Source organism: Loxodonta africana, chromosome 19, assembly GCF_030014295.1.
Source record: "Loxodonta africana isolate mLoxAfr1 chromosome 19, mLoxAfr1.hap2, whole genome shotgun sequence".
Taxonomy (NCBI): domain Eukaryota; kingdom Metazoa; phylum Chordata; class Mammalia; order Proboscidea; family Elephantidae; genus Loxodonta; species Loxodonta africana.
The window spans coordinates 10875453-11130366 of record NC_087360.1 but is presented as its reverse complement, the minus strand read 5'-3'; the positions used below and the strand labels follow the sequence as shown (position 1 = coordinate 11130366).

Here is a 254914-nt window from a genome sequence, read left to right as displayed (position 1 = left end):
TTTCTTTCCTCCCTCCCTCCCTCCCTCCCTCCCTCCCTCCCTCCCTCCCTTCCTTTTTTCTTACCCATCTAACTATCCATCCATCTGTCCAAAAAGTACTGGAGCTCTCCTATGTGCCAGGCACGGGGCTATGTGCTGAGATTCAGAGATAACCAAAGCAGTAGGTTCCTGCCCTTCCGGATCTCCGAATCCAGTTGAAGAGTCAGACATGAATCAGAGAATCAGAGTGTGATTACAGACTTTTTCAAGAGCCTTGAAGAAAAACTTCAGGAAAATAAGGGGCCCTATTAGACTATAAGACCAAAGAAGAATGGATGCCTTTGAATGCTGGTGTTGGCAAAAAATACTGAATATACCATGGACTGCCAGAAGAACGAATGCATCTGTCTTGGAAGAAGTACAACCAGAATGTTCCTTAGAAGCAATGAAGGTAAGACTTCGTCTCATGTACTTTGGACATGTTATCAGGAGGGGTCAGTCCCTGGAGGACATCATGCTTGGTAAAGTAGAGGGTCATCAAAAAAGAGAAAGACCCTCAACGAGATGGATTAACACTGGCAGCAACAATGGGCTCAAATGTATTAACAATTGTGAGGATGGTGCAGAACCAGGCAGGGATGTGCAAAGGCCCTGAGGCAGGAAAAAGCTTGGTGTATTAGGAGAATAAAGAGGAGGGTGGAGTGGTCACTGAGAATTGAGCAGCGGTGAGTGTGGGGCAAGATGAGATGGGCGGAGAGCACCATGGGGGGCTTTGTGAATCTGGGTACGGGTTTGGGATTTTATCCTAAGAGCCACGGGGAGTTCCTGAAGGGGATTTGATGTGTTTGAAAGAATGTGAAAGTATCTAATCTTTATTGAGCATCTACTGTGTGCCTGTTCCTGGGTGTTAAAAACTGTTAATGATCTTAGCAGTTAACAGGAAGGTTGGAGGTTCAAATCTACCTAAAGGCACCTTGGTAGAAAGGCCTGGAGATCTGCTTCCAAAAAATCAGCCACTGAAAACCCTATGGAGTGCAGTTCTACTCTGACACATATGGGGTCACCGTAAATCGCAATCAACTCAATGGCAGCTGGTGTTTGTTTGTTTGTTTTTCTTTGTGCCTAGCCCTGACCAGGTACAGTAGGGTCTAGAAGGGGAAGAGAGCCCTGGCGGTGCAAGTGGATAAGCGTTTGGCTGCTAACCAAAAGGTTGGCAGTTTGAATCCACCAGCCGCTCCTTGGAAACTCTCTGGGGCAGTTCTACTCTGTCATATAGGGTCACTATGAGTCGGAATCAGCTCAACTGCAATGGGTTTGGCTTTTGGGGGGGGGTTGGAGAGGAAGAGGAGATGTGAGAACTGTTCTATGGGGACACAGAACAAGACGAGTGGACTTGAAGACTATACCAGGGGTCTTGTACAATTGGGGTACACACCCTGGGAGAGATGCCACCCCAGCCCCCAATCCAGAACAGAAAATTGAGTTATGGCCTTTCTGAGCTTCTTCTCGCCAGCCCCCCACATTCTGGTGCTCAGCCCAGCTGTGACCTTCCCTTCAGCAGCAGAGAAAAAGCGCTTAAGTGGAAAACAGGAAACAGCCCGAGAGAGAAGGGCTCTTTGGGTGTCTTGGGGGACTGAAATGGGGCCCCCGGAACTCAGAACTTTCTGCTGAAAATGGAGGACCTTCTCCAGGCTGCAGGATGGGGGGCGGGGAGTGGTAAAAGGTCTTTGGCTGGCAACTGAGAAAAGTAACAGCCCACAGCTGGTCCTGGTTGGCCAGCAGACTTTGCAGGCACAGCAGCAGCCAGGCAGGGCCCAGCGCTGGTGGCCTCTGTCTGGTCCTGGTTCCTGGGAGCGGCATTCCTCCACTACCAGACCAGGGCTGAGCCAGGCTGCTCTGGCATCTTGTTGACCACAGACAGATTCCTGGGACCCATCCCTGAAATGGAGATGTAGTAGGACGTGAGTGGGGTCTAGACATCTATGCGCAGATGCCCCTGGCTGCAGGTGAGAATCCCCAGGGAGTCTTTAGGGAACACACATGCCCAAGCCCCACACACAGGCATCAATAGTGTTTGGCCAATAGGCTCCTTCTCTGGATTTGGGGGATGGAGACGCAGAGAGGGTTGAATCAGTCCATTTCCAGGTAGTTGAAAATCCATGGAAAAACCCATTGCCATTGAGTGGATTTGGACTCATAGTAACCCTATAGGACAGAGTACAACTGCCCCATAGAGTTTCCAAGGACAGGCCAGTGGATTCAAACCGCCGAACTTTTGGTTAGCAGCCGAGCTCTTAACCACTATGAGCCGATAAATAAACAACATTGGGTCTCTCAGTTTCGTGGTTTGGGCCATTCTCTTATCCATTCAATCAGAAAATGTTCATTGAGCACCTACTATGTGCCAGATACTGTTCTTGGCACTGGGAATACAGCAACGAACAAAACGAAAATCTTTGCTCTCCTGGTGCTGACATGCTAGTGGGGTAGGAAACAAGTAAAATACGTAGCGTAACATAAAGTACAAGTGCTGTGGAGAAAAATAAAGGCCTATTAGACATGGCCGGTGGGGATGTGAATCGGTGCAGCCGTGTTGGAAAAGAGTTTAGCTTTACCTCCTCAAGTTGAGCACATACGTACCTATGACCCAACAACTCTACTCCAAAGTACATCAGAGTACACACGCTGGAGAAATTCTTGTCCATCTAAAACACGTACTCACAGATGGATGTTCACAGTGGCCCAAACTGGGCAACAGCCCAAATGCCAGGGCAGCAGAAGAATAAACTCTGGTTTAGTCCCACAACGGAATGTTATGCAGCAGGCAAAATGGAGAAACTATAGCCACACACGGGAGCCCTGGTGGCGCAGTGGTTAAGAGCTCAGCTGCTAACCAAAAGGTCAGCAGTTCGAATCTACCAGCTGCCCCCTGGAAACCCTATGGGGCAGTTCTGCTCTGTCCTATAGGGTCACTGTGATTCAGAATTGATTGAACGAAATTTTTTTTTTAATAGCCACACACAGCAATATGGATGAATCTCTGAAAAAAGTCAATGAAAAATGTGCCATTACAAAAACATGATACCCTTTTTATAAAGTCAACCAAAATCTCATATCTAAGTATCCATCTTTCTACCTCCTCATCTATCTCCATGTCTACCTATGTACGTATCTATGTATTCACAGGTCCTAGGTGGTGCAAAAAGTTGACTTGCTCAGCTGCTAACTGAAAGATTGGTGGTTCGAGTCCACCCAGGGGATCCTGTGGAAAAAGTCCTGGCAATCTACTTCTGAAAAACCAGCCATTGAAAACCCTGTGAAGCACAATTCTATTTTGACACACATGGGGTCGCCATGAGTCAGAATCCATTTTTTTAAATTCATCTGGACAAGCACACATAATAGACACATATACATATGTAGTAATAAACCAGATAAAAAGGACGTGGAGCAGGTGAGTCCTTGTCACCTCTCCCTCCTACCCCAGACCTTGAACAATCTTGGAGGCTTGCAGGCAGCTAGGTGAAGGGCGGGTGCCTGATCCAGGATCCAGCACCTCCAGCACAAAGGGAAGGGACCCAGAGAAAGAACAGGGCTTAGAGTTCGCATGACGTGAGATGTGGCCAGAGTGCTGTGCAACCCGGGGAGGGGAAGGGGGCTTATGAACAACTGATCCATCAGGGGAAGGGCGGGGGTGGAGAGAGGAGCCCTAACTCTCTCCCAGACCCTGGTGCTGTTTTTTCCTCCTTAGGAGCCGCCGGCCTCAGTCTGGTAGGGATTGTAGAAATGAAATGGCAGTGAGTCCATAGCGCCTCCTGGTGGTCCCTATTTTAGGCCACTGTGCTAATACTGCTGTAGGGATACCCAAAGAACAAACTCAGTGCCGTTGAGTCGATTCCGACTCATAGCGACCCTATAGGACAGAGTAGAACTGCCCCATAGAGCTTCCAGGATTAGCCAAGTAATTTATTCAATCCCCCAAAAATGAAATGACAGAGTGAGTATTGCTTCAATAAGACATCACCACCCTGACTCCTCTGACTGTATGTGATGCTTCTCAGGAGGAGGGAGGGAAACTTTTGAGTATGAGAGGGGCTGTGATTATCCGCAGGATCCCCGGTAGTGCAGTGGTTAAGCACACAGCTGCTAACTGAAAGGTCTGTGGTTTGAACCTACCAGGTGCTCTGCAGGAGAAAGATGAGGCAGTCAGCTTCTGTAAAGATTACAGCCTTGGAAACCCTATGGGGCAGTTCTACTCTGTCCTATAGGATCGTTATGAGTTGGAATCCACTCCATAGCAACAGGGTTTAATATACTGTCAAGGAGCCCTCGTGGCTTAATGGTTAAGCAGCTCTGCTGCTAACTGAGAAGTCGGTGGTCCGCAGAAGAAAGACCTGGCAATTTGCTGTCTTAAAGATTGGTGCCGTTGTTAGATGCCGTCGAGTCGGTTCCAACTCATAGCGACCCTGTGTACAAAAGAACAAAATGCTGCCCCGTCCTGCGCCATCCTCACAATCATTGTTATACTTGAGCCCATTGTTGCAGCCACTGTGTCAATCCATCTCATTGAGGGTCTTCCTCTTTTTCGCTGACCCTCTACTTTACCAAGCATGATGTCCTTCTCCAGGGACTGATTCCTCTCGATAACATGTCCAAAGTATGTGAGATATAGTCTTGCCATCCTTGCTTTTAAGGAGCATTCTGGTTGTACTTCTCCCAAGACCTATTTGTTCGCTCTTTTGGAAGTCCATGGTGTATTCAGTATTCTTCACCAATACCACAATTCAAAGGCATCAATTCATCTTCTGTCTTCCTTATTCATCTTGAAGATTACAGCCTAGAAAACCCTATGGGGCAGTTCTACTCTGTCACATGGGGTTGCTATGAGTCAGTCAATTCCACGGCAATGGGTTTTTATGACTGCCCAAGATACTCCAGCCCTGGTCCCCAAGGAAGACTCAGGCATTTGCATCAGACAAACCAAGTTTGAACACTGGCTTTGCCCTTTTTTGTTTTGTTTAACTTTTTATTTTAAATTAATTTTAAGCTTATAAAGAAATTGCTAAGAGTACAATGAATTTTTGACTGCCATTTACTCAGATTCCTAAAATGTTAATATTTTGTCAGGTTTGTGTGCTCTCTTTATATATGTGTGCTTTATTTTCCTGAAACATCTTAGAGTAAGTTGCAGACAGGATGCCCCTTTACCCCTAAGTACTTCAGTGTGTATTTCCCAATAACGACGACAAAATATTTTACCTAACAACAGTACAAAATCAAAATCAGGAAACTGATACAATACTATTATTTAATCTGCAGACCTGACTTAGATTTCTCCAATTGTCCCAGTAATGTCCTCTATAGATAGCAAAAGAAAATCCAGAACTGTAGGTACGTAGAGCATTCATCCCAGCCAGCCCACCAACTAAGGCAGACACGTGAGTGATCCTGGTCAAGGTCAGTTAAATTGCTCAGCTGACTCAGATTTATAAGAAATAATAAATGGTCATTGCCTTAAGTCACCTGGGTTGGAGTTTTGTTTTTTCAGGTGGAAATAGAACTGATACAGGAGGTGCATCAATCGTGATGCTTTGGGCTGCAAGTAACAGAAAACCCAACTTAGAGTTGCTTAGGCCACTTAATCTTTAACAAGAAGTCCTGAGGTCAGCAGCCACAAGCAGGCCTAGTGGACCATCAAAGCCTTCAAGATTCTTCTATCCTTCTACTTTCCCATCCATGACATGTTGATACGTCAGCCATAGTGTTACCTCAGGGTCACAAGATGGCTGCCAAAGCTCTAGAAATCACTACCTCAGACAACAGTGCCTAAAACATGAGGGGAGAAAGAAGACAAAGAGGTTTTTTTCTTATTCACCTCTACCTTAATAGGAAGACAAGTCTTCCCAGATCCCTTAGCAGGCTTCTCCTTATTATTTGATTGGCCAGAGCTGCGTCACATGTCCACCTCTAGACCAATCACTGGTAAGGGGGAACAGGATGACAGAATTGGCTTAGACCAATCAAGACTCATCTCCGGGGGCTGGGTGGATTTGGGGAGTAAGAAGAAGGGAGAAATGAATTCTGGGTAGGTATTTTTTAATCAACAATGTTGGGATGTAATTGGTTCAGGTTAAGTATTTGAGAGTGAACAAATGGGTGACTGAAACTTGGTAGAGTCCTCTAAAGGAAGGCAAGTGTGTAGAGGGCTGACTGGATCTCCTTAGGCTTAGCTTCATGGCAGGCTTGTCCATGCCCGTGATGGTGAACAGGCTAGCTAAGTGACTTCACCTGGCCATGGCACTTACCTTGCTTACCAGATCACCTGTAGTGAACAATTTCACAATTTTTCACCACATCAGAGATTCCTCTTCTAGGTATGGATGGCGTCTGTCTCTCTCCCAACCCCACGGCACCTTCCTACAGAATCAAATCCTCTTTTCACATTTACAATCCCTGACAGGGATGAATTACCCAGCAAGTAAGGTAAGCACGGGCTTACTTGTGCTTACTTACTAAAGTGTAGTGTGCAATTTCACCTGTTTCCCCCCACCATACGCATCAAAGATGTGGTGAAACCCATGTGAAATTGTGCGCTACAGATTAGTAAGTGAACACGAATAAGCCTGTGTTTATGTTTTTTACTGGGTAATCTGACCCTGCCTTCCAGTTTGACAATCTCGGCTCCAGATTAGCCACTGATGCCTGGCCAGCCATCTGCTGTCCGCCTAGGAGCTGAGTCTGCAAGGGGAGGCCTGGGGGGACATACCAGCAGAGTCCCTCCAGGTACAGGAGAGGGGTGGAGGGAGAGAGGAAGGGAGAGAGGCCCTTGACTCCAAAGCTGACACCCAGAGAAAGGTCAAGAATACCCTGAAATGGACTAAAAAGCTCAATTCTCATTCATAGGACCCTTTTAAAGCTTCTTTATGTTTATTATATTAAGTCCTCTATAGAAGGTTGCCCAGTTCATAATGACCTCTGTGAGGTTAGTTAGTTCTTCGTCTGATCGTATTGAAAGCCTAACATTCTATCTTAAAGAATCCTGATTTGCTGGACCTATTGAGGCTGGAAGAGTGCCCAAGACTATGGCCCTCAGTTGCTCTTCAAACCTTGAATTGAAACTGTCCCCTGAAGTCAACTTTAAACTAAGTAAGAATTTAGCCTGAAGAGTAAAGATTGCTACCCTCGAGTATTATGTTTATTAAAAAAAAAAAATCTGTGTAAGACCAAAGGGTCAACAGCTATTTTAAAGTATAGAAGAGAAGGCTGGGAGTCAGGGAGGCTAAGGAAACGGAAGTGAAACCCTTAAAACACTCAATGTGAAGAATGTAACCAATGATCGTTATGTCTAGAAACTGTGGGATGGCAACAGGTTTTGTGAGGCCCACAAGGCAGGAGGCTAACCTGGCCCAGGTGGGGAGGCTGCAGTCCAGGTTGGAGGCCTGGTTGGGAATGTTCTAGAGGTTTCTTACTGCTCCAGGGAGAAAATGGAACCTTTTCTCTGTGCAAGCTGACATCCACAATGGCTAACTAGCCCAAGCTAGGTGGAGGTTTACCAAAAGCCAGATCTTCGGGAGTCCGTGTCATTAAGGGGTTAAAAGCTTGGCTTTTGGAGGCAGAGAGGCCCAGGGTAGAGGTGTGACCAGGCCACTTACTCACCGAGGGCCCTTGGGTAAGGGAATTGACTTTGCTGGGCCTCAGTTTCCTTATTTGTAAAATGGAAATGATGGTATCTGTTTTAGATTATATTGTGTCCACCTAAAACATATGCTGAAATCCTAACTCCTGTACCTGTGAATATGACTGTGTTTGGAAATAAAGGGTTTTCTTATGTTATATTAATGAGGTCATCCTGGAGAAGGATAGGTCCTAAACCTAATCCTGTCTGAGTGATGTCTTCTAAAAAGGGAAAACAGAAACGGAGATACACACACATGGGGGAACAGACCATTGAAGTACCATCTATAAGCCAAGGAATACCAAGGAACACCCATGGCTATCAATAAGGAAAGCCCTTCAACTAGAGCTGATTTAGACTTCTGGTCTCCAGAACTGTGAGACAATACATTTCTGTTCTTTAAAGCCACACACTTGTGGTATTTTTGTAACAGCAGCTCTAGGTGACTAAGACAGTATCTAACCTGGAGGGCGGTATTGAGGATTTATTTATTTTTAAATTTTTAAATAATATTTTATTGTGTTTTCGGTTAAGGCTTGCATAGCAGTTTAGGTTCCCATTCAACAATTTCTACACAAATTGTTCAGTGACCTTGGTTACATTCTTCACATTGCGTGAACATTCTCATTGTTTCCATTCTGGTTGTTTCATTTCCATTAATCTCACTTCCTTAACTTTGTTTTTAAAGTAATTGTTGACCATTTGGTCTCACATAGATGACTTTTTAAAGAAGCACCGTACTCATGGGTGATATTCTTTATTTTGTGAGCCAATCCGTTATTTAGCTAAAAATGGACTTCAGGAGCGAGTTCTGGTTCAAGGTTTAAAGATTATCTCAGGGCTATAGTCTCAGGGAGTCCTCCAGCCTCAACCAGTCCAGTAAGTCTGAATTTTTTAAAGTAAGTTTTGAGGATTTGCTGGGCACAAGTGGAGGGAGTGCTCAGAAAGATGCCTGCTCTTACCATGTCCTTCCGCCTGGGCAGACTGGAGCCTTCTTTCCCTTGTGCGTCCCTCCTTGCTTGGCATTTGTCCTGCAGCAATGGTGGATTCTGGAGGGAAGCACGGCCAGTCTTCTAAATCAAGCAGAGCACTGAGGCATGAACTGCCCATTAGCAGGGACGTTTTGACTCAGAGCAGCTCTGGAGTGGCGGGGCCAGGTAGTGCTCCTGGAATGAACTTTGCTAACGAAGTTTCTGTTTGGGCCTGAGTCTGGGGTATTCACTGAAGGAGATTTGGACGATGAAGTGTGGGGAGGAGGGAGAAGAAAGTCTTTGGGCCTCAGCTGCTTGGAAGAACCCTGTAAAGGCAGGGTCACTGGCATCCAGCTGGGGGTGGCCTCAGGGTCTCCTACTGTGGGGACCTGGGGGGTGAGCGTGGGAATGCTTCCTGGCCAAGACCTGAGCAGTAACCTTGGGCCAGGGAGCCTCTCTGAGCCTCAGTTTCCCCATCTGTAAGATGGAGACAAAAATACTTAATCTTGTAAGTAAAAATCAAGCCATGGTCTTTTCAATCGTCTCATATGCAAGCGAAAATGGGATAATAAAAAAAGAAGACAGAAGAAGAATTGATGCACTTGAATTGCGATGTTAACAAAGAATATTGGATATACCAAAGACCACCAGAAGAACGAACAAGTCAATCTTAGAAGAAATACAACCACAATGCTCCTTAGAAATGAGGATGGTGAGACTTCAGCTCACTTACTTTAGTCACATCATCAGGAAAGACCAATTGCTAGCAAAGGACATCATGTTTGGTAAAGCAGAGGGTTAGTGAAAATGAGGGAAGCCCCCAATGAGATGGATTGAAACAATAGCTGGAAGAATGGACTCAAACATACCAATAATCATGAAGACAGCTCAAGACCAGGCAAGTTTCATTGTGTTGTATGTAAGGTAGCCATGAGTTGGAGCTGACGCAATGGCAACTGTCATGGATTGAATTATGTCCCTCCAAAAATTTGTGTATCAACTTGGTTAGGCTATGATTCCCAGTATTGCGTGGTTGTCCCCATTTTATGATTGTAATTTTATGTTGAGAAGATTAGGGTGGGAGTGTAATACCACTTTCACTCAGGTCACCTCCCTGATCCAAGGTAAAGAGAGTTTCCCTGGGATGTGGCCTGCACCACCGTTCATCTATCAAGAGATAAAAGGAAAGGGAAGTGAGCAGAGAGCTGGGGACCACATACCACCAAGAAAGTGGCACCAGGAGCAGAGTGCGTCCTTTGGACACCGGGTCCCTGCACCTGAGAAGCTCCTCAACCAGGGGAAGATTGAGGACAAGGACCTTCCTCCAGAGCTGACAGAGAGAGAAAGCCTTCCCCTGGAGCCGACACCCTGAATTTGGACTTGTAACCTACTAGACTGTGAGAAAATAAATTTCTATTTATTAAAGCCATTCACCTGTGGTATTTCTGTTGTGGCAGCACTAGATAACTAAGACAGCAACTAACAACAAAACAACAAATAAGAATTAAATGAGACGATGGATGAGAAGTTCCGTGCCAGGCCCACAGAACTCAGTAATTGTCAGCTGATCTGTCCTGTCCTTCTTGGGCAGGGTGCATGGGGCTAAGCCTAGCCTGGCCTTGGTTAGATGCAGAATGGGATAGGGATGTGGTACTGTGTATCTAGTCCAGCAGGATTCCTCAAGAGCCCTTGAGAAGTGTCATGAGGGGATGTTGAGTCTGCCCCAAGCCTGGTAAGTTTGGTTGGGTGGGAGCTAAGGCTGGGAAGAGGTGCAGAGTGTGTGCTCTAGGGGATAATGGTGGTGGGAGGGTGGTAGGAGGTGGTGGCTGTAGCACTGTGAGGAGACAGGCCTTAATTCCTGGAGGAGGCCCCTGGGGAGGACGTTGTAGAGGTGAGGAGGGATGTTGGTGCTCAGCTCAGTTACAGGGACATTTTCTCAATCAGCAAGAAATCTGGAGGGACTGACTTTAATCATACCTAACCATTTTTCTGGAGTCCCTGGGTGGTGCAAATGGTTAAATGCTTGACTACTAACTGAAAGTTTGGCGGTTCGAACCCAGCCAGAGATGCCTTGAAAGAAAAGGCTGGTGATGAGCTACCAAAAGGTTACAGCCTTGAAAACCCTATGGAGTTTCTATTGGGTTGCCAGGACTTGAAATTGACTCCATGGCAACGGTTTTGGTTTGGTTTAACCATTGTCTCGGACTTTCCTGCTTCTGGCTCAGGCTAATTTACTTCTCTTTAATTCCACAAGATGGCAGCAAGAATAAGGCTGCAGAGAGGAAAAAGGGGTAGAAGAAAAGGTCAGGCACAAAGAAAGAAAAAGGGGGAGATGGGAGAGGGGAGGAGAAGGGATGAGAAGAAAGATGGAGGGTGTGAGTGAGACATAGCTCTGTGTGGATGGTAGCTCACTGGGTGGCTCTGGGGCACTGACGAAGGTGCTAAACTATCCAATGCAGGTGGGTGGACATGCTCAAAGTTATATGCCAAATTGTTTAGAAATCAGTATTTTTCCTTTAAGAGCCGGAATGGAGGAAGCAAGGGGAAATTGAGGATAGCAAAGAACTCCCTCTCTCTCTGTCTATACATACTCACCTGTCAGTTTTTCATACGGTGCATTTGGCATGTTGCTATGATGCTGGAAGCTATGCCACCGGTATTTCAAATACTACCGGGGACACCCTTGGTAGACAGGTTTCAACAGAGCTTCCAGACTAGGACAGACTAGGAGGAAAGTCCTGGCAATCTACTTCCAAAAATTAGCCAATGAAAACCTTATAGCTCACAACAGAACATTGTCTGACTCGCTTGCTTTGGGCAAGTCATCAGGGGGATCAATCTCTAGAGGAGGAAACTGTGTTTGGTGAAGTAGAGGGGGAACGAGGGCAAGGGAGACCCTCGGTGAGATGGATTGGTATGATAGCTGCAACGATGGACTTGACACGCTGGCAATAGTGAGGATGACACAGGACCAGGCAATGTTTCATTCCGTTGTATATAAGGTTGCCATGAGTCGGAGATGACTCGACAGCAGCTGACAATAAAAACATGGATACATACATACGTGTGTGTGTATGTGTGTGTATCCATGAAAAAGTATTTTACATGATAGCATTCTCAACAATTGTGGTGTTCTGTCAAAGACCCAAAAAGAATGAAAATAAAACTGAAACCACTTGCTGTAGAATTGATTCTGACTCATGGTGACCCCACGTGTGTCAGGGTAGAACTGTGCTCTGTAGCAGCCGAGCATGTTAACTGTTTGTACCACTGGTTGCTTAGTAAGGTGGAGGTAAAATGAAAGTCATTAAGCTCCTATTTTACAAATATTAGCGTCTGCTTGTAGACATACAGGAAATGTCGTTACAGATGGCCCTTCCCACTTTCTTAGAGCATTTAGGAACTGCCGATCACATCAGGTCCCTCTCCTCTCATTTCCTTGGCTCCTCCACGGCTGGATAGTGCTCAAAATTCATGGAGCTGCATTTCTTTTCAGATATTCTATAGTTGCAAACGAATTGCTGTAGGCATTTCTCATTTTTCTTTTTCACCCATATTAGCACCAAGTCTTTCATTGATTCTCAAGGAGGGTTAGTGATTTGCACAAAGGATTTAAGCCTCCCAAAGTTGGAGCCCTTCAGCTCCAGGGTTCCTCCCCCTTGCTGAGCCCGGCCGTGCTGGTAGAGGGAGGCACCAGTTACCTCCTTCCTGTAATCCGAGAGCGCTCCTTTCCATCTCGCCTGTCCTCAGCGTGTCCTGCTCAGCCTGTCGTCCACCAAGCCCCAGCGTGGTTGGGTCACTCAGCACTGAGTCAACAATATTGCGACATCTGGCCTTGTTTGGTATTTAATTCGGTTATTTCAACAAAAAAATCATGCCCATTCTCCTACTGAGTCATTACTGTGTGACAAAACCAAACCTGTTGCTATTGAGTCCATTCTGACTCATAGTGACCCTATAGGACAGGGTAGAACTGCCCCTACATAGGGTTTCCAAGGAACAGCTGTTGGATTCGAACCACTAACCTTTTGGTTGGCAGCCTGATGGTTTTAAAATATTTTCAGGGATTACTTTACAATTCTCTTCTTGTGCACTTAACATTTTAATGCTGGAAGGGATCTTACCCCTACGGTCTAGTTGATTTGGGCTCATAGCAACCCCATAGGACAGAGGAGAAAGCTGTGGCAGTCTGCTTCCGTAAAGATTTACAGCCTTGGAAACCCTATGGGGCAGTTCTACCCTGTCCTACGGGGTCACTAGGAGTTGGAATTGACCTGATGGCAATGAGTTTGGTTTTGGCTTTCTCCTTCAGAGCTGCTGGATAGGTTCAAATCACCAACCTTCCAATTAGCATCCAAGCACTTAACCACTGTACCATCAGGGCTCCTTGGAGGGACCTTAGTTATCCTTTAATGTAATACCCTCACTTTACAGATGAGAAAACTGAGGCCAAGATTCACACCCCTCATCATGGCAGAGAGAGGACAGAACTCCTTTCTGCACCTGACCATTTCTTGGTTCTTCAGGCCCATCCAGTGGAAAGTTCTGGAACTCCAACTGCCATATTGGCTGTTCTCCTGGTTTGTGTTACTCTGGAGCTTGGTTTCTGCCTCAGGATGAGAGGACCTGTAGCATTTGAGGGCAGGTTTTTTTATCTCTCAGGAATGGCCTTATCTGTGGCTGGATGTAGACAGGTCTCAGCAGACGCCCTTGTCCACTAAGGGGTATCTCTGTATATGCATGAGTGGCCCAAACAATGTATTTAGGTTAACCGAGGATACAGAGTTTTGGGGGGGGGGTTTGTTTTCTTTTTTTATTAATTGTACTTTAGATAAGGTTTACAGAACAGACCAGTTTCTCATTAAACAGTTAGTACACATATTGTTTATGACATTGGTTAGCCACCCCATGACATGTCAACACTCTCCCTTCTCAACCTTAGGTTCCCTATTACCAGCTTTCCTGCCCCCTCCTGCCTTGTAGTCCTTGCCGCAGGGCTAGTGTGCCCCTTTAGTCTCGTTTTATTTTATGGGCCTTTTCAAGCTTTGGCTGAGAGGGAACCTCAGGAGTGACTTCATTACTGAGCTGAAAGGGTGTCCGGGTGCCATACTCTTAGGGTTTCTCCAGCCTCGGTGAGGCCAGCAAGTCTGGACTCTCTTTTTGAGTTGGAATTTTGTTCTGCATTTTTTTCCAGCTCTGTCTGGGACCCTCTATTGTGATTGGTGTCGGAGCAGTCAGTGGTGGTAGCCGGGCACCATTGAGGATACAGAGTCTTTTGGGGCTCCTCGCCGGAAATCAACCTCAGTGTTGGCAGTGGGATGGGTTAAGCTGTACACTTGAGCGTTAACGGGGAAGCAGAGCTTGATAGAATTAAACATGACTGTATCTAACTTGGCCGGCCAAGATAAGCCAGCCAGAGGTTTTGGCACTCTCAGGAGTCAGTAGGATGTTGGTTTCATCTTTGAATAATGCCAAGGAATTGGGTCTTTAAGCCAGTGAACATTTTCTTTCTTGTCTTTTGTATTAAGGAAAAGATTTCCATGAGAGGAACTTTAGTTCCCCTCCCCCCCGTCCTAAAATAACACCTAAAATTTAAGTGTCAAAGATGCTTTGCTTTGAACAGTTGAAGTTGGAAGGTAGCAGTGTTTGTATTCTTTACACCGTGGATTGGCTACTGGCTCCAAAGACAGGGATTGTGGGTCTCCTATTAAAGATGGCGGGAGCCCTGGAGGCACAGTAGTTAAGCATTTGGCTGCTAAACGAAAGGTTAGCAGTTCAGATTCACCCGCCACTCCTTGGAAACCCTATGGGGCAGTTCTACTCTGTCCTCTAGGGTCGCTATGGGTTGAAATCGACAGGACAGTAATGGGTATTAAAGATGAGGAGTCCCTGGGTACAAACGGTTAACATGCTAGGCTGCTAACCAAAAGGTTGGAGGTTCAAGTTCACCAAGAGGTGCTTCAGAAGAAAGGCCTGGTATTCTGCTTCTGAAAAATCAACCATTCAAAACCCTATGGAGCACAGTTCTACTCTGACACATATGTGGTTGCCATGAGTTGGAGCTGACTCAATGGCAACTGGTTTTCTCTAAAGATACGGAAGGAGGAAGGCAGCTGAGTGGAGCAGTGGTGTTTTTGGAGTCAGACAGAATGGAGTTGGAGACGTGCCTTTCCTTTCTGGCCGTGTGGCTTTGGGAGAGTCACTTCACCCCTGAGTTCAGCTTGCTTATCTTTAATACTAGTGTTACTGAACACTTCCTAGGAGGTAGGCACCATGCCACATGCTTTGTATACTGTTGAGTTGTGTCCCCCCACCCAAAAGATATGTTGAAATCTTAAGCCCTGGTACCTGTGAATGTGACCCTACTTGGAAATAGAGTCATTGCGATGTAATCTAGCTAAAATGAAGTCATATTGGATTAGGGTCAGTCCTAATCCAATGACTGGCACTCTTAGGAGAAGAGGGAAATTCAGACGCACAGATACACGAGGGAAGATGACCATGTGATGACGAAGGCAGAGATTGGAGCGATGCGGCCGCAAGTCAAGGGATGCCAGCAGCCTCTAGAAGCTGAGAGACAAGGAAATGGATTCTCCCCGAGAGCCTCCAGAAGAAGCTAGCTCTACGGACACCTTGATTTTAGCCCAGTGAGACTCATTTTGAACTTTGGACCCCCCAAAATGTAATAGAATAAATTTTTGTTGTTTTAAGCCACCAAGTTTGTGGTAATTTGTTTTAGTAGCAATGAGGAACTAATACACCCGATATAAAATTTCCGGCCCTTACAAGCCCTGCAACCACGGATCAGGTCTGTAACGGCAGAGTCTGTTTTCGCCTGTGTAAAATGTGAATCTATTAGGAATATGTCAGGGGCATCAAATGTCAGTGCTTAGTACATTGGCATTTAGTCCGTAGGTGTTGAGTAACATAGCTCTGCCTCTTTTTTTAATGAAGTATGTCTTCTCTTTGTAGGAGAAAAGCGCTCAGTGTGGGAAGAGGCAGAACGTGGAGAACAAGAATGGGATGGACTTACTCTCAGGCATTGCCTAGAGAATTCCTAGAGATGTTGGCAAGTCCTCAATTCCTAATCCACAATCTAACTGCCCGTCAACAGATGACTGGATAAACGAAATGCAGTATATTCATACAGTGGCATGTTACTCAGCCATAAAGAGAAATGACGTCCTGATACACGCTATGACGACATGGGTGAACATTGAAAACCTCATGGTGAGTGAAGTAAGTCAGCCACAAAAAAACAAATATTGTATGATCCCACTGACATGAGATATTTTGAACAGGTAAGTGTACAGAGACCAAAGTAGATTAGTGGTTGCCAGGGGTGGGCAAGAGGGAGGGAGAAAGCACTCCATGCCTAGGGGATGCTGAGCTGGTAAGGGTGACGGGAAAATTCGGGAACAGATGAGGGTGATGGACGAACAACATGACGAACATAATGCCATTGAACTGTACACGTGAAGATGGTTGAAATGGTAAATATCTGTTATATGTATTTACAACAGCAACAGAAAAGCGTCCTGAATCTGTGCACGTATCACCTACTCTATTGTTACCACTATGGAAAACCCGGTCGCGTGGTGGTTAAGAGCTACGGCTGCTAACCAGAGGATTGGCAGTTCAAATCCACCAAGTGCTCCTTGGAAACTCTATGGGCACTTCTACTCTGTCCTGCAGGGTTGCTATGAGTCAGAATCAGTTTAGTTTTTGTTCTTACCACCTCAACGAGAAACCTGACCTGCTACCCCTCTTGTCTCGGTGATTAGAGTAGCTTCCTAACCACTGTCCCTTTTGTCATTCTTGTACCCCCAAACTTCCCTTCAGCACGGCAGCACAGTCGTCCTGTTAAGGCACAAGTCAGACCACGACAGTCCTCCCCCCAGGTCCCTCCAGCTGGGTTCTCTCTCAGAATCACAGCCGAAGTCCATCCCGTGGCCTGTGGGGCCCTGGTACATGACCTGCACCCTGGATCACCTCTTCACCTCCTGCCTCCCTCCACTTCCCAGCTCTCGTGACTGGCCTCTTGGTATTCCTTGACATGCCAGGTCTTCCCTCAGCTTAGGGCCATCGCGTTTGCTATTCCCTCTGCCTAGAGCTCCCCACCACCCTGTCTTAGTCATCTAGTGCTGCTATAACAGAAATACCACAAGTGGATGGCTTTAACAAAGAGGAATTTGTTTCCTCACAGTCAGTGTAGACTGAAAGTCCAAATTTAGGGTGTCAGCTCCAGGGGAAGGCTTTCTCTATCTGTCGGCCTTCTCATCAATCTTCCCTGGACTAGGGGCTTCTCTTCACAGGGACCCTGGATCCAAAGGACGTGCTCTGCTCCCTGCACTGCTTTCTTGGTGTTATGAGGTCCCCAACTCTCTGCTTGCTTCCCTTTCCTTTTATCTCTTATAAGACAGAAGGTGATGCAGGCCACACCCCCGGGGAAACGCCCTTTACATTGGATCAGGGATGTGACCTTAGTAAGGGTGTTGCAATCTCACCCTAACCCTCTTTAACATAAAATTACAATCACAAGATGGAGGACAACCACAAAATACTGGGAATCATGGCCCAACCAAATTGATACACACATTTTTGAGGGGACGTAATTTAATCCATGACACGCCCCAACATCTTTATGGCTTGATCCCTCATCTCCTTCAGGCATTTGCTCAAATACATCCCCTTCATAGTAAGACTTTTCCTGACCACCTCTAAACTGGCCACCACCACCCCACCCCACCCACCACTCCTAACCTTTTCCCTGATCCATGTCACAACATAGAGGAATCTTGAAAACATTTACGGTGAGTGAAATAAGTCAGTCACAGAAGGACAAGTATTGTATGATCCCATTTATATGCACTATTTAGAACAGGCAAGTGTAGAGAGATCAAAGTAGATTAGTAGTTACCAGGGATGGGCAACAGGGAGGCAGAAAGGACTGTATGCTTAGGGGACACTGAGCTTCTGTTAAGGGCACTTTGTCTTTGTAGTTCTGAATACTCTGAGATATGTAAGAAATGTGTGCTCAGTTGAGTAGAGTTACTAGGATCTTTACATTGAGCTCACATGCCCTGCTCCCATGCCAGGTTCTTCCCTCTTGGTCTACACTCCACTCCCTGTGGACCCAGGCCAACTTACACAATGGCACCAGGAGAAAGAGCCTCCATCTTTTCCTGTTGGGGGTTTATCCAAAGCCAATGTACAGAACCAACACGTGATGACGTCTTCCCTGCTCAGTTTAACCAAACTCAGCTGGAGAAGCAGCAGGTGAGAGGGGTTGGTAACGGAATTGCAGACTGAGTAGATGTGTACCTAGGGTGGTCATTCTTTCATGTTTCAACCTCAAGACGTATCTATTTCTTTTGCTCTCATCCTGGGCAAGAGTATTGGTATTTGCAATTTGGCAGTAATAAATCGTTAAAAAAATTAAAAAAAAATTTTTTTAACGTTAAGTGGGATTATATGAGGTTATGACTTGCTGGGTGGTTCAAATAGTGAACCCACTGGGCTGCTAACTGAAAGGGTGGAGGTTGGAGTCCACTCAGAGGTGCCATGAAAAAAAAGCCTGGGGACCTACTTCTGAAAAATCAGTCATTGAAAACCCTACGGGGCACAGTTCTACTCTGACACACATGGGGTCACCATGAGTCAGAGTCGATTCAATGATATAACTGGTTATTGATATGAGGTTAAAATATTAGACCTGTAAGTATTTTTGAAACTAAAACCAGAGGAAAAAGCCTTTAGATTTGGCAAGAAGATACTCACAGGTGGGGGGACAAAGCAAGGCTCAGAAGGAAAAGGTAACAGTTGTAATTCAGGCCTTTGGAGAGTTTGAGGGTCTAAGGAAGGGGTTGGCTGGCTAGTGACTTAGAAGGAGACCTACACACCTCCAAGGGCAGAAAGGATTGTGCTTATGGAGTGAAAGACACTGAGCTGGACAAGGTGAGGATTCTAAGAACAAGACCATGGAGTCACAGGACCCAAGGTGCAAGTAAAGGACTTCACTTTGGAGGTACAGAGAGATTCCTCTTCTTAGATTTGACAGGAAAGGGAGGAGCTTAGCAGAAAAACACAGAACAGTTGACAGAAATACGAAGCAAATAAAGCAGGAGAAGAGCAAATATTTTTAATGAAGTAGATCAATGCAGAGTGAAGGTGCAGTGAGGGTAAGACTTGATGAAGGACTTCAGAGTCTTGATTTCAAGAGGAGTCAAAGAAGTGATGGAAGGAGTATAGGTACCAGAAAGGGAAAATGAATCAGGGTTACTCTTTTACACAGCAAACAGGTTCTTCACAAGCAATTGCCAGATGGCTTCTAGAAGTTTCTTCTAGCATTGTTATTCCAGGCTTCTACGACTTCTGGATGAGAACATCTCATTGACAATAGGATGTATCCTAGCTCAACATCTTTCCAGTGTCTGCGCTGTCTAGGAAGAAAGAGATATATGTGAGAAAACACCATTTTGTAAGCAGTTAAAACAATTGGTTAAAAGAATGAGAAAGGAAAGAGGGAACTATGTCTGGGAGGGTACCTATTGCCAGAGACAATTTTTTGGTACTTATAGATAAATTTTTTTTTATAGATAATGCAGGAAACCCTGGTGGCGTAGTGGTTAAACGCTCGGCTGCTAACTGAGAGATCAGTGGTTCGAACCCACCACCTACTACACATGAGAAAGAGCTGGCAATCTGCTTCCATAAAGATTACAGCCTTGGAAACCCTATGGGGCAGGTCTACTCTGTCCTGTAGGGTCACTATGAGTTGGAATTGACTCAACGGCAACGAGTCAACGGGTTATAGGTAATGTAGATCTCAACAAGTCACGATAACTCTAGAGGAAGGTGGTGATTCCTTTGAAGCAGTGGTCCTCAATGGGGGAATTATGTGGCCCATCCCTCCCCCACCTCCGCTAACATGTAGCAATGTCTGAAGACATTTTTAATTATCACAACTGGGTGGCATCTATGGGTACAGACCAGGCATGGTGCCGAGGATTCTATAATGTGCAAAACAGCCCCCCTACAGCAAAGAGTTACGGGGCCCAAAATGTCAGTAGGGCTGAAGCTAAGAAACCCTGCTTTAAATATTGGGCAGGGAGAACCAAATATACCTGAATGGCAGGTCTCTAGGAAGGAGGGGGAGCTCTGGCCAGGTGTGGCAGGCACTGTTGGCTGGCTGACCCAACTCGGATCTACCATCGTCTTCATCCCCCTCTTCTTTGTAGCTTCCTTTAAGCTAGGGCTAGCCCCATGACAGTTCTGGGCAATGAAGTGCAGGGGCTTTTGCTGGATGAGGCTTTCAATAAAAACCTTGTGCTCTGGACTGTTGGGCATCTTCCCCCTTTTTGTTCTTCTTGCCTAGATTGTGAACCCATGATCGGCAGGTCCCGCAGCCCATTTGTGGTCCCATAAGGACAAAGTCAACAACTAAAGAGGGTAGAGCCAACAGCCGGAAAGAGCTGGCACAATTGTGCCCTCAGGGGACATTTGTCAATGTCTTGAGACACAATTTTCGTTGTCACAGTTGGGGGGAATGCTACTGGCATCTAGTGAGTGGAGATCAGGAATGCTGCTTAACATCCTACAATGCACAGGGTAGTCCCCCGTGATAAAGAACTACCCCACCCCAAACATCAATAGTGCTATGGTGGAGAAACTCTTTATAGAGAAAACAATGTTGAGCTGTTGTATGGGTCCTGGACTGCCTGTCCCAGCATTTTTTATAATGTGAGAAAAAAAAAAACAATTGCTTAAGCTCCTGTGAGTTGGGTTTTCTGTTACTTGCAACAGAAATAATTCCAAGTTGCTATATTTGGAGCCCTGGTGGTGCAGTGGTTAGGAGCTATAGTTGCTAACCAAAAGGTTGGCAGTTCAAATCCACCAGCTGCTCCTTGGAAACCCCATGGGACAGTTCTATTCTACCCTATAGGTAGACGGCAATGGGTTTGTTTTGTTTTGGTATAGTGGGAGAAGGGAAACCTATTACAGGGCTGTCTCTAGATTACACTTCCTTTATTCTTACTGGAACATTCCATGATTTAACTGGATTTCCAACTCCATCTTTGAAGCAGAGAGATGACAACAACCACGCCTTAGCTTCTTGGGCTAGGAGATGCCAACACCAGCGATCTCCTCCACCCACGTCGCCTGTAGGTTCAGCTGGGTCCAAGATCACAGGCCTAAGTGTTAGATGAGAAGAAGGCATTAGAGGAATGCTGTAGAGACCCAGTGGCTTCAGAATTTGGGGCCCATTCTGCTTTCAACAATACAACAATACGCATTCTAAACTAAGGTGATGTACAAATGTAATCAAATAGAACGTAGCCAAGTTGGTCACAACCTGCGGTAGGTAACCTATGGAATCTTGTTCTCGCTCACTTTTCCTCCTTTCTTTCTCGGTGTTCCTTTCTTTGCTCTCTTCCTCTTTGCTTCCATTGCTTTTGTCTCCTGCTGGTGGAGCCGAAGGTCCCTGAGTGGTACAAACCATTAAGTGCTGGGCTAGCTGGGCTAACAAAGAGGTTGATGGTTTGAACACACCCAGAGCTGCCTTGGAAGAAAAGCCTGGCTGTCTCCTTCTGAAAGGTCACAGCCATGAAAACCCAATGGAGACGTTCTACTCTAAGACACACGGAGTTGGAACTGACCGTATGGCAACTGTTTTTTTTTTTTTTTTTGTAGCATTGAACAGACACCCTGAGATGCCTTACTATTCTTGAAAGTAGAGGTTTTGTGGTACTAAGATCTGAAAAACACAAGGGTAGGTAAAATCTGATCTAATAAAAATTTTGCAGGACAAATTGGCCCTGGAATGATAATTTGGCTTCTCCAAGACACATTACAAATTTCCACATCTCTCAGGCCTTTTAACGAATCTACACTTTTCTTTCCAACCTAGAAAGATGAAAGCATCTCAGGGCTCTTGAGCCTTCTTCCATCTTTCTCTGGATAACATTTTGTCCTGCCTCCACCAGGATTTGCTCCCTGGAGTCTGTGGAGGGTTCTGTTGGTTAGCATCCTCCCGCCCCACCTTAGTCTCACGGGAGGCATAGTGACCCAAGGGAGGAGGGCCCGGGCACTGAAATTGTGTTGAAGGCAGGCAAGTCAAGAAAAGAAGGGGGTTGGGGCTTGGGGCACCTGGTTTTCTGGATCTGGGCCAGTAGGAACTTTCCCACAATCACGTCCTCAAAGTTGTAGTTGACTTTCCAGAAAATGCAGAGCTGCTGATACTTTGTGACCAGCTCCAGGACTGTCCGGAACCCTTCAGCGGTAGAAAAATCCAGCGCCCTGCTCCCCTGCTCCCAGGCATAAACGGTCAGCAGCTCCAAGGCGTACTTTGGGGGCAGAGACCCCTTCGTCTTCAGTTTCCTTTCACACTGCAGGGAGGGTGGGGACATCAGACAACTGCATGTTAAGGATGGCCAGGGACACATCAGGGAAACTGAGTCACAAGATGGAGAGCTGGTGTTCCCAGATGCAGTGTAGATTTGCAGGTGTTCATTTAGGAGCTGGTAGGCAGTGCATGGAGTCCCTGGTGGCACAATGGTTAAGCGCTTGGCTGCTAACCGAAAGGTTGGTGGTTTGAGCCCACCAGTGGCTCCGCAGGAGAAAAGACCTGGCAATCCACTCCCATAAAGATTACAGCCTAGGAAACCCTATGGAGGAGTTCTACTCTGTCCTGTAGGGTGGTTATAAGTCAGAATTGAATCGAAAGTACGCAACAACAGGCAGCAAAAGGAGTCCCTGGGTGGTGCAAATAGTTAATGTGCTGGGCTTCTAATCCAAAGGCTGGAGTTTCAAATCCACCCAGAGGCACCTTGGAAGAAAGGCCTGGTGACCCACTTATGAAAACCCTGTGGAGCATGGTTCTACTCTGACACACATGGAGTCACCATGAGTTGTAATCAACTCGACAGCAACTGTAAAAAAGAAAAAAGAAAAAAGGCAGCACATACAGGTTTCTTTGTTGTGCTTTTGGTCATAGATGTCTTCCTAGGGAAATAATATCCTTCAATTTACTAGAAACCCACTGTGTAAGGGCAAAATGCAGAACAGATTGAAATTCTCGTGGAATCCAGACTTTCTGGATCCATGGAGGCTGGATAAACCCCTGAAACTATTGCCCTGAGATAATTTTTAAACAAGCCAAACATATCCCCTGAAGTCTTCTTAAAACCAAACGATAGTTTCACTTAACTAGTAAAGAATGTCTGCCTTGAATACTGAACTCTCTGAAGATCTATCTACATGGAATCAAATTGACAACAGCAACTCGAAAGATTCGATAAGAACCTCAGGGAACAGTGCATTTGTGTCAATGGGGGAGGAACAACTTGGAAAAGGAGGGTAAGAATAGCCGCAAGACTCGGAGGATGTAATCGATGTCACAGAATTGTAGATGGGGAAAGTGTTGAATTTGTATGTTCTGCTGTGTATATTCTCAATGGCAACAACAAAAGTAAAATAAATTATATTTAAAAAAGAACAGCCCACCGTGTGCGAATTAAGGCGCCTTTAACCACCATCACCCCTAATGCAACCTTGCAGAGCAGACATTGGGCTCTCCATTCCAGCTGAAGGGAAGAGGCTCAAGGAAGTGATATGGGTGGCACAAGGGCACACGGTGGCCCTGAGCCCTCTGAGCTGTCACACCCGGCCTCTTCCAGCTTTTCAAGGAGAGAAACCACAGAGCTCAGTCTCCATCTCCGGCCTCCCGGAGCTGGAGGCAGACAGGAGAGAGCTCAGCAAAGAGCTGATATTGTGCTTGATGTCTGCTCCCGTGAAAATACTCCGAACCCCTCTGTATGCAGGCCAGCTGGTGCAGGTGAAGGAGGTTAACCAACACCGAAGAAAGCGGCCCTGTTTCCAGCCGGTAGCTCAACCTGCCTTCCCAGAGATGGCATCCGTGTCTATTACCTATGGGCACTGAGTCACGGTAAACCACACCAATGACCTGCAGGCTTGTGAACCTCAACTTCCCTTCCATACACACAGGTCAGACACTTGAATTCCTGCACAATTGTTTGGTACATGCAGGGGCGAAAGAAACCACTGTTGGAGCCTCTATATGAGGCAGTGGTGGGTCAAGGGTAGAATCCTCAGCTTCCATGCAGGAGACCCCGAGTTTGATTCCCGGCCAGTGCACCTGTGTGCGGACACCGCCTGTCTGTCAGTGGAGGCTTGTGCGTTGCTATGATGCTGAACAGGTTTCAGCAGAGCTTCCAGACTAAGATGGACTGGGAAGAAAGGCCTGGCAATCTACTCCCAAAAATCAGCCAATGAAAACCCTATGGATCCCAATAGTACATTGTCCGGTCTGCAATCAATCATGGGGATGGCACAGCATCAGGCGGCATTCTGTTCTGCTGTGTATGGAGTTACGATGAGTCGGGGCCAAGTCGACGACAGCTAACAACAACAGCAGCAGCAGCGACAGCCCTGATGGCAAAAGGTGCTCTATGCCTGGCTCAGTTTAATAGGGTTAGTAATAAAAAGGGGAAAGGTTGAAGTTGTCAAGGTTTCGTTTTACTTGAATCCATAATCAACAGCCATGGAAGCAGCAGTCAAGAAATCAAAAGGCGCATGGGGCAAATCTGCTGCAAAAGACCTCTTTAAAGTGTTGAAATACAAAGATGTCACCTTGAAGACTAAGGCGTACCTGACCTAAGCCTTGGCGTTTTCAATCACCTCTTATGCATGTGAAAGATGGACGATGAATAAAGAAGACCGAAGAAGAACTGACGCCTTTGAATTGTGGTGTTGGAGAAGAATATTGAATATACCACGGACTGCCAAAAGAACGAACAAATCTGTCTTGGAAGAAGTACAACCAAAATGCTCCTCGGAAGCAAGGATGGCGAGACTATGGGTCGCATACTTTGGACATGTTGTCAGGAGGAATCAACCCCTGGAGAAGGACATCGTGCCTGGTAAAGTAATGGGTCAGCGAAAAAGAGGAAGACCCTCAGTGAGATGGATTGACACAGCGGGTGCAACAATGGGCTTAAGCATAACAATAATTGTGAGGATGGCGCAGGACCAGGCAGTGTTTCATTCTGTTGTACATAGGGTCGCTATGGGCTGGAAGTGGCTTGATGGCACCCAGCAACAACAACAGTGATGGGAATGCCATAAAGATCCCTGTGTTTAAGGAGTGGGCAGATCCCCTAAAGCAACTGGTCCCCAGCATGGGAGAGTGTGGGCTCACAGGGCACTGGTAAGTGTTGGTTCAGTGGTCACAGCACACTGATCAATGTATATAAGAACCAGCATCTAGAACAAGGACTAGCGTACCTGTTTGTACCAGTACTTCACCAGGCGAATTAAGCTCTTCAGCTTGGTGGGACGGGAGATGATGAAATCCCGCTGCAGCTCCGTGAAACAGGAGGAAAACTCTCCCTCAATGTAGTCCCCAGACTCGTACTGTTGGATGAGCTCAGCATAGATGCTGGGGCTGGGGGGAGAGACAGAGCCCCATTGACCTAGCATGGAGGAGGAGAGGTTTACACGATGCCTTCATTTGCATACTAATGAGCACATTGGAAAACATTTTTGACAAATTTAATTCTAGGACATGATTTTGAAGTGTATTAGCATGTTTGAATTTCTGGGTGGTGCAAATGATTAAGGCACTTGTTGCTAACCAAAAGGTTGTTGGTTCAAGTCCACTGAGAGGTGCCTCAGAAGACAGGCCTGGTGATCTACTTCCAAAAAAATCAGTCATTGAAAACCCTGTGGAGCACAGTTCTACTCTGACACACACGGGGTCGCCAGGAGTTGGAATCGACTTGATGGCAACTGGTTTTTAAGATATAGGGAGCGTCTATGTTCTGCTATGTGTATTCTCAACAACAGTAAAATAAATTTAATTAAAAAAAAAGATACAGGCAGCATCTCTAGAATAATGAGGTGTTCAAACAAACAAACACATAGGGCATTACCATCATTGCAGAAAGGCCTCTTGGACAGTGCTGAGGTGGGGTTTACAAACTATGGCCTCTGGGTCAACCTGGCCCACTGCTTGTTTTTGTAAATAAAGTTTTATTGGAACATGGTCATACCCATTTGTTTATGTGTGGTCTACAGCTGTTTTCATGCTACAACAGCAAAGTCCAGTAGTTGTAACAGAGACCAGTATGAACCTCACAGCCAAAAATTGTTGCTGTCTGACCCTTTACTGGAAAAGTTTGCAGACCCCTGATTTATACTGTTGTTACAGAGAGACATTAAGAACCATTTTGAGGGAAGATACCAGGGTCTTCATAATTTCGAATTTTATACGATTTGGAAAATGCCTGAAATAGCATCTAATACACCATTTTTAGTATATCATTATGTATCTGTCACCCCTGCACTGAATTTCTAAAGGGGATTTTGCTCAAGAGTGAAGGAAAATGCCTGGATTTCTTGTGTCTTTGCATCAGATCAGAAATCCTCCAAGAGGTTTAGGGTCATGGTTTCATGGGACATTCCAGGTAATTAGCCTAATACTGTTTTTAGTGCTTCTGTTCTGCCTCCTAGTTCATTGTGTAATGGATGGGGTCCTAAAAGCTTACAAGCAGCCATCCCAGGTAAAACAATTGGTCTGTAATTGCCTAGAGCAACAGAAGAATAAGGAGATTCAGGAATAGGAGGAGGAAATGGAATGCCTGCCTCACTGTCTCCTTGAACAAATGCCTTCTTTGCCACGAGACCAGAAGAAGTGGATGGTGCCCGGCTACCATGACTGAAATTTTGATCAAAGATTCTATAGAAGAATCCTGATCAAAAGGGGGTGGTGGCAGTGAATACAGAACAGAATTCCAAATTCTCATGGAATTCAGACTTTCTAGAACCACTGAGGCTGGATAAACCCTCTGAACCTGTTGCCCTGAGGTCATCTTTAAACCGTAAACCAAAAATATCTCCTGCAGTTTTTTTTTTTAATCAAACAATACATTAGCTTATGTAGTAAAAAATGTTTGCCTAAAAAAAAAGAAAAAAAAAATTCTTCCACAGTCTGTTCTTTAATTACCTCTCTAACACTTGAGGCATTTTATCAACAAATGTGTGTGGAACTCTAAGTGTACTCCATTCTTTGATAGATATTGTGGATGATACTTGAGTACAAGATGTAGGCCTTGATGGTCCTTGGGCTAACTAAATGAGAAATGGGTATGAAATCTTACACAGATTTAAGTTATTGCTATCATCATTCATGCTACCGATGGGAGTCCTGGACCCACAACCAGTGTTTTTTTTTTGTGTGTGTGTGAAAATATACACAGCAAAACCCACTCCCATTCCACCATTTCTAGACTTAATGATCAGTGACATGGGTTAAATTCTTCACATTGTGTCAACATTTTCATTATTTCCATTCTGGTTGTTTCACGTCCATTTACTTAATCTCCCTGCCCCCAACCCCCAACTTCTCATATTCTTTAAAATAGCTGTTGACTCTTTGGTCTTACTTATATAACTTTTCTTTTTTTAGTAGCGTGATACTCAAGGGTGACAATCTTTACTCTTTGGGCTAAACTGTTACTTAGTTTAAAGGTGACTTCGGGGATAGTTTCAATTCAAAATTTGAAGGGCAACTCAGGATCATAGTCCCAGGGACTCCCCCAGCCTCAGTAGGTCCAGCAGGTCTGGATTCTTTAACAAATTTGTAGTTCTGTTCCACATTTTTCTCCCTGTTTATCAGGGTTTCTCTATTACATTGCTAATCAGAATGTTCAGTAGTGGTTGCCGGGCACCATCTAGTTCTTCTCATCTTCTAACGTATGTTTTTTGTAGCCAATTACTAAGTGGCTTTCTCTCCACCCCTTTCCACTGCCTTGTCCAGAGTCTGTCTCCCTGTTCCAGAAGCTAAGGTCTGGGGACTCTTACCCAGTACATTGAAGGCGGGTAGCACATCAAACTCGACACTTTCCTCCAGCTCTGCATTGAACTCTTTGGATTTCAGAGAGAAGCTGAGCGCCCTGGGAGACTTCCATTTGGCAATCTCAACCTTCACTTTAAACTTCTCCTCCTGCTGACAGGCTTCCAGCTGCTTATGGATTTCCTTGATGATTTCACTTCGGTTGTGTTTTTGGGAGGGAAAGCTTTTAAGCAAGTTAGGGAAAAGGATGAGGTCGGCGTCAGAGCCACTCTTCAGTGCTGTGCCTTTGGCGGTTGACCCCCCCTAGTGAAGAAAGGAAAACTGAGCTAGAGCAGCTCCTACACTGTGAGTCCCTCATCTCCACGGGCTGGGCCTAGGTCGGGTGACCAGTGAGGCTGCTGAGGTTCTATTTTAGGACCAAGTACAAAGCAGAGTATTTTGTGTCACAAACTAACAGAATACTATGGTTACAGGAAGTAGTTATTCTCATGCCCCTTGATGTACTTATTCACACAAACAACTGTTAGGCTCATTATAAGCTACTCGCTTCCCTGGGTGGCACAAACAGTTAAGTGCTCGGCTGCTAACTGAAAGGCTAGAGGTTTGAGGCCATCCAGAGACACTTTGGAAGAAAGTCCTGGCCATCTACTTCCAAAAAATCAGCCATCGTAAACCTTATGGAGCACAGATCTACTTGGATACATGTGGGGCTGCCATGAGCCAGAATATACTTGATGGCAATAGGTTTGGGTTTTGTTCGAATTTTTTCTTCTAAGGAACACTGAAAGAGCCCTGGTGGCACAGTGGTTAAAGCGCTCAGCTGCTAACCAAAAGGTCAGCGGTTCCAACCCACCAGCTGCTCCACCGGAGAAAGATGTGACAGTCCGCTTCTGTAACGATCACAGCCTTGGAAACTCTATGGAGCAGCTCTACTGTGCCCTATAGACTTGCTACGAATCGTAATCAACTTGACGGGATTGGGTTTGGTTTGGTTGGTTAAGGAATGCTTAGCCTTCTTTGAATTACTGTGACCTAAGAGAAATTCAACCAAATGTAATCATGACGTTGAGAAAGTTTTATCTGTTCCCTGATCTGTCAGTTTTTCTCCTGCAGTCTAGGGGTCAGCAAATTTTTTCTGAAAAGGGCAGATAGTAAATATTTTAGACTTTGCAGGCCACATATGTCTTTGTTGCAGGTTTTTCTTCCTCACCTTCCCTCCCCTTCTCCTCCTTCCCCTTTACCTCTTCCTCTCCTTCTCCATTTTCTTCCCCTCTCCCTTCTCCTCCTCTTCCTCCCCTCTTCTTATCCTCCCTTTCTCCAGTTGGTACCTTCCTCCCCACCTCAGCGGAAAGCCACTTCAAGAGATGGAAAGCAATTTCTTATCTGCCGATGGCTTCTCTTCCTTGATGTACCATTATAGCTTTCTTTACTTATTTACTCTCACATTTAATGGGGCCTCAGGAAGCAGAGGAGAACACGGGCACATCAACAATTCTAACACAGGTCACTACCGCAGCCTTGCTTTCACCCCAATGAACCTGTGGGGCAGGGATAGTTACTCTTCTCCTATTGGATATTGCTGGGCTTTCCAGATTCCTTCCAGTGTAGTGTGCTCACAGCTGTTTTGCCATCACTGCAGATGTTTTTCCACAGATATCAATATATCCCCCCTCCTTCTTGTGACCATGGGCACAGGTTTGTCAGGTCTGTGACTAGCAGACAGAGCAAAGTGTGCCAGCCAATGGCCTTGAGCCATGGACAAGGATGGCCCAGAGCTCTGAATCTTTAGTTCAGTAGATAGGGTTAATCAGGCTCCGGTCATTAAAACAAGAGGTCCCTTTCTGGTTTAATACACACTGAGCTTGGAATCTATAGTGGGTTGAATGGCAGCCTCCTGTCTTCACTACCTAGTGCTGCTGTAATGGCAATACCACAACTGGATGGATTTAACAAACAGAAATTTATTTTCTCACAGTTTAGGATGCTGAAAGTCCCAATTCAGGGTGCTAGCTCTAGGGGAAGGCCTTTTCTGTGTCCACCCTGGGGGAAGGTCCTTGTCTCTTTTCTTGGGTTTTTGGAGATCACATGTGGTGTGGCATCTGTCTTCCCCCATCTCTGCTTGTTTGCTACTCACTTAATCTGCTTTTTATATCTCAAAAAAGATGGATTTAAGACACTCTAGGCTAATACTGGATCATTAACATAACGAAGAAAACCCATTCCCAAATGGGATTATAATCAGGGGTTATAACAGGGGTTAGGATTTATCACACATATTTTTGAGGGATGCTATTCAATCTATAACACCTTCCAAAAGATGTGTCTACTGGGAACCTGTAAGTGTGATCTTATACGAAAAAAGGGTCTTTGTAGATGTCATTAAATTAAGAATCTCAAGATGAGACCATCCTGGATTAGGGTGGGCCCTGAATTCAATGACAAGTGTCCGTACAGGAGAAGAGAGGAAGAGGAGGCACGTGGAGGAGAAGGCACATGGAGGAGAAGGCATGTGAAGGAGAAGGGCAGGTGAAGACAGAAGCAGAGATGGCAGGGATGTGTCTACAAGCCAAGGAGTGCCAGGATCCAAAGTATGTTGTTGGTGACATAGACGGTCTGTCAATACCCCTGCTGAGGATCAGTGTCCCAGTTGCCTGAGCTCCTCAGCTTCCATTCCTTATCCATTTGCCCTCAAGTTTCTGCTGGTACACAGCACTGTAGAGCTGCAGTAACTGCTCCACTCCCTTCTAGCGATAGCCCTTAAGAGAAAAGCCAGTGCTCACCCTGACAATCTTCTGAATCTTGATCTTCTGGTCTTCTGAATGTTGAAAGCACTTTTCTCTAAGGAATCTACAGATGATGTCAACAGCTTTGTTGGTCTGATCAAGGAAATTTTTGCTGGGCTGGAGAAAGTCGTGGATGAATTTATCTAGAAGATGGCCTGGAGTTGCATAGAGTGGTGCTGGCTGGAGGAAGACATAAGAACTGGGCTGTGATCATCTTCCTTCAAGCAGACCCTGCCTCCTACTTCTGCGACCCAACCCTCTTGCTAAACATATCCCAAAAACATATCTGAGAGTTTATGGTGGTACCCAAGAGCCTTCAGAAACAAAAATTCCCCTAGTTGCCTCTCCTTAACTCCTAGGAGAGATTTGGTCCCTTCTCTCAACAACTTAGCAATGGTGTTACCTAAATGAGTCAAAGGCGGTCTTTGTGTATAGACCTCGACTTGTTTACTTTTTCACAGCAAGCTGAGGCTTGACAGCCTCCGAGAAGTCTGCTGGTGCCAGACTCAAATTTGTACACATAGAAATTTGTACTTTGAACCTGCCTGCTTTACATACCCAGTGAAGCTGTGCCCAACGTCTGCTGGCTCTAGACAGACCCTAGGATGCTGCTGTCCTTTGGAGCTCTCTGACCCGGAGGCACCCCACCTTGCTGCAGGAGGACATCATCTAGGGACACGTAAGACCTCCCTTACTTTTCCTCTTTCCTGGGGTTTTCATGCCCGCTTCCCCTTCTGGTGGCCACCCCCTGTGCTGCTTGCCTCTTGAAGACCTCTGGCTATGGGGCAAATTCATTGCCAGTACTTCCCCTCCCACAGGGCATCATATTGTGGTGGTGGGTATGTGTGTGTGCAGGTGCATGTACGTGCATGTATGTGTGCATGGGTGTATTGGGTATGTATGTGTGTATCCCTGGGTGTATGCATGTGTGGGTGTGCACTCTCTTGTGCATAATGTGTCTGTGTGTGCATGTACGTGTGCACATGTGTATTGCATGTGTGTGGGCATGTGTGTGAGTGTGTGTCCCCGTGCACCCTCCAGTGCTTGGACCTCCTTATGCAGGGGTTCCTGGGCCAGGATGGTGTCTAATAGCCGTAGCCGAGAGGGGTGGCTTCATATTTCCGGAAATAAAGGCTGATGGGTAGCAAACCAAAAAAAAAAAAAAATGCCAAAAGCAGGTATCAAAAAATGGTTTAGAATTGGCATGAGAGCAAAGCACAATCTGTGGTCTTAGATTCGGAAAAAACGCTATAAAGGGCACTCTTGTGATAGTTGGCAAAATCTGTAATGGACTGTACTTAGGCAACGTTGTTGCTACATACCGTGGAGTCGGTTTGAACTCACAGCAACCCTATAGGACACAGTAGAACTGCCCCGTGGGGTTTCTAAGGAGCTGCTGGAGGATTCGAACTGCCAACCTTTTGGTTAGCAGCTGAGCTCTTAACCACTGCACCACCAGGGCTTCATACAGGCAGTAGTATTGTATGAATCTAATTGACTGAACTGGATTATGGCAAAATAATTATCTAAGAGGATGTCCTTGTTCTTAGGAGATACCTAGGAAAGCATTTAGGGATAACGAGAAGTGATGCCTGGCAGCCTACTTTCCAAATGATTCCGCGTAAATAATAAAACAACAACAATAAGGTGTGTGTGTATCTATACAAGCACATACGCACCTTTATACATAGCACACACACAGACTGAGAGAACATGACATAGCAAACACGGCAAAATGTTAAGCATTTGCGCATCTTGGTGAAGGGAACAGAGGATTTACTGAGCCATTTTTGCAGCTTTCCTATAGATTTCAAAGTTAAATGTAAGACTATTGGGGTGGGGTGGGAACAATTTTTTAAAAAGCTAGAGCAAAAACCAGGAGTCCAGTGCAGGCTAGGGGGTGCTACAGGGGCAGCTGCTCAGTGCATCAGGCTCCTTCTTGATGCATTGCGGAAATTTGCCCTGTTCACAGGCTTCTTTGCCTCCAGGGACTCATGAATTTGGTAAGCTTATTTACATCTTCATTTACAGCCCAGATTTTTGCTCAGTCGGCCCTCAAATTTCTGTGCAAATGGAATGTAGGTGCCCACCTTCCACAATCTGGAAATAAATCAGTACGGCGTCTGTGATTTGGTGTGCCTATCTGGCCTCAAATGGTACATTTGACTGCCCTGTGGTCCTCACCAGGTGTCCCTGGGTGGTACAAATGGTTAAACACTCCACTATCAACCAAAAGGTTGGAGTCCACTCAGAGGTGCCTTGAAAGAAAGGCCTGGCGATCTGTTTCTGAAAAAACAGCCACCGAAAGCCCTATGGAGCACAGTTCTACTCAGACACACATGGGGTTGCCAGGAGTTGGAGTTGGCTGTATGGCAATTGGTTGGTTCTGGTGATCCCCAGGAAAGCGGAATGGACTGAGTGGTGCAACCTGAGAAGGCACTCATTGGTTTGTCCCGAGGAGCCCTGGTGGCACAACAGTAAAGCACTCAGCTCTGAACTGAAAGGTGGGAAGTTCGAACCCACCAGCGGCTCTAGAGAAGAAAGACCTGGCGATCTGCTCCTATGAAGATTGCAGCCTGGAAAACCCTATGAGGCAGCTCTGTTCTGCCAAAGGGGGTCGCTATGAGTCTGAACCGAGTCTATGGCATCTAACAACAACCACAGGCTCAGAAGGTACAAGGGAATTCCGTGTGACAGATTTGCTTTTTTCTCCATTGGGGATGGCGGAGGGGAACACCAGTGTGTCTGTTGCAGGCCCCTTTCATTAGTCTTGTTCCACCCCCACGCCTCGCTCTCACCCTTCACGCCCGCTTGAAGGGCACCCAGAGCCTATGCAGGTGTCCGCGGGGTGACCGCCACCACTTCCCTTGGGCTGTGCTCCATTTTATCTATCACCACCTTCTCTCCTGCTTTCTCTCTTGGAGAAATTAATTTAAGTCTGTCCTTTGCGGGTGCTCCACTTTCTCGTGTTCCCTTTTGCACTTCACCAATCGTTTCAACGGAGGGTGGGGAGACTCTTGGAAGAGACTGGAGTCTGGATGTCAGAAGAGCCCTCCCTGTAGCATGACACAAGCCCTCTCACCAGAATATTCCAGGATGGTCCAGGTGAGCTGTCATTCAGGCTGAGAGAAGACAACCATTCTCGAGCTTTTAGGTTTAGCAGTTCCCAGCACTCATTTTTATCTCGGCTCACATTATTCATTGGGTCAGTTGGATCCAAGATGACTGGCCTATGAATTCCATTAGATTAAAAAAAAAAATTAGTTGAGCTACTGCAGGAGAGGAAATCCATTTTGGGGAAATAGCCCTAGTTGGGAATCTAGTAACCTGGATTTTAACTCCTGAAGTTCCTCTGAATTGGTGAGTGGCTTTGCCTAAGACATCCAGCCTCTCTGGCTCGGGGGTCTCTCCTTTATAGAGATGTTCCATTAATGAAGAATAAAATGGTCTCCCCTTCCTGCCAACTCCTTTCTCTTAGCTCTTTCCTTCTATAAGGGGAAGCACCTCTCCAGGATTTTTTTTTTTTTTTGCAGAGTAGAACTGTACTCCATAGTTTTTTCATCGCTGTGACCTTTTAGAAACTGATTGCCAAGCCTTTCTTCTGGGGCACCTCTGGGTGGGTTAGAACCACCAACCTCTAGGTTAGTAGCCCAGTGCTTAATGATTTGTGCCACCCAGGGACTCCTAGGGTCTAATTTTGATATAAAATGTGACTTAAGTTGGGAATTGTAAAAAGTGTTGGTCAGGCGTCCCTGCTTTCAGACAGACCTCTCTTTGCCTCCCCACCCAGTGCTGCTGACATTATTTGACACACCATTGCCAGGTCAGGACAGGGCTGAGACCTCATTCTAAAGTGGCACAGCCCAGTCCACAGATAAACGTATAGAGGGAGAGGGCTATGGGGAGCTTGGTACCTCGACGCCCGGAGCTGGGACTGCAGGATGTTCCTGATGGTCTCGTCCTCAAAGTTGTAGTAGGCTGTCCAGTAGACACACAAATGCTTATACTGCTTGATCAGCCCCAGAACAGTTCTGATGCCTTCAGCTATATCAAAGTTGTGTTGTCCACACCCCTGTTCCCAGGCATAAACCGTAAGCAGCTCCAGAGCATATACAGGCAGCTGGGTTGACTTCTCCAGCTCTTTTCGGCACTGTGGGAGAAGAAGAGGGCAGCAAATTTGGGGACCCAGGACTCCCATGTCAAGTGTCTGAAGTCAAGAAACCAGAAGTCTATAAGAAGCCACTATCGCCTACCAGAATGCCTAAAGTTAAATGGACTGACAATACCAAGTGTTGACAAGGAAATAGAGCAACCGGAACACTCATACATTGCTGATGGGATGTGATTTTGTGCAAGTATTTTGGAAAACTGGCAGTATTTACTAAAGCTAAATATAGATATATATATTCCCTATACATACATACACCATATGCATATATACACATACATATTCATACACATGTATACACACATATACAGGTATATTATAACCCAGCAATTCCACTCCTACATATTTACCCAAGAGAAATAACTGCTTAAACTCACCAAGAGACATGTAGGGGAATATAATAACCTAATTCATAACAGCCCCACCTTGGAAACAACCCAAATGTCCATCAATAGTCTAATGGATAAATGTGTGGTATATTAATGCAAAGAAATACTACGAAACAATGGAAAACTACCGCTACTCGCAACAACGTGGACAAATCTCTCAGACATAATGTTGAGCAGAAGAAGGCTGACATAAAGTACACATAGTATAATTCCATTTATATCAAGTTTAAAAACAAGTTTAATCTATGGTGACAAATGTTAGAATAATGGTTTGCTTTTGGGAAGCATTGACTGGACTCAAGGAAGCCTTCTGAAGGTAAAAAATGCATTGAGCTGTACACTGAAGATTGTTGTACTTTATTAACTGTAAATTATCTCAACGAAAAGGAAATGAATGCTAACAATAGGCAACATTTGAAAATTACCTGTTGATACCAGTACTTTACCAAGAGGATCAAATCCTTCAGTTTTCTGGGACGGTCGTTAAAAAACTTCTGCTGGAGCTTCATGAAGCAGGTTGAGAACTCACCGGGAGAAGCTGCTGTCGCATCTGAGACTCTTTTGAGTTCTCGATAGATCTCGGGGCTGGGCTTCTTACTAAAGCCTGGTGGGAAAGAGAAACATGGGCGTTTTGGTAATTATGTGGCCTCAGAGCAGGACTGCTCAACAGAGAAGGTCAGTCATATTTCCATAAAAAAAAAAAAAAATTCTGATAGCACAGGTCAATTGCTTAATCTCTTAAAAAATTAATCTCTTAAGAGGATTCATATTTACGTAAAGGATAATGGCGAGGAGTGGTTTGCCCTACTCAATAATAAAATGCATTCTAAAATGACTATAATAAAAACAGCATGGTATTGGTCTTAAGGCAATCAGCAGAACCAAAGAGAGGGACAAGACACACAATTAAAAGTGAAAAAGCGGGTATTCAGTAAGGAAAGGATTCTTTCTTTAAAAAATGATGTTGGTCAAGTTGGCTTTTCATCTGGAAGAAAATAATGTTTATATATCATGTACCTGAAAAACCCATTGCCATCGAGTTGACTTCGACTCATAGTGATCCTACAGGACAGAGTAGTAGGATATCCAAGGAGCAGCTGGTACATTTGAACTGCCAGCCTTTTAATTAGCAGCCACAGCTCTTAGCCACTGTGCCACCCACCCAAACCCAGAGCTGTGATATATTCGCTATGAGTCGGAGTTGACTCAACGGTAGTGGGTTTGGTTTGGTTTATTGAGTCCATCCAGTGACTGTTTTATTTCAGGAAGTCTGGGATACAGGGAAGGAGCCCTGGTGGTACAACGATTAAAGAGCTCCGCTGCTGACCAAAAAGCTTCACAATTTGAACTTAGCAGCTGCTCTGCGGGAGAAAGATGTGGCAGTCTGCTTCCGTAAAGATTTACAGTCTTGGAAGCCCTATGAGGTAGTTCTAGTCTGTCCTATAGGGTCACTATGAGTAGGAATTGACTTGACAGCAGTGGGTTTGGTTTGGTTTTTGGTAGGGTACAGGTCCTTGGAGGAGGCAGGAAAAGGAAGTCAGGGCCTTAGAAGTCTGGGAACCGAGGCCATTGGGACAGCTGAGTTGTCTCAGGGCTAAACGCTGTGAGGTAGGGTGGTGCATGACAGTGGTTCTCAAACTGGGGTGCACGTTGGAACCCCCTGCGGAGCTCATCTGGAACACAGATGCCCAGGATCTTCCCACGACCATAATTCTGGGCCTGTATGCTTCAGATTCGTACACGGTGGGGTGAGGGTGGGGGGTTCTGATACACAGTTGGGAGATAGCCTGGCTTCTGTATTTTATTTTTTTTAACTAAGTTCCCCGGGTGATTCTGAAAACCCTTGAAGTTTGAGAACCACTGGTGTGGGGTCAGGAAACAAACAAATGCAGTGGGGGAGATGTCAATATTCCAGGCTTGAAGCAAACATGAAACTGACCCCCTACTCTGTGCCAGGCATGGTTCTGCACACTTGGCATGCAGGGAGGTTGAGGGAAAGAGCCTTCTGTCTTCAATAATGATAAAAAAAATAATAATAAAGCTAACATTTATTGAGCGCTTACTGTTAGGCCAGGCACAGTTTCAGCCCTTTATGTACTATGAACTCTACAAGGGTTTCATAAAACTCTTAAGTGGTCAGTGTGATTGTCATAGGAGGAAACTGAAACACAAGGAAGTAAGTAAGTGTTCTACTTTGGGTCAAAGGCCCTGGGGCAAAAGTGGGGGTTGGGGATTGGGTGGGAGGTTGATGCGAGAGATATGGAAAGATGGGGGGCATGGAGCTATGGAAAGAGGCATAGAATCGAAGGAAGCCTGACTGGACCTAGTGCAAAAATTAAAAAAAAAAAAAAAATTAGGCGAGGTTAAAAAACCAGTTGTGTGGAGTTGATTCCAATTCATGGCGACTCCATGACTCCATGTTTGTCAGTGTAGAACTGTGCTCCATGGAGTTTTCAATGGCTGGTTTTTCAGAAGTAGATAGCCAGGCCTTTGTTGTGAGGCACCTCTGGGTGGGCTCGAACCTCCAACCTTTACGTTAGCAGCTGAGTGTGTTAACAGTTTCCACTACCCAGGGATTCCAGGTCAGATTTGTTAGCTAATATTTGGTAAAGAAAGTAATTTATAAATGTCCCTGTAGGTCACTTTTCTCCAAAAGCAATCATTATTTTTTCCTTCTAGAACAGGGGATGTACTGCTTTATCACTACCTGGTGGTGGCTTCTGGAATACTACCTGGAAAAAAAAAAAAAAAACATTGCCTTCGAGTCTATTCAGACTCATAGTGACCCTATAGGACAGAGTAGAACTGCCCCATAGAGTTTCCAAGGAGCGCCTGGTGGATTTGAACTGCTGACCTTTTGGTTAGCAGCCACAGCTCTTAACCACTACACCACCAAGGTTTCCACTACCTGGAAAGAAGAGCTTATCTCTGGCTCTCACGCTGTCCTTGCACGATGAGGTGAAAGCAGGCGGCGCTCTGGCCTGGGTCCATCCACAGCTCTGAACCTGACCTCCATGACCCTGCCTTCACCTTGTCTGCCTCCTCAAAGTCCCGGTACCCTAGACTCTGAAATAAAACATTCACTGGATGGAGTCAAGGGCAGAAATATATTGTATGTGATAATAAATGTGATTTTCTTCCAGATGAGAGCGAATTGACCAACATCCTTGTTTAAAGAAAGCATCCTTCCCTTATTAATTTGGAATACCCCTTTTTTCATTGTTTGAGACAGGTATTTGCTGACAACCTTAGCATCTCAACAGCCTTGCAAGTTAGGTGTTTCTAGCCTGATCTTGCAGTTGGCAAAAGTGAGTAAATAGTAGGCCAGGATAAGAACACAGCACTGCCTCCTCCCAAATGGGCGCACTTGGCTCTGCACCAGGCTTCTTTTTTTGTGAACGTGAGTCATCAGGGGGTTGGGTGTGGTTGTCTCCACTTTATCAGTTGATCATTGGATTAATTGTTCTTCAAGATTTTGTGTAACCTGGAAACACCATGAAATTATGGAGGATGGAAGGCACCCTGGCTTGGAGCATAGAAAGCCTGGGCTTTTATCCTAGTTCTGTCGGTAACCAGCTGTGTGGCCTGGCACTTTCCTTTCCTTTCCTTTGGTTTCACCATTTGTCTAATGAGGGACTGGATCCCAGCTCTGGCATTCTTTAAGTCTGTGATTATATGTGTACCTGTGATTGAGACTAAGCTATAACTATACTGAATCTTATCCATCTATCCCTCCAATCAATCATCTGTCTAGCCACCTAAACACCCATCCAAATATCCATCCATCCATCCCTCCATCCAATCATCTATCCACTCATCCATCCATTCATCCATTCACTATTATTCAGCATGAACATTGTACCACAGACAGGAAAATAACAAGACCATCATGGTACCTGTTCTTTCGGAGCTTATAGTCTAGCAGAGGGGAAAACTAAACAAATCATTTCAATATTGGTGATAAATTCCATGATAGAGAAAGCATAAGTTGCTTTGGAGCACATAGAAGGTGGATCTAACCCAGACTTGGGGATCCAGGGAAGTTAAATTTGGAGCGATCAGAAAATAAAGGGCCAGGGGAAAAATGTTCTTGGCAAAGAACAGCATGGACCAAATCTCAAGTTGAGTGAGCATGGGGGCTTGAGGAACTTAATGAAGTTCAGAGTGGCTGGGGCAGAGAGTGAGCTGGTGGTAGTTAGTAGGGCTGAAGAGGTAAGTAAGCAGGGACCACTAGATCATTAAAGTTTTGTCAGTCCTGCTGAGGAGCTTGGCCCTGATCCTAAGTGCAAAGAAAAGCCAGAAGAGGGTTTAATGTAGAAAGGGTGACACCTGGCTGCTGTAGGGAGTGAGACAGAAGGCAGGGAAGTGATTAGGAGGCCATTGCCATATCCAGGCTAGCCCAGATGGTGGCCTTGACTAGGGAAGTAGCAGTGGATATAGAGACTAGTTAGGCAGAACTGGCAAGGCTTAGTGGTGGGCTGTGGGTGAGGAGTGAGGGAGTCAGAGATGTAAACTGGGCTTGGGCAACAGGCAGAACTGTGGGGACATTTGCTGACATGGGACACAGGAAGTAGACAAGTCTTGGGGAGATATGGCTTATGTTTGAGGTGCCCCTCAAGCCCTGGTAGACAGTTGTCCATGGAAGGTCGTTGCCTTGATGTTGACCTTGTAGGAAGGCAGATTCCAAATGCCTATCCCAGCTGGACTTTTCCAGGTGCTTGCCCCATCCTCCTCCTCTAATTAACACTGACTGTAGTCTAAAAAAAAAAAAAAAAATTTTTTTTTTTTTTGTAGTCTAAACCCTCAAAGTGTGGTCTGCAGACCAATAGCCTCAGCATCATCCCAGTTGTTGTTGTTAGGTGCTGTCAAGTTGGCTCTGACTCATAGCGATTCTGTGTACAACAGAATGAAACACTGCCCAGTCCTGCACCATCCTCACAACCGTTGCTATATTTGAGCCCATTGTTACAGCCACTGTGTCAGTCCATCTCTTTGAGGTCTTCAGCTCTTTTGTTGACCCTTTACTTTACCAAGCATGATGTCCTTCTCTAGGGACTGGCCCCTCCTGATAACACATCCGAAGCATATGAGACAAAGCCTAGCCCTCCCTGATTCCAGGAAGCATTCTGGCTGTACCGCTACCAAGACAGGTTTGTTTGCTCCTCTGGCAGTCCATGGTATATTCAATATTCTTTGCCAAAACCATAATTCATCCCAGATATGATTAGAAATACAGAATCCTGGGGCCTCGCCCCAAATCTCCTGAATCAGAATCTGCATTTCAGCAAGGTTCACAGGTGATTTATGCACACGTTACAGTTTGAGAACCCCTGCTCTAGACAATAAAGTCTAGAACATTTGCTCCAAAATCAACTAGGAGATGGGGGAAGAAGTTCCAGAGAAGAGAGGAGGCCCAGAGTATAGCCTGCCATTTTGGAAAGCATTAGTGATGCTAGCTGGCCTAGACATCCCATCCTTAGCCTAGAGGGCCCACGTTGCTGTCTGACACCCCATTTTTTGGCTTTGATCCTCCAACATGCCCCCGCAGACCCGCCCTGCACACTGACCCAGGAATACTCACCCAGGGCGTTGAAGGCAGGCAGTACCTCAAAGATGATGCTTTGCCCCTTTGTGGACAGCCAGAGTATGAGCTGGCCTTGGGACTGCTGGACCTCCAACTTGGCTGCCATTTCCTTTAAGTGCTGTGAGGCTTCTAGGCGCTTCCAGATTTCTTTGAGGATTATTTCACGTTCGCTTGTCTTCTGATCCAAAAATTGTTTGAATTCACTGAGGTAGATGACGAGAGTACCATCGGATGTGCCTCTGAGGACAGTTTCCCGGCCATAGGAGCCACCCTGCCGGCGACAGGGAAGCGGATGTGAAGTTCTAGACCCACTGGGCATCCAGCAGACAGTGGTATTTCTCAACAGCGAGCAAAAGCCAAAAAAGTCACCATGGTCTTAAAGCTGTGAAGCAGACATTTGTTTGTTCACCATGAGGCCTGAGTCAGGCTGTTCATAGCAGCATTTTTCATACTGGCCAAAAACTGGGGTCAACTCAAATGGCCATTAACAATAGAATGGTCAGATGTGGTAGATTCACAAAGCAGAATACTATACAACAATGACAGTGATAAACAACAACTGCACACAGCAAGATGAACCTCAGAACCCCTGTGGGTCAAGGAAACCACATACCAAGTGCACAAAGTGCCCGATGCCATTTACGTAGGGTGGCCAGTCAGTCCTGGTTTGCCAGAAACATTCCCAGTTTGTCTTAGTTATCTAGTGCTGCTATAACAGAAATACCAAAAGGGGAGGGAGGGGCTTAGCCCTCTCTCACAGTCTAGGAGGCTAGAAGTCTGAATTCGGGGAACCAGATCTAGGGGAAGGATTTTTCTGTCAGCTCTGGGGGAAAGTCTTTGTCATCAATCTTTCCCTGAGTCTAGGAGCTTCTCAGCACAGGAGCCCAGGGTCCAAAGGACACGCTCCACTCCCGGCTCTCTTTTCTTGGTGGTAGGAAGTTCCTATCTCTCTCCTTGCTTCTCTTTCCTTTTATCTCTTGTAAGGTAAAAGGTGATGCAGGCCACAACCCAGGGTAACTCCCCTTACACAGGAGCAGGGCTGTGAATGGAGTAAGGGTGTTGTATTCCACCCTAAGCCTCTTTAACATAACCCAATCTTGCCTCATTAACCACAGGCAGGGATTAAGATTTACAACATGTAGGAAAATCACATCAGATCACAGAATGGCGGACAACCACATAATACTGGGAATCATGGCCTAGCCAAGTTGACACATTTTGGGGGTAAACTATTCAATCCATGACACAGTTTTAGCAATGGGCAAACCACCCTACATTTACACCAAGTTCAAAAAACAGGCAAACCCGGCTGTTCTGTTAGAAGTCCTAGGAGTAGGTTGCCCTGGAGTAGAGGTAGAGACTGGCTAGAGGGTGTCGGAAGATCCTGGGGGGCTGGGTGTTTTGTTTCTCAATCTGGATGTGGGTTACACAGGTATGCTGTTTGTGAAAGCCTGTTAAGCTATGCACTTAGATCTCTCCCCTTTTCTTTTTGCATATTTTACTTTTTTTTAAACGTTAATTTTGAGAGGCAGGATAGCAGAGTGGCTCAGCATGGAGGCTCTCAGCAGATTGCCTGGATTTAAACCCCAGCTCTGACCCCAGCTGTTAAGTAACTGCACTCACTTAACTTCTCTGTGTCTCTGTTTCCTCACCTGGGCTAGGTAGCACCAGGTGACACCAGGTGTCCAGGTTTCTTTTCTGTTGAGCTTAGTGGGTGTGTAAAGGTGGATCAACAATCAACATCCATGGAAGCACCAATCAAAAAAATCAAACAACGTATTGCATTGGGCAAATCTGCTGCAAAAGAACTCTTTAAAATTTTTAAAAGTGAAGATGTCACTTTGATGACTACGATGCACGTGACCCAAGCCGTGGTCTTTTCAATTGTCTCATATGTGTGTGGATGTTGGATAGTGAAAAAGAAAGACTGGACAAGAATTGATGCGTTTGAACTGTGGTGTTGGTGAAGAATATCGACTATATTGTGGACTGCCAGAAGAATGAGCAGATCAGCCTTAGACAAAATACAATCAGAACGTTCCCTAGAGGATGGCGAGACTTTGGTTTGCTTACTTTGGGCATGTCGTCAGGAAAGACCAATTGCTGGAAAAGGGCATCATGTTTGGTAAAGTAGAGGGCCAATGGAAATGAAGGAAATGCTCAATGAGATGGATGGACACAAGGGCTGAAACAATGAACTGAAACATAGCAATGATTATGAAGATGGCGCAGGACCAGGCAATGTTTTGTTCTATTATACATAAGGCTGTCGTGAGTTGCCAACTCGACAGCAACCATCACCAACAACAACAAAGGGAGGAGCCGAGAAGCGCATAACAGCAGAGAAGTGGCAGGCCAGGGCTAAAGAGAATGGTGATGGAGGGGACCCTCAGAGCCCTCCTCCTGCCCTAGTGACCTGGCACCTTCCCATCGCCCCTGCCTCCCACAACATCGAACATTTCCAGCCGAAGGGAGCCTCCCTCTACCCACTCCCCCACTGTTGTGAAACCACAGAGCAACCTCGTGTGATTTTACCGAGGTCCTCGAGCCTCAGTCTATCCCTCTATAATAAGGGTAAAAATAATAATAGAAAATAGAAATAATAATAGCGAGTAATCCCAGCTTATTTATTGAGTGCTAATTTTTTTTAACTATGTGCTACGCCACCACGTGGGTTTTTTTGGTAACTATGTGCTGGGCTCTGTGCCAAGAACTTTATATTCCTAAGCCTCACAACACTCTGAGGTGGGTATTATTCCTCTCCCCGTTTTATAGATTTGAAAACTGAGGCACAGAGAGGTGAAGGTGAACCCTATAAGAGATACCTGCCCAGGGTCACACACCTGGTAAGGGGCAGAGCTGGCTCCTAACCACTACAGCATACTCCTCCGTCTCACCCCGGTGTGGGGAAGACAAAACGACGTCTAGCCCAGAACCTGGGGCAGAGTAGGTACTTAGCATGTGACCCTGGGACCGTGGACTCTCCTGGCTCCCCGAAACCCTGACCCTAGCCCTGGACTCACTTTGGCCACATCCTTTACCAGGGGGAAGTCTTTGGCATCCTGCAAGACTGCGCAGATGGTGTTCACGGCATGGTCGATCAGCTTCTGACAGTCTCCCTGGGGCTGTAGAAAGAGCTGGATATACATTTCCAGGTTCTCAGCAGGAATGGAGTTCTGTTGTGACCACCAGCTTCCCATAGCTCCCTGCCGGCTGCTGAGGCTCCCTGCTGGCTGCTGGGGCTCCCTGCTGGCTACTACTGGTGCCGGTGCGGTGCCGGAGTGAAGAGCAGCGCAGGAGGCAGAGAAGGAGTAAGCTCCCGAGCCCTGGAGCCAGGAAACTGAAACTCAGAGAGCTTTTCCGGTGGTGGCGGTGGGGCTGCCCCTGCCCAGAGGCTCTGCTCCGCCCCCCTGCCCCCTGGCTGTTCAGCACATAGTCTCCAGAGCCCAATTGTGAGTGCCTGCTACTTGCTAGACTTGTGCCCTTAAACAAATCACCTGCCGTCTTTGTGCCTCGATTGCGTTGAATAGGGATGACAGTGGTACCTCTTGTAGGGTTAATATGAGGATTAAATAATACCTAGAGAGTGTTTAGCAGGAGCTGGCACATGATAAATGCCATACAAGTGTTTGTAAGTAAATAAAATTTTACATACTGCCACAGCCTCCACCAGACTGAGGCCAGCACAACTAGATGGTGCTTGGCTACTGCCACCAACTGCCCTGACAGAGGTGTTTCTTTGAAGCTCTTTCTCTTCCTCCCTGATTCCAGTGGCCTGGGAACTCAGACTCAGTGAGAGCAGAGAGGAGAAAGAGATCCAGAGTGGCGCCTGAATTGCCCAGGGACACACAGTAAGTAGGCACCAGGCCAGACTCAGGGCTCAGGCCGGCCACTTGGCAAACACAGGTCCTAGAGTGGGTCAGGGGGCTGGAGCACCTGTGTGCCCAGTCCTTCTTGCACGCATGTGTGTATATGTACATAATGTATACACATGTATATACATGCACACACAGACAGAGCCTCACCTGTACTTGCCCCACCCAGCAATAGGGAAAAACAGAAGTTTCCAAGGGAAACAGAAACCACTTTGGCCGCCAGAAACGAAACTCACAGAGGGCCCCTAGGGGCCGCCTCTGTCCAGCATAAAAAGTTAACACCAAATCAAACCAAACCCACCGCCATTCAGTGGATTTCAGCTCATAGCGACGCTACAGGACAGGGTAGACCTGCCCCATAGGGTTTCCTGGGCTGTAAATCTTTTTTTTTTACTTAGAAATTACAATTTTTATTGCTTTCCCATCATTTTTTCTTTCTTTCTTGTTATTGTATTGTAGATGAAAGTTCACAAACTAGCTTCTCATTAAACAATTAGTACACATATTACTTTGTAACACTGGTTACCAACCCCACGACATGTCCTTCCTTGAACTTGGGTTCCCTATTACCTGTTTTCCTGTCCCCTGCTGCCTTCTACTCCTTGCTCCTGGGCTGGTGTGCTCCTTTAGTCCCGTTTTATGGGCCTGTCTAATCTTTGAATGAAGGGTGATCCTCAGGAGTGACTTCATTACTGAGCTAAAAGGGTGTCTGGGGGCCATACTCTTGGGGTTTCTCCAGTCTCTGTCAGGCCAGTTAAGTCTGGTCTTTTTTTTTTATGAGTTAGAGTTTTATTCTACATTTTTCTCCAGCTCTATCTGGGACCCTCTATTGTGATCCCTGTCAGAGCAGTCACTGGTGGTAGTCAGGCCCCATCTAGTCATGCTGGACTCAGTCTGGTGGAGGCTATGATTTATAAAAAAAAGATTTACAGCCCAGGAAACCCTATGGGGCAGGTCTACCCTGTCCTGTAGCATCGCTATGAGCTGAAATCCACTCAATGGCGGTGGGTTTGGTTTGGTTTGGTGTTAACTTTTTATGCTGGACAGAGGCGGCCCCTAGGGGCCCTCTGTGAGTTTCGTTTCCGGCGGCCAAAGTGGTTTCTGTTTCCCTTGGAAACTTCTGTTTTTCCCTATTGCTGGGTGGGGCAAGTACAGATGAGGCTCTGTCTGTGTGTGCATGTATATACATGTGTATACATTATGTACATATACACACACGCGTGCAAGAAGGACTGGGCACACAGGTGCTCCGGCCCCCTTCTTCATTTTCCCTTGCTCCAGACGAGCTGGGACCAGTGGAGTATCTTAGATGGCTGCTCACAAGCTTTTAAGACCCCAGATCTTGTGGATCTTTCCAACACTACTCATAGCAGAGTGGTTTAAAGAGTTTGGCCCTCAACAGTTTAAAAGGGTGAGATATACCATGGTTCATGGTTCAGCCGGGTTCCTCAGGTATAACATGAGGCAGCAATAGGAATCATTATGATGGTTTTGTGTCTTGCTTCTTTCACATACTGTTATGCTTGAGAGATTCATATACATTTTTGCATGAGGCTGTAGTTCATTGCTTTTCACTGCAGTATAGTATTCCACCTTATGAATTTGCCAGAATGGATTTACCTGTTCCACTATAGATGGATATTTTAAAAAAAAACAGAAAAACCCAAGCCTGTTACTGTTGATTCCAACTCATAGAGGCCCTATAGGATAGAGTAGAACTGCCACATAGGGTTTCCAAGCCCATTACTGTTGAGTCGGTTCCAACTCATAGAGGCCCCATAGGCTAGAGTAGAACTGCCACATAGGGTTTCCAAGCTGTAATCGTTATGAAAGCAGACTGCCACATCTTTCTTCTGTGGTAGCAGCTGGTGGATTCGAACTGCTGACCTTTCGGTTAGCAGCCAGGCACTTTAGCCACTGCCACCAGAGCTTCTTGATGGGTATTTTGATTACTTCAATTTTTGGTTTATTAGTAGCAGTGTTGCCATGTACAATCTTATACATATCCTGGTGAATACGAGCACCACTGGCCCTTGAAAAGGGATAACCTCTTAACCTAGGAGTTCAAAACCCATTTGGGATCATAAGAATGGTTGCACAATTTGAAGAATGTCATCAATGTCACTGAATTGTACATGCAGGAATTGTTCAAAAAATAAAACCTTTCTGGAGTCATGGATGTCTTGGGTAATCTGATGAACGTTGGGTCCAATCCTTGAAACGTACACACACACACACACAGAAAGGAGGCAAACAGCATTGAGACGGAGACAGAGTTGTGGTCCATTAGTCCTTCAGACTAATCTTTCTCTTGTGCCTTTGGTTTTCTTCATTCTCCCTTGCTCGACAGGGTGAGATTAGTGGAGTATCTTAGATGGCCACTCACAAGCTTTTAAGACCCCAGACACTACTCACCGAAGTAGAATGTAGAACATTTTCTTTATAAATTGTATTATGCCAACTGAGCTAGATGTTCCCTGAGACCATGGTCCCCACATAGGCTGTAAATCTTTGTAGAAGCAGACTGCCACATCTTTCTCCTGCAGAATGGCTGGTGGGTTCGAACTGCTGACCTTTTGGTTAACTGCAGAGTGCTTAACCACTATGCCACCAGGGCTCCTCTATAGTATGTAATTAGTATGTAATATAAAAAAAACCTTTGCCATTAATTCTGATTCATAGCAACCCTATAGGACAGAGTAGAACTGCCCCATAGAGTTTCCAAGGAGCACTGGTGGATTCTAACTGCCGACCTTTTGGTTAGCAGCTGCAGCTCTTAAACACTACACCACCAGGGTTCCCAGTGGCAGGTAAAAATCCCTGAGTGTGGTAGGCAAAGGGCCCTGCCCTGCTCATTAGCTTACCTTTTACTGCAATATTGACAGGTAGACTGGGCTGGGGGCAGAAGGCCACTTTCCGGAGGAGAATATGGAGGCTCTGGACATTGAGAGATTTGCCTGTCACACAGGTAGCAAGCTGCTAACAAGCTAGGTTCTCCCTTCATGATGCCTGATTCCAAAACCCATCCTTCATTATTATTTTTTAAACATTTTATTTTGAAAGAACTTGAAATGTTGAGAAAAAGTGCAAATAAACTCCCTAATATCCTTCACCCGGAACACTTGACCACATTGGCCATATCTTTCTCTCCATAGATTGTATGGGTGTTATTACTGAACCTTGTGAATATACTAAAAACCACTGGATTATGCCCTTGGAAATGGTGAATTTTATGGTATGTGAATTATATCTCAAGAAAAAAGTTGTATCAGTAAAAAAAAATTTTTTTTAATTAAAAGTTTTCTTTAAAATCCTAGACTTGGTCTTCACTTTTGTCTCCTGGCTGCAGATGAGGGCTTCTTCATATGTTACCAAGGAGGCCTGCTGGTTTTGAGACAGGTATGGAGTCCTGAGGTAAAATTAACCCTCTTGTCAACCAAAACCCACTGCCGTCGAGTTGATTCTGACTCATAGTGACCCTATAGGACAGAGAAGGACTGCCCGATAGAGTTTCCAAGGAGCGCCTGGCGGATTCGAACTGCCGACCTCTTGGTTAGCAGCCACAGCACTTAACCACTATGCCACCAGGGTTTCCACTGCTCTTGTCAACAGAGGCTGTAAAAAAATATTCCAAAGCAAACAAGATATGGCTAGGCCTGACTCGAGGAAACCAGTATCTCAACCTGAGGCTAAATTCTAAATGATAAGTAACCAGATTTCCCCTAACACTTCCTTTTAGGATTACTTTTCAGGCAAACCAACTAAAACCAGAATCCTGAGCAGGCAAAGAAATGATTCGGTTGATGGCTGGATGTCCCTGTTCCATAGTGAGTCCTGCCTAGGAACCAAAAGACTCACGCCAAGGAACTAAAATCACCAGATTTCCATCATCTGTAGTATTCAGACACATTTCAGAAGCGAGAGGTCCATCAGCCACTTCTTGCCAAAAGACTGTCCCAACCCCTTTTTTGAAAATGCGTTATTTCCTAGAAATCCAATGAATATGTATAACTTCCCTTTTACTGTGTTTGGTAACAGTTATCACACTTAGCTTTCAATTGCTGATTGATTACACTTTTTGTTACTTTCTTCCAGAGTGTTAGTAATAGTTGTCCAATTCCACTGGCCTGTTTATGTTCCGGTACCATGCTGTTTAAATCATAGAGGCTTTATAGTATGTTTTAATATCTGGTAGAGCTAGTCTCCTCTCAGAGCTCTTCTTTTTTCATTTTCTTAGGTATTCTTGCATGTGTATTCTTCTATAAGAATGTTAGTACTGCCTTGTCTGGCTCCAGAGAAATACTCATGTGTGTATTGTCTTAGTTATCTAGTGCTGCTGTAACAGAAATACCACAAGGGGATCGCTTTAACAAACAGAAGTTTATTATCTCACAATTTAGGAGGCTAGAAGTCCAGATTCAGGGCACCAGCTCTAGGGGAAGGCTTTCTCTGTTGGTTCCGGCAGAAGGTTCTTGTCATCAATCTTTCCTTGGTCTAAGAGCTTCTCAGCTCAGGACCCCAGGTCAGTGTTCCTGGCTCTTCTTGCTTGGTAGTAATGAGGTCCCCTGTCTCTCTGCTTGCTTCTCTCTTTCATATCTCAAAGAGATTGACTCAAAATACAACCTCATCTTGTAGACTGAGTCCTGTCTCATTAACATCATAGAGGTAGAATTTACAACACATAGGAAAATCACGTCAGATGACAAAATGGCAGACAATCACACAATACTGGGAATCATGGCCTAGTCAAGTTGACACACATTTTCTGGAGACACAATTCAATCCATAACAGAGTCCACGTAATGGAGTTGGAAGGCAGAGAGCTGGAACCAGACACCTTGTCCACCCAGGAGGAGAACCAAGGCTCATGATGCACAAGCCAGGCCCCTCTCTGCTGGGTGACTTGGCAGGTCAGGTCTCTGCTGTCCCAAGTTCTTGGAAACGTGTGTGTCAACAGCCAGCACCAACCTTAGAGGTGTAATTTGGGTGTCCTGAGAGCTTCTGGCCAAACAGTTAGCAAAATGAGTTTAAGAAGACTTCATCACACCCACAGTGCCCTCAGCATTGGTTCAGCACCAAGAGCAGAGGGCACAGGCATGGGAGCTGTAAACACAGCCCCGGTTCTAAGAGGGTCCTGCATGCCGACCCCTCAGCCCAGTCTCATAGGCTAGAGCCAAAGAGGGGTGAGAACAGGCTCCAGGTGTAGGCAGAAGAACGGCTCTTTGTTGCTCTTCTCCCTCCAAGAGTGCTGGTTGTGAGGGGAAGGCTCTTCCCACCCTCCTGCATCCCTAGCGGGCGTGGAGGTTGGCCTGAGGATACATGGTGTTGGGTCATGGGGGCGGTGGAGAAGCTGAAAACTCAGGCTGGTACTCAACCATGTAGTCTGGACTCCAGTGTTCAGGCCGTGGGAGGCAAGGGTGTGTGTAAGCTGGGGACTGCCCATTGGCTACTTGGTGGTATTTAATGAAGGTCAATCCAGCTACATGAAAGGGGAGAGCTGGAAGGCAGGGAGGTCAGCTGGAGGGCTGGACTGGGGAGGAGAGAGGATTTGCTGAAACACACACCCACCCACACATGCACAACCCCACTTATGCACACGCATGTGCCCACACACACCCACATGCACACCCATGCCTACACCCACCCATGCACACTTATGCATGCACACACATACACATATGCACATATACCTCCACACGCATGCACGCGTATGCGCGCGCACACACACACACACAGAGGCTCATCTGGCAGGCAATCCTCAGTCTCCCCACATGGAGGGCTGGTGTCCATCCGTCCATCCAGTATGACCACTGGTTTCCTGGGCTTCACACAGCAGCCTGGTGGGGGAGTACAGATGTCGGTTACCCCTAACCTTCCTGGAGAAGCTGGGACCACATGGATAGACAGGAAGTGGAGGCACAGGGCACAGTGGAGCCATGATTGGCCCCGTCCCTTTGTGTGGAGCCAGACTCTCCCCTGCCCACACTGCCCCCTCCCTCCCACAAAAGGTATGTTCTTCCTTTTTGCAGGCGGCTCACCTTCACTGGCCAGGGCTGGACGGGGGTGCCGTCCTTGCCCATGCAGCACAGGGCAGACACACAAGTTGCAGCTTCACTGGCCAACAGGTCCCAGCGGGCATTGTGGCCCAGGTTGCCCGTTGGGTCAGCTGGATCCAGGATGATGGGCCTGTAATTTCCATCCAAGGTCAGTCTTATTCCCTGCAACATCTGGTATCCACCTGTGGGATTGGTTGGACCATGCTCCTCCCTCACCTAACACTCTGCAGGGGCCAGGGGCAGGGCTCAGAGCCTCCTCCACGCTCCAGGCACACACCTGAGGGCAAGTATACAAAAGAAACTACACACGGGTCACTTCTTTCTGTATCCAGGGCAGACATCACTAATCAATCACAGGGCTCATGCCGCCACTTACTGCATGTAAAGCAGGCATTATTAATCAATCAGAGCACTGTCTCCACCACTTTCCCTTCCTGCATCTATGGCAAATGTCACTACCTGACTAGGTTACTCTTCCCAGCTGAGCCAAATCACAATCTCAGAGTCCTTCTCACCACATTAGTTACTACTACCCCCCAACTAGAGAGGCACTGTGAGCTTGCGAAGGCCTCTGTGCTGGGTCTGTACCCATTTGAGAGGTAGGCGAAATCCCAAAGAGTAAGACATGCTTATGTTACCTGTTAGGTTCACAGGTAGGGTTTCCAGATTTAACAACTACAAATACAGGATGCCCAGTTGAATTTTAGTTTCGAATAGACAATGAATAAATTTTTTTTAGCGTAAGTATATCCCAGGTATTGCATGGGCCATACTTATACTAAAAATGATTCATTGCTTATCTGAAATTCAAATTTCACTTGGCGTCTTGTATTTTATCTGGCAGTCCTATTCACAGGTTTTTTCTTTAGGTAGCTGGCCACCTGTCCTCAGGTGCTAAGGATATCATGTCTAGAAAGGAACTGAGTTCTAGACACAAGACGCTCCTGCCTGTGCTGGGAAGACAGTGAGTGACCCCGGGTCTGGGACTCTGGGACACTGGGGTGAGTCTGAACCTGGGCTTCTGCAGCTGCCGTTTCAGGAAGTCTCCAATGGTCTTGTCCTCAGCATCGTAGTTGACAGTCCAGTAGATGCAGAGCTGGCGGTACTGGCTGACCAGCTCCAGGACGGTGCGGAAGCCCTCAGCCATGTTGAACTGAGGCTCCTGACTGCCCTGCTCCCAGGCGTACACTGTCAGGAGTTCCAGCCCGTGCTGGGGGGGCAGGGAGCCTCTGCCCTTAGGCATCTTGTTACACTTGGGGAAGAGGAGAAAGAAGAGGTGTCAGTCCATCTTGGCAAAGATGAGATGCAGGACAGACCCTTCTGGAGCTGGAAAACCCATCCTCCAATGTGCCAGATGGCTTGCCATGCATTATCCCATCAAATCCTGGCACATAGTTACATCACCCCGACTGCCCTGAGAAAACCAAGGTCCCATAGCTAGGAAATGGATAACCCTCCTATTGTTCCACCAACCCAGGGCCCTGGCCACCAAAGGTAGTGACAAACCTGCCGGTACCAGTGCTTCACCAGTCGGATTAGACTCTTCAGCTTGGTGGGGCGGGAGATGATGAAGTCCCGCTGCAGCTCTGTGAAGCAGGTGGAGTACTCGCCTGCATTGTTGTAGCTGTGGATGAGGTCCACGTAGACTTGAGGGCTGGGCCGGCCGCCAGAGCCCAGCTGGCCTGGAGATGGAAAGAAAGTTGCCATTATTTCATTTCCCAGAGTCCCAGTGGGGGTGACTTAGAAAGGACTTCTGCATTCTCCTTCCTGAGCATTTCCCTAAGGGTGGTCTAGACCCACGGGGAGGCTTCGGGGTGTTTAAAGGTGGAACACAGATGTGGCATGACCCAACATTAAATCCCTGTTGAGAATCTTATTCCTTTCTCCATCCCCTCTCAACCCACCTCATTACCCATCATGAAGAAAGTCTCAGTTTGGAGCTAGCATGTCTTTAACACCTCTAGCTCTTGCTCTAACAAAGGGAGAGCAGGCTTCAGGCTTAAAGCCTCCTGCAGGTAGCAGAACTGTATGCGGGGAGAAGCTGACATCGCTTTTCTGGTTTCATTACATTTAAAGGCATTCCTTAAAATCCAAACTCTCAGAAATGGAAAAGACTCTGATAAATGTTTGGATGAATTCCTCTCTTGCTACTTGCTCTCCAAAACTCAGGAATCAAACAGATTCAGATGCAGAGAGTTTCCTCACTCTCCTATGCAAACCCAGGCCTGAATACACATACAAATTGTATTTGCATCTGTTTGGTTCAGGCCTTTATCCTTGGTGCCTAGAAGAGTATCAGACACATAGTAGGTGCATTTATTGAATGCAATGATGGGCTACACCTAGGGCAGGGCGGAGGTGTACAAATACCCAAAGCTGGGGATGTGCTGAGATACTTCAATTTCCGCATTGTCAGATGAAGACACTGGGGCTCAGAGTGGGGGAAGCCAGTTGTTCAAGGTCACCCAGCATGGTAATGGAATTGCTGGGATTGGAACCCAGCTCAGGGCTACCGGTTGTCCATATAATGTCTGTGTGAAGAAGAAAAAGGTGCTCTTTTCTCGAGACACTTTGCTGCCATCTGCAGGAAAGTTGTGATAAACATACACGTCTACACTGCCTGTGTAAACAGATGCAGCCTTGTTGTGCAGTCTACAACCTCTACAACTGTCGGTGGCCACCCTGTCTCTGCTCTTTCCCTTCCTGGTGCCTGGACACCTCACCTAGGGCATCAAAGGCTGGCAGCACGTCAAAGTCCACGCTCTGGTCCAGTGTCGTGAGGGACGTCAGGGAGAAGCTCAGCACACGGGGGTTCTCCCATTTGGATATTTCGAACTTCACCTTAAACTGCTGTTCCCGCTGGCACGCCTCCAGCTGGGCTCGGATCTCTGAGATGATCTCGGCCCGGTTGTTCCCCTGGTCAGTGAACTGTGTGAAGCAGCTGAGAAAGACCACCAGGTCGGCGTCCGAGCGGCCTCGCAGACCTGTGCCTTTGGCTGAAGAGCCACCCTGGGGAGACATGGCGGGTGGCTTAACCCTCGATGTACGCTTGATGTCCTCTTGCCATAGGCTGTGGGCTTTGCACTGTGGGTTATGGGCCTGCTGTGTGACCTTGGGCAAGTAACCTAAACTCTCTGGCTTACATCTTTTAATATGGGGGCAATACCACCTGCTTGGCCCTGGCCCCGGAAAGATCACCAGCCTGCAGGACCCTCTGCCCACAGCTCTCTGCAGAACCCCTGTCCTAGCTGTCTAGTGCGAAATACCACAAGTGGGGGGCTTTAATAAACAGAATTTATTTTCTCACAGTTTAGGATGCTAGAAGTCTAAATTCAGGGCACAGGCTCTAGGGAAAGGTTTTCTTTCTCTTTTGGCTTTGGGGGAAGGTCCTTGTCTCTTTTCAGCTTCTATTTCTTGGCTGTCTGGTGATCTTCATGTGGCCTGGCATCTAATCTTCCCCCATCTCTGCTTGCTTGCCTGGATGCTTGCTCGATTTACTCTATTACATCTTAAAAGAGACTGACTTAAGACACACCCTACACTAATACTGTCTCGCTGACATAACAAAGGAAACCCATTCCCAAATAGGACTACAACCACTATACCAAAACCCAAAACCAAACCCGTTGCCATTGAGTCAATTCTGACTCACAGTGATCCTATAGGACACAGGAACTGCCCCAGATGATTTCCAAGGAGGATTCGAACTGCTGACCTTTTGGTTAGCACCTGAGCTTTTAAGCACTGCACCACCAGGGCTCCAATAACCACTATAAAAAACTCCAAACCCACTGTTGTCGAGGTGATTCTGAGTCACAGAGGCCCCATAGGGTTTCCAAGGCTACGAAACTCTACAGAAGCAGATTGCCACATCTTCCCCCCCAGAGCCGCTGGTGGTTTAGGACCACTGACCTTTCGGTTAGCCGTTGATGGCTTTAACCACTGCGCCATCAGCGCGCCTAACCACTATAGACGTTAGGATTTACAACCCATATTTTTGGGGGACACAATTGAATTCGTAACACTCACCTTGACCACCTTGAGCACTTTGATGGGAGAATTCCGGAAACAGTTCTCCCTCAGGAAGGAGCAGATGGTATCGACCGCCTTGTTCACCTGCTCCAGGAACTGCCGGGTGGGCTGGAGGAACTCACTGATGAACTTGTCTAGGTCCCTGGCTGGGGTCTGGTCAAGGAGGGCAGGCTGCAAAGAGAATCCTGGGGCTCGAGACTGGACTCCCCAAGATCACCCCTGGCCTGCCCCCGATGTCCTACGGAGACAAGCCTCTGCTCCCTCCCACCTCCTCTCTTCCCTCTCAGTGGGTTGGCAGGTCCTTAAGGCAGCATCAGAGGGACCTGAATTCAAGTTCTGGTTCCACCACCAACATATAGCCTCAGTTTCCCCGTCTTTAAATGGGGGCAACAATGAGCCCAGGTCTCAATGGACTCGTCTGAGTAGTAGGATTCCTCTGCAAAGCAGCAGGTGCAGTGAAGGCAGATCCCTTCTGGAGCTGCAAGTGGCTCAGGTCTTCAGTCAGATTCCTTAGAAGCAGAGCCTGAGATGAGGATTCTTGGGCACGTGATTATTTGGGGGTGTGCTCGCAAGAGCAGGGGAGTGTGGGAAGCAGAAGAGGGCAGGGAAGGAGCTAAGCAAAGACAGGTCTCAGCTGGAGATGGGCTTTGGTCTGACCCCACGGGAGCTCAGGGGCATTAACTGCATCCCAGAGTTCCAACACATCAGCAGCTCCATGGAGAAAAGACCTGGTGATCTGCTTCCCTAAAGATTACAGCCTAGGAAACAGTAAGGGGTAGTTCTACTTTGTCCTGTAGGATCTCTATGAGTCGGAATTGACTTGACAGCAATGGGTTCGGTCACTCAGGCACCAACCGGGGTGTAACAATCTGTGGAGGGTGTCTCCAGAGAAAAGACAGCTGTGAGCCATGAGCAGTTAACACCCCCAGCAGTGGGGATGGGGCATAGGCAGGTAAAAGGGATGGGGGCACCAATAGCATCCACTGCCCGAGCTCTGCCTCTTACCATCACGTCCCAGGGCAGCACAGACGTCCCGTCTCCATTCACAAAACCGGCTTGTTTCTCCAGGGCTGCCGCTTCCTGGGCCAACAGCTCCCAGCTGCCCTGGCCCACATTCCAGGTGGGGTCAGCGGGGTCTAGCACCAGGGGTCTGGGAGCAAAATGGGTAGGCAGGTGGGTGCGAAAAGTGGGAATCAGTGAAGGAGCAGGGGGGTGCGAGGGTCTGGGAAGGAGCATGGGGGCTGGGAAGAGGGAAAAGAGCGTCAGAACCTCAGGGTCAGTCCATCGTCCACAAGCGGGGCCCTCAGTCATGAAGCTATCAGGGTGTGTGTGGTAGGTGGGTGTGTGTGTGTCACATCCTTTTTGGGGGGGTTGCTGGCTGCAGAACCTGCTGGAAGGTGAGGAGATGGGTCATCCATTCAGGCTAAACTATGGCCCTAAGGCTTGTGCACACACCAGCTTCCAGAGCGTTTACTAAACCAGGCCCATTCTTTGTGTCCTTATGAATGACATCATTTAATCCTCTCATCAGCCCTCTGAGGTCAGGACGACTACCACTATTCCAGATCTACAGGCTCAGAGAGGGAAAGTCCCCTGCCTGAGGTCGCAGAGCAAGAAAGTGGCAGAGCTAGGATTTAAACTCAGGCTGTTGGGCTCCAGAGTCTGGGCCTTCAGCCCCTACATTCTACCCCCACGAGACAAGTGTGTGGACTCCTATGGAGGCCTATATAAGGTTTTTAAAAATTTTTCCATAAAAAAAGTCTCACCTCTGAGTGGGCCTCCACCAGAGAGAATGAGCCCCCTGCTCTGGGATGGTGGGCCGAGCTCTGTTTTGAATAACAGTGGGGTGGGATTGGGGATGGAAGACCGTTCCCCTAAAAAAGCCCAACACGCGAGAGCCATGTAGTGTACTGGCTTGGAGCATGGGCTCTGGGGCTAACTGCCTGCGTAAATCTCAACTCTGTCCGCTAGGCAAGTTACAGTCTCCTGGTCTCACTCTCCTCATCTGTAAAATGGGCATAATAATAAAACAGGGTTGTTATGAAGATGAAGAAAGAAGACTCGGTCACACAGTGGTTAAACACTTGGCTGCTAACTGAAAGATTGGTGGTTCGAACCTATCAGCTGCTCTGTGGGAGAAAGATGTGGCATTCTGCTTCTGTAAAGATGACAGCCTTGGAAACCCTATGGGACAGTTCTGCTCTGTCCTATAGGGTCGCTGTGAGTCAGAATCGACTTGACAAGAGTAGGTTTTTTTTTTTTTTTTTCTCAAAAAGATTAAGTAAATTAATACATACAAAAAATTTAGGACAATATCTGGCACAGGGCAATACTCAATATGGGTTACCTACATTGTTCCTGTTACTGACAGTAGGGGAGGTGACCTGGGGGATTCCTCACACTGATTCCTTGCCAGCCACACCTGCCCTGTAGGGAAGAAAACTAGGATGCGTATGGGCAGTGTTCCTTTGTGTTTTAAGTGCTTGATTTGAAAAGTGATAGATAAAGTCACACTAATGGATGTGTTGGTGGAATGATTCTGTGGTTGGCTTGCAGCTATCTGCAACAGACACTCTGCTTTGAGGCTTCTTAAGCTCGAGAATGAATGGTATTATAACGGGGAAGACTCAAGAGAGGGCTTGTGGGACCCAAGGGCGGATTTACCAGTAAGGACAGTACACACCAGCTTTGATGTGGTGAAAACCAGGCAAAACTGCACTACGGATTAGTAAATAAGCACAGTTAAGCCCCTGTGTACCTTGCTTATTGGTAATCTGTCCCTGGGGGATCCCTTGGCCCCACTGCTATCTGCAATTAGCTCATTATTAAGAGACAGAGTTAGTAATCTAATATTTATTTGCCAGAGGCTGGGACATTCAATGGGCTACGATACCAGCAGGCCTTATAGGCACATTCAGCAGCTGTCTGGAGGGCTTGCTTCCAATTTTTGCCCTGGAGAGGGCCTGGTCCTAGAATGTAAGGCCTAGCATCACTCTGTCCTGTTTCTGTTTGGTCAGGCAGGCTGACTGGACAGCTGGGCTTGGAATCTGTTCCACAGTCTCTGCAATTCCAGGGTCAAGCGAGTAGGTTTCTAGGCCTAAACCTCATGCCCCAGGTTTTCAGAGCTGCTCTGCTTTGGAGACCATCAGTGCCCTCCTTCAGTTCCAATCCCCCGCCCCATAATTTAAGAAATGGTCTTTTATCGTATTAATAAAACTGGCCCTCATTTCCTTTGGGGCTTAGCAAGGAATCCAGAAGGAAACACAAGCGAGGGGACCCCTCCCAGATGCAATGACTTCCAGGGTGAGGGTTGGGGATGAGAAGGACGCAGGATGGGCAGTGGGTCTGCACCTGGGTTTCTGGAGCTGGCCAAGCAGGTGCGTTCTGAGAGCTGGGTCTTCAAGGTCGTAGTTGACAGTCCAGTAGACACAGAGGTGCTGATGCTGCTGGACGAGCCCCAGGACAGTTCGGAGGCCTTGGGCCATGCTGAAACTGTCCTTCCTGCAGCCCTGCTCCCAGGCAAAGATGGTCAGGAGCTCCATTGCATAGGCTGAAGGCAGAGAAGCACAGGCTGGCCGTCCACCTCTGTCCTGGGCTGCAACCTGTATCACCCAAGGTCAACCAAAGAATAGTGGGTGTGAGCACCTGCTGAGTGCTGAGCATGGCCCTAGACACTTGGGGAAAGGTGGGAGATATTAAAGGTAAAGCTACAGAAAGAATAGAACCTTGGTGATGGCCAGGCTCACCCTTCTCATTTTATAGGTGGGTAAACTGAGGTCGAAAGAGGGGTGTGACTTATCCAAGGTCACACACTGAGACTAAAGAGCTCAGACTAGAACTTGAGTCTAGTCTGCCTGGAGTCTCCCTGGAAGGTGTGTCTGAGGTGGTTGCACAGACTTGAGCAAGGCTGTGATATATTAATCTTGGTATCCCAGCATCCCTTACAAGAGTTAGCAATAGAGGGAGCTCAGGAGATGTGTGTTGAACAAATGAGTTCATGGATGTGAATGGGCACTCAGAAAAGTGATTAAGAAAGGAGCTCTGAAGGATTTAGCATAACTTGCAAAGAAGATGGTGATTGGGTGAACAGCATAAGCAAAGGCTTGCAGGTGGCAAAGAACAGGGAAAGGACCCTGGTAGTATGAAAAGAGAGGGGAAACATAGGCTAGAGAGAGATAGTGAACCCCAACTACAAGAAATGTGAGCTTTGGACTTGATGGAGAAAACATTTTCTCCCAGTTAGTGGCTCCAAGGTCTGGGCAGGAAATGGAAGAGGGAGGAGGTGGTCCTTTCACTTGGGATGGCCAATAAGAAGTGAAGGAGGAGATGTATCTGTGTAAGGGAGGAAATGATTGGCTGAGGCAGCTGCCATAACAGTAGCTACTTCCTGGGAGGTGCTCGGGTGTACCTGACGACTCACCTGGTGGTACCAGTGCTTCACCAGTAGGATCAAGTTCTTCAGCTTGGCTGGGCGAGTGTTCACAAAGTTCCTGCGTAGCTCTGTAAAGCAGGGTGCGTGCTCGCCCTCCTGGCAGCTGCTGTTGAGGAGGGTGGAGTAGACCTGGGGCTTGGGTTTGGTGCCAGAGCTGTGCTGCCCTGTGGAAGTTTGAAACACTCTGAGTGTACAACTCTACTTGAAGATTAGTACAGTCCTATTAATACCAGATAAAAGGCTTTAAGACACATAGAGCTTTCAGGAATAAAAAGGATTATTACTTAATGATAAAAGGAGCAACCTAACAAATATATGTTATGTACTTATATGTTCCTAATAACAATGCTTAAAAATATTAAGAGAAAACTTGCCAAAATTATAGAGACATCGACAAATCTACATTCAGAACAGCAGATTTTAAGATATTCCACTCAGAAATTGACTGATCAAACAAGCAAAAATTAGCAAGTAATACAGAACAGAGCAAATTAAATAATAAGCTAGATCCAAAGGACCTACTATGTGAAAGCCTGCATTTAACAATGCGTTTTTTTTCAATCAAAGGCAACCTAGGAAGTCTCAACAAATTCCACATAAGCTACATTCTCTGACACATTTTGAAAAAATACCAAATGCCTAAAGCAAACGGAGGAATAAAACCTCAGCACATTCATTTGGAAACTCACTTCCAAATACTCATGAGTCAAAGAACAAATCATAATATCAAATTAAAAGTACGAAATAGACCTGAGAGATAATAAAAATTAAACATAATGAACCTTGTGCCATGCAGCTAAAGTAGTACTTTGAGGGAAATGTATAGCCTTAATTGCATTTATTAAGATTGACAATTACTAAACTAAGATTCACCCCCCAGAGTTAGAAAAAGAACTACAAAGTAAACCCCTACAAATAAGGGAGGAATTATAACATGTTATTTCTTAAAAAGCCCAAGTAGGTTTTTGTTAAAATATGTTTTAAATTTCAATTAGGGTACATGGATATGTAATGTCTGTAGTCTTCTATTTACTTGAAACATATCATAATTAAAACCTTTATAAAATTAAAAGCACTAAATAGTTATATAATACGATGATTAGGTATCTCAAAGTAGTTTGCAATGCTTGGTGATATAGAAGAAATTACAACCATAAGGAGGGTGGTAGGCCCCTCTGTTAGACGTACTCTGGCCCTCTGGTTCCCATCAGTCTCCACAGCACAGGCTGGGCTCTCACCTACGGCATCGAAGGCAGGTAGCAGGCTAACGTCTATCCAGCTTTCCAAGGCCGTGGAAATCAGTCTGAACTGTAGAGTCCCACGCGCCTTCTGTTCAGGAAACTTGAGGCTCAAGTTGGGGACTGGGTCCTGGGACCAGGATTCCAGCAGCGCCCACATGTCATCAAGGATTTCTGCCTGGTAGGCCCTCTGGTCCTGGTAGTTCTTGAAGCAGTTGAGGAAGATGACAAGTTGTACATCACAGCCACCCCTTAGGGCTGTACCCCGGCCAAAAGAGCCCCCCTGTGGAGGGAAGAACAGCACAGAGAAGTGACCCTCTCCAGGCCCAGGAGTCAGACTATAACCCCACCAGCTGCACCCTATCTGCACCCCTGAAACTGCTCTTTGGCTGCTGCTGGGTCTGGGGGCATCAGGACAGAGGCAGACTACACGAGCCCTCTGACCTACATCCCTTAGAAGCCTGGCAGAGAGCCAGGCTACGTCTGCCTATACTTGCCTTCTGACCCACGAAACCTGGGCAATGTCACACCAACACACGGCAACAGGTAACTGGGGTGGGTGGAGTGGGGCAATGACGAACATCCTAGTCCAACATCTCCAGCACTTACTAACTGCACATCTGGCTTTTCTGATCAATTCATTCATTCATTCAATAAATATCCACTGAGCATACATGTACCAGGATATGTGAGTGGGAGCCCTGGTGGTGCAGTGGTCGAGCGCTCGGCTGCCAACCAAAAGGTGGGCAGTTCCAACCCACCAGCTGCTCTATGGGAGAAGGATGTGGCATTCTGCTTCTGTAAAGATTACAGCCTTGGAAACCCTATACAACCTGGAAACTAACAACAGTAGATAGTTCTTCAGAAGAGCACCATGTTCAAGGAAAGCATTCTTTACTAAAAAAAAAAAAAAAAAAATTTTTTTTTTTCCCCACTGTTTGGTTTAAAGAAGGCTACCGGGGCTATTTCTGGTTCAAGGTTTGAAGACTATCTTGGGGCAATAGTTTTGGGGGTTCATCTAGCCTCAATAGCTCCAAATATTCTGGATTCCATGAATTGGCAAATGTTTTGTTATATATACTTTTACCACAAATAAAAAACAAACAAAAACTGTTATCTTTTTTGTTTTCAAAAGCTGGCACTAAAATACAGACCTCCATCCAGCAAACCAGCCCTCCGTGGCGGTCTGGTCCCCCTGCCCAACCTCAGCTCTGTTGCTGGGACTCCTTCTGCTCCCCACTCTGGTTTCTCAGTGTCCCCACCTGCCCCACTCACCTTGCTGACTCTCGAGGCCTTGTGGACACAGTTCTCACGGAGGCAGCGCAAGATGCTGTCGATGGCCCTGTTCACCTGCTCCTGGAATTGAGGGCTCGGCTTCAGGTGGTCCTGGATGAAGCGGTCCAGCTCCTTGGTGGGGATCTGAGACAGATCCAAGACTGTCCCTGGTATAGAGGGGGTGCTGCTGCTCGTCCCCAAGGGGCTGGGAGCTGGGTACGAGTGTTTCTTGCTTCCTGCTCTGGGGCACACGGCACTGTTGCTCCTGCTGTCCTCAGGGATGCTCTGGTCAGGGTCTCTCTGGATGGGGTGGCCCAAATCTGAGCACCCAGCACGTGGAAGGCCCTGGAAGTTGTGGAAGGAGCTGCTTTACCCAGGGCCAGAGGTTTCTGCTTCCAACCAACCCGTTCTCTCACCAGCCCATTGTACAGCCAGAGTGACTGAGACTCAGAGAGGGGAAGTGGGAGGTCACTGCTAGCCCTTGTGGCACTTTGTGCATAGAAAATGGTTCCCCTCCTGGGGGAATAAGTTACAAAAGATGCTCCCTTTGGGTGGACACAGCTTGTTCAGCAGACAGTAACTATGCAAAATAAAGGCCTTCCTCCAAGCTGACTGTCAATTAGATCGTTTTACATGTGGCTGCCTCTCCTTTTTCAATTCTGTATTCTCCATCCACACAGCCTGTGACACACAGCAGATGCTTAGGAAACACTGGTTATAAAATCATGCCTGAAATCTAAGGATCCTGGGGACCCCTCACTCACCAGCCCTTCCCAGGGCTGCACAGGCCTCCCAGGTGCCTGAAGAAAGCACGGGTGGTCATAGCAGGACCCTGCCTTTTGGGCCAGCACGTCCCAGCGCCAGGCTGCCCCATTCCCTACGTCCCACGTTGGGTCTGCCGGGTCAAGGATCACGGGTCTGCAATAAGAAGGTTCTGGTTAGCAAGATGGTCAAGATCAGGGGCTCTGGAGTCAAACGGACCTGGTTCCAATCCCAACTCTGCTCCTTTCCAGCTGTGTGACCTGGACCAGATGACTCAACCTCTCTGAGCCTCAGTTTCCTCATCTGCAAAATGGGTGTAACGACAGTGCCTGCTTTGATGCGGTGTTGCAGGGATTAAATTGGAGCAATGACCCTCAATGCTGGCTGCACATTAAAATCACAAGACACCACAGTTGCCCTGGGGATTCTGATTTATATCTTATGAGCCGGCAATTTCACTCCCAGATATATACCCTACAGATAAGCACAGGCACTGAAAACAGGATCAAGAATGTTTATAACAACCTTATTTGTAATAAATCAAACCAAATCCATTGCCGTCGAGTTGATTCCAACTCATAGGTAAGACAGGGAGCAAAGGCCCTGAGATCGGAGGGTGCCTGTTTGAGAAACAGTGAAGAGACTGGTGTGGTTAGAGGAGAAGCAAGTAAAAGAGAAATAGACTATACTATATCAGGGAGGTAATAGGGGGTTGAGTGTGGAACCTAGAGACTTAGTAAGACAGGGAACAGAGGGACCCTCAAATCTGCAAACAAAGTAACAAGAAATAGGCCAGGGCGCAGAAACAAAGCCACTCCCCAGAACAATGGGACAGGCTATCTGAAAACAGACGCAAACTTCTTTAAAGTTGCCTTTTTCAGAAGCAGCTGGAGAAAACCAGGCCCAGGGACATGCGCAGAACATCCATCTGTGACCACTGTGTGACCTTCCACCAGGGGCAGTGAGGGGCTACAGTCCTAGCCGGGGAATCGAACCCAGGGAATGAGTGACTGAGCAGGCGCGACACCCCATAATAAGTCCTGCTACGAATCCCAGAGGCCTCTGGGACAGGAGCCATCTTGGAAAGGTGCTGTGCGCACACCTTAGTTAACATATCCCTGCCTGTGCCTATGAGTAAACATGAATCTTTTCCCACCCAAGAACTTTTAAAAACTCTGGCCTGTCTTTTATTCTGTGAGATGAGGGTAAGTGTTGCTCTAGGCCCTCCTCGTCTCCACTTGCAAGCCTCTTCAATAAAGCTTTGTTCCCGTGGAAAACTACGTGCCTTACCAGCTCATTCTCGACCAGCGAGAGGCAAAAGCCTTATTCTGGTAACAAGATGAGGGTAAGTGCTGCTCTAGGCCCTCCTCTCTGTTTGCAAGCCTCTTCAATAAAGCTTTGCTCATGTGGAAAACTATGTGCCTTACCTGCTCAGTCTTGACCAGTGAGAGGCAAGAACCTTATTCTGGTAACATAGGGACCGTACAGGACAGAGTAGAACTGCCCCATAGGGTTTCCAAGGAGCAGGTGCTGAATTCAAACTGCCGACCTTTTGGTTAGCAGCCGTAGCTCGCCATAGCTCTTAACCACTGTGCCACCGAGGCTGTTATAACTCAAAACTCAAAGAAATTGAAACATAAGGGTAATTCTTAGCAATTATCCTGTATGCATATAGGGAAACCATTCTGATTTCAAGGCAAAAAAGGCAAATGGCTCAAAGTGGGCTAGTTACCATGAAGCTTGTAAAGACAAGAGGAGAACAGACAATCGGCCATTCGCTAAGCTTAACTGATTGAACCGTGCCCTCCCCCTTTTACTGAGATCCACTGACATCAGCTCACGAGGTGGTCTCTGGCCCTCCACCCACCTGCAGCCATGATACCTTTAGAAATTCAAATTAAGTAAACCCGGCTTCCATCAGGAAAAAAATGATTCACAATTTTGGGTAAAAAACAAACCAACCAACCCAAAACACTGCTGGCCGGATTAATTTGGGGTCAGGAATTTTTTTTACGGTTAACATTTTGTTTTGTGGGTAAGAAAAACCTTCAAAAAGTAAGATGTCTGTATTAATTTTTCTCTTTGACAAGCCCCAAACTGGAAACAACCCAAATGTTCATCATCAATAGAATGGAAACTACATTATAATAAATGCACACAGTGGAATGCTATACAGCAATGAAAAAGAACGGACCGCAGCTCCACACAACAATATGGATGAATCTTGAAGGCTTAGAGTTGAGAAAGCAAAGCCACACACGAAAAAGTGTGGTATGATTCTATTTAAATAAAGTTTAAAAACAGGCAAAAGCATAATGAAAGAAGTCAGAATGGGGTTAATTTTGGGGGTTCTGGGAAGTGCACAAGGGAAGCTTCTGAGGTGCTGGGAAATATCCCACCTTGATCTGGGTGCTGGTTTCACAGGTATGTGTTCAACTTCAGAGAAAATCATCAAAATATGCATTTAAGATGTGTATGTTACACCGCAGTAATGAGGCACTGGTATATTTCTTAAAACTCCCACTAGTACCAGCTACTGCTGAGCTGATTCCATCTCATGGCGACCCCATGTACATCTGAGCAGAACTTTCTGAAGCAGATTGCCAGGCCTTTCTTCTGAGGTGCCTCTGGGTGAACCCTTCAGTTGGTCTGAACTGTTTGTACCACGCTCAAAACTCCCTGAGTGATTCAAATATGCACCCGAGGCTGGAACCACTGATTTAGAAAATGCAAGTATAGCGTTTCACCTTGATCCCAACCAAGCCCTTGGTCAATATGACCTGTTTCACGGTGGTTAATTATCTCCCATGCTCAGCCGCAGGGGAGCCGATGACGAGGAGGAGTGAGGTCATACCTGGGTCTTTTCAGCTGGCCCCGTAAGAACTGCCCAACTGCAGGGTCCTCAAAGCCATAGTTGACGGTCCAGAAAATACACAGGTGCTGGTACTGGTGGATCAGGCCCAGGACGGTTCGGAGGCCTTGGGACAGGCTGAAGGCGTCCTTCTGGCAGCCCTGCTCCCAGGCGAAGATGGTCAGCAGCTCCAGGGCGTAAACTGGGGGCAGCATCCCCCTCCCCGCCTCTTGTGGGCACACCTGTAATGGGCGAGAGGAGGGGCTCAGAGGACAAAGGGGAAGGAAGACAGCAAGCTCTCGCAGAACTTCCCTGAGTATCGCAGTCTCCAGGTGGGGACCTACAGTTCCAGCCTGGGACAAGCAGCTGTGCTCCAAGCCTGTTCTGGGAGCAGCCTGGATGGTCTCTCCTGTTCTCACTGTCGGGGCTTCACCCATGTGGCTGCCTCACAAGCGCTCCATCTCTCCATGTCTTTCCCATGCTCTGGTCTATCTCAGTCCAGCTGTCAGCCTCTCACCTGGACAACCGCCCCAGCCTCCTCGTGGTCCTCAGTCTGCCTCTCACCAATCCATTGTCCGCTGACTGAAGCAGGCACATATTTAACCACATCACTCCCCCTTCCCCTGCAGATAAAGCACCATCCACAGCTCTTATTGCCCTTGGAGTGATTCTCAATTTGCCTGCAAAGTGCTGCTTGGTCTGACCTCTGTCCACCTCGCCAGCTTCCTCTCCTCCTCCACACCCCGCCGCCTGTCATGTCTGTTCCTATCATATCGCTCACTGGTCCCCAAGTTCTCTCCTACCTCCAGGTCTTTGCACATGCTGTTCCCTCGGCCTAGAACACTTTTCATCTCCCCTTAACTTGGCCGACCCCTCCTCATTCCTCGAGGCCCAGCTTGACTCTGACATAACCCTCCCACCCACCCTAGATATCTGATTTCACAGTACCTTCTCTTAGGGTAATTCTTGTCACCTTTTGTCAGCAGTTATGGACTGAATTGAGTCCCCCCAAAATGTGTGTCAACTTGGCTAGGCCATGATTCCCAGTATTGTGTTGTGGGATTTATCCACCATTTTGTGATCTGATGTGATTTTTCTATGTGTTGTAAATCCTACCTCTATGGTGTTAATGAGGCAGGATTAGAGGCAGTTATGTTACTGAGGCAGGGCCCAATCTACAAAATGAGGTTGTGTCTTAAATCAGTTTCTTTTGAGACGTAAAAGAGACAAGTGAGCAGACAGATATGGGGGCCTCAGACCACCAAGAAACAAGAGCCAGGAGAATCGCATGTCCTTTGGACCTGGGGTCCCTGTGCTCAGAAGCTCCTCGACTGGGGAGGATTGATGACAAGGATCCTTCCCCTGAGTCAAGAGATAGACAAAGCCCTCCCCTGATGCTGGCGCCCCGAATTCGGACTTCTAGCCTACTAAACCGTGAGAGAATAAATTTCTCTTTGTTAAAGCCATCCGCTTGTGTCATTTCTGTGATTGCAGCACTAGATAACTAAGACAGCCCTCAGCTGTCTTGTTTTGGGGGGCCTCTTTGCCACACCCCCAATGCCTAGTACATTACCTGAGAGGTATCACTAAAAAAAAAAAAAAAAAAAAGCTGGCACTTAAATATATACCTCCAGCTAGCAAACCACCCCTTTACAGATGAGGAAACTGAGGCACCGGGGTGATGTAACTTGACTAAGGTCACACAGCCGGTTAAGTAGCAGATCCAGGACTCGTCCCCCTGGCAGACTGGATCCAGAGTCTGACCTTTTAATAGGTACCAGGCTATTAGCCAGCATTTCTTGCCCCTGGAGAGGCTTATTTAGCTGGGAAAGACTTAGAAACCCATATTCTCCTCTATACCCAGTGGTGGAAACAGGCCCAGAGAAGGGTAGGAATTTGCCTGGGGTCACACAGCATGTGATGGCTGAGTCAGAATTGGAATCCAAGATTTCTTCCTACTCAGACCTGCTTTATGACAAATGAGTCCAACAGAAGGACCAGGCTATGTGTCCCAAGATTTTAGGAGGCCTGTTTCCCCATCCCTAGGCACTAGCTGGGCACCCCTCTCCCAGTGCACAAGTCTGTCAACAAGCATGGACGCACGCTGGGGCAAGGGGTGTGCAAACTTCAAATCACCTCAAACCATGTACAGAATACTCCAGTTAGGGCAAAGTCCTAACCATGAAAAAGCAAGACTTAAAACTTTTTGGAGAAAAACATAGGAGAATAATTTTAGAAAGACAGGATAGGGAAAGATTTCTTAAACAAGACACGCAAAGCACAAATCATACAAGAAAAAGATTAATACATCTGATTACATTAAAATTCAAGTATCTTCTATGACAAAAGACCCACAAAGTGAAAGTACAAGCTCCAGACTGGGAGAAGATATTTGCATTATATTAACTAAGAACGAGTGCCCAGAATATATAAAGAAAAAAAGTATATATAAAGAGCACCAAGAAATCAATAGCAAGAAGACAGCTAGCCCAAAAGAAAATAATGGACAAAGGATTAAAAAAAAAAAAAAAAAAACCCAAACCCAGTGCTGTCGAGTCGATTCCGACTCATAGCGACCCTATAGGACAGAGTAGAACTGCCCCATAGAGTTTCCAAGGAGCGCCTGGCAGATTCGAACTGCTGATGCTTTGGTTAGCAGCTGTAGCACTTAACCATTACGCCGCCAGGGTTTCCGGACAAAGGGAATGAACAGACAATTCCTAGAAAGACAAACATGAAAGCCTCTACAGCAAAAGATTCTTGAAGGCACAGATTCAAACAGTCATATGCCTGGAGGAAGGGGTCTCACACATGTCCTTACCTGGCGGTACCAGTGCTTCACCAGCAGGATCAGGTTCTTCAGTTTGGCTGGGCGAATGTTCACGAAGTCCCTCTGCAGCTCTGCAAAGCAGGCGGCATGCTCGCCCCCCCGGCAGCCACTGTTGAGGAGGGCAGAATAGACCTGGGGCTTGGGTTTCATACCAGGGCTCAGCTGACCTGTGGATATAGAGGGCAGTGTTGGCACTGAGCCCAGCTTGGCGCACTGGAAGAGACTGGGGGGAATTTGGAGAGGAGAATCCAACAATGTAGTGGAGTCGGGGCTTGGTGGACTGTGCCTCAGTTTCCCCCGAGCAGCTCAGGAGACAAGGAGGAAGAGTTGTGCTCCAGACTAGAAAGGAGTCTCCCCTCCCAAACAGCTAAGCAGCCGCTAGTGGGCGGGGCCTGAGGAAGACCAGTTGTGTGGTTAAACAGGGAGGATGCCTTCAGCTGAGTCACAAGTACAATTCACTCCTCCCTGAAACTCCCTCCAGTAACCCGTTGTCAAGTCAGCTCTGACTCCTAGCAACCCCATGTGTGTCAGAGTAGAACTGTGCTCCACGGGGTTTTCGGTGGCTGATTTTTTGGAAGTAGATCACCAGGCCTTTTTGCCGTGGTGCTTCTGGGTAGACTTGAACCTCCAACCTTTCGATTACTCCCTCAGGCAATACTAAAACACCACTATCACCAAACCAAACTCATCACTGCTGAGTCGATTGTAACTCATAGCAACCCTACAGGACAGAGTAGAACTGCCCCATAGGGTTTCCAAGGCTGTAAATCTTTATGGAAGGAGACTGCCACATCTTTCTCCTGTGGAGCAGCCGGAGGGTTCGAAGCTCCGGCCTTTTGGTTAGCAGCTGGGTGCTTTAACCACTGCACCACCAGGGCTCCTAAACATCACTGTACACACCTTTAATTAATTGGCCACACACTCCCTGGTGCCGTCGGCGGTGGAAACAGCAGAAATAGTGAAAGAGAAAATGAGGCAAGGGGTCCTGATTCCTTAGCAGCGATTGCTGGTATTTCTTGAGCATTTCCTGTGTGCTGGCGCTGTGCTGAAAGCTTTACATGAATCCCCCTCATCGCATCCCCATCACAATCATGTAAGAAAGTAAAACTCTTCATTCACCCCATTCTATAGTGAGCCACAGAGAAATTCAGTGCTTTGCCCGAGATTACATAACTGGCAAACAACAGAAGCAGGATTCGAACTCAGGGCCATCTGACCTTACAGCATGTGTGCCTTTTCCTCCACTTCTCATGGGCATGGCTTGGGGAAAGTAAACAGTCTCCATAATTCCCTACATCGCTGCCCCCACTTTCTTTTTTTTATTTTCTTTTTATTGTGCTTTAAGTGGAAGTTTACAAATCAAGTCAGTCTCTCGTACAAAAACTTATATAAAAAAACTTATATATACCTTGCTATATACTCCTAATTGCTCTCCCCCTAATGAGACAGCACATTCCTTCCCTCCACTCTCTCTTTTCGTGTCCACTTGGCCAGCTGCTGACCCCCTCTGCCCTCTCATCTCCCCTCCAGACAGGAGATGCCAACATAGTCTCATGTGTCTACTTGATCCAAGAAGCTCCTTCTTCACCAGTATCATCTTCTATCCCATTGTCCAGCCAAATCCCTGTCTGAAGAGTTGGCTTTAGGAATGGTTCCTGTCTTGGGCTAACAGAATGTCTGGGGATTATGACTTCTGGGGTCCTTCTAGTCTCAGTCAGACCATTAAGTCCGGTCTTTTCACGAGAATTTGGGGTCTGCATCCCACTGCTCTCCTGCTCCCTCGGTTACTCTGTTGTGCTCCCTGTCAGGGCAGTCATCGGTTGTAGGGAGCACCATCTAGTTCTTCAGGTCTCAGGCTGATGTAGTCTCTGGTTTATGTGGCCCCTTCTGTCTCTTGGGCTCATAATTACCTTGTGTCTTTGGTTTCTTCATTCTTCTTTGCTCTAGGGGGGTTGAGCCCAATTGATGCATCTTAGATGGCTGCTTGCTAGCGTTTAAGACCCCAGATGCCACTGTCCAAAGTGGGATGCAGAATCTTTTCTTAATAGATTTTATTATGCCAATTGACTTAGATGTCCCCTGAAACCATGGTCCCCAAACCCCTGCCCCTGCTATGCTGGCCTTCAAAGCATTCAGTTTATTCAGGAAACTTCTTTGCTTTTGGTTTAATCCAGTTGTGCTGACCTCTCCTGTATTGTGTGTTGTCTTTTCCTTCACCCAAAATAGTTCTTACGTACTATCTAATTAGTGAATGCCCCTCTCCCTCCCTCCCTCCCTCCCTCCCCCTTCTCGTAACCATCAAAGAACAGTTTCTTCCCTGTTTAAACTATTTCTTGAGTTCTTTTAATAGTGGTCTTATATAATATTTGCCCTTTTGCAACTGACTAATTTCACTCGGCATAATGCCTTCCAGATTCTTCCATGTTATGAAATGTTTCACAGATTCATCACTGTTCTTTATCGATGTATAGTATTCCATTGCGTATAAGTGTTCCAGTCTTTCCACAACCTCTCCAGCATTTATTATTTCGTGTTTTTTGGATTAATGCCAGCCTTGTTGGCATGAGATGGAATCTCACTGCAGTTTTGATTTCCATTTCTCTAATGGCTAATGATCGTGAGCATTTCCTCATGCATCTGTTAGCTACCTGAACGTCTTCTTTAGTGAAGTGCCTGTTCATATCTTTTGCCCATTTTTTCACTGGATTGTCTTTTTGTAGTTGAGTTTTTGCAGCATCATGTAGATTTTAGAGATCAGGCGCTGATCGGAAATGCCATAGCTAAAAACCTTCCCCCACTTTCTTACGGTGTGACTTTGGGTGACTTACTGTACATCCCGGTGCCTCAGTTTCCCCACTGGTAAAATGGAAGATAAAACAATACAGACCTCACGGGCTTATTTTGAGAGTAAAGAGATGATGATCCACATCAAGCGCTTGAAATAGTTAAGGATTTAATAAGTCGTAGTTATTAATGGAGTCCCTGGGTGGTGCAGCTGGTTCACGTGCTCAGTTGCTAACCCTAAGATTAGAGGTTCGAGTCCTTTGAAGAAAGCCCTGGCAACCTACTTTGGAAAAATCAGCCATTGAAAACCCCGCGGAGCACAGTTCTACTCTGACACATATGGGGTCACTATGACCCACGTGGAGTTGACTCCATGGCAGCTGGTTTTTTACGACTAATATATGTGCACACAGAGAGTGGGCATACTAGGTGTAGAGGAATGTGGGCTGTGTGCCAGCACGTCATAACCCAGGATAAACTCGAGATAGCTCTCCCCTGGAATACCAGAGTAAATTATAATAATAGAGACAATAGGAATAATAACAGAAATAATAATAGCAAATACTTACATACATAGTCCTTATTACATGCTGAGCCCTGTTCTCAGTTCATTCCGTATATTAACACATTTAATCCTTCCCACAACTGTATAAGGCAGACTATTATTATTCCCATTTTACAGATGAGGGCACTGAGGTACATTTTTATTTTAAATCAAGCATGGGTTTATCATGGAGGGGAATGCAAAAATCAAATTAATGTTTTCAAGATGAAATACAAGATTCTGCAGAATTTTGGCCTCGTCCCCAGACCCCTGCTGCTGGGCACGTGTCCCTTTGCCTCTGCCTCTGGGGTATCTGTGGAAGGTTTGGGCAGACTACTCTAGGCAGTGGCTGAAGGAAATTTTCCCGAGATACTTGGTAGAGGGCCAAGCATCCAAACACCAGGACCACAGATCCAGAAGGAACTACGTTTTCTAGGCCTCTGTCTGGTCCACGCCCAATATGTTTAGTTAAAAATCAGAAGCCCAGAGAGGGGTAGAGGCTTGCCCAGGTCACACAGCTAGTCGGTGGCAGGGCCAGAAATGGAAGCCCTGTTTCACTCCCAAGAATCCCAGGGTGACACTGCCCCTTCCCTCCCCACAACATAGGTGTGGCACCTCTCACCCAGGGCATCAAAAGCGGGCACCAGGCGGACGTCCATCCAGTTTTCAAGGTCCTCAAACACCAGTCGGAACTGCAGCAACCCAGACGTGTCCTGCTCAGGAAACTCCAGGCTCAGGCCAGGGATAGGGTCCATCCGCCAGGATTCCAGCTGTGCCCTCATCTCACTGAGGATTTCTGCACGGCGGGGGGCCTGGTCCTCATAAGTCTTGAAGCAGTTCAGGAAGACGACAAGTTCAGAATCACAGCCGCCCCTCAGAGCCGTGCCCCGGCCAGAGGAGCCTCCCTGTGAAGAGAAAAATCACTCAGGATTCTGCGCTCTCCAGTTCTTGTGCTCGTGCAGCCTGGCAGGCAACTTGGGTGAGGCAAGTGGGCTGGGCGGTGACCGTGGCAGCACAGCTCCAGGCCACTGAAGCTACGCGGGAATGCCGGCCACATCTGAGGTTTAAAAGAAGCAACTTCTCTGTGTGAATCCATGATTTTTAAATGTCATCCGCTAACTTCAACAAAATTAATACTAGGTGAAATAAATTCTGGTTTGCAGAACGCATGTTTGTGACCTTTGCCTGGAATCAGTACAAAACCACGATATGATTCGCTGAATTTCTGAAGCCTTTCTGAGCAGTGTATCTTGCTGCAAAGCGTCCAGCCTGAGGATCTGAGAAGGAGGCCCATTTGTCAGAGCCTCACCTTACGCATGTCTGACAGGTGAAATCTCACTTCCAAACACACAAAAACCCTGACATGGTTACAGATATGAGGAGCGAGGCTCAGAGTGGTAAAGTGAACTACCCAGCCAGTAAATGGCAAGGGCCAGGACTCAGGCCTTCAGGAAAACCCTCCCCTCAAACTGGGACTCCTCATTACTCAATGGCTTGCTAGCTCCTTTACCGCTAGGGGTTCGCATTCAAAAAACAAACAAAAAACAAACCCATTGCTATCAAGTCGATTTCCACTCATAGTGACCCTATTTAAGACAGAGTAGAACTGCCCCATAGGGTTTCCAGGGAGCGCCTGGAGGATTCGAACTGCCGACCTTTTGGTCAGCAGCTGAATGCTTACCCACTTCGCCACCAAGGGACTCACATTAGGGCTGCTGAAAAAGGGAGTACAGGGCAGAACACAGAGAAATATTACTAACTGAGCATCTCTTGGGGCCCTGGTGGTATACTGCTTAAGGAAGCATTCGGCTGCTAACCAAAAGGCCAGCAGTTTGAATCCACCAGTCGCTCCCTGGAAGCCTTACGGGGCATTTCTACTCTGTCCTATGGGTTGCTGCGAGTCAGAATCGACTCAACGGCAATGGGTTTATTTTTTGAAATGCGTTTGGGTTTTGAGCATCTCTCATGCGTTAGGGATTTTATAAGGAAACCTGGTGGCGCAATGGTTAAGTGCTCAGCCGCTAACTGAAAGGTTGGTGGTTTGAACCCACGCAGTGACTCCCTTGGAGAAAGACCTGGCAATTTGCTCCCATAAAGATGACACCCTAGAAAACCCTGTGGGGAAGTTCTACTCTGTGTACAGGGTCACTCTTACGTCAGAATGGACTCCATGGCACCCAGCACCAACAACAGGCATTTTACACACAACAAGCTCATTTAAACTTCCAAACAAAGGTAGGAGGAAGGTACTATTACGGCACTCACTTTAGAAAAGAACAGGGAGGTTGTCACTTGCTTAAGACCCCTCAGCCAGTAGAAGCAGGGCCAGGATTTGAATCCAGGCAGCCAGGCTCTCAAACCCACATTCTCTTCTGTCCTCTAGATTAATTTACTTAAAGGTGGTTTTTATTGTGAAAGTTTTCAAACGTACACAAATGAAGAGAGTATTTTACAAAAGCCCTTTGCCACATTTGCTCCATAATAAATCCCTGGCTCAACTTCTCTCTTACCAGCTTGGACAACTCACTTCTTCTCTGTGCCTCAGTTTCCCCGTCTGTCAAGTGGGGGTTACTTCGCAGGGCTGTTGTGCACATTAAATGATTAAATGCGAGCATTATATTTTCAGGGCATTTAGAACACTAACACATAGTCAGTGGGTTTTATAAGTGTTTGTTAAAGAAATGAATGAAAAAAGGATAAAGCTGATCAAACGAAACCCCGCAGCCCGTCCATCTTCAGTCTCAGTGTCTTCCGAGGATTGCACCCACTTACAAATGACGACTCTGAGGTCTGCCCCCACCCTACCCTGACCCCAGCAGCCCGGGCGCCTCACCTTGATAATTTTCAGCACCCGCGGCTCCAGGCCGGTGGCTCCGGGGCGCCCCCCGCGCTCTCGTAGGGTGGCGCCCAGGGCGCCCAGGGCGCGCCGCGCCGCCCCCACGAACTCCGCTGGTGGCTGTAGGCTGCGAGCCACCAACCTGTCCAGCGCGGCGGCCGGGGTGCTGTACACGTCCATGGTCGCCCGCAGTATGAGCAGAGGCGGCCCCGCACTGCCGGCTCAGCAGCGCAGGGCTTCCGTAGGCTCAGGCGTGTCCAGTTTCGTTTCCTTGCCGGAGTAGCCGCGGTCCTTCTTTCCCGCTTTCAGTTTCGTTTCTTTCCAGCGGGTGTAGGCGCTGGCATTCACTTTCTGGTCCCTGTCCCAGTCGCCTCTTCTTGATCTTCCCGCGCCTAGCTCCAATAAACAAAACAAGACCAGACAGAACGCCTTCTAGGGCAGCAGGTCCGCCAAACACGGAGACTGGCACCAAGTCTGGCTGGTGCAAGCGGTTAACGAGCTCCGCTGCTGACCAAAAGTTTGGTGGTTCTACTCCACTCAGAGGCGCCTCAAAAGAAAAGCCTGGAGATCTACTTTCAAAAAATCAACCACTGAAAACCCTAAGGAACACAGGTCTACTCTGACACACATGGGGTCACCATGTGTTGGAGCCCACTCCGCCGCAGCTGGTTTGGTTTTGGGTTTGGTAGTGGTTAAGAGCAAGATCTTTAGAGCGGGAAGGATTGGGAGCCAAGTCCAGACTCTACGGTGGGTGAGTCTGAGCAAGTGCCCAAACCTTTCAAAACCTCAAGTTCCTTAGTTTATTTGTTTTTTTTAATTAATTTTTATTGTGCTTTAATGAAAGTTTACAAATCAAGTCAGTCTCTCGTACAAAAATATATATACACCTTGCTATACACTCCTAAATGCTCTCCCCGTAATGAGACAGCACACTCCTTCCCTCCATTTTCTCACCTCATGTCCACTGGGCAGCTTCTGGCCCCCTCCGCCCTCTCATCTCCCCTCCAGACAGGAGATGCCAACATAGTCTCATGTGTCTCCTTGATCCAAGAAGCTCGTTCTTCACCAGTATCATTTTCCCTTGGTTTATTTTTATGAGAATAATCAAACCCACTTCTGGAGATGCTGGATGGTTAAAGAGAGGATTACATGGCCACTCAGGTGACCATCTGAAGGGAACATGCATGACTCCTTTGTGAGTGCCTATGGAAGTTTGTATATTTTGGAGTCTTATGAAACGCTCTCTCTTGGAACTGAGGACAATGTGGCAATGTGAGTTGGTATACCAAAAAACCAAACCTGCTGCCATGGAGTCAATTCCAACTCATGGCGACCCCACGAACCACTCCATCAGGTCTTCTTGGCTGTAATCCTTATGTACAGGTCTTCTTCTGAGGTGCCACTGGGTGGGTTCGAACCACCAACCTTTAGATTAGTAGCCAAGCACAAACCATTTGTGCCACTGGAAGCCCTACGGGCCAGTTCTACTCTGCCCTACAGGGTTGCTATGAGTTGGAATTGACTTGATGGCAATGGGTTTGGTTTTGGTTAGGGACCTTGTAAACTGGTAGAGCCCTGGTGATGAAGTGATTAAAGCGGTTGGCTGCTAACTAAAAGGTTGGTGGTTTGAACCCACTGGTGCTCCGAGGGAAAAAGATGTGGCAGTCAGCTTCCATAAAAATTACAGCCTTGGAAGCCCTATGGGGCAGTTTTACTTTGCTCTATAGGGTCGCTATGAGTCGGAATCTATTCAGGGACAAAGAGTGATGCGTACCCTTTAATCCAGTGATACACATTCTAGAGTAGAACTGTCTAATAGAAATATAATGCAAGCTACATATGTAATTTAACATTTTCTCATAAAACCCACTGCCACATTAAAAAAGTACAAAGAAACAGGTGAAATTAATTTTGATTTAACTCAACAGAATGCAAAAAATTGTCATTTCAACATGCAGTCAATATAAAACATTATGTTATCAAGAATTTGACATTCTCTCTTGTACCCGATCTTTGAAACCCAGCATGTGCTTAACCCTTATGACACGTCTCAATTTGGATTAGTCACATTTCAAGTGCTCAGTAGTCACATGTGGCTAGTGGCTCCTGTATTAGTCAGGGCAGGTCTGGTCTAGATTTTTCCCTAGAGAAATAACCAGTGTTGTGGACAGTGATTTATGAACTAGGGGCATTTGTCTCAGGCTTATTTGCAATAGCAAAATGGAAGGATTCTAAACTGTCCACCATTAAAATATTCCTCCTAAATGCCAGCTCTTTGAAGACAGGGATTTTTTTTTTCTTTGTATTTTGGATGAAGGTTTACAGAACAAACTAGCTTCTCATTAAACAGTTAGTACACACATTGTTTTGTGACATTCATTACCAACCCCATGACATGTCAACACTCTCCCTTCTTGACCTTGGGCTACCTATTACCAGCTTTCCTGTCCCCTCCTGCCTTCTCGTCCTTGCCTCTGTGCTGGTGTGCCCCTTTAGTCTCGCTCTGTTTTATGGCTCTGTCTAATCTTTGGCTGAAGGGTGTACCTCAGGGATGACTTCATTACTGAGCTAAAATGATGTCTGGGGGCCATACTTTTGGGGTTTCTCCAGTCTCTGTCAGGCCAGTAAGTCTGGTCTTTTTTTTTAAATTAATTTTTATTGTGCTTTAAAAGTTTACAAATCAACTCAGTCTCTCATACAAAAATTTACATATACCTTGCTGTACACTCCTAATTGCTCTCCCCCTAATGAGATAGGACAGTCCTTCCCTCCACTCTCTCTCCTCGTGTCCATTTGGCCAGCTTCTGGCCCCTCTGCCCTCTCATCTCCCCTCCAGACAGGAGATGCCAACATAGTCTCATGTGTCTACTTGATCCAAGAGGCTCGTTCTTCACCAGTGTCATTTTCCATCCCATAGTCCAGTCCAATCCCTGTCTGAAGAGTTGGCTTTGGGAATGGTTCCTGTCTTGGGCTAACAGAAGATCTGGGGACCATGGCCTCCGGCGTCTTTCTAGTCCCAGTCTGACCATTAAGTCTGGTCTTTTCACGAGAATTTGGGGTCTGCATCCCACTGCTCTCCTGCTCCCTCAGGGGTTCTCTGTTGTGTTCCCTGTCAGGGCAGTCATCGGTTGTGGCCAGGCACCATCTAGTTCTTCTGGTCTCAGGCTGATGTAGTCTCTGGTTTATGCAGCCCTTTCTGTCTCTTGGGCTCATGATTACCTTACGTCTTTGGTGTTTTTCATGCTTCCTTGCTCCAGGTGGGTTGAGACCAATTGATGCATCTTAGATGGCCACTTGCTAGCGTTTAAGACCCCAGACGCCACTGTCCAAAGCGGGATGCAGAATCTTTTCTTAATAGATTTCACTATGGCAATTGACTTAGATGTCCCCTGAAACCATGGTCCCCAAACCCCTGCCCCTGGTACGCTGGCCTTCGAAGCATTCAGTTTATTCAGGAAACTTCTTTCCTTTTGGTTTAGTCCAGTTGTGTTGACCTCTCCTGTATTGTGTGTTGTCTTTCCCTTCACCTGAAATAAAGCTTATCTACTATCTAGTTAGTGAAAACCCCTCTCCCACCCTACCTCCCTCCCTCCCCCTTCTGGTAATCGTCAAAGAATATTTTCTTCTCTGTTTAAACTATTTCTCGAGTTCTTACAATAGTGGTCTCATACAATATTTGTCCTTTTGCAACTGAATAATTTCACTCAGCATAATGTCTTCCAGATTTCTCGGTGTTATGAAATGTTTCGTGGATTCATCATTGTTCTTTATTGATGCATAGTATTCCATTGTGTGAATATACCGTTATTTATTTATCCATTCATCTGTTGATGGGCACCTTGGTTGCTTCCAACTTTTTGCTATTGTAAACAGTGCTGCAGTGAACATGGGTGTGCATATATCTGTTCGTGTAAAGGCTCTTATTTCCCTAGGATATATTCCAAGGAGTGGGATTGCTGGATCGTATGGTAGTTCTATTTCTAGCTTTTTTTTTTTTTCTAGCTTTTTAAGGAAGCACCAAATCGATTTCCAAAGTGGTTGTACCATCTGACATTCCCACCAGCAGTGTAGAAGTGTTAAAATCTCTCCACAGCCTCTCCAACATTTATCATTTTGTGTTTTTTGGATTAATGCCAGCCTTGTTGGAGTGAGATGAAATCTCATTGTAGTTTTGATCTGCATTTCTCTAATGGCTAATGATCGTGAACATTTCCTCATATATCTGTTAGCTACCTGAATGTCTTCTTCAGTGAAGTGTCTATTCATATCTTTTACCCATTTTTTAATAGGGTCATTTGTCTTTTTGCAGTTGAGTTTTTGCAGTATCATGTAGATTTTAGAGATCAGGCACTGATCAGAAATGAGATAGCTAAAAACTTTTTCCCTGTCTGTAGGTAATCTTTTTACTCTTTTGGCGAAGTCTTTGGATGAGCATAGGTATTTGATTTTTAGGAGCTCCCAGTTATCTAGTTTTTCTCCTGCATTGTTAGTAATGTTTTGTATGCTGTTATGCCATGTTTTCGGGCTCCTATTTTTTCTTCCATGATGGTTATCATTTTAGATTTTATGTTTAGGTCTTTGAACCATTTTGAGTTCGTTTTTGTGCATGGCATGAGGTACGGGTCTTGTTTTCTTTTTTTGCAGATGGATATCCAGTTATGCCAGCACCATTTGTTAAAAAGACTGTCTTTTCCCCAATTAACTGACTTTGGGCCTTTGTCAAATATCAGCTGCTCATATGTGGATGGATTTATGTCTGGATTCTCAATTCTGTTCCATTGGTCCATGTATCTGTTGTTGTACCAGTAGCAGGCTGTTTTGACTACTGTGGCGGTACAATAAGTTATAAAATCAGCTAGAGTGAGGCCTCCCACTTTGTTGTTCTTTTCAGTAATGCGTCTCTTGCCCTTCCATATGAATTTGGTGATGTTTCTCCATCTCATTAAAAATGTCCTTGGAATTTGGATCGGAATTGCATTGTATCTATAGATCACTTTTGGTAGAATAGACGAATAGACATTTCTACAATGTTAAGTCTTCCTATCCATGAGCAAGGTATGTTTTTCCACTTACGTAGGTCTCTTTTGGTTTCTTGCAATAGTGTCTTGTAGTTTCCTTTGTATAGGTCTTTTACATCTCTGGTAAGATTTATTCCTAAGTATTTTATCTTCTTGGGGGCTACTGTAAACGGTATTGATCTGGTGATTCCCTCTTTGATGTTCTTTTTGTTGGTGTAGAAGAATCCAACTGATTTTTGTGTGTTTATTTTGTATCCTGATACTCTGCTGAACTCTTCTATTAGTTTCAATGTTTTTTTGTGGATTCTTTAGGGTTTTCTGTGTATAAGATCATGTCGTCTGCAAATAGAGATACTTTTACTTCTTCCTTACCAATCTGGATGCCTTTATTTCTTTATCTAGCCTAATTGCTCTGGCTAGGAAGTCTGGTCTTTTTTTGTGAGTTAGAATTTTATTCTACATTTTTCTCCAGCTCTGTCTGGGACCCTCTATTGTGATCCCTGTCAGAGCAGTCAGTGGTGGTAGCTGAGCACCACCTAGTTGTACTGGACTCAGCCTGGTAGAGGCTGTGGTAGTTGTGGTCCATTAGTCCTTTGGACTAATCTTTGCATTGTGTCTTTAGTTTTCTTCATTCTCCCTTGCTCCCTAGGGATGAGACCAGTGGGGTATCTTAGATGGCCCCTCACAGAGTTTTAAGACCCCAGACGCTACTCACCAAAGTAGAATGTAGAACATTTTCTTTGTAAACTATATTATGCCAATTGAGCTAGATGTTCCCCGAGACCATGGTCCCCACGGCCCTCAGCCTAGCAATTCAGTCCCTCAGGGAGTCTGGATGTGTCTATGGAGCTTCCATGACTTTGCCTTGGACAAGTTGTGCTGGCTTCCCCAGTATTGTGCACTGTCTTACCCTTCACCAAAGTTAACTGCTTGTCTATTGTCCGTTTAGTGTTTTTCCATCCCCACTTGTCCCCTCCCTTGTAACCATCAAAGATTGTTTCTTTTTGTGTGTAAACCTTTTCATGAGTTTTTATAGTAGTGGTCTCATACAATATTTGCCCTTCGTGATTGACTTATTTCACTCAGCATAATGCCCTCCAGATTCATCCAGGTTGTGAGATGCTTCACAGATTCATCAATGTTCTTTATCTTTGCATAATACTCCATTGTATGTATGTACTATAGTTTATTTATCCATTCATGTATTGATGGACATCTAGGTTGTTTCCATCTTTTTGCTGTTGTGAACCATGCTGCAGTGAACATGGTGTGGATATATCTATTCATGTGACGGCTCTTATTTCTCTAGGACATATTCCTAGGAGTGGAATTGCTTGATCTTATGGTATTTCTATTTCTAGCTTTCTAAGGAAGTGCCATGTTGTTTTCCAAAATGGTTGTACCATTTTACATTCCCACCAGCAGTGCATAAGGGTTCCAATCTCCCCACAGCCTCTCCAACATTGGTTATTTTCTGTGTTTTTGATTCGTGCCTGTACAGGCAGGCAGAGGTTTTTGTCTGCATTGTTCCATTGCTGTGTCCCCAGTACTTAGAACAACAGAAAGATTTATTGAATACACAGTAGCTGCTCCGTAAATATTTCTAATTGAATCAATGAACACACACACGTGCACAAGCACACTTCTTGGCTAGATGACTTGCAGTTGATAAACATTCAATAAATGGTATTTGCTATTATTTTTATTGTTATGATAATAAATTGGACCATAACCCTCCCACCAGGAACACAGAAGGAAGTCAAGGAGGCTGGGACCCTGATGTCTTGTCTAAATCTCTTCTGAGAGATTTCGATTGTCAGTGAGAGGCTGGAAGTATGATCTATGATGGAAGAGAAAACACAGAATAGTGGGAGGGTGGGGTGAGGGGACCTGGATCCTGGTTCTGGATCTGACACCAATTCACTGAGGACCGAGGGGCCCATCTGGGAATGAGGGGTTGGCCCTGGATGGGGACGACTCTGGAGCCCAGTTTCCTGAGGCTACACTGCCTTCACAGGATGGTGCACGTCCATTCCTCTTCTGCCTGTGAAGTGGACACTGTCTCGTGCGTGATGTGTCCACGGCTCTGCACTTAACTCCGGAAGGCCCCACCCATGTAGTCTCTTCCAGGCTGGAAGAGTAAAACACATGATCGCATCAGGGGGTGGCACTGGGTCTCAGTGGCCCTTTTTGGTGAACATTGTGATGTGCCACCTGGATCCCCTTTTCAAGGAAGACTTGTTCCTAGCTGCTGGGAAGGCGGCTGGCAGATGGCCTTGAGATGTCAGCCCCTTTCGAGGGTGCCCAAGCTGCAGAGAAGGAGTCCTTGGGTGGTGCAAAAGGTTCAGGATAACTGAAAGGTTGGAAGTTTCAGTCCACCCAGAGGTGCCTCTGAAGAAAGGTCTGGCGATCTGTTTCCAAAAAATCAGCTATTGAAAAGGAGCACAGTTCTACTCTGACACACATGGGGTCGCAGTAAGTCAGAGTTGGCAACTGGTAACTGGTCAGCTTCAGAGAGTGGTTCTTGGGACACAGCAATGAACAAAACAAAACTCCCTTCACGTGCCTTTGTGTGTGTGTGTGTTGGCAGGGGAAGGGGAAGACAGACAATAAACAAAGAAACTAGCTCAGCTTTGATGAATGCTGCTCGAGGCCGCGCCCCTTCCTGAGTTGCTCACATGATCCCTGTTGGGGGTAAAGGCCTGACCACCTGGGTCCACTGTGGGACCGCTCTGAAGTGTCATTTGAGCTCCTAGGCTCTCCGTGGGGTCGCCGTGTCACTGGGGCTGCATCATGGCTCCACTTCTCCCTCTGACCAGTCCTGTTTCCCTTCCCAAACGCACTGGTTCCAAGTTCACTCCCCTATAAACATTCTGCATGCTACACTCCATCCCAGGGGCTGCTTCAGGGGGAACCAGCCTGCCACATCGTCAATCCCCGACCTCAGAGTGGTCTCACAGAAAGACCCCTCCTCTGGGAGTGGAAAGACCCAAGATCATGTCCTTCTGCACCTGTTTAGCTGTGTGACATGGCTCAGGTCACTGAGGTGCTCTGAGTTTCCCGTTTGTTAGATCATAGGTGGGGATGCTGTAAGGCAGACCGTTTAGCACAGTGCAGTGAGCACTGGTTTTGGAGTCCACTGAGTTTGAATCCCAGTGCCACCACTTCCTAGCTGAGTGTCCTTGAGCCAGTGATTTCCCCTCTCTGGGTCTCAGTTTCCTCATCTGTCAGATGGGGATGATAGAAAACATAGCTCATAGGGTGGCTATGAGGATTCGATGAGATAATGTCTATTAGAAGGTTTAGGATGGAGCCCGAGCCCACAGCAGGTGCTCACTCCGTGGTGATTGTCATGATTTATTCTTCTTCTTTGTGGGATGAGCTGATTGAAGCTGTCAGAAAAGTTACCTCAGGCCAAGGAGGCATTAATTAAGGAATGTGCTCTGGACAAGGAACCTGAGAATTCCAGGAACCCTCTGGTTGGGGCCAAAATGACTATAAAATATGGAGCAGAGCCTGTGACTATAGGAATAGGAGATAATTTCTTAGGGAAGAATGGTCTCCAGCTTCAGGCCCCAAGCTGTGTGCAGGGGGCTGGGGGGAGTGGAGGGCAGGGAAGAGGCACGAGGTCTTACCGGCACATTCCAGGGGCCCACGAGAGACTTATCCTGATTCTTAAAGCAGGGGTAGCTCAGCCAGACTGAAGCCTCCCCGGCCAGCCTCTGCCACCTGTCTGGGTCTCCGTCACCCAAATTTCCTGTAGGGTCCGCCGGGTCTAGAATCACAGGCCTGGAGACAAGGGTCAGAGAGGGACAAGGGAGGGGTTGGGGCTGGATCTGGAAAGACTAGGTGGCCCTGGAAGAGCAAAGCACCAGGCTGGGACAGGCTACAACTTGGGCACCAGGAAGGGCCCAGCAGGGCACTGTTCTTTGGGGCTTGTGGAGTGGCCTGCCTGACGATGGGCAGTGAACATGAGGAGAGACACCTGGAATTTGGGAGCTGATAAGCCTGGGTTTGACTTGCATGTCACCCTTTATTAGTGGTGTGCCATTGGGCGGGTCATTTGACCTCTCTAAGCAGCTGTCAAGAAAGACCTGGCAATCTGCTCCTGTAAAGGTTACAGCCTAGGGAACCCTATAGGGTAGTTCTACTCTGTCCCATGGGATTGCCGAGTTGACTCTATGGCACCCAACAATGACAACAAGCTACGTGGGGGATAGGGTACCTGGGTTTCTGCAGCTGCTTGATCAGACATTGTTTAATAATGGGGTTTTCAAAGTCGTAATACTTTGTCCAGTAGATGCAAAGCTGTCTGTAGCTCAGGACTAATTCCAAGACGGTCCGGAACCCCTGTGCTGTGTTGAAGTCTGTTTGGTTGCTCCCACGCTCCCAAGCGTAGACAGTCAGGAGCTCGAGGGCGTATTGTGCTGGCAGTGGCATCCCCAGGTTCTCCTTACACTGAGAAGATGAAAAAGGATCAGAAAAATGTGTTTGTCCCACATTTGTGTGAAGCACAGGGCTTGATACATGGTATGGTGCCAGGGTGAAGAGCGGGGGTCAGCAAGTCCAGCCTACCACTTTTTTTGTTAATTGTGCTTTAGATGAAGGTTTACAGAGCAAATTAGTTTCTCATTAAACAATTAATACACATATTATTGTTTTGAGACATTGGTTGCCAATCCTGCGGCATGTCAACATTTCCCCCTTCTCGACCTTGGGTTCCCCATTTCCATTCATCCAGCTTCCCTGTGTCCTCCTGCCTTCTCGTCCTTGCCCCTGGGCTGGTGTGCCCATTACATGGTTGAGCTATGTGTGTTATTGTTTGTTTTATGGGCCTGTCTAATCTTTGGCTAAAGGGTGAACCCCAGGAGTGACTGCAGTACTGAGTTAAAACGGTGTCCAGGGGCCATTCTCTTGGCGTTTCTCCAGTCTCCATCAGACCAGTAAGTCCAGTCTTTTTTGTGGGAGTTAGAATTTTGCTGTATGTTTTTCATTAGCTCCATCCAGGACCCTCTATTGTGATCCCTCTCAGAGCCCAAGACATGGTTTTGAAAAGGAAGTTTTGTTGGAACAAAGCCATGCCCATTCATCTATGTACAGTCTATGGCAGCTTTCACACTACAGAGACTAGCTGTGACAGTGACCACGTGGATCACAAAGCCTAAAATATTTACTATCTAGCCCTTTACAGGAGCCCTGGTGGTGCAGTGGTTAAGAGCTCTGGCTGCTAACCAAAAGGTCCGCAATTTGAATCCGTCAGCTGCTGCTTGGAAACCCTATGGGGCAGATCTACTCTGTCCTGTGGAGTCTCCGTGAGTTAGAATCGAGTCAACCAGAGCCCTTTACAGAAAAATGTTGCCAATCCCTGGTTAAGACCGTGAGCTTTGGATTCTGACCTATGTGGGTTGGCATCCCAGTCCCACTACTGTCTGATCCTGGGCAGGGCAGCTTACACTCTTGGGGTCCCAGTTTTCTCGTCTTCCAAGTGAGTGGTAATAATGGCAGCCACCTCCTAAGGCGAAGGTGGAAATGCACTGAGATGAAGGACTGGTAGTGGCCCTAAGAGACTCAAGGAAGCAAAGAAAATCCTCTCTGGTGGGAGATACGTCGTTCACAACCTCAGATTATTTCGTAACTCTTTTTCAAATACAACTACCACGCTACTCCTTTTGCAGATGAGACAGAAGCACAGAGAGGTTAAGTTGCTTGTTCAAGGTCAGACAGCCTAGAAGCGGGTGGAAGGGAAACCTGAAGGCATACTTGTTCGAAGCCTTTGCCTGATCTACCCTCTGAAGAGTGTGGAGGAGTCTGTGAGTGTGTGTGTGTAGTTCTAACATTCATTCACTCAACAGTTATTTATTGAGCACCTATTAAGTGTCAGGCACTGTTCAGGAGTGTGTCAGGCACTGTTCAGGAGTCTTGGGATAGAGCAGTGAACAAAATCCCCTTACTTCATGTTCCTTTATTTGCTGGGAGACAGTAAATAACCAACCATAAACTAGCTCAGTTTTGATGAATGCTGTGAGGAAAAATAAAGTTGCATAAAGGGAGTGGAGGGTGGGTGGGTGGGCTATTTTAGCCCTGATAGGACAGTGGTTAAGTGCTTGGCTGCCAACTGAAAAGCCGGCGGTTGGAACCCACCAGCGGCCACGCAGGAGAAAGATGGGGCAGCCTGTTTCTGTAAAGAATGCAGCCTGAGAAACCCTATGGGGCAGTTCTGCTTTGTCCTGCAGGGTTGCTATGAGTTGGAATCCACTCGACAGCAGTGGCAGTCAGGGAAGATTTCTCAGAGGTGGTGACATATGAGCTAAGATTTAAAAGAAACGAGAGAGAGGAGCCAGGTGGCCAAGTGGGGGGTGAGCTTTCCAGGAAGGGTAACGGCAAATGCAAAGGCCCTGAGGCTGGAGCAGATCTGCCCTACTGGAGGGACGACGAGGAGGACAGCGAGGAGGACAGCGTGGCTGGTGTGGAGGGAGGAAGGGGGAGGGAGCGGGGGGCTCAGAGAGGCAGAGGGCGGCCCGAGAGCCTCCCATGATGACTTAGACCAGGAGACGTGTGAGAGACGTGGCGGCAACTGATGAACTATGCATATATGAATACAGGACTGAAATAATTTGCTAGACGGGGCTGAGGTATGAAAAAGAGGGGTGTCGAGAAAGGTCCAAGGACTTTGGCAGGAGTCTGGAATGACTGGGTTGCCATTTGCAGAGATGGGGAAGTCTCCTGAAAGGAATGAGGTCCCCTGGGACCCACCCCAGTCCCCACCCTCCCTCCCTTCTTCTTCTTCCTCCCCTTTCCCTTCTTCCTGTCCTCTCCCCTCCTCCTTTTTCCCTCTTCCTTACTCTTTTTCCTCTTCCCTTCACCCCCTCTCCTTTTTCCTCTCTTCTTCTCCCCTCAGCTCTCTCCTTCTCTTTCCCTTCTTCTTTCCCCTCCTACTCTCTTCTCTCTCTCTCCTCCCCTCCTTCTCCTCTCCTCTCCTCTCCTCTCTTCTCTCCCTCCCTTCACTCCTCCCTTGCTCCCTGCCTGCATAGGGCCCACAGGGGCCTGGCGGGAGGGCTGTACCTCTTGGTACCAGTACTTGACCAGGCGGATGAGGCTCTTCAGCTTGGTGGGACGCTGCTTCAGGAAGGCTCGCTGAAGCTCTGTGAAGCAGGTGGAGAACTCGCCCCCCCGGGAGCACTCACGGATGAGCTGGACGTAGATTTGGGGGTCAGGTTTGTAGTCTTTAGTCACCTGACCTGTTAGGGATGAATCCATCACTTTAGGATGTCAGCTCTTCTCTGAGGTTCCTTCTGTCTCTCTGGGGAGACAAACTCGCTGGCTATGGGGTACAGTGAAAGGGGCAGCAGGCCCACAGCTGAAACGTCTGAGGTCCAGTCCCCAAACCCCCTTCTCCCATTTCCAGTGCCACTGCCCTGCCCAAGCCACCATCGCCTCCTCACTGGTTCCCACAGCCCGTGCTCCACCTAGCACCAAGGGGTCTTCTAAAATCTGATGACTCCACTTTTTGCTTCCCATCAGAGCTAGAATAAAATCCTAAGTCACCACAGTGGCCTACAACACTTGGTATGATCTGGCCCCTGCTACTGACTTTAAGCCAGTTCTATGCTGCCCCCATTTTTAGAAAGAAAATGTACACACCTTGCCACACGCAGAACTGGTAAGCCTTGCGGATGTTCTGTAAGAAACGTCTTTGTCCACAAACAGACAAACAGACAAACAACAAAAACCCCAACCACTTGCCGTGGAGTCAATTCCCACTCCTGGTGACCCCACGTGGGCCGAGTACAACTGTTGCTCCACAGGGTTTTCAATGGCTTTGGACTTTTGGAAGTAGATCGCCAGGCCTTTCTTCCAAGGGTCCTTTGGGTAGATTCGAACTGCCAATCTTTTAGTTAGCAGCCAAGCACTTAATCAAATTGTGTTAATTTGCTGCTTAATGTGTCTCCCATGACTGATTATGATCTTTTTCGTTCTTGCCCCCCAAAACAGAAACCAAACCTGTTGCTGTTGAGGCAATTCCGACTCATAGTGACCCTATAAGACGGAGTAGAACTACCCCGTAGGGTTTCCAAGGAACGCCTGGTGGATTCAAACTCCCGACCTTTTGGTCAGCAGCCATAGCTCTTAACCACTACGCCACCAGCATTTCCATTCTTGCCCCTGGAGAGGCTATAACATCGCCTTCCACTTTGAAGGGATGTCCTGGTTTGATAAAGCTTTCATATTGTGTGAGACATCTGCTCAGGAACAGAGAAAAAAAAGGAGGCCGTGTCAGAGGTCAAGGGCTGAGACCCCTTGTGGCTGGGAGCACTCACCCAGGGCGTCAAAGGCAGGCAGCACATCAAAGTTCACACACTTGTTTTGGTAGTGGGAACTTAGCATGAAGCTAAGCACGCGGGGTTTTTTCCGTTTACGCTGGACCTCAAATTTCACGTCAAACTTTTCCTCCTTTTGACAGGCTTCCAACTGTTTTCTGATTTCCTCAATGAATATTCCCCGGTGCTTTAGCTGCTCCTGAAAACTTGTGAGATTGCTGAGGAAGACCACGAGGTCAGCGTCAGATCGGCCTCTGAGAGCGGTGCCTTTGCCAGAGGAGCCACCCTAAATAAGATGATGAGAATAATGACCGACACTAATTGAGAAGAGCCTCCCTAAATACAATGACCAGGACAATCACTAACATTGCTTAGTGCTTTACTGTTCTCAGGCCATTGCAAGTCTTAACTCCTGTAAACCTCATAATGACTCTATGATTTAGGTATTATTATTCATTCCGATTTTACAGATGGGGAAACAGATGCTCGGAGAGATCATATAACCACTCCAATCACACAGCTAGTTGGTGCCAGAGGTGGGACCGACTTGGCTTCCTTTTTCCAGAGTCCATGTTCTTCTTCCCGGACCTTTACTATCTTATAACATATACCCCAGACTGGCCCAGGCTGAGTGTTTACACACATTATCTTACGTAATCCACATAGCCTTGGGAGGGGTCAGGAATTATAATTCCCACTTTATGAAGAAGGAAATTGCAGCACAGAAAGGCTAAGTGACTTGCCAAGATCCTCCAGCCAGTGGGTGCTATCTACCTTCAAAACTTAGACTCAGCCGGCTCATGACACTGCAGAAATGTGAGTCGCGGGCTGGCCACTAGTTGCTGCTGTTCTTGTTAGTTGCCATCCGGTCTATCCTGACTCGTGGCGACCCCATGTGTGCAGAGTAGAACTGCTCCATAGGGTTTTCAAGGCTGTGAGCTTTTGGAAGCAGATAGCCAGGCCTATCTTCTGAGGAGCCTCTGGGTGGGTTCCAACCACCAACCTCTTGGCTAGGAGTCTAGCCCTTAACTGTTCACACCACTCAAGGACTCCATAGCCACTAATTCACAAGTTGTTTACCGGAGCTGGGCCTCAGTTTCCCTATCTCTAAAATGGGACAGTGGTTCATCACTTTCATCTGGGGCACTTGTTTAAAATTCAGGTGGAGGACCTCACCCCAGAATCTCTTTGAAACAGCTATGGTTATAACTTTGGTGTAGATAAATGAGAAACCACCAGCCCCGAAGACCTCACCCCTTCCTTCTAACTTTCATACCCCCCGTTCTACATTTTTGTTTTCTCTCCACGGGCACTCTTGTCCATTCAGCCACCCCTTCCCCAGGCAGGCGGGCAGGCCTGGGCTTACCTTCACAACCTTGGACACCCGCACAGATCCGATGAAGCACCTTTCCTTCAGGAAGCTACAGATGGTGTCAACGGCTTCTCTGACCTGCGTGCGGAACAGTGTGTCTGGCAGGAGATGGTCTTCGATGAACTTGTCCAGATTCCTGGGCGGGGTATTTCTGAGTTCCTCCATGATGCTCGGGGGTGGGCAGGAGAGCCAGTGATGGTGGAGCTGGCGCCTGGGACCTGTTAGTCTTTTTGCTCTGCAGGCTGAGTGTGGACTCTGTTACTTTCGTTTCCCAGGAAAGGAAGAACCTCTGGTCCTGGCACCTCCCCTTAGCAAATTAAAGCCTCCAAAGGATCCTCCTCTGCCCTCTGATTGGACTCTTACCAGCCCTCCCTGCTCGCTCCTCCACCCTCTGAAACTTCCTCTCCTACCATCAGCTTACAGCAAGGCCTCAGCTGTGAAAAATCATCCCTAAAAACAGATTTTTGTTTTCTTTCTTTGTCTTTTTTGTTGCTGACAAAATTGCTTCATAGTTTCTTATGGTTTTTACAGCAATGCATGCATAGGACGATCACCCATAATCGAAAACTAGGTCTACTGTTACAGACATCTTGACACAGATCCTTTCAGGTTTTTCTATGCACACACACACACACACACACACACGCACACACGCACGCACGCACAGGGTTCTCTTTTTATTTTTAAATGGCATCATACTATACTTTTTACGTCAAAATATATTTCCATGAATATAGTTTCAAAGCCATTTTTAAAAAAAAGAGGGAATAGATCAACACAAATACATGTCAACTATCTTACCTGACTTCCTCCTAACCAGCTGGTCAGTTAATTGGCACTCTTCCCTCCCTCCCTAAAACATGGTGACTTGTGCCCAAGGCAAGATGTCACTGAGAAGGGGGCGAACCTCTGTCTATACAATACTGGCATCTTCTCTCACCTGTTAGATTGTGTGTTTACCAAACTTCCCAAGCCTCTTTATGGCAATCGTGCTTGTTACTGAAACACATTCTTTTGATGACATTTTTATTTTAAAATATGAGTGCAAAAGAGACCCGCGCTTAGAAAACTGACATTGAATTCTTTGGAAATATGCAAGAAAAGCAAGCTGCTTGAAACAATGGTTAGAATTAGATAAGTGCGAGACAATGGGGAATTATTGAGGAAATCACTGTAAACATCTAGAATTATGACCACAGGCCTTTGTAGGCGGTGAAACAGAAACAGGAAATTATAGATGACGCAATCCTGTCTGTTTCATGCAAGAAAGATGACACGAGGTGTGTCCAGTCAGGTGGCTGGCCCTCAGCAGAAAGGCCTTGGTTTTTACTGAAGGACTGGGAAATGAAGGCACGTTTACATACCTCTGGGGCAGACCAGGAGTCCCCAGATGGTGCAAACGGTGTGTGAAAGACTGGAGGTTTGAGTGGGAGCCCTGGTGGTGCAGTGGTCGAGCGCTCGGCTGCCAACCAAAAGGTGGCCAGTTCCAACCCACCAGCTGCTCTATGGGAGAAGGATGTGGCATTCTGCTTCTGTAAAGATTACAGCTTTGGAAACCCTATACAACCTGGAAACTAACAACAAGAGATAGCTCTTCAGAAGAGCACCATGTTCAAGGAAAGCATTCTTTACCAAAAAAAAAAAAAAAAATTTTTTTTTCTTTCCCCACTGTTTGGTTTAAAGAAGGCTACCGGGGCTATTTCTGGTTCAAGGTTTGAAGACTATCTTGGGGCAATAGTTTTGGGGGTTCATCCAGCCTCAATAGCTCCAAATATTCTGGATTCCATGAATTGGCAAATGTTTTGTTATATATACTTTTACCACAAATAAAAAACAAACAAAAACTGTTATCTTTTTTGTTTTCAAAAGCTGGCACTAAAATACAGACCTCCATCCAGCAAACCAGCCCTCCGTGGCGGTCTGGTGCCCCTGCCCAACCTCAGCTCTGTTGCTGGGACTCCTTCTGCTCCCCACTCTGGTTTCTCAGTGTCCCCACCTGCCCCACTCACCTTGCTGACTCTCGAGGCCTTGTGGACACAGTTCTCACGGAGGCAGCGCAAGATGCTGTCGATGGCCCTGTTCACCTGCTCCTGGAATTGAGGGCTCGGCTTCAGGTGGTCCTGGATGAAGCGGTCCAGCTCCTTGGTGGGGATCTGAGACAGATCCAAGACTGTCCCTGGTATAGAGGGGGTGCTGCTGCTCGTCCCCAAGGGGCTGGGAGCTGGGTACGAGCGTTTCTTGCTTCCTGCTCCGGGGCACACGGCACTGTCGCTCCTGCTGTCCTCGGGGATGCTCTGGTCAGGGTCTCTCTGGATGGGGTGGCCCAAATCTGAGCACCCAGCACGTGGAAGGCCCTGGAAGTTGTGGAAGGAGCTGCTTTACCCAGGGCCAGAGGTTTCTGCTTCCAACCAACCCGTTCTCTCACCAGCCCCTTGTACAGCCAGAGTGACTGAGACTCAGAGAGGGGAAGTGGGAGGTCACTGCTAGCCCTTGTGGCACTTTGTGCATAGAAAATGGTTCCCCTCCTGGGGGAATAAGTTACAAAAGATGCTCCCTTTGGGTGGACACAGCTTGTTCAGCAGACAGTAACTATGCAAAATAAAGGCCTTCCTCCAAGCTGACTGTCAATTAGATCGGTTTACATGTGGCTGCCTCTCCTTTTTCAATTCTGTATTCTCCATCCACACAGCCTGTGACACACAGCAGATGCTTAGGAAACACTGGTTATAAAATCATGCCTGAAATCTAAGGATCCTGGGGACCCCTCACTCACCAGCCCTTCCCAGGGCTGCACAGGCCTCCCAGGTGCCTGAAGAAAGCACGGGTGGTCATAGCAGGACCCTGCCTTTTGGGCCAGCACGTCCCAGCGCCAGGCTGCCCCATTCCCTACGTCCCACGTTGGGTCTGCCGGGTCAAGGATCACGGGTCTGCAATAAGAAGGTTCTGGTTAGCAAGATGGTCAAGATCAGGGGCTCTGGAGTCAAACGGACCTGGTTCCAATCCCAACTCTGCTCCTTTCCAGCTGTGTGACCTGGACCAGATGACTCAACCTCTCTGAGCCTCAGTTTCCTCATCTGCAAAATGGGTGTAACGACAGTGCCTGCTTTGATGCGGTGTTGCAGGGATTAAATTGGAGCAATGACCCTCAATGCTGGCTGCACATTAAAATCACAAGACACCACAGTTGCCCTGGGGATTCTGATTTATATCTTATGAGCCGGCAATTTCACTCCCAGATATATACCCTACAGATAAGCACAGGCACTGAAAACAGGATCAAGAATGTTTATAACAACCTTATTTGTAATAAATCAAACCAAATCCATTGCCGTCGAGTTGATTCCAACTCATAGGTAAGACAGGGAGCAAAGGCCCTGAGATCGGAGGGTGCCTGTTTGAGAAACAGTGAAGAGACTGGTGTGGTTAGAGGAGAAGCAAGTAAAAGAGAAATAGACTATACTATATCAGGGAGGTAATAGGGGGTTGAGTGTGGAACCTAGAGACTTAGTAAGACAGGGAACAGAGGGACCCTCAAATCTGCAAACAAAGTAACAAGAAATAGGCCAGGGCGCAGAAACAAAGCCACTCCCCAGAACAATGGGACAGGCTATCTGAAAATAGACGCAAACTTCTTTAAAGTTGCCTTTCAGAAGCAGCTGGAGAAAACCAGGCCCAGGGACATGCGCAGAACATCCATCTGTGACCACTGCGTGACCTTCCACCAGGGGCAGTGAGGGGCTACAGTCCTAGCCGGGGAATCGAACCCAGGGAATGAGTGACTGAGCAGGCGCGACACCCCATAATAAGTCCTGCTACGAATCCCAGAGGCCTCTGGGACAGGAGCCATCTTGGAAAGGTGCTGTGCGCACACCTTAGTTAACATATCCCTGCCTGTGCCTATGAGTAAACATGAATCTTTTCCCACCCAAGAACTTTTAAAAACTCTGGCCTGTCTTTTATTCTGTGAGATGAGGGTAAGTGTTGCTCTAGGCCCTCCTCGTCTCCACTTGCAAGCCTCTTCAATAAAGCTTTGTTCCCGTGGAAAACTACGTGCCTTACCAGCTCATTCTCGACCAGTGAGAGGCAAAAGCCTTATTCCGGTAACAAGATGAAGGTAAGTGCTGCTCTAGGCCCTCCTCTCTGTTTGCAAGCCTCTTCAATAAAGCTTTGCTCATGTGGAAAACTATGTGCCTTACCTGCTCAGTCTTGACCAGTGAGAGGCAAGAACCTTATTCTGGTAACATAGGGACCGTACAGGACAGAGTAGAACTGCCCCATAGGGTTTCCAAGGAGCAGGTGCTGAATTCAAACTGCCGACCTTTTGGTTAGCAGCCGTAGCTCGCCATAGCTCTTAACCACTGTGCCACCGAGGCTGTTATAACCCAAAACTCAAAGAAATTGAAACATAAGGGTAATTCTTAGCAATTATCCTGTATGCATATAGGGAAACCATTCTGATTTCAAGGCAAAAAAGGCAAATGGCTCAAAGTGGGCTAGTTACCATGAAGCTTGTAAAGACAAGAGGAGAACAGACAATCGGCCATTCGCTAAGCTTAACTGATTGAACCGTGCCCTCCCCCTTTTACTGAGATCCACTGACATCAGGTCACGAGGTGGTCTCTGGCCCTCCACCCACCTGCAGCTATGATACCTTTAGAAATTCAAATTAAGTAAACCCGGCTTCCATCAGGAAAAAAATGATTCACAATTTTGGGTAAAAAACAAACCAACCAACCCAAAACACTGCTGGCCGGATTAATTTGGGGTCAGGAATTTTTTTTACGGTTAACATTTTGTTTTGTGGGTAAGAAAAACCTTCAAAAAGTAAGATGTCTGTATTAATTTTTCTCTTTGACAAGCCCCAAACTGGAAACAACCCAAATGTTCATCATCAATAGAATGGAAACTACATTATAATAAATGCACACAGTGGAATGCTATACAGCAATGAAAAAGAACGGACCGCAGCTCCACACAACAATATGGATGAATCTTGAAGGCTTAGAGTTGAGAAAGCAAAGCCACACACGAAAAAGTGTGGTATGATTCTATTTAAATAAAGTTTAAAAACAGGCAAAAGCATAATGAAAGAAGTCAGAATGGGGTTAATTTTGGGGGTTCTGGGAAGTGCACAAGGGAAGCTTCTGAGGTGCTGGGAAATATCCCACCTTGATCTGGGTGCTGGTTTCACAGGTATGTGTTCAACTTCAGAGAAAATCATCAAAATATGCATTTAAGATGTGTATGTTACACCGCAGTAATGAGGCACTGGTATATTTCTTAAAACTCCCACTAGTACCAGCTACTGCTGAGCTGATTCCATCTCATGGCGACCCCATGTACATCTGAGCAGAACTTTCTGAAGCAGATTGCCAGGCCTTTCTTCTGAGGTGCCTCTGGGTGAACCCTTCAGTTGGTGTGAACTGTTTGTACCACGCTCAAAACTCCCTGAGTGATTCAAATATGCACCCGAGGCTGGAACCACTGATTCAGAAAATGCAAGTATAGCGTTTCACCTTGATCCCAACCAAGCCCTTGGTCGATATGACCTGTTTCACGGTGGTTAATTATCTCCCATGCTCAGCCGCAGGGGAGCCGATGACGAGGAGGAGTGAGGTCATACCTGGGTCTTTTCAGCTGGCCCCGTAAGAACTGCCCAACTGCAGGGTCCTCAAAGCCATAGTTGACGGTCCAGAAAATACACAGGTGCTGGTACTGGTGGATCAGGCCCAGGACGGTTCGGAGGCCTTGGGACAGGCTGAAGGCGTCCTTCTGGCAGCCCTGCTCCCAGGCGAAGATGGTCAGCAGCTCCAGGGCGTAAACTGGGGGCAGCATCCCCCTCCCCGCCTCTTGTGGGCACACCTGTAATGGGCGAGAGGAGGGGTTCAGAGGACAAAGGGGAAGGAAGACAGCAAGCTCTCGCAGAACTTCCCTGAGTATCGCAGTCTCCAGGTAGGGACCTACAGTTCCAGCCTGGGACAAGCAGCTGTGCTCCAAGCCTGTTCTGGGAGCAGCCTGGATGGTCTCTCCTGTTCTCACTGTCGGGGCTTCACCCATGTGGCTGCCTCACAAGCGCTCCATCTCTCCATGTCTTTCCCATGCTCTGGTCTATCTCAGTCCAGCTGTCAGCCTCTCACCTGGACAACCGCCCCAGCCTCCTCGTGGTCCTCAGTCTGCCTCTCACCAATCCATTGTCCGCTGACTGAAGCAGGCACATATTTAACCACATCACTCCCCCTTCCCCTGCAGATAAAGCACCATCCACAGCTCTTATTGCCCTTGGAGTGATTCTCAATTTGCCTGCAAAGTGCTGCTTGGTCTGACCTCTGTTCACCTCGCCAGCTTCCTCTCCTCCTCCACACCCCGCCGCCTGTCATGTCTGTTCCTATCATATCGCTCACTGGTCCCCAAGTTCTCTCCTACCTCCAGGTCTTTGCACATGCTGTTCCCTCGGCCTAGAACACTTTTCATCTCCCCTTAACTTGGCCGACCCCTCCTCATTCCTCGAGGCCCAGCTTGACTCTGACATGACCCTCCCACCCACCCTAGATATCTGACTTCACAGTACCTTCTCTTAGGGTAATTCTTGTCACCTTTTGTCAGCAGTTATGGACTGAATTGAGTCCCCCCAAAATGTGTGTCAACTTGGCTAGGCCATGATTCCCAGTACTGTGTTGTGGGATTTATCCACCATTTTGTGATCTGATGTGATTTTTCTATGTGTTGTAAATCCTACCTCTATGGTGTTAATGAGGCAGGATTAGAGGCAGTTATGTTACTGAGGCAGGGCCCAATCTACAAAATGAGGTTGTGTCTTAAATCAGTTTCTTTTGAGACGTAAAAGAGACAAGTGAGCAGACAGATATGGGGGCCTCAGACCACCAAGAAACAAGAGCCAGGAGAATCGCATGTCCTTTGGACCTGGGGTCCCTGTGCTCAGAAGCTCCTCGACTGGGGAGGATTGATGACAAGGATCCTTCCCCTGAGTCAAGAGATAGACAAAGCCCTCCCCTGATGCTGGCGCCCCGAATTCGGACTTCTAGCCTCCTAAACCGTGAGAGAATAAATTTCTCTTTGTTAAAGCCATCCGCTTGTGTCATTTCTGTTATTGCAGCACTAGATAACTAAGACAGCCCTCAGCTGTCTTGTTTTGGGGGGCCTCTTTGCCACACCCCCAATGCCTAGTACATTACCTGAGAGGTATCACTAAAAAAAAAAAAAAAAAAAGCTGGCACTTAAATATATACCTCCAGCTAGCAAACCACCCCTTTACAGATGAGGAAACTGAGGCACCGGGGTGATGTAACTTGACTAAGGTCACACAGCCGGTTAAGTAGCAGATCCAGGACTCGTCCCCCTGGCAGACTGGATCCAGAGTCTGACCTTTTAATAGGTACCAGGCTATTAGCCAGCATTTCTTGCCCCTGGAGAGGCTTATTTAGCTGGGAAAGACTTAGAAACCCATATTCTCCTCTATACCCAGTGGTGGAAACAGGCCCAGAGAAGGGTAGGAATTTGCCTGGGGTCACACAGCATGTGATGGCTGAGTCAGAATTGGAATCCAAGATTTCTTCCTACTCAGACCTGCTTTATGACAAATGAGTCCAACAGAAGGACCAGGCTATGTGTCCCAAGATTTTAGGAGGCCTGTTTCCCCATCCCTAGGCACTAGCTGGGCACCCCTCTCCCAGTGCACAAGTCTGTCAACAAGCATGGACGCACGCTGGGGCAAGGAGTGTGCAAACTTCAAATCACCTCAAACCATGTACAGAATACTCCAGTTAGGGCAAAGTCCTAAACATGAAAAAGCAAAACTTAAAACTTTTTGGAGAAAAACATAGGAGAATAATTTTAGAAAGACAGGATAGGGAAAGATTTCTTAAACAAGACACGCAAAGCACAAATCATACAAGAAAAAGATTAATACATCTGATTACATTAAAATTCAAGTATCTTCTATGACAAAAGACCCACAAAGTGAAAGTACAAGCTCCAGACTGGGAGAAGATATTTGCATTATATTAACTAAGAACGAGTGCCCAGAATATATAAAGAAAAAAAGTATATATAAAGAGCACCAAGAAATCAATAGCAAGAAGACAGCTAGCCCAAAAGAAAATAATGGACAAAGGATTAAAAAAAAAAAAAAAAAAAAACCCAAACCCAGTGCTGTCGAGTCGATTCCGACTCATAGCGACCCTATAGGACAGAGTAGAACTGCCCCATAGAGTTTCCAAGGAGCGCCTGGCAGATTCGAACTGCTGATGCTTTGGTTAGCAGCTGTAGCACTTAACCATTACGCCGCCAGGGTTTCCGGACAAAGGGAATGAACAGACAATTCCTAGAAAGACAAACATGAAAGCCTCTACAGCAAAAGATTCTTGAAGGCACAGATTCAAACAGTCATATGCCTGGAGGAAGGGGTCTCACACATGTCCTTACCTGGCGGTACCAGTGCTTCACCAGCAGGATCAGGTTCTTCAGTTTGGCTGGGCGAATGTTCACGAAGTCCCTCTGCAGCTCTGCGAAGCAGGCGGCATGCTCGCCCCCCCGGCAGCCACTGTTGAGGAGGGCAGAATAGACCTGGGGCTTGGGTTTCATACCAGGGCTCAGCTGACCTGTGGATATAGAGGGCAGTGTTGGCACTGAGCCCAGCTTGGCGCACTGGAAGAGACTGGGGGGAATTTGGAGAGGAGAATCCAACAATGTAGTGGAGTCGGGGCTTGGTGGACTGTGCCTCAGTTTCCCCCGAGCAGCTCAGGAGACAAGGAGGAAGAGTTGTGCTCCAGACTAGAAAGGAGTCTCCCCTCCCAAATAGCTAAGCAGCCGCTAGTGGGCGGGGCCTGAGGAAGACCAGTTGTGTGGTTAAACAGGGAGGATGCCTTCAGCTGAGTCACAAGTACAATTCACTCCTCCCTGAAACTCCCTCCAGTAACCCGTTGTCAAGTCAGCTCTGACTCCTAGCAACCCCATGTGTGTCAGAGTAGAACTGTGCTCCACGGGGTTTTCGGTGGCTGATTTTTTGGAAGTAGATCACCAGGCCTTTTTGCCGTGGTGCTTCTGGGTAGACTTGAACCTCCAACCTTTCGATTACTCCCTCAGGCAATACTAAAACACCACTATCACCAAACCAAACTCATCACTGCTGAGTCGATTGTAACTCATAGCAACCCTACAGGACAGAGTAGAACTGCCCCATAGGGTTTCCAAGGCTGTAAATCTTTATGGAAGGAGACTGCCACATCTTTCTCCTGTGGAGCAGCCGGAGGGTTCGAAGCTCCGGCCTTTTGGTTAGCAGCTGGGTGCTTTAACCACTGCACCACCAGGGCTCCTAAACATCACTGTACACACCTTTAATTAATTGGCCACACACTCCCTGGTGCCGTCGGCGGTGGAAACAGCAGAAATAGTGAAAGAGAAAATGAGGCAAGGGGTCCTGATTCCTTAGCAGCGATTGCTGGTATTTCTTGAGCATTTCCTGTGTGCTGGCGCTGTGCTGAAAGCTTTACATGAATCCCCCTCATCGCATCCCCATCACAATCATGTAAGAAAGTAAAACTCTTCATTCACCCCATTCTATAGTGAGCCACAGAGAAATTCAGTGCTTTGCCCGAGATTACATAACTGGCAAACAACAGAAGCAGGATTCGAACTCAGGGCCATCTGACCTTACAGCATGTGTGCCTTTTCCTCCACTTCTCATGGGCATGGCTTGGGGAAAGTAAACAGTCTCCATAATTCCCTACATCTCTGCCCCCACTTTCTTTTTTTTATTTTCTTTTTATTGTGCTTTAAGTGGAAGTTTACAAATCAAGTCAGTCTCTCGTACAAAAACTTATATAAAAAAACTTATATATACCTTGCTATATACTCCTAATTGCTCTCCCCCTAATGAGACAGCACATTCCTTCCCTCCACTCTCTCTTTTCGTGTCCACTTGGCCAGCTGCTGACCCCCTCTGCCCTCTCATCTCCCCTCCAGACAGGAGATGCCAACATAGTCTCATGTGTCTACTTGATCCAAGAAGCTCCTTCTTCACCAGTATCATCTTCTATCCCATTGTCCAGCCAAATCCCTGTCTGAAGAGTTGGCTTTAGGAATGGTTCCTGTCTTGGGCTAACAGAATGTCTGGGGATTATGACTTCTGGGGTCCTTCTAGTCTCAGTCAGACCATTAAGTCCGGTCTTTTCACGAGAATTTGGGGTCTGCATCCCACTGCTCTCCTGCTCCCTCGGGTACTCTGTTGTGTTCCCTGTCAGGGCAGTCATCGGTTGTAGGGAGCACCATCTAGTTCTTCAGGTCTCAGGCTGATGTAGTCTCTGGTTTATGTGGCCCCTTCTGTCTCTTGGGCTCATAATTACCTTGTGTCTTTGGTTTCTTCATTCTTCTTTGCTCTAGGGGGGTTGAGCCCAATTGATGCATCTTAGATGGCTGCTTGCTAGCGTTTAAGACCCCAGATGCCACTGTCCAAAGTGGGATGCAGAATCTTTTCTTAATAGATTTTATTATGCCAATTGACTTAGATGTCCCCTGAAACCATGGTCCCCAAACCCCTGCCCCTGCTATGCTGGCCTTCAAAGCATTCAGTTTATTCAGGAAACTTCTTTGCTTTTGGTTTAATCCAGTTGTGCTGACCTCTCCTGTATTGTGTGTTGTCTTTTCCTTCACCCAAAATAGTTCTTACGTACTATCTAATTAGTGAATGCCCCTCTCCCTCCCTCCCTCCCTCCCTCCCCCTTCTCGTAACCATCAAAGAACAGTTTCTTCCCTGTTTAAACTATTTCTTGAGTTCTTTTAATAGTGGTCTTATATAATATTTGCCCTTTTGCAACTGACTAATTTCACTCGGCATAATGCCTTCCAGATTCTTCCATGTTATGAAATGTTTCACAGATTCATCACTGTTCTTTATCGATGTATAGTATTCCATTGCGTATAAGTGTTCCAGTCTTTCCACAACCTCTCCAACATTTATTATTTTGTGTTTGTTGGATTAATGCCAGCCTTGTTGGCATGAGATGGAATCTCACTGCAGTTTTGATTTCCATTTCTCTAATGGCTAATGATCGTGAGCATTTCCTCATGCATCTGTTAGCTACCTGAACGTCTTCTTTAGTGAAGTGCCTGTTCATATCTTTTGCCCATTTTTTCACTGGATTGTCTTTTTGTAGTTGAGTTTTTGCAGCATCATGTAGATTTTAGAGATCAGGCGCTGATCGGAAATGCCATAGCTAAAAACCTTCCCCCACTTTCTTACGGTGTGACTTTGGGTGACTTACTGTACATCCCGGTGCCTCAGTTTCCCCACTGGTAAAATGGAAGATAAAACAATACAGACCTCACGGGCTTATTTTGAGAGTAAAGAGATGATGATCCACATCAAGCGCTTGAAATAGTTAAGGATTTAATAAGTCGTAGTTATTAATGGAGTCCCTGGGTGGTGCAGCTGGTTCACGTGCTCAGTTGCTAACCCTAAGATTAGACGTTCGAGTCCTTTGAAGAAAGGCCTGGCAACCTACTTTGGAAAAATCAGCCATTGAAAACCCCGCGGAGCACAGTTCTACTCTGACACATATGGGGTCACTATGACCCACGTGGAGTTGACTCCATGGCAGCTGGTTTTTTACGACTAATAAATGTGCACACAGAGAGTGGGCATACTAGGTGTAGAGGAATGTGGGCTGTGTGCCAGCACGTCATAACCCAGGATAAACTCGAGATAGCTCTCCCCTGGAATACCAGAGTAAATTATAATAATAGAGACAATAGGAATAATAACAGAAATAATAATAGCAAATACTTACATACATAGTCCTTATTACATGCTGAGCCCTGTTCTCAGTTCATTCCGTATATTAACACATTTAATCCTTCCCACAACTGTATAAGGCAGACTATTATTATTCCCATTTTACAGATGAGGGCACTGAGGTACATTTTTATTTTAAATCAAGCATGGGTTTATCATGGAGGGGAATGCAAAAATCAAATTAATGTTTTCAAGATGAAATACAAGATTCTGCAGAATTTTGGCCTCGTCCCCAGACCCCTGCTGCTGGGCACGTGTCCCTTTGCCTCTGCCTCTGGGGTATCTGTGGAAGGTTTGGGCAGACTACTCTAGGCAGTGGCTGAAGGAAATTTTCCCGAGATACTTGGTAGAGGGCCAAGCATCCAAACACCAGGACCACAGATCCAGAAGGAACTACGTTTTCTAGGCCTCTGTCTGGTCCACGCCCAATATGTTTAGTTAAAAAACAGAAGCCCAGAGAGGGGTAGAGGCTTGCCCAGGTCACACAGCTAGTCGGTGGCAGGGCCAGAAATGGAAGCCCTGTTTCACTCCCAAGAATCCCAGGGTGACACTGCCCCTTCCCTCCCCACAACATAGGTGTGGCACCTCTCACCCAGGGCATCAAAAGCGGGCACCAGGCGGACGTCCATCCAGTTTTCAAGGTCCTCAAACACCAGTCGGAACTGCAGCAACCCAGACGTGTCCTGCTCAGGAAACTCCAGGCTCAGGCCAGGGATAGGGTCCATCCGCCAGGATTCCAGCTATGCCCTCATCTCACTGAGGATTTCTGCACGGCGGGGGGCCTGGTCCTCATAAGTCTTGAAGCAGTTCAGGAAGACGACAAGTTCAGAATCACAGCCGCCCCTCAGAGCCGTGCCCCGGCCAGAGGAGCCTCCCTGTGAAGAGAAAAATCACTCAGGATTCTGCGCTCTCCAGTTCTTGTGCTCGTGCAGCCTGGCAGGCAACTTGGGTGAGGCAAGTGGGCTGGGCGGTGACCGTGGCAGCACAGCTCCAGGCCACTGAAGCTACGCGGGAATGCCGGCCACATCTGAGGTTTAAAAGAAGCAACTTCTCTGTGTGAATCCATGATTTTTAAATGTCATCCGCTAACTTCAACAAAATTAATACTAGGTGAAATAAATTCTGGTTTGCAGAACGCATGTTTGTGACCTTTGCCTGGAATCAGTACAAAACCACGATATGATTCGCTGAATTTCTGAGGCCTTTCTGAGCAGTGTATCTTGCTGCAAAGCGTCCAGCCTGAGGATCTGAGAAGGAGGCCCATTTGTCAGAGCCTCACCTTACGCATGTCTGACAGGTGAAATCTCACTTCCAAACACACAAAAACCCTGACATGGTTACAGATATGAGGAGCGAGGCTCAGAGTGGTAAAGTGAACTACCCAGCCAGTAAATGGCAAGGGCCAGGACTCAGGCCTTCAGGAAAACCCTCCCCTCAAACTGGGACTCCTCATTACTCAATGGCTTGCTAGCTCCTTTACCGCTAGGGGTTCGCATTCAAAAAACAAACAAAAAACAAACCCATTGCTATCAAGTCGATTTCCACTCATAGTGACCCTATTTAAGACAGAGTAGAACTGCCCCATAGGGTTTCCAGGGAGCGCCTGGAGGATTTGAACTGCCGACCTTTTGGTCAGCAGCTGAATGCTTAACCACTTCACCACCAAGGGACTCACGTTGGGGCTGCTGCAAAAGGGAGTACAGGGCAGAACACAGAGAAATATTACTAACTGAGCATCTCTTGGGGCCCTGGTGGTATACTGCTTAAGGAAGCATTCGGCTGCTAACCAAAAGGCCAGCAGTTTGAATCCACCAGTCGCTCCTTGGAAGCCTTACGGGGCATTTCTACTCTGTCCTATGGGTTGCTGCGAGTCAGAATCGACTCAACGGCAATGGGTTTATTTTTGAAATGCGTTTGGGTTTTGAGCATCTCTCATGCGTTAGGGATTTTATAAGGAAACCTGGTGGCGCAATGGTTAAGTGCTCAGCCGCTAACTGAAAGGTTGGTGGTTTGAACCCACGCAGTGACTCCCTTGGAGAAAGACCTGGCAATTTGCTCCCATAAAGATGACACCCTAGAAAACCCTGTGGGGAAGTTCTACTCTGTGTACAGGGTCACTCTTACGTCAGAATGGACTCCATGGCACCCAGCACCAACAACAGGCATTTTACACACAACAAGCTCATTTAAACTTCCAAACAAAGGTAGGAGGAAGGTACTATTACGGCACTCACTTTAGAAAAGAACAGGGAGGTTGTCACTTGCTTAAGACCCCTCAGCCAGTAGAAGCAGGGCCAGGATTTGAATCCAGGCAGCCAGGCTCTCAAACCCACATTCTCTTCTGTCCTCTAGATTAATTTACTTAAAGGTGGTTTTTATTCTGAAAGTTTTCAAACGTACACAAATGAAGAGAGTATTTTACAAAAGCCCTTTGCCACATTTGCTCCATAATAAATCCCTGGCTCAACTTCTCTCTTACCAGCTTGGACAACTCACTTCTTCTCTGTGCCTCAGTTTCCCCGTCTGTCAAGTGGGGGTTACTTCGCAGGGCTGTTGTGCACATTAAATGATTAAACGTGAGCATTATATTTTCAGGGCATTTAGAACACTAACACATAGTCAGTGGGTTTTATAAGTGTTTGTTAAAGAAATGAATGAAAAAAGGATAAAGCTGACCAAACCAAACCCCGCAGCCCGTCCATCTTCAGTCTCAGTGTCTTCCGAGGATTGCACCCACTTACAAATGACGACTCTGAGGTCTGCCCCCACCCTACCCTGACCCCAGCAGCCCGGGCGCCTCACCTTGATAATTTTCAGCACTCGCGGCTCCAGGCCGGTGGCTCCGGGGCGCCCCCCGCGCTCTCGTAGGGTGGCGCCCAGGGCGCCCAGGGCGCGCCGCGCCGCCCCCACGAACTCCGCTGGTGGCTGTAGGCTGCGAGCCACCAACCTGTCCAGCGCGGCGGCCGGGGTGCTGTACACGTCCATGGTCGCCCGCAGTATGCGCAGAGGCGGCCCCGCACTGCCGGCTCAGCAGCGCAGGGCTTCCGTAGGCTCAGGCGTGTCCAGTTTCGTTTCCTTGCCGGAGTAGCCGCGGTCCTTCTTTCCCGCTTTCAGTTTCGTTTCTTTCCAGCGGGTGTAGGCGCTGACATTCACTTTCTGGTCCCTGTCCCAGTCGCCTCTTCTTGATCTTCCCGCGCCTAGCTCCAATAAACAAAACAAGACCAGACAGAACGCCTTCTAGGGCAGCAGGTCCGCCAAACACGGAGACTGGCACCAAGTCTGGCTGGTGCAAACAGTTAACGAGCTCCGCTGCTGACCAAAAGTTTGGTGGTTCTACTCCACTCAGAGGCGCCTCAAAAGAAAAGCCTGGAGATCTACTTTCAAAAAATCAACCACTGAAAACCCTAAGGAACACAGGTCTACTCTGACACACATGGGGTGACCATGTGTTGGAGCCCACTCCGCCGCAGCTGGTTTGGTTTTGGGTTTGGTAGTGGTTAAGAGCAAGATCTTTAGAGCGGGAAAGATTAGGAGCCAAGTCCAGACTCTACGGTGGGTGAGTCTGAGCAAGTGCCCAAACCTTTCAAAACCTCAAGTTCCTTAGTTTATTTGTTTTTTTTAATTAATTTTTATTGTGCTTTAATGAAAGTTTACAAATCAAGTCAGTCTCTCGTACAGAAATTTATATACACCTTGCTATACACTCCTAAATGCTCTCCCCGTAATGAGACAGCACACTCCTTCCCTCCATTTTCTCACCTCATGTCCACTGGGCAGCTTCTGGCCCCCTCCACCCTCTCATCTCCCCTCCAGACAGGAGATGCCAACATAGTCTCATGTGTCTCCTTGATCCAAGAAGCTCGTTCTTCACCAGTATCATTTTCCCTTGGTTTATTTTTATGAGAATAATCAAACCCACTTCTGGAGATGCTGGATGGTTAAAGAGAGGATTACATGGCCACTCAGGTGACCATCTGAAAGGAACATGCATGACTCCTTTGTGAGTGCCTATGGAAGTTTGTATATTTTGGAGTCTTATGAAACGCTCTCTCTTGGAACTGAGGACAATGTGGCAATGTGAGTTGGTATACCAAAAAACCAAACCTGCTGCCATGGAGTCAATTCCAACTCACGGCGACCCCACGAACCACTCCAGGAGGTCTTCTTGGCTGTAATCCTTATGTACAGGTCTTCTTCTGAGGTGCCACTGGGTGGGTTCGAACCACCAACCTTTAGATTAGTAGCCAAGCACAAACCATTTGTGCCACTGGAAGCCCTACGGGCCAGTTCTACTCTGCCCTACAGGGTTGCTTTGAGTTGGAATTGACTTGATGGCAATGGGTTTGGTTTTGGTTAGGGACCTTGTAAACTGGTAGAGCCCTGGTGATGAAGTGATTAAAGCGGTTGGCTGCTAACTAAAAGGTTGGTGGTTTGAACCCACTGGTGCTCCGAGGGAAAAAGATGTGGCAGTCAGCTTCCATAAAAATTACAGCCTTGGAAGCCCTATGGGGCAGTTTTACTTTGCTCTATAGGGTCGCTATGAGTCGGAATCTATTCAGGGACAAAGAGTGATGCGTACCCTTTAATCCAGTGATACACATTCTAGAGTAGAACTGTCTAATAGAAATATAATGCAAGCTACATATGTAATTTAACATTTTCTCATAAAACCCACTGCCACATTAAAAAAGTACAAAGAAACAGGTGAAATTAATTTTGATTTAACTCAACAGAATGCAAAAAATTGTCATTTCAACATGCAGTCAATATAAAACGTTATGTTATCAAGAATTTGACATTCTCTCTTGTACCCGATCTTTGAAACCCAGCATGTGCTTAACCCTTATGACACGTCTCAATTTGGATTAGTCACATTTCAAGTGCTCAGTAGTCACATGTGGCTAGTGGCTCCTGTATTAGTCAGGGCAGGTCTGGTCTAGATTTTTCCCTAGAGAAATAACCAGTGTTGTGGACAGTGATTTATGAACTAGGGGCATTTGTCTCAGGCTTATTTGCAATAGCAAAATGGAAGGATTCTAAACTGTCCACCATGAAAATATTCCTCTTAAATGCCAGCTCTTTGAAGACAGGGATTTTTTTTTCTTTGTATTTTGGATGAAGGTTTACAGAACAAACTAGCTTCTCATTAAACAGTTAGTACACACATTGTTTTGTGACATTCATTACCAACCCCATGACATGTCAACACTCTCCCTTCTTGACCTTGGGCTCCCTATTACCAGCTTTCCTGTCCCCTCCTGCCTTCTCGTCCTTGCCTCTGTGCTGGTGTGCCCCTTTAGTCTCACTCTGTTTTATGGCTCTGTCTAATCTTTGGCTGAAGGGTGTACCTCAGGAATGACCTCATGACTGAGCTAAAATGATGTCTGGGGGCCATACTTTTGGGGTTTCTCCAGTCTCTGTCAGGCCAGTAAGTCTGGTCTTTTTTTTTTAATTAATTTTTATTGTGCTTTAAAAGTTTACAAATCAACTCAGTCTCTCATACAAAAATTTACATATACCTTGCTGTACACTCCTAATTGCTCTCCCCCTAATGACATAGGACAGTCCTTCCCTCCACTCTCTCTCCTCGTGTCCATCTGGCCAGCTTCTGGCCCCTCTGCCCTCTCATCTCCCCTCCAGACAGGAGATGCCAACATAGTCTCATGTGTCTACTTGATCCAAGAGGCTCGTTCTTCACCAGTGTCATTTTCCATCCCATAGACCAGTCCAATCCCTGTCTGAAGAGTTGGCTTTGGGAATGGTTCCTGTCTTGGGCTAACAGAAGATCTGGGGACCATGGCCTCCGGCGTCTTTCTAGTCCCAGTTTGACCATTAAGTCTGGTCTTTTCACGAGAATTTGGGGTCTGCATCCCACTGCTCTCCTGCTCCCTCAGGGGTTCTCTGTTGTGTTCCCTGTCAGGGCAGTCATCGGTTGTGGCCAGGCACCATCTAGTTCTTCTGGTCTCAGGCTGATGTAGTCTCTGGTTTATGCAGCCCTTTCTGTCTCTTGGGCTCATGATTACCTTACGTCTTTGGTGTTTTTCATGCTTCCTTGCTCCAGGTGGGTTGAGACCAATTGATGCATCTTAGATGGCCACTTGCTAGCGTTTAAGACCCCAGACGCCACTGTCCAAAGCGGGATGCAGAATCTTTTCTTAATAGATTTCACTATGGCAATTGACTTAGATGTCCCCTGAAACCATGGTCCCCAAACCCCTGCCCCGGTACGCTGGCCTTCGAAGCATTCAGTTTATTCAGGAAACTTCTTTCCTTTTGGTTTAGTCCAGTTGTGTTGACCTCTCCTGTATTGTGTGTTGTCTTTCCCTTCACCTGAAATAAAGCTTATCTACTATCTAGTTAGTGAAAACCCCTCTCCCACCCTACCTCCCTCCCTCCCCCTTCTGGTAATCGTCAAAGAATATTTTCTTCTCTGTTTAAACTATTTCTCGAGTTCTTATAATAGTGGTCTCATACAATATTTGTCCTTTTGCAACTGAATAATTTCACTCAGCATAATGTCTTCCAGATTTCTCGGTGTTATGAAATGTTTCGTGGATTCATCATCGTTCTTTATTGATGCATAGTATTCCATTGTGTGAATATACCGTTATTTATTTATCCATTCATCTGTTGATGGGCACCTTGGTTGCTTCCAACTTTTTGCTATTGTACACAGTGCTGCAGTGAACATGGGTGTGCATATATCTGTTCGTGTAAAGGCTCTTATTTCTCTAGGATATATTCCAAGGAGTGGGATTGCTGGATCGTATGGTAGTTCTATTTCTAGCTTTTTTTTTTTTCTAGCTTTTTAAGGAAGCACTAAATCGATTTCCACAGTGGTTGTACCATCTGACATTCCCACCAGCAGTGTAGAAGTGTTAAAATCTCTCCACAGCCTCTCCAACATTTATCATTTTGTGTTTTTTGGATTAATGCCAGCCTTGTTGGAGTGAGATGAAATCTCATTGTAATTTTGATCTGCATTTCTCTAATGGCTAATGATCGTGAACATTTCCTTATATATCTGTTAGCTACCTGAATGTCTTCTTCAGTGAAGTGTCTATTCATATCTGTTGCCCATTTTTTAATAGGGTCATTTGTCTTTTTGCAGTTGAGTTTTTGCAGTATCATGTAGATTTTAGAGATCAGGCACTGATCAGAAATGAGATAGCTAAAAACTTTTTCCCTGTCTGTAGGTAATCTTTTTACTCTTTTGGCGAAGTCTTTGGATGAGCATAGGTATTTGATTTTTAGGAGCTCCCAGTTATCTAGTTTTTCTCCTGCATTGTTAGTAATGTTTTGTATGCTGTTATGCCATGTTTTCGGGCTCCTATTTTTTCTTCCATGATGGTTATCATTTTAGATTTTATGTTTAGGTCTTTGAACCATTTTGAGTTCGTTTTTGTGCATGGCATGAGGTACGGGTCTTGTTTTCTTTTTTTGCAGATGGATATCCAGTTATGCCAGCACCATTTGTTAAAAAGACTGTCTTTTCCCCAATTAACTGACTTTGGGCCTTTGTCAAATATCAGCTGCTCATATGTGGATGGATTTATGTCTGGATTGTCAATTCTGTTCCATTGGTCCATGTATCTGTTGTTGTACCAGTACCAGGCTGTTTTGACTACTGTGGCGGTACAATAGGTTATAAAATCAGCTAGAGTGAGGCCTCCCACTTTGTTGTTCTTTTCAGTAATGCGTCTCTTGCCCTTCCATATGAATTTGGTGATGTTTCTCCATCTCATTAAAAATGTCCTTGGAATTTGGATCGGAATTGCATTGTATCTATAGATCACTTTTGGTAGAATAGACATTTCTACAATGTTAAGTCTTCCTATCCATGAGCAAGGTATGTTTTTCCACTTACGTAGGTCTCTTTTGGTTTCTTGCAATAGTGTCTTGTAGTTTCCTTTGTATAGGTCTTTTACATCTCTGGTAAGATTTATTCCTAAGTATTTTATCTTCTTGGGGGCTACTGTAAACGGTATTGATCTGGTGATTCCCTCTTTGATGTTCTTTTTGTTGGTGTAGAAGAATCCAACTGATTTTTGTGTGTTTATTTTGTATCCTGATACTCTGCTGAACTCTTCTATTAGTTTCAATGTTTTTTTGTGGATTCTTTAGGGTTTTCTGTGTATAAGATCATGTCGTCTGCAAATAGAGATACTTTTACTTCTTCTTTACCAATCTGGATGCCTTTATTTCTTTATCTAGCCTAATTGCTCTGGCTAGGAAGTCTGGTCTTTTTTGTGAGTTAGAATTTTATTCTACATTTTTCTCCAGCTCTGTCTGGGACCCTCTATTGTGATCCCTGTCAGAGCAGTCAGTGGTGGTAGCCGGGCACCACCTAGTTGTACTGGACTCAGCCTGGTAGAGGCTGTGGTAGTTGTGGTCCATTAGTCCTTTGGACTAATCTTTGCATTGTGTCTTTAGTTTTCTTCATTCTCCCTTGCTCCCTAGGGATGAGACCAGTGGAGTATCTTAGATGGCCCCTCACAGAGTTTTAAGACCCCAGACGCTACTCACCAAAGTAGAATGTAGAACATTTTCTTTGTAAACTGTATTATACCAATTGAGCTAGATGTTCCCCGAGACCATGGTCCCCACGGCCCTCAGCCTAGCAATTCAGTCCCTCAGGGAGTCTGGATGTGTCTATGGAGCTTCCATGACTTTGCCTTGGACAAGTTGTGCTGGCTTCCCCAGTATTGTGCACTGTCTTACCCTTCACCAAAGTTAACTGCTTGTCTATTGTCCGTTTAGTGTTTTTCCATCCCCACTTGTCCCCTCCCTTGTAACCATCAAAGATTGTTTCTTTTTGTGTGTAAACCTTTTCATGAGTTTTTATAGTAGTGGTCTCATACAATATTTGCCCTTCATGATTGACTTATTTCACTCAGCATAATGCCCTCCAGATTCATCCAGGTTGTGAGATGCTTCACAGATTCATCAATGTTCTTTATCTTTGCATAATACTCCATTGTATGTATGTACTATAGTTTATTTATCCATTCATGTATTGATGGACATCTAGGTTGTTTCCATCTTTTTGCTGTTGTGAACCATGCTGCAGTGAACACGGTGTGGATATATCTATTCATGTGACGGCTCTTATTTCTCTAGGACATATTCCTAGGAGTGGAATTGCTTGATCTTATGGTATTTCTATTTCTAGCTTTCTAAGGAAGTGCCATATTGTTTTCCAAAATGGTTGTACCATTTTACATTCCCACCAGCAGTGCATAAGGGTTCCAATCTCCCCACAGCCTCTCCAACATTGGTTATTTTCTGTGTTTTTGATTCGTGCCTGTACAGGCAGGCAGAGGTTTTTGTCTGCATTGTTCCATTGCTGTGTCCCCAGTACTTAGAACAACAGAAAGATTTATTGAATACACAGTAGCTGCTCCGTAAATATTTCTAATTGAATCAATGAACACACACACGTGCACAAGCACACTTCTTGGCTAGATGACTTGCAGTTGATAAACATTCAATAAGTGGTATTTGCTATTATTTTTATTGTTATGATAATAAATTGGACCATAACCCTCTCACCAGGAACACAGAAGGAAGTCAGGCTGGGACCCTGATGTCTTGTCTAAATCTCTTCTGAGAGATTTCGATTGTCAGTGAGAGGCTGGAAGTATGATCTATGATGGAAGAGAAAACACAGAATAGTGGGAGGGTGGGGTGAGGGGACCTGGATCCTGGTTCTGGATCTGACACCAATTCACTGAGGACCGAGGGGCCCATCTGGGAATGAGGGGTTGGCCCTGGATGGGGATGACTCTGGAGCCCAGTTTCCTGAGGCTACACTGCCTTCACAGGATGGTGCACGTCCATTCCTCTTCTGCCTGTGGAGTGGACACTGTCTCGTGCGTGATGTGTCTACGGCTCTGCACATAACTCCGGAAGGCCCCACCCATGTAGTCTTTTTCAGGCTGGAAGAGTAAAACACATGATCGCATCAGGGGGTGGTACTGGGTCTCAGTGGCCCTTTTTGGTGAACATTGTGATGTGCCACCTGGATCCCCTTTTCAAGGAAGACTTGTTCCTAGCTGCTGGGAAGGCGGCTGGCAGATGGCCTTGAGATGTCAGCCCCTTTCGAGGGTGCCTGAGCTGCAGAGAAGGAGTCCTTGGGTGGTGCAAAAGGTTCAGGATAACTGAAAGGTTGGAAGTTTGAGTCCACCCAGAGGTGCCTCTGAAGAAAGGTCTGGCGATCTGTTTCCAAAAAATCAGCTATTGAAAAGGAGCACAGTTCTACTCTGACACACATGGGGTCGCAGTAAGTCAGAGTTGGCAACTGGTAACTGGTCAGCTTCAGAGAGTGGTTCTTGGGACACAGCAATGAACAAAACAAAACTCCCGTCACGTGCCTTTGTGTGTGTGTGTGTGTTGGCAGGGGAAGGGGAAGACAGACAATAAACAATCAAAGAAACTAGCTCAGCTTTGATGAATGCTGCTTGAGGCCACGCCACTTCCTGAGTTGCTCACATGATCCCTGTTGGGGGTAAAGGCCTGACCACCTGGGTCTACTGTGGGACCGCTCTGAAGTGTCATTTGAGCTCCTAGGCTCTCCGTGGGGTCGCCGTGTCACTGGGGCTGCATCACGGCTCCACTTCTCCCTCTGACCAGTCCTGTTTCCCTTCCCAAACGCACTGGTTCCAAGTTCACTCCCCGCATAAACATTCTGCATGCTACACTCCATCCCAGGGGCTGCTTCAGGGGGAACCAGCCTGCAACATCGTCAATCCCCGACCTCAGAGTGGTCTCACAGAAAGACCCCTCCTCTGGGAGTGGAAAGACCCAAGATCATGTCCTTCTGCACCTGTTTAGCTGTGTGACATGGCTCAGGTCACTGAGGTGCTCTGAGTTTCCCGTTTGTTAGATCATAGGTGGGGATGCTGTAAGGCAGACCGTTTAGCACAGTGCAGTGAGCACTGGTTTTGGAGTCCCCAGAGTTTGAATCCCAGTGCTACCACTTCCTAGCTGAGTGTCCTTGAGCCAGTGATTTCCCCTCTCTGGGTCTCAGTTTCCTCATCTGTCAGATGGGGATGATAGAAAACATAGCTCATAGGGTGGCTATGAGGATTCGATGAGATAATGTCTATTAGAAGGTTTAGGATGGAGCCCGAGCCCACAGCAGGTGCTCACTCTGTGGTGATTGTCATGATTTATTCTTCTTTCTATGAGCTGATTGAAGCTGTCAGAAAAGTTACCTCAGGCCAAGGAGGCATTAATTAAAGAATGTGCTCTGTGGTGATTGTCATGATTTATTCTTCTTTCTATGAGCTGATTGAAGCTGTCAGAAAAGTTACCTCAGGCCAAGGAGGCATTAATTAAAGAATGTGCTCTGGACAAGGAACCTGAGAATTCCAGGAACCCTCTGCTTGGGGCCAAAATGACTATAAAATATGGAGCAGAGCCTGTGACTATAGGAATAGGAGATAATTTCTTAGGGAAGAATGGTCTCCAGCTTCAGGCCCCAAGCTGTGTGCAGGGGGCTGGGGGGAGTGGAGGGCAGGGAAGAGGTACGAGGTCTTACCGGCACATTCCAGGAGCCCACGAGAGACCCATCCCGATTCTGAAAGCAGGGGTAGCTCAGCCAGACTGAAGCCTCCCCGGCCAGCCTCTGCCACCTGTCTGGGTGTCCGTCACCCAAATTTCCTGTAGGGTCCGCCGGGTCTAGAATCACAGGCCTGGAGACAAGGGTCAGAGAGGGACAAGTGAGGGGTTGGGGCTGGATCTGGAAAGACTAGGTGGCCCTGGAAGAGCAAAGCACCAGGCTGGGACAGGCTACAACTTGGGCACCAGGAAGGGCCCAGCAGGGCACTGCTCTTCGGGGCTTGTGGAGTGGCCTGCCTGACAATGGGCAGTGAACTTGAGGAGAGACACCTGGAATTTGGGAGCTGATAAGCCTGGGTTTGACTTGCATGTCACCCTTTATTAATGGTGTGCCATTGGGCAAGTCATTTGACCTCTCTAAGCAGCTGTCAAGAAAGACCTGGCAATCTGCTCCTGTAAAGGTTACAGCCTAGGGAACCCTATGGGGTAGTTCTACTCTGTCCCATGGGATTGCCAAGTTGACTGTATGGCACCCAACAATGACAACAAGCCACGTGGGGGATAGGGTACCTGGGTTTCTGCAGCTGCTTGATCAGATATTGTTCAATAACGAGGTTTTCAAAGTCGTAATACTTTGTCCAGTAGATGCAAAGCAGTCTGTAGTCCCGGACTAATTCCAAGACGGTCCGGAACCCCTGTGCTGTGTTGAAGTCTGTTTGGTTGCTCCCACGCTCCCAAGCGTAGACAGTCAGGAGCTCGAGGGCGTATTGTGCTTGGCAGTGGCTTCCCCAGGTTCTCCTTACACTGAGAAGATGAAAAAGGATCAGAAAAATGTGTTTGTCCCACATTTGTGTGAAGCACAGGGCTTGATACATGGTATGGTGCCACGGTGAAGAGCGGGGGTCAGCAAGTCCAGCCTACCACTTTTTTTGTTAATTGTGCTTTAGATGAAGGTTTACAGAGCAAATTAGTTTCTCATTAAACAATTAATACACATATTATTGTTTTGTGACATTGGTTGCCAACCCTGCGGCATGTCAACATTTCCCCCTTCTCGACCTTGGGTTCCCCATTTCCATTCATCCAGCTTCCCTGTGTCCTCCTGCCTTCTCGTCCTTGCCCCTGGGCTGGTGTGCCTATTTAGTCTCGTATACATGGTTGAGCCTTGTGTATTATTGTTTGTTTTATGGGCCTGTCTAATCTTTGGCTAAAGGGTGAACCTCAGGAGTGACTGCAGTACTGAGTTAAAACGGTGTCCAGGGGCCATTCTCTCGGGGTTTCTCCAGTCTCCATCAGACCAATAAGTCCAGTCTTTTTTGTGGGAGTTAGAATTTTGCTGTATGTTTTTCGTTAGCTCCATCCAGGACCCTCTATTGTGATCCCTCTCAGAGCCCAAGACATGGTTTTGAAAAGGAAGTTTTGTTGGAACAAAGCCATGCCCATTCATCTATGTACAGTCTATGGCAGCTTTCACAATACAGAGTCTAGCTGTGACAGTGACCACGTGGATCACAAAGCCTAAAATATTTACTATCTAGCCCTTTACAGGAGCCCTGGTGGTGCAGTGGTTAAGAGCTCTGGCTGCTAACCAAAAGGTCCGCAATTTGAATCCGTCAGCTGCTGCTTGGAAACCCTATGGGGCAGATCTACTCTGTCCTGTGGAGTCTCCGTGAGTCAGAATCGAGTCAACCAGAGCCCTTTACAGAAAAATGTTGCCAATCCCTGGTTAAGACCGTGAGCTTTGGATTCTGACCTATGTGGGTTGGCATCCCAGTCCCACTACTGTCTGATCCTGGGCAGGGCAGCTTACACTCTTGGGGTCCCAGTTTTCTCGTCTTCCAAGTGAGTGGTAATAATGGCAGCCACCTCCTAAGGCGAAGGTGGAAATGCACTGAGATGAAGGACTGGTAGTGGCCCTAAGAGACTCAAGGAAGCAAAGAAAATCCTCTCTGGTGGGAGATACGTCGTTCACAACCTCAGATTATTTCGTAACTCTTTTTCAAATACAACTACCACGCTACTCCTTTTGCAGATGAGACAGAAGCACAGAGAGGTTAAGTTGCTTGTTCAAGGTCAGACAGCCTAGAAGCGGGTGGAAGGGAAACCTGAAGGCATACTAGTTCGAAGCCTTTGCCTGATCTACCCTCTGAAGAGTGTGGAGGAGTCTGTGAGTGTGTGTGTGTAGTTCTAACATTCATTCACTCAACAGTTATTTACTGAGCACCTATTAAGTGTCAGGCACTGTTCAGGAGTGTGTCAGGCACTGTTCAGGAGTCTTGGGATAGAGCAGTGAACAAAATCCCCTTACTTCATGTTCCTTTATTTGCTGGGAGACAGTAAATAACCAACCATAAACTAGCTCAGTTTTGATGAATGCTGTGAGGAAAAATAAAGTTGCATAAAGGGAGTGGTGGGTGGGTGGGTGGGTGGGCTATTTTAGCCCTGATAGGACAGTGGTTAAGTGCTTGGCTGCCAACTGAAAAGCCGGTGGTTGGAACCCACCAGCGGCCACGCAGGAGAAAGATGGGGCAGCCTGTTTCTGTAAAGAATGCAGCCTGGGAAACCCTATGGGGCAGTTCTGCTTTGTCCTGCAGGGTTGCTATGAGTTGGAATCCACTCGACAGCAGTGGCAGTCAGGGAAGATTTCTCAGAGGTGGTGACATATGAGCTAAGATTTAAAAGAAACGAGAGAGAGGAGCCAGGTGGCCAAGTGGGGAGTGAGCTTTCCAGGAAGGGTAACGGCAAATGCAAAGGCCCTGAGGCTGGAGCAGATCTGCCCTACTGGAGGGACGACGAGGAGGACAGCGGACAGCGTGGCTGGTGTGGAGGGAGGAAGGGGGAGGGAGCGGGGGGCTCAGAGAGGCAGAGGGCGGCCCGAGAGCCTCCCATGATGACTTAGACCAGGAGACGTGTGAGAGACGTGGCGGCAACTGATGAACTATGCATATATGAATACAGGACTGAAATAATTTGCTAGACGGGGCTAAGGTATGAAAAAGAGGGGTGTCGAGAAAGGTCCAAGGACTTTGGCAGGAGTCTGGAATGACTGGGTTGCCATTTGCAGAGATGGGGAAGTCTCCTGAAAGGAATGAGGTCCCCTGGGACCCACCCCAGTCCCCACCCTCCCTCCCTTCTTCTTCTTCCTCCCCTTTCCCTTCTTCCTGTCCTCTCCCCTCCTCCTTTTTCCCTCTTCCTTACTCTTTTTCCTCTTCCCTTCACCCCCTCTCCTTTTTCCTCTCTTCTTCTCCCCTCAGCTCTCTCCTTCTCTTTCCCTTCTTCTTTTCCCTCCTACTCTCTTCTCTCTCTCTCCTCCCCTCCTTCTCCTCTCCTCTCCTCTCTTCTCTCCCTCCCTTCACTCCTCCCTTGCTCCCTGCCTGCATAGGGCCCACAGGGGCCTGGCGGGAGGGCTGTACCTCTTGGTACCAGTACTTGACCAGGCGGATGAGGCTCTTCAGCTTGGTGGGACGCTGCTTCAGGAAGGCTCGCCGAAGCTCTGTGAAGCAGGTGGAGAACTCGCCCCCCCGGGAGCACTCACGGATGAGCTGGACGTAGATTTGGGGGTCAGGTTTGTAGTCTTTAGTCACCTGACCTGTTAGGGATGAATCCATCACTTTAGGATGTCAGCTCTTCTCTGAGATTCCTTCTGTCTCTCTGGGGAGACAAACTCGCTGGCTATGGGGTACAGTGAAAGGGGCAGCAGGCCCACAGCTGAAACGTCTGAGGTCCAGTCCCCAAACCCCCTTCTCCCATTTCCAGTGCCACTGCCCTGCCCAAGCCACCATCGCCTCCTCACTGGTTCCCACAGCCCGTGCTCCACCTAGCACCAAGGGGTCTTCTAAAATCTGATGACTCCACTTTTTGCTTCCCGTCAGAGCTAGAATAAAATCCTAAGTCACCACAGTGGCCTACAACACCTGGTATGATCTGGCCCCTGCTACTGACTTTAAGCCAGTTCTATGCTGCCCCCATTTTTAGAAAGAAAATGTACACACCTTGCCACACGCAGAACTGGTAAGCCTTGCGGATGTTCTGTAAGAAACTTCTTTGTCCACAAACAGACAAACAGACAAACAACAAAAACCCCAACCACTTGCCGTGGAGTCAATTCCCACTCCTGGTGACCCCACGTGGGCCGAGTACAACTGTTGCTCCACAGGGTTTTCAATGGCTTTGGACTTTTGGAAGTAGATCGCCAGGCCTTTCTTCCAAGGGTCCTTTGGGTAGATTCGAACTGCCAATCTTTTAGTTAGCAGCCAAGCACTTAATCAAATTGTGTTAATTTGCTGCTTAATGTGTCTCCCATGACTGATTATGATCTTTTTCATTCTTGCCCCCCAAAACAGAAACCAAACCTGTTGCTGTTGAGTCAATTCCGACTCATAGTGACCCTATAAGACGGAGTAGAACTACCCCGTAGGGTTTCCAAGGAACGCCTGGTGGATTCAAATTCCCGACCTTTTGGTCAGCAGCCATAGCTCTTAACCACTACGCCACCAGCATTTCCATTCTTGCCCCGGAGAGGCTATAACATCGCCTTCCACTTTGAAGGGATGTCCTGGTTTGATAAAGCTTTCATATTGTGTGAGACATCTGCTCAGGAACAGAGAAAAAAAAGGAGGCCGTGTCAGAGGTCAAGGGCTGAGACCCCTTGTGGCTGGGAGCACTCACCCAGGGCGTCAAAGGCAGGCAGCACATCAAAGTTCACACACTTGTTTTGGTAGTGGGAACTTAGCATGAAGCTAAGCACGCGGGGGTTTTCCCATTTACTCTGGACCTCAAATTCCACGTCAAACTCTTCTTCCCTTTGGCAGGCTTCCAACTGTTTTCTGATTTCCTCAATGAATATTCCCCGGTGCTTTAGCTGCTGCTGAAAACTTGTGAGATTGCTGAGGAAGACCACGAGGTCAGCGTCAGATCGGCCTCTGAGAGCGGTGCCTTTGCCGGAGGAGCCACCCTAAATAAGATGATGAGAATAATGACCGACACTAATTGAGAAGAGCCTCCCTAAATACAATGACCAGGACAATCACTAACATTGCTTAGTGCTTTACTGTTCTCAGGCCATTGCAAGTCTTAACTCCTGTAAACCTCATAATGACTCTATGATTTAGGTATTATTATTCATTCCGATTTTACAGATGGGGAAACAGATGCTCGGAGAGATCATATAACCACTCCAATCACACAGCTAGTTGGTGCCAGAGGTGGGACCGACTTGGCTTCCTTTTTCCAGAGTCCATGTTCTTCTTCCCGGACCTTTACTATCTTATAACATATACCCCAGACTGGCCCAGGCTGAGTGTTTATACACATTATCTTACGTAATCCACATAGCCTTACGAGGGGTCAGGAATTATAATCCCCACTTTATGAAGAAGGAAATTGCAGCACAGAAAGGCTAAGTGACTTGCCAAGATCCTCCAGCCAGTGGGTGCTATCTACCTTCAAAACTTAGACTCAGCCGGCTCATGACACTGCAGAAATGTGAGTCGCAGGTGACTTGCCAAGATCCTCCAGCCAGTGGGTGCTATCTACCTTCAAAACTTAGACTCAGCCGGCTCATGACACTGCAGAAATGTGAGTCGCAGGCTGGCCACTAGTTGCTGCTGTTCTTGTTAGTTGCCATCCAGTCTATCCTGACTCGTGGCGACCCCATGTGTGCAGAGTAGAACTGCTCCATAGGGTTTTCAAGGCTGTGAGCTTTTGGAAGCAGATAGCCAGGCCTATCTTCTGAGGAGCCTCTGGGTGGGTTCCAACCACCAACCTCTTGGCTAGGAGTCTAGCCCTTAACTGTTTGCACCACTCAAGGACTCCATAGCCACTAATTCGCAAGTTGTTTACCGGAGCTGGGCCTCAGTTTCCCTATCTCTAAAATGGCCGTGGCCTAGGACAGTGGTTCATCACTTTCATCTGGGGCACTTGTTTAAAATTCAGGTGGAGGACCTCACCCCAGAATCTCTTTGAAACAGCTATGGTTATAACTTTGGTGTAGATAAATGAGAAACCACCAGCCCCGAAGACCTCACCCCTTCCTTCTAACTTTCATACCCCCCGTTCTACATTTTTGTTTTCTCTCCACGGGCACTCTTGTCCATTCAGCCACCCCTTCCCCAGGCAGGCGGGCAGGCCTGGGCTTACCTTCACAACCTTGGACACCCGCACAGATCCGATGAAGCACCTTTCCTTCAGGAAGCTACAGATGGTGTCAACGGCTTCTCTGACCTGCATGCGGAACAGTGTGTCTGGCAGGAGATGGTCTTCGATGAACTTGTCCAGATTCCTGGCCGGGGTATATCTGAGTTCCCCCATGATGCTCGGGGGTGGGCAGGAGAGCCAGTGATGGTGGAGCTGGCGCCTGGGACCTGTTAGTCTTTTTTCTCTGCAGGCTGAGTGTAGACTCTGTTACTTTCGTTTCCCAGGAAAGGAAGAACCTCTGGTCCTGGCACCTCCCCTTAGCAAATTAAAGCCTCCAAAGGATCCTCCTCTGCCCTCTGATTGGACTCTTACCAGCCCTCCCTGCTCGCTCCTCCACCCTCTGAAACTTCCTCTCCTACCATCAGCTTACAGCAAGGCCTCAGCTGTGAAAAATCATCCCTAAAAACAGATTTTTGTTTTCTTTCTTTGTCTTTTTTGTTGCTGACAAAATTGCTTCATAGTTTCTTATGGTTTTTACAGCAATGCATGCATAGGACGATCACCCATAATCAAAAACTAGGTCTACTGTTACAGACATCTTGACACAGATCCTTTCAGGTTTTTCTATGCACACACACACACACACACACGCACACACACGCACGCACGCACAGGGTTCTCTTTTTATTTTTAAATGGCATCATACTATACTTTTTACGTCAAAATATATTTCCATGAATATAGTTTCAAAGCCATTTAAAAAAAAAAAGAGGGAATAGATCAACACAAATACATGTCAACTATCTTACCTGACTTCCTCCTAACCAGCTGGTCAGTTAATTGGCACTCTTCCCTCCCTCCCTAAAACATGGTGACTTGTGCCCAAGGCAAGATGTCACTGAGAAGGGGGCGAACCTCTGTCTATACAATACTGGCATCTTCTCTCACCTGTTAGATTGTGTGTTTACCGAACTTCCCAAGCCTCTTTATGGCAATCGTGCTTGTTACTGAAACACATTCTTTTGATGACATTTTTATTTTAAAATATGAGTGCAAAAGAGACCCGCGCTTAGAAAACTGACATTGAATTCTTTGGAAATATGCAAGAAAAGCAAGCTGCTTGAAACAATGGTTAGAATTAGATAAGTGCGAGACAATGGGGAATTATTGAGGAAATCACTGTAAGCATCTAGAATTATGACCACAGGCCTTTGTAGGCGGTGAAACAGAAACAGGAAATTATAGATGACGCAATCCTGTCTGTTTCATGCAAGAAAGATGACATGAGGTGTGTCCAGTCAGGTGGCTGGCCCTCAGCAGAAAGGCCTTGGTTTTTACTGAAGGACTGGGAAATGAAGGCACGTTTACATACCTCTGGGGCGGACCAGGAGTCCCCGGATGGTGCAAACGGTGTGTGAAAGACTGGAGGTTTGAGTCTACCCACAGGTGCCTAGGAAGAAAGGCCTGGCAATCTGCTTTTGAAAAATCAGCCATTGACAACCCTACGGAGCATAGTTGTACTCTGACACCCATGGCATTGCCCTGAGTTGCAGCTGACTTGAGGGCCGAGTTTTGGTGTGGTGGGCCGAGGTTTCTCTTGGCAATCGAGGTAAAGAATCGTGACACTTTGATGTGCTAGTGGAAGATCTCTATTTTACCAAAGGTGCATCTAAGGCCCTGAGACAGAAAGTGACTTGCTCAAATCAAGGTCACACAGCAAATTTGGGCCAAAGCCAAGCAAAATATGGGTCTTACACCACGGAAATGGTTCTTTGTATTTTTCATGGTATGCCGATGTATTGTTTAATCTTATCAAGCCAACGCCTACCTCAGGAAACAGAAACCTTTCAGTGCAGTCCGTGAGACCGTGCTATCTAATTTTCATTGGAATTTCTACACTAACAGCTATGTTTTTGAGAAAAACATGTTTTTGCTCTGTGTTCAAAACCAGAACGTGAAACCACATGCCCCGAGGGGTCTTCCCCGAGTGACCATCTGCACTCCTCCAAACACACAGACTCAGGAAGAGTGCTGTCTGGGTGCTGCTGCCAACAAGATATTTTTGCAAGATAGACAAAGCAAATACATGTAAGCTTCCTGTGACCATGATGTAAGCATCCTGTAAAACTATCTGTAATCACTGTAGCTATTAATAATCCGTAAACAATCAGGGTGTGATTATTACAAGTTCATTGATTTTCCAGTAATTGCCTATGGTTTGGTTCTTTTTTTTGTTGTGGTTGTTGGGTGCCATCAAGTCAGTTCTGCTCATAGTGACCCTATGTACAAGAGGATGAAGCACTGCCAGGTCTTGTACCATCTTCACAATTGTTGCTGTGCTTGAGCCCATTGTTTCGGCCAGTGTGTCAATCCATCTCATCAACGGTCTTGCTCTTTTTCGCTGACCCTCCACTTTACCAAGCTTGATGTCCTTCTCCAGGAACTGGTCCCTCCTGATAACAAGTCCAAAGTACGTGAGATGAAGTCTCACCATCTTCGCCTCTAAGGAGCATCCCGGCTGTACTTCTTCCAAGAGAGATTTGTTCATTCTTCTGGGAGTCCATGGTATAGTCAATATTCTCTTTTTACCCCGTAAGAATACTTGTATGATGAACCTGCCCTACACTACCTGGTTCCCTTTTCAATGGGCTACGTAGCTCCCCAAAGGTAATTGTTTTAAACCCTTAATAAACTTCTGTTTTACCTTGAAACAGTGTTCAAATTCTTCTCTATAACACACTCCTGGCAAATTTGATTGGGCTGAGGAGGGGCTGATGCAGGTGGGCTTCAGAGGACTGTTTATTCCTGTTGCCCTTGTGTCCAACCACAACTGGGCCTGTTTTGTTTTCTCCAGGAACAACCAGCGCCTGGTCTCCCCTTTTCCCTGGCCTCTTCTTTGTCATTCCTGCTGGAAGACCAAACCTCTGTGACTTGGTCTCATCAGAATAAACATCTTGAACTGTTGGTTGAGTTTCTGCGGGCACCAGCTGGGGACTCTGCTTGAAATCTGTGCCGAGGCCTCAGAGATCTGTTTTCTGCCCCATTTGAGCCTCTCCTGCTTTCAGCTTTGATGCCCTGTGTTTATCATCAACACTAGCTGAAAGGATCTTTCCCTGACGTGGCCTGTGGAGGAAGCCCAAGTCTAGGGGTCAGCAAGTTGAAGTGACATTTACTGAGCCCCTAGTAGGTATTAGAGGAGTCGCAGGGTAACACAAACAGCTACTAATTTAAAAAGTGGTACTTTGAATCCACCCATACGCCCCTTGGAAGAAAGTCCTGGGGATCTGCTTCTGAAAAATCAGCCATTGAAAACCCTGTGGAGCACAGCTCTACTCTGGCACACATGGGGTTGCCATGAGTCGGAATCATTTCAAGGCCAACTGTTTTTTTTTTTTTTTTTTTAACTATCAGGAACTCTCCATTTATTATGTCATTGAAATCTCTCAGTAACTCTATGAAGCAGTTACTATTGTCCCCGTTTTTTCAGACAAGGAAGCAGACACTCAGAGAAGTAAAATGACTTGTCTAAGTCTCCCCAGCTGGAGCGGGACGGAGTCAAGATCTGAATGCTGGGCTGAATTGGTTAAAAAGCTACTGCACTCTTCTGGATAGGTGCTTTCTTCCACACCATGTTGCTTCTTATAAAGTGTTTTATCTCAATGGGGGAAACAAAAGCATAATACGCCAGGTCAGATACGCCAATATTTACCTCAGCTTTCCCCACGTGTATGAATATCAGCCTGATAGGCTTGTCTCCTGTGCCTGGTATCATGGATTGAATTGTGTCCCCCCAAAATATGTGTCAACTTGGCTAGGCCATGATTCCCAGGATTGTGTGGTTGTCCTCCATTTTGTGATCTGCTGTGATTTTCCTACGTGTTGTAAATCCTAATCTCTGCCTGTAGTTAACGAGGCGAGATTAAAGGAAAAAAAAAAAGCCCCGCTGCCATCGAGTTGATTCCAATTCATAGAGACCCTATAAGACAGAGGCAAGATTAGGCCATGTTAAAGAGGATTAGGGTGGGATGTAAACCATTATTCAAGTCATATCCCTGATCCAATGTAAGAGGAGTTTCCCTGTGGTGTGTTCATCACCTTTTTATCTTACAAGAGATAAAAGGAGAGAGAATCGAGCAGAGAGACAGGAGACCTCATGCCACCAAGAAAGAAGTTCTGGGAGCAGAGCACGTCCTTCGGACCCGAGGTCCCTGTGCTGAGAAACTTCTAGGTTATGGGAAGATTGATGACAAGGACCTTCCCCCCAGAACCGACAGAGAGGGAGCCTTTTCTGGGAGCCGGCACCCTGAATTCGGACTTCTAGCCTCCTAGACTGTGAGAGAATAAATTTCCGTTTGTTAAAGCCATCTACTTGTGGTATTTCTGTTGTAGCAGCACGAGATAACTAAGACAGCCGGAGAAGGAGGTCAGTCATTGTAGGGATGGAAACAGGTGTCTTTTCGACTGCCACTCATGAGTGACTGGTGGTGGCTGCTCGGGACGCTGCACTGAGGATTCAGAAGTCACTTCTAGGCTCTGTCAGAAAGATGCTGTGTTGACTACTGATGTCTGTCACGAGCACAGGAAGAGAGTGACGACACGTATCTCCTCCCGTTTCCATGAGGCCTGTGTGGCCCTAATTGGTACCTCTGTCCACCTGGTGGTAGCTGGCTGAATTGTAGGAAAAACTGATCAATTTTTGTTGTTAGTTGTTGTATAGTCAGCTGCAACTCATAGTGACCTTAAGTCAGTAGTGTCACTAAGGGTGGTGTCACCCAGTGCGGTACCTCATGGTGCCATCCCCCCCAAGAACCGCCTCCTGTACCAGACCATACAGAATTCTTAGTCATGTTTTTTGTATTAATGTGACCCTTAAATGGTTAATTCCCATATATCACCCCTTCTTTTCCATTAATTACTACTTCATCCTTGAAAAGTTACTGATGCAGGTTCACAAATCCTAATTACCACAATATTGTAGGTAACACATCAGAAATTTTGACAAAATCGGCAACTATAAAAACACCGGCAGCAATGAAAACAAAACCCGTGCTTGTAGCTTCTGCGGCTGAAACCGTGTGATTCGACGCGTCACTGTAATTGGGTAATAATGACAGCTCTGACTGGAGGGCATTAGAAGGCTGAAAACGTAAATTAGCATAGAGTTGTAGCCTTATGGGCATATTGATACACGTGAGCTGAGCTCACAAAAAATGTTTTTCATAACTATAGGGATATTTTTATAAAAAATAATAAATTTCCACTGAAACACCGTACAAAAATTTTATAGACACTCATTTTGGTGTCACCCCTGACAGTATCGCCCAGTGTGGTCTCCGCCCCCCATCCCCTTAGTGATGCCACTGCTTAAGGATAACAGAATGAAACGTTGCCCGGACCTACACCGTCTTCATGATCGTTGCCATGTTTGAGTCCATTGTTACAGCTATTGCATCCATCTATCTTACTGAGGGTTCCCCTCATTTTTACTTTATCAACCACGATGTCCTTTTCTAGCCATTGGTCTTTCCCGATGGTGTGTCCAAAGCAAACAAGACAAAGTCTCGCCGATCTCGATTCTAAGCAGCACCCTGGTTGTATTTCTTCTAAGACTGACTCGTTCATTCTTCTGACAGTCCACCATGTATTCAATATTCTTCACCAACACAGTAATTGGAATGCATCAATTATTCTTCTGTCTTCCTTTTTCGTTGTCCAGCTTGCCCACGCATATGAGACAATTAAAACAGCCTGGGGGCCAGCTTAGTCATCAATATGACATCAACATTATGGCAGTGTTTTTCCAATCATGAAGAGGGGTGGAGAGCACAAGGCATCAACTAGGAAGTACTTTCAAATATTTAAAAATGCACACCCTGTCCCCAGGGCATAGCTGAATTTGGGTAGTTTGAAAAAAATCTCCCCAAGTGATTCTAATGTGCTGACTTTGGCTTCCTGCCCTTTTCAGGACGAGAAATGGACACTGTCTCCAACTTGACCTGGAAGAGAATTTTCTGTGGGATCTAATTTGCATTCCTTCTGGGAAGTAACCAACATTTCTGATAAACTGCTTAAGCACTTTCGGGCCAGATGCTCATTAAACACTGAATATCTGAGTAGGCATGTGTCCTGGCAGGGAGGAAGACCTTCTAGAAACCAGAAAGGAAAAACACAGACCACCAGTCGTCCTGGGTATTCCTACTTTATTTGTGGCTACATCATCACAAAGAAAGGTGGTGGCCGGCTCTGCATGCACCGGCGGGTTTGTGTATTCTAGGCAGGGATGCGGTTACATTTGTCAGGAGAACGTGCCCCGCTAGGGCGCTGAGAGCTTGCTGCATGCTCATTCCAGCGCCAACGCCGCACGTCAGACTTGGGCGACACAGCCAGCATGCTTTTCTCTTAGGGTGAAACTGCGAGAGGGAGGGGGGCTGAGAGTGAGGGTCAGAGAGGGACTCATGGGGAGAGAAAGGGATCAAGAGGAAAGATAATGGCCAGAGGTGTTGGCCACCTTGGGGATGGGGAAGAGCTTGATGTTTAGGAAAATGCTTATTCAAGGCAAGAAATGAGTGTCTTTCAGTGAATTATGCAGGCAGCTGGAGTGGAGGGCGCTGAAAGGGCAGGCTGAACTGCATGAGATTGGCAGAAGCGAGAGTTTTACTATCTGTCTGGTGACTTACAGAGAATGGTGGTGGCTTGGATATAGTGGAATAGTTTTCAGGGTGGAAGACTTGATGGAACTTGGGAAACCCCAGCGTTTCTCACTGTCCTCAAATTTATAACACTGGTCCTCATCACCTTTTCCTTCTTTATTTGAGGAAGAAAGATTGATTATGATGGAAAAGCCTTGGTGTCAAGATCTGCCACTCTCTAAAGTTTTATATCCATGATGGTATTTGATTCTTGGTAAAGAGAGTGTAAAAGACAGAAAGAGACTGAGACAGAGAGCGAGACTAAGAGAGACACAGGGTGCTTCCAAGTAAGACACAAAGTACGAGAAAGTCAAAGAGAGTAGCGGGGGTGAACGTTGGTTCAGTTAAATAAAGGCGAGGAAGGAGGCAGGATGGGGCTTTGGAGGAGCCCCCCTTGGGCCCATAGCTCTGGAGTCTTCTAAATGCCTCCTGTGCCCACTTGGGGAGGTCTATGGGGGCATCTACACCGCTCAGGGGAGGCTGCCATGTGGCTGGGCAGTGCCAGAGGCTGGCCCAGGCCCGGAGGGTACCAGGCTCTGCCCCCAGGAGAAGTGGGTGGTTTTGAAGAAGCACATGGCTAGGAGGCTTTGGGCCTTTGCCAGTTTCTCCGAGTTTGTGGTCAGGCTGGTGAGAGGTGGTGAGGGGGTGAGGCTGTGTTAAGATACACTTTTTTTTTTTGCTAGTATCCTCCCTTAAAAAAAAAAAAAAAAGGAGGGGGGAGAGAGGTGGGGAAAAAAGAGAGAAGAGGCGAGAGGCTGAGGAAGGGAGAATCGAATGTGGGAGGGAAAGCGAGGAGAGGAGGAAAAGAGAGAAGATGAAAGGTGATAGACAGGAAGTGGTTTTTTTTTTTGCTAGGAAGTAAACAAGTGGCCTCTTAAGAGGCAGGGAGAGGGTACAAAGTCCTTTTGCATATTCTGTGTCCCTTACTTGATGTGTTAGGAACAAGGAGCGCGGGTTCCTAGTCACCAGGTAGTTTAAACACTGGGGTCTCTTTTCCTGGCAATTGGGGTGCCTGTTTTGGAGGGCAGAGTTCCTGGGTGGTGCAAAACGTTAAGGTGTTGGGCTGCTAACTGAAGGCTGAAGGTTCCAGTCACCCAGAGGTGCCTCAGAAGGAAGGCCTGGCAATCTAGTGCCAAAAAAATCACCCACTGAAAACCCTAGGGAGTGCAGCTCTACTCTGACATATACTGGGTTGCCATGAGTCACAGTCGACTCGGCAGCAACTTGTTTGTTTGTTCCGGAGGAGCGGTGGGAGCCAGGGTGCTCTATGTCTGCCCTGGGCTCACCCTCAAAGCCTTGTCCGTGTGTGCTCATAACTGAGGGCGGACAGACATGACCTGGGAAACTGAAAGGTTGTTCCAGGCCAGGAGGGTCTCAAAACAGCCCCAAAGAACCTTGGTAATTTAGCCTGACGGAGAGGTTATTAAAGGAACACCTTCTGTGTAAAGATCTCCTTCCCACCCTCGCTGCTCTATCCTGCAGGGACCGGTGGGGGTGGGGAGCTACTCTCAGAGCCTGAAGCCCGGATCAGGGTGAGGAGACGATCTTTGGCAGCCATGCCAAGGTTGAGGGGAGACCTTCAAGGCAGGCTCAGGGAGGGTGGAGGAAGCATGGGGGAGGTGGGCATAAAGAGAGAGACCAGAGTGCAGAGGGCAGCAGGGGCAGGCGGAGGGGGGCCTGGGCATGGGGGGCATGGGGGGCATGGAGTCGGGGACCTGGGCATCACCCTAATCGCTTGACACGTGGTTCTCGTTCTGGAGCTGGTGCCAGCGCTCAATTTTCTTGTCCTTGTTTTTCAGACACTCGTACCAGTGTTTTAAGCGCTCGCCCTTGGCTGAGATGCCCAGGTGGCAGCCTCCTGGAGGACAAGAGAGGGAGGGAGACAGCAGGGTCACAGTCGTGGGATGCATGAGACTCTCATTCTGGACCCATATTTCTTACTGGGGAAAACTGCCACCAAGCAGTGACCCCCTCAGCGACATGGCAGTATAAATGATTCTCTATATTTTTTTTTTTTATAGAGGATTAGTTACGATGTCTGTCATTATTATTGTTATCGTTGTGACTGTTGGCCCTCTCTGCCCAGAAGCGACCTACTCAAGACCGTGTAATGCCTCCAACTGTAGCATCAAGTCATAACCTCACTGTCTGTTTTTAAGACCTTCTACCAATTGAAAAGGAGCCCTGGTGGTATAACAGTAATCGCTCGGCTGCTAACTGAAAGTTTGAACTCATCCAGCAGCTCTGTGGGAGAAAGACCTTATGATCTGCTCCTGTAAAGGTTACAATCTCTTATGGGGCAGTTCTACTCTGTTCCAAGGGGTTGCTATGAATCGAAATTGACTCAATGGCATCCAACAACAGCCAACCAAAACCCTCAGTGAGATGGATTGACCCAATAGCCACGAGAGTGGCTCAAATATACCCATGATCATGAAGGTGGGACAGGACCAGGTTATGTCTCGCTGACTTGAGAGCAACAAACAACCACCACCACTAACCATCACCCCACTGGCTGAATGGATCTCCCACTACTTCTGGACACTCACTGGCTGTTTGCAGAGTCAGCGTCACTGGCCTGCCCAATCCTGCCACCACACCTTTGCACAGGCTGTGTTCCTGCCTGGAGCTCCCTCTCTGCTCCAGCTGTCCTTGTTTTCCTTCCTCATCATTTGGAGGAGGACTGGGAAAATGAAAACCTCCACCCTGGACTTGCAAGTCAATGAAGGAGACCTCCTTTGCCCCCTCTTCTTTGCAGAGACCACAGCCCCCCCTCACCTGTGATTTAATATTCAACCGGATGTGAATTTTTTAGCAAGTTACTGACACGACTCTGCCTCCCTATCTTTGTAAGCACTTTCTTGTGAAGGCATTCCCAAATTGAACCAAGAACATGACCTTGGGCCTGACTTGGCTTATGGACAATGCAGTTGCCCTCTGCAGCCCGGGGGGGACACAGCGTGGTTTTCTCTGGAGGGCACTCACCTATGTAATCGTTGGATTTGCCAATGTCATAGTCCCAGACAGAGATGTCCAGTGACTTCTTCGCCAGGTCACTGTGTTTGATGTCATAGAAAAACTCCTGTAAGCAACAGAGGGAGACACATGCATGAGAGGGGCCCTGAGCTAAGACGCTGAGTTCATTAGCCAAAGGGAGCCCCCTGAGCCCTGCAGTCTGGATGCAGCGGGGGCTTCCACTCTGAGCCTCTACCCCAGGCCCGGCAGTCCCCTTTCAACAAACACTCCGTACAACAGAGTGCCTCAAGCCTTGTAATCTTCTTTTCAGTGGACTCTCTGTTAGAAATTGGGGAAGGCCAGTGGAGGTTTGTGTGATAGAGCTGGTTCTGCTCAAGCTCCTTTCAAGGCAGATGACCAAGAACTCACTCCTTCCATCCTGGTAGCTTCTGAAGTGGGTTTCTCCCTCTCTCCCCTGTTTAGGGAATAAGGAGAGAGGAGAGGATGGAGTCTGCCAAGCGGGGTGGCTTTGCCAGAATGAAACTGTGACCAGGATCAGTGCCTACGTCCCCAGGCAATCTGATTTTTAAAAAATAACATTTCTTTCTGATTACATGTTCTTTGTTAGAACAAACAAGGAAGTTTGCAGTTCACCCACCCAAGAATAACCACCGTCGACATGCCCACGTGTGTGCATATGCTGTTGTTGTTAGCTGCCGTGGGGTCGATTCCAACTCACGGCGACGCCAAAGGTGCAGGACTGCGTTCCATAACGTTTTCAAGGCTGTGGCCTTTCAGAAGCCAATCACCCAGGCCCATAGAAATGTATGTGTTTTTAAATGAAATAGCACTGAACATACTGTGGTGTAGCTTCCTTTTTCCACGTCACAACATATGGTAAAAGCCAACTCATTGTGGTAACAAATATTTTTCCGCACCACTGTTGTAATGGCTGGATTTAATGGCTGTGTGACGGTACCTAACCCGGTTTCCAACTGTTGGGTGTTTAGGCCGCTTCCAGTTTCTGTCATGAATGGTATTGTAAATGGAAACCTTGCAGCTGAGTCATTGTGCACATCTACAATAACTTATTTAGATAAATCCTGAGAAGCGAGTCACTGAGTTTGTAAAATCTTCAGATGGAGGACAGAGGGGGATGCTGTACACCATCTGTGCACCTAAAGAAAGCCGATCGTGCAGATGTTTGTTTTAACCAGTTGCCATGGCATCTGTTCCAACTCGCTGTGCCCCCACGTGGGTCAGAGTAGGACCGTGCTCCACACCGTTCTCAGGGGCTGATTTTTCAGGAGGAGACAGATCACCAGGGCTTTCTTCCGAGGTGCCTCTGGGTGGACTCGAACTTGCAAGCTTTGAGTTAGCAGCCAAGAGCGTTAACCGTTTGCACCACCTAGGGACTCCATATTTGCTCGGTATATGCATAAGTCCCAGGAACGGATAATATTTTTGCTTTAGAAGAAAAAGGAGAAGGTGGCTGGGAGCTGGGGTGGTGAAGCAGATGATTTGGAACTGGATACCCGTTTGTTCTTTTTTGAATTTGGAAATATGTGACTACCTCTTCCAAAAATAAATAAAATTTAAATTAAAAAATTATAAAGGTTTTGGAGTATTTTGACAAATGTTCTTTCACTGCACTTGCACTTTCTCATCAGTAGTGTGTGCATTTCCCCACATGCTCACCAACACTGGGGACCAACATTTTTTATTATTTTATTGTACTTTAGATGAAGGTTTACAGAGCAAACTAGTGTCTCGTTAACAATTAATACACTTACTGTTTTATGATATTGGTTGCCAACTCCACGATACATCGACACTCTTCCTTCCTGACCTTGGGTTCCCTGTTAGCAGTTTTCTTGTCCCCTCCTACCTTCTTGTCCTTGTCCCTGAGTAGTGTGCACCTTTAGTCATGTTTTGTGGTATGGGCCTGTCTAATCTTTGGCTGAAGGATGAACCTCAGGAGAGACTGCAGTACTGAGTTAAAAGGGTATCTGGGGGCTATACTCTCACAGGTTTCTCCAGTCTGTCAGACCAGTAAGTCTGCTCTTTTTTTGTGTGTGTGAGTTAGAATTTTGTTGTACATTTTTCTCCATCTCTGTCCGGGGCCCTCTATTGTAATCCCTGCCCGAGCTGTCGGTGGTGGTAGCTGGGCACCATCTAGTTGTACTGGACTCAGTCTGGTGGAGGCCATGGTAGATGTGGACCATTAGTCCTTTGGACTAATCTTGCCCTTGTGTCTTTGGTTTTCTTCATTCTCCCTTGCTCCAGATGGAGTGAGACCAGTAGGGTATCTTAGATGGCTGCTCATGAGCTTTTAAGACCCCAGACACTACTCAAAATACAACGCAGAACATTTTCTTTATAAACTATGTTATGCCAATTGAGCTAGATGTTCCCTGAGACCATGATGGGGGCCAACATTAAAAAGAGTTTTGCACCAGTTTGTTATACGCCATGGGGTTTGGTCTTGATTTATGTTTTCTTTATTGCTGATGTGTTACCATTGTTATACGTACAGGCCATTTGAGGTTTTTTTCATCTTCTGACTTGTTCAGACTCCAGGAAAGGGCAGGGCAGGACAGCAGGAATTGGCTCATTACTTCAAGTTCATGAGTCTAAGGTCAGGGGACCAGCCCAAAGACAGCTGGGGAACATGAAGGGGTCAATTAACTGGTGGAGTGATTTCTCTGGGCTCTGCCTATTTACATACTACATTCCCTGTGTGTGTGTGTGTGAATACTACCATCGTTGTTGTTGTTAGTTGCCATTGAGTCAGCTCCAACTCATGGTGACCTTGCGTACAACAGAATGAAATGCTGTCTGGTTCTGTGCCATGTTCAAGATTGTAGCACTGTATCAGACAATGTTCTGGTGTGATCTATAAGGTTTTCATTGGCTCATTTTTACAAGTGGATCACCAGGCCTTTCTTCCCAGTTGGTCTTAGTCTGGAAGCTCCACTGAAACCTGTTCACCACGGGTGACCCAGCTGGTATTTGAAATACCGATGACATAGCTTCCAACATCATAGCAACACATAAGCCACCACAGTGTGACAAACTGACAGATGGGTGGTGGTGGTTTAGATTACACCTTATACTTGTTTCCACTCTTTGCTCCCTTTAATCCTCTGTTAAGTCAAAAGATGTTTACAGGCCCCCGTTATCTGACAGGCTTGCCAACAGATGACTGAAGTCCAGAGGGACAGCACAAGGTGGAAAGATGCACAATGAATGGATGAGGGGTATCTGTAGGAAGTACCACTTAAGCTGGGTCTTAAGGGATGACTAGGAGTTTGCCAGAGAGAAAAAGGAGGGACGTTCAGGACAAGAGACCAGCAGGCTGAGAGGTGTATCAGAGACCTGCATGGAGTTTAGAATGACTTGAGGATGGGGTGTCTGAGACAGGGGAAGGGTGGGAGGTGAGTTAGACCCACTGTTGGGTTATTTAGCAAAGGGAGTGACAAACTCGGATTTGTGTTTTAGAAAGCTCACACTTACATGTAGGATGTACTAAACACAGGGAAGCAAGTCAGGCATCTGTTGCAATGGTCCAAGTGTAGGATGCCAGGGACTGGACCAAGGCAGTGACAGTGAGAACACAGAGGGAGGAGCATGGTCAACAGGTATATAGACAGTAGCTTCAGTAGGACTCGAAGCACTGGATGGATGTGGGGAATAAGGGAGAGGGAGAGGGCAATGCCAGCTGGGTGGATAGTCAAGGCCACTGCTGCCCCTATTTATTAGAATTGATAAAGACTAGGAGACTAGAATTGGTAAAGACCTTGGGGATGAAAGAATTCAATCTCTCTCCAAACTCAGCTTTCTCCCTATGGCATTCCTAATCTGTGGGCATTTGGTTTAGGCTTGGTTGTCTCCAGTGACAAGGAACTCATTACTTCTCCTTTAAATAAATCGGGTTGATTTATGAGAGAGTTTTTGTTTTTCCTAAGGTGATTTAAAACATTTTAGTAGGGAGTCTGTGTCTCCCTCACACCTGGGCACTATCCTAGGACATGACAAGAAATGGGCAGCCTTACCTCATTAAATTCTGGGTTCAAGGTTTTCTTCTTAATTTGAGTCTTGTGTTTGGCCTTCTTTCCCATATCCGGTTTCAGCCAGCTGAGAGGAGACAGAAAAGGCTGTTTGGATGAAGTTTAATGAATAAGGAAAGCCCTGTGAAGACCCCAGAGGCCCCTCCCAGTGTTCTGATGGACAAACCAGAAAGTGAGTCAACACTGTTAATGCCCAATATGCACTGTAGGTGTACTGAACCCTCACACAAAGCCTAGGTTTTAGAACTATGATCATCCCATTTTACATATAAGGAAACTGAGGGTCCAGAGACATTGAGACATGTGCTCCAGGTCACACAGCTGAGAAATGATGAATTTGGAATCTGAACCCAGCTCTGCTTCTTCTAGAATCTGTGTTCTCAGTCACCACTTCCTCCCAATGGGTCAAATTGAGAGCCATGGCTGGTGGCTCCTGGTCACCCACCATCTAGTACCCCTTAGGCTGCCACTGAGTCCTGGAAAGATGCTGGATGAGAAAGAGGGTAATGGGGAGAATGATTCAAGCAAACCAGTTTGCATGTGGCTGGGATTTAATTGCATGTAGGATGGCATCCATAAGCTAATTTTCTTTCTCGGGCCATCTGAGGACAAAACCAAATTAATCTTGGAAATCAAATTCAGCCCTGACATGTGTGTCTTTTGTTAACTAAATCCTCATTCGAAGAAAGTCTGGAGGAACATCCACGCTCTCCTGCCTTTCAGCCAAGGGCTTGGGGGAAGTATTGCTTTCTGCTGTCAGAGGCTCTGGTGGGAGTGGGGTGTCTCCCAGGCTGGAGAGAACATTAATAAGTACTCTTTGCCATGAGTAATATTAGTGATGGCCGTTACCAATGATCACAATGGCAAGCATTTATTGAGCACTTACTATATACCAGGCACCATGAAAAGAGGAGAAACTGACTGAGCTGCTGGATTCCGAATTTACCCCCATGCTCTGGCCAAGGCCATGCTTCCCATGGGCTGCTCCTGGCCAGCAACTTAGCCAGCAGGGGTGCTGAGGCAGGCCCATTCCTGGGAGATGTAAAGTTCCTCCAATGGGTGACTTTGCACTCCAGGATTCCACATGGCCCTGGTTGAAACTTCCTTAAAACTGCACTGACATCCAAGACTCTTCTTCCTCATTCTTTCTTCCTTCCCCCTCTCCTTACAGGGTGTCAGTCTGTGGGCTCTACCAGCCTCCTCTGGCGTCCTCCCAGTTCCCCCTCACAGGCATTTTCCCAATAAATCTCTTGCATGTCTAATCCTTTCTTGGTGTCTGCTTTTTGGAGGACCTGAACTAATGTAAAATATCACTCTCCCCATTTTACAGAGGAGGACACTGAGGCCCAGAGAGGTTAAGCCAAGAGCCCAGAGTAATACCAAAACCAAACCCAAACCCTCTGCCATCGAGTCGATTCTGACTCATGGCAACCCTATAGGACAGAGCAGAACTGCCCCCATAGAGTTTCCAAGGAGCGCCTGGGGGATGTGAACTGCCAACCTTTTGGTTAGCAGCTGTCGCTCTTATCCACTATGCCACCAGGGTTTCCCAAGTAATACAGCTAGAGAATATTAGAGACTATCCTTGGGAGGTGCAAGTGGTTGACACACGTGGCTGTTAAGTGAAAGGCTGGAAATCTGAGTCCACCTAGAGGTGCTTCAGAAGAAGTCCTGGTGATCTACTTCCAACAATCAGCCATGAAAACCCTGTGGAGCACAGGTCTAATACACGTGGGGTCGCCATGAGTTGGAACCAACCTGATGGCAATGGGTATCAGAGCTGGGATCCAAGCCCAAGAGGTCTTGATCCAGAGTCCATGCTCTCAAGCCTATCTGGGGAAACACACATTCTGCTATCCAAAGGCAAGGAAGAATTCTATGGCGAGGAGATCGATTTCTATCCCAGGCACAACTATAACTGCTCTATATATGATATCTCACGTGAACCGTATGTCCCCTCTTGGGGATAAGCGGAACTATTGTTTCCATTTTATCAGTGAAGAAACTGAGGCTCAGAGAGGCCACATAACTTGCTTGTTGTCATACGGCTCGCAACTAGCAGAGAGGGAAGTTGAATCCCAGGCTGATACAATGGTGACCATGAGAGAACGCACCTTGAGACCTCCAAGTTCAGGGCTCAGTGTTCTGACATCCATGCCATGTTTGGGCCAAGGCCATGCTACCGGCCAATGACTGAACACAGCAGAGGTACCCAGGCAGGCCTGCTCCTAGGGACCTGGGGCCGACCGGACAGCCAATTTCATCTTGAGGACTCCCTGCCGACCTTGTATCAAGGATGCTTCCATCCAGCTTCCCTCCTCTTCCCTTCTCTCAGGGTCAGAATTGCACTGCTATCCAACAGCTCTCCTAGTCCCCCTACACCCCTTCCTGCTTTCCCTCGTGAAGGAATTCCCTCTAAATAAAATTCTTGGATATGTAATCCCCCAGCACCTTCTTCTCAGAGCAGCTGGACTAATACAGATAACCAAGTCTGTTTGATTCCCTGTGACAGAGACTACTGGAATAGCCCCAAAGCCTAAGGTCTTTTTATTTTTTTGAGCCTTTTCAGACTGAATCTGGAAGAAGCCAGATTGCTTCTTTGGCGGTGGGGCTCTGAGCTGCTGGACGGGTGTGAAGCTGACTCTTGGGTGGCACAGCTGGGGTACCACAACCATGCCGATCACCCCTCCTCCACAGGAGGCGACAGAGCCACAAAGCTTCTCCTACAGACAAGTGACACGCCAATCTGACTGCTGGAGACTCCAGCCTCACTCCAGCCAGTTCTGGGCCTCTGTCTCCCTGTGTGACCTTGGGCAGATTTCTTCCGCTCTCTGGGCCTCAGTGGACAATGATCTTGGGGAGGTCTCTGGTTCTCCCTTTCCAAGTATCTGGGTTCCCCATTAGGGGCCACTCAAGGCCCCAAGGCATTGACTCACAGCTTGACGAACGGGTCTGAGTAGCCATTGGCATCCATGGCAGCCAGGTGGACACAGCGAATGATGCCCACGATAAGGCCTCCCTGCTGAGTGCTGTACATGAGGGACACCAGGATCTTGCCACGTTCCTCGATGTCACCAATACGTTCCACTTGCTGCAGGGGGTGGGGAAGAGGGCGTGTTAGCCTGGAAGGGGAGGGGACTTTGGGCAGCAGGCATTAGGGAAGAGGCTGGTGTGGGCGGGAGGAGCCTGGTTGGCTAAAGTGGGGTCAGCATCATGGACAGCAGCTGCAGCCCTGTCTCCAGGGAGAGACAAATGGTTAGGGCGCTTGCGAGGCAGCGGGATGGGAAAGCCAAGGGGGCCAGTGTGAGGCGGGTAGAGGCAGTTGGCTTTACTTCAACTTGGACACAGATTGAGACTGACATTGATCACAGGTTGATCTGATCCTGGACAATGAATGACTGTAGCTCTGACCCAGGACTGAGCCTTGACCCCGGTCCCTGGCTGATCACTGACTGCTCTCAGGCTTCCCTGAGCCAACTAGTTTCATCATGAGCACAGTCCCTGGGGTCACAAGAAGGGCCTGGAAGAGGGCCTGGATGTTTGGTTCAACCCCATCCCCTACCAGTCACAGCTTTGAGAGGCCGCCTTACACCCCCACACTCCCAGGTGGGGGCGCACCACCACTCCAGTGACATGGAATTGTCAGCGGAGAGTCTGCCAGCAAGGCTGAGGAACTCAGGGTGCATCTCAGGTGTGAGAGCAGGGGGCTCCCCCACCTCAGTGGCTTCATTCAGGGTGAAGAGGGTCCATACTGGTCTCATGTTCTAGAGCCTTGAAGCAAAGGGCAGCTCTCATGGTGAACCAATGGGCAGGTGAGTACGGGAGAGAGTGGAGGAAGGGGCAGGGAGGGGGAGAAGGGAGCTTCCAGGCCAGGCAAGAGGCAGTGTCCACCCCTCCTGTGGCCTTCAGTACCCTCAGAGCTCACCTCCTCCTCATACAGGGCCATGCCTCGGGCTGACCCGGTGGTCCCAGCACGCTTTATCTTCGAGGAAGGAAACAGAAAAGAAAGGTAACATTGTCTACAGGGTCACCTCCCTGAACGAGAAGGACCAGAAGTCCTTCACTCCCCATTAGCACCCAGCACCCTGATGATGGTTTCTCCAAGCTCCTGCGGACCCCTTGCTTCCCCCTTTCAGCTAGACTCTATAACACAAGCCATGTGGCAGACCACGGTAACTAATAACCACCTATGATGTAGATTCTATTACTACCCCCCTTTTACAGACAAGGACACTGAGGCTCAGAGTGGTTAAGCCACTTGCTCAAGGTCCCACAGCCAGTAAGGGGCAGAGCACCCCCATGCATAAAACAGATAGCATTCCATCTGCTCTGGTTGAAGTGCCACAGGGGTTGGGATCTGACCCACAAGGTGCCTTCTTGCCCCAAGGCTCTTGAGGTTCTTTTGCTGGATTCTAAGGGTCTGGGGGACTCGGTTTGAAAACCACTGGTTAAACTCAATCTACCCACTTTACAGAAGAGGAAAACTGAGGTCCAGGGAGTAGGGGACAGTGCTTACGAGGTCCCAGTCTTTAGTGGGGCACAGTGGGGGCAGTTGGTGGTGGGAGGGTGGAGAGCAAAGAGCAGAAGAAGATCAGCAAGTCCTGTGGCTGCTGAAGCCTCTCCTGCCCTGTGTCCCCCGTTGCTCCAATGCAGCCTCTCCTGCCCTGCACCCCTGTGGCTCTCCCGCAGCCTGTCCTGCCCTGTGCCCCCCCCCCCACAAGGCTCTCCTGTGGTCTGTCCTGTCCTGCACCCCTCATGGCTCTGCTGCGGCCTTTGCTGCCCTGAACCCCTGTGGCTCCGATGCAGCCCCTCCTGCCCTGTGCCCCCTGTGGCTCTCCCACAGCCCCTCCTGCCCTGCGCCCCCTGTGGCTCTCCCACAGCCCCTCCTGCCCTGTGCCCTCTGTGGCTCTCCCACAGCCCCTCCTGCCCTGCACCCCCTGTGGCTCTCCCACAGTCCCTCCTGCCCTGCGCCCTTTGTGGCTCTCCCACAGCCCCTCCTGCCCTGCGCCCCCTGTGGCTCTCCCACAGCCCCTCCTGCCCTGCGCCCTTTGTGGCTCTCCCACAGCCCCTCCTGCCCTGTGCCCCCTGTGGCTCTCCCACAGCCCCTCCTGCCCTGTGCCCCTGTGGCTCAGTGACTGCCAGCGTCCACCACAGCAAGATGGGTAGACCCAGGAACTGAGGACCTGGGCAGGGTCCTGCCCCTGTCCTGAGCAACTTGGCGTATTGAAGGAGGAAAGGAACAGAAGCCCAAAGAGCCAGCCGTTACCAGGCAAAGCCCCAAATGAAGTGCTTCATGTCCCAGGTTTTCCCTGATGATCTGTTTGGGGCCTGGCATTTGGTGTAAATGCTTCCTTGCAATTTTCCTTGTTGTGTCTGGTTCCCTGGCCTGCACTATAAAAACATGGCATTGCACACGGATATTCCATCCTTGAGTCAGCCATCTGATGGGAGGACGTGGCAGGACTCCCCCTCCTGCCCCCAAGGCTTCCCTGAGGGGAGGTAGCCCTCCCACCCAGGATGCGGATTGTGGGAGCGGAGGAGGGCTGGTCTCTCACACAGCCCCTGCCTTGTGTGTGACCTTGGGCAGCTTCTCCCCATTCAGGGGCTAATTTATCCCATTTGTAAAGCAAGCTCTTGCTGGCTGATCTCAAAAATACCTATTTTGGGGTTTCACTTTACCCCGTAAGTCCGAATCTCCAAGAGAGATGCCCACAAATCTTAGTTTGCAAAGCTCTGCTTTCAGAACCCACAGGTGATTCTGAACCCCGATCTGGTCCTTGCTCTTTCTCAAATGATGAGGACAACGGCAAGAATGGTTCTAATGCTTTATACCTACTATCACACTTAATCCTTATAAGCCCCTGTGCACTTGGTACTATATTATCCCCATTTTATAGCAAGAAAACTGAGGCCCAGAGAGGTTAAGTAATGTGCCTCAGATTATACAGTAAATGGCAGAGTCGGGATTCAAACCCAGGCAGTCTGGCTCCACAGCCCATGCTCCTCAGCATGATGCTAAACTGCCTTCTGCTTATCTGTTTGATGCTTTACAACTTCATGACGGACAGGCGGGCAAGACAGAGTTATTCCTGTAATAACAACACTTATCAATTCATGCCTGGTTATTACTCTCTAGGCTCCGTTCTGATTTCATATTTTATTTCACACAACCCTCCTATGAGGCAGGTACTACAACAATGCCCATTTACAGACAAGAAAGCTGAGGCTCAGAGACATTCATGCCCTTGGCCAACACCACGAGCCGGGCTTTGAACCCAGACTGGCCACACCGCCCTTCCCAGTTTCACCAAGGAGGAAACTGACGTTTGGAGAGATGATGGTAGCACAGGGCTGGTAAAAGGCAGAGCCAGGAGGCAACCTCAGACGTTCTGGCTTGAAGCTGTCACTACATGTTTGTTGCTGAGGAGCCTGTGCTACTGCCTCTCTGCCGACGCAGAGGATGGCAGCATCCCCAGCTCCCCTGCCCGCACGAGTCCTGGGGCAAAGGCACTCACCGGGATGACCCGCTCCAGACAGATATTGAAATTCTTCCTCTGGTTGGGCTTCAGCTTCTTGAGCGAGAATCTGGTCTCACCGATAAACTCATTGTGGCCAAATTTGTCCTCATCGCAGACGGAGATCCTGTGGAGAACAGAAAGGGTACCACTGTGGTTGGTGCTGGTAAGAAGAGTGTAATGTGCACAGGAATAATATGATTTCCTATTTACTGAGCACTGGGCCAGGTACAGGAAGGAGCCCTGGTGGCACAGTGGTTAAGTGCTCGGCGGCTAACTGAAAGGTCAGTGGTTTGAACCCACCAGCTGCACCGTGGGAGAAAGATGTGGCCATCTGCTTCTGTAAAGATTACAGCCTTGGAAACCCTATGGGACAGTTCTATGGGGCAGTGACCTATAGGGTCACTGTGAGTCAGGATCAACGCAACACCAACGAGTTTGGTTTGGTTTTTTTGAGACAGGTACTTCTTTTTTTTAATTGCAGTATTACTTACATGTGGTAAAGTGCACACATTTTAAGTATATAGCTCTATGAATTTTTTACATATGTTTACACCCACGGGACCACCACTCAGATCAAGATATAGAACATTCCAGCCTCCTGAAAACCGTCATTTATCCCTCTAGTCCGACAGATTCATTCGCCTTGTTTTTGACCTTCATATTAATGGAAGCACACAGTACCCACTGTTTTATGTCTGGCGACTTTCGTTCAATGTTATGTCTGTGAGATTCACCAGATATGCAGCCATGTGTCCTTTTTATTGCCGCATAGACTTCTGTTGTGTAAACAGATACATACCACTTACGATATGTGCACTTTTCCAAATAGATGTTACACTGCCAACAAAAATTTTACTTAATGTTATAGCTGGTGGGGATATGTTTGGAATAGTCAATTTGGAAAGCAGTTTGCACGTCTTGTAGAGATTGAAAAAAAAACAACCAAACCCACATACCCGATGATCCAGCACTATTCCCCCCTGATTTCTATCCTAAGGAAATACTCATATAACACAAGGAGGCAGGAGGATGCTTGCTGCAACCTTGCCTGCAATAGAGGAAAGCTAAAAATAATCTAAATCTCTATCCACAGGGAACTGGCTAAGTAAACGGGTAAACGTTTACATGAAATTTAAAAAGATGCAAAACAATGTCATATATTTTTTATTGATGCATAATTATGCAGCTGAAATATAAAACATGCTTGGGAATGATAACCATAGAATTCAGGATAGCGTTTAGCCTTGGAAAGAGAAGGAAGAAGACAGGATCGGAGTGCTGCAACTTGCATCTCAAGGGCTCGATTTATTTAAAAAAAGAGCTGAAGCAAACACAGCAAACTACTAAGATTTTTTAAGGCTGAGTATTTGGCTCATGGATGTTTGTTATATTCTGTACTTTTCTGTTTATTCCTGATATTTAATAATAAAATGATAAAGCCATTCTGTGGAATACTCTGAAGCAGTTAAAACTTACATAGATCTAAATATCTTCTTACGGCTATAACTCCAAGATATATTGTTATGAAAAAAAGCAAGTTTCAGATATATACAGTATAATACTCTCTCTGTTTTAAATAGTATACCTGTAAATATATACACATATCATAGAAACATATGTATATATGCGTGTGTATATATATGTGTACAGAGCCCTGGTGGCACAATGGTTAAGATCTCAGCGGCAAACAAAAAGGTCGGCAGTTCTAATGCACCTGCCACTCTTTGGAAACCCTATGGAGTAGTTCTACTGGTCCTATAGGTTTGCTATGAGTCTGAATCAACTCGATGGCAACGAGTTTGGGTTTTATATATATGCGTGTGTATATATTATGTGTGTGTATGTGTACGTGTGTGTATATATGTGTGTATGTACGTGTGTGTGTATATATGTGTTATATGTACGTGTGTATATATATACGTGTGTGTATATATGTGTGTGTATGTATGTGTGCATGTGTGTGTGTATACACACATATACATATCCTGTTGGGATGTGCACATACAATCGTCCTTCGGTATCCATGGGGGATTGGTTCCAGGACCCCCACAGATAACAAAATCCACAGATGCTGAAGGCCCTCATATAAAATAGAAGCCCTTGTATAAAATGGCTTAGTATTTGCATGTAACCTATATATATCAGCTCTAGGTTACTTATAATACCTAGTACAACGTAAATGCTATGTAAATGGTTGTTATACTGCATCGTGTAGGGAATAACGACAAGAAAAAAGTCTTTCGTTTTTCTGAGTATTTTCGATCTGTGGTTGGTTGAATCTGCAGATTCGGGACCCGTGGATATGGAGGGCCAACTGTAAATATATGTATACACTCATGGAAGGAGAAAGGAAACCCAGGCTGGGGAAAGGGGATGCACATTTAAAAGGAGGTTAGCCTTTTTTCATAAATTTTTACAATAAGAATGTATTCATTAATTATATATATAATTTAAAGTGCAATTTAATACAACATTATAAATGACTATAAGATGCAAGTAATATATTGTCAGGTGAGAAAGGTTACTTAAAAGGATACTCCATTTTTATAAACACTCAAGTTAAGAAATTACATACACACACACACACACACATACGTGTGCACATACACACACTCCCATACACAAACTAGATGTCCAGGCATCAAGATGTTAACAGTTAACAGTTTCTCTTATCTGAATTTTCAGAAATTCCTACCAGAAACATACATTGTTCTTGTAGAAGGAAAAAGAAAAAAGACAACGAAGCAGAGGCCTTTTTAAAGCCCAGGCCCCTGGGGCTGCGCCCTGTCTCAGTCCTTCTAGCTCAGTCCCTGCCCAGCGGTACCTGAGGGTCTTCCTCTGCATGTCCTCATCTGTGATGCCATGATAGACGAGGGTCTCATTCCAGACGGGGTTCCGCGTGTTCCGCAGGGTTTTTGTACGAAGCTTGTTGGACTACAGCCCAGAGAGAAGGACAGAGAGACACCTGCCTCAGCAGGGAGCGAGCACTGAAGCCCATCTTTTGGGCTGATTGGGGTGAGTGGACTGCTTTCCCCTTGGAGTGTCCAGGGGGTCAGTCGCTCCAAATGCATGTTCTCAGGGAGGGGGTGACCTCTAGGGCAAAGGCTACAAAGGTATTAATGTTTGGCCCTGCCCACCCCCTCTCTGGTCCCCCTCCTTGAACTCACAATTAAGATAAGAAATCAAAAATAGCTTCTTTTGAGAAAAAATATTTACAGACCACGAAAGTCACCCACTCCTAGGCAGTGAAGGTATAATTTCTGGGGCATTAGGGGATATTGTTCCCCCAAGTATCACCCTCCTAAACCTGAAATTCCTTAAAGGAGGCAAAGTTTTTCATTTTCTTCTAAAAGAGAAGGCTGGAAATGCAGCTATACCCAGAATTGGCAGTCTGGTGAGAAAATTAATGTACACTAACAAGTAAATAACTCACATCTGACTTTTTGGCATAGCGGGCTTGGATTTAGGAGCGGGCAAAGGGGAGCAGCAAGGGGAAGCAAATGTCACTGGGGAGTTAGAAGGAGTGGTGACCAAACAGTTCACAATTTGGCCAGGTGATGGTCTTTTTTTGACCCAAACAAATAGTGAGGCTGTGTGTGTGTGTGTGTGTGTGTGTGTGTGTGTGTGTGTACACATTCTCATTCTCTTATGGAGCATTTGACGTTTGCAGAGATTTTCAGCAGGCTTTCCCCGAGACCATGCGGTCCGTCACCCTTGCTTTTAGGACATCTATGTCAAATTCAAGAAGGAGCCCTGGCAGCGCTTAACTGTTGAGTTAAGTGCTTGGCTGCTAACTGAAAGGTCGGTGGTTCAAACCCACCAGCAGCTCCACAGGAGAAAGATGTGGCAGTCTGCTCCCATAAGGATTACAGCCCTGGAAACCCTATGGGGCAGTTCTACTCTGTCATGTAGGGTCACTATGAGTCACAATAGACTAGACAGAAATGAGGTTATGTCAAATTAACACAGCAAAGCAAGCAAACAGATGAAAAAAGAAACTCAAGAAGGCATGCTTCCACTCCCAGCCATGTGCTCTGCGTGGGTCAATCCAAAGAGAGGGAAACGTGCCCATGTTCCTTCCCCCAAGCAGAGGAAAGCTCGGAGCGGGTGGAGGGGCAGGGGAACATTTTCTCTCAGTAATGGAACATCCCCTAAAGTGCTCCAACCTAAAATCCGGAGAGAGTTGTGCATTTTGGTGGATAGAAGAGGAGGGTTTGGCTGGGGCATGCAGTGGGTGGGGAAGGTAGACCATGGGCAGCACTGGGGAGCCACTGCAGGTATTTGAGCAGGTGAGGGGCATATCGGGGTACCTGCTTCTCTCGTGGGTCCCAGGTAACTGGCTTGGAGAAATGAGCAGAGCCCCAGCCCCTCAAGGAAGAGTGACTCCTGGCTCAACTCTCCCCCTCACAAGGACTCTGCCACACATGGGGAGGCTTTGGGGGCATGTGAGGCTATTTTAGGCTGTGAGCTGAAAGCCTTAGGTGCCTGCCAGGACCTGTGTGCCTAGTTTGCAGAAGGCTTGGGCCATATGGTACCTTGCTGGCTCCCGGCAGGAGGTGCAGCTTAACGTAGGGATCGGCCAAGCCATTGGAATCCATGGGCTTCAGTCCCTGCAAGAGAAGGAGGCAATGGCGAGGGGGCTTCAGCTGCCACAGGCAATGGGCACAGCCCCTGGCACCTGTCCGGCCCATCCGTTCCCTGTGGGCTTCCTCTTCCAAGGAGAGAGAAGGAACAGCAGCATCATGGAAGGAGGCCTGGAATCAGGCAGGCAGGGTTCAAAGCCTGGCCGTGCCACTTCTGGGCTGTGTGACCTTGGGTAAGTTTCTTAACCTCTCTGAGCCTCGGTTTTCTCACCTGTCAAATGAGGATGAGAACATTACCTACTTCATGGGGTGGTGAGATTTAGATGTGATACCCCCCGGTACGGTGCTTGGCATAGTGCCCGGCACGTAGTAAGCACTCCATAAATGTGCAATTGCTATTGCTAGGATAGTAGGGGTGGGGGAGAAGGCGAGGCTAGACACACCAAGGCACACAGGGGTGAAATAACTTCACCCATATCACATAGCTGGGAAGTGGCAGAGCAGGTCTTTGAACCCAGGAGGTCTGGTGCCTGAGTCCTTGCTTGTTCTTCCATGTGGACCAGACTTGGGGCAGTGGGATCCTGGTCATTACTGCCTTCACCCAGCTTTCTCAGGGTCTGGGGATGATGGGCTCACTGAAGCCTGGGTGAGGAGAGGCATTGGCACCCTTGTTTGCCTTCCCTGAACCCCAAGAAACCCACGGTGGTCTTCTCGGTGTCTGCATCAACAGGCCCCCAGCTTGGCTGCCGCTCCAGTTTGATGGCTGTACCAGCAGAAGGAACCAGACAAGCACCTGGGATGTGCGCGTGTGCATGTGTGTGTGTGGGCACGATGTGTACATGTGCGTGCATGTGTGTGGGGGGGGCACGTGTGTGCACGTACATGTGCATTGCGTGCATGCGTGTGTGTGGGCATATATGTGTGCAAGTGTGTGCAAGTGTGTGGGCATGTATGTATACATGCATGTGTGAGTTTGTGCACAGGATGGGGCCGTTCGCAGCCAGGTCTGCCATCAAGCCGAGCTGTCATAACCCCCCGGCAGTGCCTTGCGGACCCTCCAGAGATGACATGGATGGGCCTGGGCAGATCCTGACTCGCCCTAGGAGCCTGGCTGCTGCAGCTCCCGAGAGGCGGCTGCAGTTCAGCGAGACCCTCTTGGACGGTCCCTGGAGGAAGGCCTCCCCCAAAGGAAGATGTCATGGCCAATTCTTGCACTCTTCTCCTCACCGTCGCCATCACAGACGGACTCATCAACAGCATGAGACAGGCCAGGCAACCCTCCCCTCTTCGAGTCCCCTAGAATGATGAGACAGTCTGAGTGGCCCCAGTGTGGCCCCTCACCTACCTTGGCCTTTATAATGGTGCACTGCAGAGAGCTGTTATCCTGGTTGTAGTGAAGGCTGAATTCCAGGGTACCCAGGGTGGCTGAAGCGAGCAGAGACAAGAACCCAGAGAATGTACATTCAGTCAGTCAACAAACATTTCCAGAGCTCTTACTATGTGCCCAGTCTGGGCTAGGCATTGATCTTAGAGAGGACAGGAAGACTTGGGATACCCCATCCTCGTAGACACCCCTCTTCTTTGAAGCCATCTGTACATCAGTGATCATTTAATCAGTTGTGCAATTGCCTAGTTAAGGACTTCCTGTCCTGCCAGGTTGAGAGCACCATAGGGCTGTGGCTGTCATGTGCACTGTTGTGTCCCCACTGTGAGCAGCACAGGGCATGTAAATTCCTCCCCTACCCTGCCAAAAAAAAAAAAAAAAACATTGCTGTTGAGTTGATTCCGACTTTTAGTGACCCCACAGGACAGAGCAGAACTGCCCCATAGGGTTTCCAAGGAATGGCTGGTGGATTTGAACTGCTGACCTTTCGGTTAGCAGCCAAGTTCTTAACCCCTGTGCCAACAGGACACATAGTGGTTGTTCATTTATTTGCTGAAGGGATAAATGAGTCTTAGCATCTGTGGCTCCCTCTGCCTGGAATGCTCTCCCTCTAGATTCCCACGGGGCTGGCACTTTCTCATTCTCCATGTCTCAGCTTAAATATTACCACCTCAATAATAACCCTCTCTGGTGCATCTAAAACAGACACCCTTATAGTCACTTTTCCTATTTTATTTCCTTCATGGTGCTCTACCTGGTATTTGAAATTAACTCACTGGTATGTTGCCTGTCTCACTCCATTAGGTCAGCCATCCTGTTTACCCTTGTTTGCTGCGGCACTCCTAGCACTTAGAACGGTGAGTCATCTACCAGTGTGCCCTGTGAAGTACCAACTGCTGTCAAGTCAGTTCCAACTCAGGGCGACCCCATGTGTGTCAGAGTAGAACTGTGTTCCATAGGGTTTTCATGGCTGATTTTTCAGAAGTAGATATCCAGGCCTTTCTTCTGAAGTACTGCTGCGTGGACTTGAACCTCCAACCTTTCAGTTAGCAGCTGAGTACGTTAACTATTTGCACCAGGGACTTGAGACACCCAGTGGGTGCTCAATAAACACTTTTCAAATATATAGATGAGTGAGTGAGGAGTTTAGATCTGAGTATAAAGACTGACTTATGATAAACCGCTGGGGTAAGCTAATAACAAGGACAAGCACGAAGCTGGGAGGGCATCGTCTATGCTTGGTGGGTCGGTAAATGGGGCATTTAAGACAGATGCAAGGAGCAGTGGCCGGTGGTCCAGGGGGAGGACAAGCATGAGGAAAGGCAGGGAGATGGGCCAGACACAGGGCATTTCCACAGCAGAAAGGCCCATAGTTGACAAGGCTGGGGTGGATCCCATGCTTTTCCCCTGAGACGGACACATGACCCGTGGGAGAGCACGGGGAGAGAGAGGCAGCTGGATATTTTCCCCAGATCTGCCTCTGATCAGCTCCAGCAGAGTGACTGGCGGTCAGCCCCTCCACTCCCTCGTGTGGGAGCTTGGACAAGTCCCTAAACCTCTCGGAGCCTTGGCCTCCCTGTCTGTAAAGCAGGAACAGTAAAAGCGGCTATTCATAGGGTTGTCGAGGAGATTAAATGATCGAATGCACATAACACACCTAGAATACTGCCGAGCACACAGTAAGTGCTCAATAGGTATTGGCTCATATCACCTCTGATGTCCATATCACATAACAGAAATTTCTCATGTGTGCTTGGCACTACGTAATAAGTTCCAGTTTACAAAGTACTTTCTCAAAAGGGATCTCAGTTAGCTCTCCCCTCAATCCTGCATGGGATGCCATGCTCTGCTTCCCACTTTACAATGAGGAGAGGTGGCACAATGAGTCAAGGCCATGCCATTGGCCACGGCCTTTGGTCCATTTCTTCTGTGCAGGTCCAGTCTCCCCACTTGACCGGGAGCTCTTAGAGACCCCAGCACAACCCTTGTAACACATACCGGATCCACTTGCCCATCCCTGCCTCCCTCCAGCTCACAAAGGCCACCCCAGCTCTCCTCTGAGGCTCTCAGACATACCGGGAGAGGTGCCACTAGGCTGTGTGTGTATTATGTTTGTGTGTGCACACATGCATGTATGTGTTTATGTGTGTGCTTGTGTGCACGCATGTGAGTGTGCACATGCATGCACACGTGCATAGGCATGTGTGCATGTATATGTGTGTGCATGCACGTACAAGTGTGTGCAAATGAATGCATGTGTGTTTATGTGTGTGCTTGTATGTGTTTGCATGCCTACATGCATGTGCACAGGCATGTGAGTGTGTACAAGTGCGTGTTTACATGCATGCATATGCATAGGTATGCGTGCAAGTGTGCATTTGAGTGTATGCGTGTGCAAGTACACGTGTGCTTGCGTAAGCTGTGTGTGTGTGCATGTGTGTGTGTGCGTATGCTTGTGTACGTTGTCTGTATACACATATGTGTGGCAGACTGGCAGCTGCTTCCCTGGATCATGAGACTCAGGGTGGAAGAGGCACAGAGTGGCACTTACTGAGTCACTGAAAGGAGGGGTGCAAGAGGAAACGTCCAGCAATTTAAAAATCAGGATTACAAATTATTTTTGAAGACATAATTGGAAGGGTTTTGGGAAAACTATTAAAATACAGATACCTAGAAGCGGAATTGCCTGGTCATTTGGTAACTCTGTGTTTCATGTGAAGAAGCGAGAGACTGAGCATCATGGATGTACTCGATGCCACTGAATTGTACGCTTTAACATGGTTAAAATGGTCAATTTTATGTTAGGCGTATTTAACCCCAATAAAAACCAGCATCTGTTCTTTAGAAAGCTGACATCATCTTGTGAGTTTAGTGGTGTAAATGTGTATTTTTGTAATGTAGGCAATACATTCATTAAAACTCGTTGCCGTTGATTCCGACTCATTGCGGCCCTGTGGGAGAGGGCAGAACTGGCCCGTAGAGTTGCCAACGCTACAATCTTTACCAGAGCAATCTGCCACATCTTTCTCCTGTGGAGTGGCTGGTGGGTTTGAACTGCCGACTTTTCGGTCAGCAGCTGAGCACTTAACCATCGTACCACCAGGGTTCTGTCAATACATTTATTGGGATGGTGCACTGGGGGTCTGGGGTGTATGGGGATGTGCCTGGAGCCATTCCTGCTTGGCTGGGGTGGCCCCTGGAGCTCCTTTTCCTGACACTGCGCAGCTATGTGCCTCCTACTTGCTTCATCCGAATCGTAGCTGTTGGCTTCTTCCTCCTCTTCCTCCGGGGGTGCAGGCTGGCGGGCAGGCACTGCAGCAGGCAGAGGGACAGCAGCAGCGGCTTGGGGATAGGAGCCGGGGGGGTGGCCCACTCGGTCCTCCCTGGTGGCGACTGCTGGGTACCCCCCAGCCGCCCCTGCTCTCTCCTCCCGAGGATAGCCAGGGTCACTCGGCGTCACCTCTGCGGGGTACAGGGAGAGGACAGGAGAACAGCAGGTGAAGAGCTGCCGCCAAACAACAGTGGTGGCAACTACCCTAGCTTCACCACGAGCTACGAGCACCTGCCGTGTGCCAGGCTCTGCAGACAGGACACCGGGATCGCCCCCAGCCCTGCAGGGACGGTCACCACCTCCACTTGACAGGAAGGTGCGTCCTGTCCTTCACTGGTTCTCAGAACACTGCCCTGGTCAAAGGCACCTAGGGAAGCTTGTAAAAATGCAGGTTCCTGGGCCCCACCTGGCCCTACTGGGGCAGGGCAGTAGGGCCTTAGAATCTGTGTTTTACAACAAGCCGAGGATCTGGCTGAGATGTAGGCAAGACAGGCCTCACTGGGTGTGGGCTCTGGAGCCAAACCGTGTGGGTTTGAATCTTGGCTGTGTGACCTGGGGCAAGTTACTTAATGTCTCTGAGCCTCAGTTTTCCTACCTGCAAAATGGGAATTATAATACCTGAAGGTGCACAAAACCAAACCCATTGCTGTTGAGTCCATTCTGAGTCACAGTGATACTACAAGACAGAATAGAATCACCCCATAGTGTTTCCAAGGAGCAGCTGGTGCATTCGAACCACCAGCCTTTTGGTTAGCAGCCGGAGCTCTTAAACACTGCACACCAGGACTCCATGCGCAAGTAACAGTAGCTATTAAAAAAAACGATCTAACATATGTACAGCACTTAGAAAAGTGCCTGGTGCATTACAAAGCACTGAATAAATTACAGATATGAGTAGTGATGATGAACGTGATAACCATGCATGTGTATCATATGTATTAATCACTGTCACTTAGCGTGAACTTAACAGTCCGGGTAGTGTGCTAAAGTTTAATATGTATTTCTTAGATTAATCCTCCCAACAATCCTGTCAGGTAGGTCCTAGTGTTACTCCCATCTTACAGATGAGGAAAGTGAGGCTCAGAGAAGTAATATGACTTGCCCAGGGTCACATAGCTAGAAAATGAAGGTGCTAGAACTTGAACCCAGGCAGTTTGGCTCTAGCACCTGTGCTCTTAGCCACTATGTGAGTGGGCATTTTCTATCAAATCCATGGGCCATCTGGAGTTTTGGAATGACGGGGGCCCTTAGAGCTCACGAGGTCAGCTCAGGGTGCAGACCAGGCTGAGTTCTGGCTGCCCCCTGTTCTCTCTAGAAGAGGGAGAGAAGTGGTCGCCTATGCTGGGGTGGGAAGAAGTGAACACTTGCCTGGTCTCTGATCTGGAAAGCGTCCTGCTGGCCCAGGGCCGGGTTTGCTGCCTCCTGGAGGTCCTGAGTGGAAAAAGATGGAAAGATGGCTGGAGGAGAGGAAGTGACATCAGTGGGTGTTCACCACTCTCTCCCCTCATTTCCTGGGTGTGGGCACAGGCCTGCAGCAACAGGAGATGTGCAGAGGTAGCTGGGCCTGTGAGGACAGCCTATTTGACAATTCTGGGGTCAAAAAGGTCTAGGTGCAGGCCCCCGCACTGTGGGATCTTCCTGAGCCTCAGCCTCCTCATCTGTGAAATGGGGATGGCAACGCCTGCTCTTCATGTTTCACTGGGAGCTATGAGGTTGATGAACAAATGGAGTAGGAATTGACTGCCTATGAAATGATGGGCAAGTTTATGCTTTGGGTTCACCACGGCTGCAGGGTCATCACTGGTCCAGCTGGATTCTTTACAGCTACACTTCCCAAAGCATGGGACGTGGGGGAGCCACAGGGATGGGCATTAAATAACATTTAATTACGCAGTGAGAAAGTCGTTTGGGTTTCCGTTGCCTTTCAAGACTGACTCTTCATGGAGAAAGTCTCATTTGGATGCTACCTTGTCTTTGATGCCTCTCTCACCTTTGCAAATTTCCCTTTTCGAACAAAGAGAGAGCAGGTCTCAGGCCTGGAACCTAGAACCTAGCAGCCCAGAGTACCTAGCATTCCTTTATATTGTCTTGTTTTTGTTACATTTATTTTTATAATTACCCCCTCTTTGTGCCAAGGAATACTGGTTTCCTATTTATGCCACTATTACAGGTTTCTTTTAAAATAAGTTAATGAAGTTATAACTGTACAAATTTGGCATTGTTTTTATTGTTTTACACAATCCACATTTGCTTAGATTCTCCTTGTGTTGTTACCAATTTCTTTGCTCACCACTTCTTGAATCTCACACTACCCTTCTGGAAACATTTGTCTTTTTACTCAAGTCCAATGTCCTTAAAATTTTCTTGAGAGAGAGCTTATGATAGCAACTTCTCTCAGTTGCATTTGTTAAAGTGAGTCAATCTGAAGAGCAATGATAAGGAAGTAAGAGGGTTTGTGCATATGGCTACAGATTGTGGATGTGGAATGACAATGGCTAAAGGTGGGAACACTGACCAATGAAGAACTGTCACTGCTTGCATTTTGGTAGCTAAGACACACATCTAAGCTTCCAAGCCCGAGAACTGGTCATCTGGAGGGCCCTGTCAGAGCTTAGGATTTAGTGATGGCTACAGCTTTACAGAAAGCCCCCAGGGCTCTGCAACAGGGATGGAGGTATTGAGGTCACAGCTGAGTGACGACCTGGATGGGTTTAAACCCACCCAGCAGGTCCATGGGAGAAAAGACCTGGTGATCTGCTCCTGTAAAGACTACAGCTTTGGAGACCCTATGGGGAAGTTCTACTCTGTCCTGTAGGGTCGCTATGAGTCAGGATCGCCTTGACGGCACACAACAACATGCCTCATTTATTAAATGAGGATGATTATGATAGTGCTTATATCTAAAGACTTGTTGTGAGGGCTCCATGAGATAATACATGCAAAGGGTTGAATCCCAGGTACCTGGCTGCCCAGGCTGAGGAGGCGCTGGGCTCTGCACTGAGGCAGGGGCAGGTCTGGAGGCCTGGGCTGAGTTGGCCCGTCTCAAACCTGTAGGGGGAAAGAAAGGAAACAGCTCGTCATGTTTCAGGCAGAGAGAAGCAGAAACGAGCCTAGGACCCATCAGCTGGGATGAGGACGGGAGGCAGCAGCCACTGTATCTTCTCAGCTCTTTCGGACACTCTTCTCCTCCCCTCTGTGAATTCTCTCTTTTCAGTACTCAGACATCCTGGGCAAATCACAGCAGTGACTTGGGTGCAAAAAACTCAGGTTCTGTGATCCTGCCTCCACCACATGCAGGCAAATAGTCGGGGCTTTATCTCCAGCAGTTAATGTGAGACTTGGCAATGTAGTAGGTGTTTAGTAAGTACTTGTTCAATGAGCAATGTGTAAGTGACAGCTGGAGCCCATCAGCAATAGGATGGGCTGTTTGGTGAGGCAGTGAGTGCCCTGTTTCAGAGAGTGTGTGAGCAGAGGGTCAGCAAGCTCCTCTCAGAGAAGGTCTGTAGGGGTTTCTGCATTGTGTGTGATTCCAGGATTAGGCCCTAAGACAAAGGGCTCTTACTGGGAATTTGTTACACTGAGCTGCTCTCAGCCCTCCAAGTGGGAGTTACAGCAGACCAGCTGGGAGCACCGACTTTGTTCATGGACTACCTGGGTTCAAATACCAGCCCTGCTATAACCTCCATCTGACCTTGAGCAAGTTTTTTTAAACCTATCTATGCCTCATCTAAGGAGTCCTATTGGCGCAATTGCTAAGTGCTCAGCTGCTGAGAGGTTGGCAGTTTGAACCTACCAAGCGGCTCCATGGCAGAAAGACCTGGCTGTCTGCTCCTGTAAAGATTACAGCCTAGAAGCCCTATGGGGCAGTTCTACTCTGTCCTATAGGGTTACTATAAACCAGAAATTGATTCAACAGCAGTGGGTTATGCCTCATCTGGAGCCCTGGTGCTGCAGTGGTTAAGTACTCAGCTGCTAACTAAAAGGCTTGTGATTCAAAGCCACCCAGCAGCTCTTAGGAGAAAAGACCTGGTGATCTGCTCCCACACAGATTACAGTCTAGGAAACTCTATGGAGTGGTTCTACCCTATCATACAGGGTCACTTTGAGTCAGAATCACCTTGACGGCACACAACATGCAGCTATTAAATGAGGATGATTATGATAGTAATTACCCCCCGATGGCGTATGGTTAAGTGCTACGGCTGCTAACCAAAAGGTCAGCAGTTTGAATCCGCCAGGCACTCCTTGGAAACTCTGTGGGGCAGTTCTACTCTGTCCTGCAGGGTCACTATGAATGAGAATTGCCTCGATGGCAGTGGGTTTGGTTTTTTTGGTTTTTACCCCCAAAGAGCTGTCGTGAGGGTTACACGAGGTAACATATGCTGAGGGCTTAACCACAGTGCCTGGAGCAAAGCAAGTGCTCAATAAACTTGAGCTACTATCATTGTTATTAACCATTAATTGAAATCTGTAAACTTATAAGAGACTACAATCAACTGGGAACCTTATTATAGGCTGGGAAATGAGCAGAAAGAGCTAAAATTATGTCTAAGGCACTCAGTAAATATTTGGAGACATGATGGATTAACAGAGTGAGCCATGTCCCTGATATTAGACCAGGCAGAGAGATTCAGGCTGTCCTTTGTGTTAGACGTGATAAGTGCTGCATTAGGGCTGTGTGTCAGTACTCCGAAACTCAGAGAAGCAGTTAACTCAGCCCTGGATGGAAAAGGTGGATGCTAGAAGCTTCGTGGATGAGGGAAACATTACATTGAGCCTAGATGGGCAAGAGATCCAAATCTCATTCATGGATGTTGTGTGACTGTCCTTTTCCTCAGGAAGTAAAATAATATAGAGGCTAAGAGTATAGGCATTGGAGTTGGACAGACATGGGTTTTACTCCCATTTTGACCAATTATTGGCTGTGTGACCTAGAGCGAGTGGTTTCACTTTTCTGAGCCTCAGTTTCTTCATCTGTAAAATGTGGAGAATAAAGTCTAATACGTGGATTTAAGGGTTGTGACAAGGATTAAATGAGACAATGTACATGAAGAGTTTGGGACACCACCTGGCATACAGTACACACACAATACACATTCTTTGATGTTGCAGGTCAACAAGATCCATCTTTCTCTGTCCATCAGAGCCCTAGGTGAATTAGGGGGTCTAAACAGCAAGTTAAGCACAAGGAACGTGCCCAGGCCTTCTCACCAGGAAGAAAAGAAACTGAGGTGCTAAGATATATAAACCTACAAATCAGGAAGAGAAGGCAAGAGGTCAACGTGGGACCTAAATATTCAGCCTATCTGACTTGAATCCATCCCCTCTATAAAAGAAGACATGAAGCTGCTTTGAGGTCTCACACAAGGGGCTATGGGTATAAAGCTCCTATCTAGTAGACATTTCTTTCAAAGTCCAGAAATCAAGAACTCCCACCAGTGGGCACTCTTGTCAAATAAATTCACTGGGAGTGAAGCCGGAAGAGATGGGCACCTGATGAGTACCTGTGACTGACGTCCTGGCCACACCGACCCACCAGATCTCAGGACACCAGAGGCCACTTGCCAAGGGAAGAAAGAGCTTAGTCAGATCTGAGAGGGACACATTCCTGCTTTGCTCACAGCCAAAGGGCATTTCCCCCAGGTGGTTTCTTGGGAGGAGGGCAAGAATTCCAGGTATTTTTCTTGCATACTGCACTACAGCAAGAACAGGGCATAACCAAAATTATGGATGTCTGGAGTCAGAATTGTTTCTGAACCCTGTCTTTCTTCTACCATAGACTAGAACCAGCATCTAGAACAGAATATGGTACACAGACAGCTCTCAATAAATACTGAATGAATAAATGATAAAAACCCCACCCTTCTCCTTCTGGTTTTCCTCTTCCTGGAGGACTGTCTAGATTTGCCCACCTCTCTTACCTGCTGGGCTCCGGCTGGAGTCACCGGCAGCCCCACCATGCCCGTGGTCCCAGCTCTCTGAATCCCGGCCAGCTGAGCTCATTCGTGCCTCGGAGGCCCTGCGTACAGGAGGCCCATAGCTTCCCCGCCCAGGAGCAGAGGCCAGGTCAGGGCCTGGAAGGAGAAGCACGAATTGAATGAAGACAAGGGAAGGAAGGAATGGGGTCAAAGGACTCCTGTCCCAAAGTTCAAGACACAGTCAGCAGAACCCACCTGTCTTCTGACCTGGGCCTCTCCTGTCTTCAGTGTCACCTGGAGAGAGAGAAAAATGATGAGGAATACTGGTTTTCTGGTGTCTGGAAGCCATTACTCAAGGAACGCACAAAGGGGCCCATCCACTACTCCCAGTACCATTTTTTTTTAATTAAAATTTTCCCCTCCCAACAGTCCCTCTGCTGTAGCATCCATTTACAATTTCATACTATTTACCTTGCATACACAAACACCAAAACCAAAACCAAACCCACTGCCGTCGGGTCCATTCCAACCCATGGTGACCACATATGAACATATATAGACTCAAAAAAGAACAAGATGGGATCAACTGGCTACGTATTGTGCTAGCATGAGCTTTGTTCACTCAACTGGATTTTTCCCAGGGCTCAACAAACATGCTCAACCTCAGGCCCTTTGCGCATGATATTCCCAAATATTCAGCTGGTCCTCTCTACCAAGGAGTGCTGGTGATGCAGGGGCTAAAACGCTCGGGTGTTAACCAAAAGGTCAGCAGTTCAAACCCACTAATACAGCAGTCTAATTCCGTAAAGATTTACAGCCTATGGGGGCAGTTCTACTGTGTCCTACAGGGTTGCCATGAGTTGGAATCAACTTGACCGCAATGGGATTGGTTTTGGTTTCTCCCCTCTCACTTTAGTCAGGTATTTCTTCAAATATCACCTCCTCAGACAAGCCTTCTCTGGCCATTCTATCCAAAATGGAGCTTCCTATTGCGATCTATCCCTTTTTCCCTGCTTCGTTTTTCTTCCCAGCATGTAGTAATACCTGACTTTATATTTATATTTGTTGTTTACTGAGGATTTGTTTCCCCCACTAGAATTTTAGCTGCATGTGGACAGGGACTTTGACTGTTTTACTCATCACTGTATCCCTAGGGCATAGAATAGGGCCTGGAACTCACTATGTGGCTGAGTAAATGTCTGTTAAAAGAATATTGAAGGATCATATCATGAACCTCATTGCAAATCAGTAACATACCTTTACATCATTTCCATTTTAAAAGGTGCTGAATACATCATGGTGTGGATATATCACATTCCATTCAATGGTTTCTCTGTTAACGGACGTTTAGGTTATTTCGGCGCTTTTGCTATTATAAATGCTGCCATAAGTGTGCTTATATGTATCTTTTTACACTGGTACTTTTATTGATGTCAGATATGTTCCCCGAGAGGAACTGCTGGATCAAATGGTATATACACTTCAAATTTTAATAAATTCTGCCTTGTTAATTTCCAAAAAGGCTGAGATGATTTACTGTCCTACCGAAAATTACAGAATAACCCTTTCCTCACACACTCGCCAGCACTGAATGTTATTACCAATGATTTTTTTTTGGTGTCACTACACAGTGCTGATACTGTTGCTTCGCGCTAGTGAGAGGGATAGGTACTAGATAAACCATATTTGCATAGCTATTTGCTTTGTCGAGTTTCTCTGCTAAGCTAATTCATACCATTTCTGTTTGTATGTTTGTGTATAAGCGGTTAACATTATATAATATTAGTCCACATTTATAAGGGCTGCACTCTACAATGCATTTTACATGCAGTATCTCATTCATTCTCAAAATAACCAAATGAGTTGTTAAACTCATACTATTAATGACTAAACAGTGTCTCAGAGAAGTGAGGCCACTTTCTCAAGCTCACGTAGCCAGTAAGTGGCAGAACTGGCATTCAAACTCAGGTCCTCATGTGTCAGATAGCCAGGATCCTGATAGTTATGTTAAACCGTCTTCTCGGCCTAGAAGCAATAATGCTTAACCAGGAATAAGGATGCTCTAGGGGTGGAAGGCGGGGACTCCTTAGGGATGTGGTGGATGTTGACAATTGGCTATTCTTGGCAAGGTAGAAATTGCTTATGCCTTGTCAAGAATAAAGCATTTGTTGAATGCCTCTTGAGTGCCAAGCACTGTGTTGCATACCGTGAGTAGTAATCTTATGGGAGACACAGCTGGGCACTTCAATTTTTGAGACCTTCAATTATAATCTTCCTTTCTGAAGCACTGCCTGCACTCAACTTCGGAATTATAATCCAGGCCAGATTTTATTTCTTAGTGTTAACTGAAATTATTGAAAGGGCCTTATCTGGTCAGTCCTAGTGATCTAGTGCAATTACAATGTGTTTTTACTGTATGGTTTTACTTATTATTACCATTACTGTTTGCCTCTCCCTTTTAATCATAATTTTAATAATTAATAATAATACTTGAATGAGTATAATAATATAATAGTAGTGGTAATGTTCTTAAACTAATTTCCTTTTTATTTATCTTTCAACATTTAATTAGTTCAATTTCAAGTTTGCTGATGGATAATAGAAGAAACATTAGGGGCCAGGAAGGCCTTCTTGGCAGGACCCAAATACCCCCAGGCTCAGCTCCAGTGTGTATATGAGTGGTGGTGGAGTCTCTCTCAGTCCTAATTCCCCTCTCTGTTGTACCTCTAGGGCTAAAAACAAATCCTCTTGGCAGCGTGGCGAGTCCCCGTGCTACTCTTCTGGTAAGGGTTCATTGTGAGCTGTAAAGGAGGACATAGGAGTCCTAGACCAAACTAAGAGGTTGACTGCCCATCAACTGGGTGGAACACAGACAAGATGTCAGAACATTCTTCAGGTAGACCTGTTAGCTAAGAACTGTCCTTGGTTCTGAAATGAGAAGTTGTGCTGTCTTACCTCGAGCCAGAGCCCGGGCAGTGTGCTTGGGCTCAGGGGTGGGCTGCTCAAGAGCTGCAGGCTCGCTGACAGGTTGCTGGGGTTTGGTCTTCTTTATAGGCATGGGCTGTGGGAGGACCTGTTTGGGGAAGCCCTTGAAGAACCATGCTCCAGAACGCTTCCACACCTGGGGGAGAAGTAGGGAGATGAGGACGTGGCAGTCAAGCACTATTGCTCCTGCCTTCATGAGTGCCGATTTTTAACTTTGCTCCCTGTCCTCAGCATAGTGATACAATGGTTATCACAAAGCCTTTCACGATTCAGACTTAATTTTTGCACAACAGCCCTGAAAACTCAATAGAAAAATTTAGAAACGTATAATGGTAATGGTTGCATAGATCAATGAACACAGTTAATGTTGCTGAATTGTACCTGTGAAGAATGTTGAAATGGCAACTATTTTGTCACATATATATTTACTTCAACACAAATAAATACATAAAAAAAAAACCTCAATAGAGATACCTAAATAGGTTCATTTTCTTGATGGAGAAAGTTGAATGTCAGAAAGGTTAAGGACTGGCCCAAGGTTACACAGCCAGTGAGTAGAAGAACAAGAACTAGGCACTAAGACTTTCATCTCTCCAATCTGGTGTGCTCTGTACTGCACTAGCTTCTCTAAAGTAGATAATCTACCCACCACACCCTCAAGACATCTGGCTTTCATCCCTGCCTTGTGGGTTAGTGTTCCACCTAGGATAGTGTGCTAGACATCTTCTATTGCCCCTTAAAATCACTTTTCCACCTTTCTCCACCCTGCTCTGGGACCCAAGGGGCTGACCAGTGTGGACTGTAGTCACTGGATTTCGCTGACCTCTATTTCCCAGGTGGATGTGGTCAAGGAAAGTACCAGCAGGAGATTGGAAGACAGGAGGAAAGCGAGGTCAGGGTACTTATTCCCCTGGTTCCCCTCTTGCCAGGTGGCAGTGATGGCATTCCTCTACCAAACACAGTACCTGTTAGGCTACACCTGTCTTCCAGTCTTCCCTCCTCTACTCCTGGGTATGTCAGCATTCCTTGCTGATTTCCCTTAGCCCTTTGTGAACTACAAGTTTATTGGTCTCTTCTTGACTGTCCTATTGAAGCATGTCATCTGTTTCCTGATAGGACCCTGACTGATACTGGCTGTGTCATTGGGATGGTCTTGAAGGTAGGAAGTTACTACACAGGTGATTGGTGAGGAAACTGGGGGAAGAAGAAAGGATTTAAACAAACTCATTGCTGTAGAGTTGATTTCGACTCATAGCTACCCTACAGGACAGAGTAGAACTGCCCATAGAGTTTCCAAGGCTGGAATCTTTACAGAGGTAGATTGTCTTATCTTTCTCCTGTGGAGCAGCTGGTGGTTCAAACTGCTGACCTCCCAGTTACCAACTGAGCACTTTAACCACCATGCCACCAGGGATGCTTAGAAAGGACTTAACTTGGATAAAATGAATAGTAAAAATCAATTGCAGGGCTGGGGAACAGAAGGATTCCATGGGACAAAGAAACAGAGACAAAGTAAAGAGAAAGACAGTGCAGAGAAAGAAGTGTAACAAGTAAAATACAGGTAGAGAATGAGAAATAGGAGGAGATAAGGATGAGAGGGAGAAACGAACTTCAATGAGAGAGAGTGTGAGGAAAGCAAAAACAAACAAAAAAAGGAGACCAGAAGTGGAATAGAGGGAAAGATAAAGAAAAGATGGTGGAAGAGGAAGATTCAGAAGTAGAGAAATGGGGAAGAACAGAGTCCAGAAGAAGGGAGGAGAGAAGGAAGGGAAAGTTATCAGAAGAGGGGGAAAGAAATTCATCCAAACATTTTGGGGCCATTTCACCAGTGTCCACAGTGACCTGGTTCCCTTCATACCAACCCTTTAAGACAGAAGACCCGACCAGGTCTCCCAGCCCCTAACTGCCACCCTGCTTTCTTGATTCTGGGGAGGGGTGGGAGTGGGGAGCCGGGCAAAGACGGGAGGGTGCCCCAGAATCAGGTGGGACCAGGCTACTCACCTCTCTCTGCTCGATGCAGATTCTGCAGAGCCACACAGGATGCAGGCGGTTGTTGGAGGTCTCCACCCCGCACTTGGTGCAAACGTTCTGCGGACAAAACACAGCCCAGCGTACACTCTGAGCTGCCAGGGGTTGGGCACAGAGGTTGGGTACAGTGACAGTGGAGCCCCATTCCCTCTTGGAGTATGGAAAGGGCTAGAACTCTCACCCTTTCCTCACACTTCGTTCTATGAGCACAGTCAGTTAGAATAAAGTTTAAGTTTGACTCCCTCCCCTCCTGACACTCAATGACCCAACCAAATCACCAAATAATAAAGTTCCCTTCTGAGTCTTGATTTCCAAAAACAAGAACTTGAATCATCCCCAAGCGCTGGGTGAAGGAATTCTTCAAGAGTCCTCGTGGGGCCGGTCTGAGCGTTCAGCATCCACACACAAGAAGCACTGACATGATCTTTTAAAAGGATTTTGGTTATTAATTTATCCCTTCTTTCTCTCCAAAATGGATCTGAGGCAACACAGACTATAACTAGAAGTTCAAAACCCCAAGGAGAAGGAAGTTATCTGAGTAAATGCCATGACTGTGTGCTGGAACATGATATTTTTGGCTGAGTTTCCTGGCAGTCAAGACAAATAGGGAAATCTAATAGGTTACAAAATTCTAACTATTTGGTTGACTACAAGGGATATGCTTTTCAGAACAGATAAACTTTTCCTGATATTCAATTCTAAAGGCTAAGTGGGACGCCCAACAGGAAATGCCAAGTGACATTATGGATGTCTCCAAATGGGTTGCTCCTCTGAACTCCTTTCCGGGGAATTCAGCAGACCCAAGGACAGTTGTATTCCTTTCCTGGAATTGTCAAGAGAAGACTGCTGAAGGGAAGGGAGGAGGGGGAGAGGGTGAGAGAGCACAAGGAGAATCCTTCTCCAGAACACAAGTTCTTGAAGCTCAATCATTTCAACTAGGCTAGAGAAGGGCTTTCTCAGTCTCCTATACCGTAACCCAAGGCAAGGGAATGCTGGGGAAGCCTGCCACCTACCCAAGTGTACAAACATGCCCAACTTGCTGAGCCACAACCAGGACACTTGCAGACTTAAGTACGGCTCATGTCCTATCTCACATTCCCAAGTTCATCCTGGATAGAGCTCAGCTCCAGAGGAACAGAGGTGCAGAGTGACTTCCAGGGGAGGAGCCAGCATCCGGGTTACCTTTGAGGACAGCTGGGCATGGGGACATTCTAGAAGGAATCATATTCTGGCAATTATTCTGGTCCCATCTCCATCTCCAGGACCTAGGACCCCTCAAGGCTCAAGCTCAGACTCTGGCCCCCCTGCAGGTATGGAGTAGGAGGGTGGGAGGGAAGGGCAATGGTACCTTCTTACAGTCCTCACACACGACACAGGCAGAGCCCAGCATCCCCAGCTGTTCTCCACACAGTATGCAGCGGTTCACCCCATCCCCAGCCACATTCTTCCTCATGTTCTCCAGGCGGTCCACCAGGCGCCTGGAAACAGAGATGGGGTAATAAGGACCTCATAGAACGGGGGCCACCAGCATTTCCTATAGTATCAGAGGGTCTTAATCGTCTTTGAGTCATAGACTCTTGAGTATCTGATGATGGTTGGGGGCCCTTCCCCACATGACATTCTGATACATTTTCCAGAGCATCACAGACTCCCTCTCACACCACTCAAAGCCCATCTATTATTTTTCTCTCACCATTTTTTTCTTTAAATTTATTTATTTTTTATTGTCCTTTAAGTGAAAGTTTACAGTTCAAGTTAGTTTCTCATACAAAAATTTATACACACATTGTTATGTGACCCTAGTTGCTCTCCCCATAATGTGACAGCACATTCCTCCTTTCCACCCTGTATTTCCCATGACCATTCAACCAGCTCCTGTCCCTTTCTGCCTTCTCATCTGCCCTCCAGTCATGTGCTGCCCATTTAGTGTCATGTATCTACTTGAGCTAAGAAGCATGATCTTCATAAGTATCACTTTATATCTTAGTCGAGTCTAATCTTTGTCTGAAGAGTTGGCTTTGGGAACGGTTTTAGTTTTGGGCTAACTGAAAGCCCAGGGGCCATGTTTTCTGGGGTCCCTCCAGTCTCGGTCAGACCATTAAGTCTGGTCTTTTTACTAGAATTTGAGTTCTGCACCCCACTTTTCTCCTGCTCCATCAGAGACTCTCTGTTGTGGTCTGTCAGGGTGGCCATTGGTGATAGCCGGGCACCATCTAGTTCTTCTGGTCTCATGCTGATGGAGTCTGGTTTATGTGGACCTTTCTGTCTCTTGGGCTCATATTTGTCTTGTGTCTTTGGTGTTCTTCATTCTCCTTTGCTCTAGGTGGGTTGGGACCAATTGATGCATCTTAGATGGCTGCTTGCTAGCTTTTAAGACCCTAGACGCCACTCACCAAAGTAAAAGCCCATCTATTCTATTGAGTTAAGATTAAGAACCTTATCTAGTCCTTTCTATCTCTTCTCACCTCCTCCAAGGAAGCTGCCTGATCTGTTATCTAATTGTTTACATGGTGTCTTCACTTGGGTGTCTTTATAGGCATTTCAGACTTAGGTTCTCAAACTAAACTCTTCATCTTGACTTCTCTCTATCCCTATCCCCACAAACCTGATCCCCATTCTCAGTAAATGCCACTATCATCCACTAACTTGCCCAAGCCAGAAAGCCAACATCTTCCTTGACTCCCTCTTCTCCTGACACTCAGTGATCAAACCAAATCATCAAATTCTATAGAGTCTACCTCCCTGGCATTTCTGGAATCCATCCATTTCTCTTCATTTCCAACTCAACCAAGCCACAATCATCTCTCTCTTGGTTGACTGTAATAATCTCCTAATAGGTCTCCCTGCTTCATTCATGTCCTTCTACAATCTGTTCTTTGCTCCACAGCTGTGGTGATTTCTAAAACATAGATCTGATCATATAACCCCCTTTCCATTAAAACCTTTAGTTGGTTCCGATTACACGGGGCCTCAGTGTCTCTATGTGGTCTGGTCTCAGCTGAAACCTCAAATCTCTTCTCCCTCTTGGTCTTGCTTTCAGTGCTCTTGTTCAGTGGTTCTCCAGAGAGCAGCATCAGCATCACCTGGGAACTTGTTAGAAATACAAATTCTAGGGCCCCGCTGCAGACCAGCTGAATTATAAGCTCTGGGGAGTGGGGCCCAGAAATTTGTGTTTTAACAAACCCTCCAGGTGATTCTGATGAGAACCACTGTTCTAGTTACACTGGTCTTCTTTCAGTCCCAGTTCTCCTAGCTGCCTCAGTACTTTTACACATTCTGTTCTTTGTGCCTGGAGTATACTTTCCCCCATTCTCATACCCCACATATTTGTGACCTCCTTCTCTCTCTCTCTCTCTCACACACACACACACACACACTCTCACTCACACACATCCATTTTATAATTTTCCTGGCTAAATTCCCCTCATCCTTCAAATCCCAGTTGAAATATCACTTCCTCTTGGAAGCCTTCCTTGACCATCCATTCTATTTACTGTAATAGCTTCGGAGCACTTGCCACATTTGTAAGTCATTGTGAGATTACCTTAATCACGTAATTAGCTGTGTGAGACCACCTCTGGTTCCCCCTCTATACCACCAGCGCCATGGGGTCTTGGTTAATGCGCACACAAATCACATGGGGATCTTGTGAAAATGCAAATTCTGAAGCAGCCACTCTGGGGTGGGGCCTGAGCTGCTGCCCTCTAAGAAGCTCCCAGGTGATACCATGAGATGCTGCTCTTCCAGGGCCACACTCTGAGTAGCAAGTCTATGCAATAATTTTGCCTGTGTGGCAGCCTATTTAGATCTCAGGTGTTCTGCTTTGTTTTGTTTTAGACACTCTCTGCCAGTTTGAAATCCTCTCCTTGCCCTTCCCTCCAAGGAGACCTGTCATTCCCATTCCAGGCCAGCCAGTAGACCCAGATGGAACAGAATCTGTCCCCACCTCCAGGGTCTCCGGCCCAGCTATAGGTATCAGGGTAGGAGACTTGATGCGATGAGGCTTGGGCTTACCCTCTCCCCTGGGTCCCTGACAGCCTTGACTGTCAGCCACCTGAGGCTAGCTCTCCCCACAAGTCCTCCTGCTCCCACCATTCCGTCAAAGGCACTCTGACTTGCAGTGTTATAAATAGCAGCTTCTCCTCTTGTGTGCCATTCAGGAGAGGAATTGCTTTGGCAAAGGAAGCGCTGAAAGCAGCCTGTGGGATCCAGAGCCTCCGCTGTGACCCAGATTGGACAGAACTGCTTAAGGAGGCCGGATGTGCAGAGCTAAAGGCAGCCTGCCTGCCTCTTCCCCTCCGCAGCCTCTCCCTCCTCCCCTTGTCTTCCCTAGAAATTGTGCCTGTAGGGTGATGGGAGGAGGTAGACACCAGGAGACAGCCCCCAGTCCATGCTCTCAGCAACCTAGAATCAGTTATTGTTATTTGCCATCCCAATTCCAACTTATAGTGACCCAATGTGACAGAGTAGAACTGCCCCATAGGGCTTCCTAGGCTGTAATCTTTACAGGAGCAGATGGCCAGGACTTTTTTCCCACAGAGCTGCTGGTGGGTTCTAACTGCCGACCTTTCAGTTAGCTGCTGAGCGCTTAGCCATTGTGCCACCTCGGCTCCTAGAATCATAGTAGCTGATGTTATTGAGTACTTACTATGTGCCAGGTACAGAGGCAAGCACTCCACATGGACTTTCTTAATGCATCCTTCCAGCAGCACTATAAGCTAAGGATGACTCTTGTCCCAATTTCCCAGATGAGGAAACTGAGGCACAGGGAGTTAAGTGGTTTACCTGAGCCACATAGCTAGGAAGTGGTTAAAGCCAGGATTCAGGTCCTGTTAGCTGGCTCCCAAGTCCTAACTGCTACACCACACAGCCACCCACTTAGCTATGCGTCAGGCAGACCCATGGGGTCTTCTTGATCAGTCTGATCTCTACCCTGGTTGATCCCCCGACCTTTCCCACACCAAAGGACCCCCATTTATTGGCAAATATCAAAGTGCGCACACACTCACAGTCACTCCTGTTTGTTCTCTCTCACCTGCTCTCCCTTCCCTGAGGTTGGGACAAGACAACCGGCAGCAGCCCCACCACCTTGCTTCCCCAAAGAATCTTTAATACGGGGTTAGGAAATCTGGATTTTAGCCCTGGCTTCTCCCTCTCTGAGCTTCAGTTTCTTCATGTGTAAGATAGGAGATGTTAAGCTAGACCAGTGGTTGTCAAAATGTGCTTCATGGAACCCCAGTGGTTCCATAGAGTCCGTTCAGGGGCCGCCCAATTTAGTGGCATGGGGGTATTGATTCTGAGGGGCCTCTGTACCCCATTTCATCCAGAGTATGTCTGCATTTATGTCTTTCATGGGCACTAGTGTTCCTTTGGAAAGTTGGTTTCATGGTTCAAAAACGCAGTTGGAAATCGACGGGAGCAGATAAACTTTGGGGTGCCTTCCAACACCATGGAGCCCTGCCGGCGCAGCAGCTAAGAGCTCGGCTGCTAACCAAACGGTTGGTAGCTGGAATCCACCAGCCGCTCCTAGGAAACCTTATGTGGCAGTTCTACTTTGTCCTATAGGGTCGCTATGAATCAGAATCGACTTGATGGCAATGGTTTGGTTTTTGGTGTCAATGCTACGGAATAAAAACAAGAGACAATGAGGTGAGCTAAAGGAGGCAGTGGCTGGTGACTCCATGGTGGCATTTTTTCTGTTCACACCCTTGCTTTTGCCTATTTTCTCCTTTATTCACTGCCTTTGCCAGAAATGGTCAGATTTTGTTCTTCTCATTCTGCCACTGGGGTCCTGAGGCACAGAGAGACTGAGAGGCTTGCCTGGGGTCACTCAGCCAAGGCTAGAATCTAGTCCTCGGCTTCAGTAAATCATCTTTACTTTCCGTGAAGTCCCTAGGACCTCCCGACTTGTGTCAGTAAATCATCTTTACTTTCCGTGAAGTCCCTAGGGCCTCCCGCCTCAAGTCCTGCTTTGCAACTCGGCTCAGGACGACAACGTGGGGTAGATGATCCAAATGCAAACTGCAGTTTTGTTAAGGAAACTTAGAAGCTTTTCCTGCCTCCTCTTGAAAAATAAGAGCTGTAGATTTGCCCACCATCTGCAAACACACACAGCAGCCTCCTCACTGGGATGCCAACTCCTTCTACCATTCAATCCTAAATGCCAAAAGACCCCATTAACACACATTGTACTCAGAGCGCTCATTAGCTTCTATCAGTGGCAGCAAATGGCATGGAAATACAACAGATTTAAGACGATTAGTCAGATGTCTCAGCTCAGGCCCCCTAGTTATTCACAAATCCAGTCCCGACTGATCTAGAGAGATGGGTGGGGGTGGGCCTGGGCAGATACTCCTCCTCTGCTCAGAGATGGGGAAAGGGCAGGGGCCCCTGTAAGCTGCCCATTTGGCACCCTCTCTGTAGCTCCAAATCTTGTCGCCACAACATGGAAGGGCCTGAATGGTCAAAGATTTTAAGCTTGGAAATAAAACTCTGCAAGAAGAAAAGCCAAACTGTGTCACGCAAGACCATGAGCTACATGTGAGTCTTCCTTCTGGTGACAAAACACATTTCACCTTCTTCATTAAGTGCCCGGAAGAAATGTTTGTTTCTATGGGTTGTGGAGGACAGCTCGATGTGCATTATGGGAGCTGTTCTCAACCCTCATTGCCTGACACAATCACCCAGAGAACATCGAAAAAAAGACCAACGCCTGGAACCTCAACTCTAAAACTTCTCTGCGGCTGGTTCTCGTGGATCTGAATGTCAGTAATTAAACACGCAGCCCTGCTTGGAACCAGTGCATGCGGGGATATTCCCAGCATTTGTGGTGTACCTCAGTCACCTGGGGAAGGTGTTTAAAATTCAGAGAATGACCCTGCGGGGCTGGGGAGGGGCCTGGGAACCTGCATTTTAAAGCGGCTTCCCTCTTCATTCTGATGCTGCTGACCCCTGGCCACACTTTAAGAAGCACTGCAGTCAGGAAGAATGGGGTGAGGCAGAAAACTGTCATTCGGGGTAAGAATGCAACACACAATATTACTGAAAACACATTCATGGAAATTCTTGTGTCACTTGGTAAAATGATCTCCTTATGATGTTAAACCCGTTGCTGTTGAGTTGATTCCGACCCATAGCGACCCTACAGGACAGAGGAGAACTGCCCCATACAGTTTCCAAGGCTGTAAACTTTACGGAAGCAGCCTGCCACGTCTTTCTTCCGCGGAGCAGCTGGTGGGTTTGAACCATGGACCTTCGGTTAGCAGCCAAGTGCTTTAACCACTGTGTCACCAAGTCTCCTTTTATTAAGTGGGGGTGGGGGGACCCTAGGATGCAGATCATCATCAGGGTGTGAGTTCAGGTTTGGAACACGCTCCTCTGAATAGCTTCTTTGGGTGTGATGGACAAAAACATCGGGAAGGAAACACTGGATGTTCACAGCAATTGTCGCCAGGTGGTGGGATTGCGGGTCACTTTAATTTCCTTCTTCTAATGTCTCCGGCCTCTCCACATGAAGCATCCAATTAGTTGGATTCCTCAATATGTTTTTTAACTTACTACAGTTAACATATATTACCTTTATACTACATAGCCCTGGTGGCACAGTGGTTAAAGAGCTTGGCTCCTAACCAAAAGGTTGGTGGTTGGGATCCACCAGGTGATCTGAGGGAGAAAATAGCAGGCGATCTGCTTCTGTAAAGATTACAGCCTAAGAGACCCTATGGGGCAGTTTTACTCTGTCCTACAGGGTCACTATGAGTCGGAATTAACTCGACGGCACACAACATCAACAACCTGTACATTAGAGAAGAAGGTACATTTTTGAAGACAGAGAACATATTAGGCCTACAGGGAAAAGACTTGGGTTTGAATTCTACCTCTTACCAGGTCTACGACTTTTGAGAAGCCATTGCTTCCTGGATGTCCCTTCCCCAGACTATAATATGAGGGGCAGGGTTCCTCCTGAGGGCAACATGTAGGGATTTTCTGTTCCTGAGGCTGAAACACTAAGATTTCCCCTTGTACTTGGGCCCAGTGGGACCTTCACTGAAAAGAAGACACTTGTGCATTGGCGGGCCTGGTGTTGTCTGCCTGTCTGACGTCTCTGGTCTCCCAACATTAAGTGCCCAATTAGCCAGACACTCTAAGTGGCTGTCACTCTCTAGTTATGTGTTTCCATGCCTGATTAACTTTACGACTGCTGCTCATGCTTGGCATTCAGGGAACACACCCGTCGCCAGGCTGGGGAGCCGCTGGTTACTAAGTCCGGTGGACACCTCCCATTTTCCGGAACGCTCCCAGAGGCCCCAGAAGGGGTATCTCCCCTCCTCTGGGCACCAAGGAATGACCTCTGGAGGTAATGGGAAGTAGATTCCCGACTTGGTCTGACCGAATGGATGCAGATGGACTGTTCATGCACGTGACAAATATTTGTGGAGCACTAACTATGTGCCAAGTAGACATTAAGAATCCAATGGTGAATAAAACAGACGAGGTCCTGATATTCCAATGAGGGATTCAGACATCATTTAAATAATCATCCAGGTAACATAATTACACTTGTAATGAGTGCTCTGAAGAACCAGTATGGGCAGGCATGAGAAGTCACAACAGAGGGACATGACTAGTTAAGAAGGGCTCTCAGAGGAAGTGACCATGGAGCTGAGACCTGAGGATCAGGAGGAGTTGGCCCAGGAAAGAAGGAAGGAAGAGCACTGCACAGAGAGGGAACAGCATGTGTGAAGGACATGAGGCACAGTCAGCGTGGCTGGTGGGCTGAGCAGAGGCAGATGAGGTTGGAGAGGTGTGCAGGGGCCACACCATGCAGGTCTTTAGTCTAAGAGTGATGGGGCAGCATTCAAGGGGTTTAAGTAGAGGAGACTCCACTCTTCCCCCCATTTTGGAGTTGACATATAGACATGTGAATGGAGCCCGGGGAGGCTCAGAGCAGTGGGAGTTTCAGATGCTGCAGCAACTCCAGGTAGAAGGAGACGAGCCGGTCTCCAGACTTTGTCTACACAAGAGGAAGCGCCAGGTCCTTTGAACCCACAAGGCTGGCCTGAATGGGTCTAACTCAATGATGATAAAGTGCAGTGGAAAGAAGGGCTTGAAATGCCATCACGGGCAGGGCCAAAGTGTCTTGAGCATATGAGCTTACCATCACTGCTCTAACAAATTATCACAGACTTAGTTGCTCCAAGTATCACAGATGTATTAGCTTATAATTCTAGAGGGTAGAAATATGACACAGGTTTCATTAGGCTAAAATTAGGGTGTTGGCAGGGCTCTGTTCCTTCTAAGGTCTCCAGGGGAGAATGCATTCCCTTGCCTCTTCCAGCTTTTAGAAGCCGCCTGCATTCCTTGGCTCAGGGCTCCTTCCCCATCTTCAAAGCCTGAAGCATAATATCTTCCAAATTCTCTTCAGTTTGACCCTCCTGCCTCCCTCTTACAAAGATCCTATGATTACACTGGGCCCATCTGAATAACCCAGGACAATCTCTTCCTGTCAAAAGCTTTAATTTAATTATACCTGCGAAGTCCCTGTTGCTAGGTAAGGATACATATTCCCAGATTTTGGGGATTAGGATGTGGCCATCTTTGGGGGGCATTATTCTGCCCATCTGCCACCCAGGCTCTATTTCCACTGGCTTCAGTCTGAGTCGGGTTTTAGCCTTCCTCTCCAGAGCAAGGTTTGGGCCACTCCTACCTGCCTGGCTACAGATGCCAGACAAACCAAGCTTTGGACTCTGTGAGGTTCTAATCACCTTTTCCAGGTGAGCATGCTCAAGCCCAGGGACATGTAGACTCCTAACCCACATGCACGCCTGCAGACACACGCATACTCTTTCTGAATTTAGACATAGAGGCAGTTATACCCAGGGATGTGTGGGCTCCTAACCCACATGCATGCCTGTACACATACACAAAACACACACACACACACACTTTGAGAATTTAGACACAGAGGCAGTTATGCCCAGGGATGTGTGGGCTTCTAACCCACATGCACGGCCTGCACACACACACACACACACAATTTCAGAATTTAGACATAGGAGGCTGTTACGATGCAGGGACTGGGTGCCAATTCTTGAGTGAGGTTGCCTGGGTCCAAACCTGGGCTTGGCCATCTCTTAACTCTGTGATCCCAAGAAAGTTACATAAGCTTTCTGTGCCCATTTTTTAATCTATAAATTAGGGAAAACAAAGTCCTTACCTCCTAGGATTGTTGTGAACATAAAATGAGTGTTTACAAAATGCCCAGAACATGGCAACTGCTCAGTACAGTGGCGGTTAATTATTTCTCCTGAAATATGTAACTTTGTAACTCTCTGTAATCACATTGTTTCTTTGTAACCAGGATGTTATAATCTGCCCATGAAATCCATTTTCTCAAAGGGCTTTCAAAAGGGCTACAGTGACTAGAAATTGATAGGACTCATGTGTCCATCTTAAACACACACCTGGGAGGACACGTGCTCACATAAGGAAGTGCACACTGGGAGAGGTGCAGGTCCATATGCACACGGGAGCACACATGTGCACGATTAAGATCTACAGGCAGGAAAACACCTTCATATACGTGGCTGTCCACACCCAGCCCCAATCGGCTGTTTTCCACAGACAAAGATATTAGCCAAGTGAGGGGCTACCTGTCAATGTTTGTTAAGCTCAGGCTCCCTTCAGAAGTCCAAACTGGCCTCAGAAATGTTCAGGCAACTGCTTTCGAGCTTTCATACATACCAGTACGGTTGCAGGGTCTAGTGGAGGAGAAGGCTAAGGGACGGAGCACTGCTCCAGGAAGTAGGCTTCCTGCGGCATGCCACGGAGCCCGAGGACGACACTGCCCGCCAAGGTGTGATGAGTTTATGTGCCGAGTCCTGATCAGTGGGGAAAATGGGTTCCACCAAACGAAAAGATGGGGCCGGAGCAGCTGTCTTTAGAAGTAATGGTTGACTGTGGTTATGCAATGATTCATAAAAATGCAGCAAAGTGGAAGAGCGGATGCCATGTGGTCTCTCTGTCTCTCGTGTGCACACACACGCACACACAATCACCCATTCCAGGCTCATGCTGTTCTTCGGATCACCCTAATTGCCTAGTGGGGGAGACTACCGTGAGTTTATTAAACTTGGTGCTTTCTAAAGGAAATGACTGCTGTGATGGGGGCCGGGCCTGAGGGTTTAGCGCTGGGGTCTCTCAGGAACTTGTCCTTAAATGACTGAACCGCTGTCAGGAAGCCATGTGCTAGCATGTCAGACTCATTAATTCTCACAGTCATTTGTGACTGTCACCCCCTGGGGACTCGTAGATCCCAATCTCTCTCCTTGATGGATTGGTGAGTAGGATTCCTGCTTGGGCTTCAGCACTTTGGTGGGGGGAGCATCCTGGCTCACAGTTGGGGAGCATAGGGAGAAAGAGATAGCTAGCAGGTTCAGCTGGCCCAGTACAACACCAGGCAAGAAGCTGGGCCATTACTGACTCAGTAATATCCGTTGCTGTCGAGTTGACCCAACTCATAGTGACCCTATGGGACAGAGTAAAACTGCCCCATAGGGTTTCCAAAGAGCAACTTGTGGATTTGAACTGCTGACTTTTTGATTAGCTCTTAACCACAGTGCCACCAAAAAAATAATAAAAAAAACCAGGGCTCCAATAATAGTAATAGTTATTGTTTATGATCGCTACCTATACCAGGTGCTGTGCTAAGCACTTTGCAGGTACTGTTTCCCTTAATTCACCCACAACCCATGAGATCAGCTCTATTATTCACTCCCATTTTTCAGATGGGGAAACCGAGGCACCCAGAGTGGGAGTCACTTGCTTAAGGGCACACAGCCATGAATGGCAGAGGCGGGACAGGAAGCTAGGTCCAGCTGCCCAGAGGCTGTTACCCCCCTGAAAAGAGTGAAATCTTAGCTTCATTTCAGTGCCTATGGTTGGGGGCTCTAGCATCTCTGCCCACCCTTTCTTGTCTTCGAAAAACAGAGTTAAATGAATGTCATGCTGAGGCCCGCAGGGAACAAGGGTCACCAAGGTGGGGAGGAATGAACCATCCCATTGATAGAAAAATCGTGGGAGACTGAACCAGTTAGCCAAGCTGGACATCTGACATACCCTGTAAATCATTGGATTCCCTAAATCCCTGAGATCACTTGTCATTTTCCTTCCCCACCTACACTCCCAAAAGCCAGTGGGGTAAAGTGGAAAGACAGATTCATGTTCAGAACGTGCTTTGGCTATATAAAGGCTGGGTCTTAACTTCTCTGAACTTCAGTTCTCCTGGCTGTAAGCAGAAATAAGTCTCTCTTGGTGAGGACATAATGAGGATTAAATGAAATATAACGTATTTGAAAGTGCTCAGCACCTGGCGGCGCAATAGTTAAGTGCTTGGCTGGTAACCAAAAGGTCTGCTATTAGAAACCGGCAGCCACTCTGCAGGAGAAGACATAGCGATCTGCTCCTGTAAAGATTACAGGCTAGGAAACCCTATGGGGCAGTTCTACTCTGTCATACCGGGTTGCTATGAGTGGGATCAACTCAACAGCACACAAAAACTACATAATAACAGCACAGTGCATGGTGATAAATGTTTCTTTCTATACAGAAGAACAGATAAGTGCTTTAACCCTGCAGCCAGCCAGACCAGGTTCACAGTCCCAGTTTCATTACTTATTCACTGTGTGACCCTGGGCAAGTTGCTTAAGCTCCCTGTGCTTCAGCTTCCCCATCTGTAAGATAGGGGTGATATTAAGACAGACTACCGCATAGGCTGTGGTGAGGATTGCACAAATGAACCTATCTGAAGCTGTGAGCACAGTACTGGTATGTGGTGCTTTTCAAGAGTGGGCTATTGTTGCCATTTTCCCAGAAGTTGCAAGAAAATTCTGTTTGATTCTTTTCCCCCTTGGGAATCGCCCAGCAGAAGGGCTAGAACAGTGATTCTCCAAAGAGATCATTTGGCAACGTCTGGAGACATTTTTTCTTGCCATAACTGGGGGTATGCTACCGATATTTAGTGAGCAGAGGCCAGAAATACTGCTAAACATCCTACAATGCTCAGGACAATCCCCCACAACAAAGAATCATCTGTCCCAAAATGTCAGTAACTCCAAGGTTGAGAAACCCTGGGCTAAACAGACTTGGAGACCATCTGGTCCAAGTCCCCATTTTACAGATGAGAAGAGGGAGGTCCATGAGGTTAAAGTGATTCAATGAGAGGCTTAGTCAGCTTGATTACTGGGTCATTAATTCAACGTGTAGTTATTAGTTCTCTCTTTTATGGCAGGCACTGGGCTGATTAAGAAAGCTTCCATTTTCATCTTATATAAACCTTGCATGAAGTAGTAAGGCTGGATGGACACTAGAAAACACTGGCCCAACCCCTAGGAAAACTGAAGTATGACTTAGTAGTTCTTAACATTGTAGAGGGGTTCACAGTACCCCCCAAATCAGACAAAAGCTAAAAATAGTGTTTCTCAAAAAATGCACATAAATGCATGCATAAATGTGCTTATAATATGAAGATGCCTCCAAACCCCCAAATCTCATCCACAGAACACCCCGGACTCCAGGTTAAAAAAGAAAAGCCCTCTTTTAGAAAGAGAAGAGTATTAAAGACCTGGCTTGGCGTCAATCTGTCACCCCACAGGAATGATGCCTACCAAATTAGATGTCACAGGTCCCAAGTGTTATTGCTCACTTCTCTCTCTGTCCACATTTCAGGAAAATTCTGTGCTAAAAGAGATGGGGATGAAGGAAGCCGGATGGGGGCTGGGGTGGTGACAGGAATACAACAGATTCTGTCAAATACAGGCCTCCCTGTGTCTCTCTGACTTTCTCCTCCATCACAGTGTCTGGACACCAAGGTTAATGACACATTCTAATTACTTTTTGGGGCCCATCTGTCTAGGGGAGCTGACCTCGAATGGAAGCCACACAGCTGCCTGTCCCTTTGCAGGCAGGATATGTAAGCAAATGCCTTTGAGAAGGTCTTGTGATGCTGAGGGTCTGGACAGAAGCACAATGAGGATGTAGGGGACCTATCCACGGGAAAGAAAAAAACCAACTGAAATACAAACTTTCCTAGGCAAATTGTTGAATTCCAGACTTAATATGTCCTACAAGTGCTGATGACACTCTGTCCTCAAAGACCCCTTTCACACTCAGCAACAGTCAGTTGCCATGTTTGTACAGCCTGGTACCTCTGGCCAGACTGGATTGGCCAAGGGGCCAGCATCCAGCAAGAGCTGGGCCAATAGGAGCCCCTTCCCTGAGAATTTGGAATTAGGACTAAGAGGAGCTGTAAAAACTGGGGAGTCATAGTATGACTATCTTTTCTGAAACAAGGGATGAAAAGCAGCTCTGTCTTGCAGCTAAGCTATGTTCCTGCTCTCAGATCCCTTGAGACATCTTTGAATCCATATTAAATTCTCCTTCTTGCATAATGTGGTAAAGTCTCCAGAGATGGCCATCATCAATGCCTTCCTTCCCTGTACGCACACGCCACCGTTCACATTGGGAGATGGGATCTATTTCCCTCCCCCAACAGAATGTGGTAGAGGTGATGCCCTCCCAGTTCCAGGCCTGGCTTTTAAGAGGCCTGGTAGCTTCTACCTTTCCTGTCCTGGGATCCAGCTACCCTGCAAAGGATCTCAGGCTGGACTACTGAGTAAGGAAAGATCACAAGGAGAGAGAGAGGCCACATGGACAACACCAAGGTACCAGACATGACAGTGAAGTTGTCTTGGATCATCCAGCCCAGCCTGACCACCAGCTGAATGCAGCTGAGTGAGCGACCTCAGCCACCACCACTTGAAGCAGAAAAACCACCCAGCTGAGCCCTGAATTCTTAACCCACAGAATCAAGAAAAAATAATGAATTGTTGTTGCTTAAAGTCACCAAGTTTAGGTGGCTTGTTATACAGCAATAGGTAACTGAAACAACCTAGCTGCAATTCATTTTCTTTCTTGCAAGCAAAGTATCCTAACTAAGAAAACCTGCCACAGTCAGAATCAGCAGTGTTTTCTGTTATAACAAGGTCGCCATCAGTTGGCAACTAACGACAACAGCCATAGTCAAGGCATTCAAAATAAACTGTGAGATCCCACTTGGCGAAGCGCTTGAATAAGGAATGAGGGGGCAAAATGAGACCATTTTCCCTTTAGGCTTTTGTCTCTGGGGATGCTGAGGAGAGCAGAGCTGGGGGCTGAGGAGTGATGGAAGGTTTAGACACCCCTTGAGCAGAAGGAAAGGGACTCCAGGGAGGGAATCAGCCCTGGTTTGCTGTGTGACCTGGGGTTCCCCAGGGGCTTTCCGGGGCAGCTAACTCTAGCAGAAGTAACCTAGGGAGGCAGTGCCTCCTGGTAGTCTGAGGACCGTTGTCCTCTAGAAGACTCTCAGAGCCAGGGCAGCATGGAGATCAGCTCTGGCAGCTTTGGAGGTGCAGACAAGTCACTAAGAGCTGGAAAGAATCACGGAGCCAGCACTGAAGGGGGTCCAGCTTCCAAAACCTCCCCCTAAACCTGAGCTATTAAAATTCCCGGGTTCTCATTCCCACAGCCAACTCTTCAGACAGGGATTGGACTGGACTATGGGATAGAAAATGATACTAGTGAAGAAGGAGCTTCTTGGATCAAGTAGACACATGAGACTATGTGGGCAGCTCCTGTCTGGAGAGGAGATGAGAGGGCAGAGGGGGTCAGCAGCTGGCCGAATGGACGCGAAATTAGAGAGTGGAGGGAAGGAGTGTGCTGTCTCATTAGAGGGGGAGCAACTGGGAGTATATAGCAAGGTGTATATAAGTTTTTGTATGAGAGGCTGACTTGGTTTGTAAACTTTTACTTAAAGCACAATTAAAAAAAAAAAATTCCTGGGCTCTGCAGAGACTAGGAATTCAGGGATGGGCCTTCAGGAACAACATATCTAACAGTTAAGAGCACCGTCCAGAGAGTCGGCCAGCCAGAGTTGAGCATCTTGGCTCTATGTGACCTTGAGCAAGTGACCTAGTGTCCATAAGCCTTAGTTTCCTCACTGGCAAAATGGGGATAATAATAGCACATGCTTCATAGGGTGGAGAGGAGCAGTTAATGAGCTCATCCATAAAAAGTTTTTAGGTACAGTGTTTGGCATATAGTAAGTGCTCATTAATGGCACCAGCTATGATGCTTATTTATCATGTGTATTACAACAATTTCACACCTCTCCCAGATGGCTTTCACTCAGGTCACAGAAAAGGAAATTCAGCCTCACAGAGTTGGCATGAGGATGGCACTGGACCGGGCAATGTTTTGTCCTGTTATACAGGGGGTCGCTATGCGTCAGAACTAACCTGATGGCACCTAACAACAATAGCAACAACGACATCTGCTCTGAGAGAGCAGCCACCGGAGCACTGTGTGAGGTCCCTCACCAGACACCAAATACTATAGAGCTGGGCAGGGATGAGTCTGAGAGTCAGACTGATCTGTTTCATTTGACAGGTGGGGAAACTGAGGCCCCAAATGTTCATTAACTGACAGCCTCAGGTTCTGAAGGGGGAGACCTAAATGGCATCCTGTTCTTGTCTCACCCCATGTCTGGTGTTTGGCTTCCCTTTCATCTGGCTCCACTCTGATCACCTCCCTGGAAGCATGGGTAGAGCAGGAATTAGGGCAGGTTGGGGCTAATAAGACACAAATAGCATGGAGTTTGCCTCTGGCGATGCTACCAGCGAGGTCTGGCTGCTGGAGGGTACCACGAAACAGCCACTGTCAGAATCTTCCCAGGCACTCTCCCCTCTCTGGGAAATCAGGCAGAAAACACACCAGCCAGCACAGGTACATTTAGTCACCAAAGGCTTGGCCAAGCTTCCCCGGAAGCCTCTCAACTCTCCAGGGGAAGCCAGAGGCTGCTGGAATTCCAGGACTTGCCAAACAGGAATCATGGGACATAATTCTAGAACAGAGGCCTTGGCCAATGTCAACAATAGAGCTTCCTCAGCAAACTCATCGTTAAGTAATTGCTTCCTTTCATTGGGCATTTGCTCTGTGCCAGCTACCATCATAATCATTTGCAAGCTAATTAAACACCAAGAAGTACGTACTAATGTTATCTTCAGTTTGCAGATGTGGAAATGGAGGCACAGAGAGGTTAAAATGGCGTACCTGAGGTTATACAGGTAGTAAGTGGCAGAGCTGGAATTTAAAGCCAGGTCTTTCTGACTTTGGGACCCCAGCTCTCATCCACCATGCTATCCAACTATGTCACCAAGTTAATCCAGGGAATTTGGCAGGACATAGAGGATGAGTCAGGGACCCTATCTACCCTGGTCCAGAATATTCAAGCTGAGATCTTCCCAGCCCACAGAGACCACCTTAACTCTGTACAAACTTAGAGGCAGCCGTATTTATACAACATGGCCTGATATAGCTACAGGTGATTGAATGAGGGGGGCACCTGACATGAGCCAGCCAATCAGTCTCTTCCCTGGGAATCTGGACTCTGAATTACAAGATTCTAAACTCTCCAGTCTCTTGGCAACAGGAGATGTGGAAAGGAAGTGATGGTGGTGGGGGGTAGCCATTGTCTGCCATGTTGTTTACTCATTCATTTAATGAATATTTTACTACCCGATATTGAGGACACAGCAGTGAACTAAACAGGCAAAACCCTTTGCCCTCGGGAATCTTATAATCTAGTGGCGGGAGACATATGATAATCAAAAAAATATGTAAAACACAAAAGATGTTAACTGGTGGTAAGTGCTATGTAGGGGAAAAAAAGATGAGGGGGGGTTTGCTTCCAAAATCAGGCTTTTACCCTGAAAATCCATACTTCTCCCTCCTGCAAGGCTTGAGGCCCATTGTCGTGTGACGTGAACACACAGGCACTCACACACACACACAGTCACACATCCAACCCTGGAAAATTCTCCACTCCTGATATATCTTTAAGACAGCAAGACAAAAACCCAACCCTACAAGCAAGCCCCTCAAGACACCTCTCCTCAGCAAATGCCCAGGGAAGCTGAGAGAGGGTTGAGCATGAAGCTGACACAACCTCTGGAAGGTATTTATTTGTCAATAGCACCTCTGAGTGAAATTATCTGCAGGGGCTCAAATCAAAGGTACCCACTTGCTGTGTATTCATAGCATTACTTTTACCTCGTTCAAGTGTGTGGGGAGGGTGTAAGCAGGTGGCAAAGGCTGCTCCTGGCAGGAGGGCCTTCAGGAGGGACCTGGGGATGGAGGTGGAGGTCCCAGCACCCTCTCTCATTTCCAGGTTGAGGCTGCAATCTTGGAGGGCCACCCTGTTGGCCTCCTGTCTCCCAGCATGTGGAGCTGCTGGCTAGGGAATCGCCCGTTTCCACCTGTGCCAAGAGCCCCCTTGGACACACACACTCACTCTCCTTTCTTCCCAGTAACTCCCCCTCACTTTCTTCACTCTGACCATCACCCACACTTTCCCCCACTCCTCCTTCTCAAGCCCATCCACATCCCTTTCCCTCTATCACTGTCTCTGCTCGATTGTGTCACTCTCTTACACATCCATGACACAGCCTTCTAACAGCCCTTTTCTCATTTTCTCTGCCTACCTTCTTCCTCCTTCCTACTATTCAGGAAACACTTAATATTGTCCGTACATTCATCACCTCGCTAAATCCTTACAACAACCTTGTGGGATGATTACTGTCATCGTCCTCTTTCTGCCAGGGAGCAAACTGAGGCTCAGAGAGGTGAAGCAAAGTGCCCAAGAGCCACAGCAGGCAAGCGGGGAACTAGATGGAACCTCAGTCTCTTTGAGTGCAGACCCACCGGGTTAACCTCTGCTGCCTCACCGGCAGATCAGCTTCTCCAATACTCTTACAGAATTCATTTCAAAGGTGCTATCTTCTGCTCTCTCTTTTAAACCAACTCTATTTCCTCCTCACCCCACCCTCAGCTGTGCATCTGGCATCTACATGGCCAGTGTTTCTAGAACAAACCTATAGGAAGCTGTAAGCAACTGTGACACCCTCTGCTCACACTCCCTTCCCCAGCCTCTGGTGACAAGCTCCCATTTCCCTTTCAGAAGACCGTACCCCTTCCCCATCTTTAAGCCATCCCCGCAGAGAACCTTCTGCCCAGCCAACCCTCAGCCTGCTCTCTCCTCTATTCCCTGTTCTCTTCCAGCTCTCCTACCTCCTTGGACAAGGATTCCAGTTCTGCCTGGGTAGGTGGCCTGGCAAGTCACAGATGACAAGCCCCAAAGGCAGGGCTGCGCCACCCAGCACACTGACAGCACAGGTCCTGACAAGGGGCCCCAGGGCCTGGTCCTCGTGCCCCAGTGACTCTCAGAATGAATGGGAAGTGTCAGGCCTCACCCGATTCGCTCCTGCTCCATCTCTTCCATCTTCTCAGCTCGAGCAATTACCCTATTGATGATTTCCTTCTCCTCATCTGTCAGCTCTTCCTGCTTCCTCTGTCTGTCAGGCTGGCCACTGGGGTGGACGGACCAGCCTGCCTGGAGCCTGAAAAGTAATTTGGTAAGGTGTGAGCATGGACAGATAACCCAGTAAACAGTGTAGTCATTAGGCAGTTCAAAGCCCTGCTGGGAAACTCATTGGATGGGAGATTATGAGCAAGAGAGTCATGTCTCTCAGAGCCTCAGTCTGCTTATCTGTATAATGGGACACGCATACCTTGCTCATAGGGTTCTGATGAGTTTATTCCTATTAAGTGCTTAGCACTCGATAGACAATCTGTAAGAGGCATTTGCAGAATCATTGTGCAAATCTGGAGGGTAATGGTGTTCTCAAGAAAAGAGTCCAGAATGGTAGGCTTCTCTAACTGGAGTGGAAACAATTCTGGGTAGGTGATTTGAAGCTCTGGGTCTCAGGTTGACCCCAGGCCTTCCCGGGCACAAAGACATTTTGTTTGAACCATACAATGTGTTTCAGAAATTTAAACTAATTGCCAAGTAGGTTTATAAAAATCACTTGATTTTACATGGGCATCTAGCAAAGGCTTCTGTAGTATTTGGAGTTCCGGCCCCTAATCCTCTTAGCTTTTTTACTTTAAAGCAAACCCTGACATAGTGCCTACTGTGTGCTGGCATTACCTCATTCAGTCCTCACACCATTCTACCATGTGCCAGCCTTACCTCACTCAGTCCTCACACTGTCTCTACTGTGTGCACACCTTACCTCATTCAGTCCTCACACCATCTCTACCATGTACCTGCCTTACCTCACTCAGTGCTCACACTGTCTCTACCGTGTGCCCACTTTACCTCGTTCAGTCCTCACACCACCCTACCATGTACCCGCCTTACCTCATTCAGTCCTCACACCATTCTACCATATACCCGCCTTACCTCACTCAGTCCTCACACCATCCTACCATCTGCCCGCTTTACCTTATTCAGTCCTCACACTGTCTCTACTGTGTGCCTGTCTTACCTCATTCAGTCCTCACAGCATCCTACCGTGTGCCCATGTTACCTCAGTCATTCCTCACACTGCCCCTACTGTGTGCCCACACAGAGAAATTAGGCCACTTGCCCAAGGTCACGTGGCTGGGAAGTGGCGAAAGTGGGATTCAGACCCAGGTGGCCAGCACACTTATCCTCCACAATACGTAGAGAACTGAATGCCAGCCTTGAGTGGCGCCGGTGGCAGACCAGAGGATCAGAGGATGCCGGATGCAGAGTTAACGCTGTGGTCTACGGTAAACTGTTGTCATCGCCACTAATCACGTGGTCCGTGCCACAGGGCACTGAGGTGCACCAGCTACGAGTGGAATACAGGGTTAAACACCACCAGAAATTCTTGTCTCTGATAGGAGAAAAAGCAGTAGCTGCGAGTCCTCAGGAGCCAGTACCCCGTTAGCTGCCAGCCTCTATGACTTCCACCACTCTAAGCTTGTCAGCAGGCATGAAACTGCCTTTTGATACTCGAAGTTGGAAATTAAAAGCCCCATCTTACTCCCACCTCCCTGCTCCTCTGCCATCCTCCCACCTTAGCTGGTTTGTTCAGAACAGCAGAGAAGAAAGAGCTTGGAAGGAAGGGAGCTGGGGTCTTGAGGCAAGTCTCGTGAGAAAAGGAAGGAAGGAGGGTTTGGCCTAAGGAAAGGAAACGTGCCTTGGGTGGGGGGTAGCTGTAGAACAGGGGCCTGTGGGGTGAGCAATTGCTTTGAACGCCCTCAGAGCCCCCTGCTCAGAACCTCCAGTGGCTTCTCACTGGCTTAAAATAAAACCCAGAACTACACAGAGGTGATGGCTATGAAACATTGGGAGTATACAAAATGCCATGGAAATGTACTCTTTAAAATGGCAAATTTTATGTTACATGAATTTCACTTGAATAGAAAATAAACAAAAATGGTTTTCTTGCCCATTCTGCAAATTCCTACACGATCTGGTCCTTGCTTGCCTCTCTGTCCTCATCATCCCCTTCTCCCCCTGGTCACTGTGCTCAAACTCCCCTGGCCTGTCCACTTTCGCTTGAACAACCAAACCTTGGTTTTTGCCTCAGGGCCTTTGCACTTGCTGTTCTCCCAGCCAAGAACATTTATCCCCACAGATCTCCAAGGCTGTGCCTCCTCTTCACTCAGGTCTCAGCTCAGACGGCAGCTGCTTCCTGGCCTCTCATCACCCCGGTCCACTTTCTTCACTGCACCCACCACTAACTGAAATGATCCTTTTTATTTTCTTGTTTACCTGCTTACTGCCTCTCTCCCCCCTCCAGAATGTAGATTCCAGGAGGGCAGGGACGCTATTCCACCTGGTTCACTGGTGTGCCCATGGCCTTTAGAACAGTGTCTGGCACAGAGTAAACACATAAAAAACATTTTTGAATAAGACACAGTCCCTTGTGGTGAAAAAAGAACGTTACACGTCTAATTGCGTGATGCACGGGGAGACTAAAGCAATGAACATTACTAAGTCTGTGGTCAGGGAGTGCTCCCTGAAGAAGTGACATCAACGCTGAGGCTCAGAAGAGAAGTCATGCTGTGGAGCTTAAACTTCAGGCTCTTCCCCCACCCACCCCCTGCACAGGGACCGTTCAAGGCCCTAGGAAGGTCCTAGTAATCCTTATGTTATTTGTTATTATGTTGTTTGTAAACTTTGAAAATACAAGATATTTTTATATTTTTCTTCTTGAAGAGGGCTCCTAAAGCCAGGGCTGGTCCCTGTGTTGAGACTTGAAAGGTAAGCTGGAGTTGGCAGGGGAAGGGAGAGGAAGAGATTGTATCTGGCAGAGAGTCTTTGCAAAGGCCTGGAGTAGAGAGAGTGAGAGACAAGACTGGGGAGGTGAAAGAACACCAGTTATTAACAGCCTCGAAAATGGCCTCCTGATACAACAGTGTGTCATCCCCTCCCCAGTACTGAATCTGGGGTGATCCTACGTGGCCAAGAAAATGCAGCAGAAGCAGCAGTGTGACTTCCAACCCTAGGTCAAAAAAGATATTGTAGCTTCCACCTTGGTCTCCTAGATCATTTGCTCTAGAGCAAGCCAGATGCCACACTGTGCAGATACTCAACATCTCTGTGGAGAGGCCCATACAGAAAGGAACTGAGGCCCCCCAGCCTATAGCCAGCACAAACTCACCAGCCACATAAACAGATTCCATCAATCAAAGCTTCAGATGGATGACTGTAGCCTCAGATGACATTTGACTACAACTGCATGAGTAACCCTGTGCCAGAACTGCCCAGCCAGGCCACTCTCAAATTCCTACTAACAAAAACTGTGAAAGATAATAAATGATTTTGTTGTCTTAAGCCACGAAGTTTGGGGGATTGTTATACAGCAGTAGGTAACTGGAAATTCCAGTCCAGCTGGAGGATAGAGGGAGTGCCACAAAGCCCAATCTACAGCATCTGTACTCATTCCCTGTTGTTGCACAACAAATTACCCCAAATTTAGCAGCTTAAAACAACACACATTTATTATCTCAGTTTCCATGGGTGAGAGGCACGGCTTAGCTGGGTCCTCTGCTCAGGGTCTCCAAGGCCACAGTCAAGTTGTTGGCCAGGCTGCATTCTCATCTGGAGGCTCGCCTAGGGAAGAATCTGCTTCCAAGCAAACTCAAGTAGTTGGCAGAGTTCACTTCTTTGCAGCTGTATGACTGAGGGTCCTGGTTTTTGGCTAGCTGTAGGTGGTGTCATTCCCAGGTCCTAGAGGTTGCCTGTAGTTACTAACTGTGTGGACTTCTGCAGCTTCATGTGGGCTGCTTATCTGATCAAGCCCACAAGGAGAGTATCTAGCTCCTGTCTGCTAAGAAAGAGTGAGTCCTATAAAACATAATCACAGGAGTGATACCCTATCACCTTTGCCATATTCTACAGGTTACAAGCAAGTCACAGGTCCCATCCACACTCAAGGGGATCATGTGGGTGGGGGTGCACCTGAGAGGCTAGCAGGTTTCCTTCCAGCCCTGCTCGAATACTCCTTGTGATGGAAGCCTCACTCTCTCATAAGGAGTCGCTTTCATCACTAAATGGTTCTGTTGGAAAGGTCCTCCTTACGGTGTGCTAATATCCCTTAGCCTGATGTTCCTTCCCATCATTTTTAAAGGATACAGTGGACTCCTGCATAACGATGACCACTGATCATTCCAGGAGGGCAGACAGTCATGGAAGGTAGAGACCTCAGTCATAACACAATTCAACTACCTCCCCAGGTCCCTTTGGTTTTCTGGGAACCGAGGTCGCAATTGTTTTCTTTCTTCCTTCTTTCTTTCCTAATCCCTTGATTGTTCTGATCTCCCTCAATCAATTTCCTCCATTTATACAGCAGCTCAATGATGAAAATTGGACATGGGTGAGATGCTGGGCCAAGTATCCAGTGGAGAGCCCTCCAAGGACACACTCCTGCAGCTCACAGTCTGGTCATGGACATGGTCAGCCATGAGCCAGACCTCAAGTTGATGCCTCTCAACTGGCTGGGGTCAGTGTGCATAGGCTCCTGGACAGGCATGGCTCCAGAGACACAGGCAGGATGTTTCCAAGGGGATGGGGTCCCTGAGAAGGCCTGCTAGGAGAACTGCCTCCATCTGCAGACAAGCAGAAGGCCTGCTGGAGGCTGCCAGCACTGCTCCAAATCCTTCCCCCATTCTCTGCTCCAAACCACGCTGTTGACAAACAGCTCATCCAGTGTTTGAAAATGTCACCGATTGGTCTCAGTGGGGACTTGCCAGCCTCCTGTGGATTTTCATGTTTTAATTCCAAGAGCAAACATAGGGAAGCTAGATCGCTTTCTCAAACCAAAGCCTCTGCTCTCAGAGATGGGCCTGTCTAGGCCTCCCATGGTATGGGGAGCACGTGATCATGGGGAACCTGAGAATGGCTCCTTGTCACAGGACAGTGGCTCCTTTGCCAAGGGCCTCTGGACTCTGAATTCCAGCCCCATGTCCTTAAAACCAGGGTCCAGCATTTGGATCTTGTTAGAGACCAAAGTATTGCTTTCCTTGGACAAGTTATTCCGAGCACTGTGTCCAATCCAGAAACTAACCAGAGAGGCCATTATGTGTGAGCTTGAGCCCTCTTTGGCTTGGTTGAGTTCATGATTGGAATCCTGGGTCTACCATTTCGTAGCAGCATGTACTGGAGCCCTGCACCTCTCTGAACCTCAGTCTCTTCATTTTTTAAGTAGGAATATTAACAGGATATAGCTTGTAGGGCCATTGGAAGGTTTAAATGTGAAAATGCATGCGAAGTGCCTAGCACATGGCAAAGACCCAAAAAACGGCAGGTAGCTCTTACTATTGTGACCATCCTCTTAATCTAAGAAATGCCCTAATCTTTTAGAGAGGATGAAGGAATCTAATCGATGAGCTGAAGACCTATTATATAACAGGAGCTTTGGGAGGACATTAAGATGTCAGACCAGCCTGCAGAATTCCTTGGGGCTGCCTCTCCAGGTGAGTGTTGGAGTTTTCCAGACTGACTCCTACTAACTAGCTGCTGGCAAGGTAGACCGTCAACCTAAGCAGACACATCAGCCGGCTACTATTATACCATTGAAAACCCATTACCTTGGCTCCTGTGAAGATGCAAATAACTGAAGAGAGCGGCCGGGAGTAGGCTTTGGAGTCACACAGCCTCGACTCCTTTCCTGGCTCTGCCCTGGCTGGATGTGTGGCCTTAGGAAAGTTACTTGGTGTCTCTGAGACTTAATTTGCTCATCTGTCAAAGGGGTTAATAGTGGTCTCAGAGAGCTCATGTGGATAAACATGCATATAGGTTCTTAGCCTGGAGTCTGGAACTTGGTAAGTACTCAGAACAGGTTAGCTTGTATATTGCTGTTATTATTAAACACTTTGGAGTGAAAGTGTGTCTCAGACCCTTGCCATGGTGAAAATTCAGTGGAAGATTATCTAACAGAGGGGCACATATAATGGGCACTCAATCAATGTTCTTTGAATGAATGAATGAGATGCTTTGATGGGAGGAATAGTGAGCCACTGACTCTGGGGAGGAAGGAGGACCAAATGGAATCAAACAAAATGTGCAGCCTGGACCATCAACTGGAACTTGATAATTTAAAATCAGAAATTTCTTTGAACACTTACAGATGCCTCCAATGCCACGGTGGTGGGACTGTCCGATTTCAATCTCCTGCCCATTTGCACACAGATGAATCCAGCTGACTTAGCTATCCAGTAGAGAGTCAGAGAGAATGAGTATGAAATGGAAATTTCCCAGGCAACCTAATACGACTTGAAGTGGAAGCAATGTTGAAAAAGAGCTTTCAGAAATACCCCCCCGGGCCAGTTCTTTTTCTTCCTGCAGCCCCCAAATTTGCTATCTCGGCCTGGAACATTGAACTCAGACCCAGAACTGACAGGACATTAGAATGCAATGGAAAACAGAATTAGCATTGATTTCAGACAGGCCTCGGTTCAACTCCTGGGCTGTGTGACTTTGAGAAAAGCACTTCATCTCTCTGAACTCCCATTTTTCATCTGTCAAGTGAAGTTAAGTTTTATCTCATAGGGTTTACACACACTGTCTCATTGAATTCTAACTATATTCTATGAGGTGGGTGTTATTCTCCTTTCTAGAATACCAAGGCTCAGAGAGGTTAATTACTTGCCCAAGGTCACACAGCTTAAAGTAGCAAAGCCAACCCTGGGGAAAAAGCCTGTGCTCAGAACTGCCATGCTCTCCTGCCTCTCTGAAAGGCAGCCAGCTGGTTCAATCTCACATTCTTTCCCCTGAGCCTTCATCTGTGAGCTGTCCCAGGCCCATCCCCACCTTCACCTTGATAGCTGTATGTGGCTCCTGAACTTAGAAGATGCTGATTATCTATGCAAATCTCAGGAGCTTCTGACTGTTGCTTCCAAACATCTTTTTTTTTTCTTCTTCTAACTGGGCTTCATCTTCAGGACCACAGTGGACACCAAGAGTCCTTAAGAAGCTTAGGGGACAGTGAGTTTACATCAATGGGGGAAGAACGTACTCAATGTCCCTGAATTGTACGTGTAGAAACTGTTGGATTGGTGTATGTTTTTCTGTGTATATTTTCAACAACAGTTTAAAAAATGCCAATTGTGGATGGGAATGGAAACTAGCATATTTCCCCAGACGATGAAGAGATTGGGGTTCTGTAGGGCCTGGCTACACCTGGCATACCTGCAGAGAGCTATTTGCCATGCCCTGTGCACAGGATGGAGCTCTGGTGACACGGCGGTTAACCAAAGGTCAGCAGTTCAAATCTACTAGGTGCTCTTAGAAACCCTATGGGGCAGTTCTACTCTGTCCTATAGGGTCACTATGAGTCAGAATTGACTCGATGGCAATGGGTTTGTTTTTTTGGTTTGCTGCACAGGATGAAATGCTAAGAGGCAGCTTTGAGGTGGAGGGAGGGAGTGAAACTGTAGGGGAGAGGGGAGTTGGTTGTAGGCCCCCTACATGAAACATCTGTTACCATTTTTGAGGGCATTTTAGTTCCCACCCTAGAACCAAAACTCCTTTACTAAATCTTTACTAGGGAAGGATAACGCTAACCAAATCTGGGCACTGGTCCTCAATCTGTAAATGACTCCAGGCAGTGCGGTGACCCAAACTTCAGTGTGCCTAAGAATCACTTGGAGAGCTTGTTGAAACACAGATTTCTGGACTCTACCTGCAGAAACTGGATTCAATATTTGACATTTCAATAAAGGGATGAAATAGCAGTGATGGCTCCGATACTTCACCCTTCTCTTATCCATACCCTTTGACACGTGCCTTTGACATTCCTCTCACCAAAAAGTCAGCATCTATTTCCCTACCCTTTGAATCTAATCTGAACTTGTGACTTGCGTTAGCCAATAATGCAGGGAAGTGACGTTGTGCCAGTGTCTCTGCTTACTCCCTTACACCTCTGCTATCACTCCAAGAACATGCCCAGGACAGCCTGTTGGAGGACGAGAGACATGTGGAGCAGAACTGAGTCACTCCAGCCAGGGCCATCCTAGCTCAGCCAATCCTCTGAGGCAGGAGCATGCCCAGCCAAGATCAGCAGAGCCGCCAGCCAAGCCCAGATTCCTGAGAATAAATAACTTGTTCCAAGCCACTCAGTTTTAATATGGTTTATCACACTGCAAAAGCCACCCAGTACAGTACCCATTATGGCAAAAAACAAATCAAATCAAAACAAAACAAAAAACTGAAGCTTGCTGAGTCTGTACACTCATTTTACAGCTTGGTGTTATTTTAAACCACAGCGTCATAAAGTTCACCATGAGATTTTTAATACTTTCATCTACTAACAATCTTTACCCAGCTCCACTCTTGCCTTATATATTTAGCTTCTGAGTACAATTTTATGCAAAAATTTGCTGCTAACAAAAGAAGTCTAAAGATCACTGTAGTTGACTTGCTCATTTTCCAGATGTCTGAGGCTCAGAAGAAGGAAGGAATTGCCGAGAAACGTGTGGAGAGGGTACGGTCAGGGACTCAGGAAATCAACCTTCGAGACATGCTTCATCTGCTACCTGAATGTACCTGATTAGGTACATCTTGGGAGGGTCAGAAGGCACCCTCCCACCAAAGCCAGCATCACAGTGGCCCCCACGACAAAAGGAAATGAGTCCTGGCTCCAGGTGGAAACCCCTCACAGATGTTTCTCCCTAAAAAACTACAAAGGGCAGACTGCCACCTCCTTCCTGCCTCCCACCTTGATTCTTCATTTCATGTGCACAATAGTCACATAATAAATACCCCACCAGATGTCTCTATTAATAAATTATAATTCCCAAAAGGAGTGGGATGATGGAAGTGCTGTAGGGGCACGGAGGCTCTGAAGCATTAAACAGCAGCAGAGTGCAGAAAATTAATCCTTTTTCTTGCTTTTCTTCTTCTCCACCCTCCCCTCTTCCCCCAGGATGCCAACACAGGCAGGTGTCAGCAGGAAGTCTCTTTACAGCCCAGTGAATGAGGTTTTAATGAATCCTGGAGGAAAGGCGAGGAAGGGAGGGGCAGCCACACCACCAAATATTTCACACATGCCCAGCTGGTGCCAAGGCCTTTTTCAGTAACATTTATCCCAACCAGGATACAGGAGTACATAATGGATGCTGGGGTTCCCACACACACCCCCAGAATGCCAAGAGGACCTCGGGCTTCTGCTAACCTTTTCAGCCAGACTGAGTTCCATTCAGCTCTTCTAAAATCCCATGCTCTCTCTCACACTTGGACTTTGCACACGCCGTTCCCCCTACTGGAACTCCTTGGTCTCTTCCCCACCTCACTCCTCCTTCACCTGGTCTCAGATGACATGTCACTTCTTCCAGTAAGCCCTCCCGTCGTGACCCCCAAGTCTGGGCTAGATGCCTGTCTTTGTGCTCCCATAGTCCACTGTAGTTCTACTGTTACAGCTCCTAACACACTGGACTGTTTGTTGGTGACTGGCTGTTTATTTGTTTATAGACCCCACTCAACACACCCTCTCCTGGTTTTCCTCCCCCTCATACTTCGGCTATCCCTGTATCCCTGGTACTTGACACAGTGCTTAGTACCTAGTAGGCACTCGCCGAGTATTTGTTAGTAAAAGAAGGAAAGAAAGAAAGAAGGGGAGGAGGGAGAGAGGGAACGAAGGAAGATTGACATGCAGCATACTCTTCAACCTTCAGCATTTAGGAAGCCTCTAAGAGCCTCCTGGACTCACAAACTGCTCTCTTGTGATGTTCATATCTCTAATCTGACAACATCTCAGCATCTCTCTCTCTCTGGTGTATCTGAATAATATATTCACGATATTCATCAAAAGCAGATCTTGCCTGGCCAGGGTCTTATCAGTCAACAACAGACATTGTAGAGCATTCAAATGATTTTTAGCAGTCAGCTTGTTCAGGGTTCCCATTTGATAGTTGGAGAAACTGAGGCACAGAGCAGGGAGAATTTCCCCAGGTCATCTAGTTATGTGTTTGTCAGTGTTAAGTAAACCTCCAGAAGATTCTGGGCCTGAAGATGTAGTTATTTGGGTCCCAAAAAAGCTGAACAAATTATGAAAGGGCTACATATGTAAATACCAGGGTAAGACCTGGTTGCCATTTACACCTGCACCTGACTTTGCTTGGCACTTTAGAGTTTACAAAGCTTTCCTGTGAATCTCACTTGATCCCATCACCACCCTGTGAGTGGGGAAGGGCAGGGGTTATCATACCCATTTCACAAATGAGAGACCCAGGGCTCAAAGAAATGAAGGCAGTGCCCAAAGCCACGTTGATAGTGGGTACGAAAGCAAGACTCAGACCTGAGTCTCCTGACCCCAGTGCAGCACCTGTGGCTCTGTGACAGACTTCCAGTCACGGGGAGGGTGGCAATAGCTTTCCATAGTGTTGAAAGTGTGCATGCAACGGGAAGACCGATCTACTTTGCCATTTAGCTGCTCATTTACTGGGCGCAGCATCCAATCTGTCATGCATATGTAGAGAATGAATCCAATTAAAAGCACCAAAGCTGTGAGCAAAGATGGGGCCTCCGAGTCGAGGGCGTTTTACTGGGACGTCAGGTTGACCTCCAAGGAGGTGACAGAGATTGTGTGTACAGCTCAGAGCAACCCAGAAGTTCTGTTCTGTTCATCACCGACTTTTATTAACGATAGCATTTATTCGAGGTAACATTTTCTTTGTCTAAGGACAGTGTTTCCCAGCAAGATGCTGCAGAAACAAAGTCACAGACTGGTCAATACACTTGCTGCAGTCCCACAAGTTCCCAACCAGAATTGAATTTGGGATTTCCTAAGGAACAGTTTTAATCCTTCTATCAAGTTCTTTGTTTGTTTTAATTTCATAATTTTTTTCTCAAGATGGGCATTTTTTTTTAATAATTTCGAATTTTTTTAGATATGTATATTTGGTAATTCCTTTTTTAACCAACTCTCTTTAGGGACAAGCCACCTAGGTCAGAAAAGAGGTAAAATCGAGTATGTAGGAAAATAAAAGTGGCATAGAATACTCACTGTTCTTTATCACTGAAGGAAGGCGAAGAAAGCAGAGAAGGAAAAAATGAATAAAGTTAGGAAAGAAATAGTACGACAATACCAATGTTGTTTGGATGCAACAACCACAAAGTTTGAACTATGATGACCTACTACTTCCTTTTTTTTCATTATTATCTCATTTCAGTATATCTAAAATGAGGCCGTTTAATGTGGGATTGTCAAATTCACAGCTTTGATTAAATTGACAAATTAGTTCAACATATTAATTAACTGAGTTGATCATTTATGTATATGAATAATGGTTTTTTGGTCACTAGCTAGAAATCACTTAATGACAATATTAATCACCACCATTCTTGGTTTCCAGTGGTTCAAACACTGGGAATAGGACCACATGGAGGCAGAGCAATAAGCCTTGAACTGTAACTGGATTAGCCAAAAATAGAACTGTTACTTCCCCAAATCGGGGCACTAAGTCCTTCCATTCTAGGAAGAAGACCAGCATTTCCATTTACAAGGTATGCGACCATGGGCAGCCTAGCTCCTCCTGGTGCCTCAGTTTCTGCCTCCCATCTCTGGCACTCTCAGGCTCATGGACTTAAAAGCTATCTAGAAATATCAGCTGTCCGAAACCAGCATTTCCCCCGATGGATTCCCAACACAGAGAGGTAAGCCACTGCCCTAACTAGTAAGCAAGAAGCAGGTGGATTCACTTCTTTAATATCCCTTTGCTGGTTCCAAACACGATTATTAGATTCAAGGAGGTTGAGGGAGGAAGACATTTGAAAATCACAAAAGCAGTAAATGCATCTGGCTAGCTAGCAGTTAATTAAGAGCAAATTTCTTAATTTACTGGAGAAAGACATTAGAGGTGTCTGCATTAACACATCGCCACTGCCACAGACTAGACAGCATGTGCGATGACTATAATTCGTCCATTAGCATTTATTGGGAAATCATTTTAATATCTGAAGAAAATGCAGTAACAATCAAGACAATCCCGACACATTCAGAATGCAAAGATGTTTCATGGGCGCCCAGGAGCACTTTAATGAAAGAGTGTCCAGACTGTTTGGATAATTCTAAGGCAAATTGTTCGGCTTTCCATTGACTAAAGTAAACTCTGATGGATGGAATTTTAATTAACTGACACTTCTTAAATAAAATAAATATTTCCCCCCCATCCACTCTTCAGGCAACTGTTTATCTTACAGAGACACACCTTTCAGCTAATGAAATATTCTCTGCAAAGTAAGTTTGGCTCCAGGAGGACATTATGGGAAGGGCTTCAGAAACAGGAGTTTGCTTTTGAAAAGGAAACCAACAAAGTGTCTTCGAAATCGTAAAACTCAGGAGGTGATGGGGAGTTTGAAATATATATGTATGTATTTAATATTATTTAACTAATAAAGAGATAGAAAGAGAGTGAAGCCTTCTGATTTTAGAATATAAGAGGAAAAAAACCTAAAAGGGATAAACTGGTGGAAATTTTAGAAGTAGTAAACAGAAAAGGGACATTTGCTTCGGAGAATACGTGTAGACACCATATACAGAAAGGCTCTTCACCGATATATAATTAGGTTCTAGATAAGTTAAAACAAACATTTTTAAAGGAAGTCTGAAATTGCTAGAAAGTAAGGGAACTTTCCAAGATTCCTCTCTCCCTTGCAAAACAAATAAACGAAAAGTCAGTATAATGGACTTCATCAAAAAAAAAAAAAAAAAAACTTCTCTTCAAAAGACCCATGAAAAAAGAAAAGGCGAGACACAGATGGGAAGAAAATATTTGCAAAATGTATACTCAACAAGGGCTTGTATCTGTAGTAAAAATTTGTACACGAATAAGAACATAAATTATTTAATTTAAAATGGGCAAAAGATTTGAACAGACACTTCACCAAAGAGGTTATATGAATGGCAAAAAGCACATGAGAAGATTATCAACATCATTAGTCATTAGGGAAATACAAATTTAAACCACAATGAAATGCTATTACACATACACCAAAACGAAACAAAACCAAACCCACTGCTGTCCAGTCGATTCTGACTCATAGCAACTCCAGGTGGTTTTCAAGGCTGTAAATCTCTACGGAAGCAGACTGCCACATCTTTCTCCCATGGAGTCGCTTGTGGTTTCAAACCGCTGACCTTTTGGTTAGCAGTTGATCGCTTCAACCACTGTACCACCAAGGCACCTAAGAAAGGACTGAATACCAAGTGTATTCAGTATACCAACTGCATACCAACTTCTGGTTGAAATGTAAAATGGTGCAATCAGCTTGGAAATCAGTTGGGCAGTCCCTTAAAAGGTTAAATATATACCAATCACATGGCTAAGACATTCCACTCCTAGGTGTTTACTCAAGAGAAATAAAAGCATATGACTACAATGCAATTAAGTTAGAAATCAATAACAACAACAACAACAAAAATTTAAGACTCCCCACACATTCAGAAATTTAAAAACACAGCTTTAAACAACTCTTAGGATAAAGAACAATTCATAAGGAAAATTTAAAAATACACAGAACTCAGAGATAATGAAAATGCTACATATATATTGAAGCTCGTGAGATGTTTTGAATGTGATATTTTGTGGGGAATTCATATGTCTCATTGGTGATATTAGAAAAGAAAGGAGGCTTATATTAATGAGGTAAAAATATAACCCAAGAAGTTAGAGAGTAACAGAACGAACTCCAGAAATGAGGAAAGAACAATCCAATTTGTTGTTGTTAGGTGCTGTCAAGTCCGTTCCAACTCAAAGCAACCCTATGTACAACAATCTAATAAAGAGCAGAAAATAGGAAACAACCGGGCATTAAAGAATATTGAATAACAGACAAAGAAAGATACTCTCTCTTCAATCTTTTTTCCAACCTTCTGATTATCTCAAAGTCTCAGTTTGGTGCCAATCGGTCTTTAACACCTATCACTTGCTGAGCTGCGTTTATAACAAGTGGAGAGCAGGTCTCAGGCTCAGCCTTGGGGAGCTGCAGTATACAGCTGCAACTCAATAATGTTTTCTTTTAATTACGTTTATTTTTTACAGTTATCTTTGTTTATGGAAAGCATGAACTGGTTTTCCACTTACACTGTCATCTAAAATTTCCCTGTTAAATAAATGTTTTTTTTTTTTTAGGTCTATTTAAGGAAAAGAATATTACTGATGTTTCATTAGAAAAAACCCAAACCAAACCCATTGCTGTTGAGTCAATTCTGACTCATAGAGACCCTATAGGACAGGGTAGAACTGCCTCATCGGGTTTCCAAGGCTGTCATCTTTACAAAAGCAGACTGCCACAGCTTTTGCCCGTGGAACAGCTGGTAGGTTCAAACCACTGACCTTATGGTTAGCAGATGAGCACTTTAACCACTGTGCCACCAGCACTGTGAATGAGGTGCTCAAATGACAAAGGTTAGGGAAACACTGGTTCCAATAAGGAAGGAATCTTTGTTAAAAAAAAAAAAAAAAAAAAAAGCCTTTTCCACATTTCTTGAGTAAGCCACAGTCATTGGCAAATAGCCATACTCAGGCATGAATTCCTTTCACAAAAATGACTATATCCTCAATTGTTTCACCAAGAATTTAAACTCTGAAACTGGCCCCCAAATATTACCCTATACTAAAATCACGTAAGGTCATAATTAAAGAACACTGGATGTCATTTAATCCAGGGATGTCAACAGGGATAGGTTGGTAACATAAATGAGAAAAATAGATGAGATCATTGGAGAGATGATAGGGAGTGGTGGGGACTGTGGAAAATTAAAAAGCTCTTGCCCAGTGTAAAGATACCAGCTGCTACTCAGCTCCTACTGAATTGTTGGTACAGTAAAATTCTGGCTCAGATTTGATTTTTCAAAAAGAGCCAGGAATCTGGGCTTTTATGGAAAACCTCTCAATGTTTAAATGATCAGGGCAAAAATATAAATAAAAAACCCACTTCTGCAAGTCACAGTCAGCCTGTGGCCTGCCAGTCTGCAACCTCTGAGCTAGTCCAACTCTCTCATTTGACTAACAAGGAAACTGAGGCCCAGGGAGAAGAAAAGATTTACCTATGGTCACGTAGTGAATTAGTTCAAACCAAAACTAGAACACTGGTCTGTTGACCACGAGGCCAATGCTCTTTTCATTCCACCAGGGCACCTCTAACGTGGAACATGGAACTTAGTATTTAACCATGTTATACTACCTTTCAAGGTAGCACAATCAGTATAGAAGTTCCCATGACAAAACTCCCACTAGGTTTCTTTTCTCCCACTCCAGGAAAGAAAATTCCTTTCCTCTTTTAAGTATAGAATGGTCAGGTTATCACTGACCCAAAACAAGTCACTCCCAGGAAGACCTATAGACTTACTTTGATTGAAGGGGTCGGTCACTGGGACACATCCAACGGTTGGAGCTGTTGCTGAGCACAGTGTCAGTCATGGTGGAAGTCCAGTGCTCCTGAAAGACATCAACCCAGAAAAGATCACCCAGTCATTTGGCCACTCTTTATTTCTTGAGCCCCTACTATGTGCCAAGCACTCTGGGGGATATAGAGAACAGAAGAAAGGGAACTTTATCTAGCTTTTCTGTCTTCCAGATGTGGAAACTCGGGACCCAAGAGGGAAAGTGTCCTGTTGGAAGTCACAGCTACCTAGTGGTAGAACTAGTCCAGGCAAGACAGCATCTTCCCTCAAACTCAGATTCTTCCCATTTCACTGTTGACCCAAGGGCACATAGCCAGCAGGGGCTAGGTCAGAGTTCTCAACTCAAAGCCAGCCAGGACTCTTTCTGCTAGAGCATGTCATCTGCCTCATTTACCAAACACCTTGGCCCTGGTCAAGCCTACAGAACCTCAGAGTTGTTAAGTTCACAAACTGCAGAGTCGTCCCTGGCTCCTTTTCTTTTTCTAATTCTCTACACGTAAGCCATCAAAAAATCCCATTGTCTTGATCTTCAAAATAGATTTGGAATCTGCCCACTTCTTCCTGCCTGCACTGCTACTATCCCAGTCCAAATCACAACTATCTCTGCCCAGCTTACTGCAGTAGCATCATCCTCACTGGTTTCCCTGCATCTACCCTTGACCTGCTTCAGTCGAGGATCTTTACAAATCTAAATCACAGTATGTAAAGATGGTACCACCACAGTTAAACCTAGAGTCACCAGCAATTTCACTCCTAGGTGTATATCCAAGAGAAATGAAAACATACGTCGCACAAAAATTTGGACACAGATGTTTACAGCATTACCCATAATAGCCCCAAATGTCCATCAACTGATGAACAGATAAATAAGATGCAGTCTATCCATACAATGGAATATTACTCAACAATAAAAGTAAGTGAAGTGCTGATTCATGCTACAACATGGATGGACCGTGAAAACATGCTCAGTGAATGAAGCCAGACACAAAAGACTACATATTGTATAATTCCATTTATATGAAATACCAAGAATGGACAAGCCCTTAGAGACAGAAAGTAGACTAGTGGTTGCCTAGGACTGGGGATATGGGGAGGATTGGAGATGACAACTAAGGGGTTGTTGTTATTGCTGCTGCTGCTGCTGCTGCTGCGTGCCTGGGTGCCATCGAGTCGATTATGACTCATAGCGACCCCTCATATTCTGACTCAGTAAAACCGTCCCATAGGTTTTCCTAGGCTGTAATCTTTATGGAAGCATTTTGCCAGGCCTTTCTCCCAGGGAGCCACTGAGTGGGTTTGAACTGCCAGCCTTTCAGTTAGCAGCCAAGAGCTTAACTATTGCACCACTAGGGCTCCTTAACTAAGGAGTACAAGGGTTTTTGGGGGGGTAATGGAAATGTTCTAAAATTGATTATGATGATGAACACGCAACTCTGTGAATACGCTTTCCACTTTTAGTTAGTGAACTGTATGGTATGTGAATTACGTCTCAATGAGATTGCTTTAAAAATTGGTACTACCACTTTGGAAAACTGTTTGGTAGTGTCTACTAAACCTAAACACTCACCTACCCTATGACCCAGGGATTCTACTCTTAGGTATACACCCAAAAGAAAAGTGCTTATGTTCTAAGACACGTACAAAAATGCTCATGGCAGCTTGACTCACAATAGTCAAAACCCAGAAACAATCCAAATGTTCTTCAAAGGGAGAGTGTATAAATATACTGTGGCATATTCGTATAATGAAATACTAATCGAAAATAAAAGGCAAACTGCTGGTAAGCATACCAACATGGATGGGTCTCACAGAAATTACATTTAGTGATAGAACCCAGATACAAAAAAATATACACCGAGTGATGGCAGGTACACGAAGCTGAGGAACAGCTAAAGCTATTCCATGTGAAAGAAATCAGACCAAATCAATTGTTATCTTTGGGGAGGGCAGTGATTGGGGAGCTACGTGAGAGGGCCTCTGCAAGGTGAGAGTGTGGTGGTTACTCAGGTGTATACATGTGTAAAGGTCCATAAAGCTAAACGCTTAAGATACGTGCACTTTACAGTGTTTATTACCTCAATAATAATAATAAAACCAGTTTCCTCCAACCCAAGAGAAGTCAACTCATGACACTTTTGCTCAAGAGTCTTCAATTGCTCCCATTGCTTCCAGGATAAAACAGAAACTCTTTAGCACCACCTTGGCCTCCCGCTTCTCTTTGCCTACCTTTTGCCACTCACACACTCTTCTCCAGCCCCACAGGTCTTCTGGCTGCTCCTTGACCATACCAGTCACATTCTCGCTTGCCCTTTCCTCTTTCCTCTGCCTGGAACTCTTCCTGAAGCTGCTGCTCAGCTCACTCTCTCCCTTTACTCAGGGCTATTATCCAATGTCACCTCCTCAAAGAGGATGCCCTGACCACTTGTTATAAAATGGCTCCTCTTCCACTCTGGTTCCCTGTACTCTGACTAGTTTTTCTTCATAGCTTTTATCACTACCCATATTTATAATATTTCTTATATTTGTCTATTTGCTTAGAGTTTGAATCCCCCTGCTAAAACGGACGCTCCTTGTGGAACTTGTTTCTGTTTTGTTCCCTGCTTAATCTCCAGCACCTATCACAGTGCCTGGCACATAAAAAAAAAAAAAAAAAAAAAAAATTTTTTTTTTTTTTAATCAACAGTTTTGGAACAAGTGAATAAGTTCCCATCAACGCTACATAAAACCAAAACCCAAACCTGTTGCCATCGAGTCGATTCCGACTCATAGGGTTTTTAAGGAGCGGCTAGTGGATTTGAACTGCCAACCTTTTGGTTGGCAGCCAAGCTGTTAACCACTGCACCACCAGGGCTCCCAGCACTACAAAAGCTCAGCTGAAATTATCCATGTCTTCTTATCTTATATCCTCTCTGAACCACCCCCTACACACACGCACACACACACACACACACACACGCAGGCTAGCCAAAGAGTAAGGGGAAAGAGACCACGGAGGTTACATTTAATTATTTGAAAAACAAATATAAAGTAGATCATTGTGTCCAGCAGGCCCTTATCACCTTGAAGGCTTTGTTACAACACTGTCTCCTTTCCTGTGGAGTAGATGGGAAGTCGGGAGGTGATGGAATGAACTCCCTTCCTATCCTGTAGCCTTTGGGGTAATTAATCTTCACATGGGAGGAGTCGGAGGGGGGCTGCTGGTTGGCCGCATAGAGAGAAGGCCCCTTACAGAAAAGCTATCTCATCTGCTCCTGTGCGGTTAAAATAACCTTCCGAGATTAAGATGACCATTCCATTGTTCTCACTTCAGACACAGAAAGAAAGGAGGGCTGGGTCCTGTCGCATTGGAAATCTACTGAAAAGGACCTTAATGTTTCCTTACTGCCTCTGCCAAGAGCCAAAGCGAGGCTTCCCTGGGACCCCCCCGGGAGGCTTAATGCTCTGCTGTCATCTTGAAATTCATAATAATTTTTTAACAAGAGGCCCCGCATTTTCATTTTGCAGCTAGTCCTCAGTATGGTATACCGTAGGTGCTCAATAAATCTTCACGTAAGTCATCGAGCTCAGTGTGTGCACCAAGCAGTCAATAAATCTGCATGTAAGTGGCAGATCCAGGCTGTGCCCCAGGTCTGCCTCTTCCGCAACCTGGCGCTAACCCTTTTGCTACCCCTCATCTTAGAATACTAAGAAGACCCTGTCCGAGCCCCAGAAAAGCCAGATTCCAGAACCTTCCTCTCTCTCTCCTTTGCATTTTGTTTTGCCTGTTTCTCCCCTGGCTCCCCTTAGCATTGTTTGCTAAGGAACAGTGGCTCATCCCCCAGAATTTCTGAGGCCTTCTGCTGGTTACAGTTGAACTGAAAAAAAACTCTTAAAGCCCATTTAGTTTCCAGGGCTGTGGCAGGTATCTAAATGTGGCATGGTGGGGTTGGGCTGGCAAGGGCTTTACTGGCACTCAGGGACTGCGGGGAACCGGTGTGAGCTGCGGCTGTCTGCTTGGAGTTGAATGCCATGGTCGGCCTCCCAGCCCACAGAGTTGGAATTAAACCCGACGCTTTGCAGCAGAGCCTGCAGCTACCAACTTGAATGGTGCCCCCTCAGTTCTATCTTGTTTGGTCTTTTCGTACCCCTCCTCTCTCCCCCTGAGTCCAATCCATCACCACTCAATTAGGGGTCTGGAAAAACTTACTCAGACTATCTGGTGGGGTGGGAAATACCATTTACACAAAGGGCCTCAAGTGAGGGGTCCAGGAGCAGAAACAAGCCTGAAAATATGCTTTGTTTGGCCCATGCAGTGTTTAAAAAAATAAAATCAAGCCAGTATTTTAAAGTCAGGGAATTTCATTTAAAATTCAGATGGCCGGCTTCTCTCGAGAAATTGGAAGAATCAAAAAAATATTTATAGAATATCTACCATGCCAGACACTGTTAAGCACTGGGGGTACGGCATTTAAACAACCACCACAAAAGATGAAAATTCTTGTCTTCACGGAGCTTACCTTCTAGCAGGGTAGGACAGACAATAAACAAACAAGTCAAATATAAAATGTACCAGCTGGTGACAAGTGCTTTAGAGAAAAATAAAGCAGGGAAGTGGGATTGGGAGCTGGAGAGAAAGTTTGGTTTTAAATAGGTGACCTGAGAGAGCCTGGCTTGAGAGACGGTATCTGAGCAAAGACCTGAAGTGGGTAATGGACTGAGCCATGTGGCTATCTGGGGCATGGTATTCCAGGCAGGGGGAAAACAAGTGCAAAGGCCCTGGGGTTGGCATGTGTTTGGCCAGTTGCTGCAAAGAGGGCAGAGAGGCTGGAGTAGAGTCAGCAAGTTGGGGGCAGGGGGATGATGGGAGCTGAGATCAGAGTGGTAGTGGAGGGGTGTCAGATCACAAAGACCATGCAGGCTTCCACTATGAGTGAGATGGGGTAGTGAGCTGAAAAATTTCCCCCCCAAATTTATGTCCACCTGGGACCTCAGAATGTGACTGTGTTTGGAAATAAGGTCTTTGCAGATGGAACTAAGGTAAGGATTGAGATGAGATCATACTGGATTAGGATGGGCCCTAAATCCAATGGTAGGGTCCTTGTAAGAAACACTAAAGGACACAGAAATGCGGAGAAGAAGGTCATGTGAAGACAGAGGCAGAGATCAGAATGAAAAGTCCACAAGCCAAGAAACGCCAAGGATTGCTGGCAACCACCAGAAGCTAGGAGAGAGGCATGGAACAGATTCTCCCTCAGAGCCCTTAGAAGGAGCCAACACTGTCAACACCTTGATTTCAGATTTCTGGTCTCCAGAACTGTGAGCGAATAAAATTCTGTTGTTCTAAGCCACCCAGTTTGTGGTATTTGTTATGCTGGCCCTAGGGAACTCATAGACGGGGAGTCATAAAAATGGTCTTTGAAAATGACATAGGCTGAATGTGTTATGATCTGTCTCAAACGTACATCTAGCTTTGACTCTTTGCTAGGGATTTCGCTGGGCATTTAGGGTCCCTACACACTTTTGCCAAGGCATTGTGGACACTGGGGCCACCAATGAGAAAGAAGGCAGATTCCTGTCTTGCCTCCTACACTTGGCAGAGCTGATGCTCCCACTTACCTGTGGCCTTGCCCTTCCAGCCTCCTCTCTCAGAGTCCTGCTGTTCCTTAAACCTCCAGCCATGTCCACAGGGCACAGGCTACAGTTGGATTCTCCTTTTTCCTAGGGCCAGCTAGGACATCCCCAGCTTTCCCTGAACCTGGCCAAGCCTGGAATGACAAAGGCTTGGGTCCTCCCATGGTGAGCTGGTGCCAGAAACAAAGACAGAGACAGGCCTTCAAGGCACTAGAGGAGAAGGTGACTCAGAAACCCTTTGTGCTCCTAGCCTTGAAACAAAGCAAACTCACCATGTCCTCCATACGGTCCTCCCATTGCTGTATACCCAGAAGAGATGGTTTCTGCCATGAGCCCTCAAATAATCCCACAGCGAAGTCACCATTTTTAAGTCAGGCACGGAGTCCATCCCCCACTGCTCTGAAATTTATGAACTGTATGGACTTGGGCAGGTATTTAACATCTGTGGGCTTGTTTCCTCATTAAGAAAATTATAGTGGTAATCATGGGGCTACCTACTTCATAATAATGGTAACTTAAAATGTGCCCAGCACTGGACTAAGTGCTATCTGTAAAGGAGCCCTGGTGGCGCCATGGTTAATGTTATTTGAGGATGGGGCCAGGGAGGAAAACAAAGGTTAAAGCTCAGATGCTCCTTTAGGCCTGAGTGAGACACTGCAGTGGATATCGGGGTAGATATCTCTTGCATTTGCCTGTCCAGCATTTATCTCCTTCTTTGTGTAACAGCAACCCAATTTTCCTTTTTAAAACCTCCTTTCTCTTCGTCTCAATCTGTGTTCTTCAGGTGGGGCACACAAAACATGGTCTCTAGAGGAACAATGACCTATGTCTGGCCAATCAGTGTACGACACTCCTTGGGCTACAGTGATTGGTTCAGGGATAGGCACATGACCCGATATGGTCCAATGAAGGCCTGCTCTAAGACTTTTGCTGGAACTATGTGGAAAAAAGCATTCTCTTTCCATTAGAGTTGCTAAGCTGCTAGAACAGAAGCTTTAAGCTGCTATTGGTCACTTTGCCACATAGGGGGAAATCCTGCCAAAGAATGAGAGATGGAGAGAGACTGATTCCTGACTGATAACCCTGTTGGAGTGCTCAATTCAGCCATGCCTGAATCTATCATGGCCTTTTTGGCTACCATGAGCCAGTATATTCTATTTATTTCTGCTTAAGTCAATTTGAATTGGATTTCTGCTGTTACAACCTTCCTGAGCGCTCCCTTTGTGTCTCCAGGGTGAGATCCACCTCCTTGAAGCAAACAGAGATCCCAAGGCAACCAGAATTTGCTGAGGCCTGGAGAGCAATATTCCAGCTTTCTGCCACCCCTGGCACCGCCCCACCTCACAGGCATTGCCACCCAAGCTCAGACTGTGCATGGAGACAGGAAATGTCTGCAATGCATTCTTACGTCTACAATGCATTCTTGCCAAGGTCTGCAGAGCCAGTGCACCGCCAATTAAAATTCAGTGACAATAAACAACACTAATTAAAAGCAAAACTAAGTACTTAGTAAGACAAATGAGGTGGTGGTATTAACAGTTGGGATGAGAGAGCCAGCATTAATTAAAAAAACAAAGACTAATTTCTTCCCTCCTCTAAAATGGCTTTGTATGTGTGTATGTGTGAACGTATGGGTGTGTGCTTTTCTGGAAAAAGTTTAGGCGTTGTTAATGTATAAAATGCTATACAATTTCTGGAGCAGAGGAATTGTGGGGTTGGTTCTGCCTAGAGGTAGGAGCTAGAGGAGGGAGTCTTCACAGAGGAGAGAACGTCTGAGCTGGGCCTTGAAGGATGAGTTGGAGTGTGCAAGACATGGAGTGTGCAAGGAAAGAATGAAGGAACACAGTGAGCAAGGGCTCAGGGGCTTCAAAAAATATGGGTATTTAGGGGTGGGAGAACTTCATGGGGATGGAGTGACTTAGAAAATAATATTAGAATTATTATTCCCTGTCCTTGAGCAAAGACAACGTGACCCAGTCGAAACTGAACCTATAAGGACTCACAAGGACACATCAACTGGGCCCTGAGATAAAGATGACAGATGGGACAATCTTAGAAATTATCTTCTAGGGAAGAAAAATACCTTTTAGCGAACTTTTCACATAAAGCCAATCAAACAGAACACAAAAGACTCTCCACTCCTATCTTTTTCTATTAACATTTAGTGAATAGAAACTTGTTGGATCCTAACTATTACTGAAACCTATACCAATGATTGTTAAAAAAAGAAATTCAAAATGTTAAGACCACGGTGTCTAGCCAATCCGTGAAAAGGTGAAGCTTTCAATGATTCTACCCATTTCTGTGATGCTAATATACACCGATGATTCTGTAGCCTTCCTCGGATTCAGGCAGACATTAGCTCTGGCAGCACGCTTGTCCGCTTCCCACTTTTGTCTTTTTGAATATATGCCAAATAAAACTTTCTTTTTGCTTTACTAAACTTTGTGATTTTTTACCCAACAACAGAAGTCTGGGGAAGTTGGAGGGCAAGCAGGAAGAGATGGGAGCCTGGCTTCGCCACTAGGATATGTCTCAGGCTTCTTGATGCTAGAGTAACTACATGGAGGATGATGATTACGATAATAACAATAATAAATAATAACAACAAACTAAAGCCAGGGTCATTTATTGAGCTCTGTGGTTGCTGTTAGTGCTGACAACTAATGTGTCTGGCTCTCCACCTTCCAGGTACATGGTAAGACTGCCCTTTTCCTCTCCCTGAGGAAGCCGGGAGTCATCATACGACCTGTTTTGGCCAATGAGAATTTCCAGGTGGAAACTTTAAAGGCAGGGCATACCTCACCACATCCTGCTCTTCCTACCTTGACAATCATGGCTGCATGAAGATCCCGCCTCCCTCAGTCTGTGTCTCAGAGTAAGAACAATGGAGAGTAGAGACCCCCTGCTAACCCACCACATCGGGTGGCATGGATGAGACACAAATCTTTGTTGTTTCCAGCCACTAAGGCTGGAGGTTATCTGTCATCACAACATGGCCTTGCCCATCCTGTCTGGGCCGGGATCTGCACTGCCTCCCATGCAACATCTCGTTTGACCTTCATGACAATCCTAGAGAACAGGTTCTTTTATTACTCAGTTTTACAGATAGGGAACTGAAGCCCAGAGAGGTGAAGTCATTTACCCAAGGTCACACAGCCAGTAAGTCACAACAGGGGGTGCATTCAAAATGAGTCCACGAAGGGAACACATGACTCACGCTGATGGCAGCACAGAGCACCCCAAACTGATCTTCCAAGGAGAATGTCTCCTGCTGGGCGGGAGACCCCAAACTGTTCTTTGGGGCTCCCTTGGGCTACGGAATCCCTCTGAGTCTAAAACCCCAAACGCTGGAGAGACCCTTAACACAACACTCTTCAGGGCTCTGTGCATGGTACAGCTAATGATGCCATTCCCTGATAAAGCGGAAATGTGCTTTTATCGTGTCATTAACTGACCTTATCTCTGCCCCAGCCACACTGGAGAGCGAGGAAAAACTCAGGACTCATTTCTGTACTTGCACATGTGCACAGACACACACGGCTCCGAACAGGAAAATGTGATTAGACAGGTCTGCGTATCAAAACAAGTCATTTAGCTTAATGGCCCCTGGCTGCCACTCAGGCCTGGGCTGCGATGAAACTCATTCTGATTACAACTCAGCCTGAGCTGATTTACCTGTAAGCCTAAATCTCATCAGGCGACAGAGCCCACGAGTGTCATCCTGGACCCTCTGGTGACAGGAGAAGGTCAATGAGCCACGATGTTCTTCCTCTTCGCTTGCCCCATGAAAACAGCCAACAGAACAGCAAGTGTCGTTGATGGGGGGCTCTGCAATTTACAAAGCCCTTGGTCTTCACAACCACCCTGGCAGGCAATTACTACGACCCTCACCCTCAGAGGCCGGGAGCTATGAGCCTTGCCCTCGGAGGCAGGGAATGAACAGGTTAAGAGGTGCTAGGGTTCGAATTCCAACTCTGTCTCTTTCTAGTTGTATGATGTCAGGGCAGTTACTCTCTCTATGCCTCAGTTTCCTCACGTGAAAAACAAGACTGATAATAGCGATGTTGAAGGATTAAAAGAGTTAATACTTGTTATATAAAAAAAAAAAGCAAAGATGTCACTTAAGGACTAAGGTGTACCTGACCCAAGCCATGATGTTTTCAAATCGCCTCATATGCATGTGAAAGCTGGACAATGAACAAGAACGACCAAAGAAGAATTGACACCTTTGAATTACAGTGTTCACAAAGAATATCGAATATACCACAGGCTGCCACAAGAAAGAACAAATCTGTCTTGGAAGGAGTACAGCCAGAATGCTCCTTAGAAGCGAAGACAGTGAGACTTCGTCTCACGCACTTTGGACACGTGATCAGGAGGGATCAATCCCTGGTGAAGGACATCATGCTTGCTAAAGTAGAGGGTCAGTGAAAAAGAGGAAGACCTTCACCAAGTGGTTTCAACAATGGGCTCTAGCATATCAACAACTGTGAGAATGGCGCAGGAGCGGACAGCATTTCGTTCTATCGTACACAGGGTTGCCAGGAGTCGGAACTGGCTGGAGGGCACCTAACAACGACAATACTTGTAAGCATCATAGCAACACGCAAGCCTCCACAGACAGACGGGTGGTAGCCGCACATGAGGTGCAACGGCCAGGAACTGAAACCAGGTCTCCTGCACGGAAGGCGAGAATTCTACCACTGAGCCACCACCGCCCCTTAATGTACTTCATTTTCCCTCTCCCTAATTTTAATAGCACATGAAGGGGTGTGTGTGTTTGTTCAGAGATAAATACCCCTAAAAGTTGGAAAACCATCTACGACTTGACTAAGACTTTTCTACCTGGGTGAGGTTTACATAGCAGAAGGCACCAGGATGGTATGGAATGCCATGTGAAGCCCTTCCTCACACCCTGAAATGTTCTCTCCCCCCTATTTTACCTCTGGAATCCAAGCTCAACTCTCACCTGTTCCACAATGCCCTCTCTAGCCACCTGAGCCTTTTCTTATCTGAATTTTTAATGCACTTGGAATTCAGAATCTCAGAGCTTAGCTTCCCTAGAGTCACAGAAATCATCCTCCCCAAGACTGAAAGTCCTTGGGGAAATGGGAGAGTACATATTTCATTCTCCTTCTCCTGGTACCAATACTCCCATCTTCTTTTGGAGGCCCAAAATCCCTGATAGGATTGGTCTCCACTCCCAGTGCCCAGTGTGGTTACGTGACCCTGGCCTGGCCAATCAGCATAGTCCCTCCTCTGGCTACATGTAACTGATTCAAAGTTGAATAAGCTACCTGATGTAGGCCAATTAAACTGAATTCTGGGACTTTGATGGAATCTTAGGAAGGGGGTTCTCCTTTTTTTTCTGCTGAAGCTTGGGTGAGGTGAACTTGGACTTGGTAGGATTCTACCAGGTGGAGAAAGCCTGGCTGAGAATGAGACCAACCCAGAAGAAAGTGGAACTAAGAAATGATGAGAACTCTGTCTTAGTGATATCGTTGAGCCACTGGGTCCAGCCATGACTGAGCCAAATGCTATGGACTCTGGTTACATAGGCCGATAAATGTCCCTTTATGGCATAACAAAGTGTATTTAGAAAACATACTGTACCCCACTGGGCGTCTGGGGTCTTAAAAGCTAGGAAGCGGCCATCTAAGATGCATCAATTGGTTTCAACTCACCTGGAGCAAAGGAGACTGAAGAACAAAAAAGACACAGAAAAATAGGAGCCCAAGAGACAGAAAGGGCCACATAAACCAGAGATTCTATCGGCCTGAGACTGGCAGAACTAGATGGTGCCCAGCTACCACCAACAGCCGCCCTGACAGGGAACACAACAGAGAATCCCTAATGGAGCAGGAGAAAAGTGGGAAGCAGACCTCAAATTCTAGCATAAAGACCAGACTTCATGGTCTGAGACTGGAGGGACCCCAGAGGTCATGGCCCCCAGACTCTCTGTTAGCCCAAAACTAAAACTATTCCTGAAGCCAACTCTTCAGACAAAGATTAGACTGGACTATTAGACAAAATAATACTGGTGAGGAGTGTACTTCTTAGCTCAAGTAGACACATGAGACTATGTGGTCAGTTCATGGTCTGGAGCCGAGATGAGAAGGCAGAGGGGGACAGGAGCTGCTTGAATGGACATGGAAATACATGGTAGAGAGAAGGAGTAGGCTGTCACATTGTAGGAAGAGCAACTAGGGTCACATAACAATGTGTGTATAAGTTTCTGCATGAGAAACTGACTTGAATTGTAAACTTTCCCTTAAAGCACAAAAAAATAAATAAATGCCTGTTTACAATCAATGTAGCGCTGATACATATATACATGCTTTCAGTGCAGCTTGGGCTTCTTCCTTCAGTACCACTGGTTCTTGACCATCAAGCTACCTCCTGAAATGGTTAAACATCAACCAGTTCTTTTTGTTACTGTGACTCTGTGCATTCCTTCTGTCTTGGAAGAAGTACAGTCAGAATGCTCCTTAGAAGCGAGATGGCTCCGTCTCGCTTTCTTTGGACATGTGATCAGGAGGGCCAATCCCTGGAGAAGGACATCATGCTTGGTAAAGTAGAGGGTCAGCAAAAAAGAGGAAGACTTTTAATGAAATGGACTGATACAGTGGCTGTAACAATGGGCTCAAACATACCTACTATTGTGAGGATGGCATAGGACCAGGCAGCATTTTGTTCTGTTATACACAGAGTCACTAGAGATGGAACCAACCGGAGGCACTGAATAGCAACAGCACACACACACACATATATACATGTATGTATATATGTAAAATAGATAACATTATATATTATATAATATATATTATGATATATTAAATACATATACACACACATATACTAGAACAACCAGCAAGTGCCCCAATTTTTCCAGCCCCCCTCTTAGAATTAGGAATACTAAGTAGGACAGATGTTCAGTAGTTTGGTCTGTTTTCTATTTTATTTTTTCAGAGCATGGTAGAGGCATGGGGCAGATAATGAGATAATTGATGCAAAGAGTCCATTTAGGAGGAAAAGTGCCAGAGACAGGCCAAGTGCCATCATTAGGGCTTGTTCCCTGGCCAACTTCTCCCACAAGAAACGAAAGGTACATTTCTACCCCCTCCCTCCACATCACCTTTCTGGGGGCAGAACGAGGTGAAGCGGAAAAAGGGAAACCTGCCAAGGGCGAGCATATTGGCTTGAGATTCACCAGGGACAGGAAACTGACAGGAATCATCTCGTGCCCTGCCTTTCTGGAGCCTGACCAGATAAGGAACCAGGGCTGGGGAGCAAATGGGTTTAGAAGTGTATTTTGAATCTCTGGCTTCTGCAGAACATGCTCAGAGGCTAAAGGTTTGCAGTGAGCTAGGGATGAGCCATCGTGGTTGCAGACAATAAAACGGGCAACTGATAGGGGCTGCCATTTGAGGGTTTAGAAAGGTTCCCCACCTTTCAAAGCCAAGGCCAAGTGAGGATTGAGTTCCCTCCCTCAGCCCTGATTTCCAGTGCTTTCTTGAAGAAAGAAAGGAAAGCTTGAAGGTCGTTTTTCTCTAAAAGAGGAGTTGAAGCTTTGCAGAACTGTTTTGGTTTTGCCTGGCCAAGCTGCCATATGAAAATCAAGAAAGGAAACCAAAGGGTTCCCAGCAAGCTCTCTTACCTCCTTACTTAGTTCTTGCTAGTGGTGGGGCCTGGGGAAGCAGAAGTCTTGAAGGGAAAACCAAGCTCTTGTGAAACTGGGCTGAAGGCAGCAGCAGAAGGCTCTTGTGTTAGGGTCTGAATCTGGAAGCGAGAGGAGGGAGATGTCACTCAGCTCCTGGAGTCATTTTGCTTGGTGCTTCTGGAAACATCTCCAGCATCTCCCGTCAATAATGACCCCTCCCAGGAAGCCAACCTGTGCTCATCTTAGGGACCTGTTTGACATGAAGTGGCTGAATCCAGACCCTTCACTGGGACAAGCCTGGCTCTGTCACTTGCTAGCTGGTTACTTGCACAAGTTACTTATCCCCTCTGCGCCTCGCTTTCCTTTTCAGGAAAATGACGATCATAAGTTTACCTTCTTTCCAGAGCTGATGGGGGAATTGGATGAAATGAGGCAGGTAGAGCACCTAGCATAGCGCTGGCCCATATTAAAAGGTCAGTAACTGTTAGTTCTGGTTATAGAATAAGGAAAACCCTAGTATGAAGTCCTTGTTGCCAAGCACAGCCTGTAAGGTTTGAACTGATGTCCACCTCCTCTTGTTTTTTTTCAGTCACCTACACCTTCATGTCAACCTTTCCTCTCCCAAGTGTGGTATCTCCAGACTGGAGAGCCTCGAGTGCCCTTCTAAAAATTCTTGGGGGTGAGTGGAATTGAGGCCCTAGTTCCCCAGGATGAGGAGAGGGGGCAGATGGGGTAACCAGAAGGAAATGGTCAAGAACTGCCAAGGGGGCAGATGGGGTAACCAGAAGGAAATGGTCAAGAACTGCCAAAAGATACTAACACACTCTGGGACACTGCCATCAGCTCCCCATCTGAACAGTACTTTGGCATCCCACCAAGATTTCACAATACCACCTCCCTTAAAAGCTTCACAGGGCCTTGCTGGTCCCCTGAGATGGGAAGTTTAGGGCCCACTTTAAAACCAGTTGCCGTCAACTTGATTCTGACTCATGGTAACCCAATGTTTGTCAGAGCAGAACTGTACTCCATAGGGTTTTCAGCGGCTGATTTTTCAGAAATAAATCACCAGGCCTTTCTTCTGAGGCCCCTCTAATAGATAGACTTGAACCTCTAACTTTGCAGTTAGCAGCCAAGTGTGTTAATTGTTTGCACCACCCCAGAAGCCACTCTACAGATGCCAAAATTGAGGACACATGAGACAAGATGAGTCACCAAAGTTGTGCTGGTGGTAAATAGAGGGCTTGCCTCAGAAGAAAGGGCCACTTCCCTGGCTGCCCCTGGAATCATGGAGGGTGGTGGTTAAGATGTGCCAGTTGTCAGGACCCTTGCCCCAAACCAACTAAAGAAGAAACTCTGGAGTGGACCTCAGCATCGGTACTTTTTTCAAAAGACCCTCTGTGACTGTAATGTGCAGCCAGGACGGAGAGCCACTGGTTCAGAAACACCTGCCTCCAATCCCCGCCCACACTGGGCTTCCCTCCTTCATGCAGGCAATTCTCAAACTTGAACACGTATCAGAATCACCTGGAACCAAAAACCAAACCAGTTGCTGTTGAATCAGTTCTGACTCAGTGACTCTGTGTGTGTCAGAGTAGAAATGTGCTCCACAGGATTTTCAGTGGTTGGTTTTTTGGAAGAAGATCACCAGGCCTTTCTTCCAAGGCACCTCTGGGTGAACTTGAACCATGAACCTTTTGGTTAGTAGCCAAGCTTCTAGCCATTTGTGCCATTCAGGGACCCCTGAATCACCTGGAGAACTCATTAAAGCACAGACCGAGGCCCACCGCCCAGCCCCGAGGAGGCAGGGCCCAAGAATTGGCATTTCTAATAAGTTCCAGGTGATGCTGATACAGCTGGTCTGGGAACCACACCCTGACAACCTCTGCTTTTTGCAATGCTAAAAAAACGGAACCCAGGAGACCAAGTTCCCCGGGCCACAGCTTCCCTTCTATGAACAAATAACCCTGGGTGTGCAATTCCACGGCCACCGGAAACGAGGCTGAGGGCTTTTTGGCTTTTCCATCTCTTGTTTTTCTCCTTTTAAAAATAATCCACCACTTAAGAGACTGTCCCTGAGCATTTGCTGACTCTTCTTCCACCAACGGCCCCAACCCTCGGCCTGCAATGCAGGTCTTGTTAAATATTGAATAAGTCTGCTGTTCCGCCAGCTGCCTGGCCAGGGCTGCAGTAATGTTGCTGTTGACAAAGGCTCAACGCCATCCTTCAGGTTAAAAACATCACGCTGCTGAGCTGGGTTTAGAAAAGACCTTCACTTTCTTCCCCATCACCAAAATTTCTGGTGCATCAACACTTCCCTGCCCATTCCCCTACTCCCCCGCACCTTCTCCACTCCCCCCTACCCTCCCCACTCCCCCCCACCCTCCCCACTCCCCCCCACCCCCCCACCCCCCACCCCCCCACTCCCCCCCACCCTCCCCACCCCCCCCACCCTCCTCACCCCCCCCACCCCTTCTAATACTTGGAGATTTTTTTCCTTTTGCTGCTGCTGCTGTTTAATGAACCACTGGGTTAGTTAGAGCAGCGTGGGTGAGGTTTCAGACAAGAACAAGGAGCGTGAGGTTGACACTGTTAGTGTTTGTGTATCCAGCAAATATCGATTCAGTGCCTACTGTGTGCCAGGCACTGTGCTGGGCACTGGGGACACAGGTATGAATAAAAACAGTTAAACATCCGTGCTCTGGTAGAGCTGACATTCTAGTGGGGGAGGCAGACAATGAAAAAAGGAAATAAGTAAACAGATAGTGTGTCAGATGGAGCTAAGTGTTAGGGAGAGGGATGATGGGGGTAGTTTGCCAGGCCTTTCTTCCAAGGCACTTCTGGGTAGAGGGATGGGTGGTGCAATTTTAAATAAGGTGATTAGAAAAGGCTTCAGGGAGAATGTGACATTTGAGTAAAGGCCAAAAGGAGGTGAGGTAGTGGATAGAAGGGTGGAGAGGATTAATAGGATCCCTTCTAGAATGTTGAGCTCTGAGATTGTACCATCATCACCACCAAAACAATAATAACTAATGTATATTGAGCACCTATTATGTGCCAAGCCCTGCCCCAAGCAAAGATTATGTATTGACTCGTTAAGTTCCCAAGACAACCCAATGAGGTAGATGTTACTGTCACTCCCATTTTTTAAGATGAAGAAACTGAGGTGCAGAGAGATTTAAAAACTTGTCAAGGTCGTTCAGAAGCTGAGCTTGGACTTAAACCCAGTAGCCTGGCAACTATCCCTACTTCCTTCCTCCACTCTCACATCGCATACGTCCAGGGAGGGGCCCCAGGCTCTTGGACTACCGTAGGACAAAATCTCTCCCTGTGGCAGTCCCATTGCCCTCCTGTGCGGGGAGGTAGGATGTGGGGGCTCGGCCAAGACACGCAGCCCATGCTGGGCTGGTTTGAGAGATCTGTCAAGTCTCCCCAGGTTCCTCACCTGCATGTGAGTCCTGCACTGTAGCCAGGGTGGCTCTCACAACCCAGATCCATCAGGTCACCCTTCTGCCTGTGAGACCTGCAGGGACTCCCTATTGCTCTGGGAACAAAGACAAATCACGGCCCTAAAGGCGCCACCAGCCTCATCTCACACTGTCGTAGAGATTTTTTTTTTTCCCTTCAGTTTGGCTCCAGAAGCAAACTGATCAGGAACAACAGGAGTCAGGCTTAACGCGGCGTCAGAAAGAACAACCTGTCTACCTGGACCAGCCCGACGACGCACAGAACGCTCTGGCAGGTGCTGAGTCCGCGTCACTGGAGGCATCAAGCCCACTGCCCAGGGAGTTAAAATAAGGATTCACCCACCAGAAGGAGCAGCATTCCTCCAACCAGGACCCACAGGCCAGCTGCAACAGGCTCACTCAGATTCCTGCACATCACCCCAAACCTTCTCTATCAAAATTTCTAGCAGGGCTTCAAACCCGTTCGAATCGATTCAGTCGTGGCTGGCGATGCAAAACTGCAACAGGCCCAAATTTTAAAATCTGAGATCTGAGCCCATCTTTGAGCGAGGCCTTGCTGTTTCTGATTCTGCAGGAAATCTGGTGGGGAAGAGGTTTGGTAGCTGTGCCCTTGTTTTCTAAGAGGGGATTAAGTTTCTAGCAGGGCTTCTACCAGTAATTTTTCCCTTCCCAGTTAGGCTTCCGCGTCACCCAAATTTTTAAAAAGTTGGGTCTGTTCCAGTGTCGCTCCCTTGGCCACGATTGAACTGGGAAGAACGTGTTCAAAGCCCTGATTTCTGGAGGTGGATCTTGAGAATCTGCATTTAAAAAAAAAAACAGTAATACCCCAGGAGGTTCTTGCAATAGAATTTGATAATCCCTGAAGTTAATGATTGGAAAAAATTAGCTCCCAGACATTTGGATTTCTAAAACGAGTAAAATTCTTTCCCTAATTTAAGAGGGCCTCCCTGGGCTTGAGAAGCCCTGGTGGTACAGTGGTTAAGCACTCAGCTGCTAACTGAAAGGTCAGTGGTTCAAACCCATTAGCAGCTCTGTAAGACCAAGATTTGGAAGTCTGTTTCTGTAAAAGATTACAGCTTTGAAAGCTCTATGGGGCAATTCCACTCTGTCCTAGAGGGTGCTATGAGTTTGAACCAACTCAACAGCAGCAGGCCCTAGGATTGTCAACTTCATTGTAGTGGTAGTGGTTGTTTTATTTGCCAAGGAAGGGAACTAAAATTTGTTTAAAGAAACTACCACCAACTATTGCAAATGTTTCATTTTTTAAAAGTATATTTTAACATTAAACAAGCAGAGAGAGCATAATGTCAGGCTGAGCAAAATTCTTTCTAGGAAATTTTAGTTGGCAACATTTCATCCCTGTATTTTTTTTTTCTTTTCACCACGGTCAGTGGAAAATTCATCATGACCACATCTGGGTCTGGAAACCATTAGTGTAAGTAGATGACCTCCAAGAGCCTTCTGGAATTAGGAAGATCCAGAGGTCTGAGAATGAGTTTGCCCTGCCTGCTGAGAAATAACAACAATGACGACGATGACAATGAAGATGATGGTGGTGTCCTGGGAGCTCTGCCTGCATGAACCCATTTGATCTTCATGAGGACCCTACAGAATATGTACGATTAGTAATAGCGTCCCTAGTGACCTTTAGTAACTGGAAGTCTGCACAGCTAAGAGGAAGTGAATCTGAGATGGGAGTCCAGGGAGTCTGGCTCCTGATGCCTAGTTTCTAACTGCTGTGCTATACCACCGGTGAACTGGGTACTCGTCCATCCTGGGCTGGAGCCAACCAATTGATGGGGCTAAAGAGCAGAGGGCAAGGGTTTGCTCATGGCACATGCAGGGGGTCAGAGTGGGAACAGAGGCTAGAAGCTGGGAGAGTCTCGAAGTAGCCATGTTGTTGTCAGGTGACGTTGAATTGATTTTGACTCATAGCAACCGCTTGTAACAGAGTAGAACTGCCCCATAGGGCTTTCTAGGCTGTAATCTTTACAGATGAGCTCTGGTGGCACAGTGGTTAAGTGCTGCATTTCTAACCAAAAGGTCGGAGGTTTGAACCCACCAGCTGCTTCGCGGGGGAATGATGCAGCACTCTGCTTCCATAAAGATTTATAGCCTTGGAAACCCTATGGAGCGGTTCTGCTCTGTCTAATTAGGTTTCTATGAGTTAGAATTGACTCCACGGCCGTGTGTTCGGTTTGGTTTAGTCTTTATGCGAGCAGATTACCAGGTCTTTCTCCCATGGAGCCACTGGGCAGGTTTGAACCACCAACCCTTCAGTTAGCAGCTGACCACTTAACCATTGGATCACTAAGGCGCCTTAGAAATAGCCTGTGGGACCCTATTTACCCTGGAGCTCCCAGCTACCCAGAAGGGCATCAGCCATTGGCCGGTTGCCCACCCCCAGGAGAGAAAATGCTGCTGCGTGGCCAGATGTCCCACAACTTGGAGCAGGTGTGATCTCCACTTACACCCACCTGAGGTGCTCACAGCTGCACCTGTTGGGGCTCACCAGGAACCATCCTGAGGCCACCAAATTAACCACCTGCTTTATTTTCCAGCCTGTCTCATTGGGAGGTGATCCCGGGTATATTTGTGACTGTCACTGGCCTGGGGACGTGTGATGTTTCAGAGCTTTGCACTTGGCCACTGTCATCCCTGGAGAGTGAACTTGGTTCTAGCCTCTAACTCACCTTATGACCTTGGGAAATAGGTTCACCTCTATGGGGCTTAGTTCCTTCATCTGTAAAACAAAGGTAAGAATTCCAATTCCCCCTCTTCTAAAGGCTATTATGAAGCTTCATTGACTCTAGAAGTATTTTTTTTTTAATGTTTAAGTTCTATACAATAATAAACAGCTAACATTTACGTAGTTTACAATATGCTAGGCACTATACCAAATGCTTCATATATGTTAACACATGCAATCCTCACAACTCTATGATGGAAGTGCTGTTATTATTTCCATCTTCAAGGTGAGTAAACTGAGGCCAGAGAAGTCACGTAGCCTGCCCAAGGTCACAGGCTGGCAAGTCACACAGCCAGGATTCCAACCCAGGTGGTCTGATGCCAGTGGCTATGCTTCTACCCACCGTGCATACTGCCTCCTATCGGCCAGGGTGGCGCAATCCTTTATCAGAATGACGTTGGTGCTTTGGATCCAAGCCAGGAGAAGTAGAGAATCCATTTCTGCAGAGCTTTGTATTTTTTAAAACACTTCTAAGTCGCTTGACCATAACAACTCTCAACGGTAAGCACAGTAATGATTGATTATTATCCCATTTTATACAGTTAGAAGAATGAGGCCCTGGAAGGTTCATGTCGTTGCTATGAAAATTCAGTATTTGATTTTGACGCCAAAAAGATCTGAGTTTGAGTCCCTGAATCTACCTTTAGTGACAGTGTGAATTCGGGGGAAACGAGGCCTTGTTGTACCTGTAGCCTCAGTGTCCTCATCTACAAAATGGGCGTGATAATAAATGTCTCCTGCCCACGGCTTTGCAAGGATTAAAGGAGGTCACTCACGCAAATGTAAAGCACAGGGCCTGGCACCCAGTGCTTTGTGGTCTAAAGAACAAGCCTGGCCCCCAATATATTTGCTTCCCGTACTGAAACTACAGCTCAAGGGTATAGCTATGTGGTACAGCTGAGACTTTAACCCTAGTGGACTGGCTCTTATCCCTGTGCTCTGTGCTCTTAGCAAGAGGAAGGAGGGGTGCCCCTCAGGCCACCCCGTGGTGGAGACCTGAGACTACTCACAGATACGGTCTGTTTTAACCAGAAACAACAGCCCCTGGTTTCTATTGAGACAAAGGGCTCCCATCCCAGACCTGCTACCATGACAACTAGAGGGGGAAGTTTTCCAGATCTTGAATCTGCTCAATCTCAGGGCCTCTGGTGCCTCTGGGGGCCTCTCTGGCCACTACAGGACTCCAACTACCAGCCTCCATAGCATTTTACCCTCTGAGCATGTTCAGGGTCAAGATGAACTTTCTGCTGCCACCAGCCCATCCCAGAGGCAACACCAGTGTTAGAGGAGGCAGCCCAGCCCTGAGAGTGCACAGAGGCAGCTCTTGTGGCTAAGTCCAGATGGGGCAGGGTCTCTTCACGTAGACGGGGAGATGGCCACCCCACAGCAGTGTAGCCAGGAAACCACTACACACGCATACCCCACACACCACACTCACACACCCACACACTCATGCCATACACACTCACATACACACTGCACTTACACACACACCTCTCTCACACATGCTCACATGCATTCACACACCCACACACACTCACATACCACATATACACTACACATACCACACATATTCAGACACATGTTACCCTGTAATGGATTGGATTGTGCTCCCCGAAAATAATGCGTTGTAAATCCTCTAGCCTCTATCCCTGTGGTTATAATCCCATTTGGGAACGGGCAGTCTTTGTTATGTTAATAAGACAGGATAAGTGTGGGATGTATCTTGAATCAACCTCTTTTGCAATATAAAAGAGATTAAACAAGCAAGTTAGCAAGCAGAGATGGGAGAAGAGAGACCACGTGAAGATCACCCAGGAGCAGAAGCTCAAAGAGACAAAGACCTTCCTCCAGAATGGACAGAGAGAGAAAGCCTTCCCCTAGAGCCACTACCCTGATTTGGGACTTCTAGCCTCCTAAACCGTGAGTAAATAAATTTCTGTTTGTTAAAGCCACCCATTTGTGGTATTTCTGTTATAGCAGCATTAGATAACCAAAACACTGCCCCCCCCCACACGCCACACATACCCTACACACCACACACATGTACTTACACACACTATACAACCACACATTCAGACACACATGCCCCACACACGCTCACACACCACAGTCACACAGACACCACACACATGCCCCTCACACACTCAAACACACACATACACAACCTCTCTCACATATACTCACACACACTCACACACCCACACTCACACACTCCCACACATATGCCACACATACCCCCCCACATACATGCCACAAGTATACTCATACACACCCCCACACACTCTCACAGATACCCCCTACACACATTCACACACTCACACATACTTTCTCACACACACACAGAGGGTAGATCCAGCAAGACATGGAGGGAATATAAATATCTATTTGTCCATCCCCTGGGAGTTCCACTTTTTAAACAAGCCTTATTACACAAAGCATGTCAGGTATCATCTCATTTCATGCCCAAGCGACCTTACAAAATGAATACTGTCATTATTCCCATTTTACAGAAGAAGAAACTGAGGTTCAGGGAGGCTAACTCACTTCACTGAAGGTCACACAGCCAATGAGCATCTGAGTCAGGATTAACACCCAGACCCACTGGCTCCAGACCTCGCCTACTCGACCGCTGCACTTTCTGCCTCCTGCTACCTGCAAGGTGCCTGACCTCAGGGCGGCACTCAGTGTTTGTTGAGTGAATTATCAAAAGTGAAACCTTGAGGCATCTGCTTCCATTTCCAATGACTATAAAATCTTGGTTAAAATGAGTTCCATAACCTGAAAGAATCCCAGTTGGCCAGCGCAGGGAAAAATCCCAGAAATAACCTGGGTAGTTGGAGGGAAACTAACATAATTGAAGAAAATGGGTACAATATGAGGGATGTACAAGTTGGAATACAGCAATATTAGAAGTAAAGGATTAGATGCACACATAACAACATAGACGGTTCTTCGAACATAGTGCTGAATGAAGAAGCGAGAAATAATGAGATCTAGCACAAGATAACATAGAACATGGTTAAATCTGCTGCAAAAAAAAAAAAAAAAAACAAAAAACCCAGTGTGGACCTCTTTAAAGTGTTGAAGAGCAAAGATGTCACCTTGAAGACTAAGGTGCGCCTGACCCAAGTCATGGTATTTTCAATCACGTCATCTGCATGTGAAAGTTGGACAGTGAATAAGGAAGACCGAAGAAGAATTGATGCCTTTGAATTGCGGTGTTGGTGAAGAATATTGAATATATCATGGACTGACAAAAGAACGAACAAATCTGTCTTAGAAGAAGTACAACCAGAATGCTCCTTAGAAGCAAGGATGGTGAGACTGCGTCTTACATACCTTGGACACGTCAGGAGGGTTCAGTCCCTGGAGAAGGACATCATGCTTGGCAGAGTACAGGGTCAGTGGAAAAGAGGAAGACCCCAACGAGGTGGATTGACACAGTGGCTGCAACAATGAGCTCGAGCATAACAATGATTGTAAGGATGGCTCAGGACCGGGCAGTGTTTTTTCTGTTGTGCATAGGGTCGCTATGAGTCAGAACCGACTCGGCGGCACCTAACAACAACAACAACAGCACAAGACAGCTACATAAAAACACATGTCTTGAAGGTGCATCTACAAAGAAGATGCTTATTAAACAGAATAGTAGGATTACTGAAGGGGGGGGGGATGGCGTATGGAGATAAAAGAGAATAAATAACGCCGGGATGAAAAGGGGCCAGTGAGAATCGAGGATGCCCATGCACTAGGAAATGAGAAAGAAGAACTCGACTCTCTGTACTTGGAGCCAAAATGAAAAATCTGTGTTGATCTGCAAAGCAGAGTGCCCCGTGGGTAACTGAGAGGTGGGTGTCCTTATTGCTTGGCCAGCTCCCCTCGCATTGTAATCAGAAGTCAAATCCCCCTCCTGGTCACCAGCATGTGCGCACCATTTAATTTTCCCTTGGGATTTTCTCTCTAGGTGTTTGCCTGTTATTCAGAAGGGAACACCCACCCAGACCCCTCTGCAGATATGATGCCAAGGCAGGCTACAGAACATGCCCCGGTAAGATAAATCCTTCCAAAGAAAAAGGAGAAAATCAAAAAAAAAATCAAATCTAAAGAAACAACAGCAGGTCCCATTCTGAAAGGCAGAGGTGGTGCCCTAGCAGTCCACACACAGACTCCTGTTGCCCTTCGGGGACAGGGACCTGCTTGGGAATGAGAGTCCTGACTCATTTTTGTTCCCTGGGGCATCACCATGGCTGGTGATTCCCTTCTGGGAGGGTTTTGCTGGCTCTGGGGCAACAAGGAGCCCTGGTGGCACAGTGGTTAGGTGCTTGGCGGCTAACTGAAAGCCAGTGGTTTGAATCCACCACCTGCTTCATGGGAGAAAGACCTGGCAATCTGCTTCTGTAAAAATTACAGCCCAGGAAACCCTATGGGGCAGTGCTACTCTGTCCTACAAGGTCACTATGAGTCGGAACTAACTCAACAGCAATGGGTTTTTTCAACAGGGAAACAACAAGTAGGTCTCTGGTGATCAGATAGGAAGATGCGGATGCCAGAAGCACCATTTTGCATCATGTTCACAGCCTTCCCACAAGCCCCTGAGCCCTAAACCTTTGGTAGAAAGACTTGGCCATAAGCCCCAGCTGGACATGGCAGCAGCAGCCACTAATGGTGCTCCATGACCGTCACCAAATTATAAGACCCTGCTTACGCTGATGGATTAATCTTGCCACTATTCATGGGAGGAAAAAATCCCTGAGTGGCTGCCTTTCCTTCCTGGCAGAGGGGGACCACGCAGTTCGGCCAGCGTGGAACGGCATTTGCGGAGTGCCCTGCCTCCTCCCTGCCCTCACGCCCTTAGCTGATCCATCAGTAAGGCCTGTCAGCGCTACTCCAAAATACTCCCCAACCCCACCCACCTTCTCCACGGCCCCCAACCCCAACCATGCCCACCCACGCCCCTCCTCTAGAAACTCAGCTCTCAGTTCAAACATTACCATCCCTGAAACCCCTTCCTGACCATTTTATAACCAAAAATTAGCTCCCTTCCCCCTCCCACCACTTGCCATTCTCCAGCATGTCATGTTATCCCCTTCCTTCACAGCACTTACCATGATCCAAAATTATCTTGTTTATGGGTTTAATTAAGGAGTCATGGGGACACAGTGGTTAAGCACCTGGCTGGTGAAGGAAAGGTTTGTGGTTAGAACCCACCGCAGGAGAAAGATGTGGCAGTCTACTTCTGTAAAGATTTACAACCTTGGAAACCCTATGTGGCAGTTCTACCCTGTCCTACCCTGTCAGAATTGACTCGATGGCAATGGGTTCGGTTTTTGGTTTATGTGTTTACTTGTTTATTATTTACAAGACTGTAAGCTCTAGGAGGGCAGGGGATTCTGTCTCATTCACTGCTGAGTCCCCAGTGCCTAGAACAGTGCCTGGCACATATCAAACCAAAACTAAACCTGCTGCCATCATTTGGCTGGTGGATTCGAACTGCTGACCTTTTGGCCTGGCACATAGTGGTATACAATACATATTTGGGAATGAATGAATGGAGGAATGAGCAGAGAGAGAGGAGTGGTTCTCAAACCGTGTGGTCCCTGGACCCACAGCATTAGCATCACCTGTGAGCTTGTTAGAAATGCAAATTCTCAGGACCACCCCAGTCCTACCAAATCAGACTCTGTGTTTGAACAATCCCTCCAGGGGATTCTCATGGAGGCCCAAATTTGAGAACCTCTTGCATAGAACCACATGCAGTCTCTCACTTGTTCCCCTCCTGTGAGCAATGAACTGGCTAAGTGGTCAGTCCTGTCAGCAGGTAGAGGGAGTCAGCTCCCCTGCCTTTGACCAGCCACAGGGCTCCACGGACAGGCCTCTGCTTACCTTAGAGTCTTCACGCCAGAGAGCCACACAGAGAACGCCAAGGCCAGGGTGGGCTTCAGAGCCCGCTGTGTCCGTTCCCATGGGCAAGAAGGTGGCAACTCACTCAAAAAGCTATCTCTGGCCTTTTGCAAGCTCTACAAAATTCCAAGCATTTGACTTGGAGGTAAGGCGACCACCTCATCCTGGTTTTGGACTGAAAAGTCCTGGAGACCCCTCGATCCAGGCAAACCAAGACAGTGGAGGCCTCACCTGGGGCCTTGGGGACTCACCCTTCACATATCACTTCTGTACGTAAGCACCAGATGAGACTCAGATGGGAATGGGAGGGGCAGAAGGAGTTGTGAGAGGAAAGACAGGAGAAGAGTGTGAGGAAAGGAAATGGGGCAGGGAGACAGGTGAGGAGGTGAGGGACAGAAAGGAAGGGGAGAGAAGAAGACGGGAGATTTTTAGAGGGTGGGAAAGTTGGGAAACAGGACAAGGCCAAAAACCAAACCCGTTGCCATCAAGTCAATTTCAACTTATGGCAATGCCATGTGTACAAAGTAGAAGTGCTCCATAGGGTTTTCAAGGCTGTGATTCTTCAGAAGCAGATCACCGGGCCTGTCTTCTGCGATGCCTCTGAGTGGGTTCATACTGCCAACCTTTTGGTTAGTAGACACGTGCTTAACCATCTGTGCCACCCTGGACTCCAGGAAAAGGGACAGGGGCAGAGAAAATGGGAGAGAACCAGTGAGAGACAAAAACAGAGACTAAGAGACAGAGGCAGAGGGGCTGGCGGGCAGGAGGAAGGCTGTGGGACGGAATGGACCACACGGATGCTTTCTGGCAGCATCCTGCATACAGAGCTTCCTGACAAACTTCGAGAAATTACCTCTCTTCTCGGCAGCCCCAGAACACCACCCGCCATCAACGGCTGGCACCAAAACCTGCTTATGTAATATGCTCCCTACCAAGAGCCGCTTCCATTCACAAGTCTCTGCTTGTCATTGTGTAGGTGCATTAAGGGGCGGGGGGAGGGAGAAAGAAAAGAAAAAGAGAACAGCAGCTGAATGAACTTAGATTATATTGAGAGATGAGGAGAGATTTTTTTTTCCTCCACTCTCCAAATAAATCCTTCAGAAACCAAACCTCGTTAGGATGCTGTCAGATGAGTTTCCTCTGGCTGATGAATTGTGGGGGGTGGGCACTAACCCCAGCTTCCTGAGGCAAGCGATCTTGCTCACTCGCTGGATTGCCAAACCAAAGCCTGACACGGCTCCATTACAATGAGATTTAAGCGTGTATTATATCATTAAACCTAATGACAGCAAGACAATTACTTCGAGGAAGCCACGGTGACATTGCATAAGGCTGCCTGGTGCCTTCTGGTGACTCCCACATTTCCCTGGCCCAGATGGGGAGCAGAGCTGGGCTAGAAAGAATCAGCTTTGTTCCCTCCGGCTGCAAACCAGACAGGCTGGAGGTCTGATCATGGCTCCCCTGTCTCTGAGTTGTCCAATCATCAAAGTCTGGGGTGCTGCCTGAGAAAGATGAGCCCCTCTGGAGTTTTCTGAGGTTAGCAGGGAATGGGGCTAACACTGTAGGCCTAACTCATGCTCCTGGGGGAGGTGGAGGCCAGGGATTTGGTAGCAGGAAGTAAACGGTGTGGGAAGCCAGTGGGCCTAGTTCTTGTCCTGCTCAGCCCCTTGGGGGTTGGGGAATGTTGGCAAAAAGTCTCATGCTCACAATATCAGAACTCACAACATCACAACATATAGAACTGCTATACCAACATCTATAAGTGTGTTTTGCATTTCCTAAGACCCTTTTATCTATTAGCAGCAGAGGGCTTCTGAAAACAGATGCCTGAGCCCCTCACTCAAAGTTTCTGACGCAGCAGGTTTTGAGAGAATCCAAGATTCTGCCTTTGTAACAAGCTTCTAGAAGGAACCACGGTGGCACAACGGTTAAGCACTCAGCTTCTAATCGAAAGGTTGATGGTTTGAGAGGAAGAAGGAGAGTCAGGAATAGGAGGAGGAAATGGCATGTGTGGCTAATTGCCTCCATGAAAAACTGCCTCCTATTCTATGAGACCAGAAGAACTGGATGGTGCCCAGCTACCATTACTGAACATTTTGATCAAAGATTCTACAGAAGAATCCTCATTAAAAGGGAGAAAATGTAGAACAGAATTTCAAATTCTCATGAACTCTAGACTTTCTGGAGCCATGGAGGCTGGATGAACCCCTAAAACTACTGTCCTGAGATAATCTTTACATTTTAAACCAAAAATATCCCCTGAACTTTTCCTAAAATCGAATAATCTAGCTTAAGTAGTAAAAAATGTCTGTCTTAAGCACTGTGCTCTTTTAAGAACCATCTATATGGGATCAAAGTGACAACAGCAACTCGAAAGATTAGACAGGAACCTTACAGCATAGTGAGTTTATGTTAAGGGAGGAGGAACAACTCAGAAACGGGGTGAGAACGGTTGCGCAACTTGAAGAATGTAGTCAATGTCACTGAATTGTATGTGTAGAATGGTTGAATTAGTATATGTTTTGCTGTGTATATTCTCAACAACAACAACAACAAAAGTCGGCGGTTCAAACCCATCAACAGCTTCACAGGAGAAACGACCTGGCGATCTGCTCGCATAAAAACCACAGCCAGGGAACCCCATGGGGTTCTACTCTGTCACATTGGGTCCGATGAGTCGGAATGGACTTGACAGTACACAACGAGAAGAAGTTTTCAGCTGATGGATCGTGAAGTGGGGAGGACCACACTTCGAAAACCGCTGAAGGAAAGGAACCACCTGGTTCAGGCTAATCAGGTTCCCTTGAGCACCTACAGCTTTCTATTTCCCAGCAGAATGTGAACCCAGTGAGGTTGGCCTTTCTCTGCCCTGTGTCCCCTCTGTCACCTGCAACCAGTTGCCATAGAGCTGTTCCCAACTCCTGGTAACCCCACGTGTGTCAGAGTAGAACTCTGCGCCATAGCCGTTCCAATGGCTGCTTTTTCAGAAGCAGGTCTCCAGGCCTGTCTTCTCAGGCACCTCTGGGTGGACTCAAACTCCTAACCTTTTGATTAGCAGTTAAGCACGTTAACCATTTGTACCACCCAGGGATTCTGCCTGCAACCCTAGTATGTGCAAACTCCACTCCTCCCACATACACACAGACACACACAAAACCCACCTCATTTTTAGGAAAGGATCTTAAAACTCATTCTCACTAAGGTGTAACTGACTAACAAGGCTACATTAGCCCATGTAAAAGCATCTGCCCTTTAACCAAGGGCAAATCCTTAAAACAAATAATAAAACTTCAACGACAGAATTTCAGCTATCAGTAAGCTGGTAGAACGGAATGTTTCAGGATGACTAAGGGTACCCCCCCTCCACAAAAAACACATTTTGTAAGTGGCCACTTACTGTATCTAAGCCCCAAAAGCTATTGTGTTTTTTTACCATATTTTTCCCACTGCCCACCATGGAGCCCTGGTGGCACAGTGGTTTGGAGCTCTGCAGCTAACCAAAAAGTCAACAGTTTGAATTCACCAGCTGCTCCTTGGAAACCCTATGGGGCAGTTTTATCCTATTTATTCTATCTGTCCTACAGGGTCACTATAAGTCAGAATCAACTCGATGGCAACAGGTACAGGCCTCCACGGTGCCATACATACTATAGGTGCTCAAAAAACATCTGATGCATGAATGAGTGGCAAAAGGCACTCTGGCAGGAGAGGCCTGTCCTTTGCCTGTGGCAGATCTGAGAGGAAACCAAGTCCTTCCCAACCCTTCACCAATGACTCATCATAATAAACAAACACTGACTAAGCTCCTACCCATGGGGCAGAGGCACCTCCCCAAATTCACTCATCTAGTAATCAGTCAGTTGAAGTCCCATTCATTCATTCAGGAAGCCACTGCTGAGCACCAGCAGTGTGCTGACCCTGCCTCCAAAGATGACGACAGCACAGCCTTGGTCCTTAAGGGCCCCCCTGTAGTACCACAGGACCCCTGCACAGGAGCCCTGTGACAGGAAAAGCACTTCCCAGGGAAGGGAGGGAAAGCTTTAGAGTTTCCCAGAGAAAATCCATGGGCTTGTGGGTCAGGATGATTCTGCAAAAGCCTCCCAGGGATTTGGAGGAACAAGAGACTATGAATAATCAGGAGGGCTTCTCTTTCTGGACCCCTTCCTCTGAGGGCTTCCCTCCACACTCACAACTCCCCTGTTAGCTGCTCTGAGCCTTATAAGCCTTAGGGAAAGGGGGTCATTATGCCCATATCACCCATGATGAAGAAACCAAAGTCCCGAGATCTCCAGCAACTCCAAATGGACCCCAGTAGGAATAAGTGGGACTGGAAGTTTGTCTCCAAGCCTCATCTTCTCTCTCCTGGGTCCCACAGCTGCCCCAAAGGATCTGCCTTTCTCCACCCCACCCCGATCTTGTTTTGGTCAGGGGTGATTTTACTGTTCCCATCGCCAACTTCTTCCGCATGGCTGACATTTATTGGACAGGTACTCCTTTGTGAGCATCAACTCTTAAAATTCTGACAATAACGCCACTATTCTCCCCACTTTACAAAAATGGAAAATTGAGGCACAGAGGAGTTCAAGTCACAACCAGGAAGTGCTAGGGCCAGGGTCCAAATGAAAATCTATTTCCAGAGCCTGTGCTCTTAACTACTAACTACACTGTACTACCTTAATACACTAATTGAGAAAACTGAAGCTCAGAGAGGTTAAGGGACTGGCCTGGAGTCACACAGCAAGGGAGTAGCAGAGTCAGAACGTGAACTCAGCTCTGGTTGTTCCCACATTGCAGCCCCCAGAGGCTGAACCAGGGTAGGAAGAGGAAGGAGAGGGGCTATGTCTGCCTTCTTCAATCTCTCAGCATGTCAAACTACTCTCCATTCTGGGTGGCAGCTGAATAATTTAAACTCGTCAGCTCCAGCCCACCACCACTGGGTCCCAGCTTTATTTTTATCCCAGGTTACAGGCAGAGCTCTCAACAGAAGTAAACCACGCTGTTTGCTTCTTGTCACCTTGGAGCCAACTCTTGACTTGTCTGTGTTTATGACCAGCTCCCCACTAGACGGGGATAAAGAGCAGAAGACAAGGCCACTTGTTGTGGTGGTTTTTATTAGAAAGACTCAAACCTCCCCACTGCCCACATGAAAAGACAGAGAGTGTTAAATAAAGAGTAAATAGCACATTCTACAAGCAAAGCCCAGAGCACCCACCGTGGCCAGATGCCCTTCCTCAGACCAGGCAGCCGGGATGTGCTCTGGGCAGAAGCAAAGAGAAAAGGCAGAGCCAGCCACAGGGACTGGCTTTCTAGGCCACCCTTTCGGAATTCCAGAATCTCTGGCAACCTTAAGCATGACTGCAGAGGGTGTGCTGGCTGGCTTCCCTTGGAACCAGGCTGAGGGGGAGGAATGGGGACTTCTGGGACCAGGAGTGAGGAGACAAGGCCGCGGTCTTCTCTCCTTAGCTGGGGCGGAGGCCCACACACTGGACTGGAGATCATGATGGTGGGTTCTTACGTTGCTGTGCCCTGACTTACTGTGTAGTCTTGGGCAAGTTGCTTCCCCTCTCTGGGCCCCCTGAAGGAGTTAGACTAGTACAGGGGTTCTGAACCTGGCTGCTCAGATGGGCTTTAGAGAGGGTCCATAAACCCCCTGATGTTGTGTATTTATGTCTATATACATATTTTCGGAGAGGAGGCTCTCACCTCCCCTGAGGAAGGTCTCTACGGGGCCTTGAAATACTGCAAAATCTGTTTGTGTATGCATCAAAGCCACAAGCAAAGCAGGTCCCTTTCCAGCCAAGCACAGAGTTATAGAAACATGGAAGAGTTCTCACAAGAGACCCCTATCCTAATTCACCCCAACAGGGCCTCCCCAACAAACATAAGTTCCCAAACACAGCACTAACCCTTCCTAGAAGTATTTACATGTACGTGCACACACACACACACACACACACCCCTATCATACAGTCACAGAACCTCAGAGCTGGAAGGGGCCTTGGGGTCACCTAGACCAACCACCTCATTGCATAGGTGAGAAAACTGAGGTGCAAAAAGGGAGGCAGAGCTGGGGCTGGAGCCCAGGTCTCCTGATCCAAGTGTAAAGCTCCTTCCAGAGGCTTCTGTTTCCTTCTTCCTGGTGCACCACAATGCACCACTTCAAATGTGATGGGGGAGGAGAGAGGGCAGCCTCTTGGATCTTAGCCACCCCCAAGGAAGTAAGGCTGGGAGGCAGTAAGGAGATGTTTGAGAAGCATCCACATCTGGACAACCTCAGCTGACAGGCACTGCATGGCCGAACAGGTTGTTAAGATAGTAAAATACTCCTGCACCCGATGGTCATGCTGTCCTGAGGCCCCTGTGGATTTCCTGGTCCCTCCCCTCCAGCTGCCCCAAAACCTTCCTATAATCCAGAAACCAAAGGATTAACAGCACAAGACAGGAGATCCCCCATCCCAGACCTCCCAGATTGGAGCCATAGTCTATTCTGATCAGTTAGTGCCAAGGTTCAAGATTTTAAATACCACCCCTGGCCAGATCTGTAGCTCTTCACTTGAGTCCTTGAGCCTTCACAGGGAGGAAACCAAGGCAAACTTTCTCCTCAAGGTCATCCAGCAGGGAAAACCCAGAAGAGAAAGCAGGGATTTATAAGACCAAATCCTTGGCACTAACCACCAAGAAACCCTCCCCTCTGCCACAAGTTCTGCTTGAGCAGACACACGCCCCAGGATCTCAGCTTACTCGTTTGGCCCTGGGGCTGGAGAGAATGACTGAGTGCACCCTGCTTATGTTCAGCCTTGCCAGTCTCTGGGGCTGATGTTTCATTCCTCCCACCTCCAAGAATAAGAATCTAAAGTGGAAATGCTTGGGGGAGCAGAAGGCTGAAGTGGCCCCAGAGATAATAGGGAAGATGCTAAAAATAAGAACATTCATTTCCAAAAAGGTGGATGCAATCAATGAGGAAAGCAAAGAGAAATCCCCTTTTGATAGGTCTCAGATTAGCGGCAAAGACATTTTAAAATTAAATGTGAGCTTTTGGATTCAGTTACAAGGGACCTCCACTTTCCACTCACTAACAGGTTGGTGCAGGCTTACCCCACCAGGATCTCAGTCAGAAAAAGAAACTGGGGAATGTCTGCCTTCAGACAGATCTGAAGCCAGAGCCTGGAACCCTTTCCCAGAATCTGAGCTAGTCCTGTCCCCCTCCTTTCCTACCCTGAGACAGGCTGGTGCCAGGACGCACCCCCCATACACACACTTGCAGGTTACACCACCTGTGAGAATAAAGCATCATCCACCCAGCAGGCATCTGGCTGCTCCCCTCTGACCTGCCTGACTACTCCCTTCAGGCAAAATATGGTCCTTTCATGGTCCCCTGGTCCCCCATCTCAGGAAAGCTAGAACAGCCAAGCTTGCAAAAACCAGCAAAATTAAATTACTCAGCTGTCCCTGGAAGATGGTACAATCTGAGCTCTGACTTGTACCGGCTTTACCCTGTGTGCCCACGCAAGGGTTAACCTTCCAGCCTCAAGTGACCCTCTCCTGCCTAGGGCCAAGGGGCTCACCCACAAGATCAGAACACCCAGAGACCCTCTGTGCCAGCCTGGCCAACCCCAGAAAGGGTTAATTCACTCAGAGAACTGCTGGCTACTTTCAATGGCTTCTGGCAGGGGAGAGGGCAAACTGGGCAGAAGTCATAATTTTGATCACATTGCCTAAAACATGAGCACATTTACCCCCTCCCTGGGCATGGAGCCAGAATTTTATCTGGGTTTGGGGTGCCGCTTAGGGGAGAAATGACTGCAGAATGTGGGCAAATAAAGGTGGTCATTCATCAACATCTCTCCCTTCCCAACCACCCTCTACCCCACCAGCTCATGCACACACCTCACTGCAATTGGGATTCCAATACCCAGAGCCCATTTGCACAACCAAGAAGAATATCACTTACCGCAACACCAGAGGACTGAAGGGGGAATGGATGATCCAAATTCTTGCCAACTCCTCTCTTCCGTGCCGGGTGGGAAGAGGCAAAGTCCTGATGACTTTGTTTGAAAGCTCAGCGGAGGTGCCTGAAAGAAAATTGTTCATTTGACTCTCCTACTCCTCCCAAAATAAAATCAAGGCTCTGGCATGCACACACACACACACACACACACACACACACACACACACACACACAAAACTACCCCTAAATCATGCAGGACCAAGACAAATAGAAATACCACAGCTAGAAGAGGAGAAAACTCAGAGCCATCAGTGGACAAGGCAGACAGTGTTCCCACAGACTGCCCTCCACATGGATGAAGGTTTTCGCTCTGTTAGCTTCTCTCTCTCTCTCTCTCTCCCCCGTCCGCATAGGCAACTCCAGGCTGCTAGCAGTAGACGAATCAATTGCTTCCCGAGTGCCCTAATTGGCGGTGGCGGCTGCTGCCACCACTGCTGCAAAACCCTGTGTGAGCAAGGATGGGAGGCAGCAGCTTCCCGGCGCAGGGGAATCAAGCCTACCTCCCACCCGTGATTTATGTGTGAGGTTCCTGGAGAAAGCGAGGTGGGAGGCCAGGAGGGGAGGCTGGGCACACCAGAGATCCCAGCCGGTCGAAACGGCTTGCTGCCAAGGGATTGGTGGTCAGCACCGTGGACAGCGCTACGATGCCGGCGGAGGAGGGGATGGGCAGGAAGCGAACCCCAGGCGGAGAAGTTAAGTTATTGGATCGTTAGAGCAGAGAAGGGGGAGTTCAGAGAGGTGGGGGACGGGACTTCTCGACTTCACACAGTGAAGTCAGGGACAGCCTACCCACCATACACTTGTTCTAATCTTGTCGCTCACTCCCAGGGCAAAGAAGCTATAACTTCCACAGCCCCTCTCCCACACACACCCCCAGACCTGCACTGCCTTCTCTGCCAAGAGTTCGGCCCCTCCCCCCAAAGCTTAGCCCGACTGATTTGCCCTCACCCACACTGCTGCAGATTTCTGACTGTGCCTCTGGTTCCTGGGAACTCAGAGCAGGAAAGATGGGGCTCACAAAACTGAAACTTGTAAGGGGAAGGATAGCTTAGCTGAAGAAGCACTTGACAAGCTGCTGGGATCCAGGTATAGTCCCCCACACAACTTTGGAAAAGTTATTGAACGTCTCCAAGTTCCATCAGTAAAATGAGGATAAGACTATCTTATTTTCCTAAAAACAGGATGCAAGGGTTTAGAAAGCAAATTTAAGAATACCCGAGTTGTGGGCTGCTATGATTTCATGAGCTATAACCTGTTCTACAATTCTAATGCTTTGACAGAGGACCAAGGGAATTGATAGCCAACCCAGGATGGCATGGACCAATCTTACTCTTCAGCATGTGTCTTGAGTGGGATGAAGCTGGGAAATTTTTTAGGTGGTTTAAATCAGACAAGGGAGCCTTGGCCAAAGACTCATCCTGAAAAATCCAGACAAGCCTTCTGACACAAAATCTTGGACATAGAAAAAAAAATCATTAAAAGCAGACATGTACAAAGAGGAAGTGTTTCCATAGCTCCCAGTGTTCCAGATCTCAGGGTCCTATTCCTGTTCACTGTGGAAAAGGGCTCGTGTTGGAGAAAGGGCAGTAAATATCAGACAGACCAAGAGCTTTCATAACTTCTCTGCAAAGTGAAGGAGAACACTCTCTATTGCAAATTCTCATATCAAGTGTCCCCACCCGGATGGCTCAAGGTGAGCTGCCACATTTGGCAGTTAATTCCTCCCTTGAAAGCTATGACTTAAAATGTTAGGATCTTAGAGATCATTTAGGCCTTCACTTTATACATGATGATGATGATGATGATGATGGTGGTGACAGCGATAGTCTTGATGGTGATGGTGATAATGGTGGTGATAATGATTCTGGTGATGGTGTTGATAATGATTCTGGTGACAATGAAGGTGGTGATGATTGTGACGGTGTTGGTGGTAATGATGATGGCAGTGGTGATGATACTGATGGTGTTGATGGTAACGACAATGATGGCAGTTATCATTTATTGAGACTTAATCATGTGCCACTCATTCTGCTAAGACCTTTGTATACATCATCTCCTTGAATCCTCACTATGATCCTCTGAGGATACTATTGTCATCCCCACTGCAGATGAAGAAATTGATAGTCAAGAAATTAAGTTCCTTACTCAAGGTTACACAGTAAGTAGCAGAGACGATTCAAACCCAAGGCTGTATGATTCCAAAGCCTATGCTTCAGAATGTCTATCAGAGTAAAGTTAAGACACACTGGAATTTGGGTGGGGTCAAGAAATCATTGATGTTTTTCTGGGAAGACCTTATGATACAAGTTGAGTCCCCTCGCTTTACAGATGGGTAAACTGAGGACCAGAGAGGGGCAGTGACTTGCCCATAGTCAAAGGCCTAGAAAGTTGCAGAGTTGAGTCTGGAACTCAGGACTTTCAGAGGCCATTCCTATGTTCTAGTGCCTAGAACAGTGCCAGGCATATAATAGGCACTCAATGAACATGTGGGAAATGATTAGAAGCCCAGAGAGGAACTAAAGTCACATGGAATGCTGCTGATACAATAAGAACCAACATAGCTGTCAAGGCTCTTGGCTCCCATTCCCAAGGAATTTCCACCACACCTAAAAGCTTCCCTGGCCATTAAGTACGTGTTCTAGGAGGGACGGTATGATTTAGAGTTCTCTATTGGGAAATGAAAATGGCTACTACCCACTAAATGCCTAGACACCTACCATGTGTCAAGCTCTATAATAAGTACTTTACAGTTATTATCTCCAGTCTCCACAACTACGTGAGGTAGGTGCTCTTATTGTCCATTTTCAGATGAGAAGACAGGTTCAACCAGGTGACGTGAAATCCCTAAGCTCACATAGGGAGAGGCAGGGGCAGGGATGCAAACCCTGGTGTGTCTGACCCCAGAGCCTGTGTTTTCACCACCCTGTCAGTTTTTCTCAAACTGTGCACCCCAAAGGCCCCTGTGGGAGTGAAGGGGAGGCCTGAGTTGACCCCACCTTGGTTTCAAGTAGAGCAATTGTAATTTTAACTGTTTTATATACTGGGCATGTGCTCAAGCCTTCATTGAAGAAAGGGCTTTGCAGCAAAATTTAAAAATAATAAGAGCTGAAACCAGAGCTCTGTACTCTTCCTGGTGACCAGCCATCTAGGGACCAGTTTCACCTTCTCAGGGAACCTTGCCCCACCCTCTCCACCTCCCTGGTCACCCTCCCTCTGTCCTGAGAGCTCCTGGAAAGGATGCTGCTCACAGAACCAGCTGTTGTCATAAGCTCAGGCAGCCTCGTGGCACTGCAGCAGGGAGATACCTCCGAACCAGGCTCCCAAGGCTGAGCCTGGCCAGGCCCTGATTCTCCCAGAGGCTTTGTTAGAAGATGGAGCACTGCGAAGAGATGCCTCAGGGCCCCGGCCTCAGCAAGCTGCCATGTCCTGCCCTTGTTCTGTTGAGGCCATAGGTAGCCCATTACAACGCTCCATCACCCCCAGGAAGAGCAGGATGATGATGCTGCTGATAACTACAACAATAAAAGCTGCCCACTATGTCCTGGGAGATTCGTGTGCATCATGTTATTATTTTATCCTCACAAGCATCCAGTATGTTAGGATGGTTATAATTTTATTTCCAGTGGTCAAATGAGAAAACTGAGGCTCAGATGCCTAAAGCCACTAGCCCAAAGCTACTTCAAAAGTGGTGCGATTGAGATTTGAACCAATACCCTCTGAGCCTGTAACCATTGCGCTAGATGGCATATTTCTAATTATAATAGTCACTCCCATTTTAGTGCCTATTATTCAACGGAAACCCTGGTGGTGTAGTGGTTAAGAGCTACCAAAGGGTCAGCAATTACAATCCACCAGGCGCCCCTTGGAAACTCTATGGGGCAGTTCTACTCTGTATAGGGTCACTATGAGTTGGAATCAAATTGATGGCAACAGGTTATTATTCACCAGGAAAGGAGCCCTGGTTGCAAAGAGGTTAAGCTCTCAGCTGCTAACTGAAAGGTCAATGGTTTGAACCTACCAGCCTCTCCATGGAGAAAGATGTGGTGATCTGCTTCCAAAAAATTATAGCCTTGGAAACCCTATGGGTCAGTTCTACTTTGTCCTACAGGGTTGCTATGAATCATAACTGACTGGATGGCAACAGGTTTGGTGTTTCAGGTTTATTATTCACCAGGTGCTATATTTTATCACCCCAGTGTCCCTAATGACTTAGAACAGTACTATAAAGTTGTTACAGTATTTACCCACTTTACCAAAAAAAAAAAAAACCTGTTGCCATCAAGTTAATTCCGACTCATAGCAACCCCACAGGACAGAGTAGAACTGCCCCATAGAGTTTCCAAGTAGCAGCTGGTGGATTTGAACTGCCAACCTTTTGGTTAGCAGCCATAGTTCTTAATAATTCCACCACCGGGGCACCTTACCTGTCTTAGAGGTGGGTAAGTTAGACGTGGAGAGGACTAGTGACTTATCCAAGGTTAACACAGTGAGGAAGGGGGGTGTAGGATGTGAATCTCAATAGTTAGTCTCAGGGCTCCCTGTGCACTACTGTCTCCCAGGGAGATGGGTGCTGAGACAGCCCAGAAGGAAAGAATGTTCCCATTTCACTCAGTAAGTGTGGCAAACAGAATAATGACCCTCAAACATGTCCATGTCCTAATCCCCAGAACCTGTGAATATGTATGTTACCTTAGACAGTATAGTAAGGAGCTTTGCAGATGTGACTAAGTCAAGGACCTTAGGATCAGAAGATTATCCTGGATTACCTGTGTGGGCCCAATGTAACATAAAGGTCCTTCGAAGGGAAAGACAGAGGTAGAATGGTCAGAGTGTGAGAAGGAGATGCAACAATGGAAGCACAGATGAAAGAAAATAGAAACAGAGCGATTTGAAGATGCCACACCACTGGCCTTGAAGACAGAGAAAGAGGCCACAAGCCAAAGAATGCAGACGACCTCTGTTGTCGTATGCCCTTGAATTGATTCTGACCCCTAGAGCCCACATGACAGAGTAGAACTGCTCCCATAGGGTTTCTGAGGCCGTAATCTTTATGGAAGCAGATTGCCAGGTCTCCTCTCCTGCAAAGCAAAGCAGCTGGTGGGTTCAAACTGCTGAACTTTTTTTTTATTTTTGGGGATGAACACTTTTTTTAATTGTACTTTAGATGAAGGTTTACAGAACAAACTAGTTTCTCATCAGACAGTTAGTACACATATCGTTTTATGACACTGGTTAACAACCCCACGATATGTCAACACTCTCCCTTTTCAACCTTGGGTTCCCTTTTACCAGCTTTCCTGTTCCTTCCTGTCTTCTAGTCCTTACCCCTGGGCTGGAGTGCCCTTTTAGTCTTGTTTTGTTTTATGGACATGTCTAATCTTTGGCTGAAGGTTGAACCTTGGGAGTGGCTTCATTACTGAGCTAAAAGAGTATCTGGGGGCCATGCTCTCGGGGTTTCTCCAGTCTCTGTCAGATAAGTAAGTCTGGTCTTTTTTTTGTGAGTTAGAATTTTGTTCTACACTTTCCCCAGCTCTGTCTGGGACCCTCTATTGTGATCCCTGTCAGAGCACTCAGTGGTGTAGCTGAGCATCACCTAGTTATACTTGACCCAGCCTGGTGGAGGCCATGGTAGATGTGGTACATTAATCCTTTGGACTAATCTTACCCCTGTATCTCTAGTTTTCTTCATTCTCCCTCGCTCTCTATGGGATGAGACCAGTGTTGTATCTTAGATGGCCACTCACAGGCTTTTAAGACCTCAGATGCTATTCACCAAAGTAGAATGTACAACGTTTTCTTTATAAGCTATGTTATGCCAATTGAGCTAGATGTTCCCCAAGACCACGGTCCCCATAGCCCTTAGCTCAGCAATTCGGCCCCTCAGGGAGTTTGGATATGTCTATGGAGCTCCCATGACTTTGCCTTGAACAAGTTGTGCTGGTTCCCCAGCACTGTGTACTATCCTACCCTTCACCAAAGTCACCACTTATCTATTGTCTATCTAGTGTTTTTCCATCCTCACTCCTTCCCTCCCTCACAACCATCAAAGACTGTTTCTTTTTGCATATAAACCTTTTCATGAGTTTTTATAGTATTGGTCTCATAAAATATTTGTCCTTTTGTGATTGACTTATTTCACTCAGCATAATGCCCTCCAGATTCATTCATGTTGTGAGATGTTTCTCAGATTCATCATTGTTCTTTATCATTGCATAGTATTCCATTGTGTGTACGTACCATAGTTTGTTTATCCATTCATCCGTTGATGGGCATCTAGGTTGTTTCTATCTTTTTGTTATTGTGAACAATGCTGCAGTGAACATGGGTGTGCATATGTCTATTTATGTGATGGCTCTTATTTTTCTAGGATATATTCCTAAGAGTGGGATTGCTGGATGATATGGTATTTCTATTTCTAGCTTTGTAAGGAAGCACCACATCGTTTTCCAAAATGGTTGTATCATTTTGCATTCCCACCAGCAGTGCATGAGAGTTCCGATCTCCTTGCAGCCTCTCCAACATTTGTTACTTCCTGTTTTTTGTTTTTTTTACCAGTAATGCAGGGGTGAGATGGTATCTCACTGATGTTTTAATTTGCATTTCTCTAATGGCTAGTGGTCAAGAGCAACTCCTCATGTGTCTGTTGGCTGCTTGAATATCTTCTTTGATGAAGTGTCTGTACATTTCTTTTGCCCATTTTTTAATTGGGTTATTTGTCTGTTTCTTGTAGATTTTAGAGATCAGGCCTTTGTCTGATTTGTAGTAGCCAAAAATTTTTTCCCAGTCTGTAGGTTCTCTTTTTACTTTTTTGGTGAAGTCTTTTGATGAGCATTAAGCATTTAATTTTTAGAAGATCCCAGTTATCTAGCTTATCTTCTGGAGTTTATGTGTTGTTGGTTATGGTTCGTATCCTGTTAATGCCATGTATTAGGGCCTCTAGCGTTGACCCTATTTTTTCTTCTATGAACTTTATATAGTTTTTGGCTTTATATTTAGGTCTTTGGTCCATTTTGAATTAGTTTTTGTATATGGCGTGAGATATGGGTACTGTTTCATTTTTTTGCAGATAGGCACCCAGTTTTGCCAGCACCATTTGTTAAAAAGACTGTCTTTTCCCCATTTGATGGACTTTGGGCCCTTGTCGAAGACCAGGTGACCGTAGATGGATAGATTTACATCTGCGTTCTTAATTCTGTTCCATTGGTCAATGTGTCTGTCATTGTACCAGCACCAGGCTGGCAAACTGCCGAACTTTTGGTTAGCAGCTGAGCACTTAACCACTGAGCCACCTCTAGAAGCTATAAAAGCAGTAGTAAACTGATTCTCCCCCAGAACCACCAGAATAAGCACTACCCTGTTGCCACCTTGGTTTTAGGGGTTCTGACCTCTGAAATGGTAAGATAATAAATTTGTGCTATTTTAAGCCACTAAGTTTACATCAATTTGTTACAGCAGCAGTAGGAAACTCATACAGCAAGTCTGCCAGAGGACCCTACGGTGAAAATCCTAGAGTAGCTCAACCTTAGGAATCATGACTGAGCTCCCTCTTGGCCAAAGGGCCCAATACTTCAATCATATTACAGCATGTTCTGAATAATGCGGCGTGTGTGTGTGCGTGCACACATGTGCACACACCTGCACACAAGTTCCTGCGGAGGGAGCCCTGCGAGGCAAAGGGCTCAGGCTCAAAGCTTTAGCCTGACCACCAGGCTCTGCTGCTGGATGGCACTGCCAGCGATCTCCTGGCCTTATTCGCTCCCTCCTCCTCCTTTTTTGAAAGCCTCCAGGGAAACACTATCATCAGGAACACAAAAGTGAAGAAATGTCACAGGGCAGCTTTCCAGGAGCACAACTCATCACAGGGGATCAGTCAAAGAAAAAAAACAAGTAAATGGAGCAGAGAGACAGGAGAGCAAGAGAGAAAGAATTGCTGAGTCCCTGAGATTGGCCTGCGTACTCTGACAGATGCCTCCCCACTGGAAAAGGGGCAAGTCTTGGGAAAGCCTATTAGCCCCTTTAGGAGAAAATAGGGTAATTACAGAGAAGATGCAGCAGCACTTGGTGAGACAAGCTTTTAAGTCAAGTCAACAAATATTATTTATTAATCAGTCAATTCGGCGTTATATCAGGCAAGGTACTGCAAGGGGAAAGAAAACTTGGACTTGCTGTCTGGTGGTCTTGATTCTTGGCTCCACCACTCACCAGCTCTGTGACCTTGGGCATGTCACTTGCATGCTCTGAGGTTCAGTTTCCACAACTGTAAAATGGGGCTACGATACCTGACTCCCACCTACCCAGGATGTTTCATTGAGCTAATGGATGTGAAGAAATGCTATATACTCTAAATAACTAATAACAGTTACAATTTATTAAGCACCTACTCTGTGCTGGGTCCTTAACTAGACTCCTTTTTCACCCTCAAGGAATCTAGTTAAGCACCCAGCCCAAAACTGCTTTAGGTGCTAGAGACTGAGACAGTATAATGAAAAGGTTAGCGGCTAGATTTTAGAGCAAGGCTGCCAGGGTTTAAATTTGGCTCTATCACATACAAACTGTGTGACCTTGGCAAAGCTACTAAGCCTCTCTGTATCCCAGTTTCCCCATCTGTAAAGTGGGGATAATAATAGCACCTCCTCATACGGCTGTCATTACGATCATATAAGCTAATATCTGCCAAAACACTTAGGACAGTAAACACGGGGCAAGGAGAGTGTAGGGCGAGGAACAACAGCTTGAGAAAAACGCTCAGATGTCCTCACGCCCACCGAGGCATTGAGGATGGAGGGGGCTGACATTTGCTGGAGGAACCTACATTTTCAAAAAAAGCAGTTAAACTCTGATGGAAAAGGAATGACTCCCTGATGAGACATTCCAGGAACTGTGGCTGGAGGTGGGGAGTCATGAGCAGGAGAGCTGTTTCAGGTTAGATCTTTCAAGGCACTCCTTCAAGAACCTCTCAAAGCCCCTGTCTGGCTTTTCCCTGGACATGAGTGAACCAGATCCCTTGTCGCTGCTGAACAGATACCTGTCAAAGTCTCCCAGTACTTAGCTTGTATAGGGGAGGGAGCAGAGGGGAAGCCGGCTACTCAGTTAGTGGCTTAGACGTTCACCAAACACCTAGGAGAATGACTGACAGAAACCTGGCTTCAAGTCCAGCCTCTTCCATTCATTGGCTATGTGACCTTGGGCAAGTCACTTCACCTCACTGAGCCTCAGTATCCTCACCTATAAAATGAAGGTAACAGTAATACCTACTTCTTTAGTTTATTGAGATAATTCAATGTGATAAAATACCTAAAGCACTTGGAATATGTTATGAATTGAATTGTGCCCATCCCCAAAAGATATGTTGAAGTCCTTAATCCTGGTATCTATGAATGTGACCTTGTTTGGAAATAGGTCTTTCTGCAATGGTTAAGCACTTGACTGCTAACCATAAAGTAGGCAGTTTCAACCACCCAGTGGCTCAGCTGGAGAAAGACCTGGCAATCTGTTCCCGTAAAGACTACAGCCTAGAAAACCATATGGGACAGTTCTACTCTGTCACATGGGGTCGCTACCAGTTGGAAATTGACTCAACAGCACCTAACAATAACGTCAGTTAAGGTAACATGAGGTCATACCAGAGTAGGGTGAGTATAACCGAGCCTGAGTGACGTCCTCATAAAAGAGTAGAAGGGAGGCAGAGAGATAGAGGAAGAATGGCCATGTGAAGATGCATCTCAAGCCAAGGAACATCTGGGGCTACCAAAGCCTGGGAGAGACTAGAAAGGCTCTTCCCCTAGGGACTTTGGAGGGAGTACGGCCTGGCTGACGTCCTGATCTGGAATTCCACTCTCCCGAACTGTGAGACAATAGATTTATGCCCTTTTAATCCACCTAGTGTGTGGTATTAGTATTAAACCTACTGCCGTTGAGTCAATTTCGACCCATAGCGACCCTATAGGACAGAGTAGAACTGCCCCATAGGGTTTCCAAGGAGCGCCTGGTGGATTTGAACTGCTGACCTTTTGGTTAGCAGCCAAGCTCTTAACCACTATGCCACCAGTGCTCCGATATTAGTATTAGTTAATACAATATAGTATGTAAAGTATTTGGCACTTAGTAAGTGCTCAACACATCAGCTATTATTATTATTATCCCCGTTTTACTACTGTTGTTATCATTACCCTCTGCCAGATACTGGGGGTACTGAAATAACTAAGACTCCATCCCTCCACCCTACAGGCCAACAGGAAAGACAGAGAAGAGCCCCAAATTATAAAATAGTGTAATTAGTGCTATTCGAGAGCTGAGGGAGGCACACTAGCACCCACTTATTTCTGTTGTGTTGCGGGGGTGAGGCTGCACAAGGCTGCACCCCACAGGAGACCAGGGAGTTGGGGGTGGGGCAGTGGGGGCCATGCCTCTCCATGCCCTGAGCACTTCTTCCTCCCTACTCTGGGACATGCCCAACATCTGGGGGACGTCTTTCCTCCAAGGAGATTTTCAACATCACACTTATGTAATCCTAACATGACATGACAGATACCCAGCAGGCCTGAAAATGGGAGAGACTTGTGCTCCCCATGAGTCCCACTTGCCCAAGCAGGGAGACATAGCAAAGGCTGCAGAACCCAGGAGAGACTATGTCCCAGGCAGCACACGAGCAGTCAGACTAGCTGCTGGCTAGTGCCCAGGACGGGCACTCGTGTGGGGACAAAGACCTTTTCACACATGGTAGGTGGTCATGTAAACTGGCAGGGCCTTTCTGCAGGGCGATCTAGCACTATGTGTCCCCAAAACCTTAAAAATTATATGTACCTACCCTTGGACCCATGAGACTCCCTGTAGGAATTTAACCTAAGAAAATAATTAGATGTATGTACAAAGACTATCATTGCTATTGAAAACAACCTAAATGTCCAATGGTAGGGAGGGCATCACTTAAATAAATTGTGGGGAAAATGAAACAGCCCCACGCCATGATAGTGTTGGTGCGACTCTGAAACGGTGTACTTTCCATATTAAAAAAAGAAAAGAAAAAGGTTACAAAAGGTATTATGGTTTGACCCCATTCATATATATATATATGTATATATATTTAAAAAATATATATATATAAATATATATATATATAGTCCCTAAAAAAAAAAAAAACACCTGTTGTCATCGAGTTGACTCAGACTCATAGTGACCCTATAAGACAGAACAGAACTGCCCCCACAGGGTTTCAAAAGCTGTAAATCTTTACTGAAGCAGATTGCCACATCTTTCTCCCATGGAGCAGCTGGAGGGATCAAATTGCCAATCTTTTTGGTTAACGGTCCAACATTTAACCACTGTGCCACCAGGGCTCCTTATATTGTCCCTAGGAAGAGAGAAATGCCTAAAAGGCCTTCCACATGAACATCCTATTTCTCCTTCAAGATCCCGACCAGTCATTCATTTATTAACTCAACAAACATACTGAGGGCTGACTTATATGTCAGGTGCTAGGGATACAGAAGGAAGCAAGACAGATATCCTTCTTGCTCTTGCCAAGTTTAGGGGTTCAAAGGTCACTTCCCCCAGGGAGACCTCCCTGATTACACTCATCCAGATTGGAGTCCTCTTTACTGATCCCTGGTAGTACCTCCAGAATTTATGAAGGATGACAGCAATTTCCCAAGATCTTGGCTAAGCTCTTTACATATGGGATCTTGTTTAATATTTACAACAACCCTATAGATACTAAGGGTGATTCCCATTTCTCAGATGAGAAATCAGGGGCTCAGAGAGGGTAAGACATTTGTACAAACTCACAAATTAGTAAGTTACCAAACAGGGGCTCAGCCCACATCTGCTTGATGTCAGAGCCCATGCTCTTAAGTACTGCGTTCATGTTGAACAAACACTGAAAGTTCTGCAGGGCCAGGAACAGGGTACCTGTCAGCTGTCCCCAAGAGCCTTTCCCAACTCTTCCCAACATGGTTGGACTCTCCTCTTTTCTACCCCAAATGTACAGAATGTAGGCTCCACAACAGCCTGTCTCTTTCCATTTTGATCCCCGGTGTACATGTATGTGGGGGCAGAGCATCTGACTACCCTAAATCACATGTTTACTTATCATAAATGCAATATGTTAGTAGTTCATGAAATTCTGCAAGGGGCACCACATCTTTTGGATGCTGCTCTCTGAATGGATTTAGGAGAACCCGGGCTACATTATCATCCCAAGTAAACGCCAGAAACTCTGGGTATATCAAGACATCAGCTCCTTAAGAACAAGAGACAAAGTCTGTCTTGTGTACCTAAGACAATGTCTGGCACTGAGCAAATACCAAACAGTTTATGAATGAATAATTAAATGAATGAATAGATAGATGAATGATTAGATGGATGGATGATTAAATGAACAAATGGATGGATGGATCAATGGATGGCTGGCTGGATGGAAAGGTAGTTGAGTGGGCGAGCGGATGGATGGACGGATGAGGGGATGGGTGGATGGGTGGGTGGATGAGTGTATGGGTGTATGGGTGGATGGATGGATGGCTAGGTAGGTAGGCAGGCAGACAGGTAGGCAGGTAGATAGAGATGGATGGATGGATGGACAGACAGATGGAGAGACGGATGGATGGATGGGTAGCGAGGTAGACAGAGGGATGGAGGGATGGAGGGATGGAGGGATGGAGGGATGGAGGGATGGAGGGATGGAGGGATGGAGGGATGGAGGGATGGAGGGATGGATGGATGGATGGATGGATGGATGGATGGATGGATGGATGGATGGATGGATGGGTAGGGAGGTAGACAGAGGGATGGATGGATGGATGGACGGGTGGACAGACGGATGGATGGGTAGAGAGACAGAGTCTACATCCCTTGGTATAAGTTCCATGAGATCAGAGACCTAATGGTCTGTCCACAGCTATATCCCCAGAGCCTAGAACAGTGTCTAATATGTAACAGATGCTCAATAAATATTTGTTGGATGACTAGATGAATCCAAGGGGTATGAAATTTAGCCAGACCTCCTATAATTTGGAAGAAAGTCAGAAACCAAGGTTGCTCCCTGTCTCTGTGCAGCCACAGAATATTTATTTGCTTTGCTTCTCTGTCTCTCTTTTTAAACCTGGAATGATTTCAGATTTATAGAAAAGCTGCAAAGATAGTACAAATTTCCATATACTCTTCACTCTGCTTGCCCTAATGTTAACATCTTATATTACCATGGTACATTTGTCAAAACTAAGAAATGAGCATGGATATGATACTCTCAACTAAACGTCTGACTTCCTTTGGATTTCACCGGTTTTTCCACTGATGTAGTTCTGTTCTAGGATCTCATCCAGGACACCACATCACATTTAATTGTCCTCTGTCCTTAGTCTCCTCCAAATCTGGGGCTGTTCCTCATCTCAGTCTTTCCTTGTTTTTCACGACCTGACACTTTTGGATGTGTCATGGATTGAATTGTGTCCCCGCAAAATACGCGTATCATTTTGGTTGGCCATGACTTCCAGTGTTGTGTGATAGTCCACCATTTTGTCATCTGATGTGATTTTCCTATGTGTTGTAAACCTTACCTCTTTGACGTTAGTGAGGCAGGAGAGGCAGCAGTTATGTTAATGAGGCAGGGCTCGATCTACAAGATTGGATTGCGTCTTGAGCCAATTTCTTTTGAGATATAAAAAAGAGAAGCGAGTAGACAGACAGGTGGACCTCATACCACCAAGAAAGTAGCGCCGGGCACAAAGCGTATCCCTTAGGCCCGGTGTTCCTATGCAGAGAAGCTCCTAGATCAGGGGAAGATTGAGAGAATAAACTTCTGTTTGTTAAAGCCATCCACTTGTGGTATTTCTCTTACAGCAGCACTAGATGACTAAGACAATACGGGTCAGATATTTTGTAGAATGTCCCCCAATTTGGGTGTGCCTGATGATTCTCATGATTAGATTGGAGTTACAGCTTTTTAGGAAGAAGTGAAGAGGTGAAGTGCCCTTCTCATCACATCACGTCGGAGGGTACATGACATTCAACATGACTATGTCTCTTTTCTCAGCCACTTTCCTCAGACTTGCACATGGCCCAAATCTTCTTGGCCCAACAATTCCATTGCCTCCATTATGTGACTGTGTACTCTGTGGCTCAGCCCAGGCTTTGGGTTTATCCAACTAGCCAGGTCCATAGGACAGAGTGAGGGGTCAGCAGCACAGACAGAGAGAACTGGAGGAGGGCAAATTCGCTTAGGAGGGGCATGGTGGGCAGGGAGGCAACGCTCAAGATACAAGTCCGAGCTTTCCACTGACTAATGAAGCAGCCTTGGACAAATCAAAACCTCTCCTGCCTCACCTTTCCCATCTGTAAAATGGGAGGGGATGATGACAATATTACTTGTATCACAGGGAATGAACTAATCTAAGAGCTATGAAAGGACCTTCAAAACCGTGAGCCACTTTATAATCATGAGCTATTATCTGTGGCAGCCACAAGAAGGTGCCTGCAGAATTTCGGATACAGGGAGAATAACTGATTGAGGGCCCCAGCTTCTGCGCTCTTAGAGCCATCAGTATAAATGAGGCCATGCTTCCCATTGGCTGCTCCCAGCCAATAACTGCGTGCAGCAGGGATGCGAAACCGGGCCTGTTCCTGGAAGATGCAGGACTCCTCTGACAGCCAGCTTCAGCTGGAGGACTCCTTAATGCCTTGCTGAACCTTCTTCGGTCTGCACAGGAGTCTAGAATGCTCCTGCCCAACCTTTGCTCCTAGCCTTCCTCAGCTCCCTCCCTATTTGCTCCCACAGGTAGTTCCCCTAACTAAGCCCTTACATGGTTAGTCTAATCCTGGCATCTGCTTCCTAGAGAACCCAAGCTGGCACATTATCCCATAGGACATCTATTACCTTTGACCGGTCAGCACCCATTTTCCTGCTCCCTATTGTCCTCCGGGTAAATCCTCCTTTCCCCTACAGCTGGTCAATGAGATTTGGGTGGCGCTGGGACCTCCCTCTACTCCAGAGAATGGCACATGCCCAGGCTTGGCCACTCATCTATTTCATCCCCCTGGTCACAGCGATCAGTACAGAGAAGGGCATGTGGCATGATGCGAGGCAGTCTGGAACTTTCATTGGTGCTCTTAGGAAGGAAGCATACATCTTTTCACTGGGGTTGCTAAGCTGGTAGACTATAAGCCTGGAGTTGCCTGTTGCCCTCCAGCCTGAAATGTCTGCAGAAGAGAGATACTGAAGTCTATGCAGAAGAGAAAAAGATGTGAAAAACTGATTCCTGTTGACATTATTTGAGTACCTGAATCGAGCCATGCCTGAAGCTCATGCACTTTTCCATAATGTCAGTCAATATATTCTTCCTTCTTTTTTTTGCTTGAGCTTATTTGAGTTGAATGTTCCAAGTAAAAAAGATTAATTCACAATTTTCCTGACATTGTTTCTGAAAATAAGGGCAAGAGGTAGTGGCTTCTGGAGAGGAGCTATAGAGCCAACAGTAAACGTCAAGGATGGGCAAAATGGATTCTTTTAAATCTACGTGTGAACTACTTTTAGGGTGTCAGAAAGATTAAAGAGAAGAAGAAGAAACCAAAGAAGCAGCAGTGGGAGCCAGTTTGGCTTTAGGCTGCTTTTTAAAGAAAGCAAGCATCTCCACAATTAGGATTCCAAATATAATCCCTCTCTCATTCCACAGAACGCAGTACCTAGACAGCTACTCCTAAAAATAAGAGAAACTAAAATCTGTCTGTTTTATGATGAATCACAAACACATTTCATCTCTGGCTCTTCTTCTGTTTGAGAAGGGAACTCAAAAGGTGTCTCCCTTCTTTTAAAAAATTAAGATTCAACGGAGATTTCTATCAATAAATTCATTCTGATCTCCCTAAATGTGGATTCTTTTTACAGGTGCTGCTACTTCCCATTTGAAAGAGAAGCTAATGTCAGGCCCATAATAGCAATCACTGCTGAGGTTTATCCTACATGGTAAAAAGCATCTTGATGATTCTTTGCTTGGCAGTAAGCAGGAGCCTCAACAAAGCCAAGACTCACTGATGCCTTTTCTCCTAACTCAACATTAAGGGCACCCATCCTCCTGAGGCATTGTAAGCAGGGCTCCAGAATATAGCAAAATTGCAACCTGTTTGGCATTTCTGACTCAAGGCTCAATCTCTCGCTTTTGGAAATAAAAATAAATAGCAAACTATTAACACCAGGCTGCCAGTATCATCAATGAACATGAGGAGACTAAACTTCACTAGGCAATTAATTCCCCTTTCCTGGGTAAATGCAGATGGCAAATGGAGGCTCTGGCTCATGCCAGGACCCTTCTGCCCCCATTTCAGATGTGTCTCCATCGCTGGCAAGGCTTTGATGGCGGAAGGCAAAGGCACCTACATGTTCTTTAAATAGATCTCCACTCTGGCTGCCTTGACAGCTAATGGCCAAAGGATGCTAACACACAGTGGCATCTGTGTTCACAAAATCAAGGAAGTTTTCCATCAACTGACTTGCTCCTTTATTAAGAGGCAAAGCAATCAGGCATGCAGGAGCAAAGCTCACTAGGGGATCTGAACTGCCAAACTGCACTGAGCAGATGCCCAGGGATAAGGAGGACTCAAATCAGCAATGATAGTAATAACATTAGTGATTACAACAGCAGCAGCAATGGCTAATATTTACAGAGTGCCTCCTGCAAGCCACGCTCAAAATCACTGCTCTATATGCATGATCTCACTGAATTCTCACAATAATTCTCAGAGGTAGGTGCTAATATTAGCTCTGCATGGCTAGATGAGTGTGGTAGATTGGTTGCAAAAATGGCCCTAATTCTCCCTTTCTCTGTACCCATGCCCCTTGCAATGTGACTATGTATTGCAATGTGATTTTGCAGCTCTGTCCATCAAGAGATGGAGTCTATTTCTCCACTACTTAAACCAGGAGTGGACTTGTGACTAGCTTTGGCCAAGAGAATGCTATGAACCTGGACTTCACGCTTCTGCTTTCTCTCTTGAGCTCCTGTCTCTATCATAATAATAGGCCCAAGCTAGCCTGCTGGAAGAAGAGAAGCCACATGAGACAGAACTGGAACATCCTAGGCCAGCCAGCTCCCAGAGACCTGCAACTCATGAGCAAACCCAGCCCAGATCAGCCAAGCCCTGCCCAGATCAGCCAAGCCCTGCCCAGATCAGCACTGCTGCTCAGCCGACCCACAGACTAGTGAGTGTTAATAAATGTTTACTGTTACACGCCACTGAAGTTTTGTGGTTGTTTCTTACACAGCATTATTGTAGCAATAGGTAACAGATAAAATGAGGAAACTAAGTCATAAATAGATTAAAGTGAGTTACTAGCAAATTGCTTAGCACATAGTAGGAATTCAATAAATACTAAACGAATGAATGAATGAGTAGGAAACCAAGTCCAGTCTGTTGGACCCCACAGTCTGAACCTTTGACCAACAAGATATACTAGGATGCTCAGTTCTACCCTAATGCGTGTTTTCTTCCCTTTGAAACCACCCAGCACTGTGCCTGCCTCAATAAATGCTCTTTCCTTTCCTTTCTCACCCATCCTTGATTTCACCCCAGCAGATTTAACTCAATCCCTGCTTTATTGCAAAGTCCCTAAAGAAAAGGAGAAGTATAAGTAGTGGTAAAAGATGTGTTTGATATAATTATTATCCATTCCTGGGAAAAGCTTATGTTTAAGTTCAAACTTTTTCTGTTCTTCTGTGTTAGATATAGCTGGATTCTACCCTCTCCCCCAGTCTTTCATCTCTATATTTTAACTGGCAAATTTAAGTCATTTACATTTATTATGATTACTGATACATGTAAATTTCATTTGACCATCTTATTTTATGCGTTCTGTTTACCCTGGTTTCTCAGTAGTCCTCCTCACTGCTTTTCCTATTTGCTATGCACTGTCCCCTACCACTGCTACTTTGGAAGTTACATTCTCCATTTTTTCAATGTTACCCACAACTTTTTACCATGCTTATGTGATTTAATCTAAAATTAATCAATTTCTATATCCTTCTCCAAAACAATATAAAGACGTTAAAGAGTTTAATTCTGATCCTTCTCTACTGTCTTAAACATCTAGTATTGTTTTATTCTCTCCCCTAAAATAGTCACCCTTGTGTCCCCAGGGCCTAGTATAGTGCCTGTCACACTGTTGTTGTTGTGTGCCGTTGAGTCAATTCCAGCTCATAGCGACCCTATAGGACAGAGCAGAACTGCCCCATAGGGTTTCTAAGGAGCAGCTGGTGAATTCAAACTGCCAACCTTTAGGTTAACAGCTGAGCTCCTAACCACTGTGCCACCAGAGCTCCACTGTCATACTGCATCTGCACAGTATACACTTGAATTGTTGTTCTTGGGTGCTGCCAATTTTTGACACATAGAGATCGTGTGTAACAGAGGAGAACTTTCCCATAGGGTTTTCTAGGCTGTAATCTTTACAGAAACAGATAGCCAGGTCTGTCCTCCTCGGAGCCACTGGGTGGGTTTGAACTGCCAACCTTTCAGTTAGCAGCTGAGAACTTAACTGTGGTACCACCAGGGCTCCTACTTGTTGAATAAATGGATACTCATCATTTGCTTATTAACACACTTTAAACATATGACATGTTCTTCCATACAATTTTATATTCTTCAAAGGATGTTCACATCCACCAACCCAAAGCTTTCAAGGAAGCAGTGGCTATACTATGAGGACATGAGGCTGAGAAGCTCAGGGTCTTTGAAGGGCCACAAACCAGAGAGTGGGCAACGCTGGGGGCGAACCCAATTGCCCAGACTCTCAACCCAGTGCTCTCAACAGTCTACAGGACATCGGCAGCTGGATGAGGTTTAGAGCTTCCTCTTATAAATATTTCATTAAAATTTAATTGTCGTAACAAATTGGGTGTCTTTGAGTCTGAGAACTTGTCTCTAATGAGTTCTTCTCTGTTACTCCAAACTCTTTGCCCTTATTAAAAATTTTAATGCAGAGTATATCTGTGCGTGTGTCTCTGTCTCTTTCACACACACACACACACACACACACACACAATGTGGCTAGTCCCTTTGTCAGGGCATGCTTTGTACATATTCCTGGTATCTTTCCTATCCTTGGTTCCTTTCTTTACAAAGTAAATTTGTTAGTTAATTTTTCCTTTCTAGCATCCTTAGCCATGTCCCTCCACCTCTTCTTTCACTGTGGCCTGGTAGTGATGTGGGAAAGGAAATGATTCTATTTGCTGACACCAGGAAATGAAGGGAGGCTCTGTGGAATGCTGAATATCAATATTAACCTACAAAAAAAAGAACACCCCCTACCTTATATAAAGAGCTTTAATCTCTCTCTTCAGGGGATTAAAACATTTCAAAGTGGCAAATGAAAACTCATTTAATCTCTCCATTCAAATATCTGCCATCAGCCTATAGGTTATTAAAAAAAAAAAAAAAAGATGACAGTGCTGAAAGTGAGAAAAAAATAAACTAAATTGGTACTAGAAATCAAAATTTCAAAAGCTGGGGTCAGGCCTCATAATGGAAAAGAAGAAGGAGATCTTTTCCACACCAGGGAACCAATTCCACTGTCTTTAAATTCTACTTCTTTTTTCTTCTACAAAGCCCCTTCCCTCAACAAAAGGTCTTATTCATTTTCTCCTCGTATCAAAATTTCTGTACAGCCTAGCTAGGAGAACGATGTCCCAAATGACAATACTAATACCAACAGCTTACTGTGCACCAGTCACTAGTCTAAGCACTTGACATGTTATATAACACATCCAATGCTCACACAACTCTATGCGCTGGTCATTATAATTATTCCTATTTTACAGATAAGGGAACTGAAGCACAGAGAGGTAAAGTTACCTGGAGAGTAGAAGAGCCAGGATTTAAGTACAGGGACGCTGGCTCTGGCACCTATGTTCTTAACCACTCTACTCCACAACCCCTCAAGGTCACACCAGTATTTTCCCCTGAGATTGTGTTAAAGCAGATATGCTTTAAGGGGCAGGAGGATGCATAAAAGACCTTAAATAGTGGGTGCCTCTGGCAATGATGACTAGAAGAGTTGAAAAGAAGATTTCAAAGGACAGCTTGAGAAGACAGGGTAAAGTATTATCATGAAATGTGCAAAGACCTGGAGTTAGAAAACCAAAAGGGAAGAACATGCTCAGCGTTTCTCAAGCTGAAAGAACTAAAGAAAAAAATTCAAGCCCTGCGTTGCAATACTGAAGAATTTTATGGGCAAGAGACTGAACAACGTACAGAGCATCAAGGGAAGATGAAAGGAATACACAGAATCACTGTACCACAAAGAACTGGTCAACATTCAATTATTTCAGGAGGTAGCATACGGTCAAGAATGGATGGTCCTGAAGGCATTGGTGAAAAACAAGGCTCCAGGAATTGACAGAGCCTTTTTCAACAAATGTTCAGATGTTTCAACAAATGGATGCAATGCTACAGGTGCTCAAGGATCTACGCCAAGAAATCTGGAAGACAGTTACCTGGCTAACCGACTGGAAGAGACCCATATTTATGCCTATTCCCAAAAAAGGTGACCCAACCAAATGCAGAAGTTATCAAACAATATCATTAATATTACGTGTAAGTAAAATTTTGCTGAAGATCATTCAAAAGTAGTTGCAGAAGTACATCGACAGGGAACTGCCAGAAATTCAAGCTGGATTCAGAAGAGAACGTGGAATGATGGTGTCCCAGTTGAAAAGTGTGAGCATTTGGCTCTCAGGAGAGGGGTAAGCATGCCTCTTGGGGACAGGAAAGCTCTGTGCCTCCTTGTCCCAGAGTGGAGATGTCAGCTCAGGGGATAAGAGATTGGGAATTCAAGAAATAAAGAAGGGACCTCCTACCACCAAGAATGAAGAACCAGGAGGGAAGCATATCCTTTGGACACGGGGTCCCTGAGCTAAGAAACTCCTAGACCAGGGCAAGACTGATGACAAGGACCTTCCCCCAGAGCCAACAGAAAGTCTTCCCCTGGAGCTGGCACCTTGAATTTGGACTTCTAGCCTCCTAAACTGTGAGAAAATAAATTTCTCTTTGCTAAAGCCATCTATTTGTGGTATTTCTGTTATAGCAGCACTAGATAGCTAAGACAGAGGAATATCATTGCTGATGTCAGGTGGATTGGGTAAAAGCAGTGAATACCAGACAGGTGTTTGCTGTGTTTTAGTGACTATGCCAAGGCATTTGACTGTGTGAATCATAACAAATCATGGATAACATTGCAAAGAATGGGAGTTCCAGAACACTTACTTGTGCTCTTGAGGAACCTGTACATAGACCAAGAGGCAGTTATTTGAACAGAACAAGGGGATACTGCACTGTTTAAAATCAGGAAAGGTGTGCATCAGAGTTGTATCCTTTCATCATACTTATTTGACCTGTATGCTGAGCAAATAATCTGAGAAGCTGGACTACATGAAGAAGAATGGGGCATCAGGATTGGAGGAAGACTCATTAACAACCTGCGATATGCAGATGATACAACCTTGCTTGCTGAAAGCAAAGAGGACTTGAAGCACTTACTGATGAAGATCAAAGACTATAACCTTCAGTATGGACTACACCTCAACATAAAGAAAACAAAAATCCTCACAACTGGACCAATAAGCAACATCATGATAAACGGAGAAAATACTGACATTGTCAAGGATTTTATTTTATTTGGATCCACAGTCAACGCCCATGGAAGCAGCAGTCCAGAAATCAAATGTGTATTGCATTGGGAAAATCTGCTGCAAAACACCTGTTTAAAGTGTTAAAAAGATATCACTTTGAGGCCTAAGGTGTGCCTGACCCAAGCCATGATATTTTTCAATTGCCTCATATGCATGGGAAAGCTCGACAAAGAATAAGGAAGACTGAAGAAGAATTGATGCCTTTGAAGTATGGTGTTGGTGAAAAACACTGAATATACTATGGACTCCCAGAAGAATGAACAAATATGTCTTGGAAGAAGTTCAGGCAGAATGCTCCTCAGAAGTGAGGATGGTGAGACTTTGCCTCGTGTACTTTGGACATGTTATCAAGAAGGACCAGTCCCTGCAGAAGGACATCAGGTTTGGTAAAGTAGAGGGTCAGTGAAAAAGAAAAATACCTTCAATGAGATGGACTGACACAATGGCAACAATTGTGAGGATGATGCAGGACTGGGCAGTGTTTCGTTTTGTTGTACATAGGGTCACTACGAGTCAGAATCAACACAATGGCACCTAACAGCAAGAGAATTAAGACCTAAGGGCAAGAGAATTATGGAACAGATGTGAGAGGGAGGCTTTAGCCTTATATCCTTTTGTACTCTTTTAATTTTTAACCACGTGTATCTTTTATCTATGCGTATATGCATGTAATTAAAAAAAAGAAACAAAACTGGTTTGACCATCTCAAAAAGGAGAAATACCTGAAATAAAAATAATACCTGAGGGGGAGCCAAGATGGCGGACTAGGCAGACGCTACCTCGGATCCCTCTTACAACAAAGACACGGAAAAACAAGTGAATCGATCACATACATAACAATCTACGAACCCTGAACAACAAACACAGATTTAGAGACGGAGAACGAACTAATACGGGGAAGCAGCGATTGTTTCCAGAGCCTGGAGCCAGCGTACCAGTCAGGTACGGCACAAGCACAGAGAGTGGCTCCACCCCCCTGAACTTACCCCGGGAGGGGGACCAGCCGGTTCCACGGGCGGCGTGGGACGCAGCCGGTAGGAGAAGTCCCCGGGAGGCAGTGACTGGTCTTGGAGCAGAAAGAGCAGCGTCCGAGCCGGGGAACCGTCCCGCAGGGATTTGGACTGGATGCAGGTACGGCATAAACACGGAGAGTTGTTCCACCCCCCTGAACTAACCCCGGGAAGGGGACCAGCCGGGTCGCGTGGGCGGCGTGGGACGCAGCCGGTAGGAGAAGTCCCTGGGAGGCAGCGACTGGTATTGGAGCGGGGAGAACAGCGTCCCAGCCGGAACACTCGGTCACGGCACAAGCACGGGGACCTGCTCCACCCATCTGAACTAACCCCGGGAGGGGGCCCAACTGGTTCTCGGGGGCGCCACGACCACATGGCTGGAGGGACGAGAAGTCCCCGGGAGGCAGCGAATGATTTTGGAGTCGAGAGTGCACCGTCCCAGTAGGGGAGCCTTGACGCTGGGCGTGGGGCTGGAAGCGGAGGATCTGACCGTGACTCCAGCGGGCCACACCCCCCGGGGGCAATCTCCACACAGCCAGCACACATAGGCGACACGCCCCGCGGGAGTCTCAGATATAATAGTCATTCCAAGCAAGACAAGCAACTCTGGCTATATTCTGAGGTGCTACTCTCCTATCTCTCTGTTCCCTCCCCCACCCTCCCCAGGCGGCTTTATTAACATCTGAATAGCCTGAGCCAGAGGGAGAACTCTGATAGGGATCTGACTGCATTTTTTTTTTAGCGGATTTTCTGGAAAAACTAGTTTCCCAGTGATGGCTCGGAGACAACAATCCATATCAAACCACTTAAAGAAGCAGACCATGACAGCTTCTCCAACCCCCCAAACAAAAGAATCAAAATCTTTCCCAAATGAAGATACAATCTTGGAATTCAGATACAGAATATAAAAAACTAATTTACAGAATGCTTAATGATATCACAAATGAAATTAGGATAACTGCAGAAAAAGCCAAGGAACACACTGATAAAACTGTTGAAGAACTCAAAAAGATTATTCAAGAACATACTGGAAAAATTAATAAGTTGCAAGAATCCATAGAGAGACAACATGTAGAAATCCAAAAGATTAACAATAAAATAACAGAATTAGACAACGCACTAGGAACTCAGAGGAGCAGACTTGAGCAATTAGAATGCAGACTGGGACATCTGGAGGACCAGGGAATCGACACCAACATAGCTGAAAAAAAATCAGATAAAAGAATTTAAAAAAATGAAGAAACCCTAAGAATTATGTGGGACTCTATCAAGAAGGATAACCTGCGGGTGATTGGAGTCCCAGAACAGGGAGGGGGGACAGAAAACACAGAGAAAATAGTTGAAGAACTCCTGACACAAAACTTCCCTGACATTATGAAAGACGAAAGGATATCTATCCAAGATGCTCATCGAACCCCATTTAAGATTGTTCCAAAAAGAAAAAACACCAAGACATATTATCATCAAACTCACCAAAACCAAAGATAAACAGAAAATTTTAAAAGCAGCCAGGGAGAAAAGAAAGGTTTCCTTCAAGGGAGAATCAGTAAGAATATGTTCTGACTACTCAGCAGAAACCATGCAGGCAAGAAGGGAATGGGACCACATATACAGAACACTAAAGGAGAAAAACTGCCAGCCAAGGATCATATATCCAGCAAAACTCTCTCTGAAATATGAAGGCGAAATTAAGATATTTACAGACAAACACAAGTTTAGAGAATTTGCAAAAACCAAACTAAAGCTACAAGAAATACTAAAGGATATTGTTTGGTCAGAGAACCAATAATATCAGATATCACCACAACACAAGGTCACAAAACAGAACGTCCTGATATCAACTCAAATAGGGAAATCACAAAAACAAATTAAGATTAATTAAAAAAAAAATACACATAACAGGGAATCATGGAAGTCAATAGGTAAAAGATCACAATAATCAAAAAGAGGGACTAAATACTGGAGGCATTGAACTGCCATATGGAGAGTGATACAAGGCGATATAGAACAATACAAGTTAGGTTTTTACTTAGAAAAATAGGGGTAAATAATAAGGTAACCACAAAAAGGTATAACAACTCTATAACTCAAGATAAAAACCAAGAAAAACGTAACGACTCAACTAACATAAAGTCAAGCACTATGAAAATGAGGATCTCACAATTTACTAAGAAAAATGCCTCAGCACAAAAAAGTATGTGGAAAAATGAAATTGTCAACAACACACATAAAAAGGCATCAAAATGACAGCACTAAAAATTTATTTATCTATAATTACCCTGAATGTAAATGGACTAAATGCACCAATAAAGAGACAGAGAGTCACAGACTGGATAAAGAAACACGATCCATCTATGTGCTGCCTACAAGAGACACACCTTAGACTTAGAGACACAAACAAACTAAAACTCAAAGGATGGAAAAAAATATATCAAGCAAACAATAAGCAAAAAAGAAGAGGAGTAGCAATATTAATTTCTGACAAAATAGACTTTAGACTTAAGTCCACCACAAAGGATAAAGAAGGACACTATATAATGATAAAAGGGACAATTGATCAGGAAGACATAACCATATTAAATATTTACGCACCGAATGACAGGGCTGCAAGATACATAAATCAAATTTCAACAGAATTGAAAAGCGAGATAGATATCTCCACAATTATAGTAGGAGACTTCAACACACCACTTTCGGAGAAGGACAGGACATCCAGTAAGAAGTTCAACAGAGACACGGAAGATCTAATTACAACAATCAACCAACTTGACCTCATTGACTTATACAGAACTCTCCACCCAACTGCTGCAAAGTATACTTTTTTTTCTAGCGCACATGGAACATTCTCTAGAATAGACCACATATTAGGTCATAAAACAAACCTTTGCAGAATCCAAAACATCGAAATATTACAAAGCATCTTCTCAGATCACAAGGCAATAAAACTAGAGATCAATAACAGAAAAACTAAGGAAAAGAAATCAAATACTTGGAAAATGAACAACACCCTTCTGAAAAAAGACTGGGTTATAGAAGACATTAAGGAGGGAATAAGGAAATTCATAGAAAGCAACGAGAATGAAAATACTTCCTATCAAAACCTCTGGGACACAGCAAAAGCAGTGCTCAGAGGCCAATTTATATCGATAAATGCACACATACAAAAAGAAGAAAGAGCCAAAATCAGAGAACTGTCCCTACAACTTGAACAAATAGAAACTGAGCAACAAAAGAATCCATCAGGCACCAGAAGAAAACAAATAATAAAAATTAGAGCTGAACTAAATGAATTAGGGAACAGAAAAACAATTGAAAGAATTAACAAAGCCAAAAGCTGGTTCTTTGAAAAAATTAACAAAATTGATAAACCATTGGCTAGACTGACTAAAGAAATACAGGAAAGGAAACAAATAACCTGAATAAGAAATGAGAAGGACCACATCACAACAGAACCAAATGAAATTAAAAGAATCATTTCAGATTATTATGAAAAATTGTACTCTAACAAATTTGAAAACCTAGAAGAAATGGATGAATTCCTGGAAAAACACTACCTACCTAAACTAACACATTCAGAAGTAGAACAACTAAATAGACCCATAACAAAAAAAGAGATTGAAACGGTAATCAAAAAACTCCCAACAAAAAAAAGCCCTGGCCCGGAGGGCTTCACTGTAGAGTTCTACCAAACTTTCAAAGAAGAGTTAACACCACTACTACTAAAGGTATTCCAAAGCATAGAAAATGACGGAATACTACCCAACTCATTCTATGAAGCCACCATCTCCCTGATACCAAAACCAGGTAAAGACATTACAAAAAAAGAAAATTATAGACCTATATCCCTCATGAACATTGATGCAAAAATCCTCAACAAAATTCTAGCCAATAGAATCCAACAACACATCAAAAAAATAATTCACCCTGATCAAGTGGGATTTATACCAGGTATGCAAGGCTGGTTTAATATCAGAAAAAACATTAATGTAATCCATCACATAAATAAAACAAAAGACAAAAACCACATGATCTTATCAATTGATGCAGAAAAGGCATTTGACAAAGTCCAACACCCATTTATGATAAAAACTCTTACCAAAATAGGAATTGAAGGAAAATTCCTCAACATAATAAAGGGCATCTAAGCCAACAGCCAATATCACTCTAAATGGAGAGAACCTGAAAGCATTTCCCTTGAGAACGGGAACCAGACAAGGATGCCCTTTATCACCGCTCTTATTCAACATCGTGTTGGAAGTCTTAGCCAGGGCAATTAGGCTAGACAAAGAAATAAAAGGTATCCGGATTGGCAAGGAAGAAGTAAAGTTATCACTATTTGCAGATGACATGATTATATACACAGAAAACCCTAAGGAATCCTCCAGAAAACTACTGAAACTAATAGAAGAGTTTGGCAGAGTCTCAGGTTATAAAATAAACATACAAAAATCACTTGGATTCCTCTACATCAACAAAAAGAACACCGAAGAGGAAATAACCAAATTAATACCATTCACAGTAGCCCCCAAGAAGATAAGATACTTAGGAATAAATCTTACCAAGGATGTAAAACACCTATACAAAGAAAACTACAAAGCTCTACTACAAGAAATTCAAAAGGCCATACTTAAGTGGAAAAACATACCCTGCTCATGGATAGGAAGACTTAACATAGTAAAAATGTCTATTCTACCAAAAGCCATCTATACATTTAACGCACTTCCGATCCAAATTCCAATGTCATATTTTAAGGGGATAGACAAACAAATCACCAATTTCATATGGAAGGGAAAGAACCCCCGGATAAGCAAAGCACTACTGAAAAATAAGAAGAAAGTGGGAGGCCTCACCTTACCTGACTTCAGAACCTATTATACAGCCACAGTAGTCAAAACAGCCTGGTATTGGTACAACAACAGACACATAGACCAATGGAACAGAATTGAGAACCCAGACATAGATCCATCCACGTATGAGCAGCTGATATTTGACAAAGGACCAGTGTCAATTAACTGGGGAAAAGATAGCCTTTTTAACAAATGGTGCTGGCATAACTGGATATCCCTTTGCAAAAAAATGAAACAGGACCCATACCTCACACCATGCACAAAAACTAACTCCAAGTGGATCAAAGACCTAAACATAAAGACTAAAACGATAAAGATCATGGAAGAAAAAATTGGGACAACCCTAGGAGCCCTAATACAAGGTATAAACAGAATACAAAACATTACCAAAAATGATGAAGAGAAACCCGATAACTGGGAGCTCCTAAAAATCAAACACCTATGCTCATCTAAAGACTTCTCCAAAAGAGTAAAAAGACCACCTACAGACTGGGAAAGAATTTTCAGCTATGACATCTCCGACCAGCACCTGATCTCTAAAATCTACATGATTCTGTCGAAACT

The 254914-nt window shown here is 46.6% G+C and overlaps 5 protein-coding genes across 12 annotated transcripts; all 5 read right to left on the bottom strand.

Annotated features, from left to right (window-relative positions):
• Positions 1-17471: 17471 nt before the first annotated feature.
• On the bottom strand, positions 17472-43755 carry OAS2 (2'-5'-oligoadenylate synthetase 2). 2 transcript variants are annotated; one of them, XM_003419290.4, is made up of 11 exons: positions 43447-43755; positions 40421-40694; positions 35265-35443; positions 34197-34432; positions 33365-33512; positions 30280-30462; positions 27508-27802; positions 24931-25118; positions 21775-22013; positions 20663-20819; positions 17472-19067 (listed from the first exon to the last, which is right to left on the bottom strand). In XM_003419290.4, exons 1-11 carry the CDS (start codon positions 43621-43623, stop codon positions 19041-19043), a joined length of 2103 nt encoding a protein of 700 aa, XP_003419338.3. In that variant the 5' UTR covers positions 43624-43755; the 3' UTR covers positions 17472-19040. The 2 variants fall into 2 exon arrangements, with proteins under 2 accessions (XP_003419338.3, XP_064128302.1); XM_064272232.1 differs by lacking the exons at positions 17472-19067; positions 20663-20819; positions 21775-22013 and adding an exon at positions 22020-24563.
• Positions 43756-48659: 4904 nt separating this feature from the next.
• OAS3 (2'-5'-oligoadenylate synthetase 3) lies at positions 48660-74254 on the bottom strand. 2 transcript variants are annotated; one of them, XM_010598961.3, is made up of 16 exons: positions 73936-74253; positions 71725-72007; positions 67766-67941; positions 64948-65186; positions 62096-62249; positions 61332-61676; positions 60057-60339; positions 58807-58982; positions 57738-57988; positions 55392-55536; positions 54384-54557; positions 53078-53363; positions 51861-52036; positions 51368-51606; positions 50337-50484; positions 48660-50135 (listed from the first exon to the last, which is right to left on the bottom strand). In XM_010598961.3, exons 1-16 carry the CDS (start codon positions 74116-74118, stop codon positions 50124-50126), a joined length of 3270 nt encoding a protein of 1089 aa, XP_010597263.2. In that variant the 5' UTR covers positions 74119-74253; the 3' UTR covers positions 48660-50123. The 2 variants fall into 2 exon arrangements, with proteins under 2 accessions (XP_010597263.2, XP_064128297.1); XM_064272227.1 differs by lacking the exons at positions 48660-50135; positions 50337-50484 and adding an exon at positions 50505-50631 and having other exon boundaries at positions 73936-74254.
• A 6839-nt stretch (positions 74255-81093) lies between these two features.
• Positions 81094-119574, bottom strand: LOC104846793 (2'-5'-oligoadenylate synthase 1). 4 transcript variants are annotated; one of them, XM_064272228.1, is made up of 13 exons: positions 103258-103385; positions 101048-101330; positions 97089-97264; positions 94270-94508; positions 91420-91573; positions 90656-91000; positions 90011-90149; positions 88641-88888; positions 87275-87560; positions 86019-86194; positions 83182-83414; positions 82592-82745; positions 81094-81367 (listed from the first exon to the last, which is right to left on the bottom strand). In XM_064272228.1, exons 2-13 carry the CDS (start codon positions 101178-101180, stop codon positions 81134-81136), a joined length of 2517 nt encoding a protein of 838 aa, XP_064128298.1. In that variant the 5' UTR covers positions 101181-101330; positions 103258-103385; the 3' UTR covers positions 81094-81133. The 4 variants fall into 4 exon arrangements, with proteins under 4 accessions (XP_064128298.1, XP_064128301.1, XP_064128299.1 ...); XM_064272231.1 differs by lacking the exons at positions 90011-90149; positions 90656-91000; positions 91420-91573; ... (2 more) ...; positions 101048-101330; positions 103258-103385 and adding an exon at positions 119525-119574; XM_064272229.1 differs by lacking the exons at positions 91420-91573; positions 94270-94508; positions 97089-97264; positions 101048-101330; positions 103258-103385 and having other exon boundaries at positions 88641-90220; positions 90656-90769.
• OAS1 (2'-5'-oligoadenylate synthetase 1) lies at positions 103706-119428 on the bottom strand. The gene is given in 7 exon segments (XM_064272233.1): positions 103706-110393; positions 111998-112151; positions 112588-112790; positions 112792-112821; positions 115431-115606; positions 116686-116971; positions 118156-119428. Coding segments are annotated over 7 exon segments (1140 nt in total). The 5' UTR covers positions 118327-119428; the 3' UTR covers positions 103706-110273.
• Positions 119575-126532: 6958 nt separating the features above from the next.
• RPH3A (rabphilin 3A) lies at positions 126533-194057 on the bottom strand. 3 transcript variants are annotated; one of them, XM_064272225.1, is made up of 20 exons: positions 193373-194057; positions 189027-189038; positions 177957-178103; positions 159962-160091; positions 158587-158673; positions 156556-156721; positions 153856-153894; positions 153604-153756; positions 150644-150730; positions 149051-149113; positions 147592-147813; positions 144313-144392; positions 142920-142994; positions 141209-141318; positions 138382-138508; positions 135792-135848; positions 134803-134957; positions 131852-131933; positions 127827-127923; positions 126533-126699 (listed from the first exon to the last, which is right to left on the bottom strand). In XM_064272225.1, the coding sequence occupies exons 1-20, from the start codon at positions 193441-193443 to the stop codon at positions 126569-126571; spliced, it is 2091 nt and encodes a 696-aa protein (XP_064128295.1). In that variant the 5' UTR covers positions 193444-194057; the 3' UTR covers positions 126533-126568. The 3 variants fall into 3 exon arrangements, with proteins under 3 accessions (XP_064128295.1, XP_064128296.1, XP_064128294.1); XM_064272226.1 differs by lacking the exon at positions 177957-178103; XM_064272224.1 differs by lacking the exon at positions 189027-189038.
• Between the last annotated feature and the right edge of the window lie 60857 nt (positions 194058-254914).

What these genes read in the sequence shown, in the direction of transcription:
- LOC104846793 (XM_064272228.1), bottom strand. Translation starts at nt 101,180, where the DNA reads ATGGACCCTATCCCTGGCCTGAGCCTGGAGTTTCCTGAGCAGGACACG. An exon ending in AGGCCTCGAGAGTCAGCAAG is followed by an intron (nt 90,150 to 90,655) that starts GTGAGTGGGGCA and finishes CTTCTCCCATAG; the next exon opens with AGCAGCTGGTGGGTTGGAAC. An exon ending in GCCTGCCTTTGACGCCCTGG is followed by an intron (nt 86,195 to 87,274) that starts GTGAGTGCTCCC and finishes CATCCCTAACAG; the next exon opens with GTCAGGTGACTAAAGACTAC.
- RPH3A (XM_064272225.1), bottom strand. Translation starts at nt 193,443, where the DNA reads ATGACTGACACTGTGCTCAGCAACAGCTCCAACCGTTGGATGTGTCCC. An exon ending in TCCTGCCGGGAGCCAGCAAG is followed by an intron (nt 141,319 to 142,919) that starts GTACCATATGGC and finishes TCTGGGCTGTAG; the next exon opens with TCCAACAAGCTTCGTACAAA. An exon ending in TCAGACCCGTTCGTCAAGCT is followed by an intron (nt 131,934 to 134,802) that starts GTGAGTCAATGC and finishes GTCTCCTCTCAG; the next exon opens with CTGGCTGAAACCGGATATGG.
- OAS3 (XM_010598961.3), bottom strand. Translation starts at nt 74,118, where the DNA reads ATGGACGTGTACAGCACCCCGGCCGCCGCGCTGGACAGGTTGGTGGCT. An exon ending in GCCCGCTTTTGATGCCCTGG is followed by an intron (nt 67,942 to 71,724) that starts GTGAGAGGTGCC and finishes CTATATCCACAG; the next exon opens with GTCAGCTGAGCCCTGGTATG. An exon ending in GCCAGCCTTTGATGCCCTAG is followed by an intron (nt 52,037 to 53,077) that starts GTGAGGTGTCCA and finishes TTCCATCTCCAG; the next exon opens with GCCAGCTGGGCTCTGGCGGC.
- OAS2 (XM_003419290.4), bottom strand. Translation starts at nt 43,623, where the DNA reads ATGGGAAGCTGGTGGTCACAACAGAACTCCATTCCTGCTGAGAACCTG. An exon ending in TGAAGTACTGGTACAAACAG is followed by an intron (nt 22,014 to 24,930) that starts GTACGCTAGTCC and finishes CCCTCCCTGCAG; the next exon opens with TGTGAAAGGAAACTGAAGAC. An exon ending in GCCCAGATCCAGAAAACCAG is followed by an intron (nt 20,820 to 21,774) that starts GTGCCCCAAGCC and finishes TCTAACACTTAG; the next exon opens with GCCTGTGATCTTGGACCCAG.